The sequence below is a fragment of the Molossus molossus genome, unplaced genomic scaffold (assembly GCF_014108415.1).
Source record: "Molossus molossus isolate mMolMol1 unplaced genomic scaffold, mMolMol1.p scaffold_m16_p_12, whole genome shotgun sequence".
Lineage (NCBI taxonomy): Eukaryota > Metazoa > Chordata > Mammalia > Chiroptera > Molossidae > Molossus > Molossus molossus.
Genome location: NW_023425347.1, coordinates 31,214,596 through 31,443,127, shown reverse-complemented (window position 1 = coordinate 31,443,127; position 228,532 = coordinate 31,214,596). Strand labels below are relative to the sequence as shown.

General features: G+C 38.5%; 3 protein-coding genes and 1 non-coding gene across 8 annotated transcripts; 3 read left to right on the top strand and 1 right to left on the bottom strand.

Moving 5' to 3' along the window:
• Positions 1 to 28,355: 28,355 nt before the first annotated feature.
• CUNH1orf146 (chromosome unknown C1orf146 homolog) lies at positions 28,356 to 36,487 on the top strand. The gene is made up of 5 exons (XM_036257285.1): positions 28,356 to 28,455; positions 33,096 to 33,189; positions 34,656 to 34,824; positions 35,215 to 35,293; positions 36,215 to 36,487. Exons 1-5 carry the CDS (start codon positions 28,387 to 28,389, stop codon positions 36,344 to 36,346), a joined length of 543 nt encoding a protein of 180 aa, XP_036113178.1. The 5' UTR covers positions 28,356 to 28,386; the 3' UTR covers positions 36,347 to 36,487.
• Positions 36,488 to 36,869: 382 nt separating this feature from the next.
• Positions 36,870 to 107,511, bottom strand: GLMN (glomulin, FKBP associated protein). Of its 4 annotated transcripts, XM_036257166.1 has the most exons (19): positions 107,487 to 107,511; positions 105,331 to 105,406; positions 101,465 to 101,590; positions 86,721 to 86,837; positions 84,945 to 85,053; positions 83,501 to 83,741; positions 82,136 to 82,238; positions 66,292 to 66,479; positions 63,762 to 63,815; positions 62,346 to 62,376; positions 62,151 to 62,240; positions 61,261 to 61,302; positions 61,085 to 61,158; positions 59,067 to 59,151; positions 58,192 to 58,301; positions 57,315 to 57,378; positions 38,827 to 38,950; positions 37,331 to 37,413; positions 36,870 to 37,017 (listed from the first exon to the last, which is right to left on the bottom strand). In XM_036257166.1, exons 2-19 carry the CDS (start codon positions 105,367 to 105,369, stop codon positions 36,901 to 36,903), a joined length of 1,797 nt encoding a protein of 598 aa, XP_036113059.1. In that variant the 5' UTR covers positions 105,370 to 105,406; positions 107,487 to 107,511; the 3' UTR covers positions 36,870 to 36,900. The 4 variants fall into 4 exon arrangements, with proteins under 4 accessions (XP_036113059.1, XP_036113060.1, XP_036113061.1 ...); XM_036257167.1 differs by lacking the exon at positions 61,261 to 61,302 and having other exon boundaries at positions 36,872 to 37,017; XM_036257168.1 differs by lacking the exon at positions 63,762 to 63,815 and having other exon boundaries at positions 36,873 to 37,017.
• Positions 107,512 to 107,646: 135 nt separating this feature from the next.
• RPAP2 (RNA polymerase II associated protein 2) lies at positions 107,647 to 225,169 on the top strand. 2 transcript variants are annotated; one of them, XM_036257000.1, is made up of 13 exons: positions 107,647 to 107,719; positions 108,450 to 108,495; positions 112,070 to 112,184; positions 114,315 to 114,413; positions 114,591 to 114,656; positions 116,673 to 116,761; positions 141,163 to 141,198; positions 143,898 to 144,831; positions 162,672 to 162,754; positions 166,949 to 167,029; positions 180,096 to 180,164; positions 212,671 to 212,821; positions 224,269 to 225,169. In XM_036257000.1, the coding sequence occupies exons 1-12, from the start codon at positions 107,647 to 107,649 to the stop codon at positions 212,810 to 212,812; spliced, it is 1,833 nt and encodes a 610-aa protein (XP_036112893.1). In that variant the 3' UTR covers positions 212,813 to 212,821; positions 224,269 to 225,169. The 2 variants fall into 2 exon arrangements, with proteins under 2 accessions (XP_036112893.1, XP_036112894.1); XM_036257001.1 differs by lacking the exon at positions 224,269 to 225,169 and adding an exon at positions 213,242 to 213,290.
• LOC118627413 lies at positions 165,048 to 165,184 on the top strand. Its single transcript, XR_004959158.1, has one exon. It is a non-coding gene; the product is annotated as a small nucleolar RNA SNORA29 (small nucleolar RNA).
• Positions 225,170 to 228,532: the final 3,363 nt, after the last annotated feature.

Genomic DNA, 228,532 nt, shown 5'->3' with positions numbered 1-228,532 from the left:
GTTTTGTTTTGTTTTTTTTGGAGGGGGTTTATGAGGGAGAGATGGGGACTAGTTTTGGCTCAGTTTAATGATCTATTGCAAGAGATATTTTAGAGTTGGCATAGTCTACATACTCTTCTCCAGTGATATTTATATTATTTTCAAATTGTAAAATTTTATACCAACACTACTTTGAATTCACCTTAGTTAGATATGGGAAGTGTACATTTCTATTATGTTAATATTGCATGAGCTACTTTTATTTATTTATTTATTTATTTATTTATTTATTTATTTATTTATTTATCTTTATTGTTGAATGTAGAATGTATTACAGATGTTCCTCTTTTTTCCCCCCATTGACCTCCTCCTCCCCACTCCCGCCCCCCTCCCGCTTTTCCCACACTATTGTCTGTGTCCATTGGTTATGCATATAAGTTCTTTGGTTTATTTCTTCCCACCCCCTAACCCCTTTCCCTTTGAAGTTTGTCAGTCTAGCAATGAATTTGTACTTCTTAATCCCATCACCATTTTCACCCATTCCCCCAACCCCCCTCCCATCTGGCAACCAACAAAATGTTCTCTGTATCTATGAGAATGTTTCTGTTCTACCTGTTCATTTTATTTGCAGATTCCATTGTCGATAGATATGTTTTCATTGCCATTTTGTTTGTTCATATATTTTATCTTTTTCTTCAAAAAGACCCTTCATCATTTCATATAATAACGGTTTGGTGGTGATGAACTCCTTTAACTTTTTCTTGTCTGGGAAAGTCTTTATATGGCCATCGATTCTAAATGACAGCTTTGCAGGATAGAGTAATCTTGGTTGTAGGTTCTTACTTTTCATCACTCTGAATATTCCTTGCCACTCCCTTCTGGCCTGCAAAGTTTCTTTTGAGAAATCAGCTGACAGCCTTATGGGAACTCCCTTGTAGGTAACTAGTTGCCTTTCTCTTGCTGCTTTTAAGATTCTCTCTTTGTCTTGAACCTTTTGCATTTTGATGATGATGTCTTGGTGTGTTCCTCTTGGGGTCCATCTTGTTTGGGACTCTCTGTGCTTCCTGGACTTGTATGTCTGTTTCCTTCACCAAGTTAGGAAAGTTTTCTGCCATTATTGTTTCAAACAGGTTTTCAATTTCTTGTTCTCCCTCTTCTCCTTCTGGCACCCCCAAGATGCAAATGTTGGCATGCTTGAAGTTGTCCCAGAGGCTCCTTACACTATCCTCATTTTTTTGGATTCTTTTTTCTTTTTGCTGTTCTGATTGGGGATTTCTTGCTTCCTTATATTCCAAATCGATGGTTTGCTCCTTGGATTTACATACTCTACTATTGAATCTGTGTAAATTATTCTTTATTTCAGTTAATGCCTCCTTCAATTCTAACTGTGTATCCATGATTTCTAACTGGTCCTTTTTTATGCTCTTAAGGCCCTCCCTAAGTTCACTGAGGTTCTCACTAAGTTCATTGAGCATCCTTATAAGCAGTATTTTGAACTCAGTATCTGTTAGGTTGCTTATCTCCATTTCACTTAGTTCTTTTATTGGGGTTTTGTTCTGTTCTTTCATTTGGGACCTGTTTCTTTGTCTCCTCATTTTGGCTGCCTCCCTGTGTTTGTTTCTGTGTATTACTTAATGAGAGGTATGGGGCTCGCTGAGACCCGATGCTGCTTGTTTGAAAGAATTTAGGAAAAACCTGAAGCAGGATCCAAGACCAGCCAATCCTATGGTTAAGCAAGTGGCAACAGCTTGGGTGGGCTTGAAAGTTGGGTGGGGCGGGCGGGGCCTCAGGGAGTCAGCAGGGCGGGGCTACCAGTGTGAGCCAGGTTGCTGGAGTCCCAGATATGGAGACTGTCTGCTGCCCCAGGGAAGGGCTCACGAAAGGAACAAAGGCCTCTTACAGCACGTTTGTCCCCGAGGAAGCCCCCTCTCCAGCCCTCGCTCCAGTGCCAAATAGCTCAGTTCTTCCCTGTATGTCTCTGACGCCCGTGGAGCTGCCTCCCCTCCGAGCTTAGAGGGAGAGAGTCCGATAAGTCCGTGCGCGGGCCCTTTAAGGAGCTGCCTGGGGCTCCAGCCGTGTCAGCTTCCCTGAGCCTCAGTTCCTGCTAGTTTTTCCAGCCAGAATTGTGGGGATTCTCTTCCTGGCACTGGAACCCTGAGCGGGGCACCTGGTGTGGGACGGGGACCCCTCAGTCCTCAGGAAGGACCTTCCCAGCCGAGGTGTCCTCCTGATTTTTATCCACCACACGTGGGTGTGGGACCAGCTCGTTGCACCTCCGCCCCTCCTACCAGTCTCGCCCCTCCTACCAGTCTCTATGTGGCTGCTGCTTTAATTCCGTAGTTGTAGGACTTCCATTCAGCTTGATTTCAGGCAGTTTTGAATGATGGTTGTTCTATAGTTTAGTTGTAACTTTGATGTGGTTGTGGGAGGACACGATACTGCGTTTACCTACCTGCCATCTTGACTGGAAGTCGCATGAGCTACTTTTAGAAAAAGAACCATAGCCTGGTTGGTGTGGTCACTGGTTCAATTCCTGGTCAGGGCACATGCCTGAGTTTTGGGCTCTGTCCCCAGTAGGGGGTATGCAGGTAGCCAATGGATGTGCTTCTCTCATTAATGTTTCTCTCTCTCTCTCCTGTCCTCTCTCTCTCTAAAAAAAACAATAAAAACATATTTGTTAAAAAAGAAAGAAAACCATAAAAAAGAGTTTTTTGAAAATATGTATAGATTCAAAAAGTAACAGTAAATTTAATCAGTGAGACTATTATAAGTAAATAATTGAATATCCACTAATCCATTCTAATTACTCAGGTATTGCCCTGGACAATTTGGCTCAGCAGTTAGAGCATCGGCCCATGGATCAGAGAGTCCTGGGTTCGGTTTCTGCTAAGGGCATGTACCTTGGTTACAGTTTGTCCCCAGCCCTGGTTGGGGTCATGTGGGTGGCAACCACTTGATGTGTCTCTCTCACATCAATGTTTCTCTCTCTCCTCCCCCATCCCTTTCTCCCACCCTATCTGAAGATAAATGCAAAAATGTCCTTGGGTGAGGATTAAAAATAATAATTACTCAGAGATAACAAATGAAAACAAATTAGATGCTTTGCCAATGTTACAAAAATTATTGGAGTTAATCAGACTCAACTAACCAATTAAAATATGTTAAAGTACAAAAACAATACCAAGTATTATTATACTATACAAATTTAAGTTATTGGTTCAATTAGATAACTTGCTTGGAATAAAATTTAACTTCCAGTTTTGAAAATCAAGCTAAAATTCTGGGCATTAAATCTCAATTCAAAAGCAGTGTGTGGGATGATTGTGCTTCTCATAGTCAATGAGATAAAAAAAAATCTACAACTTACTAAGGAGGAAATGAAAACAGTTAGGCTATCATGTGTGGCACAAATGCCTAAGCCAATTTATATTCCCACACAGATTTCTTTGCAACATGTCACTGTCATGCAGCTATTACTGCCATCACAGATTTAACACCCTTATTTGCTGCTTCTTAATTTCTTTAGAAGCAGGATATAAATCATCTTATAAGATCATTGTTTAGTTTTTTTTCCCCATAATTTTTCTTTATTTTATTTTTTTAATCCTCACCTGAGGACCTTTTTGCATTTATCTTCAGATATAGTGGGAGGGAGAGAGGGAAGAAGAGAGAGAGAGAAACATCAATGTGAGAGAGACACATCGACTGGCTGCCATCTGCACAACCCAAACCGGGGCTGGTTACGAACTGTAACCGAGGTACATGCCCTTAGCGGGAACCAAACCTGGGACTCTCTGGTCCACAGGCGGACACTCTAACCGCTGAGCCAAACTGGCCAGGGCTTGTGTATATTTTTCTATCGCGCTGAGTTTTTCTATCCCAGCATTTGATCATTTGTTACTATGAAATGATGGAGCACATGAAGAATTACAGAATTCTTAGTTTGCACTGCTCCTAGTTCATTTTCTTCCTGCCCCTGCCTACAATGTTATCATTGAGACACTACATTTCTCAACTTGCAGCCTGTTCCTTCCTGCCCAGCTATTTTCTTGGAGATCTTCTCTCTGTCAATGTAGAACAACAGTAGAGGAATAGTGGAAGTAAAGAGAGGAAGAGGTAATTAATACAACGCTGCCTCAAAAAGCAACGTGTATCTGGTAAAGTGATAATCACAAAATTTCTAGTTGGTGCAGACCCTTGACCGGAGGCAGCAAAGACATAGATATTATGTATCTTTTATATTTTTCAGACAGTGTCTGATTCATATGATAAACTCTGACTAGGCTCTACAGGGAAGCCTAGGTAGAAATTTCTTTATCTGGTTCAATATGCCTTAAATTTAGGAATTTTTGTGTTTGCTGGTGTGTTGAATTTTCATCATAGTTGCTTTACATTATGACTGAGAACTGAAGACAGTTTCCTTTGTCCAAACCTGTCAGAATCTCAACTTTGAGGAATTCATCACTGAAGTACAGCCATGTTCAATAATCCCATCAAACCAGCAGTAGCTAAAGCACATGGGATCTGAGAGTCAGCTGACAGTCCGGTAAGAACCAGGAGAGACTTAATTCAAAGAAGATGAACAGGACCAGTGAGGTGGGAAGGTGCAAAAACTTTTTCTTAGTGTCTGAGTAGAAAACTGAATATGTTCTGCTTTGCTTATACAAGCCATATATATACATATGCAAATAGCTTTACTATTTGGAAATAGAAAAGATTTTGAAGCCCCCTCCCCCCAAAAAACCACACAGTTATTTTAGAAACGTTCTATGGTTTAATTAAATTGAACCTCTGTTTCCAAAACAATAAATCATTTAAATCCAATCATTTAAAAATAAGAATGTATATACCTGGTCAGGGTTCAAGAATATAGTACAGTTTCCATATCAAAGAAAACTGGTGAAAGGCCAGTTTGAAAACAGCCACTTTTCTTTCATCAGATTTCCTCTACAATTCCCGTAGTCTTGGGTGTGTGTGTGTGTGTGTGTGTGTGTGTGTTCGTATTCCCTTTGGACAGGTTACAATATCAAGGTCAGAATAAAGCAGATAACAAAAAGAACATGCATTGGAGCCTCAAAAGGAAATGCTTGTTCAGTATTTGCAACGGACTAAACGGGGAAAATATTGAAGTACATTTATTATTATAGCTCTATCAAAGCATTCAAGCCACTAAATAGATTAGAGGGTTTGTTGCAGCTTATGAAACCGAGGCACCTCACAAAAAACATTAAGCTAATCTTTGCATAGTCTCATAACAACTTGTCATTCTGCAACTAATGTGGAAATATGACATTGCAAGGTTTATAAAATATATTTTTTTTATTGAATCTATGCTTTCAAGTTGAAGTTTACATTTTTAATCCAGGAATCAACAATTTATGGAATTAATTTTTCATTATGACTTTCTCACAGCTGCTGGAGTAGGAATGTTCTGACACTAAGCAGGAATGTAAATTGAACACATTTCTGTGTGGGAATTCTAAGTAGTGAATCAGGGAGTTGGGCCATTACAGAATTGTCAAATATATGTGTATTCATTTTCAATATATTTGAGCCTGAATCATGTAGACACCTTTAAAAGCACAACTCAAACAGCCTTATTTGTTCTGCTAATGAATGAATCATGGTAATACATAAGCCTCCTGAATGAAAACTCGTTAGCAGAGTTAGCTGAGAAACATTTATTTCCAGCAAATACCTCTCAGACAAATTAGTTAGCTTGGACCCAGGAAACCAAAGCTTGAAATAAATTAGTTTACACCTAAAAATAATAAGGCTAAGAATTTTAATAAAAATAGAAGCTCCCCTTCCTACTATTTATCTTATGGCTGCGAATATTCAATGAAGTGTGATATGTTATCATTGAGGCATAAAACAGAAGGGGCTTTATCTGTGAGGGTGAATGATACTTCAACCTTTGGCTCTATTCATTAGTGCTAAACAGGTATCAAATATTGTTCTACGTGCTCGAGATTCATCAGACAAAAGTCCCTGCTTTTGTGGAATTTACATTCTAATGAGAGAAGAAAAGCTATAAACAATAAATGTAATAAGTACAGAGATTATACAATATGTTAGAAAGTGACCAGCACTATTAAAAAAACAGAGCCTGCTAAGATGGGTCACAAGTGGTTCCAATATTTCAATTTGAAGTCAAGCTGGGCATTATTGGAAGATGATAGTTGAGCTAAGATTTGAGAGAGAGTGAACTATGAATTTATCTGGAAGGAGAGCACTTTAGACAGAAAAGCTGGTGCAAAAGCCCTGAGAAAGGAGCAGGCCTGGCATGTAGGAGACAGTGAGGGGGCCAGTGGGGCTGGAACTGAGAAGTAAGAGAGAGATAGTAGAAGAGTTTAGAGAGCTAATAGTGGGGGTTGGATCAGTTGGGTCCTTATAAGTTATCATAAGGACTTTAGCTTTAATTCTGACTTCTATTTTTACAGGATCACCCTGGTTGCTGTATTACAAAAAAAACCCAAACAAACTCTAAGGAGCAAAACATAAACGGGGAGACCTGTTAGGAGGCTATTTCAATAATCCAGGTGAGAGCAGATGATGGTTCAGACCAGGCAGGTGGTCAGGCCCTGGATATATCTTGAGGGTACAGGCAACAAGACTTTCTGATGGATGACATGGGGCATATAAGAGACAGGCAAGGTATTTAAACTTAACAACAGGAAAAATGTGAGTTATTAACTGAGATGAGAAAAACTGTGGGTGGTACAAGTTTGCAGGGGGGAATTAAAAGTTCAGTTTTGGACATGTGAAATTTGAGATGTCTGTTAATGAAATTAAATAAGCAGTTGCTTACACCAGTCTGGAGTTAAGGGCAAAGGCTAAGGCTGGAGATAGAGATTTGAGATTTGTGAGCATATGAGTTATATTTAAAGCCACGAGTTGATGAGGTCACCAAGGGAGTGAATATAGCCAAAGAAGAACAGAGGCCCCAAAACTGCACTTGGGGTGCTCTCCAGAGGTTGGGTATTGGAGAAAAAACAATAAAGGATGTTGAAAAGTGGCCACTGAGGTTAGAAGAAAAACATGAAAGTATAGTATGGGGAAGAGATTTTAAGATGGGAGAAATAACAACATAATTATTTGTACTGAGAATGGTCAGTGGAGAGGAGAAAATGGATGTTGTAAGAGAGACAGGAGAGAATTGTTAGAGCTATATTCTTGAATAAACAAGAAGAGATGGGATCAGGTGTTCACCTGGAAGGTTGGCATTATATAAGAGCACAGTTCATCTACTATAATGGGATGAAAAGCAAACTTTGTGGGTACTAATGATAGTAAATGAGTAAATGTGCTTGTGGGTATTGGTGGAAGTTGACATTTGGATGCTTTTATCTCATTTAAAAAGTAAGCAAGACCTTTAGCTGAAAGTGAAGATGAGAAGGTGCTGGAAATGTACAAACCTCAGAGGAGGAGGGCAGGAGGGAGGGAAGAGATAAACCAAAGAACTGTACACATATATGCATAACCAATGGACAGTGCTGGGGGGGGGGGTGCAGGATGGGGAGGAGAGTGTCTGGGGGGAAAAGAAGAAACATTTGTAACAAAAATAAATTAATTAAAAAAAAGGAAGTTGGCAATCATAGATAATTCATTAAGGATGGAGTTTATTTAAATGAGAAAATTAAAAAGTCCTGTCAGGGGAGCCATAACCTGAGGGGTAAAAATAAATAGAGGAGAAAGTATGAAACAGTTATTCAGGAGAGGGGAAGAATGAATGAACTGGCCAGATAACAGCACAATTGACAAATAACATTAAGGGGACATTTTAATAATAATAATGCCCTGGCCGGTTTGGCCCAGCAGTTAGAGCATCGGCCCTCAGACCAGTGAGTCGCAGTTTCGATTCTGCTCAAAGGCATGTACCTCGGTTGCAGTTCATCCCTGACCCTGGTCGGGTTGTGAGGTTGGCAGCCAGTCAATGTGGCTCTATCACATTGATGTTTCTCTCTCTCTCTCTCTCTCCCTCCCTCCCTCCCACTCTATCTGATGATAAATGGAAAAGTATCCTAGGGTGAGAAATAAGAAAAATAGTAATAATAACAATAGCAGGTAAACATATTGAGTGTTTATGCTTTAGGCACTGTTTTAAAAGACATATATATTGACCTCTGAACTGGCACAATTATCCTTATTTTAGGATAAGTAAACAGAGTTGTTGCTTACCCATGGTCACAACCTAAATAAACGGTGAAGACATGATATGAATCCAGGCTTTTTGACTCCAGACATAGGCTCTATCTTTTATACAGTTAAATATTTGTTGATTGACTAAATGAATGATGGATAAATTAAAGAAAGGAAGAATAAACAATGATATCTCCATGGTCTGTAGATTTCTGTTAAGTCCTTTTTTCTACTCATGTGACCTAAATGGCTTGTTCCAGATCTTGTAACCGGGTCCATGTGTGCAGAAGGAGCTAGACAGGTAGGGATGTGACCTAGACACCGAGTAACTTAACTCTCTGAGCCCGTTTCCTCATTTTTAAAATGAGAATAACAAGTACTTACAGCATTTATGGAGAAAAGTAATAAAATCTTTTTTTTTTTTTTTTTTAATCCTCATCCGAGGACATTTTTCCATTTTTTGTACAGACAGAGTGGGAGGGAGAGAGAGGAAGAGAGAGAGAGGGAAACATTGATGTGAAAGGGACACATCGAGTGGCTGCCACCCGCACGACCAACCAGGGCCGGGGACAAACTGCAACCGAGGTACATGCCCTTAGCGGGAACCGAACCCGGGTCTCTCCGGACCGCAGGCCGACGCTCTAACCGCTGAGCCAAACCGGCCAGGGCAAGAAAAGTAATAAAATCTTATCAGTAAGATTAGTTTTCTTCTCCCTCCCTATTCTGGTGAGTTGCCCAGACCTTCAGCACCCTCCCCGGAATGGATCCTTCTTTGCACTTGCCAGTTTCATTACCAGAACTGGAGTCTCTACTCTTAACCCAGCTAAGTCTCTTTGTAGTATCAAAGGTGGAGAGGGAATGCTGTCTTGTACTTTACTGTTTTAGACCCTCTACTGCCTAATCTTGAATGCCTCCCCTGCCCTTCTGCTTTTTACCTGTTCTGAAACAGTGGGGGCCTTCCAAGGAGGCTCTTCTGGCAACACCAAACTCTTCTGCCCTCACCAGTCGTCTAGTCAATTCCTTGAGTTCCCAGACCCAGGAGTGGCTGGAGCCAGGTCTCCTCTGATGTGTTCTTAACAAATTGTCCAACAGGGACAGCAAAACGGTGCACTTAATTTTAATAGTATCAGTTATACCAAGTTCCAAATTTACAAAATGATTATCCTGGGAATAACTAATCCATATTACAAGTGCACTTCAAAGGAGTTTTTCTGGAGCACTCCCCCCCCCCCGCCCCCCAGGAATACATGTTTCATAAAGTTAAACATATAAACCGTTTTGTACCTTAACCATTAGTCTCCAGGCAGTAAGTGGGGGTTTTCTTTTTCTTTCTTGTTAAATGTTTACAGTTGTGAGCACCCGATCCTAATAACTTGGCTAAGCTTCAATTAGGCCTGAAAACAACGAAGTTCTAAATTGCAAACACACAAGCCTCTATGTTATACTTATAAGCATTAACAAATGTTAGTCTTTATTTTTTCATAATTTGGATAAACCAAAGGCCAGTTTGGTTTTATGTTGTTGATAGTATTAGAAAAAGAATTTAGAAAATTGTGAAAAATCAATTCCAGGCAATTAAGTGTACCACAGAAAACACCTTGATTTTTCCTAACCACTGAACAGTTGCTGCCAACTGGCGATCAGCAGAGCCAGAGCCGCGGGGCCGCCGTGGCAGCCGGGTCTGCGGCTGCGCGGAAGCCAGAGCGCGAAGCTGCGGGTGGGGTAGAGCGGCCGAGAGCACGCGGGGTCTCTCGGCGCCCGGCTCTCTCAGAAGGTTCTGGAAGCTTGGGAGGAGCCAGCTGGCACCAAGGACCTGCTGACCAGGTATGTTTGCAGCCTTGGGGATGAGGCTTCTGGGGACCAGGCATTTTACCTTCTTTATTCTTTGTTCTTCTGGCAACGCGTTTTTCTCCTCAGACTTGTCCACGTCCGAGCTTTCCCTCGGGCCCCGGTGGCGCGAGGGAGCCTCCTTCCCGCCCTTTGCTTCCAGCGGGGGTGCTGTGGAAAGGGGTTTCCCCCGCGTTTCCATGTAGGGCGGTGGACCGGCTTCCTTTTCAGAAGCCTGGTCGTTCACCCGCGAATTTAAGTTTTGTTTCTAGGTGTTGTTCGTCATCTCTAGCCTCCCTCACGCCACCCCTCCAGGAAAAAGTGAAATCTTACAAAGTAAGGCGTGGAAGGGCGTGAAGGTCATTGTAGGCCAACCTCTCTCTCTCGAGACCTGAGCCCACTGAGCGGGAAAGGGTTTGCGGGAGATGACCGAGCAGCGTTATGTTTGTTAAAATCCGAACGCTTGGGGAAACATAACACAGGCCTAAGAGGCTGGGGGCCAAACTTTTCTTTTCAGGTGAGAGCCGCCGACTAGAGGTGGAGCGGTGCGCCCAGGAGCGCAGCCCGGGAGCAGGGCCCCGGGAACAGGGAGTCCCCCGGGAGCAGGGAGCCCCCCGGGACCAGGGCCCCCAGGAGCACGGAGCACCCCCCAGGACCAGGGAGCACGGAGCCCCGCGGCTGCCAGTCGGGCCTCTCCCCCCGGGATGGAGGGAGCCTCGCTGCCTCGGCCCGTTTTTCTCGGTGGTGAACAGCGCATGCGTGGGGATTTACTGATCCCAATTCCTTCCTCAATTGGTAATGTACAAGATGGGGGTGGGAGCGGGAGGGGGTCAATGGGGGAAGGGGGGGTCATCTGTAATACTTTAAACAATACAAAAATAAATGAAAACAAGTAACACAAAATGCTTTAATGAAAAAAAAAAAGTTACAGCCCTTTCCCCAACCAGCTAGCAAAACATTCAAAATCAAATATGTGTTGAATGTCTACTGTGTGTCAGGTGTTGGAGATACAGTACGAGATCAAACAGGTGCCTTTCTTCTCACAGAGCTAGTTAACCCATCGTTCAGTCATTCATGCAAAAAATGAGGAAATTATAGAGCAACTGGTCTCAACCCTGCAGGAAGAACCTTTTAATTACTAGAGTTGTTCAAAAGGAGCATGAAACTGCCTTAGGAGATATTAACTCACCATCACTGAAAGTGATTTTCCTTTGGACTAAGCTGGTTTCTAAATATTGCTTTCACCTAATTTTGTATTGAATAAAATGGAGAATATAAATTTGGTTGACATTAAGAAGCTTATGAATTAGGGGAAATGAAATATGTTTTATTATATATATATATATATATATACACTTTTTGTTACAGATGTTTCTCCTTTTTTACCCCATTGACACCCTCCTCCCCATCCCGCCCCCTGCCCCGTCCCGGCTTTGTTGTCCATGTCCATTGGTTATGCGTACAAGCATATAAGTTCTGTGGTTTATCTCTTCCCACCCCTCACCCCCTCTTCTGAGGGGTGTCAGTCTGTGCCCCACTTCCATGTTTCTCGGTCTACCGTATTCCTCAGAGTGTTATGTTCATTATATTCCGTATATAAGTGAGATCATGTGGTATTTGTCTTTTGCTGCTTGGCTTATTTCACTTAGTACTTTCCAGGTCCCTCCGTGTCGTCTCAAAGGATAAGAGATCTTTCTTTCTTACAGCTGCATAGTACTCCATTGTATATATGTATCACAGCTTTTTTATCCATTCGTCTACTGATGGACCCTTGGGCTGTTTCCAGATCTAAGCTATTGTAAATAGTGCTGCTATGAACATGGGGGTACATATATTCTTCCTGATTGGTGTTTCAGGCTTCTTAGGGTATATTCCTAGAAGCGGGATCACTGGGTCAAATGGAAGATCAATTTTTAATTTTTTGAGGTAACACCATATTGTTTTCCGTAGTGGCTGCACCAGTCTGCATTCCCACCTGCAGTGCACTAGAGTCCCCTTTTCTCCACACCCTCGCCAACACTTGTTTGATGATTTGTTGATGGTGGCCATTCTGACAGGTGTGAGGTGATACCTCATTGTTGTTTTATTTTGCATCTCTCTGATGATTAGTGATGTCGAGCATTTCTTCATATGTCTCTTGGCCATTTGTATGTCCAGTTTGGAGAGGTGTCTATTCAGCTCCTCTGCCCATTTTTTAATTGGGTTCTTTGTCTTCCTTTTGTTGAGTTGTATGAGCACTCTATATATATTGGAAATTAACCCCTTATCTGATATATCATTGGCAATGATGTTCTCCCATACAGTGGGTTGCCTTTTCATTTTGATAATTGTTTCTTTTGCTGTGCACAAGCTTTTTAGTTTGATGTAGTCCCATGTGTTCATTTTTTCCTTTGTTTCTGTTGCCTTAGGTGATGTATCAGTGAAAATTCAGCTGCCTATGATGTTCCAAATTTTTTTTTTTCAAATCTTTATTGTTGGATGTAAAATGTATTACAGATGTTCCACATTTTTCCCCCATTGACCCCTTCCTCCCCACTCCCGCCCCCCTCCCACCTTTTCCCACACTTTTGTCTGTGTCCATTGGTTATGCATATAAGTTCTTTGGTTTATTTCTTCCCACCCCCGCAACCCCTTTCCCTTTGAGGTTTGTCAGTCTAGCAATGAATTTGTGCTTCTTAATCCCTTCACCTTTTTCACCCATTCCCCCAACCCCCTTCCCAACTGGCAACCAACAAAATGTTCTCTGTATCTATGAGAATGTTTCTGTTCTTCCTGTTCATTTTGGTTGTAGATTCCATGGTTGATAGATATGTATTCATTGCCATTTTGTTTGTTCATGTATTTTATCTTTTTCTTCAAAAAGACCCTTCATCATTTCATATAATAACGGTTTGGTAGTGATGAACTCCTTTAACTTTTTCTTGTCTGGGAAAGTTTTTATATGTCCATCGATTCTAAATGATAGCTTTGCAGGATAGAGTAATTTTGGTTGTAGGTTCTTGGTTTTCATCACTCTGAATATTTCTTGCCACTCCCTTCTGGCCTGCAAAGTTTCTTTTGAGAAATCAGCTGACAGCCTAATGGGAACTCCCTTGTAGGTAACTAGCTGCCTTTCTCTTGCTGCTTTTAAGATTCTGTCTTTGTCTTGAACCTTTTGCATTTTGATGATGATGTGTGGGCCTCTTGGGTTCATCTTATTTGGGACTCTCTGTGCTTCCTGGACTTGTATGTCTGTTTCCTTCACCAGGTTAGGAAAGTTTTCTGCCCTTATTGTTTCAAACAGGTTTTCGATTTCTTGTTCTCCCGCTTCTCCTTCTGGCACCCCCAAGATGCGAATGTTGGCACGCTTGAAGTTGTCCCAGAGGCTCCTTACACTATCCTCATTTTTTTGGATTCTTTTTTCTTTTTGCTGTTCTGATTGGGGATTTTTTGCTTCCTTATATTCCAAATCGATGGTTTGCTCCTTGGATTTACATACTCTATTATTGAAGCTGTGTAACTTATTCTTTATTTCAGTTAATGCCTCCTTCAATTCTAACTGTGTATCCATGATTTCTAACTGGTCCTTTTTTTATGCTCTTGAGGCCCTCACTAAGTTCACTGAGGTTCTCACTAAGTTCATTGAGCATCCTTATAAGCAGTATTTTGAACTCAGTATCTGTTAGGTTGCTTTTCCCATTTCGCTTAGTTCTTTTATTGGGGTTTTGTTCTGTTCTTTCATTTGGGACCTGTTTGTTTGTCTCCTCATTTTGGCTGCCTCCCTGTGTTTGTTTCTGTGTATTACTTAATGAGAGGTATGGGGCTCGCTGAGACCAGATGCTGCTCATTTGAAAGAATTTAGGAAAAACTTGAAGCAGGATCCAAGACCAGCCAATCTTATGGTTAAGCAAGTGGCAACAGCTTGGGTGGGCATGAAAGTTGGGTGGGGTGGGGTGGGGCGGGGCCTCAGGGAGTCAGCAGGGCGGGGCTACCAGTGTGAGCCAGGTTGCTGGAGTCCCAGATATGGAGACTGTCTGCTGCCCCAGGGAAGGGCTCACGAAAGGAACAAAGGCCTCTTATAGCACGTTTGTCCCCGAGGAAGCCCCCTCTCCAGCCCTCGCTCCAGTGCCAAACAGCTCAGTTCTTCCCTGTATGTCTCTGGTACCCCTCGAGCTGCCTCCCCTCCGAGCTTAGAGGGAGAGAGTCCAATAAGTCTGTGCGCGGGCCCTTTAGGGAGCTGCCTGGGGCTCCAGCTGCTTCAGCTTCCCCGAGCCGCAGTTTCCGCTGTTTTTTCCAGCCAGAAGTTATGGAGACTTCTCTTCCTGGCACTGGAACCCTGAGCGGGGCACCTGGTGTGGGACAGGGACCCCTCAGTCCTCAGGAAGGACCTTCCCAGCCGAGGTATCCTCCTGATTTTTATCCGCCATACGTCGGTGTGGGACCAGCCCGTCGCGCAGCCGCCCCTTTTACCAGTCTGGATATAGCTGTTTTTTTAATTCCGTAGTTGTAGGACTTCCATTCAGCTTGATTTCAGGCGGTTTTGAATGATGGTTGTTGTGTAGTTTAGTTGTAACTTTGATGTGGTTGTGGGAGGACGCGATACTGCGTTTACCTAAGCTGCCATCTTGACCGGAAGTCACTGATGTCCAAAATTTTGATGCCTACATTTTCTTCTAGAATTTTTATGGATTCATGGGTATTTAAGTCTTTTATCCATTTTGAGTTTATTTTTGTGTATGGTGTAAGTTGATGGTCTAGTTTCATTTTTTTCATGTAGCTGTCCAATTTTCCCAACACCGTTTATTAAAGAGGCTGCCTTTACTCCACTGTATGCTCTTGCCACCTTTTTCAAATATTAATTGAGCATATTGCCTTGGGTCCATTTCTGGGTTCTCAGTTTTGTTTCACTGGTCTATATGCCTGTTCTTGTGCCAGTAACAGGTTGTTTTGATTAGAGTCATTTTGTAGTATAACCTGATATCTGGTATTGTGATCCCACCTACTTTGTCCTTCTTTTTCAAGATTGCTGTGGCTATTCAGGGTCTTTTTTGGTTCCATATGAACTTTTGAAGTATTTGTTCTAGTTCTGTGAAATATGTCGTCGGTATTTTGATGGGGATTGTATTGAATCTATAGATTGCTTTGGGTAGGATGGACATTTTAATGATGTTAATTCTTCAATGCATGTACAAGGTATGTGCTTCCACTTTTTTATATCTTCCTCTATTTCTTTTTTTGATGTCCTTTAGTTTTCTGCAAATAGGTCCTTTACTTTTTTGGTTAAGTTTATTCCTAGGTATCTTAATTTTTTTGCCGCGATGGTAAATGGGATTGTTTTTTCAGTTTCTCTTTCCGTGAGTTCATCGTTGGTGTATACAAATGCCGTTGATTTCTTGACATTAATTTTGTATCCTGCTACTTTGCCAAATTCATTTATTAAGTCTAGTAGATTTTTAATGGAGTCTTTAGGGTTTTCTATGTATAATATCATGTCATCTGCAAATAATGACAGTTTCACTTCCTCCTTTCTAATTTGGATCCCTTTTATTTTTCCTTCATGTCTGATTGCTGTGGCTAAGACTTCCAATACAATGTTAAATAAGAGTGGTGAAAGTGGACATCCCTGTCTTGTTCCTGTTCTTAAGGGAAATGTTTTTAGTTTCTGCCCATTGAGTATGATGTTGGCTGTAGGTCTTTTATGTATGGCCTTTATTATGTCGAGATATGATCCCTCTGTTCCAGATTGCTGAGCATTTTTATCAGAAATGGACGCTGGATTTTGTTGAATGCTTTTTCAGCATCTATTGATATGATCATGTGGTTTTTACTCTTCATTCTGTTTATGTGGTGTATCACATTTATTGATTTGCGAATATTGTACCAGCCTTGCATCCCTGGAATGAATCCCACTTGGTCATGGTGAATAATTTTTTTGATGTATTGCTGGATCCGATTTGCTAGTATTTTGTTCAGGATTTTGGCGTCTGTGTTCATCAGGGATATTGGCCTGTAGTTTTGTTTCTTTGTAGTGTCTTTTTCTGGTTTTGGAATTAGAATTATACTGGCCTCATAAAACGAGTTTGGAAGTCTTCCTTTTTCTTGAATGTTTTGAAATAGTTTGAGGAGAATGGGTGTTAGTTCTTTTTGGAATGTTCGGTAAAACTCCCTCTTGAAGCCCTCTGGGCCTGGGCTTTGTTTGTTGGGAGAGTCTTGATTACCTCTTCAATTTCCTTAGTTGTTATAGGTCTGTTCAAGTTTTCTATCTCTTCCCAGTCCAGTTTTGGGAGACTATGTGTTTCTAGAAATTTGTCCATTTTGCTTAGATTGTCAAATTTGTTGCCATATCGTTGTTCATAGTAGCTGTTAACGATCTTTTGTATTTCTGTGGTGTCAGTTGTTACTTCTCCTCTTTCATTTTTGATTTTGTGTATTTGGGTTCACTCTCTTTGTTTCTTGGTGAGTCTAGCTAAGGGTCCATCAATCGTGTTTATCTTTTTGAAAAACCAGCTCTTTGTTTCATTGATCTTTTGATTTGGTTTTTTTTTTTTTGGTCTCTGTGTCATTTATTTCTGCTCTGATCTTTACTATTTCCTTCCGTCTACTTGCTTTGGGGTTTTCTTTTTGTTTGCTTTCTAATTCTTTAAGTTATGAGGTCAGACAGTCAATTAGAAATTTTTCTTGTTTCTTGAGGTAGGCCTGTAGTGCTATGAACTTCCTTCTCAGAACTGCGTTTTTGCATCCCATAGATTTTGTGTTGTTGTGTGTTCATTTTCATTGGTTTTCAGGAAGTTTTTAATTTCTTCCTTGAGTTCCTCGATAAACCATTCATTGTTTAATAACATGCTATTTAGCCTCCATGTGTTCAAATATCTGTGCATGTTCTTGTTGCAGTTGATTTCTAGATTCATGCCATTGTGATCTGAGAAGATGCTTGATATGATTTCAGTCTTCTTGAACTTGTAGAGATTTAGTTTGTGTCCTATCATGTGGTCTATCTTTGAGAATATCCCATATGCACTTGAGAAGAATGTGAATTCTGTAGTTTTGGGATGTAATTCTCTGTAGATATATATTAAATCCATTTGGTCTAGTGCTTCATTTAGAGTCTCTGTTTCCTTGCTAATTTTTTGTCTAGAGGATCTATCCAGTGGTGTCGATGGGGTGTTGACGTCCCCTGCTATGATTGTATTGCTATTGATTTCTCCTTGGAAGTCCTCCAGAAGATTTTTAATATATTTTGGTGCTCCTATATTGGGTGCATATATGTTTATCAAGGTTATATCTTCCTGTTGGATAGATCCTTTCAATATTATGTAGTGACCTTCTTTGTCTCTAGTTATAGCCTTCATTTTGAAATCTGTTTTATCAGATATGAGTATTGCTACCCCAGCTTTCTTTTGCTTTCAATTTGCTTAGAAAATTTTTTTCCATCCCTTCACTTTCAACCTATGTGAGTCTTTTGTTGTGAGGTGGGTTTCTTGTAAACAACATATAGATGAGCCATGCTTTCTTATCCAGTCAGGTACTCTGTGTCTTTTTATCGGAGCATTCAGTTCATTTACATTTAAGGTGATTATTGATATGTACTTATTTATTGCCATTTTTGTTTAGTGTGGTTCTATTTTTCTTCCTATTTCTTCTACTAATTACAGCAGTCCTTTTAACATTTCTTGCAATGCTCGTTTGGTGCTAATGTATTCCCTTCACCTTTTTTTTTTGTCTGGGAAGCTCTTTATTTGACCTTCTATTTTGAATGACAGCCTTGCTGGGTAGAGTAGTCTTGGATTCAGATCCTTGTTTTTCATCACCTTGATTACTTCATGCCATTCCCTTCTGGCCTGTAGTGTTTCTTGTGAGAAGTCAGTTGAGAGCCTTATGGGGTTTCCTTTGTATGTAACCTGTTGCTTATCTCTTGCTGCTCTTAGGATTCTCTCTTTGTCTTTAATTTTTGGGATTTTAATTACCATATGTCTTGGTGTGGGCCTGTTTTGGTTCTTCTTACTTGGGGCTCTCTGTGCTTCTTGAACTGGAATGCCTTCTTCCTTCACCAAATTTGGGAAGTTTTCTCTCACTATTTCTTTGAATATATTCTCTAACCCTTGCTCATTTTCTTCTTCGAGGTCTCCTATGATGTGAATATTATTACGTTTCCAGTTGTCCCACAGTTCTCTTAAGCTGTCTTCCTGTTTTTTAATTGTTTTTCTGATTGGTTGCTTTTTTTCTACCCTGTCTTCTAATTCACTGATCCGGTCCTCAGCTTCCTCTACTCAGCTCTTTAGACCTTCCAATGTGTTCTTTATTTTTGATATGTCACTCCTGATCTCTTCCTGGTGGTTTTTAATTTCCAATTGGTTTATTTTCAGCATCTCTATGTCCTTACTCATGCTGTTGAGCTTCCTCAAGATCATGGATCTAATTCTAGCTTTGTTAACTTGCCTGACTGCTCCACTTTGATATCATGTTTGGTGGAGGTCTCTTGTTCTTTCATTTGGCTTTTGTTTCTGTGTGTCACCATTTTGACTATCACAGTGGGCTTTGGAGCCTGTCAAGTTTTCCCTGTGGGTGTTGGTGTTTTGCTGTTTGTGGGTCCCTCTCCTGGGTTTAGATGAGCTAGGGAGGACCCACGTTAAACACCACTGTCAAGTCTTACTTTCCTGGTTAAAGTTGCTAGCCCAGGAAAGGTACTGTTATCCTCTAGCTTTTTGCCTGGAGGCTAGCAGTCGAGGTTACTTGAAAAGTTTTGGGTTGTCATTTGATTGAAAAACTCCCTCAGGTGCTCAGCATAAGGGGATTTGCCGAGGGTTGTGGGAATGCTGTTTGGTAATGAGCCTCAATAAGCATTTCAATGGCCCACTGGGTGGGGTTGGATCTTTGAGGGAGAGGCTGCTGCCTCTCCCCAGAGCCCTGGGAAGGAGCAATATGGCCACCATCCTGTGTGGCAGCAACTCAGCAAAAGTTCTGAGTGCCCTCCAAATCTTGAGTGTCCCCACACAGTTCCAGTTCAGTCGGCCCTCCTTCTGCCGGAGCCGTAGGTGAGTGGGTGTGGCTTTTTTAGCCTCTGTCCCGGCTCTGCGTTGTGGAGCCGCTTGGGACTTTAACTGGAGGGCGCCGCTTCCAGCTGAGGCCGCTGCCAAGCTGCTGACCGTGGGCTTCTGCCCCTGTCTAGCACCTTCACAATCCTACCAGGATCAAGTCAGTGTCCCTGGTTATATGGTCCTTGCAAGCTGCTTTTCTGTTGCAATTTGTCTGTGTTATAGTTGTAATTCCAGTTTGGTTCTGGGAGACGGTCTGTGTAGCTTCCGTTCACTCCGCCGCCATTTTGGATCGCCTGAAATATGTTTTTAAATAATTTTGTTGGGGAAAATATGGTAAGTGCTCAACAGAGGTGTTGTAAGGTGGACTCTTTATTTTAAAATAATTTTTAAAATTGATTTTAGGGAGAGAGGAAGCGAAATGGAGAGAGAGCTAGAAACATCAATGAGAGAGAACATTGATTGGCTGCCTCCTGCATGCCCCCAACTGGGGATCTGGCCCACAATCTGGGCATGTGTTGTGACCGGGAATCAAATGGGTGGCCTCTTGGTGCATGGGTCAACGCTCGACCACTGAGCCATACCGGCAGGCTGTAAGATGAATTCTGAGGAAGGACTGTTTCATTTAATTTGAGGTGATCAGGAATAATTTCTTGCAGGAGGCAGGATTTCTAATGGGCCTGGAAGGAGAGGTAGGTAGCGATTTTAAAACTGTTCGTTATTGTTAGAACAGTTTAGATTTATAGAAAAAATGAGATGATAGTGCCCTGGCCTATTTGGCTCAGCGGTTAGAGTGTTGGCCGGCGGACCAAAAAGTCCCAGGTTTGGTTCCCGCTAAGGGCACATACCTTGGTTGCAGTTTGTCCCCAGCCCTTGTTTGGGTCGTGTGGGTGGCAACCACTTGATGTGTTCCTCTCACATTGATGTTTCTCTCTCTCTCCCCCTGTATCTGAAGATAAATGCAAAAATGTACTGGGGTGAGGATTAAAAAAAAAAGAGATGATGGTACAGTGTATCCCTATATACTCTATAACTAGTTTTCTCTATTAATAACATTTTATTTTATTTATTTATTTTTTTCCTCACCCGAGGATATTTTTCCATTTTTTGTACAGATAGAGTGGGAGGGAGAGAGAGGAAGGGAGAGAGAGAGAGAGAGAAACATCGACGTGAAGGGACACATCGAGTGGCTGCCACCCACACGACCAACCAGGGCCGGGGACAAACTGCAACCGAAGTACGTGCCCTTAGCGGGAACCAACCTGGGTCTCTCCGGACTGCAGGCCGACGCTCTAACTGCTGAGTCAAACTGGCCAGGGCTCTATTAATAACATTTTACATTAGTGTGGTACATTTGTTACAATTAATGAGCCAATATTACTACATTATTATTATTTTTCCCCCATTGACATCCTCCTCCCAATCCTGCCCCCCCCCCCCAGCATTATTGTCTACAACCTAGTTTACACATAAATGCATATAAGTTCTGTGGTTTATCTCTTCCCTCTTCCCACATCCACCTCTTCTGAGGTTTGTCAGTCTGCACTCCACTTTCATGTCTCTGGGTCGTGTTTCTTCCTCAGCTTGTTTTGTTACTACATTATTATTAACTAAAATCCATAGTTTATTCAGATTTCCTTAGTGTTGTTTTTGTTTTCCTCATATCCTCTTTTTTGTTCCAGGATTCCAACCAACTAGTATACCACTAGTTGCAATGTTTCCTTAGATTCCTCTTGGTTGTGACAGTTTCTCAGACCTTTTGTTGTTGTTGTTGTTGTTAATCCTCACCTGAGGATATTTTTTCCATTGTTTTTTAGAGTGGAATGGAGGAAAGGGTGGGGGTGGGGTGGGCGGGGAGCTAAATGTCCATTTTGTTGATCTTTTCAAAGAACCAACTTTTTTTAAGCTTTGCACAGTGGCAGTATTGTAGCCAATGAGGTTTATCCAAGGCATGATATTGTTAATTCAAAGAAACCAACTTTTATTTTAATAACTTTCTCTGTTTCTTTTTTTTGTTTGTTCAGGTAGAGTGGGAGGGAGAGAGAGGAACAGAGAGAGAGAGAGAAACATCGATGTGTTCCTTTCACATCAAATGGCTGCCACCCGCACAACCGACCAGGGTCGGGGACAAACTGCAACCGAGGTACACGCCCTTAGTGGGAACCGAACCCGGGTCTCTTAGGACCGCAGGCTGACGCTCTAACCGCTGAGCCAAACCGGCCAGGGCTCTCTGTTTCTTTTTTTTATTTCACTGATTTCTGCCTAAGTCTTTGTAACTTCCTTTTTTTTTTTTTATCCTCACCCAAGGACATTTTTCCATTTTTTGTTCAGATAGAGTGGGAGGGAGAGAGAGGAAGAGAGAGAGAAACATTAACGTGAAAGGGACACATCAAGTGGCTGCCACTCGCACGACCAACCAGGACCGGGGACAAACTGCAACCAAGGTACGCGCCTTTAGCGGGAACCGAACCCGGGTGTCTCTGGACCTCAGGCCGATGCTCTAACTGCTGAGCCAAACTGGCCAGGGCATAACTTCCTTCTTTTTCATTGCTTTGGGTTTAGCTTGTTCTTCTAGTTGGTTTTTTTTTTTTAAAGTGGCATAAGGTCTTTTCTAATTTAGTCTTTAAAGCTATTACTTTCCCTCTAAATATTGCTTTACCTATATACCATAAGTTTTGATAATGTGTTTTTTGTTTTTATTCCATTCAAATTATTGCTATTTTTTTGAATTGTTGAAAGTATTACAGATGTCCCCCTTTTTTCCCCATTGACCCCATCCTTTCCACTTCCACCCCTCTTCTTATTTTCCCCAGCCTAGTGTCCCTGTCGATTGGTTGTGGATATATACATAAGTTCTTTGGTTTATCTCTTTCCTCCCCCCACCCTCCACCCCATTCCTCTGAGGTTTGTCAGTCTGTTCCCTACTTCCATGATTCTGGATCTCTTTTGGTTGACAGCTTATTTTCTTTATGATTTTCCACAAATAAGTGAGATCATGTAGTACTTATCTTTCTCTGACTGGCTTATTTTGCTTAGCATAATACTTCCCAGGTCCCTCCATGTCATCTCAAAAGGTAAGAGATCTCTTTTTCGTACAGCTGCATAGTAGTCCATTGTGTAAATGTACCACAGTTCTTTTATCCACTCATCTACTGAGGGGCACTTGGGCTGTTTCCAGATCTTAGCTATTGTTCACCACACTGCTATGAACATAGGGGTGCGTATATTCTTCCTGATTGATGTTTTAGGCTTCTTAGGATATATTCCAAGAAGTGAGATCACTGGGTCAAATGGCAGTTCCATTTTTAATTTTTTGAGGAAGCACCATATTGTTCTCCATAGTGACTGCATCAGTCTGCATTCCCACCAGCAGTGTGCTAGGGTACCCTTTTCTCCACATGCTCGCCAGTATTTGTTGTTTGAGGATTTGTTGATGGCTGGCATTCTGGCAGGTGTGAGGTGATATCTCATAGTCATTTTAATTTGCATTTATCTGATGATTAGAGATGATGAGCATTTTTTTCATGTGTCTCCTGGCCTTTTGTATGTCCTGTTTGGAGAAGTGTCTATTCAAGTTCTTCACCCATTTAAAAAAAAACAACATATTTTTTCTTTACTGAGAGAGAGAGGGAGTAAGAGGGAGAGAGAGAAATATCGCTTGGACACCTCCTGCATGCCCCCCACTGGGGATTTGGCCCACAACCTGGGCATGTGCCCTGACTAGGAATGAAACCAACAACCTCTTGGTGCATGGCTTGACACTCAGTGAGTGAGCCACACCAGCCAGGCTCACTTTCTATTTTGAATGACAGCCTTGCTGGATAGAGTAGTCTTGGATTGAGATCCTTGTTTTCATTACCTTGATTACTTCATGCCATTCTCTTCTGGCCTGTAGTGTTTCTGTTGAGAAGTCAGCTGATAGCCTTATGGGGGTTCCTTTGTTTTTTTTTGTTGTTGTTTTTTTCCCCCTCACCTGAGGACATTTTTGCATTCATCTTCAGATAGAGTGAGAGGGAGAGAGGAAGGAAGAGAGAGAGAGAAACATCAATGTGAGAGAGACACATCGATTGACTGCTACCCACATGACCCCAACCGAGGTCAGGGACAAACTGCAACCGAAATATGTGTCCTTAGCGGGAACCAAACCTGGGTCTCTCTGGACTGTGGGCCGACGCTCTAACCACTGAGCCAAACCGGCCAGGGCTATGGGGGTTCCTTTGTAGGTAACCTATTGCTTATCTCTTGCTACCTTTAGAATTCTCTCTTTGTCTTTAATTTTTGGCATTTTAATTATTTTGTGTCTTGGTGTGGGCCTCTTTGAGTTATTCTTACTTAGGGCCTCTGTGCTTCTTGAACTTGTATGCCTTTTTCTTTACCAAGTTAGGGAAGTTTTTTGTCACTATAACAAGAGTTATATTCTCTAACTCTTGCTTATTTCTTCTTCTTTTGGAACTCCTATGATGTGGATGCTGTTATGTTTCATATTGTCCTACAGTTCTCTTAAGCTGTCCTCCTGTTTTTTCTTTTTGGGTTCTCTGATTGGGTGATATTTTCTACTCTGTCTTCTTCTTTTTATAATCCTCACTTGAGGACATTTTTCTTTTTCTTTTTTCAGATAGAGTGGGAGGGAGGGAGAGGAAGAGAGAGAAACATCGACATGAAAGGGACACATCGAGTGGCTGCCACCCACACAATCAACCAAGTTATGTGCCCTTAGTGGGAACTGAACCCGGGTCTCTCTGGACCGTAGGCCGACGCTCTAACTGCTGAGCCAAACTGGCCAGGGCCTACTCTGTCTTCTAATTCACTGATCTGATCGTAGGCTTTCTCTACTCTGCTGGTTATTCTTTCCAATTTGTTCTTTAAAAAAATTTTTTTTCTTTATTGATATTTGGAGAGAGAGGAAAGGGAGAGAGAGATAGAAACATTGATGAGAAAGAATATCGGTCGCCTCTTGCATGCCCTCCATAATCCAGCCGGTGTGGCTCAGTGGTTGAGCATCAACCCATGCACCAAGAGGTTGCCAGTTCGATTCCCAGGCAGGGCACATGCCCAGGTTGTGGGCCCTGTCTCCAGTGGGGGCACGCAGGAGGCAGCCCGTTGATGTTCTCTCTCATTGATGTTTCTATCTCTCTCCCTCTTCCTTCCTCTCTCTCTAAATTCAATAAAGAAAAAAAAAAAAAGTAAGTGGTTTCTACAGTGTGGATTGTTGGCTCAGTATGGGGATCCTGACCTCTGCCTTCACTGCTCAGTCTTCAGAGCCAGGACCCCTAACACTGAGAGCCAGGTCCAAATTTCAAGAGGCCGGTTTTTTTTGTTTTTTGTTTTCCCTTTATCTTTTTTCCCTTCTTGCTTGTTGGTAGTCTCTAGCTATTAATGAGCCTCTGTCTGCATTTCTCCAGCTGGGTGGTGGTAAATTCCTAAGAGAGGGGCTGTTGCTTCTCCCCAGAACTCTGGGAAAGGGCTCTTTGAGTAATATGGCTACTGTCCTATGAAGGAGTGATTCAGCATAAAACTCCTGGTATCCTCCTTCCCAGCTCTCCCCCCAGTGCCACAGACCCCCAACTTTCTTCACACAGTTCCAGTCCAGTCTGTCCTCCCTCTGCTGGAGCCCAAGGTAAGTGGCTGTAGCTGATTTGGTGCCCTGGTCCTTCAGGGAAGTGCTAGTGTTCCCAGTGCCTCTGCTCCTGTGAATTCCTCAGCCAGGTGTTATGTGGGAACCTTTCCCTGCTCTGCCACTCTGTGTTGGGGAGCTGGCTTGGGGCTTTAACCCCCAATTTCTCAGTGGGAACTGCTCACAGCTAAGACAGCCCTCAGCTGCTGTCTGTGGGCATCCAGCCAGCACTCTTGTGCCTCCACATCTACCAGGCTTGATTTGGTGTCCTCTTCCCGTCCCTGGTTATAAGGGTTCTCTCCAGCTGCTCTTCAGTTGGTTTATCCCAATGACTTGTCTTTATTTTAGTTGTAATTACAGTTTGGTCCCAGGAGATGATCTGTGAGGCTTCCATTCTCTCCACCGCCATTTTTCAGAATCTTGTCTAATTTTCATTGTGATTTACTTTTTGACTCATGAGTTACTTATTAGTGTGTATTTGGTTTCCAAGTATTGGGGAATTTTCCAATTTTTTATATAGTTATATTGACTTCTAATTTAATTCTGTTGTGGTTAGAGGACATCGTTTGTATGACCATTGTTTAATGTATTTTGGGTCACTGTTAGATGGATATACATTTATAATTGCTATATATTTCTGATATAGTGACACTTTTATCATTATAAAGCATATATTTTTGTCTATAGTGATATTTCTTAAAGTCTGTTTTATTTATTTACTTTATTTAATTTTTTTTAATCCTCACCCGAGGATATTTTTGCATTTATCTTCAGATAGAGCGGGAAGGAGAGAGGGAGGGAGAGAGAGAAATCAATGTGAGAGAGACACATCGACTGGCTGCTACCACACCACCCTATGGGGCTGGGGACAAACTGCAACCGAGGGACGTGCCCTTAGCGGGAACCGAACCCAGGACTCTCTGGCCCACGGGCTGACGCTCTAACCTCTGAGCCAAACTGGCCAGGGCTGTTTTATTTTTTATTAATTATAGTCACTCCATCTCTCTCTCTCTCTCTCTCTCTCTTTTTTGTTAATCCTTAATCAAGGATTTTTTTTTTTGTCCTCACCTGAGGACAGTTTTCCATTTTTTGTTCAGACAGATGGGAAGGGAGAGAGAGGGAGAGAGAGAAACATCAACGTGAGAGAGACACATGGAGTGGCTGCCACTTGCATGACCCAACCAGGGCCAGGGACAAACTGCAACCGAGGTATGTGCCCTTAGTGGGAACCGAACCCGGGTCTCTTGGGACCACAGGCCGACACTCTTATCACTGAGCCAAACCGGCCAGGGCTGTTTTATTTTTATTAATTATAGTCACTCCATCTCTCTCTCTCTCTCTCTCTCTCTTTTTTGTTAATTCTCAATCAAGGATATTTTTTCCAATGACTTTTAGAGAGAGTGAAAGGGAGGGAGGGAGGGAGGGAGAGAGAGAGAGAGAGAGAGAGAAAGAAATATCGATGTGAGAGATACATTGATGGGTTGCCTCCCTCATGTGCCCTGACGGGCTGGGGATTGAACCTGGAATCCAGGTACTACAACCCAGGTATGTGCCCTTGACCTGGAGTTGAACCCGTGACACCTCAGTGTGTGGGCTGATGCTCTAACCACTGAACAACAATGACCAGGGCTCCATTTCTCTTATGGTTACTGTTTGCATGGTATATCTTTTATTCTGTTGTTTTCAATATCCTTATATCCTTGAATCTTGGATTTTGCTTTGCCTGGAATATTTTATCCATTCACATTTAATGTAATTATTCATTAGGAATAATTAAACTGAACAATGAATTGGAATAGAGAACCCAAAATTAAAAAAAAAAATAGAGAACCCAGAAACAGACCTATGCATGTATGACTAAGGTGGCACTGCAAATGATGAGTGGGAGGAAGGAATATTGAATAAATAGTGTTGGGACAACTAGATAGCCATATTTTTAATAAATGAAATTGGTGCCCTACTTCAGACTTTATGCAAAAATTCAGATGGAGCCCATCCAGTGTGGCTCAGTGGACTGAGAGGTCCTGGTTCAATTCCCGGTCAGGGCACATGCCCGGATTGTGGGCTCAATCCACAGTAGGGGGCATGCAGGAGGCAGCTGATCAGTGTTTCTCTCTCACTTTGATGGTTCTATTTCTCTCTCTAAAAAAAAAAATTAATAAAGACATGTTTTAGCCCTGGCCAGTTTGGCTTAGCAGTTAGAGCATTGGCCTATGGACTGGAGAGTCCCGGGTTCGGTTTCCGCTAAGGGCATGTACCTCGGTTGCAGTTTGTCCCTGGCCTGGTTGGGGTTGTGTGGGTGGCAACCACTTGATGTGTCTCACATTGATGTTTCTCTCTCTCTCTCCCTCTCTCTCTCCCGCTCTATCTGAAGATGAATACAAAAATGTCCTCGGGTGAGGATAAAAAAAAAATACTTAAAAATTCAGATGGATTAAAGACTTAAATTTGAAAGGCCAAACTAAAACTTTAGTAGACAGTGGAAGAGAATGAGAATATCTGTGACTTTGGGGTAGGGAAGGATTTCTTAAATAAGCAAAAGGCACTAATAAATAGAAAGATTGATTAAGTTTCACAATGTTGAAAATTTTAACTTGTGTGTATCAAATATTACCATAAAGAAGGAGAAAAGACAAGTCCAGATTGGGAGAAAACACACATAGCTGCTACAGATTGATATTTAGAAAAATAAAGAAATCCAGATGAGTGAGAAAAAAGAAAATCCAATAGAAAAGTGCACAAAAGACAAAAGCATTTCACAGAAGCGGAAACATGACTTAAGGGTGTTCAGTCTCAATAAAGATCAGGAAAGTGCCTAATTTTTAGACCACAGTGAAATTCTATTTTATGCTAGTAGATATGCAGTAATTAATTTTTACCTATTCTCCTGATCCATCTCTGACATGTATACCTTAAACTTCAGTGCAGCAAATGTTTTGAAATTTTTATTACATTGTTTTCTTTTATTATCTGGTTGCCCATGTGCTTTGTTGTCATTGTTGCCTAGAATGCTCTTTCTTCTCTTAGTGCAGTGGTTTTTAAAGTGTTGTCACCAGACCAGTATCAACAATATCATCAATGTACTTGTTAGAAATGCAAATATCCTGGCCCCGCTCCAGAACTATTTTTTCAAGGATGTTTGTGTAGTGAAAACTTTGTAAGTTAGAGATAGAATTTCCTCTAGAGTAGAGTGCCGCTTTGCTTGCAGCCCATTATAAAAGGTTGGGGTTTGCTGCCCTGGCCAGTTTGGCTCAGCAGTTGGAGCGTCGGCCTGCGGTCCAGAGAGTCCTGGGTTCCGTTCCTGTTAGGGGCACATACCAAAAATAAAATAAAATAAAAAGGTTGGGGTTTGCTGTGCTCAGGATTCCTTTCCTGCAATACAGCCCCACTGTCTGTACTATTACCTGGCCTTGTACCATCACCCAGTGGGAACTGGACTTGGGGAATTGCCATAAGAAAATTATGATAATCCTATTGCTGTAAGTAAAAAACTGGCCTTTCTCTCTGACCCAGGAACCTATGTCTTTTGCTGTAGCCATGAAACTGCAAACTATTTAACCTCCAAGTAGGAGGGAGAGCTAGCTTGTAAGCACAAGTTTCACAGTTCTTGACACATAAGCTTAATATATAACAAGACAGATATTGTTTCAGTGTCAGATTTGTTCATTGCAGATTTTTTAAATGTCTCCATTACCCTCATTTTATTTCTATCTTTAATTTACTCATCTATCAAACAAATATTTTTGTGTGTTCTTTTTGTTCTTATTTTTCTCACATGTGGCACCATTAGAAGATACACTGATCCAAAGAGAAATGGCTGAAAGTGCTGAAAAAGAAAAAATAAAATGGACAACCACCATTATTATTAGCACATCTCTTAAGGTAAAGAGGCATTTGGGCCATGGCCATTGATCTTGAATTTAAACATTAAAAGTGATAGGACAGTATTTTAGAAGATCCTTAGTTTGATTATCCAAAATTGTGTGGATCAGCAATTACATAAGTTAAATGTATTTTAAAGAGTAAATTATAGCCTTAGCCAGCATAGCTCAGTGGTTAGAGCATCAGCTCATGCACCAAAGGGTCCCCGGTTCCATTCCCAGTCAAGGGCATGTACCTAGATTGTATGTTCAATCTCTAGCTCTGATCAGGGCATGTGCAGGAGGCAATCAATGTGTCTCTCTTACATATGTTTCTCGTCATACATAATGTTTCTCGTCATACCCCCACCCCCAGCTCACCCCTCCACCTTCCACTCTCTAAAAAAAAATCAATGGAAAAAATATGCTCAGGTGAGGAATAACAACAACAACAAAAGATTAAATTATAAACTTTACTGCATCTATTTTCAACACTCTACTTCTCTAAATATTTGAAGGTTGGAAATTTTCTAAAGTTTTTTTTCTGTCTAAATCTGTTCTAATAGAGATATTAAGGAATTCCAGAAACAATGACACACACTTGCACATAAATATTATTTAAAAAAATTTTGAGAGATAAACAGAAACTGATCTGTTTAGTCTTAGTGGCATTCGAAGGAGCACTCAGTTTTATTGTCATTTCCTTGATGATTACCTATCTGTGACTACTTTTCATATTTTGGTCCTCTATAGTTTAAAGTAGGAATTTCTTTTTATTTTTGAGATGTCATGAATCTGTGAATTGGTGTCATTTATCAAGTTCTTACTCGTCATCTCCTTTAATATTGCCTCTGTCCTATTCCTCTGCCCCTTCCCCTCTTAACTCTTATGACATGTGTGCTAGATTGTCTCACAATATTTTCTATGCATTTTGAGCTCTCTTACTTTTACTGTTTGTATGGGCTGCAATCTAGGTAATTTAATCAGTTCTGTCTTTCATGTCAGCACTTATCTTTTTAATCCTGTTAAATTTGTCCATTGAGAATTTTTTTTGTTTTTCTGTTTTAACTTAAAAAAATTGTCTTTATTGTTGAAAGTATTACAGATGCCACCCTTCCTCCCCTCATTGACCCCTCCTCCCCACTTCTGCCTCCCCTCCCCTGCCTTCACCACACTGTTGTCTCTGTCCATTGCTTATGCATATATATGCATATAACTTCTTTGATTTATCTCTTCCCGCCCCCCCTTCTTCCCCCTGAGGTTCGTCAGTCCGTTCCCTGCTTCCATGTCTCTGGATCTATTTTGTTCATCAGTTTAATTTGTTCATTAGATTCTACATATAAGTGAGATCATGTAATACTTGTCTTTCCCTGACTGGCTTATTTTGCTTAGCATAATACTTTCTAGGTCCCTCCAGGCTGTCTCAAATGGTAAAAGAGCCTTCTTTTTTTTTTTTTTTTTTTACAGTTGTATATAGTATTCCATTGTTTAAATGTACTACAGCTTTTTTATCCAGGCATCTACTGGTGGGCACTTGAGCTTTTTCCAGACTTTTGTCAATTATAAAATATACACAGAGAAGAGTACAAAAAATATACATGAACCATTTAATATACTTATTATAGAGAGAATACTATGTAGTTAATCACATCAACAAAAAGGACACTACTAATTCTCTTTCCCCCAGGACTTTTATTAACTATATCAGTGATTAAATATTAACTTATTAGATATTTATAACTTTTATTAATTATGTAAAATATGTATGACATTTACAATTTTTATAACCATAATTCCCACATATATTTTAATATTAGTTACACAGTTAAATGGATTAAGTGTTCACTTCTAGTTTTTTTTTATCATCCTCACCCGAGGACATTTTTCCATTTTTTGTTCAGGTAGAGTGGGAGGGAGAGAGAGGAAGGGAGAGAGAGAAACATCGATGTGAAAGGGACACATTGAGTGGTCGCCACCCGCACAACCAACCAGGGCCGGGGACAAACTGCAACCGAGGTACGTGCCCTTAGCAGGAACTGAACCCGGGTCTCTCCGGACCGCAGGCCGATGCTCTAACCGCTGAGCCAAACCGGCCAGGGCTCACTTCTAGTTTTTATGCAAAAGCTATGTCTTTCCAACACCTAAGTTTTATAATGATCTATCAGACAATAATCAGGCATAGATGAAATGTTCTTTCCCTAGAGGATCCAAAATTCTCAGACATGGCTTTCAAAAATGTCCCCCCATGGTAGAGGGTCTATTCTTTTCCTGTGTTTTATTTGGGATTATGCATATCTCTTAGTTTCATAAAATACAAAGTTTGCTTTTGTTCCTTATTCTCTTCTGGCTTTTGTATACTGTCTAAAGAAAGAAGGGGGACACCATCATTTTTATTCTAGTAGTTCCTATTTAAAATTTTTTTCTGTTTATTGATTTAGAGAAAGAGAGAGAGAAAGAAAGAAAAAGAAAAACATTAATTTGTTGTTCTACCTATTTATGCATTCATTGGTTGATTTTTGTATGTGCCCTGACTAGGGATTGAACCCGCAACCTTGGTGGTATGATGCTCTAACCAATTGAGCTCTCTGGCCAGGGCCTATTTTTTTAATATTTTAAATGGTGCTTTATATTACCATCTGTACACATGAATCTTTTAGGTTTTTGCTAATTGTTGTTTTAGAAAGTAGAATAGTTGGGTTAAATCATACTGTTTATCTGAAATTTAACTGGATGTTCTATATTTTTAATTGTTAATCTAGCAACCCAAGTCCTAAGGTGTCTATTGTATGTAAACATGAAGTTATTTCCTGTGCATCTAGAATGGTTTTGGTATAGGAGAAGTGAGAAAAGAGTCACCCAAATCATTTTTTTTTTGTTCTGTAGTTCTAATGAGGAGATCTGATTGTTTTGCTCCAGGGAGTGGTTCCGCAAGGTGCTTGGGAGTACTGATTATATAGTGTCAATTTAGTACAATTTCAGGGATTGAAATGATTTGGAGCGAGGCTGCAATACCTGTGAGAACTGTTCTACTTTTGTCAGAGGCTTTGTTCAACCTCTTATCTGTCTCTCCCTTAATTGGCAGATAGATGCCCTCAGGGAAAATATGGCCTAAATGCTGGTCTCATATATTTAAATTTCTGTTTAGATTTCGGTCTTATAATTTTTTACTATCCTGCTAGCTGTCTGATGCATTCAAGCAGATTTTAAAAATTGGCCAGCTTTGAAGCCCTTTCCCTCCCAGGAGCATACCTGTGCCTTTCCCTCCTCCCACTTCTTCCCCCACAGGCATGCATCTCCTAAACTCTATGGGACCCCACGAGACTTGCAACAAGGGCAGCAATGGGCAGCAGCAGTTGAACCTGGGCAAACCCCCCTAACCCAGTCACCAAGGCCCTCTTTTCTCTGACTTCTTAGTGAGTCAACAGCTTAGGTTAGGCTCATTTTGCCACCTTGTACCTCTCCTGTTATGCTAGGCCCTTCCTTGTTTCACTATCCCCAGCTTTAATAAACATCCTCTTAAAAAAAAATTGTCCAGCTTCCCAGTTGCCTTCAGAAGGAGGATTGGCCTAAATTACTTAGTCTGTCATCGCTGGAAACAGTATATAATTTTAAAACAGCAGAAGCAGCTCATGGGAAGTGTCATAGTTGAACTGTAGGCCAGGATCTGTTTGAATGGCACAAAGTACTCCCCTTAGGAAGGAAAGGAAGCATATATTTTATACCTAATTCCAGCCTGTGTGCTTAAAATATACATGATCTAAGGAAAAATATAAAATAAAATTAATATACCTAAGGGATTTTTAGTATTTGGAGAATAACTTGAGTTTTGACCAATCAGGAAACACTATTAACCTCATGCTTTAGTGCAGTGGTTCTCAACCTTCCTAATGCCGCGACCCTTTAATACAGTTCCTCATGTTGTGGTGACCCCCAACCATAAAATTATTTTTATTGCTACTTCATAACTGTAATTTTGCTACTGTTATGTCTTAGGCGACCCCTGTGAAAGGGTCGTTCGACCCCCAAAGGGGTCGCGTCCCACAGGTTGAGAACTGCTGTTTTAGTGTCTTGGGTATTATGATCTAATTATTTGGTGGAATCAGAATGAAATGAGTTTTGAAATGATTAGTATTTAAATCAAAAGTGTGGTTGCTGTTTTCATATATGTTTTCTGACTCAGCTAAGGCTTGAGACATTTGAAAAGTATACTAAAAGTAACTTTAAAGTAAACAGATGAATTTGAGAATTGGTTGTCTTTGTTGTATTCTGTGCCTGGCATGTCATGGTTCTGTCAACCATCTAAGAAACACATTCCTGTTATACATTAATACGTGTCAGAATCTATCTCTAAGTTATTATAACGTTTGCATTTACTCTAGTTTTTGTTTAGTTTTTTACTTATGTCCTTAATTTCTGTCCCTAAATAACATAACTGTAGTACACAACTTATTTCCAAGCCTGCAATGATTGTGTTTGAGCTGAACTAAATATTTTTGTTCTTTGTGTGTGTGTGTTTCTCCATAGAGAGAACATTTAGTGTGTCTTGTAATGATCAGATCTTTAAGTGGTATAATTATAAAAGAAGCTGTTAAACTTATTTTAATGTATTAGCTTTAATAAAAAAACTAAGCATGTCTTGTTTTAATGAAAATTTTTTTTAAGAGTTGTGAAGTTGCAACTGCCCTAGAAAATCGAAGCCACAAGGTTCGGTATTCAGCTTCAGTGGAAAATGGATCAATTATATTTTCTTGTACTGGTACAGTATATTTGCTAATTGCCTTGATTTAAGTTTCTTATAAAATATTTGAGTATAAGTTCTAATAATTTAGTAATTCATTAACCAAGTAATAAACTTAAGGTGTTATCTTTTGGGAGTGGTAAATGTGTAAGACTTGGTTACTGCTGCAAAAACAGTACATATAGCCAATTACAACATACATCCCTTTTTAAGGTTACAACTGTTGAACTAAAGCTGAACCAGTGGAGTCTGGTAGAGGATGGTAAAAACTACTTGCTTTGGAACTAAGATGAAAATAGAACAAAGCCACTTCCCCAATAATCAATACTTGTATTAATGTATTACCCATATTGACAAAGAAGCCAACATCACAATACTGGTCAAAATCCATACACAAAATCAATATGAGAGTATTTTCCATGATTTTGTATGAGTCTGCTGAATATAATATAAACAAATACTAACTAAAAGAACCAAATGGGGACATACAAATCATACTACTGTATAACTGTGAGTCATGGGCAAAGTATGGAAGGAATTAGATTAGGATATGAGAAGGCTGGGGACATGGGAAGGGGGCAGTTTCACTTGTGCTTGGGGAATGAGGTGGCGGTGATTTTATTAGGGTTGCAAATAGACCTGTACTCTAAACACAGAGGTTTTTGAAGACAGGCACTTTCAAAAGCTCCCCAGGCTGAAAGTCAGTCCAACCTTAAACTCATCATTCCTGGTTGAATAGAGTACTCTAGGGAGAAGTAAAATATTTTTGGTGAATACCCACTATGTGCTTTAATCACTTTACTTACATTATCTAATCTTTGATCCTTTCAACAAACCTACTGAAGAATTACTACTCCAGTTTTACAGATGAGGCAATTTAGTTCAGAGAGGTTATATAAATTGTACAAGTTCCTCAATTAGTATAATCACAGTTTCTTTACGTCTTTTAAAAAACTAATTCCATCATCTTTTAAAGAGCTAATTAGATCACGTTTTTCTTCTGACCATTGTTATAGGCCTGATAACTGTTTCAGAGATCCTAGTTATCTGCTTATAGAGCATATTAATTTATATAATAGTTTATGTTCTAGTACAAAGGTTTCTCCAAGAAAAAATTGGAGGCTTGCTTGACTGCCTTTCTTTAGTTAATATCCAGCTTTTAAAAATCATTATAACATGGGAAGTTAACTTGTATGTAAAATAAGGCATTACCCTCACTGTACCTTCTTCTGAAAAAGGCTATTGACCAAAATCTTTTTCCCTTAAATATTTAAAGATATCCTTTCATACAAAACACTTCAAAGAACTTAAATTATACTGTTGTGTAACAATTTTGTTATAGTAATTTCTAGTCCTTGTGGGTTTAGGGCCTGGACACTTATAGCTATGTTATACTTACAGCTATTTTTATTGATTTTACTGAGTTTATAAAAGTAGTTCATTTTCATGATGAAGTGATGTTTTATATTACATTCATTTTCTAGGAGTTGCATTTTTACTGATGGATGCTAAAGAATGCTTTATGTCAGCTGAAGAAATCTTTTTAGCCAGAATTGAGAATTTTATTAACATTCACCAAAATAGTTTCTTGGTTCTATCTGCTGCCCTCCATGGGCTCAAGGAATGGAAACTGATGTTCAGGATTCAGCAGAGGTATGGAAGAGAAGTAGATTTGTTTTTCTTAAATTATATTGTGTTTACTTCAGTTATTTATTCTTTTAGGCAGATTAGTTGTTTTTCCAAGAGATAAACTTTATAATGCTAACCTGTCATATTTAGTAAAATGCAGGCCAAATGGTTATTCTATGAATTAGGGTGACAAGTTTCAAAGTTCATGCTAGTTTCTGGGATTCTCCTGCAAACCAAAAGTGAATACTTCATATTCATTTAAGTTCTGACTACAAAGCCATATCAATTCCTCTGTGGAATAAGGCAGGGCATGAATGAATAAACAAAAGACAAGCAATAAGAGGTTTGCCTCTTTTCCATAACAAATATTAACAAAAGTCATATGAACTGTTTAACTTATGAATTGTTTTCTAGATTCCTGGGTAGTAACTTACGGATACTTCCAGTACACAACACAGTAAATGCTATTGATCTTATGTGCACTATTGCTAAGGTGAGTTAACCTAAGAAAAATGACACATACATGCATATACTTTGTTCTTGACTTCAAAATGCACACACTCTTGAGCACGACTGACAATTCTTCAGCTCTCCTTAGAGAAGTTGCTATTTCAGCATGCTAACCTTTCCCAAACCTGAACTCAGCCTCTTAAGTCTTCTCAATTTATTTCCGGTAGCCACCACCAGAATGATTCATTTGGGGCCAAAAGAGCATTTGGCCATGTACACTCTGTGTTCGTCATATTGGTTACTTAAATCTTCCTTCAGATTCTAAAGTATAAATACTGATCAGGTTGTAGTCATCAGTTGTCACAGTGCTAACATATTATTTCATAGAATGCTCTCCACCAGTTGTCTATTCTTTTGTTGTTGTTAATCCTCACCCAAAGGATATTTTTCCATTGATTTTTAGATCAACTGGAAGGGAGGGGGGGGGGGGGAGGTGGGAGAGAGAAGCATTGATGTGAGAGACACATTCATTGGCTGTCCCCCTACACAACCCCGATAGGGGCCTGGGACTCAAACCTGCAACCCATGCCCAGGAATTGAACCCGAGATTCTTTGTTCCTTGGGCTGACGCTCTAACTGCTGACCCCAACCGGCCAGAGCATCTGTTCTTTTCATGTTTATCCTCCTGTGTGAAGTGTGTCCCCAACTTTCCTAGGCAGTTAGGTGTTCCTTACTCTTAAACTTGGACTAGATATCCATTAAAGTAATTCTTACAGTATTTTACTTTTGGGCTTGCATGTTTGAAATTCTTTAAAGACAGATCAGGTTATGTATTATCTAATGACTGTATTTAGTACACAGAAATTGATCAATACTTGAATCGAAAGTTAAGTATTTTTTAATGTAACCCTGTAAAAAGATCTTATTTCTGTAAATAATGTTGCATATTTTTATGTTTTTCCAGATCACCTCCAAACCATATATAGATAGCATCTGCTACAGAATGATAACAACTAAAGCTTACATCATTGAGCAAAGTCCTATTTGGAAAACACTTCAAAAGATAAATCTCAGTGACTCATTTAACCCAAGTTAGAGTATCAATTATAAATGTTCTTTCAGAAGAATATTAAAATCTTTAGACTGGTTGAATTATAATGTTCAAATATATATTTAAAGATTTTAAAAACTTAAAATAATACAATATATACAATTAAAAGTGGTTTTATTTTCAGGAGTTTTGTTGAATAATTCCTTTAATAATGTTTAGAAAAAATTGGAGTGATATCCAATTTAACACTAGGAGTTCTAAAATGTAACACAGCATCTAACTGGAATATAAAGTGCATCTGTATTTTTATAAACTCATTACAACTATATGAATGAAGACAATTCAACTACATCTTATGAAATTATAATACAAAATTACTCATTTGTATTGAATTTTAACAGTATTTATTATATATGGACTTTATCATGGAGATCATCATTTTAAAACCAAAGAATACTACTCATCCATAATGTGTCATTATAAACACAGATGAGAAAAGCTACATTTATGTTTTCTATTAGCGTTTTACAGAAAAATTTTTGTGAAGGTATTAAATCATAATGGAGAATTTTACTATTCTTATTTAGGAGATGGAACTTTTACTTTATCCCAGTATTTTCTTCAGAGGTAGACTTTGTTTTTATTTCAATGAGTTCTTCTACTCGAGCCAGAACACTTTCAATCAAATCAAATGTGAAAAGTGCTGAATGTAGGACCTGCAATGGCAAGAAAATTCAGAGTTATTAAGTCTATATTTAAAACAAAACAAAGTATCCAGGCCAGTGTGGCTCAGTGGTTAGGTGTCAAACTATGCATCAAGAGGATGTTGGTTCAATTCTGTTGGTCAGAGCACATGCCCAGGTTGTGGGCCCGATCCCCGTTGGGGGGCGTGCAGGAAGCTAATTAATGTCCTCTCATCGATGTTTCTATCTCTCTCTCTCCCTCTTTCTCTAAAATCAATAAAGAAAAATAAATACAAAGTAAAAAAAGAATTCAGGTGGATGTAGCTTAGAAAAATGTCATATCTACCTTAAGCTGCATTTCAGGAGGCATATTAGGGATCTCTTCTCCACCTACAGTTACAGAACAAAACTCTTTAGACTTCTGGACCTCTGTAAGAGAAAAGAAAAAAGCACGTGTCATATTTAAACATTAAAAAAAACTCAGATTTCAATAAATTTATAAGCTATTTTCATCATTCCCCTACTTAAAAATATGTCCATTATTTGTATTTTAAATTAAGTCTTAGTATTTAATAGCTCAGGGTATGCTTAAATCAAGCTATTAGCAAATAAAATTATCAAAATTCACCCTGGCCAGTTTGGCTCAGTGGTTGGAGGATCTGCACGCAGACCAAAGAGTTGCGGGTTTGATTCCAGCCAAGGGCACGTATCTCAGTTGTGATTCATCCTTGGTCCTGGTTGGGGTCGTGCAGGAGGCAGCCAACTGATGTGTCTCCCTCACATTGATGTTTCTCTCTCCCTCCCTCTCACTCTATCGGAAGATAAATGGAAAAATAACCTTGAGTAAGGATTTAAAAAACAGTAATAAAAAAATCAAAATTCTGCCCTGGCCAGTTTGGCTCAGCAGTTAGAGCGTCAGCCTATGGTCCAGAGAGACCTGGGTTCGGTTCTAAGGGCACGTATCTCGGTTGCAGTTTATCCCCAGTCCTGGTTGGGTCATGCGGGTGGCAGCCACTTGATGTGTACCTTTCATGTCGATGTTTCGCTCTCTCTCTCTCCCCCACTCCCACTCTATCTGAACAAAAAAATGAAAAAAAATGTCCTCGGGTGAGGATGAAAAAAAAAATTAAATTCTGTAACATGTGAATTAATGTTCCAATGACTAGCATTATTTTGGCATGTACAGGGTGAATGAAAATTATAAACTTTTTTCTTCAGTATATAATCAGAATTATACACGTTAGACTGAAAAGGAAAAAAAAAATTTGCCCAGCCAGTGTGCCTCAGTGGATTGAGCGTCATCCCATGGACTGAGGGGTCCTGATTTGATTCCCACTCAGAGCACCTGTCTGGGTTACTGACTCGATCCTGAGTAGGGGGTATGCAGGAGGCAGCTCTCTCACATCGAGATTTTTCTCTCTCCCTCCCCCTTCCTCTCTCTTTAAAAACAATCAATAGAAACATATTTAAAAAGAAAAGTAGTACAGTAATGCCTACAGAAACATTACCATAGCTATGGAAAAGATCGCAAGATTACTGTAGAATTACTGACTTAAATCAATATCAAAGGAAATACAATGATATCCAAACAGAAATATCTGTAATACAATTAGATCCCTAATTAGGACCTAAGATTTTTAAACCACAATGTGTTTCAATTTGGTTTAGATTTTTGTTAACCCAAATTTAGTGTTAATAAGTGGCTTACAGATCTAACAATCATTTTAATCAAAAAATCGGACAAAGATTAAAAAGTTCTTTACTCTGAATATAAATAAATAGCAGCTTTAAAATTTGACAAATTTTTAGACCTAAGCAAAAATGAAATAGCGCATTACCAACCTTGGCTATTTTCTTGGCTATTTTTAATTTCTGCTTCATAATGTGCTTTTGACATATTAAGTCCTGTATGGAGTGGCTTTAAGAAATTATTCTCAATCTTTCCAAGTTCTGTCCATAATCCAGTCTGCTCAGAATTAATGAAAGAATTAGTTATTTAGTTCAACATTTAATGATAGTCTATTAATTAAACGTGTCTGAGAATTGGAGAAACAAGACTAAGACATGATCCTTGCCTTTCAAGGCAGAGTTTACTGTTTAATAATACATTCATTACTACATCTAGTTATTTTATGTGAATACCAATCAAAACAATACTTTGGTCAGTACACTTACTGCTGTGCTGTAAGTGTACTTACAAGTTTGGGCAGCTTCTGCTTTTGAGATCTGTAACTTATAAGTTTTATCCACGAGAAAATTATTTGATGATAATACACATGGTCTAAGACATTTCTCTTTCCCTATAAACATTCCCACAATGACTCTACTTTATATATCCCTTCAACTCTTGATCCTTCAATGGATACCCCTGTCACAGATGTTGTTGATGATAAATGTAGATGGAGATTTTACCAGCTTAGGACATCTTAAGTTTATTTGGTCATACATATTAGAGGTTTTTATTCTAAGAGCATTTCTTCCCATAGTACCAAAGGAGGTGAGTCATAAAGTCTTAATTTTATTTTAAAATAAAAAGAGAAAAGAAAGTTCACTGGTATTACTAAGGTTTCAGGTAGTCTTTACAAAGGAAAACAACTTAGGTAAAAAAGGGAAATTTAGGAAGTTCTGGTCAAGATGGTGGCACAGGTAAACTCAGTACTCGAATCCTACAGAACAACCATTCAGAACTTCATGAAATCTAGCTGAAGTCCTACAACTAAGGTTATAAAGAAGAAGCCACATCAAGACTGGTAGGAGGGATGGAAAGTAGAAATGGGCTGGTCCCACACCCACGTGTAGCAGATAAAAACTGGGAGGCATATCTCCACTGTGGAGGTACCCTCCTAGTAGCAAGGGGACCCACCCCCACATCAGGTCCCCAGCCCAGGGTTCCAGTGCCAGGAAGAGAAGTCCCCATAAATTTTGGCTATAAAAACCAATCGGAGACTTTAAAAAGAGAATCCTAAAGGCATCAAGAGGTAAGCAACAGGTTACCTACAAAGAAACCCCCATAAGGCTATCAGCTGACTTCTCAACAGAAACACTATAGGCCAGAAGGGAATGGCATGAGGTAATAAAGGTCATGAAAAACAAGGATCTGAATCCAAGACTACTCTACCCAGCAAGGCTGTCATTCAAAATAGAAGGTCAAATAAAGAGCTTCCCAGACAAAAAAAAAAGGCTAAGAATACATTAGCACCAAACCAGCATTGCAAGAAATGTTAAAAGGACTGCTGTAATGAGAAGAAATAGGAAGAAAAATATAACCACACTAAACAAAAAATGGCAATAAGTACATACCAATAATCACCTTAAATGTAAATGAACTGAATGCTCCGATAAAAAGACACAGAGTAGCTGACTGGATAGAAAGCATGACTTATATATATGTTGTTTACAAGAGACCCACCACAACAAAAGACTCACATAGGTTGACAGTGAAGGGATGGAAAAAAATCTTCCAAGTAAACGGAAAGGAAAAAAAAGCTGGGGTAGCAATACTCATATCTGATAAAATAGATTTCAAAATGAAGGCCATAACTAGAGACAAAGAAGGCCACTGCATAATATTGAAAGGATCTATCCAACAGGAAGATATAACTTTGGTAAACATATATGCACCCAATATAGGAGCACCAAAATATATTAAAAATCTGGAGGACTTCAAAGGAGAAATAGCAATACAATCATAGTAGGGGACTTCAACACCGCGCTGACATCACTGGATAGATCCTCTAGACAAAAAATTGGCAAGGAAATAGAGACTCTAAATGAAGCACTAGACCAAATGGATTTAATAGATATCTACAGAGACTTACACCCCAAAACTACAGAATTCACATTCTTCTCAAGTACACATGGGACATTCTCAAAGATAGACCACGTGTTAGGACACAAAGCAAGTCTCTACAAGTTCAAGAAGATTGCAATCATATCAAGCATCTTCTCAGATCACAATGGCATGAAACTAGAAATCAACTGAAACAAGAACATGGAAAGACATTGGAACACATGGAGTCTAAATAGCATGTAATTAAACAATGAATGAATTACTAAGGAGATCAAGGAAGAGATTAAAACTTCTTGGAAACCAATGAAAATGATCACACAACACACAAAATCTATGGGATGTAGTGAAAGCAGTGCTGAGAGGGAAGTTCATAGCACTAGAGGCCTACCTCAAGAAACAAGAAAAATCTCTAATAGACTACCCAATCTCACAACTTAACTAGAAAGCAAACAAAAAAGAAAACCCCAGAGCAAGTAGATGGAAGGAAATAGTAAAGATCAGAACAGAAATAAATGACATGGAGACCAAGAAAAAATTTCAAAGGATCAATGAAACAAAGAGCTGGTTATTAAAAAAGATAAACAAAATTGATGTACCCTTAGCTAGATTCACCAAAAAATACAGAGAACCCAAATACACAAAATCAGAAATGAAAGAGAAGTAACAACTGACACCACAGAAATACTAAGGATACTATGAATAATTATATGGCAACAAATTCGACAATCTAAGTGAAATGGACAAATTTCTAGAAACACAGTCTCCCAAACCTGGAACGGGAAGAGAAAGAAAATTTGAACAGATCAGTAACAACTAAGGAAATTGAAGTAATCAAGACTCTCCCAGCAAACAAAAGCCCAGGCCCAGATGGCTTCACGGGGAAGTTTTACCGAACATTCAAGGAAGAACTAACACCCATTCTCCTCAAACTATTTCAAAAAATCAAGAAGATGGAAGACTTCCAAACTCGTTTTATAAGGCCAGCATAATTCTAATTCCAAAACCAAAAAAAGATACTACAAAGAAAGAACACTACAGGCCAATATCCCTGATGAACATAGATGCCCAAATCCTGAACAAAATACTAGCAAATCGGATACAGCAATACAACAAAAAAATTATTCACCATGACCAAGTGGGATTCATTCCAGGGATGCAAGGCTGGTACAATATTCGCAAATCAATAAATGTGATACACCACATGAAAATGAAGAAAACCACATGATCATATCAAGAGATGCTGAAAAAGCATTCGACAAAATCCAGCACTTGCTTCTGATATAAACGCTCAGCAATGTGGAAACACAGGGATCATATGTCGACATATGATAAAGACCATATATGAAAGATCTACAGTGAACATCATACTCAATGTGCAAAAACTAAAAGCATTTATTTCCCTTAAGAACAGGAACAAGACAGGGATGCCCACTTTCACCACTCTTATTTAACATAGTACTGGAAGTCTTAGCCACAGCAATCAGACATGAAGTAAAAATAAAAGGGATCCAAATTGGAAAGGAGGAAGTGAAAGTGTCATTATTTGCAGATGACATGATATACATAGAAAACATTAAGTCTCCATCAAAAATCTGTAGGTTTAATAAATGAATTTGGCAAAGTAGCAGGATACAAAATTAACGTCAAGAGATCGACAGCATTCTTATACACCAATGATGAAGTCAAAGAAAGAGAAACTAAAAAAACAATCCCATTTACCATTGTGGCAAAAAAATTAAGATAACTAAGAATAAACTTAACCAAAAAAGTAAAGGACCTATTTGCAGAAAACTAAAGGACATCAAAAAAAGAAATAGAGGAAGATATAAAAAAGTGGAAGCACATACCTTGTTCATGGATTGGAAGAATTAACATCATTAAAATGTCCATACTACCTAAAGCAATCTATAGATTCATTGCAATCCCCATCAAAATACCGATGACATATCTCACAGAACTAGAACAAATACTTCAAAAGTTCATATGGAACCAAAAAAGACCTCCAAAAGCCACAGCAATCTTGAAAAAGGAGGACAAAGTTGGTGGGATCACAGTACTGGATATCAGATTATACTACAAAGCTACTGTAATCAAAACAGCCTGTTACTGGCACAAGAATAGGCATATAGACCTGTTGAACAGAACAGAGAACCCAGAAATGGAGCCAAGACATTATGTTCCATTAATATTTGACAAAGGTGGCAAGAGCATACAGTGGAGTAACGACAGCCTCTTTAATAAATGGTGTTGGGAAAATTGGACAGCTACATGCAAATAAATGAAACTAGACCATCAACTTACACAATACACAAGAATAAACTCAAAATGGATAAAAGATTTAAATGTGACCCGTGGATCCATAAAAATCATAGAAGAAAATGTAGGCAACAAAATTTCGGACATCATACAGAGCAGAATTTTCACTGATACATCACCTAAAGGCATCAGAAACAAAGGAACAAATTAACACATGAGACTACATCAAACTAAAAAGCTTCTGCACAGCAAAAGAAACCACCACCAAAATGGAAAGGCAACCCACTATATGGGAGAGCATAATTGCCAATGATATATCAGATAAGGGGTTAATTCCAAAATATATAGAGTACTCATACAACTCAGCAAAAGGAAGATAACCCAATTTAAAATGGGCAGAGGAACTGAATAGACACCTCTCCAAACAGGACATACAAATGGCTAAGAGACATATGAAGACATACTCAACATCACTAATCATCAGAGAGATCCAAAATAAAACAACAATGAGGTATCACCTCACACCTGTCTGAATGGCCATCATCAACAAATCATCAAACAAGTGTTGGCGAGGGTGTCAATGGAGAAATGGGGACTCTAGTACACTGCAGGTGGGAATGCAGACTGGTGCAGCCACTGTGGAAAACAATATGGTGTTACCTGAAAAAGTTAAAGATTGAACTTCCATTTGACTCAGTGATCCCACTTCTAGGAATATACCCTAAGAAGCCTGAAATACCAGCCAGAAGCTGTGGTACATATACACAATGGAGTACTATGCAGCTGTAAGAAAGAAAGATCTCTTAACCTTTGAGACGACACGGAGGGACCTGAAAAGTATTATCCTAAGCGAAACAAGCCAAGCAGAAAAAGACAAATACCATATGACCTCACTTATATACGGAATATAATGAACATAACAGTCTGAGGAATTGGGTAGACCCAGGGATGTGGAAGTAGGGTACAGACTGAGAGCCCTGAGAAGAGGGGGTGGTGGTGGGAGGGAAGAGATAAACCACAGAACTTACATGCATGTACACATAACCGATGGACACAGACAACAAAGCCAGGTATGGGATGTGGGGGATGGGGAAGAGGGTGTCAATGGGGAAAAAAAGGATAAATGTCTGTAACAAAAATAAATTAATAAATATTATTTAAAAAATACGTATTTTCTAGCAAATAATAAAAAAACAAAAACAACCCAGTGGAGATTGTGGCTGAGTGAGACAGCGGTGGGAGGAGGGGTGTTCCTGGAGTCCCAGGTGTTTCTCTCAAAGGTCCTGTGCAAGGACTTACCTGGACTCACTGGCTCTGAGTTCCAGTGCCGGGACAGCAGTTGGAAAGACACCAGGGACATATGGGAGCAACTGACTTGTCTGGCATAAAGGCAAGAGCTGGGGGGCAGTTTTCTCCCAGACAGAAGTGCTGGCAGAGGCCATTGTTTCTTTTCTGAGCCCTGCCCCACAGAGCCAACAGGTGGGTGCCATCAACCTGGCTCACACTGTTTGCCCTGACCTGGTGATTCCATGAGGCCCTGCCCTACCCAGCTTGCAAGCCCACTCAAACTGTTTCTAGTGACTTTTCCATATGAATAGCCTGTCTTGCTTCAGACTTGCCTAAAATCTCCCACACAAGCAGCATCTGGCCTTGGCATGCTCTGTACCACTCGCTAAGTGGCCCCAGGCCTGGCACTAGGAGCAGCTGCCTTGGTTAGTAGCTCGGCCTCTCCTGAGCCCCTCCAAGCCCAACACATGTAGCAGCCATCTGAAAATCCCTTTGTAGCTCATGTCAGGTGGCCCTAGGCAGGACACAGGTGGTGGCTGACCTTGGTCTGCACCTCCTGGGAAGCCCCAGAGCCACTTCCAGGACACACTCAAGAGGTAGACTGAACATGCACCAGAGCCCCATTTAAGTACTGCTCCATGGGGTCTGCCCCTGTACAGCTGAACTTCCACGGCGGTTGCAGACAGTTCCTGCAGCTGATCAGCCTGGGGTTAAACTCCTCCCACTGACATGTCAATGGCAATCAAGGCCCAACTACTACAGAAAGGTGTAAACAGTCCACAGGGATTGGGGGGGAGGGGCACACCTGGAGTGCCCAGCTTGGGCAAGTGGGGAGGCTGTGCCACTGGACCCTACAGGAGACCTATTACATAAAGCTACTCTACCAAGCCCTAGAGAAATAGTAGCTCTACCTAAAACATAGTAGCCGACACAGGGAGGCTGCCCAAATGAGAAGACAAACATGTCCCAAATTAAAGAACAGAACAAGACTCCAGGAAAAGAACTAAACAGAATGAAGATAAGCAGTCTACCAGATGCAGAATTCAAAACACTGGTTATAAGAATGGTCAGTAAACTTAGGGGAAGAGTAGATGAACTTAGTGAGAACATGAACAAAGAGATAGGAAACATAAAAACAGAACTAGTAAACAAAAAAGAACCAATGAGAAGTGAAGACTACATTAACTGGAAATGAAAAATACATTACAGAGAATCAACAATGGAGTAGATAAAGCAGAGGATCAAATCAGAGATCTGGAAGATAAGAGCAGAAAACACCCAATCAGAACAGCAAAAAGAAAAAACAAAACAAAAATAGGATAGTATAAGGAGCCTCTGGGACAACTTCAAGTGTACCAACATTTGCAACAGGGGGATGCCAGAAGAAGAGAACCAGGAATTGAAAACCTTTTTGAAAAAATAATGTCAGAAGGAAACAGACATACAAGCACAGGAAGCACAGAGTCTTAAAATAAGATCAACCCAAAGAGGCCCACACCAAGACACATTATAATTAAAATGTCAAAGGTTAAAGACAAAGAGAGAATCCACCCCCCCCCATTTATTGGTTTTTAGAAAGACAGGAAGGAAGAGGGGGAGAGAGAGAGAAACATTGATTGGCCACCTCCTGCATGCTCCTTACTGGAGATTTGGCCCACAACCTGGGCATGTGCACTGACCAGGAATCAAACTGGCGACCTCTTGGTGCAGGGGTTGACACTCAACTACTGAGCCACACTGGCTGGGCCAAAGAGAGAATCTTAAAAGCAGTAAGAGAAAAGCAGCTAGTTACAGTATCTACAAGGGAGCTCCCATAAGACTGTCAGCTGATTTCTCAACAGAAACTTTGTGGGCCAGAAGGGATCGGCAAAAAATATTCAAAGTGATAAAAACCAAAGATCTATGCCCAGCCAGAGTGGCTCAGTGGCTGAGCATCGACCCATGCAGCGGGAGGTCGCTGGTTCAATTCCTGGCCAGGGCACATACCCAGGTTGCCCACTTGGCCCCCAGTGGGGATCATGCAGGAGGCAGCCAATTGATGTTCTCTCTTATGATCGATGTTCTCTCTTATCAATGTTTCTATCCCCCTCTCCCTCTTACTCCCTCTCTAAAATCAAAGAAAAAGAAAAAGATCTACAACCAAGATTAATTACTCTACTCAGCAAAGCTATAACTAGGACAGATAGTTTCCCAGACAAGAAAAGGCTAAAGGAGTTCATCACCACGAAACCAGTATTAATTACAAGAAATGTTATAGATCTTTAAGATGGGAGGGATGTTGGGGAGATGTGTGAAAAAGGTGAAGGGATTAAGAAGGACAAATTGGTAGTTAACAAAACAGTCATGGATGTAAAGTACAGCATAGGGAATAAAGTCAATAATATTGTAATAACTATGTATGGTGTCAGATGGGCACCAGACTCATTGGAGTGATAACTCAGTAAGTTATATGTCTAATCCCTGGGTTATACACCTGAAACTAATATAATATTTTATGTCAACAGTAATTGGAAAAAAAATTAAAGTGGGGAAAAAAAAAGGAATCTTAGGAAAACACTTATCCTTAACTAGAACTATACTACTGGAAAACCTAATTTGTAATGAAACTTATTTTGATCCAATTAGCAGGACATTTTATACACAGCCCTCCAAATAAAATCTACCCATATCTACATTGAATAATTGGTAAACTTCGGTGACTGTCACACATATCTTTCTAAATGTCCTTTCTCAATGCTCGTATAATGCTAGGAAAAGTTCCTGGGAGAAACTATCAACTTAAAACCTCAAAAACATGTATACATTTTCACTCAGTGTCTATAAACTTATCCAGGGGAAATAATTAAAGATATATGTTGTCATGATTGCACAGCAGAGATGTTCACAAAAATTTTTAGTGAAAAATTAGAAGTAATGAAAATATTTCACAGTAGGAGGTTGGTTAAGTAAACTGTGATATATCTATAAAACGGGAAACTACGCCCGGGCCGGTTTGGCTCAGCGGTTAGAGCGTCCGCCTGTGTCCTGAGAGACCCGGGTTCGGTTCCCGCTAAGGGCGCGTACCTGGGTTGCAGTTTGTCCCCGGCCCTGGTTGGTCGTGCGGGTGGCAGCCACTCGATGTGTCCCTTTCACATCAATGTTTCCCTCTCTCTCTCTCTCTTCCTCTCTCTCCCTCCCACTCTATCTGTACAAAAAATGGAAAATGGAAAAATGTCCTCGGGTGAGGACTAAAAAAAAAAAAAAATATATATATATATATATAAAACGGGAAACTAAACAGCAGTTGAAATCCACTTTGTTACATATTGGTCAGTGAAAAAGGTTACCAACAGTATGATTCCTATAGTGTGATCTCATTTTTAAAAAAGAGAAAATTATGTAGAGATGTGCTGGCATAAAGGCTAGGGTATACACTATATCAACAGTGGATACTGGGATTTTGATTATTACTTTTCTTTTTGCTTATTGAACCTAATTTTTAAACAATGAAACTGTTTTAATTGTATACTTTGAAAAAACATTTAAAATTGTTTCTAAACTTCAATTTCCATAATATAAAGGTTTTTGTCTTCTTGTGGACAACACGGGTTATGTAGTAGTGCAGCAGGCTGTTCTTCAACCAGGGCAGTCACATAGGATATTGAGCATGTTACTCTACCACATGTACTCACTGCTCTCAATCTCTGTGCACCCCTCTCTCAAGTCTTATCTTTTTCTGTCCCTTTCTTAAACCTTCTTCTTTCCCTTTATTTCTAAGTTTATAGGTAGAACTCCCTATTACTAACCAGTATTACTGAAGGCTTTCAAGGCTATAAAGGTTGCTGATGACCCTCTACAGATCAAAACACATGCAAATATAAGGAAGAGTAAAGAGAAATGCTTTTACTCACACCTAGTTCTGTCAAATGTAAACATTTACCACATTCACTTAAAAAAAAAAAAAAAAAAGGTAAGTATTGAGAGTAGATAATAAATACAGGAGTGTTTTCCCTTTACAGGTTAGTAATTGACAAAATGATTCTAAAATTTATGATGGACAAGCAAAGGTCCTAGAATAGCCAAAATATTTTGAAGGACAAAGTTGCAGACTTAATACTACTTGAGTTCAAGACTTACTATAAAGCTACAGTAATTAAGATAGTATGGTACTGGTAAAAGAACAGATATAGGTCAATAGAACAGAATAGAGCCCCAAAACAGACCCACATATGTATGGTAAACTGATTAAAAAACTTTTTTTTAATCCTCACCTGAGGACATTTTTTACATTTATCTTCAAATGGGGGTGGGGGGTAAGAGAAACATCAATGTGAGAGAGACACATCGACTTGTTGCCACCCACACGTCCCCAGGGAAAAACCAAGCTACATGCCCCTAGCAGGAACAGAACCTGGGACTCTCTGCTCTGTGGGCCGATGCTCTAACCGCTGAGCCAAACTGGCCAAGGCCAATGTATCTTTTATCAAACATTTTTCTTCAATGTTTTACATTTATCCTTTAGAAAGTAATGATTCAAAGTTTATGAGAGAAACGAGATGTGACAATACATGGAATGTTATTATATTCAGATTGTATTCACTATTAATATTTTATTCATTAATGCCAGGAATATGTATTAGTTAAAGCAATTACATTTAAGCCTTACTTCTTTAATAATAAAGTTTTTTGCAACCCACAGATAAGCTTAACATATGGAAATATATAATCATGTTTCCTCTATCATTTCAAATTTCATTCCTTAGGCATGCCAGAAAATCAGACATAAAAATTTTGCTACTCAAATATTCTTTGAAATTATTTGTCAAATGGTATTACTTTTCAACTAGAAAAATATGATTATTCTTCCTGAGTTCTATGTCCTACTTAGACCTTTCCATAGGAAAAATAAATGAACTTTGATATGATACAATGGTATGCTTAGCTCTGATCACTGAATAAAAGTTTCAAGAGTGGCTACTCAGTGGAATTTTAAAATAAACAACTTTCACCACCTTTACAATATGTCTATGTATGATCTAGAGGGATTTCCATAGATACTGATGCTTTCCAAAATAAAACACACAGATTTCAAACAACTTTAGTAGTGTTTCTGATAATTTAAAAAGATAACTGCTACAGTTCTGCTGTTACTTGTCATTCCTGTAAAAAATTTCCACTTTAAGTTTTAAAGATCCACAGTGTTTCCAATTTAGTAACTACTGCCAAGAAAACTTACTAACATAGTCTATCATTTTCATGGGACATTTAGTTTGATGAAATTATTTTACATAATCTTAACTTTAAAGTCTTATATTTTCATTCTTTTTAAAATGTGGCTCAAATGAAGTCAAAGTTTACTAATTTTATAGTCAATATATTTCCAAATATCGTCACTACACTTTCAGATCAGCAGTTCAACTTGAACAATGTTATGTATTTTTTACTTATTATTTTTCTTCTAATAAAAAAGATTTTGAGTGCAATTTTATACATGCTGGATGAAAGTTTTGCCATTGTCATGAATTTGAGGAAAAAAGATAACTTCTTCAATAGAATTCATTCTGCAAATAGATTAAAATAATTTGATTGTAAAACTTAACAATTGTACAAACAGTGGGTACATTTAGCTTCACAACTAACTTCATATTACTATAACATTAAAATGGCCTGGCCTGTGTGGCTCAGTGCATTGAGCATCGTCCCTTGGACTTAGAGGTCCCGGTTCAATTCCCAGTCCAGCACGTGCCTAGGATGTGCGCTTGGTCCCTGGTGGGGGGTGTGCAGGAGGCAGCCAATTGATGTGTGTCTCACATCAATGTTTATCTCTCTAAAAATCAATAAAAACATAAAAAAATTAAAATGTTTAATATTACTTCTCCTTTGGTAATGGTCAAACTGACCGTTAAATGCATCAAAAGGGATGTTGGTAAGCAATGCTCTGAACATCTTAGTCCTAGCCAATTTGTTATATTCCCTCCACTTTCTCACAGTGTTCTTTGCAATTGGTCACAAAATTTGTAGCAATATCCATAACTCATTATAAATCTCTACAAGCAACCGAATGTTTTCAGTTATTTTGTATTCCATTTTGTAAAAGTGCTGGTCTGACGCACTAAAGTGATTTTAGGACTCACTAGTATGTTTGATTATAATCAGAAGTTGGAAGAACACTGCTCTAAATTATATACCTAGGGGAGGAGTTGCTGAGTCAGAGTAGTCATTCTTCAACTTCTTTGGGTAATGCCAAATTGCTCTCCAAAAGTGATTATACCGATTTGCTTCATCACTGTTCCATATCCTCACCTATGCTATCTACCTTTTTAACGTTTGTCATTCTGATGGGTATGAAATGGTATCTTATTAGTTTTAAGTTGTATTTCCATAAACACTAGTGATACTGGGAATCTTGTCTTGTGGTTATTAGCCATTTGGGTTTCCTCGTCTGTTGGTTGCCTGTTCAATATCTGTATCTTTTGCCTATTTTTCTGATTTGTGGTCTTTTTCTTCACATTTTATAGTTATTTAGGTATTTTTATACTAATTATTGGATGGAGGATTGAAGTTTTTTCTCTCACTGTGACTTACTTTTGCAGTTTGTACACATTTTCTTTTCTTGAATAGGTCTTAGTTTAAATGTCACTATGTTTATCAATATTTTTGTTGTTGCTGTTAGTGTTTTACTTAAGAAATCCTTCCCTACACTTAGGTCACATAGATATTTTCCTTTCAAAGATATTCTAAAAATCTTCAACTTCCTTTTCAAGTCTTTAACCTGTTTGGAATTTTGTTTTGTGTATTATGTGAAATAGGCATCTAATTTCTCTACCATATAGGTGATAAATTACCCAGCAACATTTACTGAATACTACCATTCTTCCCTTCTAATTTGTAATGGCATCTTCACTTCACACAGGGAATACAGTACAATAGTGAATAAAGAACATGAGCTCTGAGAGACTGCCCAAGTTCATAAACTGGCTGCTCAACTAACTAGCTATGTGATTTTGAGCAAGTTATACTTCCCTCACTATGCTTCCATTTCCTCATCTATAAAATGAAGAAAACTAGTACCTTGTAGAAGGATTAAATGCATTTTTATACGCTTAAAGTACAATCTGGAACATGGCTCTCAATAAATATAAATTACCATTAGCATCATTATATATTAAGTTTCCATGTATATGTTTTTTTTTTTTAAATCCTCGCCTGAGGACATTTTTGCATTTATCTTCAGATAGAGCAGGAGGGAGAGAGGGAGGAATTGAGAGAGAGAGAGAGAGAGAAAGAGAAAGAGGAAGAGAGAGAGAGAGAGAGAGAGAAACATCGATGTGAGAAAGACACATCAAGTGGTTGCCACCCACACACCCCAACCGGGGCTGGGGACAAACTGCAACCGAAGGACATGCCCTTAGCGGAAATCGAACCTGGGACTCTCCGGTCTGCGGGCCGACCTCTAAACTGCTCAGCCAAACAGGCCAGGACAGTTTCCACGTATATCTATTTTTAGGATATTATATTCCACTGGTCAATGTATCCAATCTATCACTCCCTATGGTAGGTAATACCATACTAAATTACTGTGGCTTTATAACAATTAATGGTATCTGGCAGACAAACTGCCCTCCACATACCTTGTTCCTCAAAATTGCCGTGGCTACTCTTGATCCTTCACCCTTCCATGTGAAATGTAATATCAACCTATCAAATGCCATTTTTAAAAAAAACACCCAATTGGTATTTTGATTTGAATTATATCAAATTTTTAGATTAATTTAAGAACTGACAACTGTAATGATACTGAGTTTTTCCATCTACGTGCATACATCATTAATTCTGTACTTAGTGCCTTTTTTGTATCTTTCTGTTATACTTTTTCCATAAAGTTTTACACATATTTGTATATGTTTTCCTACGTATCTCATGTTTTTGTTGTAACTATAAATAAATTATATTTTCTAGTTGACTAAGAATTTTTATTATGAATATATCAAATGTTTTTAACTATCTACTTTAATGTATGAATTACATTAACCTTACATTACTGGAAACACAACTTAGTCCCATTACTTAAATTTTTTCCTAGATTTGGCTTGGTAATATTAGTATCTATATTCATAGGTCAGATTAGTCTATAACCTTCTTCAACATACTATTCTTGTCTGTTTTAGTATTATGGTCATATCTTACTAAACAGACTCAAAACATTAGTCATAAGCATTCTTTTTCTAGTCTTTGCAACATTGTATATAACTTTAGAGTATCTGTTTCTTGAAATTATGCTAAAATTTTCTGACCTTGTGATTTCTCTTAGATTGTTTGTGGCAGTTTTAAGTTGTATTTTCTAAGATAATCCATTTCACTAAAATTTTCAAATTTATTGGTATGTTTTCATGTAATTTTCATACCCTTTTTCAATCTGTGCTATATTAACAATTATACTAGCTTTTAAATTAATATATTGTCTTTGTGAATTTTCAAAATCTTGCCAGAAATTCATTAATAATTTTGTATTCTTTTCTAATATAAGCATTTAAAGCTAGAAACTTTTCTCTTAGCCATATCCCACAAGTTTTAACATACAGCATTTCATTATCATTCAGTTCTAAATAATATTCTTTTATCATATATAGGTATCTCATAAAATATATTTTATTCATAATTCATAATATATAGAGGTTCTCAAACTTCTCAAGTTAGAAATGCAGATTTCTGTGCTTTACTTACAGGCTTTGACTGACAAGATTTGGGGCTGAACCTAGGAATTGGTATTTACATATATCTTAAAAAAAATGCCCATGTGATTTTGATTAGGAACATATGTTGAGAAACAATCATCTAGAATGGCCCTGTCCAATGCCAATGAGGAACTAAATTTTTAATAAAAATAAATAATTTAAAATCTTAACAGTCATATGTGGCTACTGTCTACTGTATTGGATAGTGTAAATCAAGGAGGTCTTTATTTAAGAACTTAGCTGCTTTTAATAGCAGTAATTTAATACACAGCCCATAATCATAAAACTTAAAATAAAGGAATAAATTTAGGCTAAATTTCTGCCCATTTTGTTCAGCATAACACCACAATCTGTCATATGATGAACAACAGTAACAATTTTAGAAGCATGTAGGAGTGAAGAAGCTATGGAAATAGTATTTTTTCTTTAACATTAAGGCTACTAGATCTTTCCAAAAAACTACAAAGAAAATTATTTTATGATTTATTTTATCTTGAATGTCTAGAAAAAGTAACTTAATACTTTAAACAATTATAAGGATGAATATTTGAAATGTTCACAAATGCTGGTTTTGAATCTTATACCCAAGCAGTCTCACTGATGAGGTAGTTCTGAAATCTTTTCAGTTCTAAAGCTTAACTATACACTCCAAAATTCCCTGCAGCCTATCTCACAAAAGGAAGACCAGGCAGTCCTATACCACAATGAAATTTATTGCCAGAACAAACCTGGACCTTGCAAAGGACATAGCCAACCATAATGAAGAAATAAAAAGAAGGAAATGTATGAGACCCAGTTTCCCCCTTTCTCTTAATTTGTATATGACTTGTTATTTATGAAGTAACATTGTAGAACTTCTATCACTTGTAATATTAAATAACATTTATCACCTTAAGTCATTTGGCTCTGCAAATGACATAAAAAAGGGGCATGCTTTAATCTTGGGGAAAGAAACATTTAAATGAGAACCCAAAATATGGATTATGTAGAATTTATATGTGTGTATATATAGCCCAGATATTTATAGTTTTCTTACATAAAAAGCATATATGCATATATTACATAATTCAATTTTAAAAAATTCCGGATACTTGTGGCCTTTACAATCTCACATGTCCTCCTTGGACTCTGCTTTCATTCTACATATAGTACAATCACAACTTATTTAAGAAAAAGAATGGGTGTAAGCAGGCAGATGGGAAAGGATATGATGGGAAAGGATATGAGGAGAAAGGACAGGTGAGAGATACAATTATTATAGGCTATGTATTTGAATATTATTGTAATTCAAAACAACTAACTCATATTTAAAGATACCTACGAAAGAACAGATAACAGAACATTAGGTATAAAAACTAAGTTGGCTTTACCAGTAGAGATGGAGGTTCAAGGTTCAAAGTGTAGGAGAAAGTGCCTATAATTTATGCGGACAGATAAAGAGGCATGAAATAGTAGGATGAGGAGTGTAATGACTTATGAAAAGAGTAAGTCAGTGACAATGACCCAAAATAGCAGGAAAAAGAAAAGGATTATTATTCCATTATGAATCACTGTTTTGTATTGAATGATTCTGTTCTTATTTAATTTTCCGATACAACTTCCTGATTGCTTTTCAGCTTTTCATCAGACTAGTTACTATCTCAGCACACCTACCTGCTCCAAAATAGGTACTGGTAGGAGTCCTTTGGAATAGAACTACCCACAATTCAGAATCCACAGAGTATCTTGTTTTTCCTTTAATCAAAATTTCTAAAAACTCAGAAGGTGTCATTTTTAATTAACCACAGCAAACAGATTTGCCTCTCATTTATACACATGACCTACTGCACTTGGGAGAAATGCTTCCATGATGAACCAGCTCTTAAACTGCCTGCAGGATGTTAGGTTGCCATCTTGGACTGTTTTGGTTTTTTTTGCTAATTTCCTTGGTATGGTAATTCTTATGGTAACTTGCATGGTAATAATACTTTGGAATATTTGATCCCTAAGAAAAAAATTTAAAAACCATTAAATAAGAAAACAATTTCATGAGCTGATTCTGCCCTTTTCTTCATCATATATGTTCAAGCCAAACAAAAATGAAACATTAGCTGTGAATATCACAGCTGACATTGCACAATGCTAAACTGCTCTATCTTCCCTCTCTAAGCAGAGGCCCATCTGCTGCCCCTGTGCTCCATATCTGATAAATCTATCAACTTTTAATCAAGAAGATTCTTTGTCTTCCAATCAGGCAAATCAGATCATCTGTATGGCCTTTCTGGATTACTGAAAAAGTAAAAACTCATACTTCACCCTAAGGACACCTTCCTAAAGAAGGGTCTCCACTGATGTTGAATTTTACTTGCTATCTTTTCTACATTTATCAGAAGCTTCTTTACGAGTTAGGATTTAGTGCATGATTCAAAGGCTCTGACCACTACATGTGAACTAGTGCAACTTATAGATCCTTTCATAGCATTGTGAAGAATAAATGATATATAGCACCTGGCCAATATAATGGTTGCCACTAGCAGTGGGTGGGAAGGGGTGTGGAGTGATGAGGTCAGAATTAACTGGGAAGGGAAACAGGGAACTACATGTGGTGATAGTAATAGTTTATATCTGATAAGGATTTGGATAACACAGATCTATGCATTTGTTAAAACTTTGTGAATATACACTTAAAATTTGTGTATTTCATTTTATGTAAATTTTTTTTTTTTTTTATCCTCACCCGAGGACATTTTTCCATTTTTTGTTCAGGTAGAGTGGGAGGGAGAGAGAGGAACAGAGAGAGAGAGAAACATCGACGTGAAAGGGACACATCGAGAGGCTGCCACCCGCACAACCGACCAGGGCCGGGGACAAACTGCAACCGAGGTACGCGCCCTTAGCGGGAACCGAACCCGGGTCTCTCAGGACCGCAGGCCGACGCTCTAACCGCTGAGCCAAACCGGCCAGGGCCATTTTATGTAAATTTTAACTCAAAGAAAAACTATAGACAGATATTTAACTACTTAACAAAATACATGCTAAAATATTTAGGGGAAAGTATGTTGATGTTTGCAGTTTACCTGGAAATGGAAATGAATCAAAATACTTAAGAGACTTATGGATGAATACACGATAAAAGTAAAGTAAATAGGTAGGTAAACCAGTGATTACTGTAACATCCTTTCAAACTTGGCTGTATGCTTGAAAATTTTCACAATACAGTGTTAGAAAAGAAAGAAGAACCCCAACTATTTTGGGCTGAAGAGGAACGATGAATAGGAGATCAAATCACTGAATCTACTAGATTTAATCAAAAGAGAAGCTAATTGCCACTTTTCTCATTCCATATCATGATTTACTTAAATTTAAACAAAAAACACCTCTTTGGCATCCTATATAAAAGTCAATTACGCCCTGGCCGGTTTGGCTCAGCGGTTAGAGCGTTGGCCTGCGGTCCGGAGAGACCCGGGTTCGGTTCCCGCTAAGGGCATGTACCTCGGTTGCAGTTTGTCCCCGGCCCTGGTTGGTCGTGCGGGTGGCAGCCACTCGATGTGTCCCTTTCACATCGATGTTTCTCTCTCTCTCTCCCTCCTGCTCTATCTGAACAAAGAATGAAAAAGTGTCCTCGGGTGAGGATAAAAAAAAAAAAAAAAGTCAATTACTTTCATTTTTTACTATTTTCTAAAAAAAAAACCAGATTAACAATACATGTGATTCAGGTAGTTAATAGACATGACACATAGGGAAAGCAACTATTAGAATAGAGTAGGTAGAGAGAAGATAAAAAGCAAACATAATTTTAGTATATGACCTAGCTCCTTCAAATAGTTTTATATTCATTGAATACCTCTAATGATGCACTATTAAAAACAACTCCAACTTCCTACAAAAAGTGCTGTTAACAGATTTTAGTGCTGAAAATGCTTCAGTTTGTTGTGTCTGATGGGGGGACATCAAATTATCAGATGGTTTTATTTTATACAGCTCAGACTAAATCATAACTTACAGGTGGAGGCAACTGAACAAGACATACAAATACACGTTGAGTTCAAAAAGGTTAGTTGATTTAGGACTTCCAACTTATCTACCTATTAAGCAATGCTTATAGCAAGAGGTACAAAAGGAAAAGGAAAGGGAAGCTGGATGTGGGGTATAAGGGCTCTTGGGAATTCACTTCAGGTTCCAGTACCTCTGTAGCTGGGTAAGATATGTAATACTGGCTTAAGTAGATATCGATATGAAAATCTGAAACATTCCTTACGTATTTTGAATATACTCACAGTTTCTTTTCCAAAAAATTCACTTACTTGATTGTCATGTTCATTATCCTTGATCACCAAATACCTCAATAAATTTAATGAAGCCATTATCCTGTTAATTAAAAATATATAATTTGTTACTTATAGTACAGTTTTATAAAATCAACAGCAATTTCAATGAATAAAGTAAACTATAATCTAGGGTATAATTTTATAATTATGTTTGCCATTAAAATCATAACTGACCCTTGAACAGGGATTAGGGGTACTGAACTCTGCACAGTTGAAAATCTGTGTATAATTATGTATTCCCTTTACTATAGCTTTGGGATAAGTAATAGCTTATTCCTCTTGTTCTCCAAGTTCACAAAATACAGCTGTGAAAAATACTCTTCTCCCCCCCCTCCCAAGGAAGCCTTGTTATCCTTAATATTTGAAAGTATCACCTATTGCTTCTTGAATTTTAAGGTTTTTTTAAATAAATGTTTATAACCATTTCTCAACATTCTTTAAGTATAATGAAAGTTAAATTTTACATGTTCTATATGAAAAATATGATGTCCTAGAAAACAAAACAAAAAAACCTAAATGCACACCCTTTGTATAAGTTTTACACATGAAATTCCTAGTTTTTAGTCACCAATGCTGTAGTTGTAAATCTCTATTAGCTATACTGGAATGCTGGGTATATTAAAGGTATAAACTAATACTATAATGTTGGGTATGTTAAAGGTACAAACTAATACTGTTGGTCACACTTCTGGAACAAAGGGTTTCAGATTTTGTTTTTACATAGTACCTAATTACTTAAATATGAAAATCTTCATGTAATTTTATGAATTAACCACAGATTTACATAAAATCATAAAAAATATTGTTTATTACTTCTCAATTTACTATGTGAACCTTAGTAATGATCACCTACCTATCTGAGTTTTGCAGTAGATCTGTTTCAGCACCCTCTGGGAGAAAGAGTACCAAATCTAGAAGGGAAATTAGTTGTGGTCCTGTAAACCATTTGTTGTTATGTGTTCTCTGTAAAGCAAAAGGAAAACTGAGAAAGGCTTTAATAACTTGATAAATGTGTTTTCTAATATCTTGATACTGCAAAAATAAACTATTACACAATTAAAATGTATACTTTTTTTCTTTTTATCCTCACCCAAGGACATTTTTGCATTTATCTTCAGATAGAGCGGGAGGGAGAGAGGAAGGAAGAGAGAGAGAAACACTGATGTGAGAGAGACACATTGACTGGTTGCCACCCACACAACCCCAACTGGAGCCAGGGACAAACTGTAACTGAGATACATGCTCCTGGCGGGAACTGAACCTGGGTCTCTCCAGTCCACGGGCTGACACTCTAAGCACTGAGCCAAACCGGCCAGGGCAAAATGTATACTTTTTAACTTTAATTTCCATTCTGTCATTTACTATTTCCAGACACCTGGGACAAACTCTGCCAGTTTGTGAAGACTGGTACAATCTTTTTCTCTCTCTTTTCTATATGGAATCACTGAGTATTCACAAACAGATTAGACTTCAGTTTCCATAACTATTTCAAAAGTGTACAGCAAAACAAAAAGTAATCATGTTAGCACCACAAAGAACACAATTTAAATCTGTAATTAAGAAAGTTTCAAAATAAAATAGTGGAAATGAGGAAAAAATATATACCCCAATATTAGAAATAGAAAAAATTCCATAGGGCAAAATCCACATTAATGTATTCCACAAATAAATAAATATATCCTACAAAATAAAATAAATTGATAATTGATACCTTAGCTATGCTCTTACCTTTAATGATATGTCAATTTGATTTTTGATATTTTGAATAATGAAGGCCTCCACACCTGAGTGATTGCTTGTGTTCAATAAACACCTTGAAAGCAAAATTACAATGCATTTGAAATTATCCTGGACTGCATTATAATGATGATACAAGTTTTACAAATTCAAATGGGCCATGTGTTATTTCTAGGAATACAAAAACCAGTGAAGACAATTAGCAAGGTGATTAACCAAGTATAAAGTCATCTATTACAGTTATTGCTCTGACTAGCAAATTCTATTTTAACTGAATCTCTCCAACAAAAAATTTCTATCAAATCAAATTTGAATCTTTTTATGCATATAGTTGCAGTGATTTAATATGGCAAGAATGAGCACTAGCATAATCACCTAGAAACTCCCCAAATTATTCCCTGTGAAAATACTTTGGTCTCGTTAGATTAACTTAATTGCAAAGAAAGGAAACTCAATCTGACCAGCTTAAGAAAAAAGGGGGATTTCTCGGAAGGAATAAAGGTAGAGCAGGTATAAGACCTAAGCATAAAACAGAGATTTCAGCCCTGGCTGGTTTGGCTCAGCAGTTAAGAGCGTCAGCCCATGGACCAAAGAGTATTGGGTTTGATTCCAGTCTAGGGCACGTACCTTGGTTGTGGTTCTGTCCATGGCCCTGGTTGGGGTCATGTGGGAGGCAACCAGTTGATGTATCTCTCTAACATCGATGTTTCTCTCTCTCTCTCTCTCTTTCTCTTTCTTTCTCTCTCTCTCTTCCTCCCTCCCTCCCTCCTTCCATCTCTCCCTCCTTCTACTCTGTCTGAAGATAAATGGAAACATATCCTTGGGTGAGGATTTAAAAAAAATAGAAAACTGAGATTTCATAAACCTGCTTTGACTGTCAATTGAAATGAAGATAAGATAGGATCACAAGTGTTAGTTCTGGCCAATTTCAAAGAATACTTCTTAGCAATTTAACAATGCCCAAATCTGTTTTTCACTTAACTAATTTTTAGTACCTAGGTGTCAACAAAATAAGATCTGCAGGCCCAATTCAGCCTGCTATTTGTTTTATTGGAACATATCTAGCCTCACTACAAAGACAAAATTGAACAGATGAAATAGAGACTGGCCAATGAAGCCTATATTTACTATTTGGCCTTTTATAGAAAATTGGCTCCCCCTTCCCTTCCAGAGATAGAAAGAAAGATCAATCAGCTGCCTCCTGCATGCACCCTAACTAGGGATCGAACTCACTACCCAGGCAAGTGGCTTGACCAGGAATCAAATCCACCACCTTTTGATGCATGGGACAATGCTTCAACCAATTGAGCCACACTCGCCAGGGCAAAGTTGGCTTTTTAACTCAGAGAGTTGCTTTCCCCCTCAAACAGCAGCATTAATATGCTCTACTATTAACTTAAAGTGAATAGCCTGTCAATGACTCAGAGCCATTAATTTCAACTGTGAATAATGGAAATTATTGACATATGTAAAGTTCTGGCAGGAGCCTTATCAATCTGGTTAATTTTTAAAGTCTTTTTAAGTTTTAGAGTAATTTAATTAGCTCAATAAAACATATTATTCATGTAATATATACACATATATATGAATCCATAATATTTAGTTAACCCTTCTCTACCTATCACAGATAAGAGAGAGAATTTATTATAATATGGCTTCCAAGTAGAGTTGAATTATCTTGAAACATAATGAAATACTATAACCTGGAATAATTTAAATGAAATTAATTTGGTTTTTAATCAACCACACACTTCACAATTAACTATTCTTTTTTTTTGATATTTTGTTCAGATAGAGTGGGAGGGGGAGAGAGAGAGAGAGAAACATCGATGTGAAAGGGACACATCGAGTGGCTGCCATCCACGCAACCCAACCAGGGCTGGGGACAAACCACAACCGAGGTACGCACCCTTAGCGGTAACTGAACCCAGGTCTTTCCAGACCGCAGGCCAACGCACTAACCACTGAGAAAACCGACCAGGGCACAATTAACTACTCTTGATACATACCTAAATAATGTATATTTGCCTTGAGAATCCAACTTGTTAATATACAGCTGAAGCATAGCTAAACCCTTTTTCCTCTAAAATGGAAGAAATAATATTGTTATATAATCTGAACAAAGATTAAATTGTTTATTAAAATTTCTCACTGTAACTCATTTAGTCCCAAAACATTTACATACCAATGTCTCGTCAGGGCAAAGCGTCATTACTTTGACTAAGCCCTGGAAATAAAAAATTTTAATTCAGATGTGAATAGATTCTATTGACTGCAAAGAAACAACTATATCATCAACAGTAGATACTGAAAATTCAGGGAAGTGAGAGCAGGAGATTTTAAAATGAAGTAAATTTCCCCCCAAAGCTTTTCATTCCATTGTTATATCTATAGGAAGCTAAGTACAATCCATTTTGTAAATGATATTGAGTGGGGTGTGGCAAAGTTGTAAATTCAGAAGTGAATGCTAATTTTCAATTATGTCTACAGTGGCCAAAAAATCACATCAAACATGTAGGAATATAATACATCATTTAAAATATTTAGGCTTAATGTACTAACAAAAGCCATGTTTTCTATTTAAATCATGGAAGAATAAGTCTGTAAGGAACTACTTGGCTATGAAAATAAACAGTACTAGCCAAAATATATCATAGGAGGGAAAAATAAAATGTCTTTCTAGTAAGGACTCAAAGCATGCCGTGATGAAGTCCTGAGGACTTTAGAATTATAGTTACATTTTCCCACTAGATAGTAATGCTGTCAACTATGACAGCCACTAGCCACGTATAACTAATTTAAGTTTAAATTACATCAAATTTAAAATTCAGTTCCTTAGTCACACTAGCCACATTTCAAGTGTTCAATGTGGCTAGTGGCTTTCATATTGCACCACACAGATAATAAATAGAATACTTCCACCATCACAGAAAGTTCTGTTGGACAGCATGGCAGTAAAGTTTTCAAAGGATATAGAGAAGGAAGTGAGAGAGGAGTCTGAAAAAGACCTTACTTTACTTAAATTCAGAATAGGAAAGGGGTTATTTTAGAGATTAGAACCCACATTTCACTTACCTGAGGCACAGTAAGAAAACTCTTGATTTCTAAGTACTGGTGAAGTAGACCGTTGTCTTCTATTCTCAACAAACTATTCTCCAACAGATCCTACAGATTAAAAGACATGCAGAAATAAATATATGGTAAAGTCAACAGCTATATTTGTTGACATGACTATGTAATTAAATTATGGTGGGTGTAAACAAATCTTACCAGTCCTTTGGAGAAAACAGACTCTTCTGTTCTGGAAGAGAATATTAAAATTTACTGATATGATTTTCTAAATTTTTTTTAGAATGATTCATTTTAGGAAAAAAAGGCAAAAATTGAAATTTAAATACTTTAAAAGTAAGTATCATTAAGGAGAAATTCTGTTTAAAAAACTTAAGTCAAAATTCTTAATCCATCTTTGTTTTGATTTGGCTACTTGTAACATCCAAATATGACCAAAATTCACCCACTCAGGGCTGTTTTCTTGTATCAAACCAATAGATCTTCAAACAGCAAATACTAGGATATCAATCATACCTGATGTAGTACTTTCTATTCCAGTTGATTTTCTGTTAAATCTTTTCAATTCGTTTTGTACAAAAAATTAAATGCTTTCCACTTGTGGTAATATTTTTTAAAAGTTTACAATCATTAACTAAATATTTAATATCTGTGGCAAAAAAAAAAATTATCTCAGGCTCTAGGTTCATGCAAGGAGTCAGAAGTGTTATGTTTTTGGCTCAGTTACTAAACAATTTGGAAATCTTAAGACTATAGCACTTAAGATTCAAGTCTGAAGTTCATACATATTCTCATTGTATGAATATAATGGAAACTAAATAAAAAGAATATAAAATCATTAAGACATACATAATACAGTAAATTTAGAGTTAATGACCACTTGTGCCAGGAGACCCTTGGAAACTCCTGCTTTGTAGGCTGAGGCTTGGTATTTGCCATGTTAGAAATTTTCCTTCACCTGGGAAGAGATGGAATTGATAAACTGTCACTAGTGTTCCTAGAGGATAGTACTGAAAGGCCCTGTCTGATCTCAAGAGATCATTTAAACATGTTATAGGGAAAGAAAACAAAGCGTATAGAGTTTGGTAAAATTCTTAAATACCTGTTACTCTGTAATTTTTAAAAAGAAAAAGTCTTGCTTCTTAGCATCTCAAATGAAAATGTTGTTGAATGATTATCACTGTCAATAATCTAAGTTTTAACAGATGGACTGAAGACACTTCCTTCTTTCTGATGCAGTTGAAATTGTATCCATGAAGCAAAAACATGGATTAATTGCTTTTATTGACCACCTCTCCTTAGACTGAGGAGGCTACAGTGTGATAGAGGTATTTTAACTTACCAACTTTTGAAATAAGGGAAGAAACCTCAGAAGCAGAACACTGGAAATCCCCTTATAAGACAATATTTTTACATTACCTTGGGTTTAAAATAAGAGATTTTTTTATGTAAACCTTTTTGACTCATTTCTGTCTCTGTTCTGCATATTTGCTTCACTGTTTTATAAAATAATCAATTAATTAAGGTCTGGCAAAGAGAAGGTAGTCTCCCCCGATCTTGACAAGGACTATTTTAGGACTACTACTTAATTCTGAGATGTCATGCAAATCATCTTACCTTTGCAGAAAGACTTCAATATGCCCCATATTAAACTGCAAAAGGTATGAAGGACTAAAATAGAAAAACACACACATACACGTGTACATATTTTTAGAAATTTTACATACTGTTATGGTTCAATTGTGTCCTCCTCAAAAAAGATGTGTTGGAATTCTAAACTCTACAACCTCTACCTCAGCATATGACCTTAATTGGGGTAGAAATGGGCAGGGGCAGAGGAGGAACCACCCCCCACCCTGGAGGTAAAGTGAGATCATTAGTGTAAGTCCTAATCCAATATGACTGGTGTCCTTATAAAAAAGGGAAATGGGGACAGAGACATGCATACGGGGAAAGTGCCATATGAACACAAAGGCAGAGAAGGCAGTAACGTATCGATAAGCCAGGACCATCAAGGATCGCCAGCAAACCATCAGAAGCTAGGAGAGAGGCACAGAACAGATTCTCCATCTCAGCCCTCAGAAGGAACCAATCCTGTTCTTAAACTTGAACTGCCTCCACAACTGTGAAACAATAAAGTTCTGTTATTTTAAGCTATCCAGTTTGTGGTACTTTGTTATGGTAGCCCTAGCAAACTAATAGAAACTCAAGTCATTCTGATTGTAAAGTATGATTAAGACTATAGGCTCTGGGGTCAGACAGAACTATTTCATTCTCCCTATCCCACTAATTAGTTGTCTTGGGTAGTATCTTAACTTGTTTAAGCCTGTTATTTTCATTTATAAAATGAAATAATGCTCTATTTCACAGGGTTATTATACTGATTAGTTAATACATATAAATCTGTTAGCATAGTGTTTAATACAAGGTGAACATGCAAGGTGAACATTATTTAACATATATATATATTTTTTAATCCTCACCTGAGGATACTTTTCTATTTATCTTCAAATAGAGTGGAAGGGAGGGAGGGAGGGAGGGAGGAAGGGAGTGCGAGCGAGAGCGAGAGCGAGAGCGAGAGAGAGAGAGAGAGAGAGAGAGAGAGAAACATCGATGTGAGAGACACATTGATTGGCTGTCTCCTACATGACCCTGACCAGGGCCAGAACTGAATTGCAACCAGGTACATGCCCTTGACTGGGATTGAACCTGCTCTTTGGTCTGTGGGCTGATGCTCTAACCACTGAGCCAAACCGGCCAGGGCCATTATTGTAATATTTACATACAAATAAATCCAGGGTATAGTCATTAATTTATTTTTTATCCTCACCTGAGGACATTTTCCCATTTTTTGTTCAGATAGAGCGGGGAGGAGAGAGAGGAAGAGAGAGAGAGAGAGAGAAACATTGACGTGTAAGGGACACCTTGAGTGGCTGCCACCCGCACAACCCAACCAGGGCCGGGGACAAACTGCAACCAAGGTACACGCCCTTAGCGGGAACCGAATCCGGGTCTCTCTGGACCGCAGGCCGATGCTTTAACTGCTGAGCCAAACCGGCCAGGGCAATCCAGGGTATATTCATACATAAATATACAAAATGTACACAAAGAATATACCCAAGGCCTGCAAGGCATATACATAATTCTTATTATAGACTTTAATGCCCAAAGGTATTATATTATAAAATTATATATTTAAAAAACAATTTTGGTAAACTTTATGGGAGAAGGACAAGGTCAAGCTAATTATAATAGGAAGAGTCAACCTAAATAGAGTGGTGAAAGAAGGCTTTCCTTAGAAAGTAATGTTTAAGGATAAGGATGATTCTAAGCATACACAACTATAGCAGAAAGCTTCCTGACACATGGGAACAAGAAACCAAAAGAAGGTCTGTTACTGGAGTGTAGTAAACAAGAAATAAGGTGGTGGGGGTAAATCAGGACAATCAAGCAGGAGATCATGCAGAAGCTTGTCTTATGTGAAGGCATTTAGACTTTATTCTTTTTCTAATTTTTTAAGATATGTTTTTATTGATTTTAGATAAAAAGAAGAAGGGAGAGGGAGTGAAAGAGAGAAACACTGACTGGCTGCCTTCTACATACCCACTACTGGGATGGAGCCTGCAACCAGGCATATGCCCTGACTGGGATTCAAATAGGTAACCTTCTGGTGCATGGGATAATGCTCAACCACTGAGCCACAATGGCCAGGGTTAGACTTTATTCTTAGGGCAATAAGAAGCCACTGATGCATTTTCATTAAGGGACTAATAAATACCCACTAGGATTATATCAGTAATCCAGTGAAAAGATGATGGTGGTTTAGACTCCCCCAGGGGTAATTGGCCAGTTCCCTCCCTTATAGACCAAGGTGGTCCCAACAGCTTCAAAACCAAGCCCAATTTAACACTTTCTCTTCTTGTCCCTATCATTCCCTTATGTCTGTTTCAATACCACCACACCCCCTTTTCACTACTTGACTACTGGTTTTAACAGATTATAGGCAGTATTAATTAAAATAAAGAGAGTTTTGTTTATACTTTATTTAAAATGTATTAGTAAACTAATAAACATATACTGGACACTGGATAAATGAATTTGATGATACTCCCTTTGATACATGAATAAACCAAATACCATCTCCTACCTTAAGACCATTGGCAGTTGATCAATGCTGATGCCCTGTACAAATACTAGATATGCCAGAGAAGCCAGTGAGTCTGCCAACTGTTTGTCTTCTTCTTCCTCAAATTCAAGATAATTCCAAATCCTCTTTTTCCTTCCATGATTAAAAATCATTTTGGAGAAAGGGTATCCAATTGCTGATAAAAAACCCTGTGAAATGGATAAGAAAAAAAAAGGAGCTATAGCAGACAGACTCTAGTGTGCCCCCCTCCATATTCACATCCTGTATAATCCCCTCCCCTTGAGTATAAATAGGACCCGTGAGAGCTGCTTTTATCCAAAAGAATATGGCACAATGCCTCCCCAAGAATAGAATATGTTTTATGGCAGAAGTACAGAAATTGTTTTGTTTTTTTTAATATCCTCGCCTGAGGACATTTTTTGTTCAGAAAGAGTGGGAGGGAGAGAGAGAAACATCGACGTGAAAGGGACACATCAAGTGGTTGCCACCCGCACGACCCAACCAGGGCTGGGGACAAACTGCAACCGAGGTACGTGCCCTTAGCGGGAACCGAACCCGGGTATCTCTGGACCGCAGGCTGATGCTCTAACCACTGAGCCAAACTGGCCAGGGCAGAAATGAAGACATTTTTGCAGATGTAATTCAAGTCCCCAGTAGCTGATTTTGAATTACTGAAAGGGGAGACTATTCTTGGTGGGCCCAGTGTAATCAGGTAGGTTTTAAAAACAGGGTCCAAGCCCTCCTTGAGAGGCATAACCCACTGCTCTGGTTTTAAAGAACTAAGCTGCTATGTTATGAGAAGGCCTATGAAGAAGTTTGTGTGACCCTGGCCGGTTTGGCTCAGTGGTTAGAGTGTCAGCTCGCCAACCAGAGAGTCCCGGGTTTGGTTCCCGCTAAGGGCCCATACCTCGATTGCAGTTTGTCCCTGGCCGCGGTTGGGGTTGTGCAGGTGGCAACCAGTCGATGTCTCCCTTTCACTCGACGTTTCTCTCTCGTCCTCCCTCTCTCCTGAAGATAGATGCAAAAATGTCCTTGGTGAGGATAAAAAATAAAAAGGCGGTTGTGTGGCAAGAAACTCTAGGCAGCCTCGAGAAGTTGAAAGTGGTCCCTGGTCAACAGCCAGCAAGAAAATGGGGACCTCAATCCTATAGCTTCAAGAAAATAAACTTTGCCAACAACCTGAAAGAACTGAGTAGGAAGATGAAAAAGTTCTGGAGATGGATGGTGGTGATAGTTGCACAGCAATGTGAATGTTACTTAATGCCAATGACTATATACTCAAAAACAGTTAAAACAGTAATTTTATGTTATGTATATTTTATCACTATTTTTTTTTTTTTTTAAATCTTTACTCGAGGACAGTCTCATTTTTGTTCAGAGTGGGAGGAAGAGAGAGGAAGAGAGAGAGAAAGAAACATCAACATGAGAGGGACACAGTGAATGGTTGCCTCCCACACAACCCAAACCAGGGCCAGGGACGAACTACAACTGAGGTACGTGCCCTTGACTGGAACTGAACCCACGACTCACTGGTCTGAGGTCCAACGCTCTAACCGCTGAGACAAATTGGCCAGAACTATTTTATCAATATTTCTAAAAAAGTGCTTCAGAGATTTTTGAGAGCAATCTAGAAGGTGAGACATACAATGATAGAAATGATAGTTAATGACTTAGATGATGAATACTCTAGGAACAATGCTCCAATGACCACTGTCTACCTAGATACAGTGTGAACAAGAGGAATTCTGCTCAGTGGCAGAAAAGGCTGATGAAACATGGCTGATTATCTTAGGTTCTATGGGCTCTCATGTCATAAGAGAAAGAGAAGCATTTCTGCGTGAGTGACCAGGACTACAGTTTTATCTTTTTTTATTAAGGAGGGAAAGAGAGAGAAAATGACTCAGAAAGTGTAAGGTCACTCCCATACCTCTTACACTATTTCTACTTCTGACATACTAGAAAGCACCTGACCTTCGAATCTAATGGAATTGACTTGAGTTTTGGCTCTACCACTTACTGGCTATGAGACACTGGAAGAATTACCTAACCTCTCTTTCTTTTGCTCAGTATCCTTATCTAGAAAATGACATAATATCTATGTCAACTATTTACTAAGAAGCTCTATCAAAAAAGTATAAGTTAAGGTCACAACACACTACTAACAAAAGTCAAAATGGAATGAAAAAAGCTAAATCAGAATGAATACCTTCCACATATTCATGTATTCATGCAATAAATGCTTGAGTAATAGGCACTGGGCCAGACATAGGTGGAAATTATAAAGCCAAGTAAATCTTTTCCAGCCTTCAAGGAGTTAAAATCTGCTGATCCCAGATGGCTCCGTAAGTCATTTCAGAACACAAAAAGGAAGCATGGAAAATCACCCTCAGTCACAAGAGACTGCTATTCAGCTACCAGATGCTAAATATATATACTGCTGTACTGATTTTCAAAGCCATGCATTCTTGTTATAGCTATAACACAATCTGTGTTCGGATTCCAAATGTCCTCTTAATCAGGAAGCTCCATTTCTTCATTCAGCTGATGCTACATGTGTTTTTTTTCCCCAGAGTAAGGTTAGCCTGTTTGAAAATCACCATATGCAACCAGATTCTACAGTGCTGTCCTGGATATCTGAAGTCTACCTGTGTCCAAATTAGGGCCTTCACTCTCTATCCACATACGACCTGGCAGTCTTGCTTAGACCCAGGACACACCTGCCACTCTACAATTTTTCATGGTAGCATTTGCCCTTTCATAAATATTCTTATGTTGCAGCCCTTGGGACATTCAGTCATATCAAAATAACTTGTGCCAAAGGAGGGATGGCTGAGGCCATCAATCTCAAGCATGCCACACTTAGCTGAGCATAGAGCAGAAGGTACCTCCTCACTTCATCTCTTACCTGATTTCACCTCTACTTCTTGACTGCTTGTGCTTCCTCACTGCTGGCCCTTTCTACTCACAATGCTCCGTCCTTCCACTGTGATCTTAGGAACTCTCCCCTACGTCTCAACCTCTGCAAAGGATGCTCGCTCTATCTTACTGACTTCATTAAACCTGACTGATTTCTGGTGGAAGCTGTTCATACCTCTTACATCACACAGCCAGGAAGGCAGCAGTGGGGAAGGGTGGTATGGGTAGAGGCTTAGTATTATCTTGGTTCTTCCAGCACTCTCAAGAAAAAACACATTTTTTCTTTGAGGCAGATACAATACCACCTTTATCTGTCCTTATCTCTGCCATATGCTGGCTTCCTGATCATTTCTCAACATTCACTGAAAACTTTGGTACCTGCTCACCATCTTTTTCTCTATCCAATTCCTGCTATGATTCTAGAAAAATTGAATGTTCGTGTAGATAACTCTCCTAATAGACCAGCCTCATGGTTCTTGATTTCTAAATTCTAGTGACCTTAACTTCTAATCCATTTTGGCACCTAATTCCATCCTGGATCTCTGTCAACATTTGGAGCTATTGTTTCCTATTAGATACTTAAACCCCAGTATCTCATTTTCTGACCACAACCTCTTATCCCCTCTCTCCTACCAACCTTTTCTACCTCTGCCTTCTCCAGTCCTGTGATCTCTTCATTTTAATCTATCCATCTGTCCGCTCCTAATTCCCCTTCTTTCCCTAATGCAACCAATGCACTATTGGTCATTTGTACTATCTCTACTCTATATTTCCTTTAGCTGCATCTACCCAATAAAATGCCAGCCTTGGAAAAATAGGTATACTTTACCTTCTCTACTTCCACACCCAGGCAGCTGAATGTAGAAAAATCACACAAAAATACAGACTGTCTTTACTAGTTGTGGTCTCCAACCACATCTGAGTGCTCAGCTCTACTAACTAATGCTTTCATGGTCTTTCACCATCTCTCTTCTTCCCCCTCAGTATTCCAAACCTTTACCATTTTCCTGAAGCTCCTTATGCAACTGCCATTTCTACCTCCTCATTATCAAGAAATCTTCACCTAGAAATTTGAGGCCAGTGAGTCTTATTCCCTTCAATAATAATACATTCCTGCTACAAATTTCTCTACATGTGCATCCATTCTTACTTCCTCTCCAGGTGCCCTTTGATCCTACTGCTCAGGGGTCTGCTCTTCTCAAACCACATTTTTTTTAATCCTCACCCGAGGATATTTTTCCATTTTTTGTACAGATAGAGTGGGAGGGAGAGAGAGGAAGGGAGAGAGAGAGAGAGAAACATCGACGTGAAGGGACACATCGAGTGGCTGCCACCCGCACGACCAACCAGGGCCGGGGACAAACTGCAACCGAAGTACACGCCCTTAGCGGGAACCGAACCGGGTCTCTCTGGACCGCAGGCCGAAGCTCTAACCACTGAGCCAAACTGGCCAGGGCTCAAACCACATTTTTTAGTTATCCCAGAACAATTCTTTTCTCCTCTAATGATTCCCACTCCTTCAGCCTATAAACATGCTCAATCCTCCCTATCTCCCCCATTACCTTCCTACCCTAAGCCCATGTCTTCTATCTGTCGCTTCTCTTCCTTACTCTTGCAAACTCTTTTAAAGGATAGCTTATACTAGTCATCTCCTTTTTCTCATTTTTCATGCACTCCTTCATCTGCTGTGCTGATTTTTGTTTCTAATACTCCACTCAAACTATTCTTGCTAAGATTACCAATGCGAGATCTTACTTCCTACATCCAATAGATGTTTTTCAACTCTTACTTCACAAGCTCTTTCTGCTGCACTTAGCAATAACAATCACTTCTTTCTTTTCGAAACTCTGCTACCCTAGTTTCTGTAATATTTCAACCACCTCTTCCACTCTTCTCCCTTGATCTCTTTGGTGGGCTCATCCTAAGCACTGGTACTCTGCAGGGTTCAGTCCTTAGTTAGCCCTTTTCTCTTCCCACACTGATTTACCTCTTTAGGTAATTTCATCTACTCTTAATCAAAATTTACTCCTTAAAAACCTGCTCTCTCTGGGTATTAGATATGTATTAAGAAATTATTGTTAATCTTGTTACATGTCACAACAACACTGTGGTGATGTTTGTTTTTTTGTTTTTTTTATCCTCACCCAAGGACGTTTTTCCATTTTTTGTTCAGGTAGAGTGGGAGGGAGAAAGAGGAACAGAGAGAGAGAGAGAAACATCGATGTGAAAGGAACACATCGAGCGGCTGCCACCCGCACAACCAACCAGGGCCGGGGACAAACTGCAACCGAGGTACGCGCCCTTAGCAGGAACCGAACCCGGGTCTCTCAGGACCGCAGGCCGACGCTCTAACCGCTGAACCAAACCGGCCAGGGCTGTGGTGATGTTTTTTAAAAAGTTCCTACCAATTAGAGAAGCATACTTAAAGATTGCGGATAAAATGATATATCTAGGACTTGTTATAAAATATTACAGAAAAAAAAAAAGAGCAAGGATAAAATAAAACAAGAATGGCAAGATGTTTGGCAATAATTGTTAAAGCTGGGTGATGGGTACGTGAGAGTATAATATACTGTTCTCTCTACTTTTCTGAATGTTTTAAAATTCCCATAATAAAAAAAAATGTTAAAGCACAAAATCCCCCTGGCTCCTTGTTCTTTATTCTTTATTTCAATCATTGAGACCTTCATCTGCTGAGTTTCCCAAGCAAAAACCTTATTCATTACTCAACCTTTCTACTATTCTACTAAATCCAATCAATTACCAAATTTTGTTAATTTTAACTACTGGTAAATTCTCAAATCTGCCCGCTCTCGTTCATCTCCACCACCATTTCCATAACCCCTCAGGCTCTCATCATTCTGACTTAACTCCAAAAAGACACCTAACTGGTCTCCCTACTTCCAATCTTATCTCAGTTAAGTTCATCCTCCATTAAAGTGATGAATACAAAACACAATTTGATTACATCACTCCCAGGCTTAAAATTCATTAACTGTTTCCAACTTTCATAGCCATCTCTCAGTGATTTTGGTTTCCATCCTCTTCTTGCAACATTTACTCCCATGGTCATATCATGGACATTGTTATTAGTAACTAGCCTTCCCATAATATTAATTTCAAGCAGCCTGTTCTTTAACCACTAATGCTTTCAGTTCCCTCCTTTTAGTAACCTAACTTCAACACCTTGTGAACCACACCAGGACCTACAATCTAGTGATCCTATCATCTTTTCACTGTCCATCCATTTTAATGTGTCCCAACTTCCCTCCTTACTTAGCTTAATCCCACTGTCCATCAATAGTCATTCCCTTGCATACATGCTCAATGCACTCGCATCTCCTTGATTTTCTGTAGAACTCACACAATTCTCAACATACCAACCTAATTAAAACCAACTTTCCTCTTACACTGCACCTGCACTCGTGCAGATGATCATGGTAAAGAAAACAGCCACAATTACAGCACTAACTTGAAATTCATGACTATCAATCTCAAGTACGTATTTTTCTATACTTCAGATTAGTTCCCTAATATAGAACCCCAGCATATTTTGAATACTCTTGACACATAAAGATGAGTTGCTTTTAAAATAAAATTTACTTATTTCTCTAGTTATTTTGAAAATATTTATGACTTCCGGTCAAGATGGCAGCACAGGTAAATGCAGTATCGCGTCTTCGCGCAACCACATTAAACTTACAACTAAACTACAGAACAACCATCATTCAAAACCACCTGAAATCAAGCTGAATGGAAGTCTGAAAACCACGAACTTAAAGGAGCCACATCGAGACTGGCAGGAGGAGAGGAGGCGTGACGGATTGTTCCCAAACCCACATGTGGTGGATAAAAATCAGGACACCTCGGCTGGGAAGGTCCTCCCTGAGGACTGTGGGGTCCCCAGCCTACACCAGGTGCCCAGCTCAGGGTTCTAGTATCAGGAAGAGAAGTCCCCATAACTTCTGGCTGAAAAAACCAGTGGGAACTGAGGCTGAGGCAGCTGGAGCCCCAGGCAGCTCCTCTTAAAAAGACCACACATGGACTTACTCGGACTCGCACCCTCCAGGCTCCAGAATGGTGGAGGCAGCTTGAAAGGCACCAGAGACACACAGGAAAGAACTGAGTTGTTTGGCCTCAGCACAAGGGCTGGAGAGGTGGCTTTCTCCTGGACAAATGGGCTGGCAAATGGCCACCATATCTGGGACTCCACCAACCTGGCTCACACTCTTTGCCCTGCCCTAGTGATTCCCTGAGGCCCCGCCCCACCCAACTTTCAGGCCCACCAAAGCTGTTGCCAGTTGCTTAACCATAGGATTGGCCTGTCTTGGATCCTGCTTCAGGTTTTCCTAAATTCTTTCAAATAAGCAGCATCTGGTCTCAGATAGCCCCATACCTCTCGTTAAGTAATACACAAAAACAAACACAGGAAGGCAGCCAAAATGAGAAGACGAGAAACAGGTCCCAAATGAAAGAACAGAATAAAACTCTAGGAAAAGAACTAAGCAAAATGGAGATAAGCAACCTAACAGATGCAGAGTTCAAAACACTGCTTATAAGGATGCTCAGAGAGATTCCAAAAAGGCGGCAGAGTGAATGGAAGCTACAAAGACCGTCACGCAGGACCAAACTGGAATTACAAGGAAAACACAGACAAATTGATGGGAAAAAGCAACAGAAAAGCAGCTTGCGAGGACCATATAACCAGGGACACTAACTTGATCCTGGTAGGATTGCGAAGGCGCGAGACCAGGGCTGGGAGCCCACAGTCGGCAGCTAGGCAGCGGCCTTAGCTGGGAGCAGTGCTCTCGGGTTAAAGTCCCAAGCGGCTCCACAGCACAGAGCCGGGACAGAGGCTAAAATAGCCACAGCCACTCACCTTGGGCTCTGGCAGAGGGCAGACTGGACAGGAACTGTGTGGGGACACTCGGGGTTTGGAGGGCACTCAGAGCTTTTGCCGAGTTGCAGCCATGCAGGACGGTGGCCATATTGCTCCTTCCAAGGGCTCTGGGGAGAGGCAGCAGCCCCTCCCTGAGATTCAACCCCACCCTGTGGGCCACTGAAATGTAAATTGAAGCTTACTAACAACCAGCATCTGCCCCACCCTTGGAAATCCTCTTATGCTGGGCACCTGAGGGAGGTTTTCAATCAACTAACAACCCAAAACTCGTCAAGTAACCTGGACTGCTACCCTCCAGGCAAAAAGCTAGAGGATAACAGTACCATTCCTGGGTTAGCAACTCTAACCAGGAAAGTAAGACTTGACAGTGGTGTTTAATGTGGGTCCTCCCTCGCTCATCTAAACCCAGGAGAGGGAGCCACAAACAGCAGAACACCAATACCCACAGGGAAAACTTGGCAGGCACCAAAGCCCACGGTGATAGCCAAAATGGTGAAACACAGAAACAAAAGCCAAATGAAAGAAAAAGAGACAGCCATCGCAGATGATATGAAAGTGGAGCAGTTAGGCAAGTTAACAGAGCTAGAATTCAGAGCCATGATCTTGAGGAAGCTCAACAGCATGAGTAAGGACATAGAAATGCTGAAAATAAACAAATTGGAAATTAAAAACCACCAAGAAGAGATCAGGAGTGACATATCAAAAATAAAGAACACATTGGAAGGTCTAAAGAGCACAGTAGAGGAAGCTGAGGACGGGATCAGTGAATTAGAAGACAGGGTAGAAAAATCAACCAATCAGAAAAACAAAAGAAAAAAAGATTAAAAAACAGAAAGACAGCTTAAGAGAACTGTGGGACAACTGGAAACGTAATAATATTCGCATCATAGGAGTCCCCGAAGAATAAAATGAGCAAGGGTTAGAGAATATAGTCAAAGAAATAGTGACAGAAAACTTCCCTAATTTGGTGAAGGAAGAAGGCATTCCAGTTCAAGAAGCACAGAGAGCCCCAAGTAAGAAGAACCAAAACAGGCCCACACCAAGACATACAGTAATTAAAATCCCAAAAATTAAAGAAAAAGAGAGAATCCTAAAGCAGCAAGAGATAAGCAACAGGTTACGTACAAAGGAAACCCCATAAGGCTATGAGCTGACTTCTCACAAGAAACACTACAGGCCAGAAGGGAATGGCATGAAGTAATCAAGGTGATGAAAAACAAGGATCTGAATCCAAGACTACTCTACCCAGCAAGGCTGTCATTCAAAATAGAAGGTCAAATAAAGAGCTTCCCAGACAAAAAAAGGCTAAGGGAATACATTAGCACCAAACCAGCACTACAAGAAATGTTAAAAGGACTGCTGTAATTAGTAGAAGAAATAGAAAAAAATATATAACCAAACTAAACAAAAAATGGCAATAAATAAGTACATATCAATAATCACCTTAAATGTATATGGACTGAGTGCTCTGATAAAAAGAAACAGAGTAGCTGATTGGATAAGAAAGCATGACACATCTATATGTTGTTTATAAGAAACCCATCTCACAACAAAAGACTCACATAGGTTGAAAGTGAAGGGATGGAAAAAAATCTTCCAAGCAAACGAAAAGCAAAAAAAAGCTAGGGTAGCAATACTCATATCAGAGAAAATAGATTTCAAAATGAAGGCCATAACTAGAGACAAAGAAGGCCACTACATAATATTGAAAGGATCTATCCAAAATGAAGAAATAACCTTGATAAACATATATGCACCCAATATAGGCGCACCAAAATATATTAAAAATCTTCTGGAGGACTTCCAAGGAGAAATCGACAGCAATACAATCATAGCAGGGGACTTCAACACCCCGTTGACACCACTGGATAGATCCTCTAGACAAGAAATAGCAAGGAAACAGAGACTTTAAATGAAGCACTAGACCAAATGGATTTAATATATATCTACAGAGAATTACACCCCAAAACTACAGAATTCACATTCTTCTCAAGTGCACATGGGACATTCTCAAGGATAGACCACATGATAGAACACAAACTAAATCTCTACAAGTTCAAGAAGACTGAAATCATATCAAGCACTTCTCAGATCACAATGGCATGAAACTAGAAATCAATGCAACAAAAACATGCAAAGACATTTGAACACATGGAGGCTAAACAGCATGTTATTAAACAATGAGTGGGTTACCGAGGAAATCAAGGAAGAAATAAAAAACTTCCTGAAGACCAATGAAAATGAACACACAGCACAAAAATCTCTGGGATGCAGCGAAGGCAGTTCTGAGAGGAAAGTTCATAGCACCACAGCCCTACCTCAAGCAGCAAGAAAAATTTCTAACAGACTATCTAACCTCACAACTTAAAGAACTAGAAAGCAAACAAAAAGAAAACCCCAGAGCAAGTAGAAGGAAGAAAATAGTAAAGATCAGAGCAGAAATAAATGACATGAAGCCCAAAAAAACAAAGAGCTGGATTTTCGTGAAGATAAACAAGATTGATGGACCCTTAGCTAGACTCACCAAGAAACAAAGAGAGAGAACCCAAATGCACAAAATCAGAAATGAAAGAGAAGAAGTAACAACTGACACCACAAAAATACAAAAGATCGTTAACAGCTACTATGAACAACTATATAGCAACAAATTCGACAATCTAAGCGAAATGGACAAATTTCTAGAAACACACAGTCTCCCAAACCTGGACTGGGAAGAGATAGAAAACTTGAACAGACCAATAACAACTAAGGACATTGAAGAGGTAATCAAGACTCTCCCAGCAAACAAAAGCCCAGGCCTGGATGGCTTCACTGGGGAGTTTTACCCAACATTCAAAAAAGAACTAACACCCATTCTCCTCAAACTATTTCAAAACATTCAAGAAGGAAGACTTCCAAACTCGTTTTATGAGGCCAGCATAATTCTAATTCCAAAACCAGAAAAACACACTACAAAGAAAGAAAACTACAGGCCAATATCCCTGATTAACATAGACACCAAAATCCTGAACAAAATACTAGCAAATCGGATCCAGCAACACATCAAAAAAGTTATTCACCATGACCAAGTGGGATTCATCCCAGGGATGCAAGGCTGGTACAATATTCGCAAATTAATAAATGTGATACACCACATAAACAAAATGAAGACTAAAAACCACATGATCATATTAATAGATGCTGAAAAAGCATTTAACAAAATCCAGCGTCCATTTCTGATAAAAATGCTCATCAATCTAGGAACAGAGGGATCATATCTCGACATAATAAAGGCCATATATAAAAGACCTACAGCCAACATCATACTCAATGGGCAGAAACTAAAAACATCTCCCTTAAGAACAGGAACCAGACAGGGATGTCCACTTTCACCACTCTTATTTAACATTGTATTGGAAGTCTTAGCCACAGCAATCAGACATGAAGGAAAAATAAAAGGGATCCAAATTGGAAAAGAGGGAGTGAAACTGTCATTATTTGCAGATGACATGATATTATACATAAAAAACTCTAAAGACTCCATCAAAAATCTACTAGACTTAATAAATGAATTTGGCAAAGTAGCAGGATAGAAAATTAATGTCAAGAAATCGACGGCATTCTTATACACCAATGATGAACTCACGGAAAGAGAAACTGAAAAACAATCCCATTTACCATCGCGGCAAAAAAATTAAGATACCTAGGAATAAACTTAACCAAAGAAGTAAAGGACCTATTTGCAGAAAAGTACAGGACATTAAAAAAAAAAAAAATAGAGGAAGATATAAAGTGGAAGCACATACCTTGTTCATGCATTGAAGAATTAACATCATTAAAATGTCCACACTACCCAAAGCAATCTATAGATTCAATGCAATCCCCATCAAAATACCGACATATTTCACAGAACTATAACAAATACTTCAAAAGTTCATGTGGAACCAAAAAAGACCCCGAATAGCCACAGCAATTTTGAAAAAGAAGGACAAAGTAGGCAGGATCACAATACCAGATATCAGGTTATACTACCAAGCTACTGTAATCAAAACAGCCTGGTACTGGCACAAGAACAGGCATATAGACCAGTGGAACAGAATAGAGAACCCAGAAATGGACCCAAGGCTATATGCTCAATTAACATTTGACAAAGGTGGCAAAAGCATACAATGGACTAAAGACAGCCTCTTTAATAAATGGTGTTGGGAAAATTGGACAGCTACATGCAAAAAAATGAAACTAGACCATCAACTTACACCATACACAAAAATAAACTCAAAATGGATAAAAGACTTAAATGTGACCCGTGAATTCATAAAAATTCTGGAAGAAAATGTAGGCATCAAAATTATGGACATCATAGGCAGCAGAATTTTCACTGCTGACAACACCTAAGACATCACCTAAGACAACAGAAACAAAGGAAAAAATGAACACATGGGACTACATGAAACTAAAAAGCTTCTTCACAGCAAAAGAAACAACCATTATAATGCAACGGCAGCCCTGGCTGGTTTGGCTCAGCAGTTAGAGCATAGGCCTGCAGTCAGAGAGACCCGAGTCCGGTTCCCGCTAAGGGCATGTACCTCGGTTGCAGTTTGTCCCCGGCCCTGGTTGGTCATGCGGGTGGTGGCCACTCGATGTGTCCCTTTCATGTCGATGTTTCTTTCTCACTCTCCCTCCCACTCTATCTGAACAAAAAATCGAAATATGTCCTCCGGTGAGGATTTAAAAAAAAAGAAAAGAAAAATGCAACGACAGCCCACTGTATTGGAGAACATCATTGGCAAAGATACATCAGATAAGAGGTTAATTTCCAAAATATATAGAGTACTCATACAACTCAACAAAAGGAAGACAAAGAACCCAATTAAAAATGGGCAGAGGAGCTGAATAGACACCTCTCCAAACAGGACATACCAATGGCCAAGAGACATATGAAGAAATGCTCAACATCACTAATCATCAGAGAGATGCAAATTAAAACTACAATGAGATATCACCTCACACCTGTCAGAATGGCCGCCATACCAAATCATCAAACAACAAGTGTTGGCGAGGGTGTAGGGAAAAGGGGACTCTAGTGCACTGCAGGTGGGAATGCAGACTGGTGCAGCCACTGTGGAAAACAATATGGGGTTACCTCAAATAATTTAAAATTGAACTTCCATTTGACCCAGTGATCCTGCTTCTAGGAATATACCCTAAGAAGCCTGAAACTCCAATCAGGAAGAATATATGTACCCCCTTGTTCACAGCAGCACTATTTACAATAGCTAAGATCTGGAAACAGCCCAAGTGTCCATCAGTAGACGAATGGATAAAAAAGCTCTGGGACATATACACAATGGAGTACTATGCAGCTGTAAGAAAGAAAGATCTCTTATCCTTTGAGACGACATAGAGGGACCTGGAAGGTATTATCCTAAGTAAAACAAGCCAAGCAGAAAAAGACAAATACCACATGATTTCACTTATATATGGAATATAATGAATATAATAGACTGAGGAATAGGGTAGACCCAGAAACATGGAAGAAGGGTACAGACTGACAACCCTCAGAAGAGGGGGTGGTGGGGGTGGGAAGAGATAAACCACAGAACTTATATGCATGTACGCATAACCAATGGATATAGACAACAAAGCCAGGGACGGGGTGGGGGGGATGGGAAGGAGGGTGTCAATGGGGTAAAAAAGGAGAAACATCTGTAACAAAAATAAAATAAAGAAAGAAAAAAAGAAAAAAGAATGCTCAATGAACTTATTCAGGACCTCAATGGACTTAGTGAGGACCTCAAGAACATAGAAAAGGAGCAGTCAGAAATGAAGGATGCAGTCAGAAATGAAGGAGGCACTAACTGAAATAAAGAATAATTTAAACAGATTCAATGGTAGAGCAGGTAAAGCCAAAAAGCAAACCATCGATTTGGAATACAAGAAGCAAAAGCACCCAATCAGAACAGCAAAAAGAAAAAAGAATCCAAAAAAATGAGGATAGTGTACGGAGCCTCTGGAACAACTTCAAGCATGCCAACATTCGCATTTTGGGGGTGCCAGAAGGAGAAGAGAGAGAACAAGAAATCAAAGACCTATTTGAAACAATAATGGCAGAAAAATTTCCCTAACTTGGTGAAAGAAACAGACATACAAGTCCAGGAAGCACAGAGAGTCCCAAACAAGATGAACCCCAAGAGGCCCACACCAAGAAACGTCATCATTAAAACACAAAAGGTTCAAGACAAAGAGAGAATCTTAAAAGCAGCAAGAGAAAAGCAGTTAGTTACCTACAAGGGAGTTCCCATAAGGCTGTCAGCTGATTTCTCAAAAGAAACTTTGCAGGCCAGAAAGGAGTGGCAAGAAATATTCAGAGTGATGAAAAGCAAGAACCTACAACCAACATTACTCTATCCTGCAAAGCTATCATTTAGAATCGATGGACATATTAAGAGTTTCCCAGACAAGGAAAAGCTAAAGGAGTTCATCACCGCCAAACCATTATTATATGAAATGTTGAAGGGTCTTTCTGAAGAAAAAGACAAAAAATATGAACAAAATGGCAATGAATACATATCTATCGACAATTGAATCTACAAACAAAATGAACAGGCAGAACAGAAGCATTCTCATAGATACAGAGAACATTTGCCAGATGGGAGGGGGGTTGGGGGAAGGGGTGAAAAGGTGAAGGGATTAAGAAGTACAAATTGGTTGTTAGACTGACAAACCTCAAAGGGAAGTGGGGGTGAGTGGTGGGAAGAGATAAACCAAATAGCTTATATACATAGCCAATGGACACAGACAACAGTGTGGGGAAAGGCAGGAGGGGAGCGGGAGTGGGGAGGAGGGGGTCAATAGGGCAAAACTGAGGAACATCTGTAATACATTCAACAATAAAGATAAATTTAATAAAATAAAATAAAAACAAATATTTATCATGAGCCTTAAAAGTGAAAATATTCTTTGGCATAGAAATCCCCCTCCTAGGAATTTGTTTATTTATTTTTGTTAATCCTCACATGAGGATATTTTTTCCATTGATTTTTAGGGAGAGCATACAGGAAGGAGGAAGGGGGACAGAGAAAGAGAGAGGGAGTGAGAGAGAGAGAGAGAGATAGAGAGAGAGACTTCGATTGATTGCCTCCCTCATGCATCCCGATGGGGCCGAGGATCGAACCTGCAAACAAGGTACGTTGCCCTTGACTGGGAATCGAATCCTCAGTGCTTGGGCCGACACTCTAACCACTGACTCACACCAGCCAGGATTCTAGGAATTTATTTTAACAATTAAAGAAATATGCAAAGGAGTCACACCAATAAATAAATAAATAAATGCAAAGATTTGGTTAAGAAATTCTCATCACAAACTTAGCTAAAAAGAAGAAAAGTTGGAGTATTTTATAATAATGAAAAAATTTTTAGAAATCTACGTGTTGAACTATACATTCCAGGTTATATACATTATGCTAAATCCATATCACAGGATACTATTAAACTAATGGAAAAATATTCATAATATGCTAAGAGAAACAAAGTAGAGCACAAAAGAGCACGTATAGCCTGCCCAGAGTGGCTCAGTTGGTTGAGCATTGTCCTGTGCACCAAAAGGTTGCCAGTTCGATTCCCAGTCAGGGAACATACCTGGGTTGTGGTCTCAATCCCTGGTTGGGGCATTTACGGAAGGCAACCGATTGGTATTTCTCTCTCAAATCAGTTTCTCTCTCTCTCTCTAAGCATTCCCTTGGATGAGGATTTTAAAAAAAAGAGTACGTAGGTATAATATGATAGAATTTTTGAAAAAATTTATTATATAAATACTTATTTATGACTATAAAAGCAAAAAGGAACCTGGAAGGTGTTAATATTTATATTTGGGTAAATTATTGTTACTTATTTTCTTTTTATCTGTGTTCTACAAAAAAAATACATATTGCTCTCTTAATAAATGTATCAACTTACATGCTCAATTGTACATGCAGTACATAAGAATACAGCAGGGTAACATTTTAGATTATAGAAAAATTTTTAACAGATTAAGTTAGCTGTACTTACTATTATTTCAGATGCAAAACACCTTAAAGGATCATTTTCGGTTTCTTCAGACTGTTCAAGAAATTGTGCTGTCAGCAAAGGGCATTTCAAGCTTTTGAAACAACTAAGGTAAAATAAATGGGTAACTATGAATACAGCACTTCCTAAGTATAGAATACCTAGTTCTGTAAACATACCTAAGTTAATTTTACATGAAAAACAACATAAGCACCAATGGCTTGTCAAACTGGTGCTTGTCAGATCCTTACTACTATGTAATGGGAAGAGCCTGAGAACACCTAGACTCAATGTGGTAAGACTCAGTTCCATTTTTGGACTATACCAATGGATAATGAATATTTATCTGAGAACCAGTGCTAGTCCACGATGTAGGTTTTGTTAACTTAAGGAAAAATCAGGACAATGTAGTACTTTTTTCATAAAGCTGTTTTTTTTTTTTTTTTTAGAAAACCAAACTATTCTGTGATTAAGTCTTTCCTATTTCTTTAGTTAAAATATCTTTTCTTTTACAAAATAATGAGTTTATATAGTAAAAAATTCATTTTAATGTTTGAACCTGACAGAGTAGAACGTTAACAGTAGTTTTAGTCTCTAAAATTTTTTAAATTATTGATCCATGTTATTCATTAATCTAGTTCAGCACTGTCCAACAGAAATACAATGCAAGCCCCATATATAATTTTAAATTCTTTAGCAGTCATATTAAAAATGTAGTAAGAAACAAGAGAAATTAATTTTAATAACTTATATTATTAACCCAATATATCTGAAATATTATCATTTCAATGTTATCAGCATAAAAATTATTGAAGTATTTAGTTGTTTTGTTTTTTTATAATAAGTCTTTGAAATCCAAGTGTATTTTATACTTATAGCACATCTTAATTTGTACTAGCCATATATCAAGTGCTTGAAAACCATATTAAACAGTTCATCATTAGTCTATAAGACCCCTGGTGTAAATGCTATTGGTTACTCTACTACAGTTTCTGCAGTCAAGTTAGATGTTCAACTGTCTGGTGCTTCTGCTTTAAAAGGGAAAGTTAAAACACAATTTCCCTACAGCATGACCAGATCCTCTGAGCTACATCTGTCTATTTTCCCAGCTTCTATTATTCATTTACTATGATAAGTAAAGGCAATTCATAAAAGAATATAAAATAAACAAATGGATTTTGGGTTTTAATTTTTTAAAATATCAATGCCTCTTTAAATGCCCAAGTTATATCAACTGACAATATATTCTTTGAAAATTCAAAACTAGATTTATTTTTCCACTGCAAACTAATAAAACAAAGAAAGAGAAAATAACTGAACTATCAACTGCTTAAGTCCATTGTGAAATGTTCTTAAAAATATACTTACAATTTCAGTAATTCATCCTTTAACTTTTCATTTTCCAGTGAATTTTCTCTTTCATCAGTGACTTCTTCCAAAAAAGGCTTCATGAATTCTATTAAGGCCTTGCAACACTGACAAAGGCCATAGTCATCTGTTTGTATTTGTTCTTTTGAGTAGGGAACAGGAAGAAGAGATAGCTGACTCCAAATGGTAGACAATGCTAATCCAACTGAATATGCCTTGTTGCTATGAAGTTTCTGTATCACTAAAACAGAGACCAAGTAGTTACTTGAAGTAGCCTCATCAAACACACTAAACAGTGGTGCATAAAATAATGGCGCATTTTGCCCTGGCTGGTTTGGCTCAGCAGTTAGAGCATTGGCCCATGGACCAAAGGGTTGAAAGTTCGATTCCTGGTCAAAGGCACATATCTGGGTTGCAGGTTTGATCACCAGTCCCAGTAAGGGTCATGCGGAAGGCAATCAACTGATGTGTGTCTCTCATTGATATTAATGTTTCGCTCCCCCTCTTTCCTCCTCCCCTCCCCCCCCCCACTCTAAAAATCAATCCACAGGTGAGGATTAACAACAACAAAAAGGAACATCTTACCATTATGGCACTTTACAATAGATGCCATGAAATCTTGTTCAGGTATGTTTACAACAGGTTACATACTTAAGCCAGAAACACTTTTTCCCATATATTTTGGTTGTTGTAAGTATAAAGTAAGAGAAAGTGTCACTATAAAAATGGGAGACCGAATATTTCTAGAAGACTGAATATTTCAAGTGGTATAAAGCTGCTGGGCATTCACATTTAAAACAAATTTACTTGAATTCCTGATTCTGGGCCCTTCTATCAGACTGTGAAGTTAAATGTAGCTGATAAAATTAAAAAGCAGTCTCTTTCCATAGATACTGTGTGCCTTGGTTGCTAAGATCCATTCCTTACCAATACTGTTTCAGCATTCAGTCATGAAGTCTTTTCTTTCCACACCTGTTATTTTATTCTTCGTAGTACTTTTTGCTGTTCTCAACCCTAACCTCCCCAAGCTGAGAGTGAGCAATGCCCTGCCTGATGTTGTTCTTAACCAAGATACAGGACAACCACAATGCTATCAGACTGAGTATTGCAGATACCACAGAGACAATCTTTTAAACATATTTACAGAGAAAATTCTAGAATATAAGTTGCAGATAGGAAGGTTAGGCAAAAACCTTTAAGTTACAACACAGTACATGAAAACTGGGACACTCAACAAAATATTTACTGGGTACCCATTCTGAGTCAGGTATTATTATCTTTCTATGAGCAGCAGGATTCCAACTGGCACTGCTATTGCTAGTTTAAGCACAGTACTCAATAATTAGTCATAAACTTTACTTTGGTATACTGCTGACATTCTGGAGTACAATCAAGGCACTTGCACAGAAAATAAAAAACACTTAGATATCAAAATACTCATTACCTGTTTGCAATGGCTGAAGTAAAAGAAGAATAATTTGGGATATTTGTTTTCCAGAGGGCTCTTCAATCAGTTCAAGCAAACCCAACAATAATTCCTTTGGATTACATAACTATAAAAATATTCACAATTGAACCTGTTTAATACAAGTTGTATTTAAAGCCACATGATTACTATTTTTAAAAGAAGGCATATATTTAAAAATATATAATTACTTGTTGCTGACAGTAAAACAACTCATACAATTGTTAAAAATCATACAATAACAGCCCTGGCTGGTTTGGCTCAGCGGTTGGAGCGTCGGCCTGCGGTACAGAGAGACCCGGGTTCGGTTCCCGCTAAGGGCACGTACCTCGGTTGCAGTTTGTCCCTGGCCCTGGTTGGTCGTGCGGGTGGCAGCCACTTGATGTGTCCCTTCAACATCGATGGTTCTCTCTCTCTCTCCCTCCCGCTCTATCTGAACAAAAAATGGAAAAATGTCCTCGGGTGAGGATAAAAAAAAAAAAATCATACAATAACAAAACAGAATCTGTAATTAATTATCTAATCACTGTAAAACTGATAGCAAAAAGTCAAAAGTTAAAGGGTCTAGAATGGACAACTACATTTGGGAGTCTTAAATTCCTGGCCAAAGGAAAAGGTCAAATAAATGGGAAGGGAGAATTTGGTCACTAGAGCTGAGGTTTCCTTTGAGATTTGCCTGTCTACTCTGAAGGCTGTCTTGGGTTCCCAGAGCTACCAGCAAGTGGATCTTTTCATCTCACATTGTCATGGTATTAGATAAATGCAATCTCTTTTTTTCCTCCCTAAGCAGGTAAAACTTTGCACTGCTTTCTGAATGGCTGTAATTATCACCTCACTTGCTTTGTGTTTTAAAAAGACTTCACAGTTAATAACTAATATGTAGATGAAGTTCCCTCTTTCCAAGTATATATTTGTTATTTGCACAGGTCTCTAAGTAGATTTTAATTGTCATTTTTCTCAGAATTTGCCTTTCTTGATCATCATTTAAAAAAATTTTTTTTTTTTTATCCTCACCAGAGGACATTTTTGCATTTATCTTTAGATAGAACGGGAAGGAGAGAAGGGGAGAGAGAGAGAAACTTCGATGTGAGCAAGACACATCGACTGGTTGCCACCCGCAAAACCCCAACTGGGGCAGGGACAAACTGCAACTGAGGTATGTGCCCTTAGCGGAAACCGAACCTGGGACTCTCTGTCTGCAGGCCAATGCTCTAACAGCTGAGCCAAACCGGCCAGGCCTTGATCATCATTTTTGATTTATAACTCTATTTACTTTTTACCAAGAGTTGCTTTCTGAAGTTGTTGGTCACAACTATTCTACTCCCTATTCCTAATTTCACTGTGATCACTTGCATTCTAGGTTTTTCATATTCTTTTAGGGAACATATCATAGAGTATAAAGCACTGAGATTTGATACTAATTCCAATGTTGCCAAAAGATCAGTGTGGCCTTTGCGGTCCACATCTATACAAAAAGCTACTTATTTAAAATAGAGCTTCTTAGGTTTCCTCTTGGAGATTCTGAGTTAGTGGGTCTGAGATGAAGATAGATCATTCTATATCCAGATAATGTGGGGAAACTGAAATGGACTTGCCCATCCACTCAATAAGGTTACACCTTTTTTCAAAGAGTTCCCTCTGGTATTTTCATGAACTAAAGCTTTCTCACCAAAAACAAAACAAGCATTACACATTAAAGAAAATTATAAAATACTGATGTGTATTGTGATAGAAAACCTATTTTTGTTAACTTACCTTTATCAATAAATCAAGCATCAGAAAATATTTTCTTTTATCATCTTCCTTATTATTCCATAAAAGACATCGAACAACAGGACCAACAAGATTCCAGCCCATATTCTTGATGATGACCTGTAGTAACATTTTCAGAGTAAAGCAAATACTGCCATCTACAGGATGCTCACAGTGAGCTTTCTTAACTTGGTGTAATAGCTTAGAATTTCCTAAATAGAAAAAATGAAGCAAGCAAGTCTTACATCTCACCATTGACTTCCTAGGGTTGGCTACTAACAGAAAATCAATATTTTAAGATAGTTAAAAAATTGTAGTGATATTTTTGAGAGAAAGAGAAAGGGAGACAGAGATAGAAACATCGATGAGAGAGAGAAACATCAACAGGCTGCCTCCTGCACACCCCCTAATCAGGATCGAGCCTACAACCCGGGCATGTGCCCTGACCAGGAATTGAAACAGGACCTCTCAGTCCATGGGGCAACGCTTAATCCACTGAAAATAAGATAGTTTTTAAACTTTCACTGAGAAAAGGACTTTACTTTTAATTAGGTAAGTTGGTTTATTCCCAAGATTTAAATAATTACACTATTTCCAACAAGAGAATTAATGTATTTACTATAAGCAAATACTTAATTTTCATGGAGAATTTTACTTCCCTGATTCATAAAGAAATCCAGCCAACGATCAAAAACCTTTTCAAGTTCCTTAGACAATCTCTAAATAATATTATAATCATATAACTTATGTAAAAGGAGAGGTGTCATTTAATTAATTTTCTCTCCTACATACAAGGTGCTTCTATTTTCAAAGATATTTCAGGATGCTTACCACAAAAGTAAAAATTTATCTTTATAATTAGGGATTCACATTCATTATCAAAACCACTGATTTTCAAAACCATCAACAATATATTCCATTTCTCTAGCCTTTATTTTACTTCAATCCATCAATATTTATCAAGCATGTACTGTGTCAGGTCTCTAGAATATTCTAGGTGCTAGAAATAAAGCAAGCAACACAACAGTTAAGATCTCTCCTCAAAGAGTTTACATTCTAGTTCATTTGTAAAAAAAAAAAAAAAAAAAAAGGCTACATCTAGGAAGAGGACAAATAGGTACAATACCCACTCTGTGACTCCAATCTTTTAAGGCAATAATGGTAGAGTATAAGGTATAGCAGAATAGTCACTTCCACCTGGGGAAGGCAACAGTTTTCCCAGAAGAGGCAATGGCTAAGCTAAGACTTGTTAGAAAGTATGTCAGGACTAGATAGGTGGGAAATACATTAAAGGCTCTGGAATGGCAATGTGTAAAGGTATAAAAGTTAACATGTCCTAGAGAACAAGCAACAGAAGATGTTAGGGTATATGAACACATAGTTCACAAGAGAGAAAATACTATCTGTTTGCATTTTTGCTCATTTATTAACTGGACATTTTAGTAAAAAACTGTCTTATCGCCCTGGTCAGTGTGGCTCAGATGGTTAGAGTGTCATCCCTTGTACCAGAAGGTGGTGGGTTCATTTCTCAGGACACATGCCCAGGTTGTGGGTTCTAGGCATGTATGGGAGGCAGCTGATCAATATATCTCTCTCACACTGATGTTTCTCTCTCTCTTCCCTCCTCCATCATAAAATCAATTTAAAAAAAATAGTTTTATCCGTCTACATGAGCTCACTATATGTTAATATACAATTAGGTATGTTTATAACAAATAATTATTTGATTTTTTTGTTGATCCCTTTTCTGTTTTAGGGCCTAAAATGAAATTTCCCCCTTTAGATTTATAAACATTCATTTAAAAAAAACAAAACAGATTTCACCTTTCGTTTTATTTAATAAGACTGTTAGATATATGACATAAAATGAAGACTTAATAAATTGATTTTTAAAAAAATAGGAAAATAATCATGCTTTTTACCTAATGGGATAGATAGCTCAGTTGATCTCTGAATATTCTTTTCCTACTAGTTAGTTCTTCTGCCTGGCACATTCTTCTCCCAGATAGTCCCATAGGTATACATATGCTTCCTTCAAATCTCTATGCTATTTTACCCAGTAAAGTTCAACCCCCTAAACATGCTTTATTTTTTTCTGTGGCATTTATTACTTACTAACATATAATTTATTTATCGTGTACATATCTTATCTCCCTTAGCATTTAAGATCCACAGGGGCAGTAATTTTTGTTCACTGCTTTATCTATTCCCAGAATCTAGAGTAAGGCCTATTACAAAATATGTATTTGATAAATACAGGTTGAAATATGTCTGTTACTTTTAAGTGTAACAAAGTATTCTCCCTTCAAAGATTTGATATTCTGCTCTGTTTTATTATATTTTTTAGTGGCTTGGATGTTAATATTTAGGTCTTTACTAATCAAGCATCAGTTATGTAGTTAATTTTTTTCCAAGTAACTAAATATTTACTCTACCACTACTCATTAAATAAGCCTTCACTCGATTCCAAAATGGCAGCAGAGTGAATGGAAGCTACACAGACCATCTCCCAGGACCAAATGGGAATAACAACTAAAATAAAGATACATTGTCGAAAAAAAGCAACAGAAAAGCAGCTGGAGGACACATATAACCAGGGACAGGAAAAAAGGACACTGAATCAAGCCTGGTAGGTCTGCAGAGGCGCAAGAGGGTGGGCTGGGAGCCCACGGACAGCAGCTGTTTCAGCTGTGAGTAGCTCCCTCAGGGTTAAAATCCCAAGCAGGCTCCACAGCACAGAGGGCTGGGACAGAGCACTAAATTAGCTCTGTCCTCAGGTGAGTGGAGCCACTCACCTTGAGGGAGGGCAGACTGGACTGGAACTGTGTGGGGCACTTGGGATTTTGGAGGATGCTCAGAGTTTTTGCTGAGTCAAGGTCACACAAGATACTGGTCATCTTGCTCCTTCCCTCCCTCGGAAATTTAACCCCACCCAGCTGGGCCAGAGAAATGCAAATCGAGGCTCATTAATAACCAGCATCTGCCCCACCCTCTGGAAATCCTCTTACACTGAACATCTGAGGGAGTTTTTCTTTCAGCTGAGGGCTACAACCCAAGGATCATGAAGTAAATGAAACTAATAGACTGCAAGCAAAAAGCTAGATGATAACTGAACCGTTCCTTGGCATGTAATTCAGAAAAGTAAGACTTGTCAGTGGTATTTAACGTGGGTCCTCTCACACTCATCCCATCCCAGTAAAGAAAGCCACAAAGAGCAGAACACCAATACCCACAGGGAAAATCTGGCAGGCTTCAAAACCCACTGAGATAGCCAAAATGGTAAAACAAAGAAACAAATCCCAAATGAAAGAACAAGAGAACTCTACTGAAGAAGCGATAAATAAAATGCAGTTAAGCAAGTTATCAGAGGTAGAGTTCAGAGCCATGATCTTGAGGAAGCTCAACAGCATGAGTAAGGAACTCAACACCATGAATAAAGATATAGAAACATTGAAAACTAACCAAGGGGAAATGAAAAATTACACAGCAGAAATAAAGAACACATTGGAAAAAATAACCAGCAGAGTAGAGAAGCTGAGGACCAGTGAATTAGAAGACAGGATAGGAAAAAAAATCAACCAATCAGAAAACCAAAAGGAAAAATCAATTGAAAAACAAGAAGACAGCTTAAGACAACTGCAGGACAACTGGAAACATAATAACATTTGCATCATAGGAGTCCCAGAAAAAGAAGAAAATGAGCAAGGGTTAGAGAATATATTTGAAGAAATAGTGACGGAAAACTTCCCTAACTTGGTGAAGGAAGAAGGCATTCAAGTTCAAGAAGCACAGAGAGCCCCAAGTAAGAAAAACCCAAACAGGCCCACACCAAGACACATAGTAATTAAAATGCCAAAAATTAAAGACAAAAACAAATTTTAAAGGCAGCAAGAGATAAGCAACAGGTTACCTACAAAGAAACCTCTATAAGGCTATCAGCTGACTTCTCAACAGAAAAACTACAGGTCAGAAAGGAATGGTATGAAGTAATCAAGGTCATGAAAAACAAGGATCTGAATCCAAGACTACTCTAACCAACAAGGCTATCATTCAAAATAGAAGGTGAAATAGCCCTGGCCGGTATGGCTCAGCGGTTGGAGCGTTGGCCTGTGGACCAGAGAGATCCAGGTTCGGTTCCCGCTAAGGGCATGTACCTCAGTTGTGCTTTGTCCCCGGCTTTGGCTGGGTTGTGTGAGTGGCAGTCACTTGATGTGTCCCTTTCACGTTGATGTTTCTCGCTCTCTCCCTCCCACTCTATCTGAACAAAAAATGGAAAAGTGTCCTCGGTTGAGGACAAAAAAAACCAAACAAACAAAGAAACAAAAAAAATGAAGGTGAAATAAAGAGCTTCCCAGACAAAAAAAGGCTAAGGGAATATATTAGCACCAAACCAGCACTGCAAGAAATGTTAAAAGGACTGCTGTAATTAGTAGAAGAAATAGGAAAACAAGTATAACCACACTAAACAAAAATAGCAATAAATAAGTACATACCAATACCAACCTTAGATGTAAATGGATTGAATGCTCTGATAAAAAGACAGAGTAGCTGACTGGATAAGAAAGCATGACTCACATATATGTTGTTTACAAGAGACCTACCTCACAACAAAGACTCACATAGGTTACAGGTGAAGGGATGGAAAAAAATCCTCCAAGCAAATGGAAAGGAAAAAAAAGCTGGGGTACTAATACAAATATCTGATAAAATAGATTTCAAAATAAAGAACTAGAGACAAAGAAGTCCACTACATAATATTGAAAGGATCTACCCAACAGGAGGATATAACCTTGGTAAACATATATGCACCCAACAAAGGAGCACCAACATATATTAAAAATCTTCTGGAGGACTTCAATCATAACAGGGAACTTCAACACCCTGTTGACATCACTGGATAGATCATCTAGACAAAAAATTAACAAGGAAACAGAGACTCTAAATGAAGCGCTAGATCAAATGGATTTAATAGATATCTACAAAGAATTACACCCCAAAACTGCAGAATTCTTCATGCCATTCCTTTCTGACCTGTAGTGTTTCTGTTGAAAACCAATGAAAATTTCTTCTCAAGTGCACATGGGACATTCTCAAAAATAGACCACATGTTAGGGCAAAAACTAAGTCTCTACAAGTTCAAGAAGATTGAAATCATATCAAGCATCTTCTCAGATCAAAATGGCATGAAACTAGAAATCAACTGCAACAAGAACATGCAAAGACATTTGAAAACATGAAGGCTAAATAGCATGTTACTGAACAATGAATGGGTTTTACCATGAAGATCAAGGAAGAAATTTTTTTTTTTTGGTATGTGCCCCTAGTGGGAACTGAACCCAGGACTCTCTGGTAGGCAGGCCAACGCACCAACCGCTGAGCCAAACAGGCCAGGAGGGCTCAAGGAAGAAATTAAAAACTTCCTGGAAACCAATGAAAATGAACACACAACAACACAAAATCTATGAGATGTTGCAAAAGCGTTTCTGAGAGGAAAGTTCATAGCACTACAGGTCTACTTCAAGAAACAAGAAAAATTTCTAATTGACTATATAACCTCAGAACTTAAAGAACTAGAAAGTAAACGAAAACCCCAGAGTAGGTAGAAGGAAGGAAATAGTAAAGATCAGAGCATAAATAAATGACAGAGACCAAAAAACAATTCAAAGGATCAATGAAACAAAAAGCTGGTTCTTGCCCTGGCCAGTTTGGCTCAGCGGTTAGAGCGTCGGCCTGTGGTCCGGAAAGACCGGGTTCGGTTCCCGCTAAGGGCACGTACCTCGGTTGCAGTTTGTTCTCGGCCCTGGTTGGTCGTGCGGGTGGCAGCCACTCGATGTGTCCCTTCACATCGATGTTTCTCTCTCTCTCTCTCTCTCTTCCTCTCTCTCTCTCTCTCTCTTCCTCTCTCTCCCTCTCACTCTATCTGTACAAAAAAAGGAAAAATATCCTTGGGTGAGGATAAAAAATAAACATAAAATAAAAAAATACAAAGGATTGTTAACAAATACTATGAAGAATTATACACTAACAAATTGGACAATCTAAGTGAAATGGAAAAATTTCTAGAAACACATAGTCTTCCAAAACTGAACCAGGAAGAGATAGAAAACTTGAACAGACTAATAACAACTAAGAAAACTGAGGATGTAATCAATACTCTCCCAGCAAACAAAAGCCCAGGCCCGCCCTGGCCAGTTTGGCTCAGCAGTTGGAGTGTTGGCCTGTAGACCAGAGAGTCTTGGGTTCAGTTCCCGCTGGGGGCATGTACCAAAAAGCAAAAAGAAAAAGAAAAAACAAAATCCCAGTCCTGGATGGCTTCACAGGGTAGTTTTACCAAACATTCAAAGAAGAACTAACACCCATTCTCCTCAAACCATTCTAAAAAATTCTAGACGAAGGAAGACTTCCAAACTTGTTTTATGAGGACAGTGTAATTCTAATTCCAAAACCAGAAAAAGACACTACAAAGAAAGAACACTACAGGCCAATATCTCTGATGAACATAGATGCCAAAATCCTGAACAAAATACTAGCAAATCTGCCCTGGACGTTTTGGCTCAGCAGTTAGACTGTCGGCCTGCCGTCTGGAGTGACCTGAGTTCGATTCAAGCTAAGGGCACGTACCTCGGTTGCAGTTTGTCCCTGGCCCTGGTTGGGTTGTGTGGGTGGTGACCACTAGATATGTCCCTTTCACATCAATGTTTCTCTCTCCCTTCCTCCCACTCTATCTGAAAAAAATATCGAAAAATGTCCTCGGGTGAGGATAAAAAAACAACTAGCAAATCGGATCCAGCAATACATTAAAAAAATGATTCACCAAGCGGGATTCATCCCAGGGATGCAAGGCTAGTACAATATTTCCAAATCAATAAATGTGATATACCACATAAACAAAATGAAAAATAAAAACCATATGATCTTATCAATAGATGCTCAAAAAGCATTTGACAAAATCCAGCACCCATTTCTGATAAAAACGTTCAGCAATGTGGGAATAGAGGAATCATATCTTGACATAATAAAGGCTATATATGAAAAACCTATACAGCCAACATCATACTCAATGGGCAAAAACTAAAAGCATTTCCCTTAAGAACAGGAACAAGACAGGGATGCCCACTTTCGCCACTCTTATTTAACATAGTACGGGAAGTCTTAGTCACAACAATCAGACATGAAGTAAAAATAAAAGGGTTCCAAATTGGAAAGGAGGAAGTGAAACTATCATCATTCACAGATGACATGATATTGTATATAGAAAACCCTAAAAACGTCATCAAAAAGTCTACTAGACCTAATAAGTGAATTTGGCAAAGGAGCAGAATTAACATCAAGAAATGATGGCATTCTTATACACCAATAATGAACTCACAGAAAGAGAAAGTAAAAAAAAAGTCCCATTTACCATTGTGGCAAAAAAATTAAGATACCTTGCAATAAACTTAACCAAAGAACATATTTACAGAAAACTCAGAACATTGAAAAAAGAAATAAAGGAAGATATCAAAAAGTGGAAGCACATACCTGGTTCATGGATTGGAAGAATTAACATCATTAAAATGTCCATACTACCCAAAGCAATCTATAGATTCAATGCAATCCTCATCAAAATACCAATGACATATTTCACAGAAGTAGAACAAACACTTCAAAAGTTCATATGGAACCAAAAAAGATCTCGAATAGCCACAGCAATCTTGAAAAAGAAGGACAAAGTAGGTGGGATCACAATACCAGATATCAGGTTATACTACCAAGCTACTATAATCAAAACAGTCTGGTACTGGCACAAGTACAGGCATATCGATCCATAGAACAGAACAGAGAACCCAGAAATAGACCCAAGACATTATGCTCAATTAATATTTGAAAAAGGTGGCAAGAGCATACAATGGAGTAAAGACAGCCTCTTTAATAAATGGTGTTGGGAAAATTAGACAGCTACATGCAAAAAAAAGAAAAGAAACTAGACCATCAACTTACTCCATACACAAGAATAAAACTCAAAATGGATAAAAGACTTAAATGTGACTCATAAATCCATAAAAATCCTAGAAGAAAATGTAGGCAACAGACATCATATGCAGCAGAATTTGCACTGATACATTACCTAAGGCAACAAAAAAAGACCCAGAATAGCCACAGCAATCTTGAAAAAGGACAAAGTAGGTGGGATCACAATACTGGATATCAGGTTATACCTAAGGCAACAGAAGCAAAGGAAAAAATGAACACATGGGACTACATCAAACTAAAAAGCTTCTGCACAGCAAAAGAAACAACCATCAAAATGGAAAGGGAACACATTGTATGGGAGAGCATAAAAGCCAATGAATGATACAGCAAATAAGGGGTTAATTTCCAAAATATATAGAGTACTCATACAACTCAACAAAAGGAAGACAAAGAACCCAACTTAAAAATGGGCAGAGGACCTAAATAGATACCTCTCCAAAAAGGACACACAAATGGCCAAGAGACATATGAAGAAATGCTCAACGTCACTAATCATCAGAGAGATGCAAATGAAAACAACGATGAGGTATCACCTCACACCAGCCAGAATGGTTACCATCAACAAATCATCAAACAACAAGTGCTGGTGAGGATGTGGAGAAAAGGGGACTCTAGTACACTGCTGGTGGGAATGCAGACTGGTGCAGCCACTATGGAAAACAGTATGGTGTTTCCTCAAAAAATTAAAAATTGAGTTGCCATTTGATCCAGTGATCCCACTTCTAGGAATATACCCTAAGAAGCCTGAAACACAAATCAGAAAGAATATATGTACCCCTATGTTCATAGCAGCACTATTTACAAATAGCACATGATCTCACTTATTTGTGGAATACAATGAACAAGGTGGGCATTTGAACAAAACAGACCCAGAGACATAGAAAGGAGTATTGTTCAGACTGACAAACCTCAGAGTAGGGGGCAGGGGGTATAGATGAGATAAACCAAAGAACTTCGATGCATGTATGCATAACCAATGGACCTAGACAACAATGCTAGGGGGTTGAGGAGGATGGGGAGGAAGAGGTCCGGGGGGGGGGGGGGGGGGAGAAGAAACATCTGTAACAAAAATTAATAAAAATTGGAAAAAACAATAAGCCTATACTCGCTTTTTAAAACTTAACTAGCTTTGTGAGACTGCTTTTTCAGCTATTTCTTTCCTTTTCTACCCTATAAGTGAATCTCTGAGAATTAACTATAAGAGAAATTCCAGATTTGAATAAGATTTTGTGTATCTAAGCTAAAAAAATAATTTTGATAAAATATTTCACAAATATAATCTCAGCTGCAAGGTATCCAGTCATTATGTAAATAGTGAATAGTTATGGGGAAGGGAAATAAACAGTGATTATGCATATTGTTTAATTTAACACTAACAATCTTACAGGGTAAGATTACTATTCCTAATTGACAGATGAGCATGCCGAAGTTTAGAAATTACTGATATGGCCCTGGCTGGTTTGGTTCAGTGGTCAGAGCGTCGGCCTGCGGTCCTGAGAGACGCGGGTTTGGTTCCCGCTAAGGGCGCGTACCTTGGTTGCAGTTTGTCCCCGGCCCTGGTCGGTTGTGCGGGTGGCAGCCACTCGATGTGTTCCTTTCACATCGATGTTTCTCTCTCTCTCTCTGTTCCTCTCTCCCCCTCCCACTCTACCTGAACAAAAAATGGAAAAATGTCCTCGGGTGAGGATAAAAAAAAAAAAAGAAATTACTGATATGCCCAATGTCTAAAAACTAACATGGGTAGAACCAGGATTTAATATAAGTCTGTCCAGCGCCAAAGCCCATCTTTTTACCACTATACTCATGGTTTTCAATGGAGGCAATTTTGTTCCCTTCATTCTAGGGAATATGGGGCAGTCTGGAAACATTTTTGATGGTCATTTAACAGGAGTAAGGATTTCTATAAAACATCAATAGTGCCAATACTGAGAAACCCTGTACTATATTGTCTTGGGACAAACAATTCATATGGCTTTATTAGAAAAATATTTTACATAAAGCAGATTAATAGTAAATCTTGATCAATGTTGACTCTATGCCCTGGCAAGAAAATTAAGTTGTAGTCAGTTTTTTGTTTGTTTTATTTTTAGAGAGAGAACAAGGGAGAGGGAGCGAGAGAGAAATATCATTGTGAAAGAAACATTGATTGGCTGCCTCGGCATGCCCTGCACTGGAGATCGAGCCCAAAACTCGGGCATTTGCCCTGACCAAAAATTGAACTGGCAACCTCTTTTTTGGTGCATGGGACGACACCCAATCAAGTGTGCCACACTGGCCAGGGTAAGTTGTAGTCGGTTTTTTGTTTTTTTTTCCCTTTATTGATTTTTAGAGAGAGAGGAAGGGAGAGGGAGAAACAGAAACATCGATGAGAGAGAACACTGATTGGCTGCCTCCTGCTGCCCCCCACTGGGGATCGGGCCAACAACCTGGCCATGTGCCCTGAGCCACACCGGCTGCGCAGTTGTAAACAGTTTTAAACATCTTATAAAAAACAAAATAACAACTATTATTATTATTATTATTATAAATAGTCTTATCAATATCTGAACCTTTGCATTTAGCAGACCATACATTACAAAGTTGATTCTCAAGCTATTAAGACTAAGTAAGCCTCACTTTGCTTAAATCTATCACAATTACCTAATCTCTAATAGCCATGCACAAATGTACATCTTAATCTCCTATTTTTCTCCTGAGCTCCAAAGTACTTTTCAATTGCTTGTTGCATCTTAAAATAAACATTTCTAAAGTAAACTTGTGTTTTCCTTCAGGAAACTGTCTCCTCTTCTTGTTGCTTTTCTGTTTGGGATATATTATCCTCTCAGAGGCTAGAAACCCAGCCATCTTTGACGCCTCAATCTCTCTTACCCCCACAATCAATGAGTCCCCTGTAGTCTATTCTAAAACTTCCTTGCAAGTGCTACATAGTGCGAATTGGAGGCAGAGCAGAGTGGTTAGGAGCTCTGAATCTAGCTGCACAGGTCTGAATCTCGGATGTCATAATAAAGCTGAGTTACTTTTGGGCAAGTAATTTACCTTTCAGTGACTGTTTCCTTACCTACAAAATGAATTTAATGGTAGTACATTATAGGATTCTGGAGAGGCTATATGAGTTAACAGATGTAAAGAACTTAAGACAGCATCTGGCACATAGTAAATACTCAATAAATATTAGCTATTATTAACTTTATTATTAGCTGAAAGTAAGGTACTTTCAGGGCCGGGGACAAATTGCAACCGAGGTACGTGCCCTTGACTGGAATCGAACCCGGGACCCATTGGTCCGCAGGTCGATGCTCTAACCGCTGAGCCAAACCGGCCAGGACTGAAAGTAAGGTACTTTCAAAGGTTACCCTCAAGGAGTTAAAGAAAACAGTAAATTTACTTTACTTTGGGCTACAAAGGAACTATAAACACATTAAATACAAGTGTTTCAAAAAATGTCCTAATTTTTCTAAAAAAATATTATTAAAATAAAAACGGATAAGCTCTTAAACTACTAAGAGGCTCTACAACAATGTACAATTAAAAAGTTTTAGGGTGTCTGAGGGGAACAAGAAGAAACATCTGTAACAAAAATTAATTAAAAAATTTTTTTGAGAAATTAAAAAAAAGTCTTAGGAATCTCCCAAACATAATCAAGGTGCCCTGGATATAATCATGCGGCAGCATGACTAGATTGTGATAGTAACAAAGAAAATGTCTGCAGGGTCAAGATGGCGGCGTAGGTAAACACGGTATCGTGTCCTCCCACAACCACATCAAAGTTACAACTAAACTTCAGAACAACCATTCTTCAGAACTGCCTGAAATCAAGCTAAATGGAAGTCCTACAACTATAAAATTAAAGAAGATGCTGTATCGAGACTGGTAGGAGGGGCAGAGGGGTGGAGGGCTAGTCCCCCACCCACGTGTGGTGGATTATAATAAAAGGGATACCTGGCTGGGAAGGTCCTCCCTGAGGAGTGAGGGGTCCCCATCCCACACCAGGTGCCCTGCTCAGGGTTCCAGTGCTAGGAAGAGAATCCCTATCACTTCCGGCTGCAAAACCAGAGGGAACTGAGGCTCAGGGAGGCTGAGGCAGCTGGAGCCCCAGGCAGCTCCTCTTAAAGGGCCCGCGCACTAACTTACTGGGACCTGCTCCTTAGCTCAGAGAGGAAGCAGCTTGAGGGGCGCCAGAGACATACAGGGAAGAACTGAGCTGTTTGGCACTGGAGTGAGGCTGGAGAGAAGGCTTTCTCCTGGACAGATGTACCGTCAGAGGCCTTTGTTCCTTTGGTGAGCCCTTCCCTGGGGGGGCAGATGGCCACCTTATCTGGGACTCCAGCAACCTGGCTCACACTCTTTGCACTGCCCTAGTGATTTCCTGAGGCCCTGCCCCACCCAACTTTCAGGCCCACCAAAGCTGTTGCCAGTTGCTTTACCATAAGATTGGCCTGTCTTGGATCCTGCTTCAGGTTTTCCTAAATTCTTTCAAACAAGCAGCAACTGGTTTCAGCTAGCCCCATACCTCTCGCTAAGTAATGCATAGAAACAAACACAGGGAGGCAGCCAAAATGAGGAGACAAAGAAACAGGTCCCAAATGAAAGAACAGAACAAAACTCTAGGAAAATAACTAAGCAAAATGGAGATAAGCAACTTAACAGATGCTGAGTTCAAAACATTGCTTATAAGGATGCTCAATGAACTTAGTGAGAACCTCAGCAAACTCAGTGAGGGCCTCAAGAGCATAAAAGAGAACCAGTCAGAAATGAAGGAGGCACTAACTGAAATAAAGAATAATTTACACAGATTCAGTAGTAGAAGCAAACCATCGGTTTGGAATATAAGGAAGCAAAAAACACCCAATCAGAACAGCAAAAAGAAAAAAGAATCCAAAAAAACTGAAGATAGTGTAAGGAGCCTCTGGGACAACTTCAACCGTGCCAACATTTGCATCTTGGGGGTGCCAGAAGGAGAAGAGAAAGAACAAGAAATCAAAAACCTATTTGAAACAATAATGGCAGAAAACTTCCCTAACTTGGTGAAGGAAACAGACATACAAGTCCAGGAAGCACAGCGTTTCCCAAGAGGCCCACACCAAGACACACCATCATCAAAATGCAAAAGGTTCAAGACAAAGAGAGAACCTTTTTTTTTTATCCTCACCGAGGACATTCTTCCATTTTTTTGTTCAGATAGAGTGGGAAGAAGAGAGAGAAACACCTACATGAAAGGGACACATCGAGTGGCTGCCTCCGCAGGGCCCAACCAGGGCCAGGACAAACTGCAACCGAAGTAAACATACCCTTAGTGGGAACCGAACCCGGGCCAAAGAGAGAATCTTAAAAGCAGCAAGAGAAAAACAGTTAGTTACCTACAAGGGAGCCCCCATAACACTGTCACCTGATTTCGCAAAAGAAACTTTGCAGGCCAGAAGGGAGTGGCAAGAAATATTCAGAGTGATGAAAAGCAAGAACGTACAACCAACATTACTCTATCCTGCAAAGCTGTCATTTACAATCGATGGCCACATAAAGAGTTTCCCAGACAAGGAAAAGCTAAAGGAGTTCATCACCACCAAACTATTATTATATGAAATGTTGAAGGGTCTTCTTAAAGAAAAAGATAAAAAATATGAACAAACAAAATGGCAATGAATACATATCTATCAACAATTGAATCTACAAACAAAATGAACAAGCAGAACAGAAACATTCTCATAGATACAGAGAACATTTTCTGGGTTGCCAGATGGGAGGGGAGTTGGAGGAATGGGTTAAGAAGGTGAAGGGATTAAAAAATACAGATTGGATGCTGGACTGACAGACCTAAAGGGGAAGGGGGCATTGGGAGGTGGGAAGAACTAAACCAAAGAACTTATATGCATATATGCATAACCAATGGAAACAGACAACAGTGTGGGGAAAGGCAGGAGGGGGGAGGAGAGGGGAGGAGGGGGTCAATGGGGGAAAAATGAGGAACATCTGTTAATACATTCAACAATAAAGATAGGTTTAAAAAAAAAAAAAGAAAATGTCTGTATAAACAAACATCACTATAAATGAAAAACCAAACCAAACCAAACCAAAAGGCAGCATGTTCCTAGAAAAATGGTCTTCCCTTGTGCAAGAACAGAAGTCCAAAGACACAAAATTAGGCAGTGTTACCAACACTGTGTCTGAGAAAAAGTTGTTTCTGATCCCAAAAAGATCTTTTCCTGTTGTGGTGAATGGATTTCTCAGATAATTATAGCTGGATGATATTGGTCAGTAAGATTATCCAACTCTCCTGTCAAAATATTATTTTACTTAATATTTGGTATTTTATATACATCTGGCTGGAGGAACAGAATGTATTGATCACCAAAAATGATTATCTACCCTTCCTGATATTTATATTTCTCAATGTAAATTAATGATCCAAATGCCATTTTTGGTGCTTAATCAGTACTAATCCTTGCCCTTCTAAATTATAAATATATAACTTTTTAAAATTGCAATTTAATATAGCACTTGTCAGTTATTTTGCCTCTTTATTGCTAGTTGTTTACATGTTTATCTCTTCCACCAGACTGTAAATAAGTACCTTAAAGTACATGAATAATCCTAATTCCTTTTTTGTTTTCTAGTTTCCTACTATAAAAATTTAAGTTGATTTTTAAATGATGAATAAATGAATGGATAAATAACAGCATCATGGACTATTTTCTTCCTATTAAAGACTGAAAAGTATGCACAAAAATCATACTTACCTTATTCTTTTCATTTTGAATAACTTCTAAGAGCTGGTCTATGTGCCCTTCATCTATGCATCTTTGGCCTGCTAACTGAAATAGGCCAAAATCTTCTTCTTTAAAGTCTTGCTCTTCTAGGATTTGCTGGTAAAAACAAAATAAACAAAAACCAAACATGTTTAAGCAAATAAAAATTGAAGTAACTATTTGATTTATTTTGTCTCTGAAAATTCTGGGTAAGTTGCACATAAGCATATGTATGAAAATTAGGATTAGCCTAATACTTTAATGAATGATCTTGAAGTCCAGTGTGTCAAAGAAATCTATAAGGATCAGCATGAAAAATATTAAAGGTTATTTAGATGAGTATGTTATGTGGAGAAATAATTCAATTTGCCTTCCTGCCCTCATGCTATTTTTTCATAGGTCAAAAAAAGGAAAGATTACTTCGAGTCAAGATGGTGGCATAGGTAAATGCAGTATTCCCCTCCTCCCACAACCACATCAAAATTACAACTACACTACAAAACAATCACCATTCAGAACCGCCTGAAATTGAGCTAAATGGAAGTCCTACAACTACTAAATTAAAGAAGAAGCCACATCAAGACTTGTAGGAGGGGTGGAGACTCAGAAGGCTGGTCCTACACCCGTATGTGGTGGATAAAAATCAGGAGTATCTTAGCTGTAGAGGTCCCCCCTGAGGAGTGAAGCCATCTAGCTCAGGGTTCCAGTGCCAAGAAGAGAAGTCCCCATAACTTCTGGCTGTAAAAACCAGCCTGGCTTGAGGCTAGGGAGGCTGAGGCTGCTGGAGTCCCAGGCAGCTCCTCTTAAAGGGTCTGCATATGGACTTACTTGATTGAGCTCCAGCACAGGGGCAGTAGCTTGAAAGGCACCAGAGACATGTGGGGAAGAACTGAATTGTTTGGCATCAGGGCAAGTGCTTGAGGGGCAAATTTCTCCCAGACAAAGTGCTGGCAGCGGCTATTGTTCCTTGGATGAGCCCTTCCCCCACAGAGCCAACAGATAGCACTGTAACTGATACTCCATCAACCTGGCTCACATTGCTTGCTCCACCCTAGTGATTCCCTGAGACCCTGCCCCATACAACTTTTGAGCCCACCACCTGTTTCCAGTGGCTTTACCATAGGAACTGCCTGTCTTGGCTCATGCTTCAGATTTTCCTAAAATCTCTCAAAAGAGCAGCATCTGGCCTCAGTAAGCCCCATACCTCTTGCTAAGTGGCCCTAGGCCCAGCACTGGCAGCAGCTGGCCTTGGGTCACAGCTGGGTTTCTCCTGGGCACCTCCAAGCCCAGCACAAGCAGTAGCCATCTGCAGATTGCTCTGTAGCTTATGCATGGTGGCCCCAGGTAGAATGTAGGTAGTAACTGACCTTGGCCTGCATGCATCTCCCCAGAGGCCCCAGAGCCAGCACACCCAGTGGACAGTTTCAGACATGTTGAAGCACCACCACCCAACCACCTTCACAAGTGACACATTCAAGGGGTTGACTCAGTGGGTACCAGAGTCCTGCTAAAGTACGTCTTGCTCTGGGTGGTGGGCCCCTGCAGAGCTGATCCTCCAGGGTGGTCGGAGGTTGGTGGTTGGTGGGCACAGTCAGTCCTTCAGCCTGAGTAAATCCCTTCCACTGATGTGCAAAGAGCAATCAAGATTCAATTACATCAGAAAGGTATACAGTCCACATGGTGGGGTGCACTTCGAGTGCACAGCTGGGGTGATCAGGGAGGCTCTGCCACTGGACCCTACAGAACACCTACTAAATTAGGCTACCTTAACAAGACTAGGAGACACAGCAGTTCTACCTAATACACAGAAACAAACATAGGGAGGCAGGTAAAATGAGGAGACAAAGAAACATGCCCTAAATGAAAGAACAGAACAAAAGTCCAGAAAAAGAACTAAATAAAATGAAGATAAGTAATCTATTAGATGCACAGTTCAAAATACTGGTTATAAGGATGCCCAAGAAACTTAGTGAGGACCTCAAAAGCATAAAAAAGAACCAGTCAGAAATGAAGGATGCACAGTCAGTAATGAAGAAGGCACTAACTGAAATAAAAGAAAAATTTGGAACGTAAGGAAGCAAAAACAACCAATCAGGGGAGTAAAAAGAAATGAGGAGAGTGTAAGGAGCCTCTGGGACAACTTTAACCATACTAACATTTGCATTATGAAGGTGCTGAAAGGAAAAGAGAGAGAGAGAAATTGAAAACCTATTTGTTTTTTGTTTTCTTTTATTCCTCACCCGAGGGTATTTTTCTATTTATCATTAGATAGAATAGGAGGGAGAAAGGGCGAGAGAGACAGAAACATCAATGTGATAGACACATCGAATGGCTGCCTCCCACATGACCGGACCAGGGCCTGGGACAAAATGCAACCAAGGTATATGCCCTTGACCAGAATGGAACCTGTGACTCATCGGTCCGCAGGCTGACGCTCTAACCACTGAGCAGAACTGAAGGCCAGGGCTCAAAACCTATTTGAAAAACCTGAGGCGAGGGTGAAAATCTATTTGAAAAAATAATGACAGAAAACTCCCCTAACTTAGTGATAAGAAACAGACATACAAGTCCTGGAAGTGCAGAGGGTCCCAAACAAGATGAACCCAATGAGGCCCACCCCAAGACACATAAATAAAACGCAAAAGGTAAAAGAGACCCTTAAAAGTAGCAAGAGAAAAGCAATTAGTTACCTACAAGAGAGCTCCCATAAGAGTGTCAGCTGATCTCTCAAAAGAAACTTTGCAGGCCAGAAGGGAGTGGTAAGAAATATTCGAAGTGATGAAAAGCAAGGACCTACAACCAAGATTACTCTATCCTACAAAGTCATCATTTAGAATCGATGGGCATATAAAGAGTTTCCCAGACAAGAAAAAGTTAAAGGAGTTCCTCACCACTAAATCAGTATTAAATGACATGTTAAAGGGTCTTCTTGAAGAAGATCAAAACTATGAACAATAAAATGGCAATAAATACATATCTATCAACAACTGAATCTATAAACAAAATGAATAAGCAGAACAGAAACAGACTCATAGATACAGATAACTGTTTGCTTGTTGCCAGATGGGAGGGGTTTGGGGGGATAGGAAAAAAGGTGAAGGGGTTAAATACAAATTGATACAGAATAGTCATGGGTTGGCGGGGGTAAATGGGGGGGGGGAAGGGGGAGACATCTGTAATACTTTCAACAATAAAGATAAATTTTAAAAATAAAAATAGCCTGGCCAGCCCTGGCCAGTTTGGCTCAGCAGTTAAAGTATTGGCCTGTGATCCAGAAGGATCTGGGTTTGGTTTCCACTAAGGGCATGTACTTTGGTTGCAGTTTGTCCCGGCCCTGGTTGGGTCGTGCGGGAGGCAGCCACTTGATGTGTCCCTTTCACGTCGATGTTTCTCTCTTTCTCTCTCTTCCTCCCCCCCTCCCACTCTATCTGAACAAAAAATGGAAAAGTGTCCTCGGGTGAGGATAAAAAAAAACAACACACCTGGCTTTAGTGGACTGAGTGTCATCCCATGGACTGAGAGGTCCTGGTTCAATTCCCGGTCAGGGCATATGCCCAGGTTTCAGCCTCCATCCCCAGAAGGGGGCATGCAGGAGGCAGCCTCGATGTAGCTCTCTCACACTGATGTTTCTATCTCTCTCTCCCTTCCTCTCTAAAAAAAAAAAAAAAAATTCAATAAAAACATATTTGAAAAAAAATAACAATAACGAAATATCATTCAAATGTGGGGGGGGAGCAATGATTAAAGAAGATAAATAATTTGAGTGCTCAAAAGTGTAATTAAAAATATTCTGTGCCCTTCCCATATTTTGAAAGGCATTTAACTTTTCATAAAGAAAAAAAGAAACAATTACTTACACATCTCTTTATTATGGACTGAAGTTCTTCCACAGCCATTCCTCGTTATTTTTCCTAGTTTTGATGCTGAAATGTACTAATGATATAAAGCACACTGTTAACTGCCAGAGCTATTACATTGAAGTATTGATGTTACATTTCATCCTGATGAATTATTAGTAAATATAATAAAGAAAAGAGTTTTAGCCCTGGCCGGTTTGGCTCAGCGGTTAGAGCGTCGGCCTGCGGTCCTGAGAGACCCGGGTTCGGTTCCTGCTAAGGTTGCAGTCTGTCCCCGGCCCTGGTCGGCTGTGCGGGTGGCAACCACTCGATGTGTCCCTTCACATCGATGTTTCTCTCTCTCTCTCTCTGTTCCTCTCTCTCCCTCCCACTCTACCTGAACAAAAAGTGGAAAAATGTCCTCGGGTGAGGATAAAAATAAAAAAAGAAAAGAAAAGAGAAAAGTTTTAAAGCTGAAATGTTTTACTGAAAGTTAGGAGTATGTTAGCCTAAGAAAATAAAAATATATAAAAAACGAAAAAAACACCCCTGTTGCATCTTTTAGGTTTTCTGAAGCATGGTTTTGCTTAGCGTAGTTCTGAAAGATACACCGAAGAACTTATATAGTACATATATGCACAGCCTGTGAACACAGACAATAGTGTAGTGAAGGCCTGGGGTGGGGTAGGAAGGGGGCAAAGCAGGGAAAATGGGGGACAGCTGTAATATCAACAATAAAAAAAATATATGTTTTTTTCCTTATTTTTTTAATCCTCACACGAGGACACTTTTTCCATATCTTCAGATAGAGTGTGGGGGGGTGGGCAGAGAAAGCGTAAACATCGATGTGAAAGATACACATAGACTGGTTGCCTCCCGCATGACCCGACCAGGGCTGGGGACGGGAACCTCAACCGAAGTATGTGCCCTTGACCAGAATCAAACCTGAGACTCTTTGGTCAGGGGGCGGATGCTCCAGCTGCTGAGCCAAAGCAGCAGGGGCTATATACATATTTTAAAAGGGATACAAACTTCTGGTTATAAGTTCTGGGGAATCTAATGTACAGTGTGGTGACAACGGTTAACAACATTGTGTTATATACCTGAAAACTGCTAAAAAGGTAGATATTAAATTTTCTCATCACACACAAAAATTGTTATAATAGATGTGTTAACTAACTTTGTGGTAATTATTTCGCAATATTTACGTATATCAAATTATCATGTTGTACACCTTAAACTTATACAATGTTAAATGTCTATTGTATGTCAATTAACCAGGGGAAAACTACTAGAAATTCCTAATTTCTAATTCTAAAACCTTCACATTTCTCACTATAAACCACTTATAATCAATTTTAGGTATGCTAGAGCTTTTTTAAATTTTATAAATTTTGATCATTTGAAAACGTTTTTTGTTGTTGTAGCTATACTTTTGTAGCTTAAAAAAAATCAATAAATCTGTTGCATTGGAACACTAAAACAAACAAAAAAACCCTTCTGCTGCCTGGTGCATCTCTTAGGTTTTCTTAAGCATGGTTTTGCTTAGTGTAGTCCTGAAAGATACACCTGAAAAAAAAATCCTCTAGAGCACTCCCAAGAGGACCGCAAATATGAACCACACAATGTACATTTTCAAAAGCCAAGTATTTCATTTCTGAAAACATTTCCAAAAGTTGGGCTTTAAATCAGTTCTAATCAACAGGGAGTGTTTTATATTTTCATGTCCCACTTGACAAAAATTGAAGTCAACACAGCTCACCCACAGGTGGTGAAAGTTCAGAGGCCCTCCACCCCAAGTGTGACCAGGGCATTTCCCTTAAGAGATGCAGCCCCCAAAATAATTACCCCCGTCAGTGAACTCAGCCGGCGGCCCTCAGGGGAACCCGGCCCGGTTCCCGGGGCCCATCCTTTCTCCCGGCGTGAAAGCCCGGTCGCAGCCCCGCCGCAGCGGAGCGGGTCCGCCGGGTCCCCGCCGCAGCGCACTCCGGGGCGGATAACACCCCAGCGCGCGCGAGGGCGGCATCCAAGGGAAGCCATTTCTCCTGCTTCTTGCTCGCCGAGGCGTTTGGGCCCCACCACCTCGCCGGGCCTAATCTGCCCGCCGCGCCGCATCTCCGCGGCTCAACGTCCGCCGCGAGCGCGGCCGCCCAAGACCTCCCTGGGCGCTCACTTACCGGCCGGGCCTCAGGTCTGTCCGGCGTCCTCTTCCACTGCCCCGGCCGCGCAGCCGCTCTCCAGCCCCGCCCCTGGTGGCCCCGCCTCGCGCTACGCTAGGGGAGGCGGGGCCTCGGAGGGAGACGCCGGGTCGGTCCGCACCGGCCGACGACGCGGCCCATGGCTGAATCGGCAGAGCCGCCCACGGCCCGCCGCAAGGCCCGGGCCCCCCGAGCCGCCCGAAAGGCCTCAGGTAGGCAAAAGGCCCCCTTCCTATATTTGGGCCCGGAGGCCGAGCCCCTACAGAGTTCCAGACTAAGGCGCGCGGGACGCTCCCGAAAGGCTGCCCCAGGGCAGGAGGACTTGGGGCAGAGAAGGCCGAGAGTGCCCCACCGCCGTCGGGAAAGACCTCCGGCCGGACCCCCCACTTTATACACTAGCGTTCCAGGATTGTTCCCAGAATGGGCTCTCCGAGGGAAAGGGCAGTGGAGGTCCTGGGAGCCTAGAGCTGGGGTCGCCAGAGTGGGCAAGTGACCAGGGCAGCGTCGGCAGGCCGTGGGCGGCTGCCCTTGAACCGAGCCCTGGTCTTCCTTCCAGTACTGCTGCTTTGGTGCCCCGTGTCCCCGAGGTATCGAGAACCCCCTCCCTCTTACCTGGGAGTCAATATGTGGGGGACGGAGAGAGGTTTTCCCCAAAAGTACCCGATCTCAGATTTTAAGGACTGCTTAATTCTATAACTATGTTACAAGAGAAAAATTCAACCCCGAAAGAGACACATGCTAACCAGGAACAATTCGGGAATAATTAATTTACAAAAATAAATTTGATTCCAATCCATTTCACTTGATTTACGCACGGGATTTGTAATGGAATATGTGGAAAAGAAAAGATGGGATAGTTAGTTTATTTGGGCAGGAATCTGTCTTTTGACCTAGTGTATTTGGGTAGAATTGACCTGTTTTTTGTTTGTTTTTTAATTTTAGGTACTAAACAGACAAGTACCTTGCAACAAGAAGATGCTTCTAAAAGGTAAGAGAACTATTTGGGCAATTTCAGTCACTTGGCTGTTTATCTCCTATTAATTGAACCATTTTAAAAAACAATAATGGGTGCTACCTTAAAGAAAATTATTGTGCCTGCCGGTGTGGCTCAGTGGTTAAGCATCGACCCATGCACAAAGAGGTCGCCCCATGCACAAAGAGGTCGCCGGTTCGAATCCTGGTCAGGGCACATGCCCAGGTTGTGGGCCAAATCCCCAGGGGGGGCATGCAGGCGGTGGCCAAACGATGTTCTCTCTCATTGATGTTTCTATCTCTCTCTCCCTCCCTTTCCTCTCTCTCTAAAAAATCAATAAAGAAAAATAAATAAAAAAAAATTATTGTGAGAAAGGGAAGATCTGGGCAGCACTATACATTCTCACATAGACTGTTACATCCCCCTACTCCATGCTTTAAGAAAACCAAAATCAGACACTTTTAGATTTCTAATGAAGGTAGAGTATCTGTAGAATGGTGTCTATGGGAATAAACATTCCTGAATTAACCACGTACTCTTTTTGCATACTCTCTCCTTTTTTTTTGCTTTATATGCCAGGGACTCCAGGAAACCATTTCTGGAGGTTGGCACGGTGGGTGGCAGGTTTTCAGGAAAGAGTGTCTCAGAAAGTAATAATGAAGCTGAGACCTGAAGGCTAAGTAGGCATTGACCAGACAGAATAATGAGGAGAGAAAGACCTCCAGCCACAGGTGGCAGTATGTGTGACAAGAAAAGGTTTGGTCATTGAAAGTAAGGAGAGATGCCCATGGTAGTGTGCAGCATTCTGAGCAAGGGAAGAAAGGAGCATAGGAAAAGGTTAGAAAGGATTCCATTCATACAGTACCTGGTAGGGTGTTGTGAGAAATTTGAATTTTCTACATGCAAATGGGAAAACTTTAATAAAGTGATGAAATTTAAGTTTAAAAAGTTTTAAGATGTTAGGGATAGAGAAATTGGATGGATATGATATCTGTTTTAGGAGTACAGGCATATCTCAGAGATATTGCAGGTTCAGTTCCAGACCACTGCAATAAAGCGAGTCATAATCTTTCTGCTGGTGGAGGGTCTTGCCTTCAATTTGTAAAAAAAAAGATGCAACATCTGTCAAGTGCAATAAAGTGAAACACAGATGCCAGTATTTTCCTGTGGAGCAGCATGATTATATTGCCTTTGCTTTTTTTTTTTTCTTTCAGATAGAGTGAGAGGGAGAGAGAGAGAGAAAAATACACATCGAGTGGCTGCCTCCCACACAACCCCAATCGGGGCCGGGGATAAACTGCAACCGAGGTAGGTGCCCTTAGTGGGAACCGAACCCGGGTCTCTCTGGGCTGACGCTCTAACCGCTGAGCAAAACCGGCCAGGGCTATATTGCCTTTGCTTTAAGAAATATTACAACTCTCTTCAACACTGATCTGACCACAAATCTAAGGAGATTCTATTTTATTTTGAGCACCACAATTTGCAGAATATAGAAAAGCTGAAATGTATTTTGAGCAAATCATTGAAGATGATGAAACATTAAAAATCCATGGGGGTAACCAAATAGTGGTTGAGGGAGTGATCCTTTATAAATTTATTTCAGTTGCAAAATACTTCCATATTCAATCCAGGTGACTACCGTTAAGCCAGAAAGTAAAGCACTTTGCAAAAATATGAAACAATTTTACTCTTCACACTAAGTTTCTAATTTAAAAATATGTTAACATGTAATGGGTATATTATTAATAAATGCTTTAAAATTTTCTCACATTTTATCTTAATATGGTAAGTATCAGCAGATAGAATTTATGTAAGTAAAAGCTCTAATTTTAAGAGTGTAAAGGAATGCTGAAACCAAAGTTTGAGAACCACTGCTGTATACCACACTACCTGTCATTATTTTTGACAAGGGAAGCTGTGAGACTTGGCCATCCATGGGAAGCAGTTGTTGATATCTATCAGTTAAAAGAAGTGTGGCTGTTCTTGCAAGTTGAGATGGTTAACGCTTAAATCAGCAATTCCTAATGCAGATTGTGTACTGATCTTAGTACATGACATGGCTTTTATTGGTAGGCAGCAAAATGCGAAAAATAAAAGTTTTTTATAAAGCTGAGTATGAAGAACTGCCTTTTAATCTGTGTTCATGTCTTTTTTTTTTTTTAATCCTCACCCAAGGATATTTTTCCATTGATTTTTTTTTAGAGGGAGTGGAAGAGAGGGAGGGAGAGGGGGAAGAGAGAGAGAATGAGAGAGTGACAGAGAGAGAGAGAGAGAGAGAGAGAGAGAGAGAGAGAAAGAAACATCAATTGGTTACCTCCCACACGAGCTCAACCAGGCTGGGGATGGAACCTGCAACCCAGGTATGTGCCCTGGACTGGAATTGAACCCAAGACCCTTCAGTCCTTGCACCGATGCTCTAACCACTGAGCCAAACCAACCAGGGCTGTGTTCATGTCTTTTATACTTTTTTGTTGTGAGCATGGCCTTTATGAAATGATGGGTGAACACGTGTTAGTTATAATTTTAGTTTTGTTTTAATGTCCTTATTTGTACCTTATTGGCAATCCTATGTCAGCCCTCCAAATTGTTTTGTAAAACATATTGCTCCAGGTAAGGAATTAGAGTCTAAAGTTTTGAAGGTAGGGAGAAAAGGTGAGTACATTCTAGAACCAGATATGAGAACCAAGCCAAGGTCCAAGAGACCTACAAAGATTGTTCTAGTAGGGAAGTAGAAACCAGTGCAGGAAAGGAGCACATGCATCACCAAGATAGTATCTTTGGTCCTGTGACAATGATTTTCAACCTAAGCACACTAAGATTATTTGGAGCACTTTTAAGGAAATGCCAATAACTAGGCCCCATCTTCAGAGATTCTGATTTAATGAGCCTGCAGTATAGTATCTTTTTGAAAAACCTCATCAGATGGTTCTAACTTGCAGCTAGGATCGAGAACCATTGTTTGATCTGATAGGCTGTGCTTTTATATTCCATAATGTGTGGGGTAAGCAAAGGCTGACATAATGTGCCAGGACAAGGACCAGCCTTCCTAGGAAGATTGCTGTTTTCCTAAACCATAGTCATATCAATATAGTTATTTAATAAGACAACAAAAAGTGAGTAAACACTTCTTTGCAAATATGACTCTCTCCTATCAAACTGGGCCATCTGTTAACCTTTGAGACTTGTCACAATTTTTACTTATAAGAAGAGCCAAAATTATATTTTTTCCTCTCTAAACCCTTCTTACTTACAAGGATTTTGAAGGAAAAGCCCCCCTGTTTAGGCAGGCACAAAAGTAATAGAGTATAAATTCTAACTGGCAAAAAGGTTTCACTTCATTTTCTTTTCTATAAGAATCTCTTAAATTCTTTCTTGTACACTGGGTTCTGGAAATCAAATAATCTAGTTATTGTGGCTGACTTTCTATATGTACAGTACAATAAGTTGCTTGTTTCCTTTTTGCAAACTATTGGATCAGAAGTACCAGCATTAAAAATATAAATACAAGTAGCAAAATAATAAGTTGTTAGTGTTATATTTTAAAACAGAAAATTGACTATGACAAAACTTAATTCTTTTTTAATTTTAGGAAAGCAGAACTAGAAGAGACTGTGAGGAAGAAGATAGAATTTGAGAGAAAAGCTCTACATATTGTTGAACAGCTTTTAGAAGAGAATATCACAGAAGAATTCTTAAGGGAGTGTGTATGTGTTGACAAATAATTACTTTTGTAGTAGAAAATCTTTAGTTTTTTTCTTTATTGTTTTTGGAGAGAGAGGAAGGGAGAGGGGGAGAGAGAGATAGAAACATCAATGAGAGAGAGCATTGATTGGCCACCTCCAGCATGCTCCCGACTGGGGATTTGGCCCCCGACCTGGGCATGTGCCCAGACTGGGAATCAGACTGGCAGCCTCTTAGTGCATGGGTCGATGCTCAACCACTGAGCTACACTGGCCAGGCTAGAAAATCTTTAAATCTGTTCAACATGAAACTTACTTGCATTATTGAAATTCTTGAATCTGTTCTCAGTCACCACATGCAGGTAACATGCTATATAATCTATGCATTTAAAAAGAATCACTTATTTAATGACTTTAAATGCACTAGTTAAAAATAACATACATATTTCATCCCTTAGTAGTAGTTGTTTTAATCATTCTGCGAACCTCACTTGATTTTCATCTTTGTACTAATGATCCCAATGTTATTTTCCATACTCTATATGTTGCCCTATTTTAGTAACAGAAGATTATTTTTGTTAATGTAATTCCATTAATTTAGATATTGTTACAGTCTCAAATATAGATCCTTTGTGATTTAACAGATAATAAGAAAATTATAATCTGCATTTATTTTTATTGTCTTTAACAACTTTATTACATTAAAATTTTGAATCGAAATTTCTAGTATATGCTCATAATCCTTAGAAAAAAGAAATGGAAAATTGAAACTCGGAGCTTCTATTGCAAAAGTAATTCTTAGTGTGGCTTAGAGATTTCTAAACAAGAGAAATATGAATATGATCATATTTAAGTTAATATAGATAGCTGCATCAAAATCTGTACCATGGATAACTCTAAAGACAGACACAAACCAGAAATGCTTCATTTGAAACAAGTACCTTATAGCACTCTCAATAAAAAGTTTTTTAGTCCCTGCAAAACCAGAAAAACTTCTTCAAAAATAATCTCCAGAAGTGAGATTATTTGAACAGGAAGATGTCAATGGGAAAAAAATTATTATTTTTGTTAATCCTCACTGGAAGATATTTTTCCATTTCTTTTTAGATAGAGTGGAAGGGAGGGAACGAGGGAGAGAGAGAGAAAGAAACATTCATGTGAGAGAGACATATCAATTGGTTGCCTCTCACATGACCCTGACTGACCAGGGATCGAACCTGCAACCCAGGTACATGCCTTTATCCAGAAATTGAACCCGCAACCCCTCAGTTCATGGGCCAATGCTATAACCACTGAGGAAAACTGGCCAGGGCTCAGTGGAAAAAATTCGATGTTAGCTTATAATTATCTCTTCCCCATTCTCCTATACAGTTTTTTCAAAAGCTGGAAGATTTTGCCCTGGCCAGTAGTTAGAGCATTGGCCTGAGCACCAGAGGATTGTGGGTTTGATTCCCAGCCAAGGGCATGTGCCTGGCTTGCAGGTTTAATCCCCAGCCAGGTTGGGGCACATGCAGGAGGCAACTAGTTGCTGTGTCTCTCTCACATTGATGTTTCTCTCTCTCTCCCCCCTCCCTCCCCCTCCCTCTTCCTCCTCTGACCTCCCCTTCCTTCCCTTCCACTCCCTCCAAAAATCAATGGAAAAATATCCTCAGATAAGTATTAACAACAACAAAAAAAAGCTGGAAGGTTTTGCACAAAAATTTGTTCAGGAATCACAGTGACCTTTGTTATACTTTGATTTTTAAGATTGTGCTTTAAAAATAGGTAAAATTATATCTTATTTTATGTGGTTTATTTTTTTAATAACACTTTAAAAAAATAAACTGTACTTTAAATATTGTGCTTTGGTATAACAATCACTATAGTACCATTTCTTCCTCCTGCCGCAGAATTATTTTATGAACTGTATAGTCTACAAAGATGCATAGTCTACTGTGGCAGAAAGTTTTTTGTTTTTGTTCTTTTTTAATGCTAACATTTTTTGGTACTTACTACATGTTGAGCACTTTTCTAAGTTCTTTTTCTGTATTTTCTCTTCTGATTATAATATCAAACCTATCTCCGTGTTTTTAGATGAGATCTGTGGGGCCTAGAGAAGTGATATGAACTTTTTCCAATAATCCAGGGTGGGGTGCTCCATTTATTTCATTACAGGGGAAATTTATCACACCTGCTCACTACAGTGATGTCGTGGATGAACGTTCCATTGTCAAGCTCTGTGGTTATCCCTTATGTCACAAGAAGCTAGGAATTGTAAGTAATTTTTAAAAATACAGACTTTTAATTTTTATATTTAACAAAAATACTTTGTAGAAAGAACAAGAAGTGAAACTGAGGTCATAAACTAATGACATGATATGTAGATAACTTGTAACATAAGTTCAAGTTTATTACTTGAATTCTTTGTAAACCATACTTTCTTTTTTTTAGGTACCAAAACAGAAATATAAAATTTCTACCAAAACTAATAAAGTCTATGATATTACTGAAAGAAAGGTAAGTTTAAAGTTTATTTTCAATTTAGCAGTTAATTTTTACTGTTATGCTAAATAAAATTCTAAAAACAACTGTTTAAAATCTTACATTTTATAAAATAGTCACATTAAAAGTTTTTCATTTATAGATATTTTATTCAAGGAGTTTTAAAAACTCTTTGCTACCCTGGCCGGTTTGGCTCAGCGGTTAGAGCGTCGGCCTACGGTCCAGAGAGACCCGGGTTCGGTTCCCGCTAAGAGCATGTGCCTCGGTTGCGGTTTGTTCCCAGCCCTGGTTTGTCAGGCGGGTGGCAGCCACTCGATGTGTCCCTTTCACGCCGATGTTTCTCTCTCTCTCTCTTCCTCTCTCTCCCTCCCACTCTAGCTGAACAAAAAATGGAAAAATGTCCTCGGGTGAGGATTAAAAAATATATATATATATAAATATATATATAAAAATCTGACAATATTAATAACTCTGTATACTCTTTGGCATTATCTAATAAAGTCAAATTCGCATGTTCTTTATGACCAAGTCTTTCTTTTCTTTGGTATATAGCTGAAGGAAATTCTTGCCCATGTGCATAAGTATTTATGTATATGAATGTTTCCAGATGGATAAACAAAATATTGTATATGCATAAAATGGGATATTCACCCTTAAAAACTTAAAAAGGAAGGACATTCTAACATATGCTACACCATGGATAAAATTTTTTTTTTTTATCCTCACCTGAGGATATTTTTGCATTTATCTTCAGATAGAGCGGGAGGGAAAGAGGGAGGAAGAGAGAGAGAGAGAAACATCAGTGTGAGAGAGACACATCGACTGGCTGCCACCCACACGACCCCAACCGGGGCCGGAGACAAACTGCAACTGAGGTACGTGCCCTTAGTGGGAACCAAACCTGGGTCTTTCTGGTCCACAGGCTGACACTCTAACCGCTGAGCCAAACTGGCCAGGGCTACATGGATAAAATTTAAAGACATGCTAAGAGAAACAAGCCAGCACAAAAAGACAAATCCCTAATACCACTTATATGAGGTAACTAGAGTAGTCAAATTAATAGAGACAGAAAGCAGAATGGTAGTTGTCAGAGGAGGCAGAAATGGGGAGTTACTGTTTAATGGGTGTAGAGTTTTAGTTTTGCAAGAGTTCTGTTGATGGTTGCACAACAGTGAGATATTTAATGTCACTGAACTATATACTAAAAAATGATTAAGATGGTAAATTTTGCATATTTTACCACATTTTTCAATTTTAAAAATTGTTTTGAAAAAGTTCATAGTAACACTGCAGCCCTGGCCAGTTTGGCTCAGCGGTTAGAGCGTCAGCCTGCGGTCCACAGAGACCCGGGTTCAGTTCCCGCTAGGGGCATGTACCTTGGCTGCAGTTTGTCCCTGGCCCTGGTTGGGTCGTGTGGGTGGCGGCCACTCGATGTGTCCCTTTCACATCGATGTTTCTCTCTCTTCCTCTCTCTCCTTCCCACTCTATCTGAATAAAAAATGGAAAAATGTCCTCGGGTGAGGATAAAAAACAAAAACAAAAACAAAAAAGAAAAAGTTCATAGTAACACTGCAGTGATAGCAAACAAATTAGAAACAACTCAATTGTTCATAAACAATAAAGGGTAGAGTATTTGCACAGCTTAAATGAATAAGCTGCAACTTTGTGAAAGAATCTCAAAAAACAATGTGGAATAAGAAATGACAAGAATATATAACAATATAATTCCATTTAAACAGAGTTTAAAAGTAGGCAAAACTGAATGGTAGATTTTATAAGAATATATATGGTAAAGGAAAGCAAAGAAATGAGCAACAAAATTTATAATAGTGGTTAACTGGGGAATGTGGAGCATAGTATCATCAGGGAGGGGCACAAAGAGGCCTTCAAAGGTACTCTACCTTTGGGTGGTAGATTCATAAATTTTCATTTTTTTCTTTGAACTACATATTTATGTTTTATACTCTTCTGTATGTATGCTGTGTTTCACAATGAAAAAAACCTAACTAGTTTCAAAATGTTTTTTTTCAGTGTTTTTGCAGCAATTTTTGTTATAAAGCATCTAAATTGTTTGAAGCACAAATTCCTAAAACTCCAGTGTGGGTTCGAGACGAAGAAAGGTAATTCAAATCATTACGTATACATTTGTCCATATATTCTAAAAATTTCCTTCTGCTTTTTGAGGTATGCAGAGAATAGGTCTAAGTTACTTTCGAATGTTAATACTGTATACATTTTAATTGTGGGGAAATGGTTATATTTTAAGCATAGCTATTACAAATTTTACACTTAAAATCTGAAAATTAAAATATACAAATGCTACTTGTTTGTTGTTTTAGCTTTAATCACAAAACCTGAACTTTGCTTCCTGCTACGCCAGTTCGTTCTCTCTCTCTTTTTTTTAACTCATCTTTATTGTTTGTATTATTGTTGTCCTATTGACCCCCCCCTCAATTCCAGCGCCTTCCTTCCTTCCCCACACTATTGGAGGTGTCCATTGGTTATGCATATATGCATAGAAGTTCTTTGGTTTATCTCATCCCACCCTCCCTACCCCCTTCCCTTTGAGGTTCATCAGTTTAACAACAAATTTGTACTTCTTAATTCTTTCATCTTTTTCACCCATTCCCTCAGCCCTCACCCATCTGGCAAGCAACAAAAAGTTCTCTGGATCTATGAGTCAGATTGCTCATTTTCTTTGTAGATTCAGTTGTTGATAGATATGTATTAATTGTCATTTTATTGTTCATATTTTTGTTCTTCTCCTTCAAGAAGACCCTTCGACATTTCATATAATACTGGTTTGGTGGTGATGAACTCCTTTAGCTTTTTCTTGTCTGGGAAACTCTTAATATGTCCATCGATTCTAAGTGATAGCTTTGCAGGGTAGAGTAATCTTGGTTGTACGTCCTTGCTTTTCATCACTTTGAAAATCTCTTGCCACTCCTTTCTGGCCTGCAAAGTTTCTTTTGAGAAATCAGCTGACAGTCTTATGGGAGCTGCGTTGTAGGTAATGAATTGCTTTTCTCTTGCTGCTTTTAAGATTCTCTCTTTGTATTTAACCTTTGGCATTTTGATAATGATGTGTCTTGGTGTGGACCTATTTGGGTTCATCTTGTTTGGGACTCTGTGCTTCCTGGACTTGTATGTCTGTTTCTTTCACCAAGTTACCGAAGTTCTCTGTCACTGTTTCAAATAGGTTTTCAATTTCTGGTTCTCTCTCTTCTCTTTCCAGCACCCCTATGATACAAATGTTGGCACACTTGAAGTTGTCCCAGAGGCTCCTTACACTATCTTCATTTTTTTGGATTCTTTTTTCTTTTTGCTGTTCTGATTGGGTGTTTTTTGCTTCCGTATATTCCAAATCGATGGTTTGCTTCTTGACTTTACCAACTCTACTATTTATTCCCTGTAATTATCCTTTATTTCAGTTAATACATCCTTCATTTCTTACTGGTCCTTTCTTATGTTGTTGATGTTCTCACTAAGTTCCTTGGAGGTTTCCTTAAGTTCCTTGAATGTCTAACCAAGTTCCTTGAGCAACCTTGGAACCTGTGTTTTGAACTCTGCATCTGATTGATTGCTTATCTCCATTTTGTTTAATTCTTTTGCTGGAGTTTTGTTCTATTCTTTTTTGGGGGGACATGTTTCTCTGTCTCTTCATTTTGGCTGCTTTCCTATGTTTGTTTCTGTGTAGAGTTGCTATGTCTCCTAGACTTCATAGGGTGGCCTATTGTTGTAAGTGTCCTGTAGGATCCGGTGGCACAGCCTCCTTGATCACCCCAGCTGGGCCTTCAAGGTGCACTCCTAGTGTGGACTGTACACTCTTCTGTTGTAATTGAGTCTTGATTGTTGTTGGCACATCAGTGGGAGGGATTTACTCAGGCTGATCAGGTGCAAGGACTGGCTGTGCCCACTGACCACTGGCCTCTGACTACCTTGGAGGATCAGTTGTGTAGGGGCCCACCACCCAGAGAAAGACTTAATTTATCCGGGCTCTGTCACCCATTGAGTCCACTCCTTGAGTGTATCACTTGTGGAGGTGGTTGGGTGGTGGTTTTTCAATGTGGTGTGAAGCTGTCCACTGGGTGTGCTGGCCCTGGGGCAGGGTTGGCCGCTGCCTGTGTTCTATCCAGGGTCACCCGGCATAAGCTACAGAGTGATCTGCAGATGGCTGCTTCTTGTGCTGGGCTTAGAGGTGCCCAGGAAAGGGCAGTTGTGAATCAAGGTTAGTTGCTTCTAGTGCCAGGCCTGGGGCCACTTAACGACAGGTATGGGGCTCCCTGAGACCAGATGCTGCTTGTTTGAGAGACTTTAGGAAACTCTGAAGCAGGATCTAAGGCCAATCCTATGGTAAAACCTTTGCAAAAAGCTTGGGTGGACCCGAAAGCTGGGTGGGGCAGGGTCTCGGAATCACCAGGGCGGGGCAAACAGTGTGAGCCAGGTTGCTGGAATCCCAGATATGGTGGCCATCTGCTGCCCCAGGGAAGTGCTCAGCAAAGGAATATCAGCCTCCACCAGTGCATTTGTCCAGGAGAAAGCACCTTTCCAGCCCTCGTGCTGAAGCCAAACAACTCAGTTCTTCCCTGTGTGACTCTGGCGCCCCTCAAACTGTCTCCCCTCCAAGCTTAGAGGAAGCAAGTCCGAGTAAGTCCTGTGCATGGACCCTTTAAGAGAACTGCCTGGGGCTCCAGCAGCCGCACCCTCTCTCAGCCTCAGTTCTGGCTGGTTTTCCAGCCAGAATTATGGGGACTTCTCTTTCTGGCACTGGAACCCTGAGCTGGGCGCCTGGTGTGGAACGGGAAACCCTCACTCTTCAGGGAGGATCTTCCCAGCCGAGGTGTCCTCCTGATTTTTATCTGCCACATGTGGGTGTGGGACCAGCCTGCCTGCCCATCCCCTATCAGTCTCTATGTGGCTGCTTCATTAATTTTATAGTTGTAGGACTCCCATTCAGCTCAATTTCAGGTGGTTATGAATGATGGTTGGGTTGTAGTTTAGTGTAATTTTGATGTGGTTGTGGCAGAAGATGATACCGCAGCGTCTACCTATGCTGCCATCTTGACCAGAAGTTCGTTCTCTCTCTCTCTCTCTCTCTCTCTTTTTCTTTCTTTCAGGATTTAATAGGCTTTATTCAATGATTCATGAATTAGGCAGCATTCCATCTAGTGACTAGAAATGTGCTCTCTCAGCCAGTTGTTTCTTTTAATATTTCTATTAATATAGTAATCTTGGAGTAAGAATGTTACTTTTTTTTCAAAAGATACTGGATCTTGGAATTTAACTCAGCTAAGTTTGTTGTTAGGAAACTATGTTCTAAGATTTAAAAGTTCAGGTTACTTATTTATTCAATCTTTATTAAAAATCAGTGCAATATTTTATAAATTTAAAGAATCCCAATTGGACATTCTTGGGATTTTGCCTCTTGGGAAATGTTTAAACATTTACAACATTTTAGTAGTTGCCAAATTTGAAAGAAAATTTTTTGTTGTGAGGCAAATGTCATAACAATATAAAAACAGTAACAAAAATGATTGTTATGGAATTAAATATATTGTCTAGAAATTCCAAAGACTTAAATTAATGAGATAATGTACCAAGCAATTTATGTTTGATAGAGAATATTATAACAACACAAAGCAGTGTTATTTGTGGTAAAATAGTTAAGATCTATGCTAAATAAAGTCAGTGATATAAATGTACTGAGATGCAAGTTGATGAAAGATCTTGGCTTAAAAAAACAAAACAAAATCTTAGTCTTATCTGATGCACAGTGTAATATGACACTACTACAGGTTCAGCTGGCATCAATGTACTGATGACAGACAGTATCTTTTTTTTTTTTTTTATCCTCACCCGAGGACATTTTTCCATATTTTGTTCAGATAGAGTGGGAGGAAGGGAGAGGAAGAGAGAGAAAGAGAGAAACATTGACGTAAAAGGGACACATCAAGTGGCTGCCACCCGCATGACCAACTAGGGCTGGGGACAAACTGCAACCCAGGTACGTGCCCTTAGCGGGAACTGAACCCGGGTCTCTGGACTGCAGGCAGATGCTCTAACCACTGAACCAAACCGGCCAGGGCGACAGACAGTATCTTTATTGGCAGACATCTTTACCTGATGATCCATCCATTCCTGTGTGGTTTAGAATATGTAAAACCAACCATCCTATGGCCTTTGTTAGTTGAATTAAACATAAGGAAGACAAAATTGTTCCTCATTTTTTCTCCCAGCCTATCTGACTTTCTTGTTTGGAGGATAAAAGATTGTAGCATTGTCCAAGTTGACTAGGAAGCTGAGAGCACCTTTTAAACTATTACTCTTTTTCTCCTTTCTTAATATTTCTTTCACAAGAGCTGCCTATTACCTCCTTAGACCTACGTCAACAACATATTCCATTTTCCATTGTTAAAACCAGTGTTTCCTTACATTGTCGTTAACCCTGCTTCCAAAGATATCTTCTGTACATCTTAAGTTGAGCCCTTTCGTTTAGCCAGTCATCACATCTGCTTCGACTGCTTCAAAACCATTTATAAAACCACTTTTCCTGTCATCTCTGTTTTCTTCAAATGTAGTTATTGTTACTTCCTTTAGCTTATTGAAAACAGTTCTTGCCCTGGCTGGTTTGGCTCAGTGGTTGGAGCGTTGGCCTGTGGACCAGAGATGCCCGGGTTCGGTTCCCACTAGGAGCACGTACCTCAGTTGCAGTTTGTCTGTGGCCCCGGTTGGGTTGTATGGGTGGCAACCAGTTGATATGTCTCTCTCTTCCCCCCTCTCTCCCTCCTGCTCTATCTGAAGATACATACAAAAATGTCCTCGGGTGAGGATAAAAATAAATAAATAAAACAGTTCTTCCCTCTAACCTTTTCCTATAATCTTACCATCCTATGTTCAGAATGCCCACTTTTTCCTAAAATATGAAGCCCTTTCACTTTATAGTTGTGGTTCTTGAAAATCTACATTATCTATATGCCCTTCCCTGCCTCACTAAAAAAGAAAGATGGAAATGGCCTTGGATTCTCTAGTCTAAGCTAATCGAGTTTACATTCAAAATGTATAGCATGTGCTTAGTACCTGGCAAGTTACATACATATATAAAGCCCAACCTGTGAGTTTAAATTTAAATCTCATTGAGACGGCAAAACAAATACACGCGCATGAAACAAATTTGTACTTATTCTAATGGGGACCTGTTATGTAAGTATTGAGAATAAAACATTGCACAATGAGAAATTTTAAGCAGATATGAGAAAATAAACTTGTAGGAGTGGATTGGGATGTTGAAGTAAGTAATGAGGACATTAGCTCGCTTGAAATAAAGGGTATGTTTTGGGAAATAGGAGATAATGATAGATAACAAGGGACCAAGCTAAGTTTGGTACATCCTCAAATACTGGGGAGCCATCATAGGTTGTTGTTGTTTTTTAATTTATTTTTGTTGCAGATGTTTCTCCTTTTTCTCCATTGATACCCTCCTCCCCATCCCCCCCACCCGTCTCCAGCTTTGTTGTCCATGTCCATTGGTTATGCATACATGCATATAAGTTCTATGATTTATCTCCCCCACCCCCCAAGGGTTGTCAGTCTGTACCTTACTTACACATCTCTGGGTCTACCCTGTTCTTCAGACTGTTATGTTCATTATATTCTCAAATAAGTGAGATCATGTGATATTTGTCTTTCTCTGCTTGGCTTGTTTTGCTTAGGATAATATACTCTCCAGGTCCCTCCATGTCGTCTCAAAGGATAAGAGATCTTTCTTACAGCTGCATAGTACTCCATTATGTATATGTACCACAGCTTTTTTATCCATTTGTCTACTGATGGACACTTGGGCTGTTTCCAGATCTTAGCTATTGTAAATAGTGCTGCTATGAACATGGGGGTACATATATTCTTTCTGATTGGTATTTCAGGCTTCTTAGGGTATATTCTTAGAAGTGGGATCACTGGGTCAAATGGCAATTCAATTTTTAACTTTTTGAAGTAACACCATATAGTTTTCCACAGTGGCTGCACCAGTCTGCATTCCCAATAGCAGTGTACTAGAGTCCCCTTTTCTCCACACCCTCGCCAACACTTGTAGCTTGATGATTTGTTGATGGTGGCCATTCTGACAGGTGTGAGGTGATACCTCATTGTTGTTTTAATTTGCATCTTTCTGATGGTCAGTAATGCTGAGCATTTCTTCATATGTCTCATAGCCATTTGTATGTCCTGTTTGGAGAGGTGTCTAGGAACCATTATATGTTTTTAAACAGAATTTTAATCTGGCATTGGTGTACAAAATTAATTTGAGAAAGGATCATAATTAAAGAGCTGAAAGAGTCTTTAGAGATAATTTGATCTAACTTCTATCAAACAAGCTCAGAAAGCATGAGTATTTCTTAAACTATTGATAGATTCCAAACAAGGAATCATATTCCACTTGATTGGAAGTAGCTATGAGAAATCTATTAATATACAGTTGTCACATTGTACATAGTGTAACTATAGCCCTTATTTATGTATAATACTTGTCAATACATAACCATATCTGTATTCTTTATATCTGAATGCATCAACGTTACCTTAATTTCTAAATTCTTACGGGTAAGGATTATGTCAGTTTATTTAACGAATCCACTAGGGGTCACTGTTTTTTCACGGAGAATGTTTGATATTTTTATCTGTGCTGATGATCAGAATTCTAGAAATCATTATTTTGAAAAGTTTGTCTAGCTATTGAACATATAATAAACTCATAGAAATGTGATATTTTAAAGAAAGTCTGTTCAAGTATGTCATGAGTTATATAACATTCAGAACCTATTTTCTTTTAAAGCAGTTAAAAAGGCTTCTTTTAAATGGTGGCATTTACTATTTAATGCAGAGATATTTTTATTAAAGTGAGTCATCGTAATAAATAGTAAAATCTACCTTATTTATATGCCCTCACAATACACCATCAGAACAATTTTAATGTTAGTTTTCTTATACTAATACTATTTATTTTTGAATACTTATTTAACAATAGTTATAATTTTAAAATAAGGGTAAATTTTAAAATCCACTCAAATGCCCTGGCCGGTTTGGCTCAGCGGTTAGAGCATTGTCTTGTGGTCCAGAGAGACCCAGGTTCAGTTCCCGCTAAGGGCATGTACCTCCGTTGCAATTTCTTCCTGGCCCTTGTTGGGTCGTGCGGGTGGCAGCCACTCAGTGTGTTCCTTTCATGTTGCTGTTTCTCTCTTTCTCTTCCTCTCTCTCTCTCCTGCTCTAGCTGAACAAAAAAATGAAAAAATGTCCTCAAATGAGGATTTAAAAAAATCCACTCAAATAATTAATATTTTATTGCAATGACTTCCAAAATTTTTGACTACTATAATAAATGGCATTTTACATTATGATTCATCACAAACTTATAACTGAAACAAAGTTTTATGAAACAATACTTATCCTCACTACATGAAGCCTCACGTATTTTGTACTCTGTTGCTTTTTAAAAATGATTGTGGCTATTCACTGAAATGGTTGGTCCTAATCGGTAGTTTTAAGGGCACTGCTTTGTTGGATCTAGCTTAGGTTTTTTGTTTTTTTCTTTTACTATAGAAAAGTCTGTTATCAACACTAAGCCTCAGTTTCCTCATTTGTAAAGTAGAAAGTTGCATTTAAGGTCTTGGTTCCCTTTAGTTCTGATGTTTTGCAGTTCTAAGTCTCCTGCTGTTGTAAAAATCTTCTAGATAAGGAAATGTCTTATTTATAAAAATGATAAAAATTTAACATTATTAGCCTAAGACTAGGGAAACTTATACTACCTTGTCCTTGTAGAGAAGTCTGTCTCATTTAAGGATTTAGAATAAAAGTTACTGACTTAAATAATTTGAACTCTTCAGTCTGTGAAGATGATAAAGAATTGGATCAAAGTTTATAAATTATGAAGAAAAACCAGGAATGCTTTATGCTATGTCCAGACCACTTGAAGTTGGCATCTGCAGGAACACCATGATCTCACACACCATTTGGCAACAGAAAACTGAGTTTGACACAGTTTGGTCTTTCTTACATTATTGTGAAAGCAAATATAAACTTATTCACCAGATTCTAAAATACTTAAAACCTCTGGTGTCTCTTAAACTTTCTGAGATTGTTTTATACCATAATAAACTCACTATCTCATTAATTTAAAAATGTACAAACAGACATAAGAAACATGTAGATAAATTTATGAATTCTGGCTCCATATTTCTATCTAGGCTTTGGAGTCATAAGGGGCCTTAGAGGTTTTCTGGGCCCTCATTTTTGTTACTAAGGTATGAAAAAATATCTGGATATATCCTTAACGTAATGAAAAGCAGTAGTGCTTCTCACAAAATGTCTCCTGATGCCCTGTCAGAGACAAAACATTGACCTAGATGGCCTGGGTCATGATGCAGTATGATGCTTCTCATGTTGTGAGTTAGAAATCTTTTACCCACTTGGTGGCCAGAAACAGACCACATACAGTTTTGTTCCTCTGAGACAGTGTGCTCATTTAGAGAGCTGTATATTTGTATTTATAAATTCTGTTTGGTTGACTGCAGGCTCCAACAAATCTTTGAAGGAGGGAAGTTTCTTGAATCGTAACCTAAAAAATCAGGAGTTAAAACTAAGAAAGAAGGACAAATGTTGAGAATCAAATTGTGAATTAAAAGATCAAATTGGCGAGAAAGAATGGTTAATGCTGACAGAGCTAAAAGCGCCATCATGTGGCTCAGAGTTGGGGATTTTCACACATACTTCTTGGCAATAAACATAGTGTAATCTCAGAGGTGCGGAAGCCAAAAACCTCTGCAGAACAACTTCTATAACCTCTTCCTGAACAGCCAACTCTGTTGCTTGATATACAGAATAAAAACTTTCTGAAACAAGTTTTAACATGTCTCAAATTATATTTGAAAAATTCCCACTACAAGGGGCAGTTGTAGCCTACTGCTTCTGTTGGTTTATATATAGTATACATACTCTAAGTGATAAACAGATGTACACATATTCAAAAGGCTTTTTGGTATGTTATTTCAAGTTTTAGATTTACTTTGCTAAAGTTAAAATTAAGTATCTAATTTATACTTTAGTGAAAATAATATGAAAACGTTTATGAAGAACAAGCTTGAAGGTCTTCTTTAACATGATTACTTATTTTTTGTTTTTTGCATTGAGTTTGTCTCACATTAAGTTGAGAATAATTTATAGGGCAACAAAAATTTTGAATGGTGCCATCCCCAGAAGAGGGGGTGATGGGGGAGAGATAAACCACAGAACTTATATGCATGTATGCATGAACAATGAACATGGACAACAAAGCTGGGGACAGGGCAGGGGGGAGGGGAAGGGGGGAATCAGTGGGGGGAAAAGGAGAAACATCTGTAACAAAAATTAATTAATAAAAGAAATTTTTTTTGAATGGAATAGAAGGTACTTAGAAAGAAGAGAAAAGACATCCCTGGCCGGTTTGGCTCAGCGGTTGGAGCGATGGCCTGTGGTCCAGAGAGACCCAGGTTCAGTTTCTGCTGAGGGCACATACCTCGGTTGCAGTTTGTCCCCAGCCCTGGTTGGGTCATGCGGGTGCCAACCATTCGATGTGTCCCTTTCATGTCGATGTGTTTCTTTCTCTGTCCCTCCCACTCTATCTGAACAAAAAATGGAGATGTGTCCTCGGGTGAGGATAAAAAAAGAAAGAGAGAGAAAAGACACTTTTTAACAAACAAAAAGCTTTTGATTCCATCTAAGAAAGGATAGAAAAGAAAGAGCAACCTAATTTGGCATCTCATTTTTAAAACAGCTCATAGCAAAAACAAACTGAAGCTTTGTATTGAACTGTTTATCCAATACCTCATTAAATTTAAACTTAGTTTATTTTCATGTCAGCTACCATTTCCATTTTATAGATTGGGAGTCAGGGAGAGTGTTAACATCACTCATGAAATATCTACAATGTTTAGTGCAGGTTGTTTTTTTTTTTTAATATATATACCTTTAGTCAGAAAAATGAAACAAAGGAGAGGAAAATAGTTTGTAAACTATATTGAGTTCTTACTAGAGGGGTTAAGCAAAGGTGGTATCCTCACAACTTTCTTGGGTCTTTCCTGACTTGTGACAAGAGGCAGCATGTTATAGAAAAGAGCTTAGAATTTGAAAGACCTAAATTAGAATCCTAGATTTACTACTAGTTAGCTGTGTTGACCTTAGGAAGTCAGTTAACCTCTCGAAGCTTCAATTTCCTCCTCTATAAAAAAGTTATGTAAGTTATGTGAGGATTAAATAAAATGATATATAAAACCACCTAGCAGAAAATGTGGGAAGAGGAAAAAGTTCTGGAGATGCCCTGGCAGGTTTTGCTCAGTGGTTAGAACGTCGGCCCACAGACCAGAGAGTCCCGGGTTCAGTTCCTACTTAGGGCACGTACCTCAGTTGCAGTTTGTCCCTGACCCCAGTTGGGGTTGTGTGGGTGGCAACCACTTGATGTGTCTCTCTCACATCGATGTTTCTCTTTCTCTCTTCCTCTCTCTCCCTCCTGCTCTATCTGCAGATAAATGCACAATGTCCTCAGTGAGGATAAAAAAAAAAAGTTCTGGAGATAGATGGTGGCGATAGTTGCAGAACAGTGTAAATGTACTTAATGCCACTGAACTGTACACTAAAAAAAAAGAAAAGGTAAATTTTGTTATGTATTTTATCACAATTTAAAAAAATTCATCTACCATATAGTAGGCACTTACTATATTCTAATTTTCCCCTTTGCCTTATTCAGAAGTTGAATTTTCTTTTACTCGTTTTTCTCAAAATAATCACGTTGTATAGTGGAGATTCCTCATAAAACTATCTTAGATTATATATATGATTTAGAATAATATTTACATTTTGATTACCATACTTGAACCTCATTATTTGGAACTATTCTGCCTCCAAGATCTTGAAATAAGAGCTTTCTGTCTTTGACCACAACCTCTATCTCATCTATAGCTATCACTCCTGAGTGTGCTTTGTGACCTCTTTTTGACCTCCTGTCTCTACCTTAGCTCTGTTCTTCTAGGTTGGCAGACCCTCGTTAAATTTTTTTTTTTTTTTATCCTCACCAGAGGACACTTTTATTTTTTGTTCTTATAGAGTAGGAGGGAGAGAGAGGAAGAGAGAGAGAGAGAAACGTCGACGTGGAAGGGACACATCGAGTGGTTGCCTCCTGCACAACCCCAACTGGAGCTGGGGACAAATCGCAACCGTGGTACATGCCCTTAGTGGGAACCAAACCCGGGTCTCTCTGGACCTCAGGCCGACACTCTAACTGCTGAGCCAAACTGGCCAGGGTTAAATTAGTTTTCTTGAGCTCTACAGTCATCAGTTACAGTATTGTCTTCTCAACTAATCCCAGATTTTTTCTCTGTTAACCTTCTACCCTGTGTACCTTCATGTGTCTTTTTTTTTTCTGAGCTTAGGTTGCCAAGCATAATTGAGTCAAGTTCTTAAATAAGACTGTTAGCACTTTAGACAACCTGTCTTATTTATTTATTTATTTATTTATTTATTTTTTATCCTCACCCGAGGATATTTTTCCATTTTTTGTACAGATAGAGTGGGAGGGAGAGAGAGGAAGGGAGAGAGAGAGAAACATCGACGTGAAGGGACACATCGAGTGGCTGCCACCCGCACGACCAACCAGGGCCGGGGACAAACTGCAACCGAAGTACGTGCCCTTAGCGGGAAACGAACCCGGGTCTCTCCGGACCGCAGGCCGACGCTCTAACCGCTGAGCCAAACTGGCCAGGGCACAACCTGTCTTATTTAATTCAGTCCTCACAACACCCCTGAGGAAGTATTGCTACCCACTGTATTGATGGTAGAACTGAGAGGATCAGAAAGGTTTAGTCAGTCACACTTAAACATCCATTTTGGATTTAAACCTGGGTTTGCCTAGCCCCAAGTCTGCTCTCTCTGTGTTCCTTTGGCCCTGTTTGCAGTTCATTCTGTCTCTTCTCAACTGTGTGCTCATGTTTTTTTTTCTCTTTGTTTCTTTTATTTCCCCAAAAAACTATTTACCCCCTCTATGTCCTCTTCCACCTCCACTCACCACCCCCTATCTTCCCACCCCCCACCGTCATCACATTGTTGTCCATGTCCATGAGTTCTCTCTCTCTTTTTTTCCTCAATCCCTCCACTGCCCCCCATCTTTGTTTCTTACTGACTCTTACGCATTCAGACCTTTTCTCCTCTTAAACTTTGAACCTAACCCCCAACTCAGTACATAATCTAACCTACTACTTAACTGAAATGATTGAGGGCATCCAGCAGAATCTCCTTAGACATTATTTTCTACTATTCTCTCATTTCTCTGCCTCCTCATTGCTAATACAGTACCCTCTATGTTCTCCTCTCACCAAGGTTTTGCTTTATGATTTATTTCTATTTTCTTTCTCTTTCATGTCTTTTTTATATTGATTCTTTTCCTCTATTTTAAAAAGGAAAAGAATCTTTGAAAATACTTATTAAATTTAGCAGTCCTATAATAATTGGTGATGTTATTAAGAGTTATTTCAGTACAGTAATGCCTACAGATTCCAGGAGGTAAAGGGTTGATGACTGAATAGGAGATAAGGAATTGAAAATGATGAGTGAGGACGTCTTTCAGAAAGTCTTAGAATGGAAGGAGGCAGGGCTGTATGAAGGACAGGGTTTAAGAGAGAGGATACATATGCTAAAAGGAAAATATACAAAAGAGGAAAAGTGAGGTTTGTGGAGTAAAACATCAAAAGAAAATCCATAGGATTAGCCTCAAATGCCTTTATATACAAACTGTATCTTTTTAGACCCAGCTGAATCTGAAGCTTTTCTTCATTGACTGAACAGGAAGTATTTCAGAATTCTCTTAATTTCCTGTCGCAGTTCATACATCTTTCCTGGTACTTATCAAATATTCTCTTGAATTATGTGATGCAACATGCTGTCAGGGGTTTGATTCCTGGCTTTACCACTTATGAGCTGTGTGACTTTCAGCAAATGACTTTTCTTTTGGTACTCAGTCTTTGTATCTGTAACGGGATGATGGTAGTAGTAGGTACATGATTCTTATGAGGATTAATATTTGTAAAGCTCTTAGAACATACATTTTTCTTATACTAAATTGTAAGGTCCTTAAGAATAGGAACCTGCACTAAACATTGTAGATATTTTATCATACCCAGCAGTCTATACATATAATAATTTTTGTTGAATGGTAGATAATACTCTGTATTTGCAGGTTAGCCATTTAATGTAAGAATCCAATTGAGAATAACTGTGTCTACACATGTTTTCTTCCCTATAGTGATACTCAGACCCCAGTATAGGACCAAATGCCAGACAGCTACGTGGCACTGAACCTTCATAATTTAAGGCAGGAAGACTTAGGCTGGGAAATGGGATAGGAAGAATGAGAGAAGTATAAGTAGAAGTGGGAGGACATAGTCAACTGGCAATAAAACACTCTATTGTAAACGTTAGCATATTATTGAGGCCAAAAAAACTCTTGAGAGTTATAAATATCCCCACAGCAGTCAAGGCTAATCACCACCCAAGCAGTGTCATTTGTTTTCTTTGAGCACCACCAAGCCATGGTAGCTTCTGTGACTAAGTTTTAGTGAGTGGGAAGAAGTAGGGTAAACAGAATAATTTGGATGATTGGGAAAAGATACGCCTCAGTTGGCTGAGGGGCTAAGGAAGAAGGAAAAAGATTGAATTTTTACTCTCAGGCAATTCACTGCCGTTGCCTTATTTTGCCTTTCCTTCTAGTTTTTTTTTTTTTAATTTTCTGTCTTAGGGAATTCCTGAACTGCAGGGGAATCTCTAGAGCAGGGATGGCAAATACTAGTTTCATCTTGTATGCCTCCTGGTGTGTGGTACTGAAAAGGAGTGTGATGGAAAAGAATGCCTTGGTCAGTTAGCAGTTCCTCCCATAACTAAGAAGAAGATCACCAAGAGAGCCTGTTCCCTGCATTCCCTCCTATGCTTGGGACTGACCAAAAGATGAGTGGATTATCTAGGTGATAGTTATATGATTGATGCTGTGATGTTTATATAAAACTATTTGTAAGTCACATTTTTCACCAGCAGTCTTTAAATGTCATAACTCAAATGACTTCTAGTTCTATCTATCCATTTAGCTTGACTTCTTTTAATGGAAGGTTTTTGTAACATGGCCTTCATCGCAGCCCTATTTTGCCCTTTAAATTGGATTTATGGTCAGTGCTTTAGCTTCTCTTTAAAGTACACTACTTTCTTATAGTTACTTTTTTTTTTTCTATTAATTGACATTTTAGAGCAATTTAGGTTCACAGCAAAATGGAGAAGGTACAGAGATTTCTCATTTGCCCCTGGCCCCCACATAAATCATAGCCTCCACATTAACAACATCCTCCTCCAAAATGGTACATATATTACGTTTGATGAGCCTATATCAACATGTTATTATCACCCAAAGTCCACGGTTTATGTTAGGGTTCACTCTTGGTGTTGTACATTCTATGAGTTTGGGCAAATGTATAATGTCTTGTATTCACTATTTACAATATCATGCTCTAAAAATTCTGTTCTCCACCTATTCTTCTCCCCTCCCATCCCCCAGAACGCCTGTTCTTTTTACCGTCTTTATAGTTTTACCTTTTCCAGAATGTTATATAGTTAGAATTATTAACAATATATAATCTTTCAGACTAACTTTTTTCACTTAGTAATATGCATTTAAGTTCCTCCATGTCTTTTCATAGCTTGATGGCTCATTTCTTTTTAGTTCTGAGTAATGTTCCATTTTTTGGATGTACCACAGTTTATTTATCCATTCACCTGCTGAAGGACATCTTAGTTGCTTCGAAGTTTGGGCACTTGGGAATAGAGCTGCTGTAACTATCCATGTGTAGGTTTTTGTGTAGATCTAAGTTTTCCACTCCTTTGGATAAATACCAGGGCACATGATTTGTGGAATGTATGATAAGAGTATGTTTAGTTTTGTAAGAAATCACCAAACTGTCTTCCAAGTAGCTGTACCATTTTGTATTTCTACCAGCAGTTCAGCATTTGATGTCAGTATTCTGGATTTTGTCTATGCTGATAGGTATGGAGTGGTATCGCATTTAAAAAAACATGTTGTTTATTTCAGAGAGAGGAAGGGAGAGAGAGAAAAATTGAAACATCTATGAGAGGGAAACATCGATAGGCTGCCTCCTGCAAACCCCCTACTGGGAACTTAGCCCACAACCTGGGAATCGAACTGGTGACGTCTTGGTGTATGGGGCGATGCTTAACCAACTGAGTCACACCGGCTGGACTCTCATTTTTGTTTTAATTTGCATTTCTCTGATGGCATATGAGGTGGAGCATCTTTTGTTTTTTATTCCTCATCTGAGGATGTTTTTCCATTTGTCATCATCATATAGAGTGAGAAAGAGGGAGAGAGAAAGAGACAGAAATATCGGCATGGTAGAGCCACATCAACTGGTTGCCTCCATGTCACATGACCTGACCAGGGCCGGGAGGAGCCACATCCAATGTGTGTGCCCTTTACTGGAATCGAATCTGTGACTCATTGGTCCGTGGGCCGATGCTCTAACTGCTGAGCCAAACTGGCCAGGTCTGGAGCATCTTTTCATTTGCTTATTAGCTATATGTATATCTTTGGTGAGGTGTCTGTTAAGGTGTTTGGTGCATGTTTTAGTCTCTTTGGGCTGCTGTAACAAAGTAGTGCAGACTAGTGACTTATAAACAACAAATTTTTTCTCGTAGTTACAAAGGCTGAAAGTCTGAGATCAGTACGTCAGTATGGTTGGATAAGGACCATCTTCTGGGTTGCAGACTTTTGGTTACATCCTCACATTGTAGAATGGGAAGGGATCTTTCTGATGTTTCTTATAAAGGCACAATCCCATTTATGAGGACTTTGCCAACGTGACCTAATCATCTCACAAAGTATCCACCTCTTAATATTAACACATTGGGCATTGAGATTTAACATATCAATTTTGAGGGGACACAAATATTCGGACCCTTTGATCTTGTCAGTGTACTGAATTTCGGCTATTCTAATATGTGTATAGTGGTGTCTCATTTTAATTTGCATTTTCCTGATGACATATGATGTAGAGAATCTTTATATATGCTTATTTGCCATCTGTATATCTTCTTTTTTCTTTCTTTCTTTTTTTTTTTTAAGAGAGAGAGAAAGAGAAACATCCATGTGAGAGAAACATTGATTGGTTGCCTCCTGCACATGCCCTGACCAGGGATCGAACCAGCCACCTTTTGTTTTGTGTTTTTTATCCTCACCCGAGGACATTTTTTGTTCAGGTAGAGTGGGAGGGAGAGAGAGGAAGAGAGAGAGAGAGAGAGAAACATCGATGTGAAAGGGACACATCGAGTGGCTGCCACCCGCACGACCGACCAGGGCCGGGGACAAACTGCAAACAAGGCACATGCCCTTAGCGGGAACCGAACCCGGGTCTCTCAGGACTACAGGCTGATGCTCTAACCGCTGAGCCAAACCGACCAGGGTGAACCAGCCACCTTTTGGTGTACGGGAGGATACCACACCGGCCAGGACTCTTGTTCTTTTTTTTTTTTTTTTTAATATATTTGTGTATTTTTAAAATTTTTTTTTAGAGAGGTAGGGAGAGGAAGAGATAGAAACATCTATTTGGCTGTCTCTTGCACACCCCTTACTGGGGATCAAGTTCTCAACCAGGGCTAATGCCCTGACCAGAAATTGAACTAGATGCATGGGACAACACTTAATCCACTGAGCCACACTGGCTCGGCTTCATTTTTCTATGTATCTTTTTTAGTGAGATGTATGTGAAGGTCTTTGGTCCATTTCTTTTTTTAATCCTCACCCAAGGATGTTTTTCCATTTATCTTCAGATGTGGGGGGCAGGGAGAAAGAAAGAAACATTGATGTGAGAGAGACACATCTATTGGCTGCCACCCACATGATCCCAACCAGGGCGGGGACCAAACTGCAACTGAGGTACGTGCCCTTGACTGGAATCGAACCCTCAACTCTTTGTTTCGAGGGCCTACGCTCTAACCGCTGAGCCAATCCAGCCAGGGCTGGTCCATTTTTTTCTTTGTTTGTTTGTTTGTTTTTTGTTTTCCCTTTTTTAAAAAAAAAAAATTATTTTTATTTTGTTTTTGTTACAGATTTTTCTCCTTTCTCCCATTGACACCCCCTCCTCATTCCCCCCTCTCCACCCCCAGCTTTGTTGTCTGTGTCCATTGTTTATGTATACATGCATATAAGTTCTGTGGTTTATTTCTTCCCCTTCAAAACTCCTTCTTTTGAGGTTTGTCAGTCTGTACCCCACCTCTATGTCTCTGGGTCAATTTTGTTCATCAGTTTGTTTATTTCAGTATATTCCACAAATAAGTGAGATCATGTGGTATTTGTCTTTCTCTGCTTGGCTTTTTCGCTTAGCATAATACTTTCCAGGTCCCTTCATGTCATTTCAAAGGATAAGAGATCTTTTTTTCTTACAGCTGCATAGTATTCCATTGTGTACATGTACCACAGCGTTTTATTTTAATTATTTATTTTTGTTACATATGTTTCTCCTTTTCCCCCCCACTGATTCCTCACTCCCTCTCCCTCCCTGCCCTGTCCCCAGCTTTGTTGTCCATGTCCATTGTTCATGCACATATGCATATAAGTTCTGTGGTTTATCTCTCCCCCACTATCCCCTTTTCTGGGGATTATCAGTCCATACCCAACTTCCACGTCTCTGGGTCTACCCCATTCCTCAGACTGTTATGTTCATTATATTCCACAAATAAGTGAGATCATATGATACTTGTCTTTCTCTGTTTGGCTTGTTTTGTTTAGGATAATACTTTACAGGTCCCTCCATGTTGTCTCAAAGGATAAGAGATCTTTCTGTCTTACAGCTACATAATACTCCATTGTGTATATGTACCACAGCTTTTTTATCCATTCACTACTGATGGACACTTGGGCTGTTTCCAGATCTTAGCCATTGTAAATAGTGCTGCTATGAACATGGGGGTACATATATTCTTTCTGATTGATGGTTCGGGCTTCTTAGGGTATATTCCTAGAAGTGGAATCACTGGGTCAAATGGAAGTTCAATTTTTAATTTTTTGAGGTAGCACCATATAGTTTTCCACAGTGGCTGCACCAGTCTGCATTCCCAATAGCAGTGTACTAGATGATTTGTTGATGGCAGCCATTCTGACAGGTGTGAGGTGATACCTCATTGTTGTTTTAATTTGCATCTCTCTGATGATTGCTGAGCATTTCTTCATATATTCTTAACCATTTGCATGTCCTGTTTGAAGAGGTGTCTATTTAGTTCTGCTGCCCATTTTTTAATTGGGTTCTTTGTCTTCCTTTTGTTGAGTTGTATGAGCACTCTATATAAATTGGAAATTAATTTCTTATTTGATATATCATTGGCAGTTATGCTCTCCCATACAGTGGGTTGCCTTTCCATTTTGATGATTGTATCTTTTGCTGTGCAGAAGCTTTTTAGTTTGATGTAGTATCATGTGTTCATTTTCTCCTTTGTTTCTGTTGCCTTAGGTGGTGTATCAGTGAAAATTCTGCTGTGTATGATGTCTGAAATTTTGTTGCCTACATTTTCTTCTAGGATTTTTATGGATTCATGAGTCACATTTAAGTCTTTTATCCATTTTGAGTTTATTCTTGTGCATGGTGTAAGTTGATGGTCTAGTTACACTTTTTTTGCATGTAGCTGTTCCCAACACCATTTATTAAAGAGACTCTCTTTACTCCACTGTTTGCTCTTGCCACCTTTGTCAAATATTAATCGAGCATATTAATATTAAGTATTAATCGAGCATATTGCCTTGTGTCCATTTCCGGGTTCTGTGTCCTTTTCCACTGGTCTATATGCCTGTTCTTGTGCCAGTACCGGGCTGTTTTGATTACAGTGGCTTTGTAGTATAACCTCAAATCTGGTAATGTGATCCCTCCTACTTTGTTCTTCTTTTTCAAGATTGCTGTGGCTATTTGAGGTCTTTTTTGGTTCCATATGAACTTTTGAAGTATTGTTCTAGTTCTGTGAAGTATGTCGTTGGTATTTTGATGGCGATTGCATTAAATCTATAGATTGCTTTGGGTAATATGGACATTTTAATGATATTAATTGTTCCAATTCATGAACAAGGTATGTGCTTCCACTTTTTTATATCTTCCTCATTTTCTTTTTTTAATGTTCTGTAGTTTTCTGCCAATAGGTCCTTTATTTCTTTGGTTAAGTTTATTCCTAGGTATCTTAATTCTTTTTGCCACAATGGTAAATGGGATTGTTTTCTTAGTTTCTCTTTCTGTGAGTTCATCATTGGTGTATAAGAATGCCATCAATTTCTTGATGTTAATTTTGTATCCTGCTACTTTGCCAAATTCATTTATTAAGTCTAGTAAATTTTTGATGGAAACTTTGGGGTTTTCTGCATATAGTATCATGTCATCTGCAAATAGTGACAATTTCACTTCCTCCTTTCCAATTTGGATCCCTTTTATTTTTTCTTCCTGTCTGATTGCTGTGGCTAAGACTTCCAGTACTATGTTAAATAAGAGTGGTAAAAGTGAGCATCCTTGTCTTGTTCCTGTTCTTAAGGGAAATGCTTTTAATTTTTGCCCATTGAGTATGATGTTGGCTGTAGGTCTTTCATATGTGGCCTTTATTATGTCGAGATATGCTCCCTCTATTCCCACATTGCTGAGCGTTTTTATCAGAAATGGATGCTGGATTTTGTTGACCACAGTTTTTTATACACTCATCTAATGATGGACACTTGGGTTGTTTCCAGATCTTAGCTATTGTAAATAGTGCTGCTATGAACATAGGGGTACATATATTCTTTCTGATTGGTGTTTCAGGCTTCTTAGGGTATATCCCTAAAAGTGGAATCACTGGGTCAAATGGCAGTTCAATTTTTAACTTTTTGAGGTAACACTATAGTGTTTTCCATAGTGGTTGAACCAATCTGGTCTATTTTTTAAGTTGTTTTCTTATTGTTGTGTTTTAAGAGTTCTTTCATATTTTGGATAGCAGTTATTTATCAAATAAGTGTTTTGCAATTATTTTCTCCTAGTCTGTCATTTGTCTTTTATTCTCTTGACAGTATCTTTTACAGAGCAGAATTTTTTTTTTTTTTTTTTGTATATGCCCCTAGTGGGAACCGAACCTGGGACTCTCTGGTCTGCAGGCCAACGCTCCAACCTCTGAGCCAAATCGGCCAGGGCAGAAATAATTTTTTTAATTTTTTTTTTTTCTCACCTGAGGACATTTTTTATTCATCTTCAGATAGAGGAGGAAGGAGAGAGGGAGGAAGGGAGAGAGAGAAACATCAATGTGAGCGAGACACATCGAGTGGTTGCCACCTACACGACCTCAACCGGGCGTTAACAAACCGCAACTGAGGTACTTGCCCTTAGCAGGAACCACATCCAGGACTCTCTGGTCCACGAGCTAATGCTCTAACCGCTGAGCGAAACCGGCCAGGGCCAGAGCAGAAATTTTTAAAAACTTATGTTTATTGTTGAATGTACTACAGATGTTCCTCCTTCTTCCCCTACTGACCCCCTCCTCCCTGCTCCTGCCCTCCTCCTGCCTTTCTTCACACTGTTTTCTGTGTCCATTGGCCTTGCATATATGGATATAAGTTCTTTGGTTTATTTCCTTCTACTCCCCCCTCCCTTTGAGGTTTGTCAGTCTAACAACAATTTGTATTTCTTAATCCCTTCATCTTTTTTACCCATTCCCCCAACCCTCCTCCATCTGGCAACCAACAAAATGTTCTCTGTATCTATGAGTTTGTTTCTGTTCTGCTTGCTCATTTTGTTTGTAGATTCAGTTGCCGATAGATAATGTATTTATCACCATTTTATTGTTCATATTTTTTATCTTTTTCTTCAAGGAGACCATTCCACATTTCATATACTACCTGTTTGGTGGTGATGAACTCCTTTAGCTTTTTCTTGTCTGGGAAACTCTTTATATGTCCATCGATTCTAAATGATAGCTTTGCAGGGTAGAATAATCTTGGCTGTTGATTCTTCCTTTTAATCACTCTGAATTTTTCTTGCCACTCCCTTCTGGCCTGCAAAGTTTCTTTTGAGAAATCAGCTGACAGTCTTATGGGAGCTCCCTTGTGGGTAACTAACTGCTTTTCTCTTGCTAAGTTTTTTTTAACTTTATTGTTGAATGTATCACAGATGTCCCTTTTTCCCCTTTTTGACCCCCTCCTCCCTGATCCTGCCCCCGTCCTGCTTTCCCAACACTATTGTCTGTGTCTGTTGGTTATGCATATATGCATATAAGTTCTTTGGTTTCTCTCTTCCCGCCCCACCTCCTCCTTCCCTTTGAAGTTCATCAGTCTGACAACCAATTTGTACTTCCTAATCCCTTCATCTTTTTCACCCAACTCCCCTTTCATATGAGAACCAACAAAAAGTTCTCTGTATCTATGAGTATGTTTCTGTTATGCTTGCTCATTTTGTTTGTAGATTCAGTTGTTGATAGGTATGTATTTATTACCATTTTATTATTCTTTTTTTTTTTATCTTCTTCAAGAAGATCCATAAGCATTTCATGTAATATTGGTTTGGTGGTGATGAACTTCTTTAGCTTTTTCTTGTCTGGGAAACTTGATATGGTCATTGACTCTAAATGGTAGCTTTGCAGGATAGAGTAATCTTGGTTGTAGGTCCTTGCTTTTCATCACTTTGAATATTTCTTGCAACCTCTTTCTGGCCTGCAAAGTTTCTTTTGAGAAATAAGCTGACAGCCTTATGGGAGCTCTATTGTAGGTAATGAACTGCTTCTCTCTTGCTGCTTTTAAGATTCTCTCTTTGTCTTTAACCTTTGGCATTTTGATGATGATGTGTCTTGATTTGGACCTCTTTGGGTTCCTCTTGTTTGGGACTCTCTGTGCTTCTGGACTTGTATGTCTGTTTCCTTCACTAAGTTAGGGAAGTTTTCTGTCATTATTTTTTTTTAAGTTTTTCATTTCTTGTCCTCTCTGTTCTTCTGGTACTCCCATGATGCGAATGTTGGTATACTTGAAGTTGTCCCACAGGCTCCTTATACTATCCTCATTGTTTTGGATTTTTTTTGTTCTGATTGGGTGTTTTTTGCTTCCTCATATTTTAAATTGATGGTTTCCTTCTTGGATTTACCTACTCTACCATTGAATCTGTGTAAATTATTCTTTATTTTAGTTAGTGAATCCTTCATTTCTGACTGATCCTTTTTTATGCTCTTGAGGCCCTCACTGAGTTCACTGAGCATCCTTATACGCATTGTTTTGAACTCTGCATCTGTTAGATTGCTTATCTTCATTCCATTTAGTTTTTTTCCTGGAGTTTTGTTTTTTTTTCTTTCATTTGGGACATGTTTCTTTGTCTCCTCATTTTGGCTGCTTCCCTGTGTTTGTTTCTATGTATTAGGTAGGGTTGCTATGTCTCCTGGGCTTTCTAGGATGGCCTATTGTAGAGGGTGTCCCGTAGGGTCCAGCGGCACAGCCTCCCTGGTAACACACTGGGTCCTTGAGGTACACCCTTTCTGTGGACTTTACACCCTTCTGTTGTAATTGAGTCTTGATTGCTTTGGCACAGCAATGGGAGGGTTTTACTCAGGCTGATCAGGTGCAAGGATGGGCTGTGCCCACTATCCATAGACCTCTGACTACCTTGCATGATCAGCTGTGCAGGGGCCCACCACCCAGAGCAAGACTTACTTCAGCAGGGCTCTGGTACCCTCTTAGTCTGTTCCTTGAGTATGTCACTTATGGAGGTGGTTGAGTGGTGGTTCTTCAACATAGTCTGAAGCTGTCCACTGGGTGTGCTGAGAGTAGAAATTTTTAATTTTAATGAAGTCCAGCTTATCAGTTCTTTCTTTCATGGATCATGTCTTTGGTTGTCTTACCTAAAAAGTCATTTAGGCCCTGGCGGCTTGGCTCAGCTGTTAAAGCATCAGCCTGTGGTCCAGAGAGACCTGGGTTCAGTTCCCGATAAGGTCTTATATCTCAGTTGCAGTTTGTCCCCGGCCCTGGTTGGGTCGTACAGGTGGCAGCCACTTGATGTGTACCTTTCACGTTGATATTTCTATCTCTCTCTCTCTCTCTCTCTCTCTCTTCCTCTTTCTCCCTCCCACTCTATCTGAACAAAAAATGAAAAAAATGTCCTCGGGTGAGGATTAAAAAAAAAAAAGTCATCTAGGTTTTCTGCTATGTTATCTTCTACTACTTTTATACTGTTGACTTTTACATTTAAGTCAGTGATCCATTTGGGGTTTTTTTGTGAAGGGTGTAAGGTCTGTCCAGATTAATTTTTTTGCATGTGGCTGTCCAGTTGTTCCAGCACCATTTGTTGAAAAGGCTATCTTTTCTTCATTGTATATATTGCCTCGGCTCCTTTGTCAGAGATCAATTGACTATATTCACATGGGTTTATTTCTGGGGCTTTCTATTCTATTCTGTTTGTCTTTTCTTTCTGCAATAACCACACTGTTTTGAGTCCTGTAGCTTTATAGGAAGTCTTGAAGTGAGGTAATGTCAGTTCTCCATTTTGTTCTCCTCCTTCGGGTATTTGTCTCTTCATAAAAATTTAAGAATCAATTTGTCAATATCCACAAAATAATTTGCCAGGATTGTGGTTGAATTGCATTGAATCTACAGATCAAGTTGAAATGAACTAACATCTTTACATTATTAAGTTTTCCTATCAATGAACATCGAATATTGCTACATTTATTTAGTTTTTTATAAACTTTAATCCATTTTATAGTCTTTAGAAGGCACTTTTCTAAGTCACTTAAGTATTTTGCAATTTTCTTGTCCTCTTGGATTCATTTGCTATTATATGTGTTCCTTTTTATATGTGCCTTTCTAAGCGCTTTTAAATATTATGATACCCAGCCAAATGTGATTTCTGGTATTGCATAGCAAAATTATTCCCAGAGTTAAATTACACCACCTATCTACATAGTTCACATCCATAGTACAATACGACTGCTTTCTCAGAAATTAGGGCAAAGTTTTTCTAACCATATAAAGGAAATACAAGAGCTTGTGTCATCTCTGTTCTCATAGAACTTAGGTCTATTTAAGAAATCAGAATTAAACATGAAAAGTAAGACATTTAGATAATAATTCTAGTTTTAGGTCATAGAAGAGGATGTGATAACATATATTAATTGTACATACTTTGGAATTTAAAGAAAGGAGTGGTTTATATTAGCAAGTTAGGGAAAACTTTATTGGGCTCATGAAATTTGAACTTAGTCCTGAAATATGAGTAAATTTTGGATCAAGAGAGATATTAATTCAGTGTCTTGTGGGTGAATTTCATATTACTTTGTCCCTTAATTTTTTTCTTAAAAAAATCTTTATATGAACTGTATTCTTTTAATTGTATTTTCTATCCAATGTAGTTATATTAAACACATGAATGTGTGACATATCAATTACCTTTAATTTTCTATTTCTGTGTTTTTGTCACAGGTATCCTGATTTTCAGCTGCTACAGGAGGGACAAAGGTATGGTTGGATCAGTATCACTTACCTTCTATGTATTCATGTTAATAGAAACATTAAGAGTAAACCAGGTGATATGAGCTCTTAGACTTCCTGTGCTGATGCATTATGTAAGTGCTCATTCTAGCCCACACAAAGAAATATTTGCCTTGTACAGCTTTTTCTTTTGTGATAGTATGATTTATTGTTCAGCTGTTTCTACCAAGAAAGTCTAATTGAACCTGTTGAAATGTGACACAAACACAGCTTCCATCTGAGATACTGTGCTGCTTTGTCAACTAGAGTGTGCCAATTAATATTTGTTGAAAGGTTTTTGTACTCATATTTTATAGGATTTCAAAACATTAATGTATCTGTTATTTAATTATTTGAATGAGTGTCTAAAGCATTAATAGAGATTCCAAGTTGTGATTTTTTTTTTTTTTCCTTCAACTCCCCTCATAGTGTTGCTTGCCCAACTATAATTATCTCTCAAAACAGGTCTTTTTTTCTCCTGGAATAAATTTTCCTGTTTATTAGTTACTACCTTAGCTACAGGGACTTGAACACAAGTGAGAGATACTGATTTATTGATGTATATCTTTAATTTATAGCTCAAAATAGTATAGAAAAACATAATACCTTCAAATGTCAAAGGACAGTATAAAATATATGTAATTTTAGTTGTTCTTTTTTGTTTTTTAATTACAAGAAACAAGTTCCATGACAATATAGGCTAGATTCTAATTAACAAATGATATCTTATATGGAATAGATTTGTCATCTTTTTTTTATTCCCATCCATAACCTTACTTTCAACTCTTTGTTTTTCTTCTGTTATACTCCCCACCCTCACATACTTTTTAAAAAACTGCTGTGTTATTTTACTTCATTATATTTTTTTAAATCACTTCTAAAAATTTAATAGCCTTTTGGGGTCCCTGGCCGGTTTTGCTCTGTGGTTAGAGATGTCACCTTCCGGACTGAAGAGTCATGGGTTTGATTCCCTGTCAAGGGCACATCCCTGGGTTGCAGGTTTGATCCCTAGCCCTGGTCGGGGTGCATGTACGAGGCGACCAATCGATGTTTCTCTGACATCGATGTTTCTCTCTCTCTCTCACTCCCCCTCCCTTCCACTCTAAGAAAATCATTGAAAAAAATATCCTCAGATAAGGATAACCAAAATAAATAAAAATAAAAAATAATAGCTTTTGGGGGAGGAATTTTAGCTTTATAGAACAATTGCATGAAAAGTAGAGAGTTCACATGTATTCTTTCACTACACTCTATGTGCTTCTTGATCCAGAATCCTCTTCATCGGGATCTTTTCAAGTTCTTGTTGGTGCATTTGCTTAATAGTAACTGCCTACCTGTCCTTTTTAACCTCAAGTTTGTATGGACAAAGCTACTCTTTGTCTTCACTCTTTCATAATTCTTAATCTTTTTATTTTAATTAGATTTTTCTTTCCTTTATTGATATTTTAGAGAGAGAGGAAGTGAGGAGAGAGATAGAAACATCGATGAGAGAGAACATTGGCTGCCTCCTGCACGTCCCCCACTAGGGATCGGCTCCACCACCTGGGCATATGTCCTGAACGGGAATCGAACTGGCGACCTCTTGGTGCATGGATCGTTGCTCAACCACTGAGTCACACTGGCTGGACATAATTCTTAATCTTATTTAAACCTGAAAATTGAAGGAATATAGTCAAAGGGAAAACTGTTGTCTTTTATTGTTAGCGTTATATTGTAATTCTAGAGTTTCATATATAAATATTTTTCTTTTTTTCTTTCTTTTTTTTTTTTTTTTTTTTTATCCTCACCTGAGGACATTTTTCTATTTTTTGTTCAGGTAGAGTGGGAGGGAGAGAGAGAAACAGAGAGAGAGAGAGAAACATCGATATGAAAGGAACACATCGAGTGACTGCCACCCACACAACTGACCAGGGCCGGGGACAAACTGCAACCGAGGTACATGCCCTTAGCGGGAACCGAACCCGGGTCTCTCCGGACCGCAGGCCGACGCTCTAACCGCTGAGCCAAACCGGCCAGGGCTATATATAAATATTTTTCATTGATAAATGTTGATTTGCCAACTTTATTTTCTGCTGTGACTAACTTTCTTGTGTTTTTCATTCTTTGGAGTTTTCTGTATTACTATCAACCAGAGTTGGAGAATGTTTAAACATCTCTTTTTATCTTTCAAAACCTAAACAAAGTTCCTATAGTGTGTGTGTGTGTACATATTTATATCTATCTGTCTATCTATATCTATGTATCTATGTATCTATGTATCTATCTATCTATCTATCTATCTATATTTGTTTGTTTAGGAAACCAGTAATGAAGTATTCAAAAGAAAAGCTTTTTTAAAAAAGGATATGTGAAACAAGTAACAGAAATGGAGCAGGCAAAAATAATTCAGTAAGGTGAAATTATCGAGTGTTTTGTTGTTGTTATTCTCTTTTAACACTTTTAAAATAATTGGGGGAAAAGGACAAGGAAAGAAGAGGACTGTACCAAATAAATAAGATGTAAAGAAATTCCAGAATTACAGTTTTCTTCTGAAGTGTGTGTGCATGTGCTCACGCGTGTGTGTGCAGAGTTATATAAATAGGCTTTGCATAGGGAATAAAAATATCTACCTTGAAAGATACAAAGTATAAATACTGTGAGACATTCTTCTTTTCTGTTACAGTTTGTTTGTTTCTTTCCTTCTACAGTGGCCATTCTGGAGAAGAAGTACAATTATGCAGTAAGGCCATTAAAACATCAGATGTTGACAATTCTGGCCATTCTGAGAAGCAGTATGAATCTGGTTCTTCTAGCACTCATAGTGATAGTTGCAGTGATAATGAGCAAGACTTTGTTTCCTCCATTCTACCAGGAAACAGACCAAATGCAGCGGGTATAAGGCCACAGCTGCACAAAAAAAGCATCATGAAAAAGAAAGCTGGTCAAAAAGCTCACTTCAAGCAAGAGGACAAAGAACAGACAGTAATAGATGTTACTGAGCAGCTAGGCAATTGCAGATTAGATAATCAGGAGAAAGCTGCTGCTTGTGAACTTCCTTTACAGAAAGTAAATATTCAGATTGCTTCAAATAGTCCTTTTCGAGAAAAATTAGAAGCTTCAGAAATTCCTGAAAATAAATACAGTAGTTCACAAATAACTCTAGTAGGCATAAGTAAGAAAAGTGCTGAGCATTTTAAGAGGAAATTTGCCAAATCCATCCAAGTTTCTAGGTCAGCTTCTAGTTCAGTGCAGGTGTGTCCTGAAGTTGCAAAGGCAAACTTACTTAAAGTTCTGAAGGAGACTTTGATTGAGTGGAAGACAAAAGAAACGTTGAGGTTTTTGTATGGCCAGAATTATGATTCTATGTGTCTGAAATCCTCTTCAGCCCCTCTGATTAAAGAAGAACTTGATGAAGATGACATAAACTCTGACCCAGATAGTCATTCCCCTGCCTTGAGGAAATCTCAGAACAGCTTGGACGAGTCTTTGCCTTTTAGGGCCTCAGATACAGCCATTAAACCACTGCCAAATTATGAGAGCTTGAAAAAAGAAACTGAAACATTAAACCTAAGGATCAGAGAGTTTTATAGAGGACAATATGTTTTAAATGAAGAAAGCACCAAATTACAAGATTCAGAAGAGGTATGTCTTAATGATGATGTGTTTTCCATGTTGCAAATCATAGCAAATCTTGTAGCAGAAAGAAAAATACTAAAGACATTATTGTTAAATTTTCAGAGGACTTCTTTAGTAGGTCAGTTTTTTCGTTTAAAATGCCATCTCTGGTATTGGTGTTACTATTTCCAAATAAGTTGAAGTTTGCCCCTGAAAATTTTTATAAATGTGGAACATTTTTCTGTAATGTAGAAATAGCCTCAAATTGTGGGACAGAATTTTCTTTAACCCTAATTCTTCAAATAATATGTAGAACCTCTGAAGAGGCATGTTTTTTCTTCATTGGTATCTATTCTTTCAGACTTCTACATGGGGTGGGTGGGTATCTTTGTGTTTTATTTCCATTGGGACTGAGTAGAGTAGACTTACTAGTTGAATGGTAAAGTATTTGTATAATATTTGGCAAGCATGCTGATTTAAAATATTATAAATGAAAATAATATAGTAAAGGAGACATTGGGAAATAATAGATATAGAAAAAAATGGGAAGAGCACATTCAAGTAAGACCTAGATTTGAATATCTGCTCTGTCATTTTCTAGCTGTATGAAAAGTTAGTTTCTTGAATCCAATTGCTTATCTAAAAATGAGACCATAAATACCTTGCCTTCCTCAATCATTATGAGTTTTAAAGATAATATATATAACACATTTATCACAGTACTTGACATATTATCAGTACTCAGTAAATAGTAATTATATGAAGAGACTGAATGTGTACCACTGAGGTTTAGGGAGATTTTTCAGTATTTCTAATACCCAGCTTTGATTAATTTGTATGTAGTTTGAGAAATTAAGTCATTTGACATGAAGAGGAGTAGGCAATAACCTGGTTTTTACCACAAAACTTTGTTACTAAAAATTTCTCAGTAAATGTGGCTGTAAATTTACGAACATATTTTGAAATTCAGAAAGCAGGTAAAAATGGAAATAACAGTAAAAAATTAGAAATTTCTTATATTTCTACAAAATATTGCCTAACTCGGTACTGTATTTGAAATCACTTCAGCTGTATTATTAGACAGCATCCATAACTTTTATATTAAGCTTGGAGAAACACTGATTTATATCAGGTGCATAAACCTACTTTAGTATATAGCTTGCTTTACCTTTTTTTGTGCTTGTAAGTCTTAAGAAGGAAAAATTAATCCCTGAAATTTGATTGCTCCTCTGTTGCATAATGTTTTGGAGCTTTTTCATTGAAGTATAATATAGTGCTATAGCTCATTGAATTATCACAAATGAGCGCTACCCAGGCCAAGAAATTTGAATAAAGAACCCCACTATATCTCCTCCTAGTCATTAACCTCTTTCCAAAATGAATGACTATTAGAATCACTGAAACGTTTTGCCAGTTTTAAACTGTATGTAAATAGATGTACACAGTATATATTCTTCGCTATCCAATTTAGTTCCTGCAGCATTATGATTATGAATCATTTTTGTTGTTCGTAAATCATTTGTGTTGTTATAGGCATAACTCCAGTTTTATTATTTTACTGCTGCATAGTATTCCATTATAGAAATGTACCACAATTTATTTGTATTAATAAGCATTTAGGCTGTTTCAGTTTGGGGCTATTATGAACTGCTGGTATGAACTTATTTTATTTTATTTTATTTATTTTTATTTTTATTTTTATTTTATTGTTTTATCCTCACCCGAGGACAGTTTTGCATTATCTTGGGATAGAGCAGGAGAGGGAGAGGGGGGAAGAGAGAGAGAGAAACATCGATGTGAGAGAGAGACTCATCCACTGGTCGCCACCCACACAATCCCAACTGGTGCTGGGGACAAACTGCAACCGAGGTTTGTGCCCTTAGCGGGAACCGAACCTGGGACTCTCTGGTTCATGGGCCTACAGACACTCTAACCGCTAAGCCAAACTGGCCAGGGCTGGTATGAACTTTTTATATATGTCTCTCCTAATGTGCAGGCATTTCTGTTGGTTATATATCTAGGACTGGAATTTCTGGGTCATAAGATATGAGTATATGGAACAATACTCAATAATGACAAATGGTTTTCCAGAATGGCTATGGCAGTTTATATGATACTACCACTATGAGAGTTTCCATGACTCCACACACTCACACTACTTAGTGTTGTTAGTTTTCACCATTCTGGTGGTATTGCTTTTTGGTTACATTGCTCTGATGATTAATGTGTTGAGCACTGTTTATCTGCTTATTGACCATTTGGAAAGTCTCTTCTGAAGTGCTTGTTTGAGTTTTTTTTCCATTTACCTATTGAATATATCTAGGTTTTTTTTTTTTAATTATTAATTTATTTTTGTTACAGATGTTTCACCTTTTTTTCCCCATTGACACCCTCCTCCCCATCCCCCCCCCCCGCACCCCATACCCAGCTTTGTTGTCTATGTCCATTGGTTATGCACATATGCATGAAAGTTCTGTGGTTTATCTCTTCCCTCCCCCCACCACCCCCTCTTCTGAGGGTTGTCAGTCTGTACCCTACTTCCACACCTGTGGGTCTACCCAATTCCTCAGACTGTTATGTTTATTATGTTCCACAAATAAGTGAGATCATGTGATATTTGTCTTTCTCTGCTTGGCTTGTTTTGCTTAGGATAATACTTTACAGGTCCCTCCATGTCATCGCAAAGGCTAAGAGATCTTTCTTTCTTACAGCTGCATAGTACTCCATTGTGTATATGTACCACAGATTTTTTATCCATTCACTACTGATGGACACTTGGGCTGTATCCAGATCTTAGCTATTGTAAATAGTGCTGCTATAAAAATGGGGGTACATATATTCTTTCTGATTGGTATTTCAGGCTTCTTAGGGTATATTCCTAGAAGTGGGATCACTGGGTCAAATGGCAATTCAATTTTTAATTTTTTGAGGTAACACCGTGTTGTTTTCCATAGTGCCTGCACCAGTCTACATTCCCACCAGCAGTGTACTAGAGTCCCCTTTTCTCCACACCCATGCCAACGCTTGTTGTTTGATGGCAGCCATTCTGACAGGTGTGAGGTGATACCTCATTGTTGTTTTAATTTGCATCTCTCTGATGATTAGTGATGTCGAGCATTTCTTCATATGTCTCTTGGCCATTTGTATATCCTGTTTGGAGAGGTGTCTATTTAGCTCCTCTGCCCATTTTTTAATTGGGTTCTTTGTCTTCCTTTTGTTGAGTTGTATGAGTACTCTATATATTTTGGAAATTAACCTCTTATCTGATATATCATTGGCAATTATGCTCTCCCATACAGTGGGTTGCCTTTCCATTTTGATGATTGTATCTTCTGCTGTGCAGAAGCTTTTTAGTTTGATGTACTCTCATGTGTTCGTTTTCTCCTTTGTTTCTGTTGCCTTAGGTGATGTATCAGTGAAAATTCTGCTGCATATGATGTCTGAAATTTTGTTGCCTACATTTTCTTCTAGGATTTTTATGGATTCATGAGTCACATTTAAGTCTTTTATCCATTTTGAGTTTATTTTTGTGTATGGTGTAAGTTGATGGTCTAGTTTTATTTTTTTGCATGTAGCTGTCCAATTTTCCCTACACCATTTATTAAAGAGGCTGTCTTTACTTCATTGTATGTTCTTGCCTCCTTTGTCAAATATTAATTGTGCATAATGTCTTGGGTCCATTTCTGGGTTCTCTATTCTGTTCCACTGGTCTATATGCCTGTTCTTGTGCCAGTACCAGGCTGTTTTGATTATAGTAGCTTTGTAGTATAATCTGATATCCAGTACTGTGATCCCACCTACTTTGTCCTTCTTTTTCAAGATTGCTGTGGCCATTCTGGGTCTTTTGGTTCCACATGAACTTTTGAAGTATTTGTTTAGTTCTGTGAAATATGTCGTTGGTATTTTGATGGGGATTGCATTGAATCTATAGATTGATTTGGGTAGTATGGACATTTTACTGATGTTAATTCTTCCAATCCATTAACAAGGTATATACTTCCACTTTTTATGTCTTCCTCTATTTCTTTTTTCAATGTCCTGTAGTTTTCTGCAAAGAGGTCCTTTACTTCTTTGGTTAAGTTTATTCCTAGGTATCTTAATTTTTTTTTGCCACAGTGGTAAATGGGATTCTTTTCTTAGTTTCTCTTTCTGTGAGTTCATCATTGGTGTATAAGAATGTTGTTGATTTCTTGATGTTAATTTTGTATCCTGCTACTTTGCCAAATTCATGTATTAAGTCTAGTAGATTTTTCTTTTTTTTTTTAATGAATTTTTATTTATTTTTTTGTTACAGATATTTTACCTTTTTACCCCATTGGCACCCCCCACCCTACCCCCCCTCCACCCTGTCCCTTAGTTGTCCATGTCCATTGGTCATGCATACATGCATATAAGTTCTGTGGTTTATCTCTTCCCACCCCCCCACCCTCCATCCCATCTTCTGAGGGATGTCAGTCTGTGCCCTACTTCCATGTGTCTGGGTCTACTGTATTCCTCAGACTGTTATGTTCATTATATTCCGTATATAAGTGAGATCATGTGGTATTTGTCTTTTTCTGCTTGGCTTCTTTCACTTAGGATAATACTTTCCAGGTCCCTCCATGTGGTCTCAAAGGATAAGAGATCTTTCTTTCTTACCGCTGCATAGTACTCCATTGTGTATATGTACCACAGCTTTTTGATCCATTCGTCTACTGGTGGACACTTGGGCTGTTTCCAGATCTTAGCTATTGTAAATAGTGCTGCTATGAACATGGGGGTACATATATTCTTCCTGATTGGTGTTTCAGGCTTCTTAGGGTATATTCCCAGCAGTGGGATCACTGGGTCAAATGGAAGTTCAATTTTTAATTTTTTGAGGTAGCACCATATTGTTTTCCATAGCGGCTGCACCAGTCTGCATTCCCACCAGCAGTGTATTAGAGTCCCCTTTTCTCCACACCCTCGCCAACACTTGTTGTTTGATGATTTGTTGATGGCAGCCATTCTGACAGGTGTGAGGTGATACCTCATTGTTGTTTTAATTTGCATCTCTCTGATGATTAGTGATGTTGAGCATTTCTTCATATGTCTCTTGGCCATTTGTATGTCCTGTTTGGAGAGGTGTCTATTCAGCTTCTCTGCCCATTTTTTAATTGGGTTCTTTGTCTTCCTTTTGTGGAGTTGTATGAGCACTCTATATATATTGGAAATTAACCCCTTATCTGATAGATCATTGGCAATGATGTTCTCCCATACAGTGGGTTGCCTTTCCATTTTGATGATTGTTTCTTTTGCTGTGCAGAAGCTTTTGAGTTTGATGTAGTCCCATGTGTTCATTTTCTCCTTTATTTCTGTTGCCTTAGGTGATGTATCAGTGAAAATTCTGCTCCGTATGATGTCCGAAATTTTGTTGCCTACATTTTCTTCTAGAATTTTTATGGATTCACGGGTCACATTTAAGTCTTTTATCCATTTTGAGTTTATTTTTGTATATGGTGTAAGTTGATGGTCTAGTTTCATTTTTTTGCATGTAGCTGTCCAATTTTCCCAACACCATTTATTAAAGAGGCTGTCTTTACTCCACTGTATGCTCTTGCCACCTTTGTCAAATATTAATAGAGCGTATTGCCTTGGGTCCATTTCTGGGTTTTCAGTTCTGTTCCACTGGTCTATATGCCTGTTCTTGTGCCAGTACCAGGCTGTTTTGGTTACAGTCGCTTTGTAGTATAACCTGATATCTGGTATTGTGATCCCACCTACTTTGTTCTTCTTTTTCAAGATTGCTGTGGCTATTCGGGGTCTTTTTTGGTTCCATATGAACTTTTGAAGTATTTGTTCTAGTTCTATGAAATATGTCATTGGTATTTTGATGGGGATTGCATTGAATCTATAGATTGCTTTGGGTAGTATGGACATTTTAATTATGTTAATTCTTCCGATCCATGAACAGGGTATGTGCTTCCACTTTTTTATATCTTCCTCTATTTCTTTTTTCAATGACCTGTAGTTTTCTGCAAATAGGTCCTTTACTTCTTTGGTTAAGTTTATTCCTAGGTATCGTAATTTTTTTGGAGCAATGGTAAATGGGATTGTTTTTTCAGTTTCTCTTTCTGTGAGTTCATCATTGATGTACAAGAATGCCGTCGATTTCTTGACGTTAATTTTGTATCCTGCTACTTTGCCAAATTCATTTATTAAGTCTAATAGATTTTTGATGGAGTCTTTAGGGTTTTCTATGTACAATATCATGTCGTCTGCAAATAATGACAGTTTCACTTCCTCCTTTCCAGTTTGGATCCCTTTTATTTGGATACCTTTTATTTTTTCTTCATGTCTGATTGCTCTGGCTAAGACTTCCAGTACAATGTTAAATAAGAGTGGCGAAAGTGGACATCCCTGTCTTGTTCCTGTTCTTAATGGAAATGTTTTTAGTTTCTGTCCATTGAGTATGATGTTGGCTGTAGGTCTTTGATATATGGCCTTTATTATGTTGAGATATGATCCCTCTATTCCTACATTGCTGAGCGTTTTTATCAGAAATGGATGCTGGATTTTGTCAAATGCTTTTTCAGCATCTATTGATATGATCATGTGGTTTTTATTCTTCATTTTGTTTATGTGGTGTATCACGTTTATTGATTTGCGAATATTGTACCAGCCTTGCATCCCTGGAATGAATCCCACTTGGTCATGGTGAATGATTTTTTTGATGTATTTCTGGATCCGATTTGCTAATATTTTGTTCAGGATTTTGGCGTCTATGTTCATCAGGGATATTGGCCTGTACTTTTCTTTCTTCGTAGTGTCTTTTTCTGGTTTTGGAATTAGAATTATGCTGGCCTCATAGAATGTGTTTGGAAGTCTTCCTTCTTCTTGAATTTTTTGAAATAGTTTGAGGAGAATGGGTGTTAGTTCTTTTTTGAATGTTCGGTAAAACTCCCCCGTGAAACCATCTGGGCCTGGGCTTTTGTTTGCTGGGAGAGTCTTGATTACCTCTTCAATTTCCTTAGTTGTTATTGGTCTGTTCAAGTTTTCTATCTCTTCTGGGAATAGTTTTGGGAGACTGTGTGTTTCTAGAAATTTGTCCATTTCGCTTAGATTGTCGAATTTGTTGCCATATACTTGTTCATAGTAGTTGTTAACGATCTTTTCTATTTCCGTGGTGTTGGTTGTTACTTCTCCTCTTTCATTTCTGATTTTGTGTATTTGGGTTCTCTCTCTTTGTTTCTTGGTGAGTCTAGGTAAGGGTCCATCAATCTTGTTTATCTTTTCGAAAAACCAGCTCTTTGTTTCATTGATCCTTTGAATTGATTTTTTGGTCTCTATGTCATTTATTTCTGCTCTGATCTTTACTATTTCCTTCCTTCTACTTGCTCTGGGGTTTTCTTTTTGTTTGCTTTCTAATTCTTTAAGTTGTGAGGTTAGACAGTCAATTAGAAATTTTTCTTCTTTTTTGAGGTAGGCCTGTAGTGCTATGAACTTCCCTCTCAGAACTGCTTTCACTGCATCCCATAGATTCTGTGTTGTTGTGTGTTCATTTTCATTGGTTTCCAGGAAGTTTTTAATTTCTTCCTTGATCTCCTCGGTGACCCATTCATTGTTTAATAACATGCTATTTAGCCTCCATATGTTGAAATGTCTTTGCATGTTCTTGTTGCAATCGATTTCTAGTTTCATGCCATTGTGATCTGAGAAGATGCTTGATATGATTTCAATCTTCTTGAACTTGTATAGATTTAGTTTGTGTCCTATCATGTGGTCTATCTTTGAGAATGTCCCATGTGCACTTGAGAAGAATGTGTATTCTGTAGTTTTGGGGTGTAATTCTCTGTAGATATCTATTAAATCCATTTGGTCTAGTGCTTCATTTAGAGTCTCTGTTTCCTTGCTAATTTTTTGCCTAGAGGATCTATCCAGTGCTGTCAACGGGGTGTTGAAGTCCCCTGCTATGATTGTATTGTTGTCGATTTCTCCTTGGAAGTCCTCCAGAAGATTTTTAATATATTTTGGTGCTCCTATATTGGGTGCATATATGTTTATCAAGGTTATATCTTCCTGTTGGATAGATCCTTTCAATATTATGTAGTGGCCGTCTTTGTCTCTAGTTATGGTCTTCATTTTGAAATCTATTTTATCAGATATGAGAATTGCTACCCCAGCTTTTTTTTGCTTTCCATTTGCTTGGAAAATTTTTTTCCATCCCTTCACTTTCAACCTATGTGAGTCTTTTGTTGAGAGGTGGGTCTCTTGTAAACAACATATAGATGAGTCATGCTTTCTTATCCAATCAGCTACTCTGTGTCTCTTTATCGGAGCATTCAATCCATTAACGTTTAAGGTGATTATTGATATGTACTTATTTATTGCCATTTTTGTTTAGTGTGGTTCTATTTTTCTTCCCATTTCTACTGCTAATTACAGCAGTCCTTTTAACATTTCTTGCAGTGCTGGTTTGGTGCTAATGTATTCCCTTAGCCTTTTTTTGTCTGGGAAGCTCTTTATTTGATCTTCTATTTTGAATGATAGCCTTGCTGGGTAGAGTAGTCTTGGATTCAGATTCTTGTTTTTCATAACTTTGATTACTTCATGCCATTCTCTTCTGGCCTGTAGTGTTTCTTGTGAGAAGTCAACTGAGAGCCTTATGGGGTTCCCTTTGTAGGTAACCTGTTGCTTATCTCTTGCTGCTTTTAGGATTCTCTCTTTGTCTTTAATTTGTGGCATTTTAATTACTATGTGTCTTGGTGTGGGCCTGTTTGGGTTCTTCTTACTTGGGACTCTCTGTGCTTCTTGAACTTGAATGCCTTCTTCCTTCACCAAATTAGGGAAGTTTTCTCTCACTATTTTTTTGAATATATTCTCTATCCCTTGCTCCTTTTCTTCTTCTTCGGGGACTCCTATGATGCGAATATTATTACGTTTCCAGTTGTCCCACAGTTCTCTTAAGCTGTCTTCCTGTTTTTTAATAGTTTTTTCCTTCTGTTTTTCTGATTGGTTGATTTTTTCTACCCTGTCTTCTAATTCACTGATCCGGTCCTCAGCTTCCCCTACTCTGCTTTTTAAACCTTCCAATGTGTTTTTCATTTCTGATATGTCATTTTTTATCTCTTCTTGTTGGTTTTTAATTTCCAATTGGCTTATTTTCAGTGTCTCTATGTCCTTACTCATGCTGTTCAGCTTCCTCAAGATCATGGCTCTGAATTCTAGCTCTGTTAACATGCCTAATTGCTCCACATTGATCTCATCTTCGGTGGAGGTCTCTTGCTCTTTCATTTGGCTTCTGTTTCTGTGTTTCACCATTTTGGCTATCACTGTGGGCTTTGGAGCCTGTCAAGTTCTCCCTGTGGGTGTCGGTGTTCTGCTGTTTGTGGCTCCCTCTCCTATGTTTAGATGAGCGAGGGAGGACCCACGTTGAACACCACTGTCAAGTCTTACTTTCCTGGTTAAAGTTGCCAACCCAGGAAACGTACTGTTATCCTCTTGCTTTTTGCTTGGAGGCTAGCAGTCTAGGTTACTTGATGAGTTTTGGGTTGTCCGTTGATTGAAAAACTCCCTCTGGTGCTCAGCCAAGGGGCTTTCACGAGGGCGGGGCAGATGCTGGTTGTTAGTGAGCCTCAATTAGCACTTCAATGGCCCACAGGGTGGGGTTGGATCTCCGAGGGAGGGACTGCTGCCTCTCCTCAGAGCCCTGGGAAGGAGCAATACGGCCACCGTCCTGAGTGGCTGCACTCAGCAAAAGCTCTGAGCGCCCTCCAAACCCCGAGTGTCCTGACACAGTTCCAGTCCAGTCCGCCCTCCCTCTGCCGGAGCCCAAGGTGAGTGGCTGTGGCTGTTTCAGCCTCTGTCCCGGCTGCGCTGTGGAGCCGCCTGGGAGTGTAACCCGAGGGCGCCGCTCCCAGCTAAGGCCGCTGCCGAGCTGCCAACCGTGGGCTCCCAGCCCCGTCTCGTGCCTTCGCAAGCCTACCGGGATCGAGTTGGTGTCCCTCGTTGTATGGTCCTCGCAAGCTGCTTTTCTGTTGGTTTTTCCCGTTGATTTGTCTGTGTTATAGTTGTAATTCCAGTTTGGTTCTGGGAGACGGTCTGTGTAGCTCCGTTCCCTCCGCCGCCATTTTTTTCCTCCAGATTTTTCTTTTTTAACCTTACCCAAGGACATGTTGTTATTTTTTGTTCATATAGAGTGGGAGGGAGAGAAAGGAAGAGAGAAAGAGAGAGAGAAACATCTATGTGAAAGGTACACATCGAGTGGCTGTCACCTGCACCACCCAACCAGGGCTGGGGACAAACTGCAACCGAGGTACATGCCCTTAGCGGGAACCGAGCGCGAGTCTCTCTGGACCACAGGCCGATGCTCCAGCCGCTGAGCCAAACGGGCCAGGGCAAGTCTAGTAGATTTTTGATGGAGTCTTTAGGGTTTTCTATGTATAATATCGTGTCATCTGCAAATAATGAGTTTCACTTCCTCCTTTCCAATTTGGATCCCTTTTATTTTTTCTTCCTGTCTGATTGTTGTGGCTAAGACTTCCAGTACTATGTTAAATAAGAGTGGTAAAAGTGGGCATCCTTGTCTTGTTCCTGTTCTTAAATGCTTTTAGTTTTTGCCCGTTGAGTATCATGTTGGCTGTAGCTCTTTCATTGTGGCCTTTACTATGTCAAGATATGATCCCTCTATTCCCAGATTTCTGAGCGTTTTTATCAGAAACGGGTGCTGGATTTTGTTGAATGCTTTTTCAGCATCTATTGATAATGATCATGTGGTTTTTATTCATTTTGTTTATGTTGTGTATCACATTTATTGATTTGCGAATATTGTACTAGCCTTGCATCCCTGGGATGAATCCCACTTGGTCATGGTGAATCATTTTTTTGATGTATTGCTGGATCCGATTTCCTAGTATTTTGTTCAGGATTTTGGCATCTATGTTCATCAGGGATATTGGCCTGTAGTTTTCTTTCTTTGTAGTGTTTTTTCCTGGTTTTGGAATTCGAATTATGTTGGCTTCATAAAACGAGTTTGGAAGTCTTCCTTCTTGAATTTTTTGAAATAGTTTAAGGAGAATGGGTGTTAGTTCTTTTTTGAATGTTCGGTAAAACTCCCCCGTGAAGCCCTCTGGGCCTGGGCTTTTTATTTGCTGGGAGAGTCTTGATAACCTCTTCAATCTTCTTAGTTGTTATTGGTCTGTTCAAATTTTCTATCTCTTCCCGGCCCAGTTTTGGGAGACTATGTGTTTCTAGAAATTTGTCCATTTCACTTAGATTGTCCAATTTGTTGCCATATAATTGTTCATAGTAGTTGTTAACAATCCTTAGTATTTCTGTGGTATCAGTTGTTACTTCTCTTTCATTTCGGATTTTGTGTATTTGGGTTCTCTCTCTTTGTTCTTGGTGAGTCTAGGTAAGGGTCCATCAATCTTGTTTATCTTTTCGAAAAACCAGCTCTTTGTTTCATTGATCCTTTGAATTGATTTTTTGGTCTCTATGTCATTTATTTCTGCTTTGATCTTTACTATTTTCTTCCTTCTACTTGCTCTGGGGTTTTCTTTTTGTTTGCTTCCTAGTTCTTTAGGTTAAGAGGTTAGTCTGTTAGAGATTTTTCTTGTTTCTTGAGGTAGGCCTGTAGTGCTATGAACTTTCCTCTCACAACTGCTTTCGCTGCATCCCATAGATTTTGTGTCGTTATGTGTTCATTTTCATTGGTTTCCAGGAAGTTTTTAATCTCTTCCTTGATCTCCTTGGTAATCCATTCATTGTTTAATTACATGCTATTTAGCCTCCATGTGTTGAAATGTCTTTCCATGTTCTCGTTGCAGTTGATTTCTAGTTTCATGCCATTGTGATCTGAGAAGATGCTTGATATGATTGCAGTCTTCTTGAACTTGTAGAGACTTAGTTTTTGCCCTAACACGTGGTCTATCTTTGAGAGTGTCCCATATGCACTTGAGAAGAATGTGAATTCTGTAGTTTTGGGGTGTAAGTCTCTGTAGATATCAATTAAATCCATTTGGTCTAGTGCTTCATTTAGAGTCTCTGTTTCCTTGCTAATTTTTTGTTTAGGGGATCTATCCAGTGATGTCAACAGGGTGTTGAAGTCCCCTACTATGATTGTATTGCTGTCTATTTCTCCTTTGACGTCCTCCAGATATTTAATATATTTTGGTGCTCCTATTTTGGGTGCTTATATGTTTACCAAGGTTATATCTTCCTGTTGGATAGATCCTTTCAATATTATGTAGTGGCCTTCTTTGTCCCATGTTATGGCCTTCATTTTGAAATCTATTTTATCAGATATGAGTACTGCTACCCCAGCTTTTTTTCCCTTTCCGTTTGCTTGGAAGATTTTTTTTCATCCCTTCACTTTCAATCTATGTGAGTCTTTTGTTGTGAGGTGGGTCTCTTGTAAAGAACATATATATGAGCCATGCTTTCTTATCCAATCAGCTACTCTGTGTCTTTTTATCAGAGTATTCAATCCATTTACATTTAAGGTGATTATTGATATGTACTTATTTATTGCCATTTTTTGTTTAGTGTGATTATATTTTTCTTCCTATTCTACTAATTACAGCAGTCCTTTTAACATTTCTTGCAGTGCTGGTTTGGTGCTAATGTATTCCCTTAGCCTTTTTTTGTCTGGGAAGCTCTTTATTTGACTTTCTATTTTAAATGATAGCCTTGCTGGGTAGTCTTGGATTCAGATCCTTGTTTTTCATTACCTTGATTACCTCATGCCATTCCCTTTTGACCTGTAGTGTTTCTGTTGAGAAGTCAGCTTATAGCCTTATGGGGTTTCTTTGTAGGTATCCTGTTGCTTATCTCTTGCTGCCTTTAGGATTCTTTTTTTGTCTTTAATTTTTGGCATTTTAATTGCTATGTGTCTTTGTGTGGGCCTGTTTGGGTTCTTCTTACTTGGGGATTTCGGTGCTTCTTGAACATGAATGCCTTCTTCCTTCACCAAATTAGGGAAGTTTTCTGTCACTATTTCTTTGAATATATTCTCTAACCCTTGCTCATTTTCTTCTTCTTCGGGGACTCCTATGATGCGAATATCATTACCTTTCCAGTTTTCCCACAGTTCTCTTAAGCTGTCTTCTTGTTTTTTAATTGTTTTTTCCTTTTGGTTTTCTGATTGGTTCATTTTTTTCTACCCTGTCTTGTAATTCACTGATCTGGTCCTCAGCTTCCTCTGGTCTGTTGTTTAGTCCTTCCAATGTGTTCTTTATTTCTGCTATGTCATTCTTCATTTCTTCTTGGTGGTTTTTAATTTCCAATTGGTTGATTTTCAATGTTTGTATGTCTTTACTCATGGTGCTCATGTCCTTACACATGCTCTGAAGATCATGACTCTGAGTTCTAACCCTGTTAACTTGCTTAACTGCACTTCATTTATCTCATGTTTGGTAGAGGTCCCTTTGTTCTTTCATTTGGCATTTGTTTCTTTGTTTCACCATTTTGGCTATGTCAGTGGGTTTTGTAGCCTGCCCGATTTTCCCTGTGGGTGTTGGTGTTCTGCTGTTTGTGGCTCCCTCTACTGGGTTTGGATGAGCAAGGGAGGACCCACGTAAAACACTACTGTCAAATCTTACTTTCCTGGGTAGAATTGCAAGCCCAGGAAAGGTTCAGTTTTCCTCTAGTTTTTTGCCTGGAGGCTATTAGTTGCGGTTACTTGAAGAGCCTTGGTTACTCAGTTGAATGAAAAACTCCCTCATGTGTTCAGAGTAAGGGGATTTTTCAAGGGTGGGGCAGATGCTGGTTGTTAATGAGCCTCAATTTGCATTTCAATGGCCCACTGGGTGACGTTGAATCTCTGAGGGAGGGGCCGCTGCCTCTCCCCAGACCCCTGGGAAGGAGTAAGATGGTCACCCGTTCTGTGTGGCCGCAATTCAGCAAAAACTCTGAGCGCCCTCTGAATCCCGAATGTCCCCACACAGTTCCAGTTCAGTCCTCCCTTCCTCTGCCGGAGCCCAAGGTGAGTGGCTGAGGCTCTTTCAGTGCTCTGTCCCAGCCCTGTGCTGTGGAGCAGGCTTGGGAGTTTTAACACCGAGGGCGCTGCTCACAGCTAAGACCGCTGCTGTCCATGGGCTCCCAGCCCCCGTCTTGCGCCTCCACAATCCTACCAGGATTCTAGTCAGTGTCCCTGGTTTTGTGGTCCTCACAAGCTGTTTTTCTGTTGCTTTTTTCCGACGATTTGTCTTTATTTTAGTTGTAATTCCAGTTTGGTCTTGGGAGATGGTCTGTGTAGCTTCCATTCACTCCGCCACCATTTAGGAATCCCTCTAGGAATTTTTTAATTGATCTGTAGGAATCCTGTATGCATTCAGGATTCAAGCTCATTTTTAATTGTATGTATCGTGAATACTGCCATCCACTCTGAGACTTGCTCTTTCACTCTCATTACTGATGTCTTCAGTCTAGTTTATTAATTGTTTCTTTTAATGACTTCTCTAAAAAATCTTTGTTTATACCAGGTTATTTAATCTTCTAGAATCTTTGCTTTTCCTTTCACATTGAGATCTGCAATTCATCTGTGATTGTTTTTTGTTTATGGTGAGGAGTATAGGTCACATTTCATTGTCTTCCTTTTGGGAAATGTGTACACATCAAAGTTTGAGAAACATTCCATCAGGTACTAAGAGAGTTGGAAGAGTTAGGTGAAAATCTCTCACTATAATTATGGATTTATTATTTCTCCTTTTAGTTTTATGAATTTTACTTTTAATATTTTGAGGCTATGTTATTGAGTACAAATGTAAGATTGTATGCCTTACTGGAAAATTGTACCGTCAGCTTTATGGAGTAACCTTTTTGTACATTGATTTTTTTTACCCCCTCAGAGTCTACTTTGCTGACACTAGCATTCTTTTATAGTATTTTCAAGGACTATCTTATTTTAATCTTTATCCTTTATGTGGAGAATTTAGTCCATTTAGATTTAATGTCCTAATTGATATAGCTGGGTTTAAATCTATCATCTCACTTGTTGCTTGTTGCTTTCTGCATTCCACTTGTTCAGTGTTCCTCTTTCTTTCTTTTTTTTTTTTTTTTTTTGCTTTCTTTGTATTAAATATATGATTCCATCTGTTTACCCTCTATTAGCTTCTTATACATTCTTTTGCTAATTGTTAATTGGTTACCCTAAGGATTAAAACCTGAATCTTTGTCTTATTAAAGTTTAATGTAACATAATACTTTTATTGCTTACTGGAAAATTTGAACTTTAGAACTTTTACTCCCTCTTTACTTATGTGCTCTTGTTGTGTACTTTTGTTTTCTCTATATTTTAAGTCTAACAAGATTATTTCTAGTCAATATTCAGTTGGATTTGTCCAATTAATTACTCTTTCATTGTTTTTCACTTCTTTTTTTTTTATCCTCACCCGAGGACACTTTTGCATTTATCTTCAAATAGAGTGGGAGAGAAAAAGGGGGGAAGAATTTCCATTCTTCCATCTGGGGTCATTTGCCTTGGGCCTAAAGAATATCCTTGGTTTGTGTTAGTGCCAGTTTGCTAGTGATAATTTTTCGTGATCTTTGTTTGTAATAAAATTTTTTTTATTTTATTTTATCCTCATCCAAGGACATTTTTGCATTTATCTTCAGAAAGCGTGGGAGGGAGGGAAGGAGGAAAAGAAAGAGAGAAACATCAATGTGAGAGAGATGTGAGTGGTTGCCACCCATAAGACCCCAACCTGGGCTGGGACAAACCACAACCAAGGCACATTCCCCTAGCAGGAACCTGACCCAGGCCGATGCTCTAACTGCTAAGCCAAACTGGCCAGGGCTGTAACAAAATTTTTTATTTCACTTTTACTTTTGAAAGATATTTTCCTGGATATTGAATTCTAGATTAGCACTTATTTACTTTCAGCCCTTTGAAAATATTCCCTTGTCTTTTGGCTTCTATTTATTTCTCTTATTGCAGCTTTTTTTTTTTTCTTTTTTTTTTTTTTTTTTTACAAGTATTGTGTTTTCTCCTTTTGCTACTTTTAATACTTTTTTTCCCTTTGATTGCCTGAATTTTAAAATGCTTTGTGTATATGTGATATGTGTTCTTTTGGCTATTGTAATAATCGGTTCTGTGACTGAATTTCTTTCATCAGTTTTGGAATATTCTCAAATATTATCTGTTACTCCAGTTAATATGTGTATATGTTAGTCTTTTTCACTTTATCTTCTTTGCCTCATATTCTTTTGTGCTTTGCATTATGTGGAGGGGAGAGGGGTGTTGGTGTGACTGTGCTTCATTCTGGATATTTTCCAAGTCGGCATTCTCTCCTCAGTTATTTCTACTATATACTAAATCTATCCATTGAGTTCTTTTAAATACTATATTTTTTGCTCTGGCTGATTTGGCTCAGTGGTTAGAGCCTTGGCACACACACCAAAGAATTGCGAGTTTGGCCTGGCCAGTTTGGCTCAGCGGTTAGAGCATCCACTTGTGGTCCGGAGAGACCCGGGTTCGGTTCCCGCTGAGGGCATGTACCTCGATTGCAGTTTGTCCCTGGCCCTGGTTGGTCGTGTGGGTGGCAGCCACTCGATGTGTCCCTTTCACATCGATGTTTCCCTCTCTCTCTTCCTCTCTCTCCCTCCCACTCTATCTGTGCAAAAAATGGAAAAATGTCCTCGGGTGAGGATAAAAAAAAAAAAAAAAAAAAGAATTGCGAGTTTGATTTTGGTCAAGGGCACATACCTCCGTTGCAGTTCGGTCCCCGGCCCTGGTCAGGGTGGTGCAGGAGGCAACCAGTCATTATGTCTCTCTCACATCGATGTTTCTTCTCTCTTTCTCCCTCCCACTCTGTCTGAAGATAAATGTAAAAATATCCTCGGGTGAGGATTGAAAAAAAAAAAAGTTACAGAGGTACCTGGCCAGTGTGGCTCATTGGATTGGTCATTGCCCCATGGACTGAGGTCCCAGTTCAATTCCTAATCAGGGCACTTGCCCGGGTTGCAGGCTCTGGGGACGTGCAGGAGGCACCCGACTGATATTTCTTTCTCACATCGATGTTTCTATCTCTCCTTACCTCTTTATCTGAAAAATTAGTAAAAACATATTAAAAAAAAAAGTTGCAGAGGTAGCTTGAGATCCAGGCTGATGTTATCTCCCTCTAGAGTGGATTTTGTATGTTTGCTCTGGCAGATGATTTGTAGCAGTCCCAAATCACCTTAATCCAGTCAGGGATTATGATTATTTGAAGCTGGGCCTCAGTCCCCATAAGAGCCTATTCATTTGTACCCCTCGAATGTGATCCTTCTAAGTCCGGATTTCTTACTTTGGGAGGGTTGCTAGTGCCTTCTTGGCATGGCCAAAATTCTAATGTCTATTAGAAAAGCAGTGCTTGTCTTCTCAGTATATAAATTGCCTCTTCTGAAATCAGTCAGTGGCCTTTCTGGGATTACTGTGTCCAGAATCTCAGGCTATAAATCTTTACTGCCTTGTTAGCAATCTGATCCTTTCAAATAAATGTGGGTTTACCCAGCTTTTTCAGTTCTTAGCAGGAGGGGTGGTTTGAATTATCTTGTCTGCCATTTCTAGAAGCAGAATTCCCCATGATACATTTATATTATTTGCTGATTTTTATCTTTTAATACATTTATATAGCATATAGTAGTTTACAAAGTCTTTTTGTATACATTTTCTCATTCAATGAAAAAGGTATTAGTATTCCTTTTATACATATGAGAAAACACTCTCAAGAGGGCAAATGACTCCAGTTCATATCAGCCTAATGACTGAACTGATACTCAAATCTAAATCTTATAAAATTTTATAATTTTCAAGTCTAGTTTTTATTCTACCATTCCACAAGTGTTAATTTGCATTTTAATGTTAATTATTCTTATCAAAGAATGTAAATTTATGATTTTGTTTTGCTTTGTTTAAAAATGTGATTCAGCATGATCCCACCTTCCCACTGATAGATTCAAGTTCTCAGAACCAGATTAGAAAACGCATCGTACTTGAAAAATTGAGTAAAGTGTAAGTATGTAATTGTTATTTTATTTTTACAATATTTTTAAGTTAACTTGGTTTTTGTGGATTCATAATGTATAGCTTTTAACAGTGAATTTTGAACAGTGAAGAATAATGTGAAAAGTTTACATGGATTTTTTTCACCCGAGAAATTTAGATTTTTTTAAGATATCCTACCAAGAAAATACTGAAATTAAGCTTTGTGTTCAAGAGGCACATAGTAAAGAGGAAGGTTGAGATTATGGGAGTAGAAAACCGAACTACTTCACTTCAAGTTAATAATCCAGTGAAGTCAGGGGAAAAAAATACCAAAGCTAGACCTATTTAAATACTGACTTGTGGTTAATGTGTCACATCAGTTTCACATGTGAATAAGACTTTATAGTTTTAATGGTCTGTTAACTCACTCTGTATATATAGTCATAGAACAATTTCACACTCAGCAACTTCGGTTTTTGTTCAACTCAACTTTGTACTTTAGTTTTAAGCTTTCCATGGTGGAAATTACTATTCTTGTTATTAGCCCAGTCATAAATGACATTTTAAAGATTGCAATATTGGCCCGGCCGGTGTGGCTCAGTGGTTGAGTGTCAACCCATGCACCAAAAGGTCGTCAGTTCAATTCCCAGTCTGGGCACATGCCCAGGTTGTAGGCCAAATCTCCAATGGGGAACATGCAGGAGGCGGCCATTCGATGTTCTCTCTCATCGATGTTTCTGTCTCTCTCTTCCTCTCTCTAAAATCAATAAAGAAAAAAATTAAAAAAAAAAAAAAAGATTGCAATATTGGTATCTCTTTCAAAAGGAGCTTAAAAATCTTTTTTCCAGAGGTATGAGAGCTGTTTTGAACTTTTCAACCTGCATTTTCTTTCTTTCTTTTTTAAAATATTTTTATTGATTTTTTAGAGAGAAGGGAAGGGGGAGAGAAATAGAAACATCAATGTGAGCGAAAAACATCGATTGGCTGCCTCCTTCCTGCATGCTATCTACTGGGGATCAAGCTCATAACCTGGGGATGTGCCATGACTGGGAATCAAACCAGGACCTCTCAGTCCATGGGATGATGCGCAATCCATTGAGCCATACCAGCCAGGCGCATTTTCTTTCTTTAGCAGAAAAGATGGGAAGGTATTTTCAGTTATTGTTTAAGGTGTTGTACATGTGGAGAAGTCTTAATTAAGTAGTTCAAAAATAACAAAAACATATTTTTGGAAGCCATAATATTTTGAGCAGCTTACTCCTCTAAGTTTTACATTTTATATGGTTTTTTTTTTAAATTGATTTTTTAGAGAGAGAGAAGGTGGGGGGGCATTGATGTGAGAAAGATACATGAATCAGTTGCCTCCTCACACCCCTTACTGGGAACTAAGCCCAAAACACGGGCATGTGCCCTGACCAGGAATCCAAGTAGGACCTCTCAGTCCATGGGGCGACACTCAATCCACTGAGCCGCACCAGCCGGGCTAAGTTTTACCTTTTATTTATTTATTTACTAAATTTTTTTCTTTATTGATTTTTAGAGAGAGAGAGAAAGGGACAGGAGAGAGAGATAGAAACATTGATGAGAGAGAACATCGATTAGCCACCCCCTGCATGCCCCTCACTAGGGATTGGGCCCACAAACCTGGGCATATGCCCTGACCGGGAATTGAACTGGCAACCTCTTGGTGCATGGGTCGACGCTCAACCACTGAGCCACACCGGCTGGGCAAGTTTTACATTTTAAATAAATCTTTAAAATAATATTTATTGAGGATATTTTATATGTGAGGCTCTTCATATATGATACATCTGTTATTAATTTTATCTTTTATATGTTGTCATACCTAAATGTTTCTGTTAAATATTAGTTTAGAAAATAGAATAATTCATCATCTATAAGATTCATAGAACAAAAAGACACCAATCTTTGACTTTAGTTACATAGTTTTATAAAGTTGGGATGGATTATCTATACTGGTATATAATCAGATAGGAATTTATCTGAAAATAGTTTTCTAGAATTCTTAGCTAATAAAAGTACCCAGTTTTAAATTTAAGACCACATAGACATGTCATTGAAGGAATTCTGTTCCTTCAGGATTTTGGCTACATCAGAAGATAAAAAAGGACCCCTGATAGTAGACCAAATTATTGATATTAGCATAAGAACTAAATTTGAGAAGAGGTGGAATAACTTATGGAAAAAGAAGCACAAAGAGCACTGAAAACAAAATAATTATGGTGATATAAGGGTTTTTTGGTTGGTTGGTTGGTTGTTTTCAATTGGTTGATCTTTTTCTCATTATAAGAGTTAGACTTTGCCCGTTTGACTACCACATTTTCTCCTAATAGATTTTGGTAGCTATGCTTATGGGATAGATTAAAATTGCCCTGATCTGAAAAGAGAGGATTTATTTGTGTCCTCTTCCTGTATGAAATGGCTGAACAGAAAAAAAAAAAGCTAAGACTTTTTTGGTTTCTGTCGGAACAAACCAATTGCAAAAGGGCATTTTTTAGATAATCAAAGAAAATGAAATATGTACTGAGTATTAGATGATATCGAGGAATTATTAACTTGTAATAATAAGGAATTATTAATTATGATCATAATTTTATTGTGGTTGTATAAAAAATGCCTTTATATTTAGAAACACCTAAGAAAATACTTAGGGGTCAAGTGACATGATGTCAGAGATTGACTTTAAAATATTACAGCAGCCCTGGCCAGTTTGGCTCAGTGGTTAGAGCGTCGGCCTGTGGACCAGAGAATCCCGGGTTCGGTTCCTGCTAAGGGCACATACCTCGGTTGCAGTTTGTCCCCGGCCCCTGTAGTGGATGGCAACCAGTCAATGTGTGGATGGCAACCAGTCGATGTGTCTCTCTCACATTGATGTTTCTCTCTCTCTCCTTCCTGCTTTATCTGAAGATAAATGCAAAGAATGTCCTCCGGCGAGGATAAAAAAATATATATTACAGCAAAAAAAAAGGGGAAGAAAAATATGAAGCACGTATAACAAAATATTGGGAGATTGAATCTCAGAACAGATATATGAGGTTATTATTGCTATTCTCTGTATTTTGGAACATGTTTGGAACTTTCATAATAAGTTTTAAAAAGAAAAGCAATACATGCTTATTACAGAAGACTTAAACATTATGAAAGAAGGAAGTGACAATCACCTGTAATCCCACAACTCAACCATAACTACTGTTAATATTTTGATGCTTATCCTTGACATATATGTGATATGTGTATATATGTGAATCTAGACCCTTTGGTTCCCTCTGTTATAGTATAAACCTGGAAGAAATGAAACATTTGATATATACTATGTATTATATGCAGTAGCATTATATAATATTTATGTTTTTGTAAAAATGGGACAATATTTAGCATGCAGTTTTTACTTAACATTTATTAATATCTTTCCACATTAAAAAAATAGATTTACATTATTTCAAAGGTTCTATTATATTCCATTATGTGGATATGTCATAACTTATTTGACCAATCACATATTGACGAACATTTGTTTCTGTTTTTTCGCTATTAATAATATTCCTGCAACAAGCGTCTTTTCCGTGTTTTTTTTTTTTTGGTATGTGCCCCTAGCGGGAACCAAACCCTGGACTCTCTGGTCCGCAGGTCAATGCTCCAAGCACTGAGCCAAACTGGCCAGGGTGCATCTTTTCTATGTTTATCTGATGATTTCTGTAGGATAAATTTTTTGGAAAAAAAGCTAGTGGGTCAAAGAGTATTCACATTTAAAATGTTTATATATATATATGTATATATATATTTTTTCAATTTGTTCTCTAGAAATGTACTAATTTTTTCTCCCACCATAAGGATTTAATAATGAGAAACCACACTTCCAGATTTAATCATTTGGAGGGCAATTCTCCTGGCTTTGTCTTCTTTCTATTTGGCCTGATATTTGAAAGTAAAGAGGTAAGGAAACTGGAGACAAGAATATATATAGCAGTCAAAATAATATTTTTATATTCTGGTGCCTTACACTGTAACATAGACTACAAAGTGAAGTGTGGGGTAATGAAATATTTCCTTATGACTTCTCATGAGTTATAACCTAGCTTAACTGCCTCTACCTAAGTGCCATTGTTACCTATGGAAAATCCAGACCTAGGCAAGACCCCCAAAAATCTATTTATATAATTAAATTATATTTTAAAAGAAATTAATTTTTTTTATTTTCAGATTACCTGGACTTTTGGGGCCTCTTCAGATTACATTAGGAGATATTTACACACAACTTAAAAATCTTGTTCGAACTTTCAGGTTGGTGTTAATGTTATGATTTTTCATCTCAGTTATTTTAACTTTAATGTGATTGCCTTACAGAATTCATAGTTAGACTAAGGCATGAGAAAGTAAGTGACTTACTTGTAGTGTCTTAGATCTAAATACAATGTCTATTTTCTCCACCACTAAGCAATATTGCTTCTGTCTTTTATTAAATGCAGTCCCTTATATTTAGCTTTGTGTAGTTTACTTATAGAATAGCCTAAAACTACGAAGGAAAATGATAAGACACAAAGGTGTTTAGCCAGCAACATCTTGGATCTTAGTGAATTAGTAAATATGTACCAGATAACCAGCACTGTGCTAGGCACCATGGATAATACAAAAAAAGTATCATGCAATATTAAATTACTCACCCTTAAGGAAGAACTCTCCTGTGAGAAGATAAGGTCAGCACAGTTAACAGTACAAAACAGTGGATCATTTAATATTGAATTTTATGGAACAGATTTGAAGTGATAAAAAGTACAAAGAAAGGAATAATAAAGAATATTAATTGTGAAGTAGAGCAGTTGGGATTTTTCTAAAACTATCAAGGTAAAAATATTCAACCAGCCTAAGACCAAATCTCTACCAAGAAGCATAGGGATAGGCCACTAAACATCTATTAGTAGAGATACACCAAATATACATTTTGGCCAAATGCCAGTGACCAAATATTAAAATCAATATTTGCCTGTGATTAAAACCAGAGAATGAACTTCTAGGGTAGAAGAATCATTTCATCCAAAAAATTAATTATCATTATGGTTTATTGTTGTCAACAGTAATAGTAAGTCTTGAAAAGTTTAAGATTATAGTACAAGAACAATTTCTTGAAACTGTTAGCTATTAGATTTTTCTTGCAGTCACTGTACTATGTATCAGAAATACCAAAGAGATGACTTTCAACATGGACATTTAATAACATTACTAACCTTTCTGTGTGCCAAGAGTAGTTTAGGAAAACATTCTTCAGTAAGGTATTGACTAGAAGGAACTAGGATTCATAGGTTAGGCAAATCTCAAAAAGTGTTCATCTTCGGATACAGAAAAGAATCATGTATTACATTTTATGTTTTAAGGTTTAGCCTTCATAGACTCAAGACTATAGAAATTGTTTTAAAACGTTCTTACAGAGTTTTCATTGTGAAATTTGACTAAAGAAACTATGGTTGGACTACCTCAATTTTCTCTAACAGTTTTGTCTGAACATATTTTATTTTTTATCTTTTTTGGTTATTCTTCACCTGAGGATAGTTTTCCATTAATTTTTAGATAGAGTGAAAGGGAGGGAGGGGAAAAAGAGAGAAACGTCAATGTGAAAGAGACATATCGATTGGTTGTCTCTTGCAGAACCCCCTCCGGGGCTGGGATCGAATCTACAACCCAAGTATGTATCTTTGGGAATTGAACTTCTGTCCATGGGTTGATGCTCCAACTACTGAGCCAAACTGGCCAGAGCCATATTTTATTATTTTGATTAGAGATTATATTTGGATTATTGTGTATCTGTTGTTTATATAATTTATGTATTTTTTCCAACTCTTGATATTTTAAGGTGACGTTGTTTTTAATTCATCATCTCTCAAGATGTGAAGAATTCCCCAATAGGACTTTTTCTTGAAAGATTTATGACTTAAATGGAAGTAATTAATTAAAATTAAATACAGCTCTTAAATGTTACTTTCTTTAATATAAATGCTAGTACATAATACAGTTCTGCAAAAATTGAACTATGATAAAATCTAATCATTATTTTACATTATTTGAATTTTTATATACATTTTTCTAAGATATGTTATTGAGAAAGTAACTTAAATATATTAGTATTAATTGTCAATTTATTTTGCTAAATAGTTGAAAATTTTTACTATTTTATACATAAAATTAACAGTTTTCACAACATTAATTACTGCAGCATTTTCTTCTGCTGTTGACTGATAAACACTTAAGGACATTTTTACTTCATTTCATTAGAATGTTTATATCTGAAAGTGAATGTTTAGGTAACAGTAAATCTTAATGACATAGTTTTTCTAATTACTGAGATTATTAGATATCATGGACGCTATGCAATCACAAGGCCATTGATCACATACAAGTTTAGGAATGCCACAAGTGATAACTAAATTGGCCTAGGCCATTTGAAGACTTATCCAAATGCTTTGTCAAAGAGAGTTTGGTCCCTGGCAGGTTTGGCTTAGCGGTTAGAGCATCAGCCTGCAGACCAGAGTCGCAGGTTCGATTCTGGTCAAGGGCATGTACTTCGGTTGTGGTTTGGTCCGGCCCTGGTTGGGATCATGCAGGAGGCAACCAATCAGTGTGTCTCTGTCATATCGATGTTTCTTTCTCTCTCTCTCTCTCTCTCTCCCTCCCCCCTCCCCTCTCCCCCTCCCTCCCTTCCTCCCCCCTCTCCTTTCCTCCCTCTACCTCTCCTCCTCCCTCCTTTCCTCCCTCCCTACTTCCCACTCTATCTGAAGATAAATGGAAAAATATCCTCAGGTAAGGATTTAAAAAAAAAAAAAGGGAGAGAGTTTAGACCAAATACCAAGACCAAAGTAGAACTTCTCTGTGTCCTTATTAGTAATAAAGAGAGAGAGACTTGTTTTTGTAGATGCTTTCTCATACCTATTATAGAACCATCCATCTAAAAGGGGGAAATGTGATTTTCAGCTATCTACATTAATGATAAAGTTTGAATAGATATATTCAATGTGGAAGCACTGAAGTTTAGGATTCAGGATTTTTTAGGAAGTGAATATTATATTAAAAGAAAGGTTAGCTGAGGGAAGATGAAGACCAGATGCTCTGTTTCATTGATTTTTTTAGAGAACCTCCCATACAGTTTCTTGCAGATAATGTTTATTTCATCATCATTCTGAGCAAACTGGTAAAGTCACTGAAGACATATCAAAAGAGATATTAGAATAAGACCTTTGACCTTATACTACAAATACAAATTTTGTACTTCATTTTTATTTCACCCACTTAGAATAGATTTAACAAGCAACTTAATTTACTTTGACTATATTTTCTAGAGCTATCTTTCTGTAGATCTAATTGGGTAGTTTATATTTTTTAACTATTATGAAGTTCTCAGAACTTACTAGAAACCCACTGGCAAAAAATATTAGACTACAACTGCATGATTGTCCCATTATTGCTTTCATATGCTCTAGGAATTTAGGTATTTCAAGGTAGAAGCCACTGTCCAGGATGTTATTTTTGGTCTTTTGTTAATAGTGTTTGGTCCATGTCAATATATGTAGTCATTTCCATACTCACTGTTGTCCTTGGCATTTTGCATATATTATCCCCTTTAATGTCCAAAAATAGTGGTATTTTCCCAGTTTACAGATGATGGATGAGAGATTCAGGAATCTCAAGTCACACAACTAGTAGTTGGGTTTAGACCCCAAGTCTAAGTCAAGAGGAAAGATCTTAAGTGTTCTCATCATATTAAAAAAAGAAAGAAAATGATAACTATATGTGAAGTGGTAGATATGTTAATTAGCTTGACTATAAATAATTTCACAATATAACATATATCGACATCAAGTTGTATACCTTAAACATATTCAGTTACTGTGCATCATTTGTACCTCAGTAAAACTGGGGGGGGGGGTTTAAAAAGAAATCTGCCATTTGTTGTCTTGGTCATTAGTATGAAAGATATAAAAAAAAATAGTAATTTCATTTATCATCTGTCTAGATCTCAAATAAGAACTCTACTTAAGAGAGTTCCGTTAACTATGAAACTAAGCTTTTTGTGACACCTTAGCTAACCAACACCAGAGGCGCAGTGTTCATCAGTCCTGTAAGAGGTAGCTAACAAAGGAGACTTCAAATGTTATATTTCTTTTATATTTATAAACGATTATTTTATCACCTTTTTTTGTCATTCTTTTTTTTTTTTTTTTTTTTTATCCTCACCCGAGGACATTTTTCCATTTTTTGTTCAGGTAGAGTGGGAGGGAGAGAGAGGAACAGAGAGAGAGAGAGAGAGAAACATCGATGTGAAGGGACACATCGAGTGGCTGCCACCCGCACGACTGACCAGAGCCGGGGACAAACTGCAACCAAGGTACGTGCCCTTAGCGGGAACCGAACCCGGGTCTCTCAGGACCGCAGGCCGACGCTCTACCGCTGAGCCAAACCGGCCAGGGCTTTTTTTGTCATTCTTATTGTGTAAGTTTCTTCCAGTTATTTTCTGCATTATTGTATTAAAGTGAAAAAAGCCTAGCTGAAACGATATGATGTCAGAGATTTGCTTCAAAATTATCCTGATTAGGGGATGTTGAGTATAGGATTGTATAGATAAAACAGGATTGGCCAGGAGTTGATAATTCTCAAAGTAGTGATGAGTATGTGGGAGTATATTTTATATTCTCTCTACTTTTATTATGTTTTAAATTTAATTAAAAGTTTGGGGGAAATGAGCCCCCAAAGCATTATTTTGGTGTAGGGGATGTTGTAAAAACCTTGATGTTAATTTATTTTTCAAGTCTTTACTCTTTAGTACCTTCAGGTAAAAATCTATAGCTCTAATAAAAATTGGTTAGACTTTGCTGCTTTTTAGAAAAATGTTGATTACTTAGAGTACAGAATGACCTCTGGTAAGATAACTCATTTGAGGTCTTCAGATTCTGGCAGGACAACTTCAGCCAGTAGGAGACTGTTTGTAGGCTAGGGCTAATAAGTGAAGTCTGAAAAAAATGTCGTGTTGATGACAGTGACTAATGTTGAGAAATCTTTTCAAAAGTCAGTAGTGGCAGTGGAGAAGAGTTGATGTAAATAGTCATATCCTTTCCTTTGAAATGATAATCAATAATAGGAACTTGTAGAACAGTGATTCTTCAGCCAGTTGTGCATCAGAATTACCTGGGGATCTTTTAACAACTATAGATGCCTGACTCCACCCCTGCAGATTGAATTTCATTTGGTTAGGGTTGGGCTCAGACATTAGTATTTTTTAAAAGCCCCCCCAGGTGTGGCCAGAGTTGAAAGCCTACTTGAATTTAAACATCTAGCAGCTTTTTCACCTCTTTGAAGAACCTTTCCCCAGTGACTAGAGCTGTCCTTTCCACTGAATTGCATTACAGTCATTTATCCGGAATGTTACATTGATTTAACTGACATAGTGGTTCCATCAGAAGTTGCTTGGTAATAATTCACTGTCCTCAGTGTGTTGACAGAGGATACTTTTCTAAATCTGATTTGAATTAAAATTACATTTTGACATGAATTCTTTTTAAATTTCATCAGTGATAAATCAAACCTTTTTCCTGTCTGTATTGAATTTCAAATTATATTTTGAAACTGTGCTTTTTAAATGCTTTCTATTAAATAGTCCTATTTCCATTTTTGAATTATCACTTAGACAATAGTAAATATATTCACTTAGCATCTGTGCTTGAAATTATTTTGACTCAGCAAAAGGAAAATACAAGCACAAGTAAAATTCTGCGAGTCTGCCATTAGAAGTATTTGAAGTAAAAGCAAAGATCTTGTCATGTTTTCCTCAGTGCCTGAAGCAGAGGTATAGGTAGAGCAGGCATACAATGCATTTTTGCTGAAAGAGTAAAGAAATTCGTGAAGTCTTAAATTTGTTTTAACTTTGGAGGCTTTGAATACAATAGAAAAGGAAATTTTTTCTTAACTGTATTTGCCTTTTTTTCCTTATGTGCTTATTCTTTGACCTTTTTTGGTTATATGCTAGATTCTGTTTTGCTACAGACAAAACTTAACAAAATACAAAAAATACTTCTCTCATGGGACTTGTCTAATAAACAGGACGTGTACATTTTAAAAACAATATATGTATTATTATTATGTGGTAATATCCCATTTCCCCTTTCATCCCCCCCCCCCCCCCCCACCTCGCGGAAGCAGGGAAAAAGGGATGGTACTGAGGAGGGAAGAAGTTGTCATTTTATTTTTTAAAATACGTTTTTATTGATTATTTAGAGAGACAGAGAGGAAGGGAGAGAGAGATAAAAACATTGATGTGTGAGAGAAACATTGGTCTGCTGCCTCCTGCATGCCCCTCACTGGGGATCAAGCCCACAGCCCGGCCATGTACCCTGACCAGGAATTGAACCAGGACCTCTCAGTCCATGGGACGGTGATCAATCCATTGAGCCACACTGGCTGGGCGAAGTTGTCATTTTAAATAGGCTATCAGGCCCTGGCCGGTTTGTCTCAGTGGTTAGAGCGTCGGCCTGCAGTCCAGAGAGACCCAGGTTCGGTTCCTGCTAAGGGCGTGTACCTCGGTTGCAGTTTGTCCCCGGCCCTGGTTGGTCGTGCAGGTGGCAGCCACTCGATATGTACCTTTCACATCGATGTTTCTCTCTCTCTTTCTTCCTCTCTCTCCCTCCCACTCTATCTGAACAAAAAATGGAAAAGTGTCCTCGGGTAAGGATAAAAAAAAAAATTAAATAGGCTGTCAGGGTATACCTCACTGAGAAGATGCCATTTGTATAAAGATACAATGGTGAGAGAGCAAGCCGTGTTGCTATCTGTGAAAATATATCAGACCAGAAACAGCAGGTGCAAAGGCCTGGTGTATTCACAGAACATTAAGGATGCTGATGAGGCTAGAGAAATGAGCAGAGGCAAAGGTACAAAGATATGGTCAAAGTATAGGGTGGGGAATAGGTATGGTATATATTATATAGGCCTTGTAGCCATGGTCATTATTCGTCTTTACTCTGAGATGGAGAACAGTTGGTGGATCTGAACAGAGGAATAACAGGACCTGATATACATTTTTTTAACTTATCTTTATTGTTGAATGTATTACAGATGTCACCCCTTTTTTCCCCCATTAACCTGTCCTCCCCAATCCCGCCTCTCTCCTGCCTTCCCCACACTATTAGAGGTGTCCATTGGTTATGCATATATGCATAGAAGTTCTTTGGTTTATCTTTTCCCACCCTCCCTCCCCCCTTGCCTTTGAGATCCATCAGTCTGATATTTGTACTTCTCAATTCCTTCATCTTTTTCACTCATCCCCCCAGCCCTTTCCTATCTGGCAAGCAACAATAAGTTCTCTGTATCTATGAGTCTGTTTCTGTTCTGCTTGCTTATTTTGTTTGTAGATTCAGTTGTCAATAGATATGTATTTATTGCCATTTTATTGTTCATATTTTTGTTCTTCACCTTCAAGAAGACCCTTCAACATTTCATATAATTCTGGTTTGGTGGTGGTGAACTCCTTTAGCTTTTTCTTGTCTGAGAAACTCTTTATATGTCCATCGATTCTAAATGACAGCTTTGCAGGATAGAGTAATCTTGGTTGTAGGTCTTTCCTTTTCAAATCTTATTGATTTTTAGAGATAGAGGAAAGAAGAAGGATGCTCAAAAAACTTAGTGAGAACTTCAAGGAACTTAGTGAGAACATCAACAAAATAAAAAAGGACCAGTCAGAAATAAAGGATGCACTAACTGAAATAAAGAATAATTTACAAGGAATTAATGGTAGAGTAGGTGAAACCAAGAAGCAAACCACCGAATTGGAATATAAAGAAGCAAAAAACACCTAATCAGTACAGCAAAAAAAAAAAAAAAAAAGAATCCCAAAAAATGAGGATAGTATAAGGAGCCTCTGGGACAACTTCAAGCATAACATCATTCACATCATTGAAGTGCCAGAAGGAGAAGACAGAGAGCAAGAAATTAAAAACCTATTTGCTTCTTGGCTTCCCCTACTCTACTATTGATTCCCTGTAAATTATTCTTTATTTCAGTTAGTGCATTCTTCATTTCTGACTGGTCCTTTTTTATGTTGTTGATGTTCTCACTAAGTTCCTTGGAGTGCTCCTTAAGTTCCTTAAATGTCTCACTAAGTTCCTTGAATGTCTCACCAAGTTCTTTGAGCAACCTCATAATCAGTGTTTTGAATTCTGCATCTGATTGATTGCTTATCTCCATTTTATTTAGTTCTTTTCCTGGAGTTTTATTCTTTTCCTTCATTTGGGACATGTTTCTTTGTCTCCTCATTTTGGCTGCTTCCCTGTGTTTGTTTCTATGTATTAGGTAGAGTTGCTATGTCTCCTAGGCTTCGTAGGATGGCCTATTGTTGTAGGTGTCCTGTAGGGTCCAGTGGCACAGCCTCCCTGAGCACCCCAGCTGGGCCCTCGAGGTGCACCCCTACTGTGGACTGTACAGTCTTCTGTTGTAATTGAGTCTTGATTGCTGTTGGCACATCAGTGGGAGGGATTTACTCAGGCTGATCAGCTGCAAGGACTGGCTGTGCCCACTGACCACTGGCCTCTGACTACCTTGGAGGATCAGTTGTGTAGGGGCCCACCACCCAGAGCAAGACTTACTTCAGTAGGTTCTGGTACCCACTGAGTCCACTCATTGAGTGTGTCACTTGTGGAGGTGGTTGGATGGTGGTGTTTTGATGTGGTGTGAAGCTGTCCACTGGGTGTGCTGTCTCTGAGGCAAGGTCAGTTACTGCCTGTGTTCTACCCGGGCCACCCGGCATAAGCTACAAAGTGATCTGTTGATGGCTGCTTCTTGTGCTAGGCCCAGGAAAAGCCAAGTTGTGAACCAAGGCTGGTTGCTCCTAGTGCTAGGCCTGTGGCTATTTAATGAGAGCTATAGGGCTTACTGAGAAAAGATGCTGCTTATTTGAGAGATTTTTAGGAAAATCTGAAGGAGGATCCAATCAGGCCAATCCTATGATAAAACCATTGGAAACAGCTTGGTTGGGCCCAAAATTTAGGTGGGGCAGGACCTCAGGAAATCACCAGGGGAGTGCAAACAGCATAAACCAGGTTTCTGGAGTCCCCAATATGGTGGCCGTCTGCTGCCCTGGGGAAGGGTTCACCCAAGGAACAGTGGCCTCTGATAGCAAGTCTGTCTAGGAGAAAGCTGCCCCTCCAGCTCTCACTCCAATGCCAAACAACTTAGTTCTTCTCCGTATGTCTCTGGTGCCTTTCAAGCTGCCTCCCCTACACTGGAACCTGGAGGGTGTGGGCCCTTTAAGAGGAACTGCCTAGGGCTCTAGCAGCCTCAGTCTCTCTTAGCCTCAGTTCCCACTGGTTTTTCCAGCCAGAAGTTATGGGGACTTCTCTTCCTGATACTAGAACCCTGAGATGCATGCCTGATATGGAGTGGGGACCCCTCACTCCTCAGGGAGGACCTTCCCAGCTGAGGTACCCTCCTGATTTTTATCCGCCACACGTGGATGTCTGTGCCTCCCCCCTTCTTACCAGTCTCCATGTAGCTTCTTTAATTTCATAGTTGTGGGACTTCCATTCAGCTCAATTTCAAACTGTTCTGAATGATAGTTGTGTTGTAGTTTAGTTGTAATTTTGATGGTTGTATGAGGAGGCAAGTATTGTGTTTACCTACACCAGAAGTTCTGATATACATTTTTAACAGCATCTCTCTGGCTGATGACTTGAGAATTGCAATAGATGAGCAGAGGAAGGAAGACCTTTGGGGGTGTACTTTTGGTAATCTAGGCAAGAAATGATGTGGATCAAGGTGAAAGCCGTGGAGGTAATAAGAATTAGATTCTTTTTTAAAGATAGAACCATCAAGACTTAATGACATTTTGGACATGGGACATGAAAAGAGCCAAGTTTAACCACAAGAATTTTGGCTTGAGCAACTGGATTCTGGAAGGATTGGGTAGATTTTTACTGGAATGGAGCTATCTACAAGAGGACGGCTTGTAGAGGATCGGAAGATGAGGAACTCGGTTTTAGCTGTACTATGTTTTGAGAAGCCTATTTTACATTTAAGTGGAAATGTCAAGTAGACCATTAGATAGAGGCCTGGAATTCAAGGAAAAGGTCCAGGTTAGAGATAATAAATTTGAGAATTGTCAGCACATAGTTACTTAATATTTATAGCTATGAGATTGGATAACATCAAGGGAATGAGCATATATAGAGGAGATGAGAGACCCAAGGGCAGAGGCCCTGGAGCAATCCAAAATTAAAAGGTCGGAGAAGGAATGCCAGTGAGAGAGGGAAATCAGGCAAGTGGAAACCAGGTGAAGAAAGGAGAAGGGGGTGATCATCTGTATCAAATGCTGCTGACGGATTAAGATGTAGAGTGAGAGATGTCCATTGAATTTGGCAACATGGATGTCTTTTGTACATTTAATCCTCACAAAAACCCTAGGGTAGGTAGTACTATTGTTCCTGTTTTACTAAATTTAGAAAAGTTTTACAGCTGTTGAATATGCCTAACGTAAAACACTACTAAGTGACAGATATGCGTACTGAATCCATATCTGTCAGACTTTTTGACCACTGTACTGTACTTCCTTTTTATATCACCTAGAATTTTTTAAATTTTGTAAAACATTTTAACTATGCAAAAACTCAGGTTAAAAAAGATACACATATTCTCTACTCAGAATGAAAATATTTTAATATTTTATATTTTATTCAGATGTGCATTTTAAAATAAATAAAATATTATAGGTTAATTCATTTGTTTAGAAAAAATTAATTGAATGCCTACTGAATGTGAGACACTTGTTTTGGGCACTTGGAATAAATAGGTGAAGAACACACAGATTTCTGCCCTCAGGGAAAACAGGTAATAAACAATAATTGTATGTTAGAAGGTGTGGTACACAGACAAAAGAAAAATATATAGGGCATGAAAGTCAGAAATTTGGGGCTGGGAGGTGGAGGGAAGTTTTTACTTTTTAATAGCATGGTCCAGATAGGCCTTAATGCTGAGGAAACTTACCTGGGGGAAAGTAGTTTCTGGCAGAGGAAGTAGCCAATGCAAAAATCCCCTTAGTTCCCTTTCCTAATCCATTCTCCTCTCCTCCCCAGAAACAACTGATACTATGAATTTGATGTGTATCTTTTCAATCTTTGTTTTTATACTTTTACTACATATATTTCTACATAAATAATATTAAGTATTGTCTGTTCTTGGTTTATATAAATAATGTGCTGCCTTTCATTCAAATTATGATGAACAAAATATTTGTCTAGTTCATTCATTTTTGACAGCTATTTAGCATTCCTTAAAAGTGCCATAATTTATTATTTTTGTTCTTATTACAGATAGTGTCACACTATCTTCATGCACATTTCCTTGCATATAAGTGAGAAAATTTGTTTAGGATTTACATCTATAGATAACTGAGCTATTTATATGCATTTTTATCTTTATTAGATATTGTCAAATTATTCTATTGCCCACATCAACAGTGTGTTAGAAGTACTCTTTCCTCTTGTCCTCACCAACCCTTAGTATTGTTAATATTTTATTTTTGCCATTGTGATGGAGTGCATTATTCTTTTTATATTGATTTATCAGATTACTTGTGAAATTGAGCTCCTTTTCAAATGTTTACTGGTCATTCAATTTTTCTCCTCTATAAATTGCCTGCTCATCCTTTGCCCATTATTTATTGGCTGTTTGTATAAAGGACTTTATTTTTTAGGTTCATAACAAAATTGAGAAAGGTACAGAGATTTCCCATATTCCTCCTGCCCCCACACATAGCCTCCCTCACCAGAGTAATACATTTGCTACAGTTGATGAACCACAGTGACAATATCATTATTACCTAGTCTTTGGTTTACGTTAGAGTTTACTCTTGGTTTTGTATATTCTGTAGGTTTGGACAAATGTATAATAACATGTATCATAGAGTATTTTCACTGCCCTAAAAATTCTGTGTTTCACCTATTCATCTACCTCCCCCCGCCCCCCCCCCCCGCCCCCCTCACCCCCACAACCCCAGGCAACCACTAATCATTTCACTGTCTTCATAGTTTTAGCTTTTCAGGAATGTTATATGGTTGGAATCATACAGTATGTAGCCTTTTCAGAGTGGCTTTTTTCACTTTAGTAATATGCATATAAAGTACTTCCATGTCTTTACCTGGCTTGATTGCTCAGAACGGCTGAATAATATTTCCTTGTCTGGATAGACCATAGTTTATTTATTCGTTCACCTACTGAAGGACTCTTGGTTGTCTCCAAGTTTTGGCAATTATGAATAGAGCTTCTATAAACATCCATGTGCAGGTTTTTGTGTAGACATGTTTTTTACTCCTTTCAAGGAGCATAATAGCTGGATTTTATGGTAGGAGTATGTTTACTTTTGTAAGAAACTGCCAATCTGTCTTCCAAAGTAGCTGTACAACTTTGCATTCCCTCCAGCAATGTATGAGAGTTCCTTTTGCTCCACTTGCTTATCAGCATTTGGTTTTGTCGATGTTCAGCATTTTGGCCATTCTAACAGGTGTGCAGTAGTGGTGGTATCTCTTTTTAAATTGCATTTTTTCCCCATACAATATGGAGCATCTTTTCATATGCTTGTTTGTCATTTGTTTATCTTTGGTGAGGTGTCTATTAAGATTGGCTCATTTTTTAATTGGACTATTTTCCTATTGTTAAATTTTAAGAGTTCTGTGTATATTTTGGATAACATCCCATTATCAGATATCATTGGCTTTTTTTTCTTATTGATACTATTTTTTTTATTTAGAGTGATCTTTCTAAACACTTTCTGAGAAACTAAGATGATTACAACATATTTTGTTGTCATCAACTGCTAAGTGGTAGAATTTACTACTGATTTATTTAAAACATGTTTTTGTTTTTATAAAGACCTGGTCTTAAAATGTATTGAGTGCTTATTTCTGTAAATTATGGATTGTGACATTCCTTAATTGCTTACTGCCAACCTAGCACAGGTAGAAAGGTGTGAAAGATGAATTAATATCAAAATCAGAAATTGCTTACCTTGTTAGTTTTAATGGGGAAAACATAGAGCATATGGTTATAGGGAGGTGTGTACATGTATTTTAATAAAACATGCAATTTAGTTTCCCATGTTCCTTTATTTCCATTTTGTGTAAGAGTAGTACTGTTATATTATAGTAGAGCTGATGGTCATTATCAGATACTAATATCAAGCCACATTATTATGCTGTTGACTCTTTCCTATCAAATATAAAAATTTTAAAAAAATAGTATTCTTTGATACATGATGTCATAAATCTGACATATAAATAGAAAAATATAACAATCCTTTGGTAAATTTTATCTTACTGTCTTTCAGATTAACAAATAGGAATATTATACACAAACCTACAGAATGGACCTTAATTGCTCTGGTGTTGCTGTCACTGTAAGTACTCTTTCAGATTTTAATTCTAAATGCTAAATATGAAGAATTTTGATTAGGGAAAAACAGAGTTGTTCATTGATTTTTGTAAACATCTTTAGAAAACGTTATACCTTGCCCAGCTGGTGTGGCTCAGTGTTTGAGAATCAATCCATGCACCAGGAGGTCACTGGTTTGATTTCTGGTAAGGGCACATACCCAGGTTGTGGTCCTGATCCCCAGTGGGGGCATGCAGGAGGCGGCCAATTGATGTTCTCTCTCATCGATGTTTCTATCTCTCTCTCCTTCTCCCTTCTTCTCTCTCTAATGTCAATAAAGAAAAAAAAATTTAAAAAAGAAAATGTTATACCTCTATTTTGTACCTAATTGTTATTTCCCTAATAATAAAGTAACTTTTATGTAAAGAGATATGCTATATTTTGATAAGCTGTAATCATTCTCTATATATTTTTTTCCTTTATTGATTTTAGAGAGAAAGGAAAGGAGAGGGAGAGAGAGATAGAAACATCGATGAGAGAGAACATCAATTGGCCGCCTCCTGCATGCCCCTATTGGGGATTTGGCCCACAACCTGGGCATGTGCTCTAACCCGGAACTGAACTAGTGACCTCTTGGTGCATGGGTCAATGCTCAACCACTGAGCCACACCGGCTGGGCAGATTCTCTATATGTTTTTAATGTTTTTTTTTCCTGAGGGCCTTTTTCCTCACAAATATTACTTATCTTTTAAAAGAGAAGAACATCCCAGTGTGGAATATATACAGAAGAGTCCTTTAGTGTTAGTTTCATTTTTAATAGTGCATTTTATTAACATTAAATAGGCCTCATTATTTTAAATCTGTGTCTTTACCAACATATCTAATGCTATTTCATTTTTCTTCAACATGTTTTGTTAATAGCATCAGAAAAGTTTCATCTTCAATGTATATCTTTAAAATCAAACAGATTTAAAGGAACTAAAGTAGATACTACACGAGCATATATGAAACATTTAATTCTCATTCACCTTTTAAGAAATCACTAGTGGTTTCTAAGGATGTCATTCAGTAGGGTTAAAACTAGTAAGTATAGTGTTTTTCAGCTTGAATTGCAAAAGTCTTTTTTTGAGGACCATTCATTACTTCATCATTGTTGCTACTTGGTGCTTGTTAGGTCATTGAAGCCCATAGGACATTGAATATTTACTGGACACTCACAGGTCAAGAAATGTTATGAGCTAACTTCACAGCATCTCCAGCCCTGCTTTCTCTTTCTTTGAAATACTTTAGTCTGACATGCTATTCTGGCTTTACTGTCCCAAGGAAGGCTGTGCTGGGAGACATTAGAGTAGGCTTCACTGAGCCAGCATTTGTGTCACCCAGCCAGATACAACTCACATGATTCATTAAATCAGAACACAGAAAATAACTTTACTTGAATGGCCTGATATAAATTTTTTATCAGCCATAAGAACAAATCCTTTATTATTTCTACTATTCAGTGTTCCAGTTGAATTGTTTATTTGTGAAACAGATCTTATTAATTTTTTAAAAAGTTCTTTCCATTTCAAGAAATTTGTAAATATTTTGGTCACTGGCAAAAAAAAAAAAAATCTGTATCTCTGCTCACGCACCATATCCTATGCCTGCTAATAAACCCTCCTAGATAACTGTTTATCTGTACTTCTGCAATTCATTATACTAAAGAGGAAGTAACTTTTTTGGTTGACAAGTCAGAGGCCTAGGTCCAGCAGTAATCTCAGAATCTTGCTTTCTAAGCCAGTAACTGGAAGTATTATCTTAATGAGCAGCTGCTTACTAAGGATACATGTGAAGTCCTACTTTTTTTTTTTTTTTTCAAACTCTTGCCACATTTCCAAAATGTATAGCAAGGAACAAATAAAGTGTGGAAAATAAAATGATAAAGGCTACCATAAAATTTCATATGATTTTCCATATAAAAATAAACCTCTAGTGTTTGATTTTAATAGAGGCATCCATGTGGCAAAAAATACTGAAAGCTTTTCTAGTCCTTTTATGCACTATTTGACTTTCCTAACTTTGGATGTAGTATAGGGAATCTCTTATTTCAAGGGTCAGTGACCCATAAAAATAGTAGCTTAATTCAACTCAAGAAACAAGCTGCACACATCTTAGATGTATTGCATGTTTCACATTTTGCAATCAGTCTTGAGAGTGTAGCAGTCAACAGTTTCCTTTTGTCATCTGCCTTGAATCCTTTCATTGCTCCCGAACCCCTCCCTACAGCTAGATCTGCTTGTTCTTCTTCTAGTCCTTGGTCTTTTTAATACCTAGTCATCTAAAATCCTTTCCATTTAGGGCCCTTTTATCTTTTAAATCTTGTTTTCTCATAATTCTAACTTGTGCCATAAATCCTTTCTATAATTTTCACTGATCCTTTCCATTCTGCATTTGCATTCCAAATTTTCACTAGCTGAATCTCCTCATTCTTTGGTCATCAGCTTCTAAGACTTCTGTCTCCTGCCCCCATATTATTTTATTTCTTATTTCCTCTTTTCTCAGAAAGTCCCCTTTGGCTTTTCATATTTCTGCTCCCCTGCCCCCCAGGGAATCTATGGCTCAACTGAAACCCCTTTCATTCTCAGCCTTGTCCTTTTACCACCCTTTTAGAATAAATATTACTATATGGAATGGGGATAAAGTTAAAATACATATTCATAATGTTAAAACTAATCCCATTGACTTCTATAAAGTAAAATCACTTTACATTGGCACCCCTCTTTCTTCCCACTTACAGTTCACAATTACTTAAGAAGGCACTTCATTGAGGAAATAAAAAGCAGACGTCAGGGCCAGCATTGCATAAAGAACCTTAAACACAGTAAAAAGTATGGAGATTTTAGACACCAAAAGAGACATGCACATATAGAGAAAGGAGGTGACACACTCATACATACTTGTGAAGTAGTAACCCAGCCATTCAGCCTTTTAACTTATTGCTGCTAAGATTGAATTTGGCATATATGGGATTATCTTTTTTTAAATAATTATAATTTGGAAAACCTTCACACCTACTCTTAAATTTTCAATGGAATTTTTTACATCATTATTTGTAAACATTTCTGGAATTTATGTTAAAAAATATACCTCTTAAAAATCTTTATAGCTAGGAAAAACATTCTGAATGGTAGTTGTAGTCATTGAAATTCATATAATAAGATAATATTTTCAGTATTATTATAACAATGGTACTATTTGTATATGAATGTTGCAGAGGTGTTTTTTTTTTTATTACTATTATTTCATGCATTTGTTTAATGCATGAAAGCTGTTTTCAAAATTTCTTGTGAGAACTTAGAAAAGGGTACATACAGGGTGGGGCAAAAGTAGGTTTACAGTTGTGAGTACACAAAACAGTTTATTCTTTTTTTTTTTAATCCTCACCCAAGGACATTTTTCCATTTTTTGTTCAGATAGAGTGGGAGGGAGAGGAAGAGAGAGAGAAACATTGATGTGAAAGGGACTCATCAAGTGGCTGCCACCCGCACGACCCAACCAGGGCCAGGGACAAACTGCAACCGAGGTACATGCCCTTAGCAGGAACCATACCTGGGTCTCTCTGGACCACAGGCTGACGCTCTAACCACTGAGCCAAACTGGCCAGGGCCAGGGTTAGGGTTTATTCTTATATTTATTAATCATTGTATTATGTTCCATATGAACAACTGTGAACCTACTTTTGCCCTACACTGTGTACACATTTATAATTTTATTAGTATGTTGCTATACTGGCTCAAGTCTAACACTTGTTAGAGGGGGGAAAAAATAAACATTTTGAGCAAAACATGATAGTCCAAAAGAGCGAGCCCTGGCTGGTTTAGTTGGCTCAGCAGTTGGAGCGTCAGCCCATGGACCAAAGGGTCTCAGGTTTGATTCCCAGTCCAAGGGCACATACCCGGGTTGAAGGTTCAATCCTGGGCCCTGGTAAGGGTTGTGCGGGAGGCAGCCAGTTGATGTGTTTCTCTCACGTCGATATCTCTCTCTCTCTCTCTTTTTCTCTCTCTTTCTCCCTTCCACTCTATCTAAAAGTTATTGGAGTAATGTCCTCAGGTGAAGATTAACAAAAAGAAAGAAAGAAAGGTGGGTCTTGAATTTTCACACTTGTATTTTTTTTTTCTTTTTTTGTTAATCCTCACCAGAGGATATTTTTAGAGAGAGTAGAGTAGAAAGGAAGAGAGAGAGAGATGTGAGAAAAACACATCAATTGGTTGCCTTCTACAAGCTCCCCAACCAAGGCCAGGGAATGGAACCTGCAACCCAGGTATGTGCCCTTGACCAGGAATCGAACCCGTGATCTTCTGGTGTGTGGGCCAGTGCTCTAAGCACTGACCCACACTGGCCAGAGCTCACATCTGTATTCTTTTTTTTTTAATCCTCACCTGAGGATACTCTTCTTTTTATCTTCAGACAGAGTGGGGGGGGGGCAGAAGGGAGAAAGAGAAACATCAACGTGAGAGGGACACATTGACTGGTTGCCTCCCGCACAACCCCGACCAGGGCCAGGGGCCAGCTGCAACCGAAGTTCGTGCCCTTGGCTAGAATTGAACCTAAGACTCATTGGTCCGTGGGCCCGATGCTCTACCGCTGAGCTAGTTTGGCCCAAGGACCAAAGACTCGCAGGTTCAATTCCAGTCAAGGGCACATACCTTGGTTGCAGTTCTGTCCCAGCCCTGGTCTGGGTCATGCAGGAGGCAACCAGTCGATGTGTCTCTCTCGCATCGATGTTTCTCTGTCTCTATCTCTTCCTCCCAACTTTCTCTGAAAATAAATGGAAGAATAACCATTTATTTTAAATGGGTGAGGATTTAAAAAAAAGGAAATAGGTGTTTGTGTAGCAAATCATCTTTTCCTGGTAACTTCCCTTATATTTTAACATATTTATTAACATTAAAAAATAATTTAAACTACAGTGTATAATTTATCATTGTATACTGATGAGAATGTCATACTCATAAAATCTAAGAAAGAAATTGATCAAATCTAATTGATACACTTGATCTTTTCACACTCAATGAAATGCATCTCTATATAAAAAGACATCATGACCCATTTCCACTTCATTTATTTTCATAGGACTTGAATGGCTGGTGGAACTGCAACATTTTTTTATATTTATACTATTTATTCAGACCCTAAATCAGCGGTTCTCAACCTGTGGGTTGTGACCCCTTTGGGGGTCGAACAACCCTTTCACAGGGGTCGCCTAAGACATAACAGTAGCAAAATTACAGTTATGAAGAAGTAACAAAAATAATTTTATGATTGGGGGTCACCAAAACATGAGGGACTGTATTAAAGGGTTGCAGCATTAGGAAGGTTGAGAACCACTGCCTTAAATAGTAACCAAGAGCATATCGAAGAACTTTTTTAAAGCAGAGCTTAAGCAGTGTACGTTTATTTAACAGTAAAGAAATTAATGTCCCTTTAGTTCTCTAATTTTTATTTGATATTATAATTAACAAAGAATCTTAAGAATTCCTGCCCTGGCCAGTTTGGCTCAGCAGTTAGAGCGTTGGCCTGGGGTTTGGAGAGACCCGGGTTCAGTTCCCGCTAAGGGCGCGTACCTCGGTTGCAGTTTGTCCCCGGCCCTGGTTGGGTTGTGTGGGTAGCAGCCACTCAGTGTGTCCCTTTCACGTCAATATTTCTCTCTCTCTTTTCTTCTCTCTCCCTCCCACTCTATCTGAACAAAAAATGGAAAAGTGTCCTCGGGTGAGGATAAAAAATAAAAATAAAAACTCCTTACACATAGAAGAACATCTATAATAGTGATAACTGACACAGTTTTGGGGGTGTTTTAAAAATAATTTATTACAAGTGCAGTAAATGAACCTGGTATTGGTATTATTGCATAAGCACTTGGTTATAGTAATTTTATATCTTAATTGAATGTTATCAGACTTTGTTCTTGCATACTATAGGTTGAAATAATACAAAGCTGAATCTGATTTCCTCACATAAATAATGTTCTAATAAGATATTAGGGTCTCTTCATAGTCTTGGTGCATGATTTTTTATAAAAATGTGTAGCTATAAATATTTTAGTACCTATATATTCTATTCTGTAAAGCTAGTTAATGTAGTTTGACATGTTATATACCAAATTAGAAAGCATAATAATTAGTTACATTAAAGTTCATTTTATGATGCCTCCTCATAGTATAGTATATCATATATTTGTTTTTAAATTCCTCATAATTTTTATCTTACCCCTAAAATAGGAAAACAAAAACTGAAGAATCATTTGTCATCATTGTCATTGTATTCATAATAGTTTCTTTCAACAGGTTTTGACTGATCTTTTGAGAAGATTTATCTGTAGCCATAGAATAATACCTCCCTCAGTTCAGTCCCTTTTTCTTCTCTTTCTGTTCCCTTTGCTCTTAGTCTTCCCAGTCTTCTTTGACCGTTGTCATTATACTTGAGCCTGTAACACAAGAGGGGGCTGTGCAGATGTTGACCTACAGTGAGAAAAATAGGGAAGGATCCAGGCCTAGGTGGCAGCCTAAGAAAAGCCAGTAGATCAGTATATGGAGAAGCAAGTAGACGGAGCCGGACTTTATGTGCAACCCCAGAAATGGCAATCAGCTTCCTCAAAGACTTCTTTTATTTAGAATGTAATTTTTTCACCGAAGTTTAATATGGAGCCTTTGTAAATAGGCCATTACTTTGTATTTTGATGATTTATGGTTAATTGTAGACAGGAGTCAAATGTCTCTTAGTGGGTAGCCAGGGAGAGAAGTATGTATTGTGTTCCATGGAAATGATTTGGTTATCTAACAAAGGAGATGAATACTTTATATTAGTTAGAAAGAATATAGGGTAGAGAGTGGCTTGTGATAGTCTAACATGGATACATGCTATTCCTAGTTTTATGACCTTGATGTTCTCTAATGGAAGGCTTTCAAGATCATCTCCAAAAATGTCTGCTTTCATTTTATTTATCTGAACTGTCTGTTTCCAGTGAACTGTGGCCCTCTTCCTAGGCAAAGACCATGCAATAGTTTATTCCCCCTAAAAGCTTTGAGTATTCCCATCGTTCAGGGAGTAGCATGTAAGCCCTGGGAAATGGTATTTAAACAAGCTCAACTTAACCATGATCACTAAACAAAAGCCTTCACTGGACATGGGCAGCCACTTTAGGTAACCGTCATACAGATAGACACTCAGGAGAGTCGCTTCCCTAGGGTACCAGGCACGAATGGAAAGATGTGACTAAGGCTTTTTGCCTCAGCATATTGTTTTTTATAGCCTACCCATCACTAATTTCCTTAGAGAAATGTATGATCACACAATGAAAAATGAAGAAATGGTTCCTTAGAAATGTATTGGTTCTCAGTACTCCAAAGCCTTTCTCTTAACATTCCCAATTTAGTTCTGAGTATTTGAAACCATAATAGAAGATCACTGAAAAAATTATGTTTCCTTATAATTATGGAATTTTTTATATTTAAGTGAATTTTTATTGAGAGATAATTCATATAAAATAAAATTCACCATATTAAAGTGTACACTTCACTGGTTTTTACTATATTCTATAATTATGACCATAATCTAATTCCAAAACATTTCTATCACCCCAAAAAGAAGCCTCAGCTCTATTAGCTTAGTCCCGGTTTCCCCTTCATGGATCCCCTGGCAACCACTAATCTACTGTTTCTTTGGATTTACCTATTCTGAACAGTTCACGTAGATGAAATCATATAATATTTGCAGTGTTTTATGTTTGGTTTCTTTCATTTGACATCATGTTTTAAAGGTTCATTCATATTGTAGCTTATCACAGTATTTTATTTTTGTGGCTGACTAATATTTCATATTATGAGTAATACAACATTTGATTTATTGATTTATCAGTTGATGGTCATTTAGGTTGTTTCTACTTTTTGGCTATTATGAACATATGTGTACAAGTTTTTCTATGAACATATATATTCAGTTTTCTGGGATACATGTAGGAGTGGAATTACTGGGTCATATGGTAACTCTGTGTTTAACCTTTTGAGGAAGTGCTGAGTATTTTCCACAGTGGCTGCACTGTTTTTCATTTCCATTGGTGATCTATAGGGCTCCATCGATTAAATTTTAAAGGTCATCTTTTCTTGCCTCCCACCCAGTAGTCATTTTAGAGGCTTTATTTGCAAATTTTTCACTTAAATATGCCTATTCTAATTGATTTTAGACTTTCATGGACTTGTAATATCAAATTATTATGTTCTAAGAATTTCTACTACATATGCAAAATGAGTACCTATGAGCACCCCCACACACACCCCCCAAAAAAAGAGAGTAGTGTTGAATATGAGACCATATAAATTAAATGTCTGAACCATAATTAGTGATATTTATTTTGGATTCCTCCATATCTGTAACATTCCTGTTTTTGCTTGTTTTTCTTGCTTGTATAAATCTTGGATTTATCTTATGGTGTTTATATCACAGTACCTTTGTCATTGTGAAGTATACATATTTACTATTTACTGAGAATTAAACAATACTTAGATTATTTTCAACCTCCCTGTATTCATTGCTGCTTAGAATGTTTATATATAAAAAAATATATTTTAATTGAAGTAACTTTACCCTCAGCCAGTAGGGCTATGTGGGAATCCAGATATTTTCTAAAGAAAAAATAATAGCTGTTTAAATTTTTTCCCTCAGAATTCCCCATATTTTTGGAAATGTTTTATTAGTTTGGGGTTTTTTTCCATTCATAAGTGGTTGAGAGTTTCCATCCTTTCACTACAGTACATATTTAAAGTTACCAAGGATTCTCTGCAAAAAGATGTGCTCTCCAACTACCCCCTCCCGAGCAGCGGTGGTGGTGGCAGTAAGTAGCAAGTAGCACTATCCCTTGCAAGTCACAGCCTTGACTTAGGGAGCCAGTCTGTATATCTACCAATGACATCTCTATATCCTGGCTGAGCTTACTGAGAAGACAGGGCAGGGGAGGCAAGGAAACATGAGGCTTAAGGGCACTGTTCTCCCCAGCCTCAGGGTGCTGCACTGTAAGAGTGTGAGCATGTTTTCAATCTTAGATTGGAAAGAGTTGGAACCACTATGCTCAGAAAATTGTGACATAGCAACAGTTATGACAAAAAGCTTTCCAACACTCATATACAAAGCTCTTCTATAGATGTGTCACAAACAGGATTTAGATATAAAGTTTTAAAGTCACTACAGCCCAGCCCTTTAAACAAACCTGTGTGTGATATATCGCTACAAAGTGAGTTACAAAGAACTTGTTTCTTTTGAATTAGAAATATCAATGGAAAGCATCCCTGCTTCCTTATTAATAGGTAATCCTAAAGCATTAAATGCAAACATTATCAGGGTATAAACCATCTGTTATAAGAAAAACATTTTATTTTATTTGGCTATCATAGTCTTTTATAATCAAAGTTTTTATCTCAATTTTCTAGATAGTAGTTCTAAAATAGAAAGCCCATAGTGACATATTTCTTCGTGGTATGTTCTTCTTGTTTACTTTATTTTTCTTGAAGTTTTTAATAGTAATAACCTCACATGCCTCTTGGTTTTCAAATTTGGGAACTTTAGGTTTGTGCCTAGGATAAAATAAGGTGCAATTTAAGTTTATGTAAATAATTTTTATCAGGCATTATATTTTTATTAAATATAATTTCCTTACCCCAGAGACCCCTTTAGCTATGCAAGGGTCTCCTAAAACCCTACATTCAGTCTCATTCTGGATGACATCCTATTTTTCTCCCTTGCACTAGCAGTGTAGCCTTGCACAAATTTCTTAACCTTACTGTGCATTATTTTTCTTGTCGACAGTATGAGGGGTTGGACTAAATCTATGTTAAATCAACTTGGCAGTGTGAATTCACCTTTGAGATGTTATAGTTTTAAGTAATACAATATGTCCAAGGTTGCTGAAAGAGACAATGAAGACGAGTATATTTAGCATAGGAAACAATTGAATTTTGCTGACAGAGAGCCATGGTGACACTGCCCAAAGTAGTAATACTTTGCTAGGTATCTTAGTCATTAAACTTGACAAAGACATGCATGGAATAATATGATTAGTCATTCTTTCTGTGGAAGAATTACAGAGTACTCCCATAAGTAAATGGGAGGAACACCCCAAGATTCCTTTACTCTCTTTCTACTAGAGACTTAGATGACATTATATTGCTCTACACAACAAAGATGAGGAACCTTCCCTGGATGCAGAAGGAAACAGTAGAGTGGTTTAGTACCTCAGTGTTGTACTAAGGGTAAAGAGCAAAATGAAATGTGTAAGTTGATTTTTTTTAATGTAAAAATATACTTTAAAATATTTTGCTTACAGAACTCTCACCACAATTGTGAACATTTTTCCTTCCTTCCACAATTATTATTTATTTTTCATTCTGGAAATAAGTTCTAGCAATGAATAGGGATGTCTAGAAGGCTGTTACTTTATGTGAGAGTTTCTATGTTCAGGTCACATTTAAGGAAATTTTTTAAGTAGTTCTAGAATAGCATTTTCCTTTTTTGCTTCCATTATTTTTTCTTACTAATGAAAAGATCCCAAATCTTCATTAATACATCTTCTTTGAACTAGTTATGGTAGAGTAACTTGAATTTCTTCTCTGGGATAGTACCACCTGATTATTAACTAACAGACTGATAAGTACCTTATTTGCTGCCCTGATTTTTCTTCTGAAGAGTGTGTTTGGATATTTTTTTGCCTTTCGTATCATGCCATAAAAACCATCATAAGTAGTGCCCATGTATGCCAGAAAAGGAAATGAGACATATACTTCATGGTAGCATCATAACTATAAATCAGTGTAGAATCTTGCATCTATACAATAATGGCAAAGTTTTCAAATACTTAGAAATCTCACTCAAAAAATGGCCAACAACCCCTGGCCAATGTGGCTTAGTTGGTTGCCAGCCATTTCATGCCCCAAAGGGTCGCCTGTTCGATTCCTGAACAAGGCACATGCCTGGATTTTGGGCTCAGTCCCCAGTGGGGTGTGCACAGAAGGCAACCAGTCAGTGTCACTCTCTCACATCAATGTTTCTCTCTCTCCCTCCCTCTCTTTCTAAAATCAATTTTAAAATTTTTTAAACTTTTTAAAAATGACCAACAAATGCTTATTGAGCAGCTCCTGTGGGTAAGTCTGTGTCTTGGGACCTGTGGGAGATACAAAGGTTAAACAAAGCTCCTGCCCTCAAACACTTTGCAGGCTGCTGGAGGTTGAGAACAGGGGGAGATCAATTTGTGCACAGGTAACTACAATAAAAATGCATTAGATGAATGTATTAGATGGCAAGAAGCAAAACTTGTTGTGGGGGTTCAAAGAAGCAAAGATCTCAACTGAGAACATCAGAAAAAGGTTGCACAGAAATGGGATTTGTGATGGGCCCAAAAGATAGAATGGGATTTTAAAAATAGAAATGAAAAGATGGGGGCATTCTGGGGGGTACCTATAGTATGAAAAAAGAAGAATTATAGTTAAAAGGACAGGGTAACTGGAAAGAGTGGTTGGGACATTGGATCTGTTGTGGAGCTGGATTCTTTAATGGCAAGTAAACTTACTTCATTGGACAAGGAATGTCACTTTAGTTTTGAGCAGGGAGTACCATCATGAAGCCCGTGCTGTAGGAAGAAAGATCAGCCTTGCAGAGATCTGGAGTCAGATCTGATCCTGTCTTCTGTCTTGTACCAGTTCTTCAAAGGCTTCTGTTGCTCTTAAAGGAAAATCCTCTCATTGTGGTCTACATGGTCCAGCCCCTTCTCCAGCCTCATCTCACATCACCTTGTCTTATTCTCCCCATTCCTACCCCTTACCTTCTTTATCTTACCTCATCATACTCTCTCACCATGACGCACAGGTTATTCCCTCTGTCTAGAATGTTCTTCCCTCCCCATTTTTTTTTTTTTTTTGGTTAATTTCCCCTCATCTTTCAGAACTTGAGGAAGTGTTTCTTCCTCAGGAAACTTTTCCTGCTTCCCTGACTAGATTAAATATCTTTATAACTAGGCCTTCATAACATCAGGCACTTTTCTAGCATTTGTCCTGTTTTTAACTTCACATTTAATTGCATAGTTACTTGATTAATGTCTGTCTTCCTCACTCAACCTGAAGATTTTAGGGGCTGGTTCTATATCTGATTTTACTTACCATTATATACTCAGCACTTAGTATTATGCCTAGAATATCATAGATTTACAATAAAATCTGGCAGAGAATGAATGAATGAGATTAATTAGGAAACAGTCATTTCTTGCTCTTTGTTGTCTCCTTTCCTACTGCCTGCAAGTGCTTATTCATCCTTAAAGTTAAAAAACAACAACAACAAAACAAACACCCCTATTCTTTATTCTTTTTTTTTTAATCCTCACCCAAGGACATTTTTACATTTATCTTCAGAGAGGGAGGGAGGGGGAAAGAGAGAAAGAGAGAGAGAGAAACATTGATGTGAGAGAGACACATCGACTGGTTGCCACCTGTGTGGCCCTAACTGGGGCCAGGGACGAACCACAACCAAGGTACATGCCCTTGTCTGGAATCGAACCCAGGACTCTTTGGTTCACAGGCCAACGCTCTGACTGCTGAGCCAAACCGGCTAGGGCCTATCCTTTATTCTTAACCTCACTGACCCCTCAGACTATCATCCATTCATCTAACCAAACTTGGAGAGCAAGTGATTGTAATGCATTTCCTTAATCTATTTCATTCTGGCTCTTGTCCACCACATTTATGAAATTAATTTTCTTAAAGCTTCTGCTAGTAACAGCCTCATTAACCCAAGAGCACTGAGGCGGTCACCTAAAGTGATAGCAAAGACAGATGTTGAGAGAATTATAGCTCCAGAGCTACACTTTTTAGCATTGGGGCGAAGGGGGTCAAACATAACTTCACAACATGGAGACAGCTGGCTGGAATAATACTGGTGCCTGTAGGGAAGTGGGGAGGAGGAACTATTTGAAAGAAATGATACCTTTGGTTTAATACCTGTTCTGCAAGCATTGAGACTATTCCTGTTCAGTTTAAGGTTCAGGCACATTATCCAGTTGGGTGGTTCCCTAGTAGGTAGTTAAAAATGTGGAATTGGAGCTGAAGAAGTGTAAGGAAAATCAGAGACCTAGATTTTGGAGTCAACATTGTGATGGATATGATGGCAGAGGTAGAGGGTGTTAAGTGCACAGTCAGCATGAGGTAGAACCCATGGAATATCCATATCCATGCCAAGGATGCCTAAGGATACAGAGAAAGTAGAAAGGGGAAATGACAGACATTTTCTGTACATTGACTACATGCAAATACTGTGCTAAACTCTTTGTTTTTAAAATATGTTTTTATTGATTTTTTTTAGAGAGAGAGGAAGGGAAAGAGAAACATTGCTAAGAGAGAAACATCAATCGGCAACTCCTGTGCGCTCCCTACTGGGAATCGAGCCTGTAACCCGGGGCATGTGTCCCAACTGGGAATCGAATCAGGACCTCTCAGTTCATGGGGCAATGCTCAATCCACTGAGCCACACTGGCCAGGCTGTGCTAGACTCTATATAAAATGCTATTACATTTGTTTCTCACATCAGTGAGGTCAGTGATTGCATCTCACTTCTGAAGGAAGCAAACCGACTCTGCAAAGATAAGCACTTTGTTTAAGAACAAAATGTGTGCACTTTCCATTCCACAGTGTACCTCAGGAAGGTATGTATGCACTCAGAACACTATCGGGGAATCCAAAGCTGGTTTGAGGTTCAAAAGAGTTGGTAACTACCTTTCTGAGAAGCAGTAGTTATTCTTCGCCATACAAGGAGAAGGACTGAAAACAGGCTGTGGTTTTGGCAATTAGGTGGTTGTAGGTGACTTTTTAAGAAAGCAGTTTCTGCCCTGGCCGGTTTGGCTCAGCGGTTAGAGTGTCGGCCTGCGGTCCTGAGAGACCTGGGTTCGGTTCCTGCTAAGGGCGCATACCTCGGTTGCAATTTGTCCCCGGCCCTGGTTGGTTGTGCGGGTGCAGCCACTCGATGTGTTCCTTTCACATCGATGTTTCTCTCTCTCTCCCTCTGTTCCTCTCTCTCCCTCCCACTCTACCTGAACAAAAAATGGAAAAATGTCCTCGGGTGAGGATAAAAAAAAAAGCAGTTTCTGCCCTAGCTGGTTTGGCTCAGCAATGTCATCCTGTGGACCAAGGATTGTGGGTTCGATTCCCAATCAAGGACATATACCTGGGTTTCAGGTTTGATCCTCGGCCCCAGTCAGAGTTGTGTGGGAGGCAACTAATCGATGTGTCTTTCTCACATCGATGTTTCTATCTCCCTCCCTCCCTTCCACTCTTTCTAAAAATCAATGGGAAAATATCCTTGGGTGAGGATTAATAACAACAACAACAAAAAGCAGTTTCTGTTGAATGATAGGAATAGATTGCAAGGGCTGCTGTAGTCAACAGTTGTAAAGATACTACATGTAGCAAATGTTGGCCACTCTTTGCATACGGTGAGCAGAAAAGGAAAGGAGGGGACCATTAAAACCCGATCTGGCCTGGCAGATCTTCAGAAGACTTGTCAGGATAGAGGAGGCTGGAGCATCTTGGAAGCAGAAGGGCAGGAGAGGTTATGTAGGGTTGGGATTCTTAACAAGACATAGATAGGGTGACTAACAGGATGTGGCCCTTGACGAAACTGGAAATGTCATCAAAGGCATATTTAGGTTTTCCTTTTTCTTCCCTAAGCCCTGTCACCCGTCTTCTTTCTCACTGTTTTCTTCCACATGTGTTTTTCTTTTTGCCTTGAATGTCAGTGTTATTTTGTAACATTTTGCCTCCTGTACTTAATTTCAAAAGTTGAATGAAACAAACCTTTTATGTTTTTCCTTCTGAAAATCCATATTAGTAGTGTTTTATTAGTCACTCTGATTGGTTCTTACCTGCCTCCACTACAGGTCAGTAATCTGCCCTAGAAGAATTAATTTAGGCCATATTTGACCTATACAGCCACTATGTCTAACTCTGATGACTTACTTAGTTTTTCATATGTATGTTTTTACTTTCCCTGCCTTCTCATCTTTCACAACCCACAAATCAGTGTTAGGGACATACAAACACACACACACACTCACAAATGTATGTATATACACACACATTTCTACATAAGAATGAGACTTTCCATTAATCAAAAAACTGTGTTTGGACAATATGTGAACAGTACTAAGCCAAGAAAGATGTCTACAGTAAGTAGAGGTGAATTTGAAACTGTTTTGTTACCAAAACATAACCTCCATGTAGCCAAGGACATTGTCTATATTGTTTTTGTCTCCCTAGTGCCAAGCACTTAATCTGGCACTTCATGAGTACTCAGTTACTACTTGTAGAATAAATCAAATGAATAGGACAGACTTGGATAACTTATTATTGATGTTATGGACTTAAATACAGAGTCGGTTAGCACTGGTAAAATTTCATTACACAGGGAAAACAAAGATATTTGCTTACTATTATGAATGAAAGGAAGAACAGTGACTCTGTGTCTCTGTAATGATTCATATTTTCCAGGGTGGGTGTAGTCTAAGGAATGTGACTATTTAGGCTAAAAAGAACAGCCACTTTTACCCTGGCTGAGTAGCTTAGTTGGTTAAAGCATAGTCCCAATATACCAAGGTTACAGGTTTGATCCCTGGCTAGGGCTCATACAAGAAGCAACCAGTGAATGCATAAATAAGTGGAACAACAAATCCATGTTTCTTTCTCTCTCTTTTCCTCTCTCCCTCCCTCTCTCCCTCTCCCTAAAAATCAAATACAAAATTTTTTTAAAGAATTACCACTTTTAACCAAAACTAGCATTGCTTTTTTGTAAAACCTGTAATAAAATTAATGAAAAACAATCAAAGCTAGATATAAATATGAGGTTATCTTTTACCTCATAATTATAAAATTGCATTTTAATTTTTTTAATGTTTCTTTGATTTAAAAAGTGTATTCCAAATACTATTTTTCTCCTGTCTACCATAGACTTGCTCTTTTATCTCCTGTGAACTGGTAAAATAGAAAACCCAGGTAAAAGGCAGTTCATTACTGAGTATGTAGATATAGCACTAAATCTTTTGTCTGATGCATCAAAAACACCATTCTGGAGAATTCTTTAGATGTTTTGCTTGTTGGTATTTGTTCATTGAATTGGAAGCATTTATCAAATATTAATAGATTCTAATGGAAGATTTCTCTCTAGACTAGAGCAGCAGTTCTCAACCTGTGGGTCGCGACCCCTTTGAGGGTCAAATGATCCATTCACAGGGGTCGCCTAAGACATACCAGTAGCAGAATTACAGTTATGAGTAGCAATGAAAATAATTTTATGGTTGGGGGTCACCACAACATGAGGAACTGTATTAAAGGGTTGAGGAAGGTTGAGAACCACTGTAGAGGTTTCTTGAAGTCCTCTGCTGGATTATATATATGGTGGAACAGAATCCCAGAGGAGGCATAAAGAAATGGGATCCTGGTCATAGACAGATGGAATAGCTTGAACAGGAGAGAAATACCAAATCTGAGATAGGAAGGAAAAAAGTGAAGAATATGTAGTTATAGGTAAGTTTGTAAATAGAAGGAAGAGATTTTAAAATGCCTGAATTCATTTTTCAAGGAAGTACGATGTGGGGTTTTGTTCTAAGAGTAGAGATGGTAGTTGGGTAGAGAGTGTAGTCATTAAGAGGGTCTGGAAAAAGAGCTAATCAAGGGCCAGAGAAAACTAATTGATGACACTGAGTGCCCCGGTGAGGCCAAAGATATGGATTTGCAGTGGTAATCAATCTTCAAAGTTCCCTTCTTCCTCCCTCTCCCTACCCCCAGTTTTCAGCTGTCCCATTGTAGATGTGGAGAAAGAAGTTCATAATATTGATTTCAGGTTGTAGTTTTGATGAATAGGAAAGCTAAGAGAAGGATGCAAGAGATTCAGAAGAGGGGTGGTGAAAGAGATTAGTCCAAGAAATCAGGACACACATAACTGGTCCAGTATAATAGAGTAATCTTGAGGGAAAAATTGTTCTTCCCGATCAAATATATCTTGTGTCCCTCCCCACCCCAAGTTGTATATTTTTGTTTGTTTTTTGTTGTTAATTTATTTTTGTTATAGATGTTTCTCCTTTTGCTTCCATTGACACCCTCCTCCTGATTCCCGCCCCCAGCAGTGTTGTCTATGTCCATTGGTTACACATACATGCATGTAAGTTCTTTGGTTTATCTCTGCCCTTCCCCCCTCCCCAACCCCTCTTCTGAGGTTTGTCAGTCTATACTCTACTACTATGTCTCTGGGTCTGTTTTGTTCATCAGCTATTTTTGTTCATTATATTCCACAAATAAGTGAGATCATGTGATATTTGTCTTGCTCTGATTGGCTTATTTTGCTTAGCATAATACTATCCAGGTCCCTCCATGCCGTCTCAAAGGATAAGAGATCTTTCTTTCTTACAGCTGTATAGTACTCCATTATGTATATGTAGCACAGTTTTTTTATCCATTCATCTATTGATGGGCACTTGGACTGTTTCCAGATTTTAGCAATTGTAAATAGTGCTGCTATGAACATAGGGGTACATATATTCTTTCTGATTGGTGTTTCAGGCTTCTTAGGATATATTCCTAGAAGTAGAATCACTGGGTCAGATGGCAGTTCAGTTTTTAATTTTTTGAGGAAACACTATATTGTTTTCCATAGTGGCTGCACCAGTCTGCATTCCCACCAGTAGGGTGCTAGGGTACCCTTTTCTCCACACCCTCGCCAGCACTTGTTTGATAATTTGTTGATGGTAGCCATTCTGACAGGTGTTAGGTGATACCTCATAGTCGTTTTAATTTGCATTTCTCTGATGATTAGTGACGTTGATAATTTTTTCATATGTCTTTTTTTGTATGCCCTTTTTGGAGAGGTGTCTATTTAGGTCCTCTGCCCATTTTTTAATTGTATTCTTTGTCTTCCTTTTATTGAGTTGTGTGAGTACTCTATATATTTTGGAAACTAACCCCTTATCTGCTGTATCTTTGGCAATTATGCTCTCCCATATAGTGGGCTCCCTTTTCATTTTGATGCTTGTTTCTTTTACTGTGAAGAAGCTTTTTAGTTTGATATAGTTCCATGTGTTCATTTTTTCCTTTGTTTCTCTTGCCTTAGGCGTTGTATCATTGAAAATTCTGCTGCGTGTGCGATGTCTGAAGTTGTGTTGCCTACATTTTTTTATAGGATTTTTCTGGATTCACGAGTCACATTTAACTCTTTTATCCATTTTGAGTTTAGTCTTGTGTATGGCGTAAGTTGGTGGTCTAGTTTCATTGTTTTGCATGTAGCTGTCCAATTTTTTCAACACCATTTAATAAAGAGGCTCTCTTTACTCCATGGTATAGTGTTGCCACCTTTGTCAAATACTGATTGAGAATAATGTCTTGTGTCAATTTCTAGGTTCTCTGTTCTGTTCCATTGATCTATATGCCTGTTCTTCTGCCAGTATCAGGGTATTTTGATTACAGTGGCTTTGTAGTGTAACCTGATATCCGGTATTGTGATTCTTCCTACTTTGTTCTTCTTTTTCAAGATTGCTGTGGCTATTCGGGGTCTTTTTTGGTTCCATATAAACTTTTGGAGTATTTGTTCTAGTTCCATGAAATATGTTGTTGGTATTTTAATAGGTATTGCATTGAATCTATAGATTGCTTTGAGTAATAAGGACATTTTAATGATGTTAATTCTTTCAATCCGTGAACAAGATATATGCTTTCATTTTTTCATATCTTCCTCTATTTCTTTTTTTAATGACCTGTAGTTTTCTGCAAAGAGTTTCTTTACTTCTTTGGTTAAGTTTATTCCTTGGTATATTAGTTTTTTTGCTGCAATGGTAAATGAGATTGTTTTTCCGTTTCTCTTTCTGTGAGTTCACTATTGATGTATAAGAATGCCATCAAGCCCTGGCCAGTTTGGCACAGTGGTTGGAGCATCGGCCCTTGGACCAGAGAGGCCAAGGTTTGGTTCCTGCTAAGGGCACTTACCTCAGTTGCGGTTTGTCCTCAGCCCTGGTTGGGGTCATGTGGGTGGCAACCACTCGAATGTGTCTCTCTCACGTCAGTGTTTCTCTTTTTCTCCTCATCTCTCTCTCTCCCGTTCTATCTGAAGATTAAGTGCAAAAAAAAAAAAAAATTCTCCAGTGAGGATTAAAAAAAAAAAAGAATGTCATCGATTTCTTGATGTTAATTTTGTATCCTGCTACTTTGCCAAATTCATTTATTAGCTCTAGTAGATTTTTGATGACATCGTTAGGGTTTTCTGTGTACAATATCATGTCATCTGCGAATAAGGACAGTTTCACTTCCTCCTTTCCAATTTGGATCCCTTTTATTTTTTCTTCACGTCTAATTGCTATGGCTAAGACTTCCACTACTATGCTAAATAAGAGTGGTGAAAGTAGGCATCCCTGTCTTTTTCCTATTCCTAAAGGAAATGCTTTTTGTTTTTGCCCATTGAGTATGATGTTAGCTGTAGGTTTTTTATATATGGTCTTTATTATGTCAAGATACGATCCTTCTATTGCCACATTGCTGAGCGTTTTTATCAGAAAGGGGTGCTGGATTTGTTGAATGCTTTTTCAGCATCTATTGATATGATCATACGGTTTTTATCTTTCATTTTGTTTATGTGTTGTATCACATTTATTGATTTGTGAATATTGTACCAGCCTTGCATCTCTGGGATGAATCCCACTTGATCATGGTGAATAATTATTTTAATGTATTGCTGGATTCAATTTACTAATATTTTGTTAAGGATTTTGGCATCCATGTTCATCAGGGATATTGGCTGGTAGTTTTCTTTCTTTGTAGTGTCTTTAGCTGGTTTTGGAATTCGAATTATGTTGGCCTTATAAAATGAGTTCGGAAGTCTTTTCTTCTTGGATTTTTTTGAATAGTTTGAAGAGAATGGTATTAGCTCTTCTTTGAATGTTGGGTAAAATTCTCCCATGAAGCTGTCCAGGCCTTGGCTTTTGTTTGCTGGGTGTTTCTTGATTACACCTTCAATTTCCTTAGTTGTTATTGGTCTGTTCAAGCTTTCTCTCTCTTCCTGGTTTAGTTTTGGTTCTAGAAATTTGTCCATTTTGCCTAGATTGTCCAATTTGTTGGCATATAATTGTTCATAGTATTTTTTTTTTTAATCCTCACTCGAGGATATTTTTTCAAATATCTTCATATAGAGAGGAGTAGGGAAGGAGAGAGAGAGAAACATTGATGTAAGAGAGACACATCAACTGGCTGCCTCCCGACCAGGGCTGGGGACAAACCATAACTGAGGTACATGCGTTTGGCCAGAATCAAACCCATGACTTTTCGGTCTGCTGCCCGACACTCCAACCACTGAGCCAAACCAGCCAGAGCGTTCATAGTATTTTTTAATGATCCTTTGTATTTCTGCGGTGTCAGTTGTTACTTCTCTTTTGTTTCTGATTTTGTTTATTTGGGTCCTCTCTTTTTGTTTCTTGGTGAGTCTGGCTAATGGTCCATCATTTTTGTTTATCTTTTCAAAGAAACATTTCTTTGTTTCATTGATCTTTTGAATTGCTTTTTAGTTTCTATGTTCTGTTCTGACCTTTACTATTTCTTTTTTTCTACTTGATCTGGGTTTTTCTTTTTGTTTACTTTCTAGTTCTCTAAGTTGTAGGGTTAGAAAGTCAAGGAGAAATTTTTCTTGTTTCTTGAGGTAGGCCTGTAGTGCTATGAACCTCCCTCTCAGAACTGCTTTTGCTACGTCCCATAGATTTTGTGGTGTTGTGTGTTCATTTTCATTGGTTTCCAGGAAATTTTTAATTTCTTCCTTGATCTCCTCAGTAACCCATTCATTGTTTAATAACATGCTATTTAGCGTCCATGTGTTGAAATGTCTTTGCATTTTTTTGTTGCAATTGATTTCTAGTTTCATGCCATTGTGATCTGAGAAGATGCTTGATAATGATTGCAATCTTCTTGAACTTGTAGAGACATAGTTTGTGTCCTAATGTGTTGTCTGTCTTTAAAAATATCCCATGTGCACTTGAGAAGAATGTGAATTCTGCAGGTTTGGGGTATAATTCTCTGTAGATATTTATTAAATCCATTTGATCTAGTGCTTCATTTAGAGTCTCTGTTTCCTTGTTAATTTTTTGTCTAGAGGATCTATCCAGTGATGTCAGCAGGATGTTGAAGTGCCCTGCTATGATTGTATTGCTGTTGATTTCTTCTTTGAAGTCCTTCAGAAGTTTTTTAATGTATTTTGGTGCTCCTATGTTGGGTGCATATATGTTTACCAAGGTTATATTCTCCTGTTGTGTAAATCTTTTCAATATTATGTAGAGGCCTTCTTTGTCTCTAGTTATGGCCTTCATTTTGAAATCTATTTTATCAGATATGAGTATTGCTACCCCAGCTTTTTTTCCTTCTTTTGCTTGGAAAATTTTTTCCAGTCCTTCACTTTCAACCTATGTGAGTCTTTTGTTGTGAGTTTGATCTCTTGTTAACAACATATATATGAGTCATGTTTCTTATCCATTCAGCTATTCTGTGTCTTTTGATTGGAGCATTCAATCCTCAATCTATTTACATTTAAGGTTATTGATATGTACTTATTTATTGCCATTTTTGTTCATTATGGTTATGTTTCTCTTCCTATTTCTTCTGCTTAATACAGCAGTCCTTTTAACATTTCTTGGAGTCCTAGTTTGGTGCTAATATATTCCCTTTGCTTTTTTTGTTGTTGTTTGGGAAGCTCCTTATTTCACCTTCTATTTTAAATGATAGCCTTGCTGGGTAGAGTAGTCTTGGATTCAGATCCTTGTTTTTTATTACCTTGATTACTTTATGCCATTCCCTTCTGGCTTTTAGTGGGTGTGTTGAGAAGTCAGCTGATAGCCTTATGGGGGTTCCTTTGTAGGTAACCTGTTGCTTATCTCTTGCTGCCTTTACGATTCTCTCCGTCTTTAATTTTTGGCATTTTAATTATTATGTGTCTTGCTGTAGGCCTCTTTGGGTTATCCTTACTTTGGGCTCTCTGTGCTTCTTGAACTTGGATACCTTTTTCCTTCACCAAACTAGGGGAGTTTTCTGTCACTATTTCTTCAGATATATTCTCTAACTATTGTTCATGGTCGTCTTCTTCTGGCACTCCTTTGATGCGGATGGTGTTACATTTCATATTGTCCCACATTTCTCTTAGGCTGTCTTCCTGTTTTTAAATTGTTTTTTTTCTTTGGTTTTCTGATTGGGTGATTTCTTTCTACCCTGTCTTCTAATTCACTGATGCAGTCCTTGGCTTCCTCTACTCTTCTGGTTATTCCTTCCAATGTGTTCTTTATTTCTGCTATGTCATTCTTTATTTCCAGTTGATTGGTTTTCAATGTTTCTATATCTTTAGTCATGTTGTTGAGCTTCCTCTGATTATTACTCTGAACTCTCCCTCTAATATCTTGCTTATTTCAATGTCATTTATTTATTCTCCTGCAGAATTATTTTGTTCTTTCATTTGGGATTTGTTTCTTTGTTTCACCATTTTGGCTGTCTCAGTGGGTTTTGGAGCCTGCCAAATTTTCCATGGGTGTTGGTGTTCCCCTGTTATGGCTCCCTCTACTGTGTTTTGATGAGTGTGGTGGACCCATGTTAAACACCACTGTCAAGTCTTACTTTCCTGGGTATATTTGCAAGCCAAGGAAAGGTTCAGTTATCCTCTAGCTTTTTGCCTGGAGGCTGTTAGTCTCAGTAAGTTGATGAACCTTGACTTGTAGCCCTTAGTTGAACGAAAAATCCCTCAGGTGTAAGAGGATTACCAGTGGGTGGAGTACTTGCCTGCTATCAGACTCGATGTTAATGAGCCTCAATTTGCATTTCTCTGGCCTGGCTTGGTGGTGGTGAATTCCTGCAGGAGGGGCCATTGCTTCTCCCCAGGGTTCTGGGAAGGGCTCTGAGTAAGATGGCTACTGTCCTGTGAGGGATTGATTCAGCACAAAACTCCCAGTGTCCTCCCATCCAGCTCTCTCCTGAGCCAGGAGCCTCAGACTCTCTCCACCCAGTTCCAGTCCAGTCTGCCCTCCCCATGCCGGAGCCCAAGGTGAGTGGCTGTAGCTGATTTGGTGCTTTTTAAAACCTCCTCTTTCTCAGCAGGAAGTGCACTCAGCTAATACAGCTCTCCGCTGCTGTCCATGGGCTCCCAGCCCACCCTCACACTCCCCACAGTCCCTACCATGCTCAATTTGGCATCCTCTTTCTGTCCCTGATTGTACAGGTTCTCTCCAGATGCTTTTCAGTTGGTTTTTCCCAATGATTTGTCTTTATTTTAGTTGTAATTCCAATTTGGTCCTGGGAGACCATCTGTGTAGCTTCCATTCACTCTGCCACCATTTTCCACCTTTTTGAAATGTTCTCAATTAGACCCTGGAGCAGACAAGGCATGCCTGGGGCACACAGCGAGGTCCTGGGAGCTACCAAAGTTCTATATTCAGCCCTCCTAAGGTTGAAGGCCAATTTTCTCTGGTGACATTTCCATTTTTCTGATAATCCAGAATTAAAATCAGATTTGTCTTTGGTGCTTCTCTTGCCTTATCTCCCATATCAACTCAACTGCTGAGTCCTGCCTTTTTAACTTCTCTCATTTCGTTGTTGTTCACCTTTCCACTGCTACTAAGCCCACATTAGGATTTCCTTACTTGCCTAGACTGCTGCAATTATAGCCTTCTTAAACAGTTCTCCTTGCCTCAACTAGTCCATTCTTCCTCCTACTGTAAGAATAATCTCACTGAAACTTAATTCTAAGCAGGATAGGCCTTTGTTCAGAAATCTAGTGATGCCCTAGTTCTTACCACATAATTTTGCTTGATATTCACTCCTAAAGTGACCCCAACCTGTCTATCCAACTTATTTCTTGTTTGTGTCTTTACACTGTCACTAACTGCTTCCCCCTATAAGCATCTTTGTTAGCACTGTGAACTGTGCTTCAAACGCTTTTCTTTTTCATATCTGTCTCTCCAAGTCTTCAAATGTCAAATGTTCAAATGTCACCACCTTTTTAGAAGCCTTCCTTTAGACCGCAGTTCTCAACCTGTGGGTCGCGACCCCTTTGGGGGTCGAACAACCCTTTCACAGGGGTCACCTAAGACATAACAGTAGCAAAATTACAGTTATGAAGTAGCAACGAAAATAATTTTATGGTTGGGGGTCACCATAACATGAGGGACTGTATTAAAGGGTCGCGGCATTAGGAAGGTTGAGAACCACTGCTTTAGACACACACGCGCCCCCCGCCACCCCTGCCAGAGGCAGAAATATCTCCCTTGTATAAATTCCTATAGAGGACACCTTTCTTTTGGACCATATTACCTTCTGCTTCATTACATAGGTATTTACATAAAAATCTCATTTCCTTTGCTAGTCAGTTTCTTCCAGCGGTGTAGTTAACAAGTATAACAAATGATCAGAACTACACAAATGTATTCACTTCAAAAATTTAACAGTGGTTCTCAACACTGGTTTTATATTAGAATTACATAGGAAGCTTTTAAAAAATACTAATACCTGATTCAAATATTTTGACGCATTGGTCTGGGGTGGGGCCTGGACATGGGTTTTTTTTTTTTTTTTTTTCATCCTCACCAGAGGACATTTTTCCATTTTTTTGCACAGATAGAGTGGAGGGAGAGAGAGGAAGAGAGAGAAACATCGACGTGAAAGGGACACATCGAGTGGCTGCCACCCGCACGACCAACCAGGGCCGGGGACAAACTGCAACCGAGGTACATGCCCTTAGCGGGAACCGAACCCGGGTCTCCCCGGACCGCAGGCCGACGCTCTAACCGCTGAGCCAAACCGGCCAGGGCTGGACATGGGTATTTTTTAAGTTCCCAAGTGATTGTAATTTGTGCAGACACAACTGAGAACCACCATCCTTCATTGTAGTGCTGTTGTTAATGTGCTAGGTAGAGATATGCTAAATCAGTTAATTTAGCGCTATCTGCCAGGATTTACTTGTTTAGAGGCACTTATTAGCTTTCTTCTAAAGCAGTGGTTCTCAACCTTCTTAATGCTGTGACCCTTTAATACAGTCCCTCATGTTGTATGTGGGCGTATCTGCATGTGGGCAGACCCGCCTGGAGACAGATAGAGGAGCAGTCTCAGTTCCTAAGACTATCGGAAATATGTGTTTTCTGATGGTCTTAGGCAACCCTTGTGAAAGGGTCATTCAGTCCCCAAAGGGGTCGCGACCCACAGGTTGAGAACCGCTGTTCTAAAGTCTTCATTTAATGGTGTTGGAAGGTCTTGCTTCTTGGCTGTCAGGAGGAAGGATGAATTAGAAACAATAGAATTGTTAGTTTTCATTAGCACGTTTTATCTTGTAATGGTAGATTTTAAAAATTATTTGCAGAGTATATATGTGAGCCTTTGAAATCATAAAGTATACTCATTTCTCAAAGTGAATCAGACGTGAGCTTGTGTGGTATAGTGGTTAGAAGTGTAGACTGGTGGGGAGTACTTCTGGGGTTATTTGCTCATCACTTACGGACTATGTGACCTTAAGAAAGACACCTGAACCTCACTTTGGAGTTAACACTTGCTGCAACTTCATATAAAGGTTGAAGACCAACAGTTAGTTTCATAAAGGAAAAAAATCTTTTTGCAAACTTTGAAATCACTGATGCTCTTATGTTTGACTTAGTGGTTGAGCTCTTGCCACAAAGGGAACTGGGAAAAAGAACTGGCATTCTTTAAAGGAAACAGATTCATTTCCTTCTATTTAGAAGCCTGCCCACCACTCATTTTAAAGTATCTGACTTTTAAACTCAGCTCCAACCACTTGCATTTGTTTCCTTGTCACTTGTAAAGCCATGTTACTTGTTTACGTAAAAACATCAACAACAGCTTAGGAAATGCCCTGAAGTAGTTACCCCAGTACAGGGCCCAGGCCATGTAATTTTATGGAGAAAGAAAAACTCTCCCACAGGGTGACTTCATTCTTTCCCTGTGCCCCAGTGTCTATGGTACTTCGGGGAGGGAGCCAGAGGCCACAGATTAAATAAATGTTTTTAGAGAATCACTGACAGAGTTTAATCTTTGCCTTCTCCCCAGTAAGAAAAAAGCAAGATGGAAAAGAGTTATGTTAAATATGAAATCCTAATTACTTGCGTGATAAAGAGCCCTGAATATACAGATAAAATTCCTTTTGAAAATGTGTACTAGAAATTTTTTTAATATCTGAGAGAGACATTTTGCAAAATGTCTTGGGTTTGTGTGGGCCCTCAAATTTCTGAAAATAGATGACATTTTGACCCATTGTGTTACTTACTGGTCACAGCTCTTTGTTTCAGTTTTGAGTATATGTTTGTGCAGAGGTATTCTGGTTTAATACTTTATCATTGAGCACTTGTTCATGTAGAGAAGGAAGAAAAATCCCAACTCATTTTTTACAAGAAGACAAAATACTGGTGAAGTGACAATTGTTACTACCATGCAGGAAGAAAGAAACAGTGACTTGATAGATAGGCAAGATAACTTTGTGATCAAGGTGTTCGTGTTTAGCACTGTTCTAAACCATGCGACCCAGGATAAATCTCTTACTGTGTCCAAAGCCTCAGTTACTTCAGCTGTCAAAAGAAAACTAGCTAGGTTGAGACTAAGTCACACTTGAGGAAATTAAGAGGTGATACAGCCTCATAAAATAAGATTATGCAGTTAAACCTCATCTTTTAGATTCTTCATTTACCCAGCCCATTATTAATAAAGATGCCTCATCCGTCCCAGCAGACTTTGGTTTTTGTTTGATTCTAAGAACCCAGAGTGTCAGGTATTGTATTATCTGTTCTGTTTTTATTGATAAGTGGCAAGCATAGTGCCTGTACACGTAAAAATTGAAAGCATTTCTATTTAACAGAAATATTCTTCTTACCTTCTCCTTCCCTAACTTCAGAGGGATAAGAGAGTGAGTGTTAAACATATTTTTAAGCCCAACATTATCTTTAGCAGTCTCTGCATGTCATCACCTTTATGCATGGTAATCAGCAGAACAGGTTTCCCTCCTGCAACAGAACTCTGTATGAACCCAGTAATTTCTCAAATCTGATAGGTACAGAAAGTGTGTGGCTTTTCACTTCCTGTCCCTTCCTCCAACCCCAAACCATAGAGAAGCATGCTTTCTGGTGACATTTCTTCCCCTAGATGTTCTCACAGCATTTTCTTCACTTAAGATTGAGTATAAGGAGTGTTGTTCATTGTCATTTTACAAGAGCCTACCAGTTTGATTCTGCGAGTGTGGAAATTAATCATTAATAACTCTCAGGAAACTCTAAGAATGTTTGCTTCTCTTAGTTTTGAAGGTCAGGGTAAAGGATGTCTGTACTATATCATTTCAGGCAAGTGATTCTCACACATTTCACACAGATTAATCAGAAAAGGATAATTCAGACTGTGCTGTGATTTCCAGGGTTCCAAGAGCTGCACTGTATTTTCCCCAGTGGGAATGAGGGCAGTGAGCAAAGCAATAGGGACCAGTGTCAGGAAGGCCACTTAAAAATCTAGGTTCATTACTGAATTTTATTGCACTACAGGAGATGGATAACAGAGTTTCATCAGTTGCTTAGCTTCACTGCTCAGTAAACCACAACTTTAACTCTTTATACTGCTTTCTCTGTTAGTAAGATACAAACCAGTGACTCACAAAATTATAGGTAACTTACTCTGAGGCTCAATCAAGAGTTTGTACAGCTCTAAATCCTTGGATGTAAGGATCGATTTTAAAACATGTCACTTTTTAATTAAAAATCTCTCTTGTTGTCAAGCTTTGAAACTCCTCTTACTGTGTACAATAATTCCTGTTAACCAGATGTTGTTTGATAGCTCAGTAATAACAAATGGACAGCACTTGTCCTAACCTGAGTTGCATTCTCTCTTTTTGATGTGCAGCATATGTGGAGCAGTCAGCTAAATAAAGGTCTTATCATTAAGGTACAGTTTGACACTTGGCTTTTTGCTTTTGTTGTCATGCCATTTACCATATGGTAAAGAACTAGTTATAGAAGGCTGCCTGTCTTTTCAGAGTGGAGATTTGAATCAGTGGCATTTTCATGAGAAGTTTGCGCTCTTATTTGTGATTTATACATTGCAAGTTATGTCGTTTTTTTTTCAAATTATATTCTCTAGCATACAGACTGTTTGTGGTGAGCCAGCCTTTCAGTGTCACCTTTAGAGGTTTTTATTCATACTTAAAAGAACTTGAAGGAAATCAAATGAAACATAAAAATCTTTTGTTTTTACTCATGGCCAATCACATTTTCTGTTATTTTAAAGGTATTTCCTACATAAAACACATTGTTAAATACCAACTGTGGTGTATGTTGTTTTTAAAGTAGAAGTAGTTATTTGGGCCCAGTTTACTGTGGTTTTCTTTGATATACACTATTAGAAGTTGTAGGACTGGAATAGATGCTAAAGTCTTTTTCAATATATAATAAGGTGGGAATTATTCTTTAATGAAAAGGTTAAACAAATAAGTGATTAGAATATCACAATTAATAATATATAGATAAAGGATTAAGGGGAAAGGAGGAGTCTGGAGAGTCAGTTGAACAAAAACGGGGGTTGTGGATAAAGTCCTGAGATTGTACTTCAAAATAACTTAGATGTGTAAGATTTGATTTCATTATATACTTCTGTGGGCTAGAATATATGCTGGGGGTTTTTTTTGTTTGTTTGTTTAAGTAATGAATTTGGAGAATATGCATATTCTGGGGTACTACATTTTAGGAAAATGAGAACCTAGAAAGGGGTATAGAGAAGAATACCAATCTGGATAAGGAATAATCAGATGGCATCTATGAGGAAAGATTGAATGGACTTAGAATTAATTGAGAACCATTTTTAAGAATATGAACAAATAACTTCTAAGACCTCGCTCCCAAACAAAGTTCTGTGAAGGAGAAAATAAAATTCTGTAAGAGATAGTTAGGTTATGTCTGAGGAACACTGTCTAGAATTTAAAGTTCATTAACCATTGCAACATGATACACATAGAGATACAGAATCCCACCCCTTCAAGATAGTGGAGGTAGTTGATTTGCAGTCTTTGAAAAGGAACCAAATCACTGCATTAAGAAAGGATCCTGAATCTTTTTTCTTAGATCATTTATCTCTTAATGGGAGGAGACTGAAAGAAAGTAAAGATTCCAAATACAGTTGAGTTCCTGTTTTACAGCTACATTCTGCTGCTTTCATTGACCTAAAAAGAATAAGAATACATCCTATTCAGGAACAGTGGAAACAGCCAGAAATACATAGAATTAAAGAACTATATTAGTTGGATTATAGATATCCTAAGTTGTTTTTCTTTTGGCCAAGGAAATTTCATCTCATTTAGAGTGAAAAGAATTTCCTCTCCTTTTAAATTTCACCTGTGACACTACAGTATTTTTGCTCCTGTGGAAAGTACTACCACGCACCCACTCCAGGGGGAACCCCTTGCTCTACACTTTCCTCTGCAGGACTGGAAGTGAATTAAAGCTGTAAACCAAGCCAGCTTCATGGCACTTAGCACTACTCACTCTTGGACAATCTTAGCACTTCCCTGACAACACTGAGTTCCAGGACAAGTGGAAGTGAGGAGGGGAAATGAGGAACAAGTGATAGATCTTGATTTAATACTTGGTCTACCTGATGAATTTGAATCTCATCTTACTGTCTGATAGATGTTCTAAAACATTCTGGCAGGAAGGTGCCACTATGTTGAGCAGGAGGAGGAGTCAAGAAAAAATTTCCTCCCTTCCTTTTTAGAAAAAGGAAGAAAAAACATTTCAGTAAGCACAATAAAAAAGTGGTCTCTTGCCGTTACCGGTTTGGCTCAGTGGTTAGAGCATCAGCCTGTGGTCCAGAGAGACCCGGGTTCGGTTCCCGCCAGGGGGCACGTACCTCAGTTGCAGTTTGTCCCCGGCCCTGGTTGGGTCGTGCGGGTGGCAGCCACTCAATGTGTCCCTTTCACGTTGATGTTTCTCTCTCTTCCTCTCACTCTATCTGAACAAAGAATGGAAAAATGTCCTCGGATGAGGATTAAAAAAAAAAAGTGGCCTCTTGAGCTGTTACTTCATTCAACAAGGAAATATTGATCATCTGCAGTGTGCTAAGCATGAGGGATATAGTAAATGAGTCATTGCCTTCATGACATTCACCTTGGATCAAAGATAGACATTAAACAGCAAACTAGTAATAAAATTAGACAAGAGTAAGGACTGTAGACAAATAAAGCAAAATAAATAGAGGGTGGGAGTGAGGATCGATTTCAGATGGTGACATTTAAACAAAACTGAGTTAAATGAAGGAGCCCACCATGTTACTATTTCTTAATAGTTTCTAACTAGGGCAATTGATGAAAAAACTCTCTTACAAAATGTTTCTCTGTAATTCTTCTCATTTTCTGCTCTCGTGGGCACACAGGTTGAAAAATCTAGTAGTTAACCATTTACTTCTAATTTGAGCGTTAAGTTTTAAAACGTACTAATGGCACTTTGAGAAGTAATTGAGAAAACTTTGTTTTCATATATTAACCAAATGTTGCTCTCCTTCAAAGTGAGAGTAATTGTCTAAGATGTGTCATATAAGTAACATTTAGGTGGTGTTGTTTTTTTTCAATATGTTTTTATTGATTTTTTTAGAGAGAGAGAGAGAGAGAAACATTGATTGGCTGCCTTCTTCACACCCCCCACTGGGGATTGACGCCACAACCCAGGCACGTGCCCTGACTTGGAATTGAACCAGGACCTCTCAGTTCATGGGGCGATGCTCAATCCACCGAGCCATACCAGCTGGACTAAGTAACATTTTAAATACACGTAAAAGCTAGGTTTCTGTGGAGTTGACATATCTAATCTGCCTCCTCTGACTTCTTTGTTGTTGTTTTTTTCCAATTTTTATTGATTTATTTTTGTTATAAGTGTTTCTCCTTTTTCCCCCATAGACACCCTCCTCCCCATCCCACCCCCACCCCCAGCATTGTTGTCTGTGTCCGTTGGTCACACTTACATGTATCCTCTGACTTCTTTATTTTAGCCACTGGTATCGTTGGTCTTATTGTGGGGAAGCAGTAACTTTGCCTAAGTGTGGGAAAAGCCAGAGTTGACTTTTGGATCCCACCTTCTCTGCAGGAAGATACCTCAGAAAAAACTGGCCACAACTGCCTACATTCACCCAAGTGCCCAGGTTGGGCTTGGCTTTAGAAGGCTTGGGTAGTCCTGTTTCCCAGTATGAACTATGTTTGAGAAATGTCAGTAGACAAAGTTCATTAAGTGTGAGAAGCTTGTACTCCATCCCCTAGCTCTAAAGAAATACAGAAGTGGGGAAAGAATACATTCCAGTGGTTTCCCATTTAAAAATTGTGGGTTTTATTGAACTATTTATTATTGGAGTTGTCTAGCCTCTGGTTCTTGTTAAGACACCTTCAGGGAGACAGAGAATTTACTACCTCCTCAAAGTCCTGGCCATCTCTGGACAATTTTGACATATTTTTACTTTTGCGTTCTGTGTGAAATAGCTAAGCAAGAATGAAATCTCTCTCAGAAAATAACATCTCCCATTCCACACTTACTACTGCAGAATTCCTCTGCTCTGATTTCTTGACTTTTATTGATTTAAATCAGAGTTACTTTATTTATCTTTGATGTGCCCAGTGGCGATGAACAAGATTAAGTAAGTATCTGGCAGAACTTTGTGCAAGGTGTAAGACTATTTGGAGAGAAAAAAATTTTCTCCCTGAAAAGCTTTCCATGAATGTAACTTGCAAAGGTTCTATAAAGATAATCGTGGAGATAAAAAAATATTATGAAAAATAATGGTCTTTAGTCTTTGTGATTAGATTAGTCACTTTTTAAAAATCATGCTTACTGATCACATTTGAATATAAATTACTTTTAAGAATCTATTATTTGCAAACATTCCTTAGGGGTATTTACTGGAAGTGGTTAGAAAAAAAAGCAGAGTGTTCCTTATAAAGTTTGTATTAAGTGCTTATAAGATGTAATTTATCTCTTTAGTGTTTTAAAAATAAAAATGTTAAGGTTTTGTCTAAAAAAGTAATCTGGTTTATATATTGTCTTTTTCCAGGTGATATAATCCAAACATTCAATAAAATTATGATTTTAAAGTAATTCTCAGTTCTAAGCTTCTCTCCACAGCCTCCTTTCCCCAAGTGGAAAGATTTCATTAATGTTCTTTTCTGAGAAGAATTTGGTAGTTTTTGCTGGCATGATGAAGAACATGTTATAGATTCAGACTTTTAGGCTTCTTTCTATGCTTAATAGTATGTTGGATCTTTCCATTTTTTCCCTGAAATTTCTCTTCTGAGTTTATTAGTAAACTCTCTCTCTCTGTGAATGTTGACAAATCAAAAAGACTTCATCTCTCTGCCATGACAAAAACTTCTCTGCCATGTTGAAGATAGAACCCCCCCCCCCCTTATTCCTTCCTATTTCGTGAACATGTATTTAATATTTTTGGTTGTTTCAGACTGACCCCGACTCTTGGCATTCAGAAGCATTCTCAGGAAAATATGGTGTTTACACAGTTTATAACCACACTGCTTGAAGAATTACATTTAAAGAATGAAGACCTTGAAAATTTAACCATCATATTTAGAACTAGCTGTTAAAACAGAGTGGTGAGTTGGATTGTGTTTTACTTTTATTTGTTTTTCCTTTGTTGCCTGTTTGGATTTTTTTTATTTTGGAAATTTAAAAAACCAAGTATAGGCCCTTGCCAGGTAGCTAGCTCAGTTGGTTAGAGCATCGTCCCAATATGCCAAGGTTGGGGTTTGAGTCCTGGTCAGGGCACATACAAGAATCATCCAATGAATGTATAAATAAGTGGAACAACAAATCTATGTCTGTCTGTCTGTCTCCCTCCCTCCCTCCATAAAACATCAATAAAAAAAATAAAAATAAAAACCAAGTACAGACCTCAAGATACCTTCAGCTTACTGAGAACATGCCATCCCTTAGTTCTCAGCTGCCCCACTCACTTCCTGTCCAGTCTTGTTACTTTTTGCCCCATCCTTGTTGTTATTATTCCTTCTGTTTAGGCTTACCACAGTTCATTCTGTTTCTTGCAATCCACTGCCACCTTCACCCTCAAACTTAGACTGTCTGGTAAGTTTTTTCCCAGGAGGGAGCAACTAAGCTTCAACCCAAATACTGAAATGATCCATCGAGAACATCCTCATCCTGCTTTCCTCTTTAAGGAAATTGCCCAACCCAGCCAATAGTACTCTGGTAATCTTATGTACAGATAAGCAGGTGAATTTACAAGTCTGACTTTGTTGAATCCTGACCCTGCCCCCATTCGCATAGCTTTCCCCTACTGTCCCAAGTTCTTACCTCCTTCAGAACTGCCCATCAGTGTTCCTACCTCATCCTGTATTAATCATAACTCATCTTTTCCTCTCCTTCTCATTTTACATACTGTCAAGTGCTCAGTTTATTTTTTAATTAAAGTTTATTTAGCATACAATTAGTATATTAGTTTTAGATGTACAACATAATGATTCATTATTTATACACCTTATGATGTAATCACCACCCTATATCTAGTAACCATCAGTCACCATGCCAAGTCATTACAATATTGTGACTATATTCCCTGTGCTGTACACTACATCTCTGTGGCTTATTTATTTTATAACTGGAAGTTTGTACCTCTTCTTTCCCTTCACTTTTTTTTTTTTTATTACCAATCTCTCTCTTCTGGCAACCATCAATTTGTTCTCCATTTTTATGAGCTTGTTTTTGTTTTGTTCCTTTGTTTTTTAGATTCCACATATAAGGGAAATCATATGATATTTGTCTTTTTCTTTCTGACTTATTTCACTTGGCACAATACTCTCTAGGTCCATCCATGTTGTCACAAATGGCAAGATTTCATTTTTTATGGCTGAGTAATATGCCATTATATATATGTACCACCCCTTTTTCTGTACCGCAGGCCGACGCTCCAACCGCTGAGCCAAACTGGCCAGGGCCTATGTACCACCCCTTTTTATTCATTCATCTGTCAGTGGATACCTAGGTTGAATCCTTAGCTATTACAAATAATGCTGTAGTGAACATAAGGGTGATTATATCTTTTTGAATTAGTGTTTTTGTTTTCTTCAGATAAATACCCAGAGTGCTCTAGCTGGTATGGCTCAGGGGTTAGAGCATTGGCCTGCACACCAGAGAGTCACGGGTTTGATTCCTAGTGAAAGGCACATACCTGGGTTGCAGGTTCAAATCCTGGCCCTGGTCGGGGCACATGCAGGAGGCAGCCAATGTATATCTCTCACATTGATGTTTCTTTCTCTTTCTCTCTCTCCCTCTCTCTTCCCCTCTCCTCCTCCCCCTCTCTCTCTTGCTCTCTTTCCCTCCCTTTCTCCCTTTCACACTCTCTCAAAATCAATGGAAAAAAATGTATCCTAGAGTGAAGATTAACAACAACAACAAAACCCAAAAGTGTAGTTGTTGGGTTGTATGGTAGTTCTATTTTTAATTTTTTCAGGAATTTCCATACTGTGTTCCATAGTGCCTGCACCAATTTATAATCCCACCAACAGTGCATGAGGGTTCCCTTTTCTTCATATTTTCTCCAACACTTATTTGTTGACTTTTTGATGATAGTCATTCTGACAGGTGTGAGGTGGAATCTCATTGTTGTTTTGATTTGCATTTCACTGATAATTATTGATGTTGAGCGTCTTTTTATGTCTGCTTGTAATCTGTATGTCCTCTTTAAAGAAATATCTATTCAGATCTTATATTCATTTTTAAATCAGGTTGTTTGTTTTTTATGTTGATTTGTATGAGTTCCTTATATATTTTGGGTATTAACTATAACATATATATTATTTGTGAATATCTTCTCCCATTCAGTAGGTTGTCTTTTCATTTTGTTCATTTCCTTAGCTGTGCAGAAGCTTTTTAGTTTGATGAGGTCCCATTTGTTTATTTTTTCTTCGTTTCCCTTGATGGAGGAGATATATCCAAATAGATATTGCTAAGACTGATATTGCTACTTATGTTTTCTTCTGGTAGGTTTTTTTAAAATTCAGATTACATTTAAGTCTTTATTTTGAGTGATTTTTGTAAAAAAAAATTTTTTTTATCCTCACCCGAGGACAATTTTTTCCATTTTTTTGTTCAAATAGAGTGGGAGGGAGGGAAGGAGGGGGGAGAGAGAGAGAGAGAGAGAGAGAGAGAGAGAGAGAGAGAGAGAGAGAGAAACATCGACGTGAAAGGGACACATCAAGTGTTTGCCACCCGCACGACCCAACCAGGGCTGGGGACAAACTGCAACCGAGGTACGTGCCCTTAGCGGGAACTGAACCCAGGTCTCTCTCGACCACAGGCCCACAATTTAACTGCTGAGCCAAACTGGCCAGGGCTAAATTTATTCCTTAGTATTTTAATAGTTTTGGTGCATTTGTGAAGTTATTTTCTTAATTTCTCCTGATTGTTATTAGTCTATAGCAATTAATGGATTTGTGTATATTAATTTTGTATGCTGCTACTTTACTAAGTTCATTTATTCTAGTAGATTTTTGGTGACATCTTTAGGATTTGCTTTATATAGTATGATCTGCAAATAGGGGCAGTTTACTTCTTCCTTTCCAATGTGGATTCCTTTTATTTCTTTTTCTTGTCTGGTTGCTGTGGCTAGAACTTCCAGTACCATGTTGAATAAAAGTGGTGAGAGTGGGCATCCTTGTCTTGTTCCTGATCTTAGAGAAGGTTGAGAACAACTGGTCTAGAGGGAACATACCTGAATATAAAGGCTATGGATGACAAACCCAGAGCTAACATACTCAATGGGAAAAAGCTGAAACCTTTTTCTCTAAGATCAGGAACAAGACAAGGATGCCCACTCTCACCACTTTTATTCAACATGGTACCGGAAGTTCTAGCCACAGCAACCAGACAAGAAAAAGAAATAAAAGGTATTAATTCTTTAAATTTTTCATAGAATTCACTTGTGAAGCCATCTGGTCCTGGACTTGGGGGTATTATTATTATTATTGCTTAAATTTCATTGCTAGTAATTGGTCTATTCAGGTTTTGTTTCTTCCTGGCTCAATCTTGGAAGGCCGTATTTTTCTAGAAATTTATGTTTCTTATATGCTGTCCAATGTGTTTGCAGATATTGTTCATGGTGTTCTTTAATGATCGCTTTTGTATTTCAGTGGTGTCAGCTGTCACTTCTCCATTTTCGTTTTTTATTTTATTTACTTGGGCCCTCCTTTTTTCTTAATGAGTCTGGCTAAAGGTTTGCCAATTTTGTTTATCCTGTCAAATAATCAGCTCTTGGCTTTATTGATTTTGGGAGGAGGGTTGTATTTTGTTTATTTCTACTCTGATCCTTATTTCCTTCTACTTACCTTGGATTTGTTGTTTTTCTGGTTCCTTCAGTTGTAATGTTAGGTTGCTTATTTGGGATTATTTTCTTGTTTCTTGAGATAGGTCTGTATAGCTATGAACTTCCCTCTTAAAACTGCTTTTGCTACCTGGCTGATGTTGCTCAGTGATTAGTATCAACCCATGCACCAAGAGATTGCCAGTTTGATTCCAGGTCAGGGCACATGCCCAGGTTGTGGGCCTGATCCACAGTGGGGGGCATGCAGGAGGCAGCCAATCGATGTTCTCTCTCATCGATGTTTCTGTCTCTCCCTCTTCCTTCCTCTCTCTAAAATCAATAAAGAAAAATGTTTTTTTGTTGTTGTTTTTTTATCCTCACCCGAGGACATTTTTCGACGTTTTGTTCAGATAGAGTGGGAGGGAGAGAGAGAGAGAGAGAAACATCGATGTGAAAGGGACACATCGAGTGGTTGCCACCCACACGACCCAACCAGGGCCGGGGACAAATTGCAACCGAGGTACGTGCCCTTAGCGGGAACCGAACCCAGGTCTCCCCAGACCGCAGGCCAACACTCTAGCCGCTGAGCCAAACCGGCCAGGGCAGAAAATTTTTTTTTTTTTTTTAGAAAAAGAACTTTTGCGACATCTCACAGATTTTGGAAAGTTGTGTTTTCATTTTCATTTGACGCAGGTATTTTTTAAGTTTCTGTTTGATTTTCATTTTTATCATTGGTTATTTTACTAGCATGTTTTTCAGTCTCTACTTGTGTGTTTTTCCACTTTTCTTTTTTGTAGTTAACGTCTAGTTTCTTTTTTTATTATTATATTTATTTATATATTTTATTTTTGTTACAGATGTTTCTCCTTTTTCCCCTCATTGATACCCTCCTCCCAATTCACACCCCCCCCCCACTCTGTCATTGTTGTCTGTGAGAAAGAATATTCTTAAGTCCAGTTACCAGAACTCTCCCAAATGGTTTTCAGGGTTCCTGAGTGTCATTTATATTCTGGAAGATTCTCACTTTTTGTTTCTAAAAGGATGTTTAGCATTTTTAAGCTAAGCTCTGGTGTTTTTGTTTGTTTGTTAGTTCTGAATGCTCATTCCCAGCACCCGATTGCCACCTTACCACTCTGCCCCATCCCTACTCCAAATGACTTCTAGTTTCACAGTGTTGTGGTAAGAAAAGATTCTTGCAGTGATCTCAGTCTTCTTGAATTTATTGAGACTTGTTTTGTGGCATAATATGTGATCAGTCTAGGAAGATGTTCCTTGTGCATTTGAAAAGCATGTGTATTATGCAGTTTGCGGATGGAATGTTCTAGAACTATCTATTAAGTAGATCTGGTCTGATGTGATGTTTAAGGCTACTTGTTGAATTTGTTTGAATGACCTGTCCATTGATTTAAGTGGGATGGATATAAAAGTCCACTCCTATTGTATCACTATCAATTCTCACTTTATATCTGTTAATATTTGCTTTATATATTTAGGTACTTCTATGTTGGGTGCATAGATATGTACAATTTTTATATCCTCTTGTTGGAGTGGTCCTCATATCTGTTTTTACAGTTTTTGCTTTAAAGTCTATTTTGTCTGGTATGAGTATTGCTATCTCAGTTGTCTTTTCATTTAAGTTTGCATGAAATATATTTTGAATACATTCACTTTCGGTCTCTGTTTGTCTCTCAGTCCATGAGTCTCGTGTAGGCGGCATATGTAATTGGGTTTTGTTTTTTTATTCAGTTAACCACCCTAATTATACTGATAATATTCTCAGATTTAATTCAGTATTTTGAAGCATTTAGTCAATTTACATCTAAAGTAATTATAGATTGGTATGTACTTGTTGCTATTTTATTAGTTGTTTTTGTTCTTCTCTGTTTCTTCTCTTGATCTTTTCCCTTGTAACATACTGGCTTTTTGGTGTTTTGTTTGGGTTTCTTTTGCTTTATTTATTGTGTACTTTTCTAGATTTTTTGGTTGTGATTACCAAGAGGTTCATATATATCCACCTTTATCTATAAATAGTCTATTTTAAGCTAATAAGCATTTATGTTCAAATGCATTCTAAAAGCACTACCACTTGACTCTCCCTTCCATGCTTTATGTTTTTGACATCACATTTTAGATCTTTCTGTTTTATGTATTCCCTATTTATTACAGTTAATTTTTCTACTTTGTTCTTCATACTAGCTTTCTAAATGGCTAATTTGGTGTGTCCATTATATATTTGCCTTCCTTTGAGATTTTTTTCTTTCATGTTTTTGGGAGGTTTTTTTTTGCTTGCTATGGCCTTTGCTTTCTGTTTAAAGAAATATTTAATATTAATATTTCTTTAATATTTCTTGTAAAGCTGGGTGAGTAGTGATAAATTCCTTTTTTTTTTTTGCCTGTCTGGAAAACTCTCTGTCCTTCAATTCTGAATAATAACTTTCTAGGTTGTAGGTTACTGTCTTTCAGTACTTTAAATTGTCCTGTCACTCTCTTCTGGCCTGTAAAGTTTCTACTGAGAAATCAGCTGATAGCCTAATAGGGTTTCCCTTGTATGTGACCAGTTGTTTTTCTCTCCCTACCTTTAAGATTATCTGTTTAACTTTTGCCATTTTATTTATTTTTTTTTATTTTTTTTTATCCTCACCCGAGGACATTTTTCCACTTTTTGTTCAGATAGGGTGGGAGGGAGAGAGAGGAAGAGAGAGAGAGAAAAAAAAACATCGACGTGAAAGGGACACATCTAGTGGCTGCCTCCTGCACGACCAACCAGGGCCAGAGACAAACTGTAACCGAGGTACGCACCCTTAGTGGGAACTGAACCCGGGTCTCTCTGGACCACAGGCCGATGCTCTAACCGCTGAGCAAAACCGGCCAGGGCACTTTCGCCATTTTAATTACAGTATGCCTTGGGCTTCTTTGGGTTCATCTTGTTTGGAACTCTGTGCATCCTGGATCCGGAAGTTGATTTCTTTCCTGTATTGTTTTCAGTCATTATATCTTCAGATAAACACTCTGCCCGTTTCTTCTGAGATCCCTATCATGTAAATGTTTATGTGCTTAGTGTTGTCCCAGAGGTTCCTTAAACTATCCCTGGTATTTTTTTTAATTCTGTATTATTTTGCTGTTCTAATTGGATGATTTCCACTATTCTGTCTTTCAAGTCACTAATCCATTCCATTCTTTTTTTTGGTGAGAACATTTTTTCATTTTTTGTTCAGATAGAGGGGGAGGGAGGGAGGGAGGGAGAGAGGGGGGGGAGGGAGGGAGAGAGAGAGAGAGACATCGACGTGAAAGGGACACATAGAGTGGTTGCCACCCATATGACCCAACCACGGCCAGGGACAAACTGCAACCGAGGTACGTGCCCTTAGTGGGAACAGAACCCAGCTCTCGCTGGACTGCAGGCTGATGCTCTAACCGCTGAGCAAACCGACCAGGATGACTAATATATTTTTTTGTTTTATCTAATCTGTTGCTACTTTCTTCTGGTGTAGTTTTCATTTTCAGTTATTGTATTCTTCAGCTATGATTGCTTCTTTATTTTCTAATTCTTTGTTCAAGTTCTCTTTGAATTTCTCTTCCACTCTCAAGTTTGGTGAGCATGCTTATAGCCATTCCTTTGAATTCTTTATCAGGCAAGTTACTCTTCTCCATTTCATTTTGTTTTTCTGGATTTTTTTGTTGTTATTCCTTTATTTGGAACATGTTCCTAGTTTCTCATTTTGACTTTCAGTATTTGTTCCTGTGAAGTAGATGCAATACCTCTTTCTCCCAGTCTTGTAAAGGTGGCTTTATGTAGAGGTGACTTCCATGTAGACTGTGCTGCTGGGTTTTGGAGTCAAGGTGGATGCCTGTGGTGCCTGGTGTTGGTTGCCTGGGAGGAGCAGGCTTAGGGTGAGTGGCCCAGTGCACTCCGTAGCTCCCTATTGGTCTGGCTGTCTGTGGCCAGAGTGGGGGCACTGTCAAGGCAGCCCAGTTGCATGCACGCTTTGGTGCCTTTTTAGTTCCTGAGGAGTGAGGTCTGGGTGATGCCCTATTGGTCCAAGCTGGCAGCCAAGGGCACACAATACCACAACACCATTTGGTTCCACTGATGCAATCTCTGGGCAGGTTCACCAGAGCACCTGCATAGAGCTTCCCACTGTGCTGTCCAGGTAGAGGGGGAACGTAAACAATGGCACTTATTGGCACGAATGATCCCAGAGCACTGTTGTTTCTCCAACCTTCTTTATTTGTTCTCTGTCTCTTTCCTTTGTTGTGCAGAAGCTGTTCTGTTGACCCTCAGTTGTCTGTCAGGAAGAACTGCTCTAAATGTAGGTGTGTATTTGATGTGTTCATGGGAGGAGGCAGTTTAGCTTCTTACTAAGCCACCATTTTAGACCCACATGATAGGTTTTTGTTTGTTTTTTAAATATGTTTTTATTGATTTTTATTTTTTAGAGAGGAAGGGAAAGAGAGATAGAAACATCAATGTCGTGAGAGATCGACTGCCTCCTGCACACCCCCACCATGGAGGGATCGAGCCCACAACCCAGGCATGTGCCCTGACCAGGACTCAAACTGGGACCTGCCAGTCCATGAGACAATGCTCAATCCACTGAGCCACACTGGCCGGGAGCATGATAGGTTTTGATTTAATATTAGGATTGAGAAAATTCATCCTAAACTACAAATAATACCCTCTCAGGGACCATTTTTTTTCCTTACCTTTCAATTATTTTATTTATTTTTTTTTTTTATTTTTTTTTATCCTCACCCGAGGACATTTTTCCATTTTTTGTTCAGGTAGAGTGGGAGGGAGAGAGAGGAACAGAGAGAAACATCGACATGAAAGGAACACATCGAGTGGCTGCCACCCGCACGACCGACCAGGGCCAGGGACAAACTGCAACCGAGGTACATGCCCTCAGCGGGAACCGAACCCGGGTCTCTCTGGACCGCAGGCCGACGCTCTAACCGCTGAGCCAAACCGGCCAGGGCTCAATTATTTTTTAAATTATAAAAACAACCTGGCCAATATGGTTCAATGGTTAGAGTGCATTGGCCCACAGACCAAAGGGTCGTGGATTTGATTCCCGGTCAAGAGCACATATGTAGGTTGCAGGTTTGATCCCCAGCCCTGGTCAGGGTCATGCAGGAGGCAGCCAATTGATGTGTCTTGCTCCCTTCCACTCTATCTAAAAATCAATGGAAAAATATCCTCGAGTAAGGATTAATGTCTTCCACCGCCCCCCGCCCCCCAAAAAAAACCTTATTCTAAAAGTTCAAATTAGCCCTGCCAGTTTGTTTAGTGGTTAGAGCATCGGCCCATGGACCAGAGAGACCCAGGTTCAGTTCCCGCTAAGGGCATGTACCTCGGTTGCGGTTTGTCCCCGGCCCCAGTTGGGTCATGTGGGTGGCAACCACTCAGTGTGTGTGTCTCTCTCTCCCTTCCTCACTCCCTCCCACTCTATCTGAAGATAAATGCAAAAATGTCCTCGGGTGAGGATAAAAAATTCAAATTAAGCAATAAAAATTGCATATAAAATTCAAAAAAGATAAATTCCTGCCTCTGCTTTCAATCCTGTCTCCTTTCCAGAAATACACTTTATGTTGATGTCTATCATTTTATATTTTATTTGAATTTTTTTTTTAAAACCTTCAAGTAAATCTTTATATGAAAAAGATATTTAAGAGATATTTTGGTAGACAAGATAGAATGGTATCCCTTTAAGAATTCAGTAAGGTTGGAGTTTGTCTTATTGAGCTTCAGGTATAGAGGACTGAATTAGTCATACTCTTCTCCATTGGATGAAAGGTGTTTTTTTTCCAGATAGACTGAAAACAAAGAATGCCTAACCTGAGGTCCTTCAAAATCTGCTTTAATGAGTAGATAGCAATTAAATTCATTCTTAATCAGCATATTTAAAACTTGTATATAGCCCTGGCCGGTTTGGCTCAGCGGTTGGAGCGTCGGCCTGCGGTCCAGAGAGACCTGGGTTCCCACTAAGGACATGTACCTCAGTTGTAGTTTGTCCCCGGCCCTGATTGGGTCGTGTGGGTGGCAGCCACTCGATGTGTCCTTTTCACGTCGATGTTTCTCTCTCTCTCTCTCTTCCTCCCGCTCTATCTGAACAAAAAATGAAAAAATGTCCTCGGGTAAGGATAAAAAAACAAACAAACTTGTATATAAACAGATAGTGTTAAAGTACTTTTAAGAACTTTCAACAAGATGACTTAACTAGACTTAAGTTACTCTGTTATTATTTATTTGTATAAATAATCAAAGGTAAACCTTTGCCCAGACTTTGTTAGTATTATAAGAAAATCTGAATGAATGAGGTCTTATTACCTAATTTTCCATATGAGAATTGGAGATGGTTGTGAGTGGGCAGATAGATTTATTCTGTTTGCATGATTTTTTAAGCTGTGAGTTTATTTGAATATAAAGATTTTAATGCCTAATAACCTTTTTTATTATTTATTGATTTTAGAGAGGGAGAGAGAGAGAGAGAGAGAGAAACAGAAACATCATTTTGTCATTTCATTTATTTATGCATTCATTGGTTGATTCTTGTATGTGCCCTGACTGGGGATCAAACTCATATCCTTGGTGTATCTGGACGATATGCTAAACTGAGCTACCCAGCCAGGGCTGTCTAATAACCTTTTCAAGATTAAATTACTAGCTAGTATATGTGAATATGCTTTCATTTACATATAGTAGGGGGGAAAATCCAGCTCAAACTATTTTTTTGTTATATTATTTTTTGTTACTTAACAAACATATTTTTATCTTATTTTTTCTATGAGTCAAGAATCTGGACATAGTTTAGGGCCTCCAGTTCAGTTGTAGTTAAGTTCTGTCAGGGCTATGATGTTATCTGAAGGCCCAACGGAAAATCCCCTTCTCCAAGCTCACTCATGTAGTTGTTGGCAGGATTTAATTCCTCATAGATTGAACTCCAGGCCTCAGTTTCTCACTGACCATTGTCCAGAGACCTCTTACAGTTCCTTGCCACATGGGTCTCTCCATAGTGCACCTCACAACTTGGCATGTGGCTTCCCTCATAGTGAGCAAGTAAGTTAGTACCCAAGGTGGAAGCCACACTCTTTCTGTAACTGATCTCACAAGTGACATCCCATCACTTTTGCTGTATTCCATGACTAGTTAGAAACTAATCACTAGGTCTAGCCCACAGTTAAGGTGAGAGGACTGTATAAGAGCATGAATACCAAGAGGCAGGGATCATTGGGGGCCATCTTAGAAGCTGCTTAACTATAGGTGGCAAATTGCTCAGTGGTTTCCAGCTTTATACAGGGTGCGGCAAAAGTAGGTTTACAGTTGTTCCTGTGGAAAATACAATAATAAATAATACCCGAATAAACTGTTTCACATACTCACAACTGTAAGCCTACTTTTGCTTCACCCTCTACATAGCATACCATACTGTCCAAGTGAGAGTCTTGAACTTTGCACTAGTTCAGGGCACCCTGAACCAATCCACGTGGTCACGGGTATGCTCTGAGCTAACCCAATTGTTCTTGGAAGGGATAGGGGCAGAGGAGGATTTTCACTGACCTGGACCCATCAAAGCCTACCCCTCAACTGTACGTGAGCGTGGGTCTATTCCATTAGTGCTGCATAGCAAGGGAAAATGGAATGTATATTGGGAAAACAACACCAGTGTTTTCAAAACCTGGTAAAATATTTTAGTTGTTTTATTCAGACTGTCCTTTTTTGCTCCACAGGTGAAATCCATGAAGAATGAATAAAAAATGAACTTCTTTACACCATTTCTGGAATTCTAGCCACAATAATGGTCTGGTAGCATCTGACAACTAGCTTTGTTCTGAGAAAAACCTTTACCTTGTTGGATTTCAACTCCCTGCCTCCCAGTTCCTAACTGTACAGCGACTTCCCAGATAGAGGAGAACCATTATTCCAACAAGGATAACCAAGCCCTTACATCCCTGACTATAAGACATTATATTTTCCTGAATAGTCATTTAAGACTTTATTTTTTTCTGGATAACTCCAACCATCACATCACTTGACAAAATTAAGAAAAGTCCTGTTTGGCCCCATAGCCTAAACTCTAGATTATAAAGAGCAGTAAAGAGGTCAATAAATGCAATCGAAGATAAAACCCTTTGGAAAGTCTGTCATTAGTCTTTTAAAGAAGCTGACTATGGTATAATGTGGTTAACCTCAAGTCCAAAGCAAGAGTATTTCAGAACTTTCTGGACTCAAGGAAATTCTTTTAAAAGAAGGGTGGGATAGAATCTGTAGTTTGTTTTCAAGAGAGACAATCTCTAGAATTGACACTGCTTTTTTAAAATGTATATTGAAGCATGCTGGTTAGCAGGGCCTCCAGAGTAGTTAAGGGGGCCTCAGACAATTTGGGAAGCTTTACTGGAGGGACGAGAAACAAAAAATCAGATCTGTACTCAGGGACACGGAAATAAATGCCAGCTACTAAAAGCCCAGCCACAGACAGGGCCAGAAAGCAGCCTGGTACAGTGGGGAGCTCAGTGAACAGGAATCTAGGTCACAGGCTACAATATTAATATATAAGCATCAATTGTGTTTTTGTATACTAGCAATGAAAAATCTAAAAATGAAGTTAAAACAATTCCAGGCGTGCTCTCCCTCCCAGGAGCATACCCATGCCTTTCTCTTCCCTCTCTTCTTCCCCACATGCATGCATCTCCTAAATGCTAAGGGACCCCACAAGACTCGCAACCAGGGGAACAATGGGCAACGTCAGCTTATCCTGGATTAACCCCCTGAACATGTCCCCAAGGCCCCTTTTACTCTGACTTTACAGTAAGCTGACAGCAGCCCTGCCTAGGCCCTCTCCTATAGCTTTTCTATCCTAGGCCTTTCCGTGTTTCACTGTCCCCAGCTTTTATAAATGTACTCTCCAAACAAACAAAAACAAAACAGTTCCATCCAAAATACTAACAAAATAAATAAATTTAACCAAAGAAGTATAAGACTTGTACAATGAAAACCATAAACATTCAGAGAAATTAAAAAGTATAAATAGAGGTGTTCTATGTTCATGAATTAGTAGGTTCAATATTATTATATGGCAACTGTTGCCCGGCTGGTGTGGCTCAGTGGTTGAGCATCAACCCATGCACAAAGTCACCAGTTTGATTCCCGGTCAGGGTACATGCCCAGGTTGTGGGCCCAATCCCCAGTTTGGGTCATGCAGGAAGCAGCCAATTGATGTTTTCTCTCTTCAATGTTTCTATCTCTCCTCCTCTCTTCCTCTCTAAAACCAATAAAGAAAAATTATTTTAAATAAAAAGAGCAACTGTTTCCAAATTGATCTAAAGATCAATGCAAACCCTGTCAAAACCCCAGTAAGCTTTTTTGAAAAATTGGCAATCTAATCCTAAAATTTCTAAAGAAATGCAAAGGATCCTTAATAGCCAGAACAGTTCTAAAATTGAGGAACACTCTCTGACTTCAAAATTTACTACAAAGCGCCCTGGCTGGTTTGGCTCAGCAGTTAGAGCATCGGCCTGCGGTCCAGAGAGACCCGGGTTCAGTTCCCTCTAAGGGCACATACCTAGGTTGCAGTTTGTCCCTGGCCCTGGTGGGTCGTGCAGGTGGCAACCACCTGATGTGTCCCTTTAACATCGATGTTTCTCTCTTTCTCCCTCCCACTCTATCTGAACAAAAAATGGAAAAACTGTCCTCGAATGAGGATAAAATAAATAAATAAAAAATAAAATGCTTTTAAAAAAATTTTACTACAAAGCTATAATAATCAAGATAGTGTGGTATTGACGTAAAGATCAGTGGAACAGAATTTGAGAGTAAGCTCTCATATTTATGGTCAATTGATTTTTGATTAAGGTGCCAGGCATATCCATGGAGAAAGGATAGTCTTAACAAATGGAGCTAGGACATTTGGATATCAGATGCAACAAAGATTAATTGAGACCCTTACCTCCTACTATATGTAAAAATAAATTCAAAATGAATCAGACTTAAATATAAGAACTGAAACTATAACAATTTTAGGACAAAACCTATGTGGTATTGGTTTAGGAAAAGAGTTCTTAGATAAGATCCCAAAAATAATCCATAAAGGAAAATATTAATAAGTTGGACTTTATCAAAATTTAAAACTCCGCTTCAAAAAAAAAATCAGAAAATATATTCAAATCATATTTTATAAAGGACATATGCAAAATATATAAAGAATTCTTAAAGCTTAAATATGAGACAGCTCAATTTTAAGATGTGTGAAAATTTGAATAAACATTTCAGCAAAGAGAATATATAAATGGCTTAGCATATGTAAAGTTCTTCACCATCACTAGTCATTAGGGAAATAAAAGTTAAAACCAAAATTAGATACCTCTTCCCATCCACTAGGATGAATATAATAAAAATGACAGTGTTGGTAAGATGTGGAGAAATAAGCCCTAATACATTGCTGATGGGAATGTAAAATAGTGCAGCCACTTTGGAAAAACAGTCTGGAGGTTTCCTAAGTTAAATATAAGTTTACCACGTGACCCAGAAATTCCACTTCATGTTCCATCCCCCCAAAAATGAAAACATGTTCAAAGACTTATAGGCAAGTGATCATAGCAGCATTGTTCATATTAGAGAAATAACTCAAATGACCATTGACTGGTATATAGATAAACAAAAAATACAAACAGTGAAGTACTGATACTATAATAGATAAATCTCAAAAGCATTAATGCTAAGTGAAATAAGTCTGACACAATAAACCGTATGAGGTATGATTCCATTTTATAAAATATCATAAAAGGAAACTCTCTAAAACAGATACTAGATTGGTGGTTGCATGGCCAGGGGTGGGAACAGGGATTGTCTACAAATGCGGTGATGAAATGTTCTAAAACTAAATTGTGATTTTTGTACAACGTTGTAAACTTAATAACTGCTTATGCACTTAAAACAGCAAATTTTATGTGTATAAATTGTCTTAATAAAGGTGTTAAAAATTATAGATGATGTCCAGACTACCCAAAATAATCTACAGGTTCAATATAATTATCAAAATTCCAATGGCACAGAAATAGAATAAACAATCCTAAAATTTGTATGGAACCATGAAAGACCCCAAATAACCAAAGCAATCTTGAGGAGAAGAAAAGCTGGCAGCATCATGCTCCCTGATTTAAAACTATATTAAAGCGATAGTAATCAAAACAGTAGAGTATGGGTATAAAAACAGGCACATAAGTCAGTGGAACAGAATACAGAGCCTGGAAGTAAACCCACACATATATGGTCAATTAATGTATAACAAAGGAACCAGAATATTAATTGGGGAAAGGATAGTCTCTTCAATAAGTGGTATTGGGAAAATGACAGCCACATGCAAAGAGGTGAAACTCGACCTCTGTCTTCAGTCATTCTCAACAATGAAAATGTATTAAGTCTTAAATGTAAGACATGAAACCATAAAATTCCATCAAAATAAAAAGCTTTTGCACAGCAAAGGAAACCAACAAAATAAAAAGGCAACTATGGAATGGGAAAAGATATTTGCAAATCATATCTGATAAGGGGTTAATATCCAAAATATATAAAGAAATCATACAACCCAATAGCTAAAAAGAGTAAAATCCAATTAAAAATGGGCAGAAAATAGCAATAGACATTTTTTCAAAGACAACACACAGATGGCCAAGAGGTACATGAAAAGATGCTCAACATCACTAATCAGGGAATACAAATCAAAACCATTAATGAGATTATCACCTCACAAGTGTTAGAATGGCTGTTATCAAAAAAGACAAGAAACACATGTTGGAGAGGATGTGGAACAAAGGGAACCCTTGTGGGAATGTAAGTTGGTACAGCCACTATAGAAAACAGTGTGGAGGTTCTGCAAAAAATCAGAAATAGAACCACCATATGATCCAGCAATTCCACTTTGGGTAGTTATCCAAAGGAAACAAAAACTAACTTGCAATGCACTCCCATGTTCATTGCAGCATTATTTACAATAGG

Coding starts and splice junctions, on each gene's coding strand:
- CUNH1orf146 (XM_036257285.1), top strand. CDS start 28,387: ATGGCTGAAAGTGCTGAAAAAGAAAAAATAAAATGGACAACCACCATT. Junction 33,190..34,655: donor AATTATATTTTCTTGTACTG/GTACAGTATATT, acceptor TTCATTTTCTAG/GAGTTGCATTTTTACTGATG. Junction 34,825..35,214: donor ATGTTCAGGATTCAGCAGAG/GTATGGAAGAGA, acceptor ATTGTTTTCTAG/ATTCCTGGGTAGTAACTTAC.
- GLMN (XM_036257166.1), bottom strand. CDS start 105,369: ATGGCTGTGGAAGAACTTCAGTCCATAATAAAGAGATGT. Junction 82,239..83,500: donor AAGGATGAATTACTGAAATT/GTAAGTATATTT, acceptor ATTTTACCTTAG/TTGTTTCAAAAGCTTGAAAT. Junction 59,152..61,084: donor GGCAAATATACATTATTTAG/GTATGTATCAAG, acceptor TTTGCTTTCAAG/GTGTTTATTGAACACAAGCA.
- RPAP2 (XM_036257000.1), top strand. CDS start 107,647: ATGGCTGAATCGGCAGAGCCGCCCACGGCCCGCCGCAAGGCCCGGGCC. Junction 114,414..114,590: donor GTCACAAGAAGCTAGGAATT/GTAAGTAATTTT, acceptor TCTTTTTTTTAG/GTACCAAAACAGAAATATAA. Junction 162,755..166,948: donor CTTGAAAAATTGAGTAAAGT/GTAAGTATGTAA, acceptor TTTTATTTTCAG/ATTACCTGGACTTTTGGGGC.